The sequence below is a fragment of the Heloderma suspectum genome, chromosome 8 (assembly GCF_057233095.1).
Source record: "Heloderma suspectum isolate Gila_16-S chromosome 8, 16-S_ref, whole genome shotgun sequence".
Taxonomy (NCBI): Eukaryota; Metazoa; Chordata; class Lepidosauria; order Squamata; family Helodermatidae; genus Heloderma; species Heloderma suspectum.
The window spans coordinates 881,136-1,168,118 of record NC_139465.1 but is presented as its reverse complement, the minus strand read 5'-3'; the positions used below and the strand labels follow the sequence as shown (position 1 = coordinate 1,168,118).

At 48.4% G+C, this 286,983-nt stretch overlaps 1 protein-coding gene across 1 annotated transcript; it reads left to right on the top strand.

Annotated features, from left to right (window-relative positions):
* Positions 1-57,668: 57,668 nt before the first annotated feature.
* Positions 57,669-283,671, top strand: ZFHX3 (zinc finger homeobox 3). Its single transcript, XM_084812478.1, has 12 exons — positions 57,669-58,286; positions 136,685-139,401; positions 144,598-145,094; positions 171,039-171,113; positions 172,210-172,275; positions 183,629-183,860; positions 247,218-247,325; positions 262,604-262,734; positions 263,000-263,200; positions 269,318-269,420; positions 270,918-276,314; positions 278,418-283,671. The coding sequence occupies exons 2-12, from the start codon at positions 136,731-136,733 to the stop codon at positions 279,920-279,922; spliced, it is 10,986 nt and encodes a 3,661-aa protein (XP_084668604.1). The 5' UTR covers positions 57,669-58,286; positions 136,685-136,730; the 3' UTR covers positions 279,923-283,671.
* The last annotated feature ends 3,312 nt before the right edge of the window (positions 283,672-286,983 follow it).

The window sequence follows — 286,983 nt, the reverse complement described above, 5'->3', positions numbered from 1 at the left end:
GCAATCTCCTTGTCCTCTTTCAGTCCTCCTTTAACTCCATTGTCATCCAGTGGTCCAACTGCCTCCCTAACTGGTTTTCTGCTTCTGATATATTTAAAGAATTCTTTATTGTTGGCCTTGATGATCTTAGTGATATGCTCTTCAAAATGCTTTTTTGCAACTCTTATTGTCTGCTTGCATCGCCTTTGTGCAAGCTTGTGCTCCCTTTTGTTTTTCTCGCTTGGGCAAGACTTCCGTTTTCTGAAGGAAGCTCTCTTTTCTCTAATAGCTCCCTTGACACTGCTCGTTAACCATGCCGGCGACCTATTGGACTTGGTCCTACCTTTCCTAACCTGTGGTATACATTTCAACTGGGCTTCTATTATTGTGGTTTTGAGTAATCTCCAAGCGTTCTGAAGCGATTTAATCCTCTTGACTCCTCCTTTTAACTTCCTTTTCACCAGTTCCCTCATTTTAGAGAAGTTCCCTCTTTTGAAATCAAATGTGACTGTGTTGGACTTCCTGGGCACTTTCCCACTTAAATATATATTAAATCTAATAGCACTGTGATCACTGTTTCCAAGTGGTTCAACAACATTTACATCTCGTACTCCATCCAGGGCGACACCATTTAGGATTAAATCCAAGGTCGCCTCCCCTCTGGTCAGTTCCATGACCAACTGTTCTAGGATACAATAGTTTAGGGCATCGAGAAATTTAACCTCTTTGCCGTGGCTGGAACATGCATTTTTGTTAGTCCAAGCTCAGAATTCAACATTTTAAAGATGACTTTGGGTGGGAATTGTCCATAATAATTTGACACAACTCCCCGCCTCCCCCAGTAAATACTCTATCAGGCTGTTTCATGCACGAATCTGGGTTTAATGTAGATTTAAACATTTACAATGCAAAATAGTTTGGGTTGAAATAATCCTCCTTGATATAGGACACCCCCACCCCCCAACTGTCACCATCCAGGAATCGAGAACTTTAATATACAAATTACAGGAAGACTAATATGAGCAGGACTTAAGATGGTACATTGTAATGGACAGTTCTTGCAATGGAAGGATGTAAACAGTGTGGTCCCTGAAAGATGTTGTTTCCCGCCTCCCAGCTGAGCAGAGCAGAGCAGAGCAAGCTGCTCCAGCTGGTCCAGGGACTACAGAAGCAGGCAAGCTCCCAGAGAGCGAGTGAACAGAGCGAGCGGATGGGGGAGCAAACAGGAGTTGGCCAGGGGAGTTGCAGTGGTTGAAGAGACAAAGGAGGCAAAGGAGACAGAGGCTAAGAGGTAAGTGGGTTGCAGGAAGCCCAGGGGGCTGCCCTTTATCCTTCTGATTGGCTGTGAGCTCACCAGGTGCTTCTGAGAGCTCCAACTGAATTGGAGGGGTGTGGCCTGCGTACTCCCAGCAGCTGACTGGGCGGGAAGCTTCAGTCTGTTTCCCGCCTCCCAGCTGAGCAGAGCAGAGCAGAGCAAGCTGCTCCAGCTGGTCCAGGGACTACAGAAGCAGGCAAGCTCCCAGAGAGTGAGCGAACAGAGCGAGCGTACAGGGGGAGCAAACAGGAGTTGGCCAGGGGAGCTGCAGTGGTTGAAGAGACAAAGGAGACAAAGGAGACAGAGGCTAAGAGGTAAGTGGGTTGCAGGAAGCCCAGGGGGCTGCCCTTTATCCTTCTGATTGACTGTGAGCTCACCAGGTGCTTCTAAGAGCTCCAACTGAATTGGAGGGGTGTGGCCTGCGTACTCCCAGCAGCTGACTGGGCGGGAAGCTTCAGTCTGTTTCCCGCCTCCCAGCTGAGCAGAGCAGAGCAGAGCAGAGCAAGCTGCTCCAGCTGGTCCAAGGACTACAGAAGCAGGCAAGCTCCCAGAGAGCGAGCGAACAGGGCGAGTGAACAGGGGGAGCAAACAGGAGTTGGCCAGGGGAGTTGCAGTGGTTGAAGAGACAAAGGAGACAAAGGAGACAGAGGCTAAGAGGTAAGTGGGTTGCAGGAAGCCCAGGGGGCTGCCCTTTATCCTTCTGATTGACTGTGAGCTCACCAGGTGCTTCTGAGAGCTCCAACTGAATTGGAGGGGTGTGGCCTGAGTACTCCCAGCAGCTGACTGGGTGGGAAGCTTCCTTCTGTTTCCTGCCTCCCAGCTGAGGAAACTGCTCCAGCTGGTCCAGGGACTACAGAAGCAAGCAAGCTCCCAGAGAGCGAGTGATCAGAGTGAGCAAACAGGGGGAGCAAACAGGAGTTGGCCAGGGGAGTTCGGCAGGGGAAGTCAAGGGGGAGCATTTTTTTTAAAATTATTTTTATTTTTTATTTTAACTAATTTTTTTCCATTTATTTGTCTTGTAACACACACTTTCACACCAGTGGGACTCTGCTTTTAACCTCTACTGAGTAGAGGAGCAGGCACAGGCTAGTCTAGAACAATCACAATGCTAGACACAAAAAGGGAAAAGAGGCTATGGAAGGACAAGACTCTTCAGTGGTGGTGACCTGCAAGGTGTGTGCAATGTTTGTTTTCTTGCCTGAGAACAACATGGCCTACACTTGCAACAAGTACAAGTTGATCACGCTGCTGGAAGAAAAAGTAAGAAGACTGGAGCAGCGACTGTCGACCCTCCGGGGAATAAGAGAACACGAAGAGTTCTTGGACAGAATGGGGGAACTACAGCAGCAAAGTGAACACCAGAAGCTTGAAGAGCAACAGCAAGCTGAGGCAGAACTGGGAAATGCTGAAGTGAGGAAAAATGGAGTAGAGGAAACTCCTTGGAAAAGGGTGAGTTAGGAGCAGAAGAACTAGACACTGTTCTTCTGTGACACTGTTCCACACAAATTCCTGACTTGTGTGGCGGATAACTTCCTCCTACAGAAAGTAGAGGAAGGAACTAGAGGATCGGCTATCCTTGACTTGATCCTAACCAACAGAGATGACTTAGTGGATAAAGTAGCAGTTACAGGAACTCTGGGGGAAAGCGACCATGTTGTCCTTGAGTTCTTGGTTCTAAGGGAAGCAAAAGCCGAGTGTACTCAAACGCGTACCCTGGATTTTAGGAAAGCTGATTTTAATAAACTCAGAACAATGATCAGTAAGGTCCCATGGCAAGCAATGCTAGCGAGAAAAGGAGTCCAAGATGGGTGGGAACTTTTAAAAAAAGGAAATTCTCAAGGCACAATCACAAACAATTCCAACAAGAAGAAAAGGTGGAAGACAACAGAAGAAGCCAATGTGGCTTCACAAAAAGCTTAGGGATGACCTGAAAACAAAAAAGGACACATATAGGAAGTGGAAAGAAGGCCAAGTAACAAAGGAAGAGTACATGCAGGTAGCACAGAATTGCAGGGATGGCGTCAGGAAGGCTAAAGCGGAGAACGAGGTGAGGTTAGCGAGGGATGCTAAAAACAACAAAAAGGCTTTCTTCAGCTACGTGCATAGTAAAAGGCAGAGGAAAGAAATGGTTGTTCAGCTATTAAATAAGGATGGCAAAATGATAACAGAGGACAAAGAAAAGGCAGAGGTGCTCAATTCCTACTTTGGCTCAGTCTTCTCCCAAAAGAGGGTCTATGACCCCCCTGGCAAAGGCGAAGTCCAGGCTGAAGGGGCAGGATTGCAGCTTAAGATCGACAGGCATATGGTCAAGGAACACCTCATTACTTGGAATGAGTTCAAATCTCCAGGGCCAGATGAACTTCATCCTAGAGTCATAAAGGAACTGGCAGAAGAACTCTCAGAACCGCTGTCTATTCTCTTTGAGAAATCATGGAGGACCGGGGAAGTGCCAGATGACTGGAGGAGGGCTAACGTTGTCCCTATCTTCAAAAAGGGTAAAAAGGAGGAACCTGGGAACTACAGACCAGTCAGTCTGACATCAATCCCTGGGAAAATTCTGGAGCAGATCATAAAGCAATCCATCTGGAAGCACCTTGACAACAATGCCGTGATTACTCGAAGCCAACATGGATTTGTCAAAAACAAGTCCTGCCAGACAAATCTGATCTCATTTTTTGATCAAGTCACCTCCCTTGTAGACCGTGGGAATGCTGTAGACATCATATACCTCGACTTCAGCAAAGCTTTCGACAAAGTGCCCCATGATATCCTGATGAGCAAACTAGCTCGAAGTGGGCTAGATGAAACAACGATCCGGTGGATCCACAGTTGGCTACAGAATCGGACTCAAAGAGTGCTTATCAATGGGACCTTCTCAAGCTGGGGAGAGGTAACGAGTGGGGTACCTCAGGGCTCAGTCCTGGGCCCAGTGCTCTTCAATATTTTTATTAATGACTTGGAGGAGGAGGTGCAGGGAATGCTGATCAAATTTGCAGATGACACAAAATTGGGAGGGATAGCTAATACTTTGGAAGACAGAAACAAAATTCAAAGTGATCTGGATAGACTGGAGTGCTGGGCAGAAAACAACAGAATGGCATTTAATAGGGACAAATGCCAAGTTCTGCACCTAGGAAAAAGAAACCAAATGCACAGTTACAAGATGGGGGATACGTGGCTCAACCACACTACGAGCGAGAAGGATCTTGGAATTGTCGTCGATCACAAGCTGAATATGAGCCAACAATGTGATGTGGCTGCAAAAAAGGCAAATGCTATTTTGGGCTGCATTCATAGAAGCATCGCTTCCAAATCCCGGGAAGTACTAGTTCCCCTCTACTCAGCACTGGTTAGGCCTCATCTGGAGTACTGTGTCCAGTTCTGGGCACCACACTTTAAGAAGGATGCAGACAAGCTGGAGAGGGTTCAAAGGAGGGCAACAAAGATGATCAGGGGACTGGAAACAAAGCCCTATGAAGAGAGACTGAAAGAACTGGGCATGTTTAGCCTTGAGAAGAGAAGACTGAGGGGAGATATGATAGCACTCTTCAAGTACTTGAAAGGTTGTCACAGAGAAGAAGGCCAGGATCTCTTCTTGATCATCCCAGAGTGCAGGACACGGAATAATGGGCTCAAGTTACAGGAAGCCAGATTCCGACTGAACATCAGGAAAAACTTCCTGAGTGTCAGAGCAATACGGCAATGGAACCAATTACCTGGGGAGGTGGTGGGCTCTCCCACACTGGAGGCCTTCAAGACGAGGCTGGACAGCCATTTGTCAGGGATGCTCTGACTTGGATTCCTGCATTGAGCAGGGGGTTGGACTCGATGGCCTTGTAGGCCCCTTCCAACCCTACTATTCTATGATTCTATGATTCTAGACACCACTCTGCACCAGTGGAAGCAGTGGAGCTGTGGAACCGATTCCAGGTACTTGCGGATGAGACTGGAGGACAGCCTGCAGAGGAAGAATCATAGGGGAACCTGCATGAGAGTGAGCAAGAGGCTAAACGTCAGTCAAACAGAGATGATGAAACCCAGGCCTACAAGAAGAAGAAGAGAAGAGTGGTAGTAGTGGGAGACTCCTTGCTGCATGGGATCGAGACCCAAGTATGTCGCGAAGACCCATGGACTCGCCAGGTATGTTGTCTCCCGGGAGGACAGATTAGAGACGTGACTGAAAGGTTGCCTGCACTCATAAAGCCCACTGACAGGTATCCCTTTCTTCTCATCCATGTGGGAACAAATGATACCGCCAAGCGGAGCTATGAAGAAATCACGTCAGACTTTGAAGCTTTGGGAAGGAAACTCAAGAACTTTGGGGCCCAGATAGTTTTCTCATCCATCCTTCCAGTAGTCAGAAGAGGGATAGAAAGGGAACGAAAAATACTCCGGATGAATGACTGGCTACGAAGGTGGTGCCGACGAGAGAGATTTGGATTCTGGGACCACGGGCTATACTTCCTGGAAGATGGGCTGTTGGCTAGGGATGGGTTGCACCTCACAAAGGATGGGAAGAATGTGTTTGGCCACAGCATGAAGAACTTCATCAGGAGGGCTTTAAACTGAATCCTACGGGGAAGGGAGATGTAAAGTTGGGGGTAACAATGGACGTAGGCGCATGCACTGCAACGGAGAGAACAGCTCTGATAGCGCCCAATAATAGTCTTCAGACACATGTAGGAAGAAAGCCAGACTATGAAGCACATGGTCTTCGATGTCTATATACTAATGCCCAGAGTATGGGAAACAAACAGAACGAACTTGAACTCTTAATACAGGAGGGAAATTAGGACTTGATAGGTATAACTGAGACTTGGTGGGATGACTCTCATGACTGGAATACAGCAATGGAAGGATATCACTTGTTCAAAAACAACAGGAGGAACAGAAAGGGAGGTGGGGTTGCACTGTATGTGAAAAATACATATCTCTGCACAGAAATACAGGAGGAGGAGCTTGGTAGCCCCTTCGAGAGCATCTGGGTTGAAATAAATGGAGCAAAGAATAAAAGGAACCTGGTGGTCGGAGTCTACTACCGGCCACCCAATCAAGGAGAAGACAAGGATGAAACTTTTGAAAAGCAAATAGACAATGTTTTAAGGAAGCATGATGTAGTAGTAATGGGGGACTTCAATTTCCCCGATATTTGTTGGGAGACAAATTCTGCAAAACATGGCCCCGCCAGGAAATTCCTGACTTGTGTGGCGGATAACTTCCTCCTACAGAAAGGAGAGGAAGGAACTAGAGGATCGGCTATCCTTGACTTGATCCTAACCAACAGAGATGACTTAGTGAATAAAGTAGCAGTTACAGGAACTCTGGGGGAAAGCGACCATGTTGTACTTGAGTTCTTGGTTCTAAGGGAAGCAAAAGCCGAGTGTAGTCAAACACATACCCTGGATTTTAGGAAAGCTGATTTTCATAAACTCAGAACAATGATCAGTAAGGTCCCATGGCAAGCGATGCTAACGAGAAAAGGAGTCCAAGATGGGTGGGAGCTTTTAAAAAAGGAAATTCTCAAGGCACAATCACAAGCAATTCCAACAAGAAGAAAAGGTGGAAGACAACAGAAGAAGCCAATGTGGCTTCACAAGAAGCTTAGGTATGACCTGAAAACAAAAAAGGACACATATAGGAAGTGGAAAGAAGGCCAAGTAACAAAGGAAGAGTACAGGCAGATAGCACAGAATTGCAGGGATGGCGTCAGGAAGGCTAAAGCTGAGAATGAGCTGAGGTTAGCAAGGGATGCTAAAAACAACAAAAAGGCTTTCTTCAGCTACGTGCATAGTAAAAGGCAGAGGAAAGAAATGGTGGTTCAGCTATTAAATAAGGATGGCAAAACGATAACAGATGACAAAGAAAAGGCAGAGGTGCTCAATTCCTACTTTGGCTCAGTCTTCTCCCAAAAGAGGGTCTATGACCCCCCCTGGCAAAGGCGAAGTCCAGGCTGAAGGGGCAGGATTGCAGCTTGAGATGGACAGGCATATGGTCAAGGAACACCTCATTACTTTGAATGAGTTCAAATCTCCAGGGCCAGATGAACTTCATCCTAGAGTCATAAAGGAACTGGCAGAAGAACACTCAGAACCGCTGTCTATTCTCTTTCAGAAATCATGGAGGACGGGGGAAGTGCCAGATGACTGGAGGAGGGCTAACGTTGTCCCTATCTTCAAAAAGGGTAAAAAGGAGGAACCTGGGAACTACAGACCAGTCAGTCTGACATCAATCCCTGGGAAAATTCTGGAGCAGATGATAAAGCAATCCATCTGGAAGCACCTTGACAACAATGCCGTGATTACTCGAAGCCAACATGGATTTGTCAAAAACAAGTCCTGCCAGACAAATCTGATCTCATTTTTTGATCAAGTAACCTCCCTTGTGGACCGTGGGAATGCTGTAGACATCTTATACCTCGACTTCAGCAAAGCTTTCGACAAAGTGCCCCATGATATCCTGATGAGCAAACTAGCTCAAAGTGGGCTAGATGAAACAACGATCCGGTGGATCCACAGTTGGCTACAGAATCGGACTCAAAGAGTGCTTATCAATGGGACCTTCTCAAACTGGGGAGAGGTAACGAGTGGGGTACCGCAGGGCTCAGTCCTGGGCCCAGTGCTCTTCAACATTGTTATGAATGACTTGGAGGAGGAGGTGCAGGGAATGCTGATCCAATTTGCAGATGACACAAAATTGGGCGGGATAGCTAATACTTTGGAAGACAGAAACAAAATTCAAAGTGATCTGGATAGACTGGAGCACTGGGCAGAAAACAACAGAATGACATTTAATAGGGACAAATGCCAAGTTCTGCACCTAGGAAAAAGAAACCAAATGCACAGTTACAAGATGGGGGATACGTGGCTCAACCACACGACAAGCGAGAAGGATCTTGGAATTCTTGTCGATCACAAGCTGAGTATGAGCCAACAAGGTGATGTGGCTGCAAAAAAGGCAAATGCTATTTTGGGCTGCATTCATAGAAGCATCGCTTCCAAATCCCAAGAAGTACTAGTTCCCCTCTACTCAGCACTGGTTAGGCCTCATCTGGAGTACTGTGTCCAGTTCTGGGCACCACACTTTAAGAAGGATGCAGACAAGCTGGAGAGGGTTCAGAGGAGGGCAACAAAGATGATCAGGGGACTGGAAACAAAGCCCTATGAAGAGAGACGGAAAGAACTGGGCATGTTTAGCCTTGAGAAGAGAAGACTGAGGGGAGATATGATAGCACTCTTCAAGTACTTGAAAGGTTGTCACAGAGAAGAAGGCCAGGATCTCTTCTTGATCATCCCAGAGTGCAGGACACGGAATAATGGGCTCAAGTTACAGGAAGCCAGATTCCGGCTGAACATCAGGAAAAACTTCCTGACTGTAAGAGCAATACGACAATGGAACCAATTACCTGGGGAGGCAGTGGGCTCTCCCACACTGGAGGCCTTCAAGATGAGGCTGGACAGCCATTTGTCAGGGATGCTCTGACTTGGATTCCTGCATTGAGCAGGGGTTGGACTCGATGGCCTTGTAGGCCCCTTCCAACCCTACTATTCTATGATTCTATGATTCTATTGGGGTAGTTGTTTTTTAACGTGTTCCTAAATGATCTGGAGTTGGGGTGAGCAGTGAGGTGGTCAGGTGTGCTGATGACACCAAGTTATTTAGGGTACTTTTACAGAAAGAGACAGTGAAACATTTCAGAATGATCTCTCTAAACTGGGGGATGGGCATTAAAATGGCAAACGTAATTCAATATAAGCAAGTGTAAAGTGATGTATATTGGGGCAAAAAATCCTAATTTCACATATGCATTGATGAGCTGGCGGTGACTGACTAGGAAAAGCACAACCAAAATGATCAAGGGGCTGGAGCAACTCCTCTGCAAGGAAAGGTTACCATGTTTGGTTTGTTTTAGTTTTTAAAAAAGCCAAGTAAGTTGGGACATGATAGAAGTGTAAAAAAAATATGCATTGTGTGGAGAAAGTGGAAAGGGAATACTCTCTCTCTCTCTCTCTTTCTTTCTCTCTCCCTTGCTGTCATAATACTAGAACCTGAGGACATCCCATGAAGCTCAATGGTGGGAGATTCAGGACAGATCAAAGGAAGTACTTCCTCATACAGCACATAGTTAAACTATGGAATTCACTTCCACAAAATGTAGTGATGGCCACCAACTGTTATGGTTTTACAGAGAGACTAGATAGGTTCAGGTGGACTACCAGTCATGGCGGCTGTCCATCAGCTCTGGTGTCAGAGGTAGTATTCCTCTGAATGTCAGTTGCTGGGGAACATGAGCGGGAGGGTGCAGCTGCTGCTGGCTTTCTTATGTTCTTATTTTTTGTTTTCAGTCAGCTGCTGAGGAGTCTGAGCATTAGGGCAATTCTGAATGAGAACTAAACTCTCCCTGAGACCTGTCTAAGGTGGCAAGTTAAGCTTAACGGGGGAAGCCTCTGATATTCTGCTCCTGGGAGCAGTACTCTTCAAATGGAATATTTGTGGTATATTACTGCTCATCTGTTGGTGAGCCTCTTAGGCCACCCATCAGCTTTTAATACACTATTTGGGTCCCATGGAGATCCTTTTTTTAAGGACTCTGACAAAACTAACAACCATTTAACATGCCATGCTGTCACTCACATGAACCTCTAATTCACTGCAGTAGTCATATCTGTCATGTGGTTAAAGGCGTCTCCGTTTTTGAGAAAAGACTCCATCTTTGGGTGTGTAACTTAAAAGGGTATCCACCAGCTGGGGCAGGTCTCCCAGATGCCCTTCAGGAATTCTGCCCTTGAAAGCCCATATGATCTGTAAGTGCCCTGGGTCATGAATTGTAGTGGGTTGCACACCCCCTGTCCCTCTCTCAGCAGAGGTATTCCTACAGGGCTATCAAGGCAGTTTCCATTCCAGAATCAGTCCTGGAGCCCTACTGAAATGGAATGCATTAATCTATTTCATTCAAGAGTCCAGAGCTCATTGCATTTATATTCCACCTTTCTACTGTGATGGAACTAAAGGTGTTGTGTGTCCATAGGGTTGCAAGGCAGCTGTTTGTTGAGGCACTGGCCAGCCCTACACCTGCTGAGCTTTAGCAAAGTGGCTGCACCATGTGCTTCCGGACCACATTCCAGGACCATTAGTATGCATCCCCGAAGAGTCAGTCCACAAACGGCCTTTCAGACAGTTCTCAGCCATAGAACACGCCCTTCCACAAAGATCAAAATGCCTTTTTCTGATATCAGTCACTTCCATCACTTCCAAAAATGGCACGTTTCCAGTAAATCCAATATTCCCCAACCCCCGTGTAAGGTCATCACTGCAAAGTGGGCATTGTCTGTTTACTCCAGAAATTTAGCAGCAACATTCATTTACACTCTATTAGCAGACTGCTATGCCTTGATCTCTGACCCTGGCACTGACCACAGGTAACCCACTAGATGCCAATAATTTAAGGTGAACTGACAGCATTTCTTAGGGCAGCCATCACAACCAGCCGGCACTGGATTAACCACATAGGACATATGGCTGTGCTGTGATGGTTTAGATGTACATCATAAAGTTTGTGAGCTGAAATTTCATGGCACGTCCTCTCTCTGATACACAGTGCACTTACATTATAAGGATAGAACCAAAAGGGAAGAAGAGCAGGATATTTTTAAAAGCCATTGGTAAGATTCAGGAGCAGAAGATTAAGCCAGCTGAGTGGGGCATTCTTTGTGCCCGGCAATTGAGCAATGATTCGTGTGCCTTTCTGTGAAGCTGTTTAATGTGGATGATCTCATGACCAGGGTGGCTTTTGGAGGGCCTGTGCAGTTCGAGTGCCTGCTCTTGAAAGCAGTGAGAAACCCTTGTGCACAATCCTTTCCTGTCAGGCCCTTGTGACTTTCCTGTTTCCCAGGCTGAACCTTTTCACCCTATGGAGTGTTTCCCCCCAGACTCTGAAAGGCATTCCCTATCAATAAAAGCATTAGTTTACTAAACAGTCTGATAGCTTTGCTTCTCTGGATTAACCCTTTGGGAGCTGGGATTCCTTCAGACTTGTAAAGATATTGATCACAAATCACGTTTGCTTTTCTAACGCTCATGTGCGCTCTCTCTCTCTGTGGATAGTTATAAATAGACAGCACATTCATTCATCTCTACTACTTGGGAAAAGGAGGGTCAGAGAGCCTGGGCTGAATGGGCATGGTTGAAAAAGCATTATCTAAAAAGAATGTGCTGGCCCTCAGCTTCAGGATTAACTTTTGGATTATTTGATACAGATCTTTTATTTTTACAAAATGAAATGGTTTTTATTATAATTTTTGGACAACACAAATTAAAACAAAAACTAAAAAGGGGGAAATAAAATAGGAAAAGGGGCATTGGGGTGATGGATTAAAGTGTTTTGACCATATAAATTAGAAATGCGAATATATTGGACTTCTAACTACAATGCAGAAGTCTCAAGAAAAGCTGATCAAATGTTCTTGTATTTACCTTCTTTGTGTTCATGCTGTTGCTTAGTTTAGGGATGTTGCTACCTTTGCAGAAATCTGAAGTAAGATTTTATCCCATCCCATCTCCATCCCATCCCTGTTGTGATTAGTGATCATAACTCATTACGTGGTCATGCCCCTTCTGGAAAATAGTGCTAGGAGGGAGTTCAAAAAAGAGCATCAGCTTCTCAGAGCATAGGAAGCTGCCTTCTACCAGATCAGATTATTTGGCCATCTAATCGAGTGTTGCCTACTTTGACTGGCAGCAGCTTTCTGGGGTCTCAGGCAGAAGGTCTTTCACATTGCCAGGTCAGTAACTGGGAAGAGTTTATGATTCAGGATTTAATCCTGGATGAAGATGCTGACCTGGCTTGGGTAACCGAAACCTAGCTGGGTGATGATGGGGGAAGGCAGTTTGACCTGACTATGACCACCATGTTTTTGAGGGCACCACCAGGCTAGATCCGATGGGCAGATAGGTGGAATCACAGTGATCTATTGTGAATCCATCTCCCTACTGAGGTACCACCCTGACAATCTCCAAGGCTTAGGTGTGTGCACCTGGTGATGGAGGATCAAGGCAGGATTGGGAATTTGTTGGTGTACTGCCCATCCTGCTGTCCAGCTGTCTCTCTGCCTGAGCAGTTAGAAGTGGTCCCAGAAGCGGTGTTGATTTCCCCCAAGTTAAGTGTGTGTGTGTGTGTGGGGGGGGCTTGCTAGGAGCAGCTGAAGATTTCATAGCTTCCATACCAACTATGAGCCTGTCTCAATTCAAATCTCGCCCTACATGTGTGGCAGGGGACACTCTTGACCTGGTATTTGCTGACCAGGGTGACACTAATCTGTGGGTAGGGAAGTTCACAACAGTGCCGTTTCCATGGACAGATCGCTACCTAGAGAAGGCCTTTTTTGTGGCAGTGCCCTGACTGTGGAATTCCCTCCCTAGCAAGATCTGATTAGCTTCAACTTTACTTAGCCTTGTTGTTGTTGTTCAGTCGTTCAGTCGTGTCCGACTCTTCGTGACCCCATGGACCATAGCACGCCAGGCCTTCCTGTCCTGCGCTCTCTCCCGGAGCGTGCTCAAGTTCATATTCATTGCATCCGTGATGCTATCTAGCCATCTCATCCTCTGCCGTCCCCTTCTCCTTTTGCCTTCAGTCTTTCCCAGCATCAGGGTCTTTTCCAGGGAGTTTTCTCTTCGCATTAGGTGGCCAAAATATTGGAGCTTCAGCTTCATTATCTGTCCTTCCAATGAGCACTCAGGGTTGATTTCCTTTAGGATGGACTGATTTGACCTCCTTGCAGTCCAGGGGACTCGTAAGAGTCTTCTCCAGCACCACAGTTCGAAAGCATCAATTCTTCGGCGCTCAGCCTTCCTTATAGTCCAGCTCTCACAGCCATACATTACTACTGGGAAAACCATAGCTTTGATTAGACGGACCTTTGTCGGCAAGGTGATGTCTCTGCTTCTTACTATGCTGTCTAGGTTGGCCATAGCTTTCCTCCCAAGGAGCAAGCGTCTTCTAATTTCATGGCTACAGTCACCGTCTGCGGTGATCTTGGAGCCCAAGAAAGTAAAATCTGTCACTGCTTCCATTTCTTCCCCTTCTATATGCCAGGAAGTGATGGGGCCAGATGCCATGATCTTCGTTTTTTTAATGTTGAGTTTCAAACCAGCTTTTGCACTCTCCTCTTTCACCCTCAACAAGAGGCTCTTGAGATCCTCTTCGCTTTCTGCCATTAGGGTGGTATCGTCTGCATATCTGAGGTTGTTGATAATTCTCCCGGCAATCTTAATTCCGACCTCTGATTCATCCAACCCGGCATTTCTCATGATGTACTCTGCATATAAGTTAAATAAGCAGGGTGACAATATGCAGCCTTGTCGTACTCCTTTCCCAATTTTGAACCAATCGGTTGTTCCATTTCTGGTTCTTACTGTTGCTTCTTGACCCTTGTACAGGTTTCTCAGGAGACAGGTAAGGTGGTCTGGTACTCCCATCACTTTCAGAATTTGCCACAGTTTGTTGTGATCCACACAATCAAAGGCTTTAGCGTAGTCAATGAAGCAGAAATAGACGTTTTTCTGGAATTCTCTTGCTTTCTCCATGATGCAGCGAATGTTGGCGATTTGATCTCTAGTTCCTCTGCCTCTTCGAAACCCAGCTTGTACTTCCGGTAGTTCTCGGTTCACGTGCTGCTGAAGCCTAGCTTGTAGGATTTTGAGCATCACCTTGCTGGCATGTGAAATGAGCGCAATTGTGCGGTAGTTTGAACACTCTTTGGCGTTGCTCTTCTTTGGAATTGGAATGTAAACTGACCTTTTCCAGTCTTGTGGCCACTGTTGAGTGTTCCAGATTTGTTGGCATATTGAATACAGCACTTTAACAACATCATCTTTTAGGATTTTAAATAGCTCGGCTGGAATACTGTCATCTCCGCTAGCTTTGTTGTTACTAATGCTTCCTAAGGCCCACTTGACTTCACTCTCTAGGATGTCCGGCTCAAGTTCAGTGACCGCACTATCATGGCTATCAGGGACATTCAGATCTTTCCTGTATAGTTCTTCTGTGTATTCTTGCCACCTCTTCTTAATCTCATCTGCTTCTGTTAGGTCCCTGCCTTCTTTGTCCTTTATCATGCCCGTCTTTGCACAAAACGTTCCCTTGAGATCTCCAATTTTCTTGAAGAGATCTCTAGTCTTTCCCATTCTGTTGTTTTCCTCGATTTCTTTGCATTGTTCATTTAAGAAGGCCTTCTTGTCTCTCCTTGCTATTCTCTGGAACTCTGCATTCAGTTGGGTATATCTTCCCCTTTCTCCTTTGCTTTTCACTTCCCTTCTTTCGTGAGCTACTTGTAAAGCCTCATCAGACAGCCACTTGGCTTTCTTGCATTTCTTTTTCTTTGGGACGGATTTCGTTGCTGCCTCCTGAACAATGTTACGGACCTCCGTCCATAGTTCCTCAGGCACTCTGTCTATCAGGCCTAATCCCTGAAATCTATTCCTCACCTCCACTGTATATTCATCAGGGATATGATTTAGGTCATACCTGAAAGGTTTAGTGGTTTTCCCGACGTTCTTCAATTTAAGCCGAAATTTTGCAAGAAGCAGCTCATGATCTGAGCCACAGTCAGCTCCAGGTCTTGTTTTTACTGACTGTATGGAGCTTCTCCATCTTTGGCTGCAAAGGACATAATCAATCTGATTTCGATATTGACCATCTGGTGACGTCCATGTGTAGAGTCGCCTCTTGTGCTGTTGGAAAAGAGTGTTTGCTATGATCAGCGTGTTCTCTTGGCAAAACTCTATTAGCTTTTGTCCTGCTTCATTTTGTACACCAAGGCCATGCCTGCCTGTTATCCCGGTGATTTCTTGACTTCCTACTTTAGCATTCCAATCCCCTATGATGAAGAGGACATCTTTTTTTGGTGTTAGTTCTAGAAGGTGTTGTAGGTCTTCATAGAACCGATCAACCTCAGCTTCTTCGGCCTCAGTGGTTGGGGCATAGACTTGAATTACTGTGATGTTGAATGGTTTGCCTTGGATTCGTACTGAGATCATTCTATCGTTTTTGAGATTGTACCCCAGTACTGCTTTTCCCACCCTTTTGTTGACTATGAGTGCTACTCCATTTCTTCTAAGGGATACAATAGTAGATATGATGGTCACCTGAATTAAATTCGCCCATGCCTGTCCATTTTAGTTCGCTGATTCCCAAGATGTCGATGTTCAGTCTTGCCATCTCATGTTTGACCACCTCCAGCTTACCTTGATTCATTGATCTGACATTCCAGGTTCCTAAACAATATTGTTCTTTACAGCATCGGATTTTCTTTTCACCGCCAGACACATCCACAGCTGAGTGTCCTTTCGGCTTTGGCCCAGCCGCTTCACTCTTTCTGGCGCTACTTGGAAATACCCTCTGCTCTTCCCCAGTAGCATATTGGACACCTTCCGACCTGAGGGGCTCATCTTCCGGCGCCATCTCTTTTAGCCTTGTGATACGTTCCATGGGGTTTTCTTGGCAAGAATACTGGAGTGGGTTGCCATTTCCTTCTCCAGTGGACCACATTTTGTCAGAACTCTCTGCCATGACCTGTCCGTCTTGGGTGGCCCTGCACAGCATAGCTTATGGCTTCACTGAGTTACGCAAGCCCCTTCGCCACAACAAGGCAGTGATCCATGAAGGCAGGCTTTAAACATTTTTTGTTGTTTGCTCAGCTTTTCATGGATTTTAAAATGACATTAATTCCACCCTTTGGTTTTTAAGGATAGTTCTGTTCTGTTCTTAATTTCTGGTTTGTTTTTATACGAGATTGTTTTAATATTTGTATATAGGCTTGGGGTATTTGGGGGGCAAAATGGTGATTCACAAATATTTTAATTAATAAATTAATCCTTTTAGCTGGAGATAGCCAGGATTGAACCTTACATCTTCAGCATACAAAGCACATGCTCTGTAACTGAATTATGCCCCCCCACCACCTTTGTATAAGGAAAGGAAGTACTTGTTTTTTCCTCTAAAGAGTAGGGTGCAGAGGTTCTGGGAAAATTTGAGGGAGATGCCAGTGTTTCGATTTTAAAAAATATTAATATTGATATCTAGCCAGTGTAGATCCCTCTCATGTCATAGGTTGGATCACTTATAATTCACTCCTTCACTAGAGAGGGAATGCATTCATTTCAGCTTTACTCCTTTAGAAAGGTATTTGTTTAAGAAGATTCTCTTTCCCCATGGGGACAATAACTGATATGCCTATCAGGGTGCTGATAGATCATTGAGAGATTGACAGACAAAATAGAATCCCTGCCAAACTGTACCAAAGGTACCTATTTCTAAGGGCATTGCTCACCACCCCTGGGCAAATTATTCTTGGGTACAGCAGAACATTATGCCCCCAACACTAGTGACTTGGAGGTCCTGACCTTTACTGAGTTCTTATCGGGAAGGGGGCATTGTCCAGGATGGAGAAATAGACAGCCAGAAGGAAAGAGAAACAACAAGGTCATGACATAATGAAGTGGTCAGCATTGGATTTCTGCCACTCACACTGGCTAAGCATACAACTGAGCTCAGCAAGACACATTCAGGAAAAAGGAGTGGCAGCAGACAAAGATCAGAATGACTGAGTCTGTTTAAATCCAGGGCATGAAGCAATATGGAGTCTGTGCAGCCCTGAGTCTTCCATCCAGAGTCTGAGCTTGAGGAAAATAATGGCTGTACAGGATCTCCAAGCTAAACCTAGTCTCAGGAGATAGTATCCCCCTGCTCCCCGCCTGACTTTGCCAAGCCGGCATGATCAATGCCAGCATATGGTTTTAAAATTTATTTCTGTAAAAACTGTCTACTTCATGGGGGGGGGGGTTGTTTCTTCCTTTTCTGAAAAGTTAACTTCACTGAGGTCAGAACATGGACTTCAGCAGGTACTCAAGCAAAAGTACCTAGCAGTTAACTAGCTAGGAAGAAACCTGAACTTTGTTATTCCATTTTCATTTTCCAGTCCATGGAGTAAGCAGAGCTTGCAATGGAGAAGACAAAGAAAATTAGATGGAATTAGGTGGAAGATGCAGGAGACTTCCACGGGTTAAATTATATACATTGTATAGAAAAGGAAACTTGCTTTCTGGTTTTATCCCTGGTGTTCTGTAGCGTAACTTTAATTTTAAAATCTTGCAAGCTGAAGACTAGAACTGCGAAGCAACTCTTTGTGGGCAAATTAACCCTTCATTCTTCTTCCACTGAGCCTCTCTTTACCTCTTTCCCTGCCACTGTGATTCAAAACCCTCACTTTTGCCTTCCTCCCACTGTCTGTCAGAACCTGAATGTGTGTGTGTAGCCATCAACTTCATGCTGTGCTTGTGAGCTTCCTACTGGAGAGCCTGGGTGGGTGCTGTTAGAGTCAGAACGCTGAGCTAGGCTGATCTTGGTTTGATCTAGAATTGCAATTATTTATTTTATAGTGTTCTTATTCTTGAATCTAAGTTGACTTAGAATCACATACCTATAAAGCTGGAAGGGACCTTAGTGGTCATCTTGTCTACCCGCTGCTGATGTAGGAAATGCACAGCTGCAGCATTCCTGATAGGTGGCCATCCAGCCTCTGCTTCAAAACCTCTAACAAAAATGAGTCCACCACTGAAGCAGTTTGTCCCACTGTCAAACAGCTCAGACCATCAGGAAGTTCTTCCTAATGTTTAGCTGAAATCCCCTTTCTTGACATTTGAACCTGTTGATTCGGGTCCAACACTCTGGAGCCCAGAAAACAAATCTGCTCCATCATCTATGTGACAGCCCTTCAGATATTTGAAAATGGCTATCATATCGCCTCTTAATCCTCTCTTCTCCAGGCTAAACAAGTCCTTAAATATTTCCTCATGGGATATGGTCTCCAGCCATTCACCATCTTTGTTGCCCTCCTCTGGACACATTCCAATATATTGATATCCTTCTATAACTGCAGTGCCCAGAACTGAATAAGTACTCCAGGTACAGTCTGATCAAAGCAGAATAAAGTGGTAGTGTTACTTCTTGTGATCCAGGCACTATGCGTCTGTTGAGCAGGTTTCTCCATCTGGGGGCTTTGTGGCAGATTTTCTTTCTTGGGTAAACGTGAGCACTGAAGCTGGTGATGTGTTAGCATGCAGAATTGTCTGATTGCAGGGCAATGGCTTAATTTGCTTTTGGGTGCATTCTCCTAAGCTTTAATGAAAGAATCTACTCTTAGAGGTATTAATTTAATTTAAGAACCATTGAGAGTGGATGGCCCAAGATGACAGATGGAGGAATGTGGGTGTTGTACAAGCAGAGCCATAGCTTTGTATTTCTCTTTTCTTAGCACACAGTTGTCTTTCCTGCTGTTCTCGTATTGCTTGTCTCTCTGAGCATTTTTCACTCAATATTGCACAAGAATTGCTTTTCTCTGGATGAGGGTTTCACTTGCTTAATTTGTGTTCTTTTTAGTCTGCAAAGACTGAGTATACTAACAGAAGGCAAACTGGCAGGTTAGAGAGACTGAACAAAGCACAAAACAGTGGGGAAAAACAATAAAAATATTGAAGGCTGGTTCTGAACAAGAACGTGTCCACAGAATGCGAGATTACCCAAAATCTGATTGAAAGGAGTGTGATGTAGATGAAGATTGTCTTCCAAAACACATTTGTATCACACCTTTAAACATTAATAAAGGCTTTGCTTCAGTAGATTAGCCCTCATTGCATGATCCCGCGTCTTAATCCAATTAGGAATGGGAGGACCAAGGGTGCTCGAGCTCACCAAGGGTCTCTGAACCCCACTTCAAGCTTGGTGCAGTCGGCTCCTGCTTAACTGGCTCCTTCTCATTCCTGGGACATTTTCAAAAGTGTGCACTTTCCCCCACTGACTAAAGTATGAAAATGCTTTTTCTTTTCTTTTTTTGAAAATGTGCATTTTAACGTTCACGTTTAAAAAAATACACATTTTTTTCTAATATGACTGCAAGTTCGAGAGAGTGTGAACTTTTTCCAAAAAATCCCCTACCATTCACATTTGGGGTTGTGAACAGGGCAAGTTCTGATTTGCCAATGGAATCAAATTCTTGTACATCCCTAAATCAGCTGTTATTTTCCAGATGTTATTTTCTCCATTCATAGCCACTCCTGCGTTGACTGAGAACTTTAAAGGACTACCCCTGGTGAACTTGCCAGCAGTCAGTCTAATAATTTCATTCCACAGAGTGAGGCAGTTGTCTTTAATTTTTGCTTAAGTCTGTAATGTGAGGTGGGGGCATCATGTCATGACACCAGTTTTAGTCTAAACACTTTTTTTGTGAAGGTACAAATGTCCCTGAGTAAATTAAATCAGTCAGACAATTCTGCTCCCTACCTGTTCACCTACTTCACCTTCAGTGCTCATATTTACCCAAGAAAGAAAATCACCATAAGATGCTCAGATGTGGAGACCTGCTGACGTGTCAGCATTGTTGGCGAACCAGAACTGGAAGCTGGTCACCCTTCTGATGGGGCAATCCATGCCATGTAGATCAGAGGGATAATTATTAATAAAAATGGGACTCTGTTTTTGAAGAACACAGATGACATCAAGTGATTGTAAGATCTTTTTTTAGCTTCAATAATAACCATGAAGTGAGTGGTTGGTATAGAGGAAAGAACAATATACTTTAAATAAATCACCAGGATAGATAGAACAGAAATTTATTTGCCCCTGAAGAAACCAAAACAGTAAAATGTGCTGAGTATCTTGTGTTTTTGATAAAGATTTGTTTCACGTTTCAGTTCAGGATTTATATTCCCCCCCCCCCTTTCGGCTTCCAGGTTCCTTGGTGCTGCCTCTTCTTTTATTTTCCTTTTCCCCCTTGTGAACAGAAATAACCATCCTCTGGCAGAGGGCAATCTGCTCCTTTCCAGAAAGTCCACTGGTCTCTCAGTCACATCCAAGGAATCTATACATCTTATTTTTAAATAATAGTGACCCTTTGTAGGAGAGGCAAATTGCAGTGTCTTTGTTTGGATCAAGGAGAAGGCATCCCATGTTGCTTGCTGCCATCTTGCTTCTTCCCAGTGATACACTCAGCAGCGGATTTTGGCTCAGCGGTTTGTGTAGTCTTACTTTGCTCCACTGGCCATCACAAGACTTTCTGTGATCTCACCTGTCGATGCCCAGCTCTTGTTTGATGTCTCACTTCCGGAACAGAGGGAAGGCTCTGCCCCCCAAAATATTTAGTTAGCAGCTGTTCACTTAGGTGGAATTGACTTTTTATTGGTTTTCCTCTGTATGACTGCCACCAGCGAAGGCCGTTTCCTCCTTTCCTGTTCTCCGCCTGTCAGTTCCCTCTACATTCCTATCGGCAGCCTTTAGCTCTGATCAATACTAACCACTGTGTAACAGCTCACGCATGGCTGCTTTAGTTTGCATCGATCAGACCTCTCTTCCAACAGGTAGCTGGCTCTTTGAGGAAATGACTTGAGAGAGCGGCAGGCTAATTCATGACAGAGGGTTGGAAAGCGGCCCCATGCCCTGTTTTGGCGATAAACCTGGATGTCAGATTCCTGAGACGTTATGTTTTGTTCCCTTTCTTCTCTGAACTGTAGGTCTCATCCAAATCCAAATCATTATGTAAGTCACCTGGGCAAAACAATTCATTTTAATGGGATGATTTTGGCTTCTGCCAGGCTGAAAAGCACAGAGAGTCTGGGTGGGCCCCCCTGCTTATTCCAGCCATCTTCTTCAGTTCAAATCCACAGTGACTGCTTCTAAAGTTTCCTCTTGTCCTGAGTGGTCCAGGAACCCTTGTGATTGGCCCCTTCCCAAAACAGAGCAGAGGGCTGCTGCTGCTGCTGCTGCTCAGAGCCAACAGTAGACTGTGGAAATTTCACTATGTGCAACCTGTTTCTAATGACAAAGTACCAAGCTGCCTTGTAGACTTTCCCACATTCACAGACACTTTAATTGCAGCTTCTACTTTTATGCCTAAGAAGTTAGATGTGAAAGAAGGGAAACATGTTTTTATCAGCTCTCAATAAGCTTGTCAAATATTCTACAGATCAATAGGCCCATCCACTTACAGAACTCCCAAAGAAAAAGGGGAAGCAGGTCTTACATATGTTGTAGCCTTTTCCAGGCAAGGGCAGAAGCCTGCAGGGCAGCTGAGGTTGTTACAGAATTCCCAATGAAGGGAGTGTTTATTATTGTAGGAGGTTTGATGCAGTTCCCAAAAGGAGCTAATCAACAAGTAATAAGACCTCAAGAGAGCAATTTAGAAACCTCAGCTTTAACCCTTGTAGCTGCAGCTAAGAGAGTAATGGTTGCTCTTGCTTTTGGGCTGTGTAGCACAAAACAGATATAGAGTCAGCAAAGGGGACATTATGAAGCATCTGCTGTGATGAAAATTTGACTTCTGATGTTGCCTCAGAGTGAGCCAGACCAGTGGTCTATCAAGCCCAGGACAGTCTCCTCTGCTGGCTTCCCCCAGGTCTTAGTCACAGAGGTCTTTCTAGCAGCTCGTACCTGAGACACTCTCTTTATGCCACTAGGCCAGTTTTACCCTGGTGCAGCTGGGGGGGGGGGGGGTTGGCTCTAAGCCTGTACTAAGTTCAGTTGATTTTCAGTGCTCACCAATGGGAATGTTTGATTTACGTAATGTGTATAGTTGAGCACATTGGTTAATATATGTTGTTTTAAATGTACAACTAAAAATACAAAAAGTGAATGTAACACATGTATATCATACATGTATAGTTGTCAGGATTGGCCTTCTCGGTGGCTGCCCCAGGGCTCTGGAACTCCTTTCCTGGGGAGGCAAGAGTGGCACCCTCCTTGCTATGTTTACACAGGCAGGCAAAAACTTTTTTGTTCTGGCAGGCCTTTGGGGAAGATAGTGTGGACCTGTGAGAATATGATGGATGGATACTATGGTTATCATTCTTGTTGTCTTTTAACATTTTGATATTTTATACAATTTTAATATTATTGATGATTTAATGATATTTTTAACTTTTGTATATTTCTATTTATTATGTTTTAACTGTACAAGTTTTTAATGTTGTAAAGGCTCCTTGAGTCCCAGCATTGGGAAAAAGGTGGGATATAAATATAATAATAATAGGCTGCACCTCTCTCTTGAATGTACACTCGGTGGCAAGCCCAACGTTCTCTGTGTGAAATGGCCCTGATTTCCAGAATGTATTGTGTTCATAGTGAGCTTACACAGTCAGGGCCAGAAATATTGGAACAAGGATAACTGTTTTGGCACTTGGCCTCTGTACACCACCACATTGAAGTTGAAAGGAAACACACCCAGATGGGAGCGAAGTCAGGACTTTCAGCTGTAATGCAAGGGGTGTGACAAAAGTGGGGCACTAACCTTTCAGGAAGTACAGCCAGTGGCATACACACACACCAATCGTTGGTGGCTCATAAGTAATGGAACAAACCAACATCATTTCAATCTTAAGGATCGCCTTTAATACCTGGATGAAAATCCTTTGCCGTCAATGACTGCCTGAAGCCTGGAACCCATGGACATGACCAAATGCAGAGTTTCCCCCCTCGAGATGCTTTGCCAGGCCTTTACTGCAGCTGCCTTCAGCTGCTGCTTGTTTGTGGGTCTTTCTGCCTTCAGTCTTGGCTTCAGTAAGTGAAAAGCATGTTCTATTGGGTTGAGATCAGGTGACTGACTTGGCCATTGAAGAACATCCCCCTTCTTTGCCTGGAGAAACTCTTGGGTAGTTTTTGCTGTATGTTTTGGGTCATTATCCATCTGCAATATGAAGCAGCGCCCTATCAGTTTGGCAGCATTCAGCTGAATCTGAGCAGAAAGTACAGCCCTATACACTTCAGAATTCATCCTGCTGGTTTTATCAGCAGTCAGGTCATCAATAAACACCAGTGACCCAGTTCTATTGGCAGCCATACATGCCCATGCGATAACACTGCCTCCACCATATTTGACAGATGATGTGGTATGCTTTGGATCATGAGCTGTTGCTTTCCTTCTCCATACTTTTCTCTTCCCATCATTCTGGTACAAGTTAATCTTGGTTTCATCAGTCCAAAGAACCTTATTCCAGAACTGGGCAAGCTTTCTTAGGTGTTTGCTGGCAAAGGCTAATCTGGCCTGTCTGTTCTTGAGCGTTACCAGTGGTTTGCACCTTGTTGTGAAGCCTCTGTATTTACATTCATAAAGCCGTCTCTTGACTGTAGATGTTGACAATGACATGCCTAGCTCCTCAAAAGTGTTCTTGACCTGGCTAGACTTTGGGAAAGGATTCCTCTTCACCATGAGCAGCATTCTGCAGTCATCCACTTTAGCTGTCTTCCATGGTCTTCCAGGCCTTTTGCTGTTGCTGAGCTTGCCAGGTAATTCCTTCTTTTTCAGGATGTTCCAAACTGTTGTGTTGGCCTCTCCCAATGTTTTGCTATCTTTCTGATGGGTTTATTTTGTTTCCTCCGCCTAATGATGGCTTCCTTCACTCGCATGGACACCTCTTTGGACCTCATGTTGGGAGTTCCAGTGAACAGCTACCAAATGCCAATGTAACGCTCAGAACCACCTCCAGGCCTTTTATCAGCTTGATTGGTCATGGGGTATCCAGGAAACAGGCCACACCTGGCCATGCCACTGCTTATCAGCCATTCGTTCCATTACTTATGAGCCCCCAACGAGGGCGTGTGTGTATGCCACTGGCTGTCCTTCCTGAATGGTTAGTGCCCCACTTTTGTCAACCCCCTTGAATTACAGCTGAAAGTCCTGACTTTGCTCCCATCTGGGTGTGTTTCCTTTCAACTTCAATGTGGTGGTGTACAGAGGCCAACTGCCAAAACAGTTATCCTTGTTCCAATATTTCTGGCCCTGACTGTATAATTTGCCTTTTCTTGTTCCTTTCACTCTTTGACTTGCAGTGCATAATTGTCCCTGCCCATCTGTTAAATGAAACTGCACTGCCCAAGCCCAAAGCAGATTTGACTTAATTCATTAGCTTGTGAAGAGATGGCGGCTGGGCAGTTATGATGCTGACCTGTGAATGTATTCTGAGTTGGGATGGGGGGAGAAATTTGTTTCGCAGTTTCAAAACAATTTTCAGAAACTCAAATTTTCTTCAATATTTGCCCTTCTCCAAATTTGACAGAATCAAAAAATGCATACAAAAACGTGTGTAAAGGGGAAATGTGCACAGAAATGTGTATATTAGTGAAAATAATGTGCAAAAATGCATTATATTAGGGGAAATTGCTTGCAAAAATGTGTGTATTAGGCAAAATTGCATACAAATATGCACAAAGAGAAATGTGCGCAAAAATGCACATGAATTTTCATGCCTGTTTTAAAAAAAGCAATTCTTGATGTTTGGGAGAAACCAAATGTAAGATTGGAAAAATTCTCAACATTTAGGATGAACTGAACAGAAGATTGGGAAGATGAGAACATCTTTATACATCTTCCTACAAATTCTGCAAGCCACTGACTGGATCAAGTTCATACTCACTACTGAATAGGTCCAAGGTGGCTATACAGTAGCAGAAGGCTCAGGTAGACTTGAGCATGTAACCACTCAGAATTAGGGATGGACAAACCTGTACATGTTGGTTTCTCTCAGCTTCTCATAAGAACATAATGGTGTGCCTATGTACACCAGTTGCTGGGGAACATGGGCAGCAGGGTGCTGTTGCGCTCATGTCCTGCTCGTGGGTCTCCTGTCAACAGCTGGTCGGCCACTGTGTGAACAAAATGCTGGAGTAGATGGGCCCTTGGTCTGACCCAGCACAACTCTTATGTTCTTATAAGAAACTGAGAGAAACCAAAACGTATAGGTTTGTCCATCCCTAATTCTAAGTGGTTGCATGCTCAAGTCTATCTGAGCCTTCTCCCACTGTATAGCCACCTTGAACCTATTCAGCAGTAAGTATGAACTTGATCCAGTGGCTTGAGGAATTTGTTGCCTATACCACTCCCATCTATATTTATTAAATCTGTAAAAGGTTGCTAGAAGCAAGGTGGCTAACAGTTGTCCTCTATGCAGTCAGAGACACTGCTCTCACTACAAGTTTATATCTGCATTTATTACTGCTGGGAGGAGGCTTCAGCATGAATGAGGAACCCAGAAGAGCTGTTGGATTGCCATCCTATGAGCCGACATTGCAGCTTCTCCCTGAAGAGGTTCCCTCAGCCTAGGTTTCTCATGTCTGCTTTGGACACCATTCAGTTTCTCAAGGAGAGCCTTTTCTCCTGCTCCAAGTGTCTAGCCCAGGGACAGCTCTCTTTACCCTCACAAAGGTAGGAATCAGCTGTTTAACAGACTGGCAATATGACAAGAAATGCTACTACTGACTACCAAGTAGGCTTGGAAATGGAATCAGTCTGTGAGTTTGAAGGAAGACACATGTAAATATAAAAAAATCAGGGTACATACACCATTTCACCACCTCTCCCAAACACACAGGAAGACCACTGGGTGCCCTAAATAGCAAGCAAAGATTGTAACCTTTCAGGAGATTAACTCCAATGATGAGACTTCCAACATATTTAACAGGAACGTCACACGATGCCGTGTAAGCATATGTGTACAGAACTCTTCAACCGATTCACCCTATGCAGAGGTTTATCACCGACTACAACAACCTTCTCAACCAGGTGCCCTCCAGATGTTTTGGACTTCAGCTACTATCAGCTCCAGCCAGCATGGCCAATGGTCAGGAATGCTGGGATTTGTAGCCTAAAACATCTAGAGGGCACCAGGTTGGAGAAGACTTGCCTACACCTTTTGCCAAAATGGACCAGTTATAGGCTACCCTGCAGGTGTTTTACTTGGATGCTGTGGTGCCCAACATAGCCTTGATGTCGCCTGTGTCCTCCCATAAAGCAAGAAACTTCAGTAGTCTTCCAGCTGTTTATGAGAGAGTTCCAGAAGCCAATGGAGTTTTCTCCTGGGATCTAAATGTGCATCTGTTTGTCAGTTGTGGAGGAGGAAGCCCATGGCTTTCTGTGAATAAGAATGTAAGAAGAGACATGCTGGATCAGACCATGGGTCCATCTAGGCCAGCACGCTGTTCACACAGTGGCCAACCAGGTGCTTGTGGGAAACCTACAAATAGGACATGAGTGCAACAGCACCCTCCCGCCCATATTCCCCACCCACTGGTGTACATAGGCATACTGCCTCTATTACTGGAGGTAGCATATAGCCATCAGGACTAGTAGCTATTGATAGCCTTCACCTCCAAGAATTTGTCCAATCTCCTTTTAAAGCCATCCAAATTGGTGACCATCACTACATCTTGTGGAAGTGAATTCATATTTAACTGTGCACTATGTGAATCATAGAATAGTAGGGCCGGAAGGGGCCTACAAGGCCATCGAGTCCAACCCCCTGCTCAATGCAGGAATCCAAGTCAGAGCATCCCTGACAGATGGCTGTCCAGCCTCGTCTTGAATGCCTCCAGTGTGGGAGAGCTCACTACCTCCCTAGGTAATTGGTTCCATTGTCATATTGCTCTAACAGTCAGGACGTTTTTCCTGATGTTCAGCCAGAATCTGGCTTCCTGTAACTTGAGCCCATTATTCTGTGTCCTGCACTCTGGGATGATGGAGAAGAGATGCTGGCCTTCCTGTGACAACCTTTCAAGTCCTTGAAGAGCACTATCCTATCTCCCCTCAGTCTTCTCTTTTCAAGGCTAAACATGCCCAGTTCTTTCCATCTCTCTTCATAGGGCTTTGTTTTCGGTCCCCTGATCATCTCTGTTGCCCTCCTCTGAACCCTCTCCAGTTTGTCTGCATCCTTCTTAAAGTGTGGTGCCCAGAACTGGACACAGTAATCCGGATGAGGCCTCACCAGTGCTGAGTAGAGGGGAACTAGTACTTCCTGGGATTTGGAAGCTATACTTCTGTTAATGCAGCCCAAAAGAGCATTGGCCTTTTTTGCCGCCACATCACATTGTTGGCTCATATTCAGCCTGTGATCTACAACAATTCCAAGATCTTTCTCGCTTGTACTATTGTTGAGCCACGTATCCACCATCTTGTAACTGTGCATTTGGTTTCTTTTTCCTAGGTGCAGAACTTGGCATATATCCCTATTCAATGTCATTCTGTTGTTTTCTGCCCAGCGCTCCAGTCTATCCAGATCACTTTGAATTCTGTTTCTGTCTTCCAAAGTATTAGCTATCCCGGCCAATTTTGTGTCATCTGTAAATTTGATCAGCATTCCCTGCACCTCTTCCTCCAAGTCATAAATAAAAATGTTGAAGAGCACTGGGCCCAGGACTGAGCCCTGCGGTACCCCACTTGTTACCTCTCCAGTTTGAGAAGATCCCATTGATAAGCACTCTTTGAGTCCGATTCTGCAGCCAACTGTGGCTCCACCGGAGCGTTGTTTCATCTAGCCCACTTTGAGCTAGTTTGCTCATCAGGATATCATGGAGCACTTTGTCAAAAGCTTTGCTGAAGTCGAGGTATATTATGTCTACAGCATTCCCACAGTCCACAAGGGAGGTTACTTGATCAAAAAATGAGATCAGAAATACTTCCTTTTATCTGTCCTGAATCTCCCACCAATCAATTTCATGGGATGACTCCAGGTTCTCGTACTATGGGAGAGGGAGAAAAATATGTCCCTATCTACTTTCTCCACACCATGTGAAGTCTGAATCAGCCCCCTGTAAGTAGCCACGGATGTAGACAAAACACACTTGAGTGGTGGGGTAGGAACAGACTTTACTGGAGATACAACAAACTTACATCTTAAGGTAAGCTGACCGAGGTCAGCCCCATGGTCAGCATCACTTGCAGGGGGAAGAAGGAAGAAGAATAGGAAAGTAGAGGGAGGAGACAAGGAAAAGGTAGAATGACCTCTCAGAGATCCCCTCCCACCTTACTCAGGTTCTTTCAAGTTCAGGTTAAGTGACTCATGGTCCTTGTCCCTCCAACACTCCTTCTGGAGAGCAATGGGTCACTGTACTAATCCCATGCCCATCAGGTGGTACTGGTGCCGTTCTCCTGGTGTAGAGGCAGGAGTCGGCTTTCCCCTTGGTGAAGCCCAGATTTACTGGGACTCCGTTTCTCATTCCAGGCCCTGGCAGCCTGCTTAAGTCTGTAAGTGCTTTTGTGCAGTTTGCAGACTTTCCTTGCCCCTCCTGGATCTACAAACCCTGGGGGTTGTGTCATGTACAGGTCTTCCTCTATTTCACCATAGAGAAATGCTGTTTTAATGTCTAGATGCCTAACTTGCATCTTCCTGCTGGCTGCTATACTCAGCATTGCTCTAATGGTGGTGTGCTTTACCACTGGGGCAGAAGTTTCATTGCAGTCCTCCCCATACTTTTGAGAGTATCCCTTCGCTACTGACCTTGCTTAGTAGTGTTCTACTTCACCGTCTGTGTTGTGCTTCACTTTGAAGGTCCATCTACAGCTGATTGCCTTGTGACTGGGGTGGAGGGAGTTTAGTCATGGTCCAGGTCCCATTTGGGTGTAATGACTCCATCTCTTCCTGAGCTGCCTTCTTCTTCTGCCTCATCCTTGGGCAAGGAGGCAGAGTCCTCCCCGTTCACCAGCTCTTGGGTCTTCTGCACCCTGGCTGGAAAGTAATAGTCCCTGTACCTGGCTGGCGGCACGCCTTTGGTGGCCCTCTCCGACCTCCTGGGTTCCTGCTGCTGTGCTGTGTTCAGCTTGAGCTCCCCAGTGTCACTGGTCTCACTTTCAGGATGAGGTGTGTCGGCTGCCCTCTCGTCTTCCTCGGCACCATGGGCTCCCCTCTTCCATTCTCAGGTGTGCTTAGGCTCTATCAGCGCCATAGTCCCAGGCCTCACACTCTCGTCGAACTGCACACTTTGGCTGACTATGGCTGCAGTCTTGGGGAATACGGATTCTGTAGCCTTTATGGTGGGGACTGTATCCCACCAAGAGCCTTTGATGGCTCTGCCAGCCAGCTTGGTCCTTTTCTGTTCTGGGATGTGAGCACAGGCCTTACACCCAAACACTCTCAGATGGCCCACCTTCAGCTTGGCTCCATGCTACAGTTCGAAAGGTGTTTTACTAGTGGCCCTGGTTGGCAGCCTGTTCTGTATGTTGTTGTTGTTGTTCAGTCGTTCAGTCGTGTCCGACTCTTCATGACCCCGTGGACCATAGCACACCAGGCCTTCCTGTCCTGCGCTCTCTCCTGGAGTGTAGTATATTGGACACCTTCCGACCTGAGGGGCTCATCTTCCGGCGTCATATCTTTTAGCCTTGTGATATGTTCAATGGGGTTTTCTTGGCAAGAATACTGGAGTGGATTGCCATTTCCTTCTCCAGTGGACCACATTTTGTCAGAACTCTCCGCCATGACCTGTCCGTCTTGGGTGGCCCTGCACGGCATAGCTTATGGCTTCACTGAGTTACGCAAGCTCCTTTGCCACAACAAGGCAGTGATCCATGAAGGAGGTTCTGTATGTAGGCCGCCATAAACACCGCCTCTCATCAGAATTTGAATGGTAGATTTGCATCGGACAGCATGCTTCATACCATGTCTAGGAGTGATCTCTCAGCCACTCCATTCTGTTCCAGTGAGTAGCTGACCGTCTTTTGGTGTGCAATGCCTTGGGCACGGAGGTACAGTTCCATCTCTTTTACGATGTACTCTCCTCCATTGTTGGTACAAATAGCACCCATTGTCTTGTGGAATTTGTTCTTGGTTGCTGCAACAAACTCCTTCAGCTTGCTCACTACTTGATGCTTACACATGATGATGTACACTGTTGTGAACCTGGAATAATCATCAATGAAGGTGAGGAAGTGCTTACTCCCTTCAGGGGTTATCGCCTTCATCCGTCCACAGAGGTCAGCGTGGATGAGCTCCAGTGATTCTGCTCTCACTTGCCTTGGGCAATGGGGCTCATGTCCTTGATGCAACACACAGCTCATCCTTGATCTGCATGCTGGGATCTGTAAGGCTGCAGTGAGTTCCTTGGTCACCAACTCCTTCACTGCCTTCATTCTTCTGTGCCCCATGTGTCTGTGCCAGAGGTGGATGCAGCTGTTGTGGAGTGTGTGGTCTGCCCTCTTGGCCTCTTCTCTGCTGCCAGCAGTCTCATACATAGAGTTCCTCACCCTGGCATCGTCCCACAACCTCCCTTCTCTGGAGATTTGGCATTCATCCCCTTTGAAAAGTAGTACAAATCTGTCTGCTGTAAGCTTCCTTACTGAGAGCAAGCTCCCCGCCAGGTCCGGCACAAACAAGACATCGGTCAGCTTCATTTTTCATCCTGTGATTCCACTCACTAATCAGCCTGGCCTTTACATGTCCAATTTTAGCTCTGCTTTGGGGTGAGCTTCCAAGGCTGTTATGAGGGGTTCATAGGAGTCATCTAGGCTGCACAAAATGATGGCCACATCCTCCTCGAGGTTCTCTAAGCCAATTGCCTGCAACTCCTCAACAACTTGCAAGACTGCATTTACACGGTCTGGCAAGCTGGCTCCTTTCTCGAATCTCATTTTAAACAGCTTCCTCTTTAAGAAGACTTTTGTACTAATGATGGTAGTCTGGTGCACTTCTGCAGGGCCTCCCACATTCCCTTAGCTGTTTTCTAATTTCTGATGTGGAACTAGCCATTTTTGACGGATAAAGCAATCATTGCCCTTGCTTTTCTGTCCCTTTTGACCCAGTTCTGGGGGTTTTCTGCAGGGCAAGCCAATTCCAGAACCTCCCACAACATCTCTTTCACTAGCACCATTTCCATCTTGAACTTTCATATCTAGTAGTTCCCGGTGCCTAGTTTTTCCATGGTTGCATGTATATTTCCTTCAGCCATCATTCCACCTTCTGAGAGTTTTCTCCTTTGTCTGTCGGATGGGCAGTACTCACAGGTTTCCGGGTGATTCCTAGGGATGGTGGAGAATTTCTCCCCGAAACTTCGGGGGGCCGAGAGCCAACGTGTTCGGCCCCCCGAACAAGTTTCGGGGAGAAATTCTCCGCACCCCCCCCCCGCACCCCACACCCCCCTGGGACGGGACTTACCTTTGGCGAATGTCCCTCCCGGCGGCGGGTCCGGCCGGCGGTTCGTCAGGTCTTCGTCCGGGGCAGGAGCGGCAGCCGGTCTTTCGACCGGCTGCCGCCGCTGCCATTCCAATAAAAAAAAAAAAAAATGCCCCCGTGATAGGCTACGTGATGATTAACGTAGCCTATCACGGCTAGATTTGCAAAGTCAGCCGTGATAGGCTACGTAAATCGTCACGTAGCCTATCACGGGTGACTTAAAAAAAAAAAAAGTGCGTACGGATAATGGCGGCCCCCATAGGGAGCTGCCATTTGCGTTCCTTATTTGGTCACTGTAGTCTACGTAAAGATTACGTAGACTACGGCGACCAAATAAGGAACGCGAATGGCGGCTCCCTATGGGGGCCGCCATTTGCGTATGCGCTTTTTTTTTTTAAGTCACCCGTGATAGGCTACGTGACGATTTACGTAGCCTGTTACGGCTGACTTTGCAGATCTAGCCGTGATAGGCTACGTTAATCGTCACGTAGCCTATCACGGGGGTGTTTTGTTTTTTTTTTTAACTTTTAATTTCGCGGCCGGGCGAGGCGAGGCGCCTCCTCCCCGGCCTGAATTTCGGCCGGGCGAGGAGGGAAGCCTCCCCCCCCCTGGGCTGAACTTCGCGGGGGGAGCAGCGAAGCGCCTCCCCCCCACCGCGAAAAGCTGCGAGACCAGGTAAGTGACTTTCGTGCACCCCTAGTGATTCCTTATGAAAACCTTTTTCTTCTTTATTGGCTGTGGGGCCACATAACCTGAAGTCTGAATCAGCTGCCTGTCAGTAGCCACGGATGTAGACAAAATACACTTGAGTGGTGGGTTAGGAACAGACTTTACTGGAGATATAACAAACTTACATCTCAAGGTAAGCTGTCCAAGGTCAGCCCCATGGTCAGCATCACTTGCAGGAGGAGGAAGAATAGGAAAGTAGAGGGAGGACACAAGGCAGAACAACCTCTCAGAGATCCCCTCTCACCTTACTCAGGTACATGTTAACTCTTTAAGTTCAGGTTAAATGACTCATGGCTCTTGTCCCCCCTAACACCATGCACAATTTTGTACACCTCTTCATGTCTCTCCTTTTGTTGTTGTTGTTGTTCAGTCGTTCAGTCATGTCCGACTCTTCGTGACCCCATGGACCATAGCACGCCAGGCCTTCCTGTCCTGCGCTCTCTCCCGGAGCGTGCTCAAGTTCATATTCATTGCATCCGTGATGCTATCTAGCCATCTCATCCTCTGCCGTCCCCTTCTCCTTTTGCCTTCAGTCTTTCCCAGCATCAGGGTCTTTTCCAGGGAGTTTTCTCTTCGCATTAGGTGGCCAAAATATTGGAGCTTCAGCTTCATTATCTGTCCTTCCAATGAGCACTCAGGGTTGATTTCCTTTAGGATGGACTGATTTGACCTCCTTGCAGTCCAGGGGACTCGTAAGAGTCTTCTCCAGCACCACAGTTCGAAAGCATCAATTCTTCGGCGCTCAGCCTTCCTTATAGTCCAGCTCTCACAGCCATACATTACTACTGGGAAAACCATAGCTTTGATTAGACGGACCTTTGTCAGCAAGGTGATGTCTCTGCTTCTTACTATGCTGTCTAGGTTGGCCATAGCTTTCCTCCCAAGGAGCAAGCGTCTTTTAATTTCAGGGCTACAGTCACCGTCTGCGGTGATCTTGGAGCCCAAGAAAGTAAAATCTGTCACTGCTTCCATTTCTTCCCCTTCTATATGCCAGGAAGTGATGGGGCCAGATGCCATGATCTTCGTTTTTTTAATGTTGAGTTTCAAACCAGCTTTTGCACTCTCCTCTTTCACCCTCAACAAGAGGCTCTTGAGATCCTCTTCGCTTTCTGCCATGAGGGTGGTATCGTCTGCATGTCGGAGGTTGTTGATAATTCTCCCAGCAATCTTAATTCCAACCTCTGATTCATCCAACCCGGCATTTCTCATGATGTACTCTGCATATAAGTTAAATAAGCAGGGTGACAATATGCAGCCTTGTCGTACTCCTTTCCCAATTTTGAACCAATCGGTTGTTCCATGTCTGGTTCTTACTGTTGCTTCTTGACCCTCGTACAGGTTTCTCAGGAGACAGGTAAGGTGTTCTGGTACTCCCATCACTTTAAGAATTTGCCACAGTTTGTTGTGATCCACACAATCAAAGGCTTTAGCGTAGTCAATGAAGCAGAAATAGACGTTTTTCTGGAATTCTCTTGCTTTCTCCATGATGCAGCGAATGTTGGCGATTTGATCTCTAGTTCCTCTGCCTCTTCGAAACCCAGCTTGTACTTCCGGTAGTTCTCGGTTCGCATACTGCTGAAGCCTAGCTTGTAGGATTTTGAGCATCACCTTGCTGGCATGTGAAATGAGCGCAATTGTGCGGTAGTTTGAACACTCTTTGGCGTTGCCCTTCTTTGGAATTGGAATGTAAACTGACCTTTTCCAGTCTTGTGGCCACTGTTGAGTGTTCCAGATTTGTTGGCATATTGAATGCAGCACTTTAACAGCATCATCTTTTAGGATTTTAAATAGCTCGGCTGGAATACTGTCATCTCCGCTAGCTTTGTTGTTACTAATGCTTCCTAAGGCCCACTTGACTTCACTCTCTAGGATGTCCGGCTCAAGTTCAGTGACCGCACTATCATGGCTATCAGGGACATTCAGATCTTTCCTGTATTCTTCTGTGTATTCTTGCCACCTCTTCTTAATTTCATCTGCTTCTGTTAGGTCCCTGCCTTCTTTGTCCTTTATCATGCCCGTCTTTGCACAAAACGTTCCCTTGAGATCTCCAATTTTCTTGAAGAGATCTCTAGTCTTTCCCATTCTGTTCTTTTCCTCGATTTCTTTGCATTGTTCATTTAAGAAGGCCTTCTTGTCTCTCCTTGCTATTCTCTGGAACTCTGCATTCAGTTGGGTACATCTTCCCCTTTCTCCCTTGCTTTTCGCTTCCCTTCTTTCGTGAGCTACTTGTAAAGCCTCATCAGACAGCCACTTTGCTTTCTTGCATTTCTTTTTCTTGGGGATGGATTTCGTTGCTGCCTCCTGAACAATGTTACGGACCTCTGTCCATAGTTCCTCAGGCACTCTGTCTATCAGGTCTAATCCCTGAAATCTATTCCTCACCTCCACTGTATATTCATGAGGGATATGATTTAGGTCATACCTGAAAGGTTTAGTGGTTTTCCCGACGTTCTTCAATTTAAGCTGAAATTTTGCAAGAAGCAGCTCATGATCTGAGCCACAGTCAGCTCCAGGTCTTGTTTTTACTGACTGTATGGAGCTTCTCCATCTTTGGCTGCAAAGGACATAATCAATCTGATTTCGATATTGACCATCTGGTGACGTCCATGTGTAGAGTCGCCTCTTGTGCTGTTGGAAAAGAGTGTTTGCTATGATCAGCATGTTCACTTGGCAAAACTCTATTAGCTTTTGTCCTGCTTCATTTTGTACACCAAGGCCATGCCTGCCTGTTATCCCGGTGATTTCTTGACTTCCTACTTTGGCATTCCAATCCCCTATGATGAAGAGGACATCTTTTTTTGGTGTTAGTTCTAGAAGGTGTTGTAGGTCTTCATAGAACCGATCAACCTCAGCTTCTTCGGCCTCAGTGGTTGGGGCATAGACTTGAATTACTGTGATGTTGAATGGTTTGCCTTGGATTCGTACTGAGATCATTCTATCATTTTTAAGATTGTACCCCAGTACTGCTTTTCCCACCCTTTTGTTGACTATGAGTGCTACTCCATTTCTTCTAAGGGATTCTTGCCCACAATAGTAGATATGATGGTCACCTGAATTAAATTCGCCCATGCCTGTCCATTTTAGTTCGCTGATTCCCAAGATGTCAATGTTCAATCTTGCCATCTGATGTTTGACCACCTCCAGCTTACCTTGATTCATTGATCTGACATTCCAGGTTCCTAAACAATATTGTTCTTTACAGCATCGGATTTTCTTTTCACCGCCAGACACATCCACAGCTGAGTGTCCTTTCGGCTTTGGCCCAGCCGCTTCACTCTTTCTGGCGCTACTTGGAAATACCCTCTGCTCTTCCCCAGTAGCATATTGGACACCTTCCGACCTGAGGGGCTCATCTTCCGGCGTCATCTCTTTTAGCCTTGTGATACATTCCATGGTGTTTTCTTGGCAAGAATACTGGAGTGGGTTGCCATTTCCTTCTCCAGTGGACCACATTTTGTCAGAACTCTCTGCCATGACCTGTCCGTCTTGGGTGGCCCTGCACGGCATAGCTTATGGCTTCACTGAGTTACGCAAGCCCCTTCGCCACAACAAGGCAGTGATCCATGAAGGGGTGTCTCTCCTTACTTGCCTCTTTTCTAAGCTAAACAGTCCCAGATGTTGTAACCTTTCCTTACTCCAGCTCCTTGATCATTTTAGTTGCCCTTCTCTGCACTTTTTCCAACTCTACAATATCCTTTTTAGGTGCAGCGACCCTGTACATGGTATTCTAAGTGTAGTCACACCATAGGTTTGTATAATGTTGGCAGTTTTATTTTGGCAGTGACCTGTGGAACCACCCCATCCTTCTGCTATTTTTGTTTGTTTGTTTATATAGTGCCATCTATATATCTGGTGCTTTACAAAGAACAGGTCTCTACCTCAAGGGTCTTAAAATCTTAAGCCTCCACTGTCCTTCTTTCCATCAAAGGCTAGTCAACTGTTTTCTGTTATTTTAGCATTGAATGGAAATTGTTGTTGCAATGTCTGGCAAAGAAGATGCCTGCAGTCTCACCAATCAAGCTAGGAGTTCATGGTGCATGATGAAGCTGTGCTTCTACCTGGTTCCATCTTGTCTGAAGATGACAAACAGAATGGCAGAAAAGTCCTGAAAAGGCAAATTGAGCACAAAATGGCATTTGGCCAGTGTCTATGAATCGTAGAATATGATAATAAAATAATGAAAATAATCTCCAGAAGGTAAATAAATTACCCAACTTACTGCTTCTTTGCATGTACAGTTTGTCAAAACAGCTATAGCCATGAATGATTTATGCCTGCTTTAACAATACACTCATTTTACTGAAAGGTGGTCAGCACTAAGGCTTCTGTGGCATTGTGCCATTTGTTGACAGGCTAATGTTTCAGCAGCAATACATTAAATTATGAGTATCATCATGCAAACATGGTTGGTTATGGGCTCAATATGCTTAATTAACTCAGCCAGAGCTTAGCCCATGAACTAGCATGGACCATCCCCACAGTGCTGGAATGGGAGATAAAGTAGGGAGAGGATGGAATAAACTCCTCAGCTTTCCTACGGACAGGCCTTAAAAGCTAGGCAGCCTTCCAGGATGTCTCCTGGGACAGCTGGGCTATATTTTCAAAGTCAGAGCCTGTCCAAAGCTGTCTTCTGAGTCCTTGTTGATAAATCTGCTGCTCAGAGGTAACAGTGCTTGGATGTCTCAAGTCAGGATATTTAAAAAATAAATAAATAAAAAATCTAGGGGGCTGTCTACACAAGTGATTTAGTTCAGAGTGAGAGCAATTTAAGGACCTTTGCGACACATGATGTTGTTGCCAATCAACTGCCAACCAGCAGCTTTCGTCTTGAAAAGTTGCATTATTGGAAAGTCCTTTTACTCCATTTCTTTTAGTTAAAGCAGCTCCCAGGTAGTTCCACTGCAGTGTGCCCCGTTCCTCTGCATTAAATCCTGGGCATCCCTCTGTGACCTGGCAATGACCTGGCAGTGACGTGGTCAAGGGGTGGGGCTGACCCTCCCCCCTTCACTCTTTTTCCCAATTGGCACTACTGTCCCTAGGGAGAGTAACTAGAGTAACTAGCCTGCCTTTCCAACTCATCAAAGTGCTAGAGCGTTCTTTCGAGCCTTCAGAATCATGCTGTAATTCCTTTTCGCCAGTGAGAGTATCTAGCCTCCATTTCCCAGCCCAGCCCCGTTGAGAGCCATGATTATGGCTTTTCTGATGCTTGCGTTACTTCGGTGCTTCTCTGATGCTTGTGTAACTTTGCCGCTTCTCTGATGCTTGTTTAATTTTGTTGTATTGGAGCTGTGTGATCAGGGAGTTGCAATCCTTCTCTGTTGCATGTGTTACTTCGGAGTTCCTCTGATGCATGATACTTCACTGCTTGAAAAGTGCGCATCAAGGGGAAAAGGGGGTGGGAGCTATAACTCCCTGATAGTTTGCTGGAATGGGTTGAAATTGAACAGGTGGGGGGCCCTCAGGGCGACTCTCCAAATGCTGTAGTGGATAACAGTGGGATTTAGCGTCTTCATTGAGAAGTGGACATAAAGGGGAAAAGGGGGTGGGAGCTATAACTCCCTGTTTGCTGGAATGGGGTGAAATAATAATAATAATAATAATAATAATAATAATAATAATAATAATAATTATTTCCTGCCTTTTTCCCAATACTGGGACTCAAGACAACTTTACAACATTAAAACTTGTACAATTAAAACCTATAAACAGAAGTATACAAAAGTTAAAAAATATAATTAAATCATCAGTAATATTAAAATTGTATAAAATATCAAAATGTTAAAAGACAACAAGAAAGATAACCATAGTATCCATCCGTCATATTCTTACAGGTCCAGACTAGCTATCCCCAAAGGCCTGCTGGAACAAAAAAGTTTTTACATGCCTGCGAAAGCATATCAAGGAGGGTCCCACTCTCACCTCTCTAGAAAGGGTTCCAGAGCCTTGGGGCAGCCACTGAGAAGGCCCTCTCCCGCATTCCCACCAGACGTGCCTGTGATGGTGGCGGGACCGCAAGAAAGGCCTCCCGTGAAGATCTCAGGGCACAAGCAGGCTCATAGGGGAGAATATGGTCTTTCAGATAACCTGGACCTGAGTCGTATATTGCTTTATAGGACACGACCAGCACTTTGAATTGTGCCCGGAAATAGACTGGGAGCCAGTGAAGCTGTTTTAGCAGGGGAGTGGTATGCTCCCTGTAGCCAGCCCCAGTCAACAGTCTGGCAGCAGCTCTTTGAACCAGCTGAAGTTTCCGAGCACTCTTCAGAGGCTGCCCCGTGTAGAGCGCATTACAGTAATCCCAATGGGATGTAACTAAGGCATGTGTTACTGTGGCCAAGTCAGACATCTCAAGGAACGGGCGCAGCTGGTGCACTAGCTTTAACTGTGCAAATGCACTCCTGGGCACCGCTGAAACCTGGGCATCCAGGCTCCGGTCTGAATCCAGAAGTGCACCCAAGCTGCAAACCTGTGTCTTCAGGGGGAGTGTAACCCCATCCAGCACAAGCTGAATCCCTATTCCCTGATCTACCTTTTGACTGACCAGGAGCACCTCTGTCTTGTCTGGATCAAGTTTCAGTTTGCTTGCCCTCATCCAGTCCATTACTGCTGACAGACACCGGTTTAGCACCACAACAGCTTCCTTGGAATTAGGTGGAAAGGAAAAGTAGAGTTGGGTGTCATCAGCATACTGGTGACACTGAACCCCAGAACTCCAGACAACCTCCCCCAGTGGTTTCATGCATATGTTAAACAGCATGGTGGACAAAACAGAACCCTGAGGGACCCCACAAGCCAATGGTCAGGGAACAGAAGTCCCCCAGCACCACCTTCTGGGTCTGCCCCCCCAAGAAGGTATGGAGCCACTGCAAAACAGTGCCTCCACGTCCCATCCCAGCGAGGCGGCCCAGAAGGATACCATGGTCGATGGTACTGAAAGCCGCTGAGAGGTCCAACAGAACCAACAGGGACACACTCCCCCTGTCTAGTTCCTGGCATAGGTCATCCACCAAGTTGACCAAAGCTGTTTCTGTCCCATAACCGGGTCTGAAGTCAGATTGAAATGGAACTAGATAATCTGTCTCATCCAGGAATCCTTGGAGTTGGGAGGCCACCATGCGCTCCAGTATCTAGCCCAGAAATGGAATATTGGAGACTGGATGATAATTATCCAATATGGTGGGGTTCAGAGAGGGCTTTTTTTAAACAAAGGTCTCACTACTGCCTCCTTCAGGCAGGCTGGAACTCTGCCTTGACTAAGGGAAGCATTAACCACTCCTCTTACCCACTCAGCCACTCCTCCTCTGGCTGCTTTTATGAGCCAGGAAGTGCAAGGATCTAGAACAGATGTGGTGGCTCTCACCTCTCCCAGGATCCTGTCCACATCTTCAGGCTGTACAAATTGAAAAGTATCCAACAACACTGGACAAGCAGGGGCCACAGTTACATCCACTGCGTCTGTATTAACTATAGCATCCAAGTCAGAGCGGATCCAAGCGATTTTGTCTGCAAAGTGCTGAGCAAATTGCTCACAGTGGGCTGTCGAGAGGTTTAAATTATCCTGTCGTGGGTTAGTGTATAAAAGACCCCTGACCACTCGAAACAGCTCTGCTGGATGGTTCTTTGCAGATGTAATAGTGGCAGAAAAAAATATTTTCTTTGCTGTCCATATTGCCACAGAGTAGGCCTTAAATAGGCTCTAGCCTGTGTTCCATCGGATTCACTCTGAGTTTTCTGCCATTGTTACTCTAGTCATCATCTCACTTGTTTCATCGCTGCCAGCACCCTAGAAAACCAGGCTGCTGGTGCGGCTTCCCTTCGTGAGAGAGGATGCTCAGAAGTGATTGTGTCCATGGCCCTGGTCATTTCTCCATTTCAGAGATTGGCCAGGGCTTCGATTGAATCACCTGCCAAGGCAACAGGAAAATCCCCAAGAACCACCAGGAAACCATTTCGATCCATCAGCCTCCTGGGACGGACCATCTTCATTGGCCCTCCACCCCTGCAGGGGTTCCGAGTGCCAGCAAGTCTAAACCCAACCAGGTAGTGATTTGACCATGACAATGGAACTATAGAGAGTTCCTCCAGTCTCAGATCACTATCACCCCACCCAGCACAGAAAACGAGGTCCCGAGTGTGACCAGCGGCATGGGTGAGGCCAAATACCTTTTGTGGTGGCAGGGTGCTCTCACAGGGAGCCTTCAGATGCTGTAATGGATAATTGCAGATTTTGGCTTCTTCATTCAAAAGTGAACATCCCCCCCCCCCATTTCCCCCTATTCGGCAGTTACCTCTGTTCCTTTTAATTTTTGCTTTGCACATTTTTGAATGTGTGCATTTTCAGAGTTGAGAACAAAGAGTTTTCCCTGCTCTTTCCTTTGCCGTTAAACAAATGCGCATTAGCGCTTTATTGCAGTAGTGATACACCATGGTATCAGGATCATAGAATCATAGAATGGTAGGGTTGGAAGGGGCCTACAAGGCCATCGAGTCCAACCCCCTGCTCAATGCAGGAATCCAAGTCAGAGCATCCCTGACAGATGGCTGTCCAGCCTCGTCTTGAAGGCCTCCAGTGTGGGAGAGCCCACCACCTCCCTAGGTAACTGGTTCCATTGTCATATTGCTCTGTCAGGAAGTTTTTCCTGTTGTTCAGCCAGAATCTGGCTTCCTGTCACTTGAGCCCATTATTCCGTGTCCTGCACTCTGGGATGATCGAGAAGAGATCCTGGCCTTCCTCTCTGTGACAACCTTTCAAGTCCTTGAAGAGCGCTATCCTATCTCCCCTCAGTCTTCTCTTCTCAAGGCTAAACATGCCCAGTTCTTTCAGTCTCTTCTCATAGGGCTTTGTTTCCAGTCCCCTGATCATCTTTGCTGCTCTCCTCTGAACCCTCTCCAGTTTGTCTGCATCCTTCTTAAAGTGTGGTGCCCAGAACTGGACACAGTACTCCAGATGAGGCCTCACCAGAGCTGAGTAGAGGGGAACTAGTACTTCCCAGGATTTGGAAGCTATGCTTCTATTAATGCAGCCCAAAAGAGCATTGGCCTTTTCTGCAGCCACATCACATTGTTGGCTCATATTCAGCTTGTGATCGACAACAATTCCAAGATCCTTCTCGCTTGTAGTGTTGTTGAGCCACGTATCCCCCATCTTGTAACTGTGCATTTGGTTCCTTTTTCCTAGGTGCAGAACTTGGCATATATCCCTATTCAATGTCATTCTGTTGTTTTCTGCCCAGCGCTCCAGTCTATCCAGATCACTTTGAATTTTGTTTCTGTCTTCCAAAGTATTAGCTATCCCGCCCAATTTTGTGTCATCTGCAAATTGGATCAGCATTCCCTGCACCTCCTCCTCCAAGTCATTAATAAAAATGTGGAAGAGCACTGGGCCCAGGACTGAGCCCTGCAGTACCCCACTCGTTACCTCTCCCCAGTTTGAGAAGGTCCCATCGATAAGCACTCTTTGAGTCCGATTCTGCAGCCAACTGTGGCTCCACCGGATCATTGTTTCATCTAGCCCACTTTGAGCTAGTTTGCTCATCAGGATATCATGGGGCACTTTGTCGAAAGCTTTGCTGAAGTCGAGGTATATGATGTCTACAGCATTCCCACGGTCTACAAGGGAGGTTACTTGATCAAAAAATGAGATCAGATTCGTCTGGCAGGACTTGTTCTTGACAAATCCATGTTGGCTTCGAGTAATCACAGCATTGTTGTCAAGGTGCTTCCAGATGGATTGCTTTATCATTTGCTCCAGAATTTTCCTAGGGATTGATGTCAGACTGACTTGTCTGTAGTTCCCAGGTTCCTCCTTTTTACCCTTTTTGAAGATAGGGACAACATTAGCCCTCCTCCAGTCATCTGGCACTTCCCCCGTCCTCCATGATTTCTCATAGAGAATAGACAGCGGTTCTGAGAGTTCTTCTGCCAGTTCCTTTATTACTCTAGGATGCAGTTCATCTGGCCCTGGAGATTTGAACTCATTCAAAGTCATTAGGTGTTCCTTGACCATATATGCCTATCGATCTCAAGCTGCAATCCTGCCCCTTCAGCCTGGACTTTGCGTTTGCCAGCGGCGTCATAGACCCTCTTTTGGGAGAAGACTGAGCCAAAGTAGGAATTCAGCACCTCTGTCTTTCCTTTGTCATCTGTTATCGTTTTGCCGTCCTTATTTAATAGCTGAACAACCATTTCTTTCCTCTGTCTTTTACTATGCACAGATCTGAAGAAAGCCTTTTTGTTGTTTTTAGCATCCCTTGCTAACCTCAGCTCATTCTCACCTTTAGCCTTCCTGACGCCATCCCTGCAATTCTGTGCTACCTGCCTGTAGTCTTCCTTTGTTGCTTGGCCTTCTTTCCGCTTCCTATATGTGTCCTTTTTTGTTTCCAGGTCATACCTAAGCTTTTTGTGAAGCCACATTGGCTTCTTCTGTTGTCTTCCACCTTTTCCTCTTGTTGGAATTGTTTGTAATTGTGGCTTGAGAATTTCCTTTTTTAAAAGCTCCCACCCATCTTGGACTCCTTTTCTCGTTAGCATCGCTTGCCATGGGACCTTACTGATCATTGTTCTGAGTTTATTAAAATCTGCTTTCCTAAAATCCAGGGTACGCATTTGACTACCCTCGGCTTTTGCTTCCCTTAGAACCAAGAACTCAAGTACAACATGGTCGCTTTCCCCCAGAGTTCCTGTAACTGCTACTTTATTCACTAAGTCATCTCTGTTGGTTAGGAGCAAGTCAAGGATAGCCGATCCTCTAGTTCCTTCCTCTACTTTCTGTAGGAGGAAGTTATCTGCCACACAAGTCAGGAATTTCCTGGAGGGGCCATGTTTTGCAGAATTTGTCTCCCAACAAATATCGGGGAAATTGAAGTCCCCCATTACTACTACATCATGCTTCCTTAAAACATTGGCTATTTGCTTTTCAAAAGTTTCATCCTCATCTTCTCCTTGGTTGGGTGGCCGGTGGACTCTGACCACCAAGTTCCTTTTATTCTTTACTGCATTTATTTTGATCCAGATGCTCTCGATGGGGCCACCAAGCTCCTCCTCCTGTATTTCTGTGCAGAGATATGTATTTTTCACATACAGTGCAACCCCACCTCCCTTTCTGTTCCTCCTGTTGTTTTTGAAGAAGTTATATCCTTCCATTGCTGTATTCCAGTCATGAGAGTCATCCCACCAAGTCTCAGTTATACCTATCAAGTCATAATTTCCCTTTTATATTAAGAGTTCAAGTTTGTTCTGTTTGTTTCCCATACTCTGGGCATTAGTATATAGACATCAAAGACCATGTGCTTCATAGTCTGGCATTCTTCCTACATGTGTCTGAAGACTATTATTGGGCGCTATCAGAGCTGTTCTCTCCATTGCAGTGCATGCGCCTATGTCCATTGTTACCCCCAACTTTACATCTCCCTTCCCCGTAGGATTCAGTTTAAAGCCCTCCTGATGAAGTTCTTCATGCTGTGGCCAAACACATTCTTCCCATCCTTTGTGGGGTGCAACTCGTCCCTTGCCAACAGCCCATCTTCCAGGAAGTATAGCCCATGGTCCCAGAATCCAAATCACAGGAGGCTGTCATTGACAGCAGGGGTGGCTGTCATTGCTAGCAGGGAGAAGTGGCCAGAAAAGGAGAAAGAAGGTGGGAGGTGTACCTCCCCGACTGCTTGCTGGAATGGAGCAAAATTGCACTGGTGGGGTGCTCTCAGGGAACCTTCAGATGCTGTACTAGATAATTGGGGACTTCAGCTCTTTCACTGAAAAGTGCACACATTTGGAAAAAAGGGGGTGGGAGCTGTAACTCCCTGACTGCTTGCTGGAATGGAGAGAAATTGCACTGGTGGGGTGCTCTCAGGGGGAGCCTTCAGATGCTGTACTGGATAATTGGGGATTGTAGTTTCTTCAATGCAAAGTGTGCATAACACTTCAGAATTGTAAAGTAGTTACTTTCCCATTCATAATAATTCATATGTCCCTGATGGACCAAAGCTGATTCCATGAAAATGCCCCTAGGTTGAAATGCTGTCTGGAAAAGAAGCATGAAAAATTGCAGAAAAGGACAACTAAAATGATAAAAGGGCTGGAAGAACTTCCCTACAAGGAAAGATTGCAATATTTGGGGCTTTTTATCTTAGAAAAAGTGAGTAAGAGGGGTCGTGTTAGAATTGTATAGAGTTATGCATGGTGTGGAGAAAGTGGGAAGTCTCAATTTTTAGAACCTGGGATCATCCAATGAAGCTGAATGAATGGTGGGAGATTCAGGACAGATAAAAGGAATAACTTCTTCACACAGCACAGAGTTTGACTGATTTAAAAGGGATTAGACAAATTCATGGAGGATAACGGTACCAATTGCTGCTAGTCACGGTGGCTGCATATTACCTCTAGTATCAGAGGCAGTATTCCTCTCAATATTAGTTGCTGAGGAACATGAGTGGGAGGTGGGTGCTGTTGTGCTCAAGTCCTCTTTGTGGGCTTCCTGTTGGGGCATCTAGTTGGCCACTGCATGAACATGATGCTAGGCTACAGAGGCCTCTGGTCTGATCCAGCATGGCTCTTCTTCTGTTCTTACATTCTTATAATGTACAACTGTGCTATTAAGGGTCATGGATTGGCATATTATCTTGTTGGGCTGAAATGCATGGGTAGGATTTCTTCAGGATGGAGATAAAAGGGTGGTGAAGCTCATGAACTGACCTTGTGTGTGAAATGTCTCCATTCCTAGGGGCCAACTCTGCTTCCGCTTGTTCTCTTAGGATGGGACAGTTCTTACTAAGGACTTACCTGGAGAGGCAAGCAATGCTTCATCTGCCAGCTGCACAATCAGATGCAGAAATAATTTCCTCATCTTTGACTTATTAGCCTTTACCAGAACCAAAAGATGCTTTGAAACAGTAATGGAACTGGTCTGAAAAATTCCTGCAGGAATTCACCAAAGAACCAATCTGCAGAAACACACCCTTCATGCCCGCTTGGTGAGCCTGGGCCTGTTTGCCCTCCTCTGTATCTCAAAGGTGCACGAGAAGAAAAAGCCTGGAGAGGAAGTGCAGCCCACGGAGGGACACCAACAGGTAGGAAGCACCCTTGGTATCATTTTCATGTTTTCCCTGCTACATTTATTATGCGTTGTTGTATCCCATCCATCATATTGAGCATTTCAGTAGAGGGGCAGTGTAAGAATGGTATAAGAAGTAAATCAGGAAATCCTCTTGTGGCAGCCATTCTCATGCCATGTGAGTGAGCCATCATTTGGAATATTATCCCCCCACCTCTTATCTTCATGAGAAATCCTCAGAGGTGCTAGGATGGAGGACTGCTACTTACAGAATCAAAGATAGCATGCTTCTAAGTAACAGTTACTGGGGGGCAACAGGGGAGAGGACTATTGCAGTCATGTCATCTGGAAACAGGATGCTGGACCAGATGGACCCTTGGTCTTATCCAGCTTCAGGGCTCTTATGCTCTTAGACGAAGGGAATCTGGGGTAGAGCGTTGACAAAAGGAGTAGTTCACTGACTAGCTCAATACATTACAAGACAGAAACCACAATCACAAAGCCCAAGAAATCCTCTCTTTGTTTAGCCCACAGAGGTAGAGAGAGAGCTCTTCCCTTTATATTCTATTGCTTCTGCGCCAAGTAACAAGGGAGCAGGTTGGAGGAAGGAACACAGTTTTGTGGCGACTCTTGTATTTGCATCAGTGCCAGCAGTTACCTCACATGGCTCATCCAGTTGATATTGAAATCTTCACTTCTCCTCCCAACTGCCTTGTCCTTTGGTTCTCATATTTTCCTGCCACCTGGATCTGTTCATTTCTGACCTCACTCATCTTGTAACTAAGTTATCTTTAGTCTCTTTCTATGCTCAGCAATCCTAGATTCTGACTTCCTTGCTTTCTTTTCAGAGTACTGCTTGCATCTTTGTTTGGCACATCTGCTGTCCCCCCCCCCCAAATGCTAGGGAAAGAGAAAGCATAAAATAGAAAGAAACTAAAGAAATAATTTCCCTGCTTCCTCACTTTCAACAAAAATGATCCACCGCTTTTGAGGCAGCCAGGAAAAGCAGCTTCGGGTAGTAGGTGTACATTACATTGTGCCTTTCATTGGAGCAAAAGGAGCTTTCCTTTTCCAGCCTGGGGTGGACCAATGTTCAGGTCCAGATGCCATAAATGCCATCTGTAATGTGGTCCACACAGCAGAAAACCTTTTGAACATGGCAGGTTGTACTGGAAACATTCTGCAAAGCATTTCCCATGGATATATAGATTTTGTTGGGGGGCTTTTCATATTCGTATTCTTGGACAGCAAGTGTCCTGATGCACTTAACAAGAAAGTTGTAAGAGCCTCTCCATATGGAGTCAGATGGTCTCTTAGATTAAGCATTATGGCACTTGTCTCATATCCTTCCATCCTCTGTAGTTTCCAGCCCTTCTAGTCTTGTCTGCCTCTCCTTTTCATACCAACCAATGTCTTGCCTTCAGGATTAATACAGAGTAAATTGTGTAGATACTTATGGGTATCACAGAAGTATAAAGCAGTTGTGGGGTTACTATAGGAGACCTATTCCTTTTGAGGGTGGAGGTAAGGAGGATGGGACAGTGTGCATCTCTTCCACCATGTTAGCAGGGAGACAGGTCTCAGAAGCCTCGACTGTAGTGACGACCTGTGTTCACTCGTCTTTGTGCCAGTCCCAGCCTCAGAGCAGAGCGCCTGCAGACCACGATAGGGGCATCCAGTCAGCACATTTTCCAGCTGGTAGGATGACAGGGCAGCGGGGGGAATAAGCATGGATCCTCTGCTACCTCAGTCAGGCTCCTCCAAGCAGGAAGTGCAGCACAGATGACTGGATGCTCTGAGGCTTCTTTGGGGGCCACTGAAGCTCGGTTGTTCCACCCTCACAAACAGCATCAGAGGGTGGTTAGTCAGTGCACTGCACACCTAACTGATGGAGACTTACTAGACTCTTAATGGGCTGCTATGACCCTTCTCCAAGAGTTTATGACCCCCTCAGGTTGGCTCTTGTTATGGGGGCAGGAGGTTAGAGGGTGAACTCTGTCCCCCAGGTCTCTCTCCCCAACAGACCCTGGCTCTTGAAGCAGTTTCTAGAGGCACCAGTTATCTTCCCACTTTTCTGAGAGGAAAAATAAACTGTTTGCGGCCCATAAGTCTTTATTAAAAATTTCCTTTAAACCTCATGTTTTGGTTCTGGGGCCCAAGGCACTTGGGCCCAGCAACAGTTGTAAACCCTACCACATGGTTCCCAGGATAAATGGCCTTTGAAACACTAGGCACCTTCATAGGAGGCACCCACTTGGGTCTGGGTCTTCCAGGGTTTCCCCAGGATCTGGAAGACCACAGGGCTGAGTGCCTGAATCACCTGCTCCACCTACGGTGTTCCAGGGAGAGAATGGCAAAGGGGAATGAGATGGCTACTCTTCTGTTGAGGGAGGGGACAGCAGACCTTTACAAACACTTCCAGGGGTAGCAGATAGGAAGAATCAAGTAATGTGCCTATGCGGCTGCCTGTTCTACTAGGACCCAGGGTCTTTCTGCACAGACAGGCACAGCCTCCCGCCCCAGCTGCATGTTAATCTTTGCATGAGACTTCTGCAAGTTTGTTTTCAAGGACACTCGCATGGTGCCCCCTGCCTCCCTTCATAATATTGTGGGTCACAGAGAGGCTTGCTAGTTGTATGTGTGAGAAGTAACCCACACCACTGACAACGCACTAAAACAAAATCTGGCCTTTCCATAATAGAGTTAAATAAAAATGGCATGGACACAAAGGGAGGGGATGCTGCCACTTGTTATTAATCACCTCACAAACAATATTCATTTGGGGGCTGTGATAATTTCATTACCACATTCCATAAAACAGCCACTATTAATAAATTACATTTCTATACTGCCCAACAGCCAAAGCTCTCTGGGCAATTCACAAAAGAATGAAGGTGCTCTCATTCTGGGAGAAGGATCCCATTATCCCCCAGGCATAACCTATTGCCATCTGAGTACTGGGGAAACACAATAACCCCACAAGCGCAGTGCCATGTTGTGGGAAGATGTGCACAGGAAATGAGGAACATGCTTGTCTTCATTGCAGTTGAAGCACATCATCCTCGGCACGTGTAGATGGTAAGCTTACGGATACTCAGTCACGGCAGTCTGCAAGGACAAGGTGATAGTGGGATGGCCTCGAAGAGGCCCCAGTCTGCCATGCAAAATGGGATCATATACGTGGAAAGATACAATGATACCAGCATTTCCTAGTGGATTGGTTGTGTGGAGCGTGTGAGTAAACAACCCAAGAATAGACCAGAGAATATACAATGTTCAGAAAATGCCTTCACTATTTTCTTCCTCCATCTCAGACAGGATTCTCAGGGCAGAATTATGAAAAGCCCAAAGAAAAAAAGAAAGAAATCAGAAATGAAGAAAGATCCCATTTTAAATGTGGCCCATCAATACTTGACGCTTATTGGGATTTGAAGTCCTGACTAGGGAAGATCGGGGAGACGGAGTAAGAGTGTTGCTGAGCAGGTCCATGCCTTTGACCCCGATGCTCTCTGGCTGGTACCTCTCCCCAAGGAAAGGTCACTATTGCCCTGAACTGGAAGGAAGCAGGTGCTACCCTGATCACAGGGGTGGGATACAGGGTGGGAAGCTGAGACTTTTTCAAGCGGGGAAACAAGAGTTTGGAGGGACTGTTGGAACAAGGCACCTTTACCATCCCATTCATATTGGGGTACCCTGAATTGTGTACAGAGTAATGAGCCCCAGAGGGCTTTTTCTCACTCACTTTTTGCTTTTTGTAAACAAACAAAAACTAAGCAGCACCCAAAGCAAACAACCATCCCATTGTGCCCCAACACACACAACAGAAACACAATACGAGACAATGGGGAGCAGGTGGATCTTAGGAAAGCAATGTGTCTGAACCCTCTTCCCACCTCCAGTCTGCCTGTAGAGGCAGCAACACGCAGCGAGTCCTTTCCTTCTCCCTGCCTCTGGATATCCTGTTTGAGAGAAGTTGGCCCTTGTTATTGACTGAAAGTGCATAAGTTTCTCAGAGATGCAGGAGGACCCAAGATTCTGTCCTACTGCCCCCACATGCGTGCGGGTGTGTGGGGATGTCCTGCCTCCAGTGTGGCCTGCAGTGGCATGAGTCACTTTGGGCCAAAGGTCAGATACACGATTCCTCCTCTGTTGCCGGAAGCCATCACAGGCATGACTCTCCAGCTGCAGCACATTTCTTTTTCAAAGCATTACGTAATTGGACAGCCTGGTCGGCAGTACTTCCTTAACAAGCCTTTCAGCAAACCCTCTGCCTGAGGCTCAGCCAATCCTGTGACTCTGGCGCACACTTACTCACGCAGCCTGAGCCTGGAGAGACCTCACTGTTCAGTGCAGCTAAGAAACAGACAAAATCAGAGTTCTGAGCAGATTGTTCCTCTCACTGCACCAAGAGACTTAAGGAAGTCTCCAGCATTCTCCAGATTGTTCAGTCCATGCAGGCAATGCTGGCAAGAGTGCCTCTGTCTAAACCAGGAGCTGACTGCACTTGCTTTCCTTGCCCCACCTGGGCTCTTTTTCTCATCCCTCTTCAGGCAGAAGAGAGAGACATCCCATCCATCAGTCCCGGTGCCTATGTCCCTTTCCCTTCAGCATATGAATTCTACTTTGCAGGGAACAATGAAAGTAGCAACCTTGCTTCTGGCAGTGCTGCACTCATGATAGTTAGAGAGAGAACACATTCCCTGAGGATGATGAGTGACTCGCTGGGTAATTTTTTTGAGACACTGAATAGAATGAGCAAATTAGGGAGGCAGCCAGGCCTTTCTTCATACCTGGCTGGCTGGAAAATACTGAGACATACATTGAACTGTGGAGGATCCTCCCTCTTCCATACTGTGGAAACGTAAACATATAAATTGATTCTTTACCTACAGTAGGAGCTGCTTTAACTCTTTAAGGGAGCAGTTGGCTTTCTCCAGAATGCAGTGTAGTTGAATGAGTGAGCATAGCGGCTTGTTGAAAAAGATGAGACTTAACTTTGGACATACAAAGACTCCCATTTGGCTCTTGGACCAGAAATTCTAGGTGTGCCAAACAGAATAAAGAAATAATCAAAATACACATCTCCAGAAATGCAAATGAGTTGTGTGTGATGCAGACTTACAAGAATATTCTGACAACCTTAAAAAGCTGAACATGGGAACACAAATGGCATAGCCAAAATAGAAAGTTAGAAGGTCTCTCTCCATCTTTCTCCTGCTTCTAAGGTGAAAGGGAGAAATGGTTCAGTTTGAGGATTTAACATCTATTATGTTTGTACATTTGCAATTCCTCCCTTCAGTTGATCATCAGATTCAGAATCTACTCTAGAAAGTGCTCTCACTTTCTCAGGCTCCCATGAGCAGTGAAAAGGCAACTACTCTCTCTGTGATAGCTTTTCATAGCTTTTCATAGTGCAGTTTTATTTATCACAGCTATTAGCCTTTGAAAGATTAAACAGAACCATTTCTAGGCACATCTCAAAATGCTGGTGCTGGTCATTAAAGGCCCTAAGGCAGGACATAAATTCATTAATAAAAATAAAACCCCAAAACTCCATGTTCAGAAGCATAGAATCATAGAATTAGTAGGGTTGGAAGGGGCCTACAAGGCCATCGAGTCTTGTAGTATCGATGCCTTGTAGGCCCCTTCCAACCCTACTATTCTATGATTCTATGAGTCCAACCCCCTGCTCAATGCAGGAATCCAAGTCAGAGCATCCCTGACAGATGGCTGTCCAGCCTCGTCTTGAACGCCACCAGTGTGGGAGAGCCCACCGCCTCCCTAGGTCATTGGTTCCATTGTCGTATTGCTCTAACAGTCAGGACGTTCTTCCTGATGTTCAGCCGGAATCTGGCTTCCTGTCACTTGAGCCCATTCTTCTGTGTCCTGCACTCTGGGATGATGGAGAAGAGATCCTGGCCTTCCTCTCTGTGACAACCTTTCAAGTACTTGAAGAGCGCCATCCTATCTCCCCTCTTCTTCTCTTCTCAAGGCTAAACATGCCCAGTTCTTTCAGTCTCTCTGCATAGGGCTTTGTTTCCAGTCCCCTGGGCATTCACAAGCAGTATACCGACTGGGGGCAGCCCTGCTTGTGAATGCCCAGAAGTATCTGGCTGACCATGGTTGGAAACAGAATGTTGGACTAGCTAGAACTTCATGGTCCCTGCAGCCATTTGCTTATTCTTTCCATCATCATCATCATCTTCATTATTCTCATTTATATACTGCCCAATAGCTGAGGATGAGATGGCCGGATAGCATCACCGATGCAACGAAGATGGACCTGAGCACGCTCCGGGAGAGAGCGCAGGACAGGAAGGCCTGGCGTGCTCTGGTCCGTGGGGTCACGAAGAGTCGGACATGACTGAACGACTGAATAGCTGAGGCTCTCTGGCTTCACAACAATTCATAAAAATACAAAACCCGCAACACTACAAACATTACAATACAGCACCATAATAAAACATGGTCCAACAACCTTCTAACATACAAACTTTAAAACAATTAAAGAGCTAAAAACAATATACTGGTCTGAAGCAAATGCAGAGATCTTTCAGTATGTTGTTTTTCCTGGATGCTTTTTCTTACCTGTTTCTGTGAAGGTATTTGCCGAGGAAGTGTATTCCAGCTATATGCTGTCTAAAGAGGTGCATCTGTTTTTCCCACCCTACTTCTAACCTGCCTTATGCGTGCCACTCGTTCACCCTCAGCAGGCTGAATTTAAGTCAGCCCGTTTCCTTCCCAGGCTGGTGGCTGTGGTGTCTCCAACAGCCATTGCTCATCTTTTAGTGAATAAAATCACTCAGGATTCTGATGTTTGCTCAAAACCTTTGTCAAGCCAAATTTATGGGCTGCAGATCTGCAAGCTCGTTGGACTGAATAAGGGAAGCATGGGATGGAGTTTCCTGCTCTGCCTTGTGTTGTTAAGAAACACTAGCAGTTTCATGAAAAACGAGCAAGAACAGTGTACACCTGCTGCACAGAATGGCTTCAAATGGGCTCATATAAAAAAATTGTATTAGATTTCTCAGTCTGCTTGCAACCTGAACAGCAATGCCAGGATGCCACAGAAAGCATTTGCACCCCCCTCTCCTTTTGAGCTATCTAAACAAGCAGCTCTGCAGGCTCTCTATAGATTAGTGAAGGATAGACTGAACACGTAGCACAGCTCCAGCTAGCAGTAAGTACTTCCAGGAAGAATGTATGTTTAACATCCACGTTGTCAAGATGAGCAAATGCTTCCCTGCAATATATCCTCTCCTTTTTGAGAGAGGACGGACCTGCTGAAGGCACCAGCAGTTAGTTCTCTTGTTGTTCTGTGGGAACTCAGGGCATCTTTCCCCATTCTCTCAGCCTGGTTCCGCAGCACCCTGATCTGTGCTGATTTCTATCCCCAGGTGACATTGAGCAGGACCAGAGCCAATCACAACACTGTGAGCCATGCAAGGGGTGTGTGTGCATGTCAGACTTTATGGGGCAAATCATCCCAGACTGGTGATCATATCTTGTCCTTTGAATCCAATTGCTGGGCTGCTTGGTAGGGCTTTATCTCTTTGGTAGGACTTTAACTGTCTCACTAGGCAACTGAGGGGCAGCTATGGTTGGGAGAGAAGGGAATAGGTGGCAGTGCTAAAGGACAACACAACTCAGCATGATGGCCCTGAAGCACAGGCCTATTCATCTTGACTTTCAAGGAAAGCAACCTGAAGAAATAGCAGACAGCTGTACATTAACTTCAGACCCTGCTGAAGGCAAATAGTTCCTCTTGCAGTTACAATGGGCTTGGTCTTCCCTCCCCCAACTCTCCATCTGCAAAATCATTCAAGGCTAGAAGGAAAGCAGTTTTTGCCTGGACAAACACCAGCTTCAAACATCGGTCCTGCAGAATTATTTCTTTTGACACCCATGAAGCTGAGAGGGTGCCACGGCAATACGGGCCCCAGGGAGCTTCCTGCGAATCAAAGGAATGATTGGAGAAACTGAGCTTCTGTAAGCCCATTCTCTTCCCCCAATAGGCCTCTCAGGCAGGGGGCTCTGCTTCTAAATGGGGAAGGCCTGAACAGACTCTTCCTCATACTTACAATAAATCAACCCTATTTCACCAAGATTAATGTTTGCCCAATGGGTTGTATGTTTATCTGCTCAATACCGTATTAAAACAAACAGTCTTGGCAGCATGTGATTTGAGCATTAGAAATAAAGCACCAGAGAGAGAGGGGGAGAGGAACATATATGATGAGGTGCCTACAGTCTTGCCTCTCTCAAAAGCGGTTTTGCAAGGTATCTGGGTGTCAGGTTAATAAAAGGAGAGGCTATTAACTGTTTCAACAGGAATTTCTCCAAGGATCCAGAACAGGAGACAATATCCAGATACATAAAAGGCAGGACAGATATTCAGATCTAACTGGGGATTCAGCTCACTGCTTAAAAATTTAGAAGATGCCTTCTGTGTGGCTTGGAAGGTGGCTTTTGGAAGAAAAGAAAGGTGCTTTAAAAAAAACTCATTTGACAGTTACAATAGGGTTATAGGAATGGTGCTGGGGAAGGGTGTCTGCATCTCTATCCCATAATTCAGTACTACGTTTAAATTAAATTTCTCTGTTACTTAACTTTTAAATCAAATGTACAAACGTTTTCAGAAGTGCCAGTGCCTATGTTAGAATAAATTTGGAGTTGACATCAATAAAATAATCAGACCTCTATCTTGAACCAAGTGAGGTTGTACTGAGTAGCCAAAGCACCTTAAGCATATACTGTGGCTGAGAAATAATTTACCAGATACTTATATTGATTCAAGTTGTTTCCCCAACAATTAAAAATGTTTATTAAAAAACACTTTTCCTTGTATTAATATCTTACACGTTGTCATACAAGGTCTGGTACTAAAAATGCTAGCATAACAGTTGTATGAGGCTATAAAAATCTACTTGCTGTTCTACAGTTGGATATAAAAAGGAGGCGTAATTCAGTCCATTGATCTCCGATCATTCCTAGTGACTAAGATACATCTGTCTTTATGTGCCTCTGGAAAAAAAAGAAAAGAAAAAGGGAAAAAGTCTTAAGATATGAGCAAAGCTGCTCTCTAGTCCAGCAGAAAGGCCTTCTGCTTTCTCCCAGCTCTGAAAGGCAGGTTTTGAGTCCCTGCCCTTTAAGCTACAACATACCTGCTGACAGAATTCATCCATCCAGCTTGAGGTGCTTTGCAACAGTGCATTTCTGCCTCCCCACTTATGATCCCAGATACATTTCAGCATCCAGAGAAAGCTTTCACTTTCATGTACAGTAGAAGGTTGCAGCCCTCCAGCCTTTTCGATTTGGGAAGCTCTAACATTAATGCACCAGCTCTGTTTATTCAACAGCAGCCATTTCCTTTTCCTCCCCTGTGCTGTGGAGTTGATTTGGTTTAAACAAGAAACTCCCAAAATCAAAATACAATCAGAACATTTGTGGATTGTGCAGCTAAATTTGCAAAATAAATGCAGAGAAAGCTCCAAGCCTGACTCCCAGTGTTAGGTGTTGATTGCACATTTCCATTGCAAAGAAGCAGAGGAAGTAGGAATTCTGATGAATACCTTCAAGGAGTTACTATTACCCCCTGTAACATTCATTTAGCACCAGCAGCATGTTAGGCACTTAGAGAACACAGAAGTAACATATTGCTGGCCTTGTAGCCATGCATCTAAATTGACCCACATTTTCACAGCACTATACATATCTTTACTATTTGGAACCTTGCACACTCAATTCTTGCTCTTTTGCTCCATTTTCAAGTAACAAAAATAACTGTACATACCCTGTCTTCCAGCCAGTAAGGTTACATCTTAGAACAGATCACTGTCAAGGCAGGCATTTAAAGAAATGCTGAAGTTTCCAGTCTGTTGACCCTAAGCCAGTATAACCCTGCCTTGCCCCAAAACAACAGGCAAGCTAATCTGACAACTTTCCACTCTGTGAAACCTCTGGTTTATGGGCTCCCCTCCCCAGTCTAAATTCAGCTGGGGGAAAGGAAGAAAGAGGCTGCAGTTCTGAGAACACAGTGCTGCAACTCCCCCCACCCCATACCTTTTATTTCATGTGTTACACCAAGGTTTTGGCTGGATGTCTTTGTAAAACTCATTTTAGAGTGAAGAGTTTGACTTCCATGGGTTCCCACACTGCTTTTTACAAGGGGACTGCTTTTTGCAGAGTTCTGCCAGTGGGATTCCTCCCTCCGACCCACGTCCTTTCCATTTATATAAATTTGTGTTCAGAGAAAGTAGTGTTCAGCTAAAAGCAACAACACCTTGCTAGTTTTCATGAGGGGCTCTTAGCCAGAAAGCAATGCTCTGTAGCCCTGTCACAAAAGAACAGGTAGTCATTTCTACTTTGATTTTTCATGAGCAAGAGTTTAAAGATTTATTATGGTCATAGACCAGCACAGTTATACAAATTGTTACATTTCTCAAATCTTACAGGATGCATTTGAGAGTTCCAGTATTAAAACGCCTTTTCTTTGGACATATGCTCCATGACAAACAGCTGCTCACTTGCAACAGTTATAGTGAGCTATCTGCTTACCCATAAAGACCCATCTATTTTATGTTTTACCCACCCATCTGGCAAAGCAACTTTAAACAATTCAACAGGCCACTAGGTATATCAGACACCCCCTCTTACTTTTAAGGAAGAACGCTGCAATTCCAAGTAATGCAAGACCCCTTTTCTATCTCAACAATAAATGAAAGCTCTTTTTCACCCCCACCCCAGCACCAGCTCTGGTGAGGTGAGGGACAAATCTGGACCCATAGTTTAGGCAGGCTTTGATCACTATCCCCCTCCGGCTCAAATACGCTCCAAAGCAAAGCTAGGACACAGTACTTCGGTGCTGCTTATTAACCCTTCTGCTTTACAGTGGCCAAAAGCAGCCTCCTATCTCAGGCACTAGATCAGTTGGAGACCAGAGTGGTTCAAGAATGCAAGAACAGCTGAGAAAGCTAATTGAAGAGTGATGCTTGGATCGCCGTATTAATTGCGCAGGCAGATGCACTCCAGCCTACTTGCTCTGACAGAATCCACATGTGGACGGGGATGGAAAAGCAGAGCTGCGGCGTACAACAGAGCCAGGGGGCCAGCACACAGCCAGCAAAGTGGGAAGGGGCGATTTGCACGTGTGTCCCCTCATTGCACCATTTCCAGCAAGATCAAGCTCCCTAAGTCTCCCCAGATGTTATTTCCTCCCCCATCTTCTCTGTAGAGAGGCGAGACCTTCGGTTTGACCATCATCCCGGTAGCCTTCTGCAGAGACCCACGAGCGAGCTCTGCTCGCCAGACACCGCAGCAGCAGGCATTCCTACTACTCAGATTGACTCTGCTTTCTTTTCATGAGGAAAGGAAACTGTAGCCCAGTAACTGAAAAGGGAGATGGTGCCCAGGGACATCGAGAGAGCTCTCCCTTCTGGGGGAGGGATTGTTTTTAACCCTCCCCCTCCATCAAACCCAGATAACTGAGAAAGCAGATTGGTAGAGGTGCTGGTGCTAAGTACCCCAAAGCACCCGGAGAGATCCTTGTGGGGCTGACAGGCACCTCCACATGCTTCCTGTGGTTGCACTGGGTTGTATCCAACCTAAGCGTAACTTAAGTCCCATTCACTCCGATGGGTCTCCTCTAAGTAGGGCTAACGTTGGCTACAACCCATTCACAGGCAGTCATATAATGTATACACTTATACCAGCAGCGCGTGTGGGATGCGTCAAAAGCGGTACTTACAATTTTAATCTCCTGTTACCTAAGAGACATCTTAAAACACCGATAGAACTCTAGTACGTGGCGCAGTGGAAGCGAGTTTAAAACATACAAAAACCCCTTTTAGAAGAGTGACGCTGAAATCGATAATTCGTGCCCAAAAGCGGTCCGTGTTTACCAGGAGCCTTAGCGCAAGCAGCTGCGTCCGAGCCTCTTTCGCCACCCCAAGCAGAAACGCAGGACGCCGCCAGCGAGCGACGTGCGGAGCGCCCGCGAAGCGCCCTCGGAAGCCGACGGCAGCGGCTCCCGCCCGGGCTGACTCGCTGCCGCGCCCGCTTCGCCAGGGCGAGCGCGCGCTACGGAACTCCTCGGAAGGGCCGCTGCGGAGCAGAGCGCGGCCTCCGGCGGGGCCCCCACCCGGCAGCTTCGTCCCTCCCCGGCCCGCCGGACTTCTCGGCGGGGGCGAGGAAGCGGCGCCGGCAGGGAGCCCAAGCGAGCGGCGCAGCTCATGCGGCGGGGGCGCAGGAATGCGGCCGCTTCCTCCGGCGGGCGGCGCTCCCGCGGCCGGGCGAGGCCGGCCAGCCGGCGGGGGAAGGAGGCGGGGGGAGCGCGCGAGGATCGGGGCCGCGGCCGAGCCGGGCTCCTCCTGCCGAGCGGCAACTTCCCCGGCAACTTCCCGCCGCCGCTCCGGCCCCGTCCTGCCGCGGGGGAGGGGCGGGGAGGGGAGGCGGCCCCGCGGCGGCGGAGCCCGCTGGAATGCGGGGGGGGCGGCTCGCGCTCTCCCCGCCTCCCCCGCGCTTCCTCTCCTCCTCCTCCTGGCCGCCCTGCCTGCCTGCCTGCCTGCCTCGCTCGCGGCCCCCCTTCCCTGCCTCGCCCGCTCGCTCCCTCCCCCGCCGCCGCCTGGGCTGAATCTTATTGATCCAGAAGGTGGCTAATTAGCCCTTCCCGTCGTGCCTGGGTAATGAGGCACATGCGCACTGCACTAATCAGCCATTTTTTGCAGGAAACTAATTAGCAGAATAAAGATCCAAAGAGTTTTTTCCCTCCCCAATCAGCAGATCTGAGCGCGGGCGCTTCCTGCTCCGGCCGCCCCGCCAGCCCGGCTCTCGCCGCCCGCCCGCCCGCCCGCCCGCCGGGGGCCCGCTCGCCCCGCTCCGCTCCGCTCCGCTCCGCTCCGCGCTCGCTCGCTCGCTCCGGGGGGCGCCCGCCCGCCCGCGCCCGGCAACGATGCTGCTGCTGGGCGGCGGCGGCGGCGGCGGCGGCAGCGCCGGCAGCGCAAGTGGAAGCGGCTCCTGCACGGCCCCGGCCGCCGCCGCCGCCGCCCCTGGCCAGCTCGCTTCGCCCCGCCGCCGCCGCCACCCCGGGCTGCTCCGCGGAGGGCGCCGCTCCCGCAGCCTTCATGGGATCTGCCGCGCCGCCGCCGCCGCCGCCGCCGCCCGGGATTAGCCGCCTCGCCGGAGCCGCAGCAGCGGGAGGGGGCGAAGAGGACGACGAGGCGGGAGGAGGACGCCGCCGCCAGCCGCGTAAGTGGCGACTTCGCCGCCGCCCCGCCCGGGCTGCTTTGCATGGGGCTGGCCGGCCCCGCCTGGATCGGGCCCGCCGCAAACTTCGTGTCGCTCGCCGCGCAGGTGCCCGGCGCGGGCAGCGGGGCGAGGCGCCCACGAGGCGGAGGCGCTGCCCGGGCTGGGCGCCGTTTCCGCGGCGCGGCGGAGAGTCCGGCGGGCGGACGGGCTGCCGCCCGGCCTCGCTCGCCTCGCCCGGGCAGCAGGAGTGCCTCGACGCCCGGCTCGGCTCGGCTCGGCTCGGCCCAGCAGAGGGCAGATTGATCGGCCCATCTGCATAATCGATAGGGCAGCGAAGAGGGTGGCCGGGAAATGGCTGCGATGCCCGCCCGCCGCCGCCGCCGCCGCCGCGGCTCCCCTCCGCCGGCCTTCTCGCCGCGCTGCTCGGGGAGCGAGCCCCTGCCCCGGAGGAGGCGCACAGGCACGCCGCCCGCCGACGCGTCGCTGGCGCCCGGGGCCCCCCCGCGCCCCCTCACGCCTAGGTAGGGCACCCGGAGAGTGGCAGGCGGAGGCGCCCCCCGGCCCCGGCCCGCTTGCCCGGCTGGCGTAGGGCTGGGGCGCCCTGTGCTCAGCTCACCTACAGATGTGCAGAAGCGCCTTTTTCAGTTGCTCGGAGCAACCCGAGTCGTGTCCTTTGGGGGAAAAGAAAATGTCCGGGGGCTGCGGTGATCGGTGCCAAGTGCGTTTTTCGCCCAGACCTTCGCATTGGGTCCTGCGAAGCGCCGGGCCGAAGCGCCCACGGAAGCCGCCCTCCAGCTCGCCGTGGCCCCGGGTCCAGCCGTCGGGGACTCTCTCCTCGGAGGGCAGGAATCCTGCTGTGGGGCTGAGGACAGAAAGGGAACGGGCTGGCGCTTTAAAGGCCGGGATTGCCTTGAGGAGTATTTCTAGATTCTTATTTAATTTTCATTTTGCTGCAGGAAGAGGAGACCCCCCCCCCCCCCCGGGCCATGGAGTTTGAGCAAATAAGGTTTGGTTTCCGTGTCTTGTTACAAAGCAACTCCGAATATGTAGGGCATAACACAAGACTCGCTATTCCAGTTACAGCAAACTTAGAAGAAAGGAATGTTTTTGCTCTCTTTTATTTGAGAGAGACGGAAGAGGGAAACAGGTTCTTTCAAAAAGCTGATTGCCGGTTTAAATGTTTATGGAGATTGCGACCAGCATTTTTGTGATGGGTCTGAAGGTTTTTCTCCTCCTGTTTAAAACCTATCCAAGTTCAGGAAGATTGCTGCGAGCAACACATTTTCTGTATTTTTCTCCTGCGTCTGAGGAGGAGTGTTGGCAGGCATTCTGTGGTTTTCAGTTACACAATATGTTATCATGTTTTTAATCACTAAATCATTGCAGTGGTTATAGATTTACAGTCTTGGGGTATTGCACAGAGGAGCAACAAAGGTTCGGTGTTTGTTTGGAAAGTATGCTTTAGTGTTTGTCTGTATTTAAAATTGCTATAAAATTATGCTTCACTTACATTCACATCTGTCTTTCTGTCTGTGTGTGTGTGTGTATGTATGTGTACATGTATGATATGCATGTGTTGCATGTGTGCTTCATGCGTGTGTGTTTCTCCAGTATTACAAAGGCAACAGTTTCAATATCAGCCGTAGCTATTGCAGCAGTGGGTTCTTTCAGAACCTTGGTCGGGAGAATACTGTGCAAGAGGCAAGTGAACAATCCTTATTTTAATTTTATTTTAATTCTTCTTGTTTTAGTAAGCCACCTGCACTGGGGTCAGGTCTGGCTGGAAGCAGCTGTGTCCCGTTCTTGTGCATTCTTGGTGGCAGCGTCTGGCCCTGCGTTGCTCTCTGCTTCAGCTTCTCTTATTATGTAACTGAATACTTGGCAGCATTAAAAATTCAGTATGAACAACCTGGTTGCACTGTCTGGTCCTGTATGAAGTGAAATGCTGAGCTTGGTTTTTAGTTATAATTAGCAATACAAATACAATCTCACAGAAGGGGAAACTGCTGAGGGACGGTTGCGGCCTCCTCTGCTTGGCATTCTCCCCCCTCCCCTGGATGGTCTTTGTCATCCATATTTTTCTTCTGGAGCTGTACGTCAGCTCTTGGTTAGTGGCATTTCTTAAGGCTTTTTGTGGCAGGTTTCTTGTCCAAGGAAAATATTTAGAAGTTTGTTTTGGTCTTTTCTAAACAGGTCCACTAGTTTGCTGATGTCATTTCCTTTCCCATTTGAGCCGTTGTGCCCTCCCCAGTTCTTAGTTGGAGCCTATGGAGGCATTTGGCAGTGCAACTGGAGAGCATGATCTGGGCTCAGTGGCTTGGGGGTCCTGTGGTGCATTTTCATCACTCTGTGGTCTTAGGGTCTAGCTGAACACTCGGGCATCAACTTTTGTGGCTTGTCCTTGGCCCACAGTGTCAGACAATGATTCATTTCAGTTTCCCTTTCTTCCTTTTGCATCTTTCCCTCCCCCCCTTCTTTAATTTTCTCTTCCGTCCCCTCTCTCTCCTCTTTTTTTTTTTTAAGTTCTAATGACAACTTCAATTCACTTGCAAATCTGAGGCCAGCATTAGTGGGGTGCCCGCTGTGAAAAGAAGGAAAGTGTTTTAGGGCTTTTCCCCTTCCCCTCATTGCTGCTCCTTGCCCTCAGTTGAATGTAAAATGTATTTTCCCTCCTTTCTTTTTGGTCAGTTGACATTCTTTGGAGAGCAAAGCCAACTCTCTGAGGCTCACCCCATTCTCTGCTGGGAAATTGGCTGCTGTCGGCAAGGAAAGACATACAGGGCAGAAAAGCAAGAGCTTCTCTTCTGTGGTTGGGGCGGGGTGGGGGCAGCGGCTTTGTTTTTTTTTTAAAAAAAGCTTTCTGTATGGTCAGTGTGGAGGAAGGATTGCTGCTAGGAAGTTTGCTCAGATTTTCTGCAGCCAAGCAGAGGCGAGGCTGAAATGGCCTTGACATTTGGCTTGATGGGAAAACCCCAGGTCGCTTTCCATGGCGCTGGCCTTTTGTTACTGGGGGATGGAGCTAAGGTGCTTTTCAGCCAGGCCAAAGAAGTCTACATATACAGCTTTCCTTCCCATGGTTATTGTCCGTGCGCATTGAGCAGGGAGCCAGTTTGTCCAGGATCAAGAGCACAGACCTTTGTCGAACTTTTTAAACTCTTCCTCTTTTTCCCCGAGCTAATTCTCACTGCTTCCATCTGCCTTGATCTTGTGGCATTTGAGTTGAGGGAGGTGAATGGAATAGATTCCCTTTAGGAAAATTGGCCAGTAGTTGACCAGCTGCAGTGGCAACAGCTGTCTCCAAAGCAAGTGCCTGGATAGGGGCCTGCGTTGTGGCACTGCTACTGCGTTTGCTTTTTACAAGGAATGTGTTGCGTTACAAAGGCATGAACGGGGTTGTGTCTTAACTTGATTTAGAAATTCTGGGTAGTGTCTGTTTCAACACTATAATCCCTTATGTGTGCTTGTATCCCCCTGTTCTGTTGGCTTGAGATTGGCACTGAAAATTCAACTAGGCGGCTGTATTATTCTTGGAGGAGTATTTTTGGTGTGGTACTTCAGCTTTGATTAGCACAAATTGGTGCTTTTTTTCAAAGGCCATTTGGGAGGGAAAACTCAAATCTGTAATTGATTTATCAGCAGCAGCAGTAGTTGCCATCGGCATAACGGTTGTGCCAGTCAAGATGGTTCCCAAAGGAAGCGGGGCCTGGCTCCTCCTGTCTGATTTTCGGGCTCCCTTCAGCCAAGCCACTGGTGGGGGTGGTCTTAGGAGCTTCTTATTGTTCATGTCTGGAATTCCCCCAGGGGTGAATTCAGTTGCTCAAGGCTCCTGCCAGACAGTGCCGTTGTGTGGGTGTGTTCTGAAAAAATTGGGTTTTGCTAATTAAGATAAACCAAGATCTTTCTAGAAAATGTGACTTTGTCATCTTCTGTAATGTTCTGATGTTACATTCCTATAGATGTGATTCCATCCTGCACTTCTGTATTGTGAAGGAAGGAAAAGAGAGTGACAAAGGATTCTTTGTGCAACCAATGGCTTCAAAATGTTTATTTTCCTTGACTTTTTTGTGAATCTCTGAAGTAACCAAACCACAGTAGGGTTGTTGATAGACTGTCATATCAGGTTGGAAGAATGGAAATCGAAGCATCCGTGCATAGGCTTCTGTGCAGCACACTCTGATGGTTTTGATAGAGCTGTTGTGGACTGTTGTCCGGAAAATCCATGTGTTGGGTAGTGCTGCTGTGGCCATGGTACCACAGTCTGTCAGGAAGGCTGCCCAGGCACATGGATGGAGTTGCAATGGGTGGGAAACCAAGTCCTGCGTGTGCTTTGTTGCTTTTGTAATTTTAAAAAACAAAAAAGAGGATGCTATAAGGCTAAATGGCTGCAAACTCAGATATGCCAGGATCTTCCCTTTGAATACAAAGCTGGTAGCTAGTGATCACGGTCATCTAGCTGAGGGGCTGTTACTGCACATATTGGGGTGGTGGGGCGGGGGGGGGGAGCAGGCGGTGGCTGTGAAAAAAATCAACAACAGCTGGGATCACTTGAAAAGAGTAACCAGTCTTCTAATGAGCTACTGAAGGTATCTCTCTGAAAATTAAGGAAAGGGGTTTCCTGGTCCACTTGTGCTAATGTTCATAGAATCACAGAAGGATCAGATGAGCTCTTTGTTTTTTGGTTAGAGTTCTGGCACTGAAAAGAGGCCTCTACCATAGGCACATTTTCTTGTGAATTCCCCTGGGGCAAATGTCTGTTGGTGAAGTGGTTATCTCCACAGCAACCACAACTTAAAGGACAATGGTTCTTTAAGTTGACACAAGCTGGGGGTATATTGTATATGTTTCAGGGAATGCAGCTAATGCATACTCTCCCTTTGCATTTTTTTTCCAACCAGGGTTTTTAGGCTGTGGAGATGGGCTTTCAAGAGCCAAAGGGGTAGTCGTGGCAGCCTCTGGATTACTTGTGATAGTAGCATGTTGGGTGCATGAAGGAGGAGGGATCCTAGGTAACAGGTGGCTATTTCTACTCCAGGCTCTGAGGCAAAAGGAGGGATTCTGGTGGCTTCTCTTTGGATATGCTCCTGAGTTGGGAAGCCTTGCTCATTTGCTTCTGAATTCACTTGTCTCAAGTGTGGTCTTGATCAGCTTTTGTGGTTGCACCTTCAAAAAGCACCTTGTCCCTAGACATTAAAGCAATGCCATTAGATTTCATAATTGGAGGGTTTTGTTCCTGAGAGGCTGAAGAACTTGCACCCCTAACACTTGGACTTCGCAGCTTTATTTCATAAGCCATTTGAGCTTGCTGGGAGTGGTGGTTTGAGTGCACACCCTGTCTTGGATAGGCTTGGAGAAGAGTTCCCAGATAGATTTTTAAAGCTGCAGACTACCGGGCTTCTTCTGGGCATTGCCCGAAAGCTACCAGTTTCACCCTGGGAAAGCCATTATTAATGACAGTCTTCCTGTTTGTGTCTCATTGCCTGAAAGCTCCTCATGGCCTGCTCAGTTTTCTGCTCTCCACTTCCCTAGTCCATCTGAGGTGTTTGAGAATCTCTCCGAGAAGGGAAGGTTTGTCTGATGCCTGTATCAGTCAGTGGGGTGAATAAGCTGCAGCCATCTGTCTGTATTGCTCAAGGTGTAAAATTGCTTCTTCCTAAGCCAGCTGTTGCAAAAATATCTGGAGGCCCGTTTCAGGTGCATTGCTGATGTGCTTTTACGTGGGATATGCTTTGTTGTGGACACCGACAGAGGGCTGTGTTGTATGGAGATTGTCTAGGGAGAGTGATGACTGTGTGTGGGAATATGCCAAGAGGCTTGCTGGAAGAAGCAGGGTAATGGCGGCCTGGGAAAAGGCAGCAAGCAGGCCACGGGTGCCACTGTGTTGTAGAGAGGGAAGTCTTTGGGGAGGCCCCTTAGAGCTCTAGGTAGCTTGGTGCTGCTGAACCAAAAGAGCCTCTAGGGGGGTCTCCCAAATGGGGCCACCCAAATGGGGCCATCTATGAAGGGTCAGCCTCTAACCACCTAAAAAGCGGGGGTAGATGGGCAACTTGACGTTCCTGGTAGACCCCGAGTTGGACTGAGGTGGCTGCTCCTCCGAGGCTTCTCAACCCCATGGCAAATTTGAGAACAAAATGGGCCGATGCCCCTCAGTGGCTGCCTCTTTGGGAGGCCTGATGGAGGCAAGCAAGCTCCTTGTCTGTTCTTTGTGTGTGAACGAAAGCATGTGCTTGCTGGGGGAGCCCATGGCTGTTGTGTACCCGCCATCGCTGTATCGGAGGCCCTGACTGTGCCAGACAGAACTGTAGATGTCAGGCTTTGCACAGAAAGGAGAGCAGGCGCTGAGGGTGCGGGAGAGACAAACAGAGGAGCAGCAGGGCTGAGAGCTTCCAATTAACCTTCCGCTTCGTTGATGTCTAAATGTGACCCCCCCCCCCCGCACCAGGGTATGCTGGCAAATTGAGAGCCTGAGCTCTTAGGGGGGGCAGTTTGGGCCTCAGGAAGACCACACGTGAGCACTGGCCCTGTGAGGCAGATCTCAGCTGCGTGTGCCACAGGGATGGTGCAGGCCAAGAGGAAGTCCAAGCGGCAGCCTCTGAGTGGTGACTTAGGTGACCGGGCACGGGTGTTTTTGCCTGCGCTAAGTGAGCACGCCTGTGGCAGGGAGAGGGGTGTTCCGGGCTCCATAACCTGCCGCAGATTCTGTCAGGTGCCTTTGACTTTGCTCCATCCTCCTCAGTCTAAACCTTCCTCCGAAGTTCTTAGACCTGGAGGAGAAGCCTGTCTGTGGCTCCTAGTCCTGGCGGCTGTATGCTACCTCCAGGATCAGAGGCAGGATGCCTGCGTGCACCAGTTGCTGGGGGACGTGGCCAGGAGGGTGCTGCTGCGCTCATGCCCTGCTTGGGGGTTCCTGGTCGACAGCTGGTGGGCCACTGTGTGAACAGCATGCTGGACGAGGTGGGCCCTGGTCTGACCCGGCAGGGCTCTTCTTGTGCTCTTAACCTTCGTAGGAATGTCAGGGATGGTTTTCTGCTGAGTCGCACCATCGGTCCATCCAGCCTTGTACTGTCAACCCTGACTGGCAGCAGCTCTCCAGGGCTTCAAGCAGGAGTCTTTCCAGCCCTACCTGGAGAAGCCAGGGATTGAACCCGGGACCTTCTGCATGTGGAGCAGGGGCTGAACCACTGAGCAATGGCCCTTCCCTGAAGCCTGTGTTCTTGCCATCCATACTTTCAGGGACTCACCAGGCTTTAAAGTGCATGTTTTTGGCCCTAACCCCCAGCCTGGCAGTTTGGAGCTTGTCGATTCTGGATGGGTGCCTGTTGATTGTTTTTGCTGTGGTGTATCAACTGTCACAAGGGAAAATGGTGTATTGTCACTACTTCAGGAACCTGTAGAGCAATTTAATTATGTAATAATAGCATAGATTTGTCTAAAATGTTGCAGAGCTCCTTGTGAAGGATACATTCACGTAACCATTCTCCTCCTGGCTTTCTAGTTGTCAATTACTGTGAGGCCTTGTGCCCAAATATGTAGTGATGGGTGACTCAGCAGCCCCTGCTGCAAGTATAAAAAGCCTTCAAGCCTTCATTGCCACAGATTTCGTCTGCTACTTCAAGCTACATACGTGCCTGTAAAATTTCATAAGCGTGTTAGGGTGTGGGAGAGAGAGGGGTTTCACAGGTAGCAGCATCTGTGGGGGCGGGAGATCCCAGGTAACCAAGGATCTACATCCCCCCAGCCCCGGCTCCTCCCCCAGTCTGGCATACGGAGGTTCTTAAAGCTGGTGGAAATTGCTGCCAGGCAAAGGGGGACCAGGGCTGGGTTCAAGGCCCAGCCTCTGCCTCACTTGCCTGGGAGCAGCAGTGATGAAGGCAGGGCTGGGCCATTCCCAGCTGTGAGCTGAGTGCAGGAGGTTACGCCCCGTCAAGTGGTTGTGCAGCCTTGGCTGTGCTCGCTGTGAATTGCTGCTCCATTGCTGCCTTTCCCATAGTTCTAGTGGTTGCTAATAGTAGTTGTCGTATTCAGTTTTGCTGAAAATACCCATATTTCACCTTTTCACTAGGAAGTGCCATACCTGGCTAACAGGTATGGCAAAACAGCAAACAGCTTCCCAAAGCCATTCATTCTCCCATTGCATTTCAAAGGTGCAATACACAGAACTGTTTTCATTTCTTGTCTAAAAGTAGGCACGTAGTGGGAGTAGTGGTTAGAGTGTTGGACTGGGACTCGGCAGACCCGGGTTCAAGTCCCCGCTCAGCCATGACGCCCACTGGGTGACTTTGGGCCAGGCACTGACTCTCAGCCTAACCTACCTCACAGGGTTGTTGTGAGGATAAAATGGAGAGGAGGGGGACCATGTGACCTCTGAGCCCGTAGCGTGTCCTTGGATTCCTCCGGGGGCGAGGCTTGACCTTCAAGCCCTGTCCCCTGGGAGAATCCCTGCCGTTACCTTCCATGTGTGATCTTAGGGCTTTAAAGGTCAGTGGCAGCACTCTGGAGCCTGGACACTCCTGTAAGTAGGAGTGTAATGTGTTGTGGCAAGTCCAGTTAGCAGCCTGGCTGCAAACCTCCCTCCATCCTGCATGGAAGCAGATCCCCCGGCTTCTGTGTGTTTCCTTCTGAGCATAACAGAGATTTTTGGAAACTGACTATTCCTGCCCTCCCATGAGCAGCTGAGTGAGAGGAGGGAAGGCAGGAGGGCCTTTGTATTACAGAGACCTCAAGAGCAGAAGTTTGCAATGTGTGTTTGTGGGGGGGTTGTACTGCACAGATACTAATCACACTTTATTTTTTCCTTTAGAAGTGACTAGCAGCCATTCACTTCTATGGAAGAAAGTAAAAGGGTACACTGAGGAATGCCACTGGGATGGGGCTAAATCTATCCAGAGAACGGGAAGATTTGGCTCTGCTGATCTATGTCCCAGCTTGCAGCTACTTCAGTTTGCTCCGAAGGATGCAATAGGAGGGCTACCCTGAGCACCAAGCAATCCCCCATCTGCGGATCCATTCTGCTTTGCAGTCATATTAGAGCATGACAGGATGCTGTGAATGGCTTCTTTTTGTATGCATCGTAGCTACTCAGGTGCCTGTGTTGCGTATAGGAATGGATGGCTCTATCAATCTTGGTCTTGTTGAGATGGTTGGTTTTTTGAGGTCAAGCTTGTTCTGTCCCATTTCTGCACTAGTTCATCATTCTTTTAAAGTCCATGTGGACATTGATATGCATTTTTTGTAATGTACACATTAATCTACCACAAGACGTAATGATGGCCACCAGCTTGGATGGCTTTAAAAAGAGGTTTGGACAAATGCCTGGAAAAGGCCATCAATGGCTACTAGTCCTGATAGCTCTACGGTAACTCCAGTATCAAAGGCAGTGACCCTATGTACACCAGTTGCTGGGGAACATGGACAGGATGGTGCTCTTGCACTTGTATCCTGCTTGTGGATTTCCCATGGGCAGCTGGTTGGCTACTGTGTGAACAGCAAGCTGGCCTAGATGGACCTTGGTCTGATCCAGCAGGGCTGTTCTTATGTACACAGTTTTGTGAGCATTTTTAAACATACATACTTTCGGATGCATGCACCCATTGAATAAGATGTGTTCGTGCATTTTGGAAATGCATGCATCTTTCTTTGCTCATTTTTAAAATGTGTGCATGTTGAGCACATTTTTTTCCTTTCGCAGAACATACTGCAATCTCAGAAATTTCTGACTGGAAATTGTTTTTGGGTCTGCATTTGGGAGGTGTGAATTGGGTAAATCTGTAAAAACAACAAAACAAAACCCCTCAACAGAGCGATTTCTCGCGCATCCCTAGCAGCGTCCACTGTTGGGTGAGGAGCACTTGCCTCTTTGTTCCCTTCCAGGCCTTCCTTTCTGAAACACTTCTCTGGGGGAGGGGAGGATGTGTGGTTTTTGGAAGGAAGGGAAGGCCAATTGCAGGTACTCAGGCTTCATCCATGACACTATTTGGGGGCCATGTGATGATATATGCTGCCAAGGATGTATTGACTGCCACTCTCACTCAAGTAGATTATGGCAGGGATTGTAGCTAATGTGGTGCATGGGAGAGATTTCCAGAATCATTGTGTCTGCATAACACTGGTGGTGAGGGCCTAGGGACCACACAAATGCTTCTTACTGCCGTAGTCTTCATTCTGCCATAAGGAGCAGTGCCCATGCTCATTGGCATTTCAGAATGGGGCATCAGCTGCAATGTACTTCCTGTGATTTCTCCCATTTGGGAGCAATTTGATTGGCCAGTGAAGGAAAACCATCACCTTGGGCCTAGAAAGGGGCTCTGAGTCGGGTGGCGAAAGTCTCCTTTTTTATCCGAATGTGGAGTCTGGTCTTCTCATAAAGGGCAACATGGCCCCATTCCACTTCTATCTTTCTGTAGTGCAGCCAGCCAGCCAGCCTTTTCCCTCCTCCTCAGGCTTTGCTCAGGGGACTCCTTAAGAGAGAGATGCTTGAAGCTGCAGCTCAACTGACCTTTATTTTGATGGGAGGGAAAGAACATCTTTCCTGTCTGTGCCAAGTCACCTTGGATACTTTCTGTGGTCAGAGTAGCTGGTTTCTGGGGATGACTTCTTGGGCTTGTTATGGTACAAAAGGTGGGAGGGAGGTTTGGGAGCCTTGAGCTGTTGGCAAGGCTCAGCAGCAGCTGGAGAGTGAATAGGCTCTTGGGCATCTGTTGGATGCTGTTCCAAGCCAGATGAGGCATCTTGCGTGACATAAGACGCTCCGTCCTCCTTGATCAAGTGCAGTTTCACATCACACCCCGGTTTTGCTGTTCCTGTGTCCAGCGTTTCTGCCGCTGCCTGGCAGTCGGGCAGCACCAGCGGGGCTAAGCGCCGTACGGAATCTGGAGGTGGCACCGGGAGCCTCTGGGGCGCTGTCGCACTTTCGGGCTCTCGGCGGCGCGTGGAGGCTGGGCCCGTCAGCTCAGTAATGTAGCCGTGCAGGAGAAAGCCGGGCAGCCTCTGCCAGCGAGGTATTTTGTCAGGAGAAAGGAAGTGGAGCTGCAGGCGAGGGTTTGTTTTATTCCTCTGTTGGACTTATATGGGGTTCCCCTTGCCTTAAAGCGCAAGAGGTGGAATTGTGAGGTGCGCTCCTGTCATGTGAACAACACAGTCAAGCAGGCACTCTGGCTGGCGTCTGTATTAGGTGATCTTCTCTGTACTCTCACCATGTGTCTTTCCTGCAAGGTGGGTCTGGTTCACCGGCCCTGTTCCAGAACCTGCCATTATGTTGTGGGATCTGTGGCTGGGACTAGTGTCCATCTCAGTCAGGAAGCAGAGCTGGTATGTTGTGAGGCCCACAGCAGGAAGCCTGGCTTGAGATGTGGCATCTCATGTGAGGCTTGTTTTCTTTGTAGGATGCAGTTTTGGGGTGAGCAGACGGAGGGTGGGGGAATGGCACCAGGCAGCTGAAAGGGTCTGTCATTTGTCAGAGTCTGCAGGTTTAATCTTTGCCATAGATGTCACTTGGGGTAGGGAGAGCAGCTGTTATTTGTCTGCCTCCTCCCACTGCATTGGGGTGTGTGTGTGTGTGTGTGTGTGTGTGTGTGTGTGTGGAGATAGACAAGGACTAAAGAGGCAGCAACTTCCCCTGGGAATTTTGAAGCATGTGGCACGTGCTCTTCCTTCCTGCATTTAGCCCTGTATCAAAGGGCTTTCTTGGGCTCTGTAGTCCTCTCTCCCAGTAAGTCAGTGGAAAGAGTTAATCGTTATCAGAGCGTGCGCGTGTGTAGGGGGAGGGATATCAATGTAGTGATTTTGTGCACATGCACATTTTGGCGATATGCAGGATAATGCTTGTTTTGGCGATATACGGCAATTTTGCGCAAATAGCGCATTTTAGCAATATGGCAATTTTTGCACAATTTTCCGCAGCTTTTATTTTTGGGTTATTTCTGTAAGGGGAGCAGAAAGAAGGAAGAAAATGGCTGCCAATGGCTGTCAGCAGCACTGCTCCTGTGATGGCTGTTTTCAGCCACTCTTGCCACGGAGCTCTATGGAAGTGCTCCGTTAACCACGGGGCCTGTTCAGACATCACGCTAAGCCATGGTTAGCGCCGCTAACCATCTAGCAGCAGGTGGTTAATGAGCATGGTTTGTGTGTGGTTAATCACAATGGTTGGGTCTGACTCCCGTTCAGACGTCATGCTACGCGACCATGGTTAGCTCAAAACTCCTAGCCATCATGGCTTAGCATGATGTCTGAACAGGCTTGTAGAGTTGCAGGGGTCCTTGCAGGCCATCTAGTCCAGCCCTCTTCAGTGCAGGAAATCCTGAGCTGGAGCATCCCCAGCAGATGGCTGTCCAGCATCTGTCTGAAGACCTCCCGTGACGAAGAGCCCATTACAACCTTAGGTAATTGGTTCCATTGTCTGTCTGGTCTTACCGTTGGAGTTTCTTGTAATGTTCAGCTGAAATCTACCCTCCAGTAGTTTCAGCCTATTAGGTTTAGTTCTTCTGGAGCAGCAGAGAACAAGTCTTTGCCCTCTTCTAGGGGTTAGTCCTTCAGGCAATTGAAAAATGCTATTACCTTCCCGCTCAGTCTTCTGTTCTCCAGGCTAAGTATACCCAGTTCCTTCAACTTTTCTGCATAGAACTTGTTTTCCATGCCCCCCTGACTATCTTTGTTACATCCTTCTTAAAGTGCAGCACCCAGACCTGGACACAGTACCCTAGATGAGGTCAGACTAATGCAGAATAAAGTGGAATTTGGACTTCTTGTGTGTTGGAAACTATGGTTTTATTAATACAGCCTAAAATTGCATTAGCCTTTTTTGCAGCCACCTCACACTGCTGATTCATGTTCAGTTTGTGATCTACTGCAGTACTGAGAACCTTTCATATGTACCGTTGCCAAGCCAGGTATTCCCCTTTCTATAACGGTACATTTTTTTCCTGAATGAAAACATTTATCTCTGTCAAATTTCAGTTTGTTAGTTTGGGTCTAGTTTTCCATTTCATCAAGATCATTTTGAATTTTACTCCTGTCTTCTGAGGTGCTGGCTAGCCCTCCCAGTTTTGAAGCAACCTTACAGTGCTTGCGTAAAGTGAACAATTCTCACATGGGATGGACTTCAAGCATACTAGATTCTCTCGAACATATTTCCCATTTTGCTTTTATAATGTGGTTTAAAAAATTTTTCTGAGTCTTGGATCCTACCTCTGATGGAAGGCATAGCACGGGGTGAGGCTCAGCTAGTGGCCCTGTGCAGTCACTGTAGGAGGAGAGGCAGCGCTTGCCGGGCTGCGTGGCTGGCTGTTGCATGTGGCGATCTAAGCAGGGTCGCCATAAGTAGAATCATAGGATCATAGAACAGTAGGGCTGGAAGGGGCCTATAAGACCCTCGAGTCCAACCCCCTGCTCAATGCAGGAATCCAAGTCAGAGCATCCCTGACAGGTGGCTGTCCAGCCTCGTCGTGAACGCCTCCAGTGTGGGAGAGCCCACTATCATTTGATGCTCTGACTTGGATTCCTGCATTGAGCAGGGGGTTGGACCCGATGGCCTTGTAGGCCCCTTCCAGCCCTACTACTATTCTATGATTCTATCAAGTACTTGAACTTGGCTCATGCCTTTGGGGTGCAGAACTGAATGCCAGGGAACCTGAAATACTATTTTAAAAACCACTGTACCTGCTTTTAGCCCATGTGGATGTAGAACTAAGTTTGAAAAGGTGAAGGCTCAGACACTGAGGTATGGGGGAGGAGACTTCAGAGCTCCCCTGCCCCCCGGTCTTAATTACCTTTTCCTTTTGAGTCTCACACCCATTTTGCAATTAGGAGACAGTGTTTAAGCCTGGATAATACCTGATGTCCAAATTTTATCACCACTGTGGAGGTTGTGTCTAGGAAATCAGGCCTAAATGATTTATTATACTGAGGAATGAAATGACCATTGCAGAATTTGAGTAATGTGGTGGACTGGATGAGGGTGAATAAACTTAAGCTTCATCCAGATAATGCAGAGTTGATGATTATGGGACAGGGGTGAGGAGACTTGTTGGACGGGTTGGTTGTGGATATAGCTTACACGCTCATGTAAGAATCAGATTTGTAGTCTGGAGATCCTGTTGGGCCCAGCACTTCCCCGGTGACAGCTGTGGCCTGGAGCAGCTGCACTTGCTGCTGGAAGGGAGAGACCTGATCACTGTCATGTGAGTCTTGATGATTGTAATGTAGATGGTATGAATCTGTTCCTAAATATATGGCCTTTCATTCAGTGGCCAACTGGCATCCCCAGCATGGCTTACAGAAGAGTAAAAAAATAAAAAAGTAAAAGAATTCCAAAACCAATTAAACTATAATACAGCACAGGATAGAAGCTCCAATCAATATAGACTAATAGCTTAAAAGAATTAAGAACTTTAAAATTGGCAGTGTTTAAAAGCCTTGGAAAATAAAAAGGTATTTACCTGGTGCTGAAAAAATCACCAGGCAAGTCTCCCTGTGGAGGGCATTCCATGGGTGGTGTACCACAGCCCCAAAGTTGCTCTCCCTGGTTGCTAGCTGTGCTTCAGATTGAGCCTAGACACAAAGAGAGCCAGTGGAGCTGTTTCAAAACAGGGGCGACGAGTTCCCACTTCCCAGTCCCTGTTAGCAGTCTTGCAGCTGCGTTCCGAACTAATTGGAGAATCCAGATGTCCTTCAAAGGCAGCCCCATGTCCAGCACATTGCAGTAATCCCACCTGGATTCAGAAGCTTCAGCTAGTGAGGAATGTGGTGGCCCACCTGTTGACAGGGGCAGATCGATTTTTGGGTATAAGCGAACTTTCTGATATTCTTCCCATTTTGAGATAGCAGCACTGACTGCAGTTAGGTTCCAGGCCCAGTGCAAAGTGCTGGTCATGACCTTCAAAGCCCTCACTAACTTGGCTCCTGGTTATCTCAGTGGATGTCTCCTTCTGTATGAGCTTCTCCTCTAGTCTTAAGATCTGTTGAAGAGTTCTCATTGTTCTCTGTGGAAGCTCTGAGCCTCTGGAGAGCCTTTCAGGAGCTGTTTGTGCAGCTTCTCTCCTGCTGTCCTTTCAAAGACAGTTGAAATCTCTCCTTTTTCAGAAGCTCTGTAATTTTTGCTTGTGATGCTGCTTTTTTGTTTTTCATTAGATCTTGCTGCTGGTTTTATTAAGATTGTTTTTATTATTGGTTCATTTGTTGGTTGCTATTTATATTGCACTAAGCTGTAAACAGCTATGAAATGTTGATGAATAGTGGCATATAAATCCTTTATATAAATACCGTCTGTTCAGAACAAACTTGGAGAATCTCACTGACTCCTCAGGTTTTTCAGTTAAGCTTTTAATCAGTCCATAATTGAATGTCTCCAAGTTGGTTTTAATCAAGAGCAATGCCAGTGGTCTTTCTGCCGCTACTTAGGCAAACTCTCCAACTTGAACTGAAGCTTCCTGGCCTTCGCTGAAGGAATTGCAGTTCAGGAGGGAGCAAGTATTCTCCCATCTTGTCTAAAGCATGGAAGTGAATGTTGGTTCAGTGGAAACATGGGAGTCCGCAATGCTCTTTCATCTGACAGAGGTGTGTCTTGTTTTCTCAACAGCCATCTTCTAGATGGAACAGTTGCAGCGGGGTTTTATAGTCCATATTCCTGTGTGCCTACATTGGTAAGATTATACCAGAGTTCTTACAGAGCAAACTTAAAACAATACCATTTTTGTGAACACCAACTTTCTGTTTGGACGCTGGGCTCTGTGCTGTGCTGCTGTCACTACCAAGGCAGAAGCAGCTGGCTCTGGAAGCCTAGAAGATGGGCACTGGACAGGGTTTCCCTACCACCTCTGGAGAACCCAAGTCCCTTCCATGTATTAGCGCTCTAGCTGCCCAGCTGCACTTTGGACTTAAACCAGGCCATGTCTTGTAAGGGAGGCTGCACAGCACACTAAATTTAACAGGTGCTGGCTTTAAAAGAAAGATGCAATCATAACAGCAGCACAGAAAAGAAAATATAACATTTTAGAAGAGCGCTGCTATTCTTGAACTCTGCCCTAAGAATTTGATGGCAGACCATTGTTCACCAGTGGGCATCCCAAGTCCAGAAATGCCCCAGAGAGCTATTTGGAGAGCAAAGGGCTTCTCCCGGCAGGACAGGCTGTGGGAGCCCTTAGATGGGTTCACTTGGATAGCACCAAAAGTCTTTAAAGTACGGAGTGGACAGTGTTTTATTCCCTCTTTGAAGATAAAGTTCTGGGGGTGCAAATGTTCATTTACTAATTAACATGGACTAAAGTTGAGAACATTACTAATTACAGTATGAAGAATTGCCGGGGGGGGGGGGGCACACTACATATATTAAATGCGTGCGGCCCTAGTCTGAATCCTTCTATTTAACACATGGGATTGCTAAATCTAACAGAAAAGCTGTTAAGCAATCATCCAAGTTATTTCACTGCCTCTGTCTTCAGCAGTTAACAGCTATGTGTTAGTTGGGGGCGGGCAGGGAGAAATAATGGGTGCAAATAGCAGCAGCTGTACAGTGCAAAGATCTCTGGAATAGAAATACTCTTTGGTGGTGGTGGCAACCACTGTAGTAAGTTTCTGGCTGTTCTATTTCGTCCCTGCCTAGCTGTGCCTCTTCTGCCTGGCCTCTTCACCTTCTTTAGGTGAGGCGTATCTGTGGAACTCTCCTTCGAGAAGTCCCCATGTGTGGCATTCCTCTCCAGTCCTCATTTGTAAGAACTTCTCCTGATCTTGTATTCCGTATTTCAGCAGAGAAGCCTGGCCGGTTTGCAGCAGTCAAAAGAGACCGGCAGTAGTCCTCCTGAGACCTTTTTGGCTGATGTGCGTGCTGTAAACTGTGGAATTTGCTTCTGGAAAATGTAGTGATGGCCACCAACTTGGAAGGCTTGAAAAGGGGCTTAGGCAGATTAATGGAGGATAAGGCTATCAATGGCTATTAAGGATGGCTATATGCTACCTCCGGGATGAGAGGCAAGCAGGATGCCTCTTAATACCAGTTGCTGGGCAACATGAATGGGAGAGTGCGATTGCATTCATGTCCTTCTTGTTGACTTTCTGTCAGCGTCTGGTTGGCCACTCTGGGAACAGAATGCTGGACTAGAGAGGCCTTTGGTCTGATCCAGCAGGGCTGGTCTTAGGTTCACATGTCATTTCTGAGGTGCCTCAGCCCTTTGTCGTTTCTTGGTGTCCTACTGTGTTGCTGGCACCTGGTGCTTCGGTTTGCACAAATGTCGGCCCTTCTCCACAAATGTCGGCCCTTTTCCCTCTTGTGGAAGTTGGAAGCTGCCTCCTTTCAGTGACCCACCTAGAGCTGCTGTCCAGGGTGGACTTGCATATGTTAATGGCCTTGACTTGTTCTAGCTTGTTAGTAGTGATTTGTGACTGCATTTATATGCAAATACTAACAACTTGCTGCTGAGTTAATTAGTGCTTTTCTCTTCATTCCTACAGCTCTGGGGGAAAGGGTTGGTTTCTCTTTATTCCAGCCCACTCTGGCTCCATAGAGATACTTACCTACCACAGTTAGGCTGAGAGTGAAAATGAAGGGTAGCTCCTTAACTTTATTTCATGGGAAGGTGATGGTCTGTATTCTCCTGTCGTGCAGCAAGTTCATGCTGCCACCCGCCTGCAGATGCTGGGGGTTCTGCAGCCAGGGCTTTACAACCATTTCTCTGCCTTGCTAGAGCTGCCACATTTTGTTTTTTAAGATTACCCAATGTGTGGTGCTTCATGTGTCTGTTTCCATCTCAAGCCTGGCTGTATGCAATGAGGGGACCTGCTTGTCTTTGGATTGGAAGAGACAGCAACACGGGAAAGTGCCGGTTGCAGCTACTTGTTGCCTTGGAAAGAATCGGCCTTTGTGTTTGCTTTTAACCATTGTACACATTCTTTAGGATGTTAGTTGTCTTTCCCCTCTTCTGTGCTACCTGCTTTGCTTGGGGATTATTCATGCTGTCTTTTCCCTCCCTGCTCTGGGATTGCTCACCTTCAGTTTTTCTCTGGACAGAAGCAGCTGGGATTCTGGAACCAGTCACACTGTTCATTACCTGGGCACACTTTTAGGGTTCTCTCAGCATTAAACCACTTTCCAAAGAGTGTAGAGATGGGCTATAGCTCAGTGGAAGAGCATGCGCTTTGCACGCAGAATGGCTTGGGTTTAGTCCCTGTCACCCCAGCTAAAAGGATCTCACCCTGGAGAGCTGCTGCTGACCATGGTGGACCAGGCAGTGCTGGGCTTGACGGAGCAACGGTCTGCCTCTGTATAAGGCGGCATCTTAGTTTTTAACTCTATGGATACAGTGTGATGATTTCAACCTCCCCGCCCCGGAACTGTATAGTCTCTCTCATATCTCTCTGGAAGTGCAAACCACACTGCATTGAGGACATATACTTTTCATTGTACATTCCACTATTTGTGGAATGTGCCGTTTGAATGATTCACACATCCATGTGGCAGGATAAGTGTGATTTCTGAGAGAGGGATGCACCTTTGTATGCTAGTCTCTGACTGCATGTTGCAGAAGTGATTACTTTGCAAAAGTTTTCTTTTTAACGGCATTAAGATCATAGGTGATTTCTGAGAATCTAGTTCTATTTTCTTGTGATGGTGTGCAGGAGGAGTTGGCTTTTAGCTAGATCAGGATCTGGTTGGGAGAGGAGAATCTAGATGTGACTCTTCCTCTTTTTTATGTTCCCCTTCTGTGTATGATTTGGGAGGGACAGTTTGCTCTTGTTTGGATTGAAGGTCACAAGCTGCATGTCTCAGGAGGCTTCTCCAGGCATCCTTTGGCAGGTAAAGGCAGTGGGGCCCAATTTCTGGGCAGCCATGGTAGTCCAAAGTATTTTGGCTCTTGCAGCGTGTGCCTAGAAGGTCTGTGTTGAGTCTTCCTCCTCTCCCTCCCATTCTGCCCTGCAGCAAAGTCTTTTTCACAGTTACTGAGTCATTGAAAACATTTTTTTAAGCCTTTGTTTTTGCTCTTGAGAAGTGGGCTGGGCTGTGGCTGCAGGCTTGGAGCAGCAGAGCCTGAGCCGGCTGCAGCCTTTAATCTGTGCTGACCCTGTCAGTCTCCAGACCCCCCCCCCCACCGTGTGTGTGTGTGTGTGTGTGTGTGTGTGTGTGTGTGTGTGTATGTAGGAGTGAGTAAGGGAGGGAGCTGCACAGCATACTTTGCCTGTCTGGAGGAGGCTGTGTTGGTAGCGAGAGCCCAGCTAAGATTCCCTCGCATCAGGGCCTTTGGACCCTGTTACCCTGCCCTGCCTGCTGCTGCTGCATATGGCATCTTCAGAGCAGCCTGTGTGTCTTCAGCCCGCCTTCCATAAGGAGAGGCTGTGGCGCAGGCCACCGTATGGGTCCTTGCCTCTCTGCTGCTCTGTGGCCTGGGTTGCGGAGCTTGTGGCTGGAGGGTTTCCCTTGGCTGAAGAGTGAGCTCTGTGTCCTTGTCCAGCCAAATAAGGATGGGCCCCTCGCCTTCATTCTGGCGGTGGCAGCGGGTGCTATGTTAGCCCTGAGCCTGGCAGGCAAGCTGAAGGGATTCTTTCCTCTCCCTTTCCTCCCCCTGCTAGTAGTGGTAGGGGCAGGATCTTGAGGGGCTTGGCTCCCTGCTCTTCCAAGGCTGTGTTTTCTCAAGTCTCCCATCCTCAAAGACAAAAGAAGTCTGGGAGTGCAGACCTGTCCTGCTGCATTCCGAAGCAACGTGGCTTCTTTGATGAACTCCAAGGTGGGAGGTGAAGTTGGTTTACTTTACTAACAGCGGGGATTGAAGCGACTGAGGAACATGCTTCCACCCCCTACCCAGGCCTAGTGGTTGGTGTTTCACTCGCTTCCATCCTTCCATTTTGGGAACCTGGGCCTTTTATGTGGCGGTGCAGAGATTGCTGGGCTTTGTACATGTTGGATACCCCCACCCTGCTGCCTTTTCTCTACAAGGAAGCACATTCCTGTGCTGCAGGAGGAGTACAGATGGCTGTAATGGTTGGGTGACGGCTGCTTCTGAGGGGCCAGACCCTCCCGCGGGCAGCTTTGAGGTGATGGGCCTTCATGGAAGGAAGGATGTGAGGAACCGTGAGGCCTCTTCTGCCTGGCGGCTCACGATCGGAGCCGCTAACTGCCTAGCGATGGTCTTGACAAAAATGTATCCAGACTAGGGGCGGGGGCTGATTTGCATATCGCTGGGATATGTGTGACATTGATGTGATTAGCAAGCGGTTAGTGTCTGCCAAATGACTCTTCTTTTTCTGAACTTTTTACCCACAGCTGTTAACAACGACTCAGCTCATGAAAAGTTTTGACATCTTTGTAGAAACCTTGAGAATAGCGAGACACAATGAGCTGCTGCTGGCTTCCTTTTGTTTCTGATCTGCTTGCATTTAATTTTTAAACAATTCTGAGGTCTAGAGCCTTCTCCAGTGGAAAAGAAGGCGGTGGTGTCTGCAGGGGCTGCACAAGTGTATGAAAGCCCCCACTTCGGGAGCTCCAGGGTTGGCTGGGTCTTCCGCGCCACACTTGTCACGCAGCGGCAGAGGCGTCCGTAGTCCCTGAGGTGCGCTGCTCGCTTTGGAGGAACAAAGGGCTGAGGGAGGATAAGCGAAGCATTGTCAGCAGTGGCGTCCCCCCTTTTGGCTCTTCACCTATTGCTCTGTAGCCGGGGTGGGGGGTCTCCGTAATGGGATGTGTTGGTTCCTCGCCCTCTGGGTTTAAACTGCTGCTGGGTGCTTGGCCTTGAGCCCTTTGCAGATGGGTCAGACAGAGGGGGGTTCCCTGTTTAGCGGGAGGCTGAGCAGGAGGAAGGCCCAGTGGCGCCTGGTCCCTGCTGGGACAAGGAGAGCAGCAGCTGTCGACCCTGGGTGAAAAGTTCAAATCTGCATTTAAAAGGCAGAAGGCCATTAAATAGTGTGACGTCTGGGGTCAAGTTGAAACGGTTCTTGGGTTTAAGCAAGTGAGCTGGCCCCTTTTGTTTAGTACTCAGACAGCCTGGATTGCCCTCCAAACCGCTCAGGAGGGAAATGAGCTTGTGGCCTTGTGTGATGCCAGCCTGACTGCCAGAAAGCTTCTTGGGAAACCCCTTTGGGTGGTGGTAGTCACTTGTATGAATGATTCCTTGGCTCCCCTTCCCAAACTATATGCCGTTTGCAAGCCAGGCCTCCCCAGTGTCCAGGCCTCCTCTTGAATCACTAGTCAAGCTCTCCACGCTTCCCGAGCCTGATGAATGAATACAACTGTTTGAGCTTCCATGGTAACCCTGTGCAAGATCACAGCATTCCCCCTCTGATGGGGGTAGTAGGGAATTCATGTGTTCAGGACTGTTGTCTCCATGGTAAGGAGGAAGAGGGTGGGGAAAGCCTGATTTCCTAGGCCTTTTCATCATGCATTGAGCCCCTGGCTCTTGGAAAGGTGTTGGGGGCTATGGGCCTGATTTGGCCTCATGTGTTTGAGCTTCTCAAGCACACTAGTATGGCCAGCCTGTAGCCAGGAGGACAGCCTGTCTCCTCTCCCCCCGCCCCGCACCCCAATAGAAATACAGAGGTGCGGAGCCCTGACTCTTCTACCGGAGTGTGCTGTACAACAGTTCAGATGCCCCTGCTCTGTGGACCAGATGGCCGTCCCCTGGTCTTTGGTGCCTGCTTACGGACAAGTGAGTGTCTCATAGAGCAGCCTTCTCCAGGCTGTCTGGGGATGGTGGGAGTTGTAGACCAACGCACTGGAGCGGGAAGGCTGCTCCAGTACTTTTGACAGGCTCAGCTCTCCAGTCTGTGATCTGCTTCCCTTGCAAGGGGGAAGGGGCTTGAGAGGCCCCCAATGCTCTGGGGCAGTCTCCTTACTTTCTCTGGGCTTCCAACAGAAATGCTTCTTGACGGGGATGGGAGTGGCTACTGCCAGATGCCTAGACAGTCCCATTATGCCTAGGTGGTGGCAGCGGCGGCAGCGGCTCTTTCTGCAGAGGAAGCCTGTCGGCGTGGTGGTGGTGGCCGGTCCTTGGGCCTTTAAATGTGGAAAAGTCTCTGAGCCTTTGTTTAATTACCTTGCAAACGTTTCTTCAGCCCCCCCACCCCAACACTACCACCATAGTTGATCTCTGCTGGTGTAATGTGGCCACACAAATACACACTGTTGGCATCCCAGCAGCAGTAATTGAACATTGCCAGGAGCAGCTGAGTTGCGTGTGTGGGTGTGTACCTTCTATCACAGGCTTCCCCAACATGGTGCCCATAGCCCTGGGAGGCTTCTCTTTTCTTCCCCTTGCACCTGATAAGATAAGCACACTTTTTTCACAGGTTGGCGGGGTGCTCTGTGAAGCACAGCACTGGCTGAAGCGCCCACCGCCTGCCGTCTTGATGTCCTCAGAGTGCCCCTGGGCCTACATGAGAGATATGGGGGGGTGAGTGGGCTGGCAGAGGCAAAAGGGGTGGCTTGAGAGTCGGTTGAACAGGAATTGGTTTGGAGCAGAATCTGGGTGGGTGATGAATTTGGGAGAAAGTGATTTGGATGTGATCTTCCTATTAATTTGGAGAAGTACATTAATTTAGAGGAAGGAAATTAATTGGCTTGCCTTCTGTGAAATGGGTGTTCTGCTGGAGCAGGAAACTGGTTTCAAAAGGGTTGTTTTGTATTTTGGTGCTCAGACCCCCACGTCTGTCTTGGCAAGTTACTTGTCTTTTATCCTCATCAGTTTGCCTTCTGTGAGCTGTGCATGTTTTGTGCTATGTGGGGTCAAATATGTGGTTTGGTATTTGGGGCTTGGACCACACCTCTTGTGCCTTGTACTCAATTTCTTGGAACAGTTACTTGTCTTCAAGCTTCACCAGTTTACCTTCTGTAAAATGGGTGTTTTGTGACTGGCCACTCCTGTAGAAATGTCATTTTGTAATGGTGCCCACAATGCTTACTTGAAATTCCAAATGTGCCGCAGGTCCAAAAGCTTAGAGACCTCTGCTTTGTGCTAACCTGTGTAGCCTGGCTGGTCCCATGCAGGACACCTGGAGGGGAAGTGCAAAAAGGAATTCCCCTCGGTAGAGCCGCTCCCTGGGAAGACAGGGGATGCCACTGATGGCCTGTCTCTGCGCCCCCACTGTAAGATCTTGGGTCGAGGCAGGCTATGAGAAATCCATGTTCCATTGCAGAACAGGAGTTTATTCATGGGTCAAAGTTCGCTAATGTTACAATTTCTATTCATGAATGTGAGGATTATTAGGACTGCTTTCTTTGGCCTATGTGACTGAAGCCATGTATTCTAGACAGTTCACACTGTAGGGTTTGCTAATTCCACTTAACCACAGTCTGTGTGAATGCATCCATATGCCTGTAGACTGGGCAGGAAAGTGCTGCTGGAATTTTGGGTGGGCTTTGGAGGGAATTGGGGTGGGCAGCAACCAGAGTTCGCAGGAGTCATTTTGAAAGTCTTCAGAACCTTAGATTTTTCTCCTTGGACTTGAACAGCAGTTTGACTGCATTTAAGCATTCCATTTGTGGGAGCGTGTGTGGCTGTGACATCGCGGTAGATCTGTGGGGCAAAAGGATCTTTATCTCACAGGAGCTGGAGGGGCTGTTTGATTTTAGGGTGCTGTACCATTCCTCCTCACTGGAAAAGACCCTGATGCTGGGAAAGACTGAAGGCAAAAGGAGAAGGGGACGACAGAGGATGAGATGGCTAGATAGCATCACCGATGCAATGAATATGGACTTGAGCACGCTCCGGGAGAGAGCACAGGACAGGAAGGCTTGACGTGCTGTGGTCCATGGGGTCATGAAGAGTCGGACACGACTGAACGACTGAACAACAACAACCATTCCTCACATCTGGGCTGCCCCAGAGTGAATCTAGGATCCTGTGGGACTGGGGCCATTCCTTCCCTTGATGTGTAAGGTCACTTATTTAGTTATAGGGCTGTTTGAATAGCAGTGGCTTTATTAAGGAGCAGCTTTTTTTTTGTCTAGAAATACTTCAACCATGGTGTGCCACATATCTCATCAAGATGCAAATGGGGTGTAAAAGGGCTTTGGGTACGGAGCAAAGAGAGAATTTGCAGTTGATTTCTTTTCTCCCTCTCAGCCCCAAACTGCATGCCTCCCCAGAGAATGGAGCTCTCAAGTGTCATAGTGGTGGTGGAGTTCCGACTATAGCCATGAATTAGACGTTGGGAGCCCGATTCTAGACAATCGGAGAGCTGCAAAGACTGTTGACCAGCCACAAGGCAGGATCTGGTCTGTAGTTCCATCAGCAACTTTAGAACTGTATACATTGGAGGGGGGGGGGAGATGGGGAACAGAGGAAACTGCTGGAGATCTGGTCGGACTATTTGTTCAGCTACCCCAGTATGGTCTACCCCTGACTTTGGGCAGAGAGATCTTTAAACTCACCTGCTGCTACCTCATCCTTTGTTAACTGCAGATAAGCCAGGGATTGAAACCAGGACATTCTTCATGCAAAGCAGGTGCACTATCATTCAGCTATGGTCCTGTCTTGGAATGAGGACCTCAGTGAATACAACATGCCAGGGGGAGCATGAATGTGGTACTTGACTGGGTCAAAAGCTGGAGGCCCAGGGAACACCACCACCATGGGAAGGGACACGAATGGACATTAGTGAGCTCTTAATCATATTGCTGCTGTTGGTTTATTGTCTCTGCAGCGTGTGCACCTGCTGTGAAAGGTCTAGTCTGGAGCTTCCGATGGGGCAGCTGAGGCAAAGCGCCATGTTCTTACCTGCCTTTTTCTTCAAACAATATCTTCTGGCTTCCAGATTTCTGATAAATTGATAACAGGAATTGCGGGAGTCAATAGAGTTGTAGACACTTTGCCAATATAACCCTAGTGCTATTGATCTGCCAGTAAATTAAAGTCTTACTTAGAGGCTGCCGATATTTCTAATCTCCTGCCTCACCAATTACAACCTTCCAGCTACCCGAGAAAGACGAGGAAGCAGAGACAGCTGTTAGGCCCCTGTTCAGTGTGGGGAGCTGTCGGGATACCATGCAGGGATGAGGTGTTTGCTCCAGTTTGAAGCACTGCGGCCACCCTACCATGCTCTCTCTCCCCCAAAGCTCTTGCAGCCCAAGGAAAGTCTCTCCCTATGATTTCAGAAGGGCAGGGAAAGAGGTGACAAAGCCCTTGCAAGTACATAACCATTTTATTTTAACTTATTTTCCACTAGTTGGAATGCTGTTTGTGGTGGATCCTTGGTAATTCCTGTCAGGAGTGTTTTTGTGACCAAATGCTGCTCTAGTTACTGGCAGCAAGTTAGCATTGCTGTGATTCCAGAGGGGAATACTTTGGCCAAAGAAGCTCCCAGTCCACTGCCGCTCAAGGAGTAACAGCGCTAGTCAGCACTCATAACTGTTCTTACTGCTTCTTTCAGATGTAGGGGCAACTCCCTGATTTACTCTTCTGGGTGTATCTAGTATAATGGGTCACATGCCAACGTTTGTTTTCCATGCAAAAAGTTGGTCTTCCTAGGTGTTCAGCTATGTTTCAGACTTCTGATGTACTCTGTTGCCTATCTGGCTTCTCTCTAAACATTGCAGCACGTGTAGACCTTAGCAGGGTATCGCAATGTGAAGAACTGCAGCTTTGATAAGGTGGTAGTGAGAGCAGAGTGGGGCTTGCCCCCTTTCTGCAGTTCCAGTTCTCTCCCCCCCACCCCACTCTTGGCTGCTTGTTTGAAGCTGGGCAAGAAGCAGCGTTGCTTCTCCAAGAAAGAACAATGAGATCATCTACCACCCTACTGGGGGGCCTGTTTTGAGTGGCAATTGTTTGAGCAGATTATTCGTCTGATAAGCTCCTTTCAAGTCTCATCCACCATAGGCTTTGGGAAGAAATCTCCAGATAAATGCTGTGTTCTAATACCCCAGAGCAAAAATCAATGGAAGGGGTAATCCTTTGTCCTGTCCAACAGACTTTCATGCGTTTCTACCTCCAGCAGCACCTTCACATATGGGAGGTATTGAAAAGGAAAGGGCACTCACACTGTCCTTGGAGACCAGGTACTCTCCTGGTTCTGTAGGGTGTGTTTTCTAGGGGAAAGAGGTGGTCTCAGAGTTGGGTTCCTGTGATGTAATGTTGAATTTGGCCACAAGCCAGGGGGGCAGGGGCACTGCCTAGTGGTTGCCCAACTGGGCCAGATCAGTTGTCTGTATGTCAGCCTTCTCCAACTTGGTGCCCTTGTTGGACTACAGCTCCCAACTTCTGGAGAGCACCAGGTTGGGCAAGACTAGTATAGATTGTCACTAGCAGGTAGAAATAAATTATAAAATCCCTGTCTTGTGCAGTTAATGTCCATACCTCTGAAGACAGACGAGTTAGCGCTGAACTTGGGGTTCTCAACCTACAGAGTGGGTGGACTGTCACACAGTGCTTCACTGTTGCTATGCTTTACGTGAGCTGCTTTGGACACCTCCATTGGATGGGGGAAAGTGGCATATAAATGTCTATAATAAAATAAGCAATACCCTGTTGTGCTTAGGATGAAGGCTTTCCCCCTCTTTTCCTGAAATTCAGTCTAACTGGGTGTATGGGTTAAATTTGAAAGCGATAGGACCCTGCAGAAGTGACCAGGATGGTGAAGTAGTCTGTGGCTCTCCCCCATCTTCTGAATCACCGATGTGGCCCCTAATGCTCTCTCAGCTAGAAGAGTATTTGTCTGGAGCACCTTGGTAGGAATGACAGCTGCCAGGAGACATACCGGGGTCTTTGTTGTGCTAGATGCAATGGTGATTGCTGGCAAAAGGCTTCTTACCATGCTGTGTGTCTGTCCGGCTTATTACCCTGCAGTTGGTCAGGATTAAAGTGCTCTAGATAACCTGTTGTTGTTGTTGTTCAGTTGTTCAGTCGTGTCCGACTCTTCGTGACCCCATGGACCATAGCACGCCAGGCCTTCCACCCCTGAATTAGTTAAAAGACAGAGCAAGGCAGTTTGAACCCCAGAGTGGACACAGGGGCATTGTCCAAATGCGAAGTTTAACTGACTCTGTTTTCCTCACAATCCAGTGTTTAGATCATGTTTGCCTTGAATGCGTTCTATGGATGAGTATATGAAATCTCTTCATGTGGAGTGGATGCCAGCCTAGCACTGCCCAGTTTGGAACAAGGTATCTGCTGGAGACAAATGATCTAGCTAGTGCAACCCTTCACTGTAGCAAACATGTTAATGTCCAGTTTCCCAAAGATTTGATGTTGCAGCTAGTGCCACACTGAGTTTGTGTGGGGCTGTTCGCGTGTAATGGTGGCATATCATGGGTTAATTAACTCATGATTTACCTTACTGTGTGCTACTGCCACTTCATATGCAGCCTCTGATTGGCCTAATCTGAGGTTGCTCTGTGTTGCCTGGTTAAACAACCCATAGTTAACCTAAGAACAAACCATGGGTTAACTGTGGATTGTTTAACCCATGATTGACCCATAGTGTCTGGCTTTGGATGTCACGGAACAACCTCCAGTTGGCCTGATGGGAGGTTGTATATTCAAAATGGGGGTGGCACATGTCCAGCATGTAATGGCTGCAAATTGTGTCGAGGTGGGGAGTGGAGGCAGCTGCAAACTCAGTTTCTTGACAGCAAGTAGGATTGTTTTACAGGAATTTGATGAATTTGATAAACGGCTTACTGCCCTGGCCAGAGCTATTACCTATGATTCCAGGAACAAAGTTGGAGGACTTCAGGTTATGCTAAGCAGTTGTAGTTCTTATCTGCCCCTTAAATGGTGTTGCAGTGTTTGCCTGGTCTGCTGTATCCCAGAAAACAGAGTTCTGAGGCTTCAGGTGGGCAGGCCTTCCGGTTCTCGTGCGCGTGTGGAGGTGGGCGGGAGTTCCTAGATCGAGAGCAGTGCTTCTCCCAATGGGGATGTTTTTCCTCATCTCCCCTCCAAAGCGCTGCTTCTGCCCCTTGCCTTTGCATTATGTCTTCTCACTCCACTGCCTGTCGGTTGTTGTATTGGAGCCTTGTCACTGGTTTTTCTAAAACGATCCCAGCTTTTGATACACACTCTGAAAACTGTTTTGTTCCTTTGAAAGTCCTGTCTCCTCCGCAACCTCCCAAGTCACTTCATTTCTCCTTGGCTTCCACTGGCTGAAAGGAGTCTTATATACGTGTGTGCCTCTGCCTGCTCAGCTGGCAAGCTTAAAAATGAGGTGTCTGAATGACGTTTGGAGCAGGAGTGACCGTTTCTGGCTGAGTTTGTCGACTTTGAAATGGGCCTGAGCTCAGCCAGGATGTGTTGCTCTGGCCCATGATGGGGCAGCCTGATGGCGGTCTGGCAGGGGAGAGTGGGGGGTGAGTGTGCAAGCCAGCGTTGTCTCTCCCCCTGTGCTGGCACAGTCTTTGAAATATTGCCCCTTGTGGTTGTGTCTTGCGCTCTACAGAGCGCAAGGTGGCCAGCAGTGTATTAAACACGAGTTGAGTCCGGGAGGGTGGGCGATCACCCGTGAGAGATAAGCGAAGTTCTCTGATGGTGGATCAATAAAGGTTAGTAACATCATATCTCAAAGTGAGAGAACCTGCTTTCCACAGAGCCGTTTATCAGATGGCAGACTGGAATGGAGTTAACCTTTCCCTACCCAGGGACCTGTTCCTGACCAGAATAGACCCTTGTGATGAAAGGGAGGCTCTTGGGCCTGGTTGTATAGTCTCTTTGCCTTGACTCTCCTGCCGTCTGCCCCTCATGAATCTGTGATAGGCAGATGCTTACTTGCTTTCTCCCGGTGCTTAGCTAAGGGTTTGTTCCCCAAGGCTGAGCAGATTAGAAGATTTCCTGTTGGAAAGGGCATTCCAGCAAAGAGCAGCCAGAATCCCAATTCTCACCCTTCAGCTGGCAGCACAGCGGAAGAGACAGAGAGCATGCGCAGCAGGCTACCATGCCCAGGATGTCTCTGGAGCCTTAGCCATGCCAACAGGCATCCTACAGCCCCTCGAGAGGAATGTGAGGTGCGGGGGTGGGGGCTTCATCTTGGTTGGCTCTCAAGACACCGGTTTTTGTTCTGCAAAGTGAATGAGTTCCCTGGCACAGGGGGCGGAGGGTTAAACTCACAGGCTGTGGGCCCCTTGCACAAGAAGGGAGCCTGTTTTGCCCACAGGCAGCTTCAAGGCTTTTGCTCCCTCCGTCCTTCCCCCAAGGCCATCTTCAGGGGGCAGTGCCAGCTCCAGGGGTGGGGGGTGATGCTTGTGATTGCAGGCCTAGCTAATGGACTGCTGTCCAAATGGAAGGTGTATTTTCAGTGTAGAAGTGCTGAGCCGTTAGTGAGGCCTGGATTACTGGGTGATTGTGCTGTCAATACCACCGTATTGAGTCTGAGCGAGCCTTCACAACGCAGGGAAACACTTAGCTCACTGCTCCTGCTTATTGAGAAGCCAATAGCAATTTACTGGCTGACACTTGACATCAGATCCATTCCCTGAGGTGCAGCTCCTGCAAAACTACCATTGTGTCCTCTCTCAGCCTGCTGTGCTAGCTACTCCCTTACCTGATACATGGAGTAGGGAGCACAAGCATTTGCCTCCTATTGTGTGTGCCCCTCCACTAGACATTTGGCCATACAGGAGTTGTGAACCAACCCTCCCCCACTGGCCAAGGTGCTTCCACAGCCCGACTAGGAAGGCTGGGGCCTTTCTGCATGTAAAAAGATGTTCGCTGTGTCTGGTTTAGCACCAAGGGCTGGCAAAGGGCTCCCGATGCACGGGGGAAGGGGGAATGGTCCTGAATTCCACCAGTCTGAGTTCCGAGCTGCTTGTGCATCAGGTGGACTTCTTGAGCTGCTTCTCCTTTCTTTTCCTCCCAGTTTGTTGTTTCCTCTGGGGACACTTCCCATGCTGATGGTACAGAGCTCCATCATACCCATCTACATTGTTCAATGAAGTGGGAGTTTTCTTAAGAATCAGTCTCTGGAAACAGTCACTGACTGGGTTCATACAACATGATAACCCACACTCCAGATTGAGTATGAGTTGAACCATGGGTTGTTGTGTTGTCTGTACCCATCCACACTATCAACCCATAGTTTGTTGCCCATGAGCAACCAATGAGGAGAACCCATGGTTTGTTGTTGGGCTGTGAACTGTGGGTGGTCCGTGGTTAACAAACCATGGTTATTGCAGCTGGGTTCAGACAACACAACAACCCATGTTTCAAGAACAACCCATTCTCAACCTTGAGTGTAGGTTATCATGTTGCGTGAACCCAGTTACTCCCTCTTGATGTCACTGCCTTTTCATGATGTGGATGCCAAGACTGGTCTAGGGGAGTCACCATGCTTCTAATTCAGGCTCTGAGCTGATTTTAGCACACAGCCTTTACAGCTTTTACACTTGGCAGCCACCACTGCCTCACCAAGCAGGTTAGGATGTGTAATTAACACACACGGGTGTGCAATGGATGCAGTCCAAGTCCCGTTTCTCGCTGAACCCAAGGTAGCCTTTTCCAACCTGGTGGCCTACAGATGTTTTGGACTACTACTCCCATTCTTGAACCTCACCATCCACTCCTTAAAGACTGTTACATAAATAACTGAGAACAAAGCACATTGGGGCTTCTTTGGGTTAATGCCAGAGCTTCTGAATAACAGCGCAAAATGGATCAAGTTAAAGGCAAAACTTTACTTGGGAAACGTGGAAGAAGACATATAACTGGGCATACATAACTAGATCTGGAAACCAGAGCTCATAGAATCATAGAATAGTAGGGCTGGAAGGGGCCTACAAGGCCATCGAGTCCAACCCGATGGCCTTGTGAGGCGGGTGGCTACTAGGAGGAGGGCTTTTTCTGTTGTGGCACCCCGGCTCTGGAATGAGCTCCCTAGTGAGGTTCGCCTGGCGCCTACATTGTACTCCTTTCGGCGCCAGGTGAAGACCTTTTTATTTTCCCAGGCATTTTAGCTTTCTAAATTTTTATCTTTGCTGTTTTAAATCTGTATTTTAAACTCCTGTACTGCTGCTAGGTTTTATTGTGGTTGTATTGTTATATTGTGGTTTTAATGTTTTATATATTTTAAATTGTTTTATTGTGTGTTGTTTGGTTTTAGTTTTTGTGAACCGCCCAGAGAGCTTCGGCTATTGGGCGGTATAGAAATGAAATAAATAATAATAATAATAATAATAATAATAATAATAACCCCCAGCTCAATGGAGGAATCCAAGTCAGAGCATCCCTGACAAATGGCTGTCCAGCCTCGTCTTGAAGGCCTCCAGTGTGGGAGAGCCCACCACCTCCCCAGGTAATTGGTTCCATTGTCGTATTGCTCTGACACTCAGGAAGTTTTTCCTGATGTTCAGCCGGAATCTGGCTTCCTGTAACTTGAGCCCATGATTCCGTGTCCTGCACTCTGGGATGATCGAGAAGAGATCCTGGCCTTCCTCTCTGTGACAACCTCTCAAGTACTTGAAGAGTGCTATCATATCTCCCCTCAGTCTTCTCTTCTCAAGGCTAAACATGCCCAGTTCTTTCCGTCTCTCTTCATAGGGCTTTGTTTCCAGTCCCCTGATCATCTTTGTTGCCCTCCTCTGAACCCTCTCCAGCTTGTCTGCATCCTTCTTAAAGTGTGGTGCCCAGAACTGGACACAGTACTCCAGATGAGGCCTAACCAGTGCTGAGTAGAGGGGAACTAGTACTTCCTGGGATTTGGAAGCGATGCTTCTATGAATGCAGCCCAAAATGGCATTTGCCTTTTTTGCAGCCACATCACCTTGTTGGCTCATATTCAGCTTGTGATCGACAACAATTCCAAGATCATTCTCGCTTGTCATGTTGTTGAGCCACGTATCCCCCATCTTGTAACTGTGCATTTGGTTTCTTTTTCCTAGGTGCAGAACTGGGCATTTATCCCTATGAAATGTCATTCTGTTGTTTTCTGCCCAGCGCTCCAGTCTATCCAGATCACTTTGAATTTTGTTTCTGTCTTCCAGAGTATTAGCTATCCTGCCCAATTTTGTGTCATCTGCAAATTGGATCAGCATTCCCTGCACCTCCTCCTCCAAGTCATTAATAAAAATGTTGAAGAGCACTGGGCCCAGGACTGAACCCTGCAGTACCCCACTCGTTACCTCTCCCCAGTTTGAGAAGGTCCCATTGACAAGCAGTCTTTGAGTCCGATTCTGTAGCCAACTGTGGATCCACCGGACCGTTGTTTCATCTAGCCCACTTTGAGCTAGTTTGCTCATCAGGATATCATGGGGCACTTTGTCAAAAGCTTTGCTGAAGTTGAGGTATATGATGTCTACAGCATTCCCACGGTCTACAAGGGAGGTTACTTGATCAAAAAATGAGATCAGATTTGTCTGGCAGGACTTGTTTTTGACAAATCCATGTTGGCTTCGAGTAATCACAGAATTGTTGTCAAGGTGCTTCCAGATGGATTCCTTTATCATCTGCTCCAGAATTTTCCCAGGGATTGATGTCAGACTGACAGAGCTAGTGCTAAACTAACTGCAAAAGCCAAAAGAAATTTACCCCAGGTTACTTGAAGGGGCCGCCTTCTCTTGTACCAGCCTCTCTGCACTCCCAAGGTCATGAGCAGACACCTGTCTTGCTTAACCACTGCCGAGGGCAGTTAGGCTAGTGAGCACAAGGGAGATGGCTTTCTCAGTGGTGGCTTTGCACCTCTGGAATCAGCTTCCATTGGGGGGTTTTCAGGATCCTTTGCAGGTCTTCAGGAGAGCTCTGAAGATCCACCTATTTTTGCTGGCATTCCCATAGTGTCTTAGGCTGCTGCTTTTATTGGTAATTTCTGTTTTTAGGGGTTTTTATTGAATATGTACTTACTGAATTTATTGTATCCACTTTGTATGATTTTTATTGTGTACATTGCCTTGAGAGGGTTCTGCACTTAAATGCAGCCTAAAAATAATTGTAAATAAAAAGAAATAAATAAAAAGCATGGTTGGGTCCCCCCGTCCCCCCCGCTTTCTTCCAGAGTCACAGTTCAGTTGTATCCTTGTTGACCATAGGAGCAGATTGTTCAGATAGTTCAGGTTTGCACAGCAATACGATGTAGTTAGAGCTTTTTATGTGGAAACAAGTGATACCCTGCAACAACATGTTTCAATGTATACCTTCTAAGAGGCTCTTCAGGATGCCAGCCAGCTGTGCCTTCCTCCAGGATACTCCATTTCTCACTCACTCGTGTGTGTGTCTGTGTATATATATGTGTATACACACACACACACACACACACACACTTGTGGGCATAATGACCACACAAACCATGTGGTTCTGAGATAACCAAAAGCATGTTACAGTTGTATTTCAAATGAAAGGGCTTGGAAGTTAATCCTCATGAAGGAGAGAACTTGCTGATTACCTACTGCATGCAGTGATTGGCAGGTTATGGACCGATGGTCCCACATCACAGAAAGTATCTTTATCTATTTGCGCATTACAGAGAATAGCAGATAAACAGGTTGAAGACATAATCTTTTGTAGTTTTCCAGTCACTTGTGGCTTTGGTGCAGACACTAAAGCTATACAAGTTAGGCACACATCCTTATCTTCTACAGTTCAGAGGCCTCTTTGGTGGGTCTAGAGAAATAAGGGATGCTCGTGATGATTCCATTCCTGGATTGCTGTGTTCCTGATATTGGTCTTGCATAGCTATAACCATTTCATCCCGATACTTGTTAGGAATCCTGCTTTCCACCAGTGGTCACCTTGGATATTGGCATGAGTCAGAGCAGAATGGTAAAATGAAACCTCTCTTCCATCCCTGAGAAGTCTAAAGGGCCATGTGTCAAGTTACATAAGAACATTAGAAGAGCTGTGCTGGATCAGGCCAAAGACCTATCCAGTCCAGCATTCTGTTCACACAGTGGCCAACCAGTTGCTTGTGGGAAGCCACAAGCAGGATATGATTGAAATAGCATGCTTACAGACAGGTTTCCCAGCATACTCCCTCAGATACTGGAGGGAATGTATAGCTATTGTGACTAGTAGCCATTGACAGCTTTATCCTGCATGGATTTGTCTAATCCACTTTTAAAGCTATCCAAGTTGGTGGCCATCACTATATCTTAAGGTAATGAATTCCATAGTTGAGCTCTGTGCTTTGTGAAGAAGTATTTCCTTTTCTATAACTTGAATCCCCCACCAATCAGCTTCATGGGATGACCATGGGTTACGAAAGAGGGAGAAAAACGTCTGGACAACATGCATAATTTTGTACATCTTAATCACGTCTCCCTGTACTTGCCTTTTTTCTAAGCTAAACAATACCAGACATTGTACCCCTTCCTCATAGGGAAGTTGCTCCAGTCCCTTGATCATCTTGGTTGACTTTTTCTGCACCTTTTCCAACTCTATGCTACCCTTTTTAAGGTGCAGTGACCAGAACTGTACATACTATTCCAAGTGTGGTTGCACCATAGATTTGTATAAGGATAGAATGATACTGGAAGTTTTATTTTCAGTGCTTTTCTAATTATGCCTAACATGGAAATTGCCTTTTTCACAGCGGCCACACGCAGGGTCAACATTTTCATGGAGCTGTCTACCACAACCCCCAGCTCTCTTTCTTGGTCAGACACTACTAGCTCAGATCCCATCAGCATATACATGAAGTTGGGATTTTTTGCCCCATCATGCATCACTTTACATTTGCTTACATTGAACCACATTTGCCATTTTAATGCCCGTTCTCCCCGTTTGGACAGATCCTTTGGGAGCTCTTCACAATCCCTTTTTGTGTTAACTATCCTAAATACTGTATGTTGGTATCATCAGTAAACTTTGCCACCTCACTGCTCACCCCTAAGTCCACCTCACTTATGAACAAGCAGTGGTTTGCAAAAACAAATCCCTGTGGGACCCCACTATTTACTTCCCTCCATTGGGAGAATTAACCATTTATTCCTACTCTGGGCTTTCTATTCTTTAACCAGTTACTGATCCATAAGAGGACCTTTCTAGGAATGACTGCTAAGTTTCCTCAGAAGCCTTTGATGAGGGCCTTTATAAGAAAGAAATCTTTTGGAAGTCCAAGTAAACAGTGTCTACAAAGTGCTAAGAATAAAACACCTAGTTCACACTGGAATGGATTTAAGTCAGATGGTTGAGAGAACAACATGAAAAGTGGTACTTTGGTCTTGCCTAGTGGCTGAACTGTCTCCTATGGACAGTCAGCTCTGGTGGTGGCCCCAGCCCAGTGCTTTGAGTGCATGTGCTCAGCATTCAGCTACCCCTTCTTCTCTCTGTGCAGTCTGTGTAGGTGAGTGAAAAATGGAGACCATACCTCAGATTTGGTCGCTTCACTTTTCCTGAACAATATGAATTTTTCCCCCTGCTTTTCAAGGAAAGCAAAGGGACACTTGTTCTTTATTGTTCCTCTTTGCTAGAAAAGTTCAAGCACACCTACCTGCTCTTCTTTGCTTTCCCTAGTTTTGTGTTCTGTAAAGTCCAAACCAGTTACGTTCACTTGAAGAATTTCTAGCTTTTGTACAGGATAGGCTGGCCTGCAGAGTGCTCTGTGGAGCAGAGAGTGCCTGGTTCTTGAGAGCTGTGTGTTGGGTGCAAACAGTTACTGGTCAGTCTTTTTTAAGGCAAAGGCCAACGGAGGTGAGTCTCTGGAGTTTGGAACACTTTGGAAAGGCCTCTGCCTGTAGTCGCTGGAACCCTGAAACTAGTAGGGAGCATTTCCTGGCTTTACCTTGGCTGCAGGTGCCTGAGTCTTGAAACCAACCAGGGGCTGAGCTCCATGTTGCATTTGTAGCCAGGGAGGCGAAGGGTCAGCATTCAAGCTCTCATGCATGAGCAGAGCCATGTAGTGTCTGTAGCAAGTGGGAACAGTGGCATCCCGGGGTTGAGGAGACTGCAACCCCACCCACCATGTATGCTGGCTGCTATGAAGTGGGTGGGGAGGGGGAGAAAAGCATGAAACATGGGCAGAGACTGACAAAGGCAGGGTCTTAGTAGGAAGCTGTGCCCTGCTCTTACTGTCTGCCTTTAATACAGCTTTCCCCAACGTGGTGCCTGACAGATGTTTTGGACATCAGCCTCAGCCAGAATGCTGGGAGTTGAAGTCCAAAACATCTGGAGGGCACCAGATTGCTTACTACTAGAGAGAGTTGCCTTCTTGGCTTGCCTGTGGGCTTTCTGGAGGCAGCTTGCTGGCCTCTGTTGGAAACCAAATGCCTGGACTTGATGAGCCTTTGCTCTGGTCTGATCCAGCTTTGGGGCTGCTCTTCCATTCCTCTTTCAGGGGAGAGGGGGCATGGTGTGGGGTGGGAACTCTCACAAGAGCTGTGGAAATGCTGCAGCTCAGGGGGGAAAGGGACAGTCTTTCCTTCTAAGGAGGGCTTCCTTTGTGTTGAACTAAAAAAGCAGACAGAAATGAATTCATCTTTGGAGTCTGGTGCTCCTGCTTCTCAGAGAGGTGAAGGGGAGTGGGGAGAAAGAATGAGAGTGTGTACATGAAAGAATATGGAGGGGGACACCGGCACTCATTGACACGTAAACCACCTTACCTGCAAGCAGCATTCAAAAGGAACATGTTGCTTTCTAGAGACTGGCTTGGTCACATTTCAGAGTGAGACATTTCTCAAGCGTGGGAATGACTCATGCCAGCAAAGTTCATGTCTTCTGGAGAAGGAGGGTCAGCATCTGCAGTGCAGGAAAAGTGCTAGTCTTGGATCTTAAATCAAACTGTGGGATGGACAACTGAACATATGAACATAGAAAGCTGCCTTATACTGAGTCAGAGCGTTGGTCCATCTAGCCCAGTGTTGTCGACACCGACTGGCAATGGCTCTCCAGGGTCTCAGGCAGGAATCTCTCCTCACCTTACCTGGAGAAGCCGGGGATTGAACCTGGGACCTTCTGCATGCAAAGCAGGGGCTCTGTCACACTGAGCTATGCTCAAGCACAGATGGTCGAAATGTGCAGGTGTGCTCAACTGGTGAGGAAGAGCTGTGCGCTAGTGGCAGAGCATCCTGCCCTGCCCAGCCCAGTGCAGCCCAGCCCAGCGGGCCATTGTTCAGTCGTTCAATCGTGTCCGACTCTTCGTGACCCCATGGACCATAGCATGCCAGGCCTTCCTGTCGTGCGCTCTCTCCCGGAGCGTGCTCAAGTCCATATTCATTGCATCCGTGATGCTATCTAGCCATCTCATCCTCTGTCGTCCCCTTCTCCTTTTGCCTTCAGTCTTTCCCAGCATCAGGGTCTTTTCCAGGGAGTTTTCTCTTCGCATTAGGTGGCCAAAATATTTGAGCTTCAGCTTCAGTATCTGTCCTTCCAGTGAGCACTCAGGGTTGATTTCCTTTAGGATGGACTGATTTGACCTCCTTGCAGTCCAGGGGACTCGTAAGAGTCTTCTCCAGCACCACAGTTCGAAAGCATCAATTCTTCGGCGCTCAGCCTTCCTTGTAGTCCAGCTCTCACAGCCATCCATTACTACTGGGGAAACCATCACTTTGATTAGACGGACCTTTGTCGGCAAGGTGATGTCTCTGCTTCTTACTATGCTGTCTAGGTTTACCATAGCTTTTCTCCCAAGGAGCAAGCGTCTTTTAATTTCATGGCTACAGTCACCGTCCATGGTGATCTTGGAACCCAAGAAAATAAAATCTGTTACTGCTTCCATTTCTTCCCCTTCCATATGCCAGGAAGTGATGGGGCCAGATGCCATGATCTTCGTTTTTTTAATGTCGAGTTTCAAACCAGTTTTTGCACTCTCCTCTTTCACCCTCAACAAGAGGCTCTTCAGATCCTCTTCGCTTTCTGCCATTAGGGTGGTATCGTCTGCGTATCTGAGGTTGTTGATAATTCTCCCGGCAGTCTTAATTCCAACCTGTGATTCATCCAACCCGGCGTTTCTCATGATGTACTCTGCATATAAGTTAAATAAACAGGGCGACAATATGCAGCCTTGTACTCCTTTCCCAATTTTGAACCAATCGGTTGTTCCATGTCCGGTTGTTACTGTTGCTTCTTGACCCTCGTACAGGTTTCTCAGGAGACAGGTAAGGTGGTCTGGTACCCCCATGTCTTTCAGAATTTGCCAGAGTTTGTTGTGATCCACACAATCAAAGGCTTTAGCATAGTCAATGAAGCAGAAATAGACGTTTTTCTGGAATTCTCTTGCTTTCTCCATGATGCAGCGAATGTTGGTGATTTGATCTCTAGTTCCTCTGCCTCTTCGAAACCCAGCTTGTACTTCCGGTAGTTCTCGGTTCACATACTGCTGAAGCCTAGCTTGTAGGATTTTGAGCATCACCTTGCTGGCATGTGAAATGAGCGCAATTGTACGGTAGTTCGAACACTCTTTGGCATTGCCCTTCTTTGGAATTGGAATGTAAACTGACCTTTTCCAGTCTTGTGGCCACTGTTGAGTGTTCCAAATTTGTTGGCATATTGAGTGCAGCACTTTAACAGCATCATCTTTTAGGTTTTTAAATAGCTCAGCTGGAATACTGTCATCTCCGCTAGCTTTGTTGTTAGTAATGCTTCCTAAGGCCCACTTGACTTCACTCTCTGGGATGTCCAGCTCAAGTTCAGTGACCGCACTATCATGGCTATCAGGGACATTCAGATCTTTCCTGTATAGTTCTTCTGTGTATTCTTTCCACCTCTTCTTAATCTCATCTGCTTCTGTTAGGTCCCTGTCTTCTTTGTCCTTTATCATGCCCGTCTTTGCACAAAACGTTCCCTTGAGATCTCCGATTTTCTTGAAGAGATCTCTAGTCTTTCCCATTCTGTTGTTTTCCTCCATTTCTTTGCATTGTTCATTTAAGAAGGCCTTCTTGTCTCTCCTTGCTATTCTCTGGAACTCTGCATTCAGTTGGATATATCTTCCCCTTCCTCCCTTGCTTTTCGCTTCCCTTCTTTCCTCAGCTACTTGTAAAGCCTCCTCAGACAGCCACTTTGCTTTCTTGCATTTCTCTTTCTTTGGGATGGATTTAGTTGCTGCCTCCTGAACTATGTTACAGACCTCCGTCCATAGTTCCTCAGGCACTCTGTCTATCAGGTCTAATTCCTTAAATCTATTCCTCACCTCCACTGTATATTCATCAGGGATATGATTTAGGTCATACCTGAATGGTTTAGTGGTTTTCCCTACGTTCTTCAATTTAAGCCGAAATTTTGCAACAAGAAGCTAATGATCTGAACCACAGTCAGCTCCAGGTCTTGTTTTGACTGACTGTATAGAGCTTCTCCATCTTTGGCTGCAAAGGACATAATCAATCTGATTTCGATATTGACCATCTGGTGATGTCCGTGTGTAGAGTTGCCTCTTGTGCTGTTGGAAAAGAGTGTTTGCTATGATCAGCATGTTCTCTTGGCAGAACTCTATTAGCCTTTGTCCTGCTTCACTTTGTACACCAAGGCCATGCTTGCCTGTTATCCCGGTGATTTCTTGACTTCCTACTTTGGCATTCCAATCCCCTATGACGAAGAGGACATCTTTTTTGGGGGGTTAGTTCTAGAAGGTGTTGTAGGTCTTCATAGAACCGATTAACCTCAGCTTCTTCTGCATCAGTGGTTGGGGCATAGACCTGAATTACTGTGATGTTGAATGGTTTGCCTTGGATTCGTACTGAGATCATTCTATCGTTTTTGAGATTGTACCCCAGTACTGCTTTTCCCACCCTTTTGTTGACTATGAGTGCTACTCCATTTCTTCTAAGGGATTCTTGCCGACAGTAGTAGATATGATGGTCACCTGAATTAAATTCCCCCATGCCTGTCCATTTTAGTTCGCTGATTCCCAAGATGTCGATGTTCAGTCTTGCCATCTCATGTTTGACCACCTCCAGCTTACCTTGATTCATTGATCTGACATTCCAGGTTCCTAAACAATATTGTTCTTTACAGCATCGGATTTTCTTTTCACCACCAGACACATCCACAGCTGAGTGTCCTTTCGGCTTTGGCCCAGCCGCTTCACTCTTTCTGGCGCTACTTGGAAATTCCCTCTGCTCTTCCCCAGTAGTATATTGGACACTTTCCGACCTGAAGGGCTCATCTTCCGGCATCATCTCTTTTAGCCTTGTGATACGTTCCATGGGGTTTTCTTGGCAAGAATACTGGAGCGGGTTGCCATTTCCTTCTCCAGTGGACCACATTTTGTCAGAACTCTCCGCCATGACCTGTCCGTCTTGGGTGGCCCTGCGCAGCATAGCTTATGGCGTCACTGAGTTACGCAAGCCCCTTCGCCACAACAAGGCAGTGATCCATGAAGGGGCCAGCGGGCCATAGAGTGGTCTAAAGGTGCTGTACTTGCATGTTGTAATGATTTGGGTGAGCAGGAGTTATGCTGCAACCACACCCCTCTCTCTGCTACACCTCCCCCCCAAAAAAATTTGTGACCAGTCAACCATTTTGTTCAATGCCATCAATTCTAGGCTGTTCCAGCAGGCATGCTTTGTTGTGCCTGGTTCATAAAAACAGGGTTCTGCAATGTCCCATTATTTTGCTCATGAACGAATGGACGGTAGGGTTTGGCTTCGAAGGTTGCTGTGGGGCAGGGGACTTGTGAGCTCTGTGCTGAAGTGAGATGTGATGGCATGTCTCAGCAAAGTCCCTTAGTTGTAAGACCACTGCCTTCTACTTCCTGGGGCTTTCCTGTGATGATGGTGCCTCCCTTGATTAAAGCTTCTTGCTTTGTGCTGGTTGTCTCTGCATGGAAGGCTGTCTCTCTGGTACTTCAAGTAAGGGGTCCTGGGAGCTGCGCTATGCTGCTCTGAATGACAAGGGACAGCCTCGGACTTTTCAGGGGAAGCCCTTTAAACTGGACTGCCTCTCTCTCTCTCTCTCCCCCCCCCCTTTGTGGCAGGGTGTTGCTTGGCAATCTGCATATTGGGAGCAGCTTTGGTGCAGTGTTTCTTGTCTTCGGGAACAGTCTTTGTTCTGTGTCTGGTAGACGGTAGGTACAACTTTGTGTGTGCGCGGGCGTCTTTGTGGTGGTCTCTGTGCATCACACACAGGCTCTGGGCCTGTGCAGAGCCTTCTTCGGGAATATTCTAGAGCTGAGAAAGGGTTTGCTGAGGGGCCTGTCCCACCCAAACTGCTCATGTGCAAGGGGTGTAGCTCACGCCTCCCCCTCTGCTCTTGCCGGGAGCCATCTCGGTCTTCAGGCACGGGGGGATGGAGCTGAGTCATGAGTGGAAATAGAAATGGAAGTAACAGCATGATGAGCTATCAGGCCACAGTGGTTGGGCAGGGAACTAGCCCTTGGACAGTGAACCCTCTGCGGCACTGGTGAGCAGGCTCATGCTGGAGCTCTGACTGGCAGAGCTGCCTTCTCAGCTTGGTACTCCCCACAAATCGGTTGCTTCTCAAGGGCAGCAGTCTTGAAGAATTTCTATGAAGCACCTGGCTGGGAAAGGCCCTCTTAGTGTGCCGCAACAACCTGTATTGACACAGGCAGTGTTGGTTTTGTTTTCCCTTGGTGGTGATTGAGGCCTGAAAGGCCTTCCTGGAAACCTGAGATCACAGCACTGTTAAGAAATCTGAATGGGCCACCAGCCAGCTGCATCCTGCATTACACATTTGGAGGTGCTGCAAAGATTGGGAGAAAGCGGATGGCCTGGGGCTGCCACTGGAGCAGGCAGGATGCCACCACCTTTCAGGGCTTGGCAGAAGAGCCAAGGACGTTTTCCAGTTCCATAGCAGAGTAGCTGGAGAGGCTGGCTGTTTTAGGCCAGGGGTGGGCAGAACTCAGCCTTGTAGGATCTATCTACTTTGTTTTTTACTAGAACACTGAGCACCACCAACTGCAGCCTGGTGCAAAAGACACGTGCTTTGAATGGGAGATGTCCGAGCCCAGGAATTTGTTCTGAATGCCAGAACTGAATGGAGCTCATAGAGGGGCATGGAGGGACATCAGAAGCAGCCTTCTACCGAGTCAGACCCTTGGTCCATCTAGCTCAGTTTGGCCAACACTGATCTGCAGCAAGGGCTCTCCAGGGCTCCAGCCCTATCTGGAGATGCCAAGGATCAGACCTTGGACCTGCTGCAGGCTAAGCAGGTGCTCTACCACTGAGCCATGGCTCCTCCACTCACAAAAGAGCTGGATGCACCTGATCTCGTCTGATCTCTGAAGCTAAGCAGGGTCAGCCCTGGTTAGTACTTGGATGGGAGACCTCCTGGAAATCAGGCTTCCTGCACTGAGCAGGGGGTTGGACTCGATGGTCTTGTAGGCCCCTTCCAACCCTATGATTCTGTGATCCTGTGAATCCTTCCATTCACAATCTTTCCACAAACAAATCCCAAGCTTTCTTCATTTCACCAGTACCATTTAGAGCAGGAAGGGAGTGCTGCTGCTGCCAAACAATTCGGAGTTAAAAATCCTTGCCGATCCACCCTGGATGATTTGCAGATCTTCTAGTAGATCCAGAGCTACTTTCTGCCCACCCCTGCTTTAGGTCATTATGGCAGAAATATGCCATCTCCTTGCTTCATCCCCCATGTTCATTCATGGTTCGTGTCTTTGTTTTTTGCGTTGGTCTCATTGGATAATTCTTGGGGATGCATGTATCGCTTAGCGCCTCTGTAACTCAAGAGCCGCCATCCAGTCTGTTCTGGAGAGTACAGGAACGGTTCTGAAGGGAGTGTCTGGGTTTAGATGCCTGGCTGTTGCTGTGCTCTGTGATACACATCAGTTTCACTTGTCAGCTTTTGCACCTTATTTAGACGCAGGCAGAACAATGGATGGCGCCCTGCGGGCAGTTCGCCACTCATGTGGCTCTTGAAAAAGAGCGGGAGCCTCCCACTCCACGCAGGGTTGCAGAACGGGCCGAACGGTACCGGATTTTGTAGGCCTCAGGCTTGAAGAAACCTTGGATTCAGCAGCACTGGGGTGAAGAGCGTGCTCTCTCCTGCATAGACACTTTTGTGGGTGTTTGGGGGGGGGGAAGCTGCTCCACTTCCACACCTGCCAACAGCAGAGGTTGCCGCTATGGATGCTGTTCTTCTTCGTGATAATATAAAAGGGACTGTTAGATGCTACCTCTTTATAACAAGCATAATACCCTGTTCGGTTTTAGGATGTGAACACACCTTCTTAACCTGATTGTCAAAGTTATTGGAGATAGGTTGCCCGCTTCTGTGTTCCACTTGCTTGCTTCAGCCATCTTCTGATCTTGCCTGTTGGTTTCAAGAATCAGAGACTCTTCACTTCTCTTTCCATTGCAACAAATTGTTCTGATGATGGTGGTGATGGCATTTGGGTGGTGGTAGGGGGGCAGTGGCAGGGGAGGGGGTGGTCTCGCCCTTCAGCCTGCAAAATAAATGTTGACAAATGGGGTCTCTTTCCTGAAATGGCTTGCTGTTTATCCTTCCAGTTGCATATTTCTTGATTTGGGAGCCAGCTCCGTTCTCTTTGGGACTTCCAGAACAGATTTCAGCCTCATCATGTTCCTTTCTGATGCCAGGCCTGATGCCAGGCCTGATGCCAAAAGAAGCAGTTAAGAATATTTTTTCTCAATTTCCTTTCCCCTATAGTTTCATTGTGGCAATGAACATCTGGGATGCTTGGACCCTTTCCTTTTTTCTTGAGGTGGATGGTGTAAAAACAAACTGTAAAGGAATTGGAACCTGTGGGTTGTGGCCAGGGACAAAGAGGTGCAAGGTTGAGGACCCTCTGAAGAAATGCTCTCTGGGGCCATACCCTGGGACCATTCGACGATTCCACGTGGTAGAGCTTTAGTTCTCAAGTAGTTAAAATAAATGGCTGCCATGGTGATCTCAAAAAGAGTGGATCCCAACAATTTAGACACAGACATTTACTGTTGTGTTTTATGGGAGAGAGAGGCTGTTAGCTTGTTGGGCCACAAAAAGACATCTCCATGGATCCTATGATGAATTCACCAGAGTATGGTTACACATTTGCCCAGTTCACATGTAACAAGAAGTCAGAGTTCTGCGGGAATCCTGGGTTATCGTTTATACTGCCCAATTGCTGCAAGTGGGAGCAGCTAAACCATGGACCTTTTGTCTGTGGTTTGTTTAGTGTTGCGTGCAAACCAGGAATCCTGGCTTGTCTCTCCCCTGACAAGCCAGAGTCATAAGCCATGGCTTGTTGTTGGGTTATGACTCTGGTTTGTCAGGGGAGTTACAAGCCAGAGTCCCCAGTTCACACAGAACACTAAGCAAACCATGGACAGAAGGCTTGTTACCCGAAACCCTGGCTTTTCATTACATGTGAACCGGGCCACTCTAGTTCCTCAAGTGAATTGGGGAGGATCATAGAATCATAGAATAGTAGGGTTGGAAGGGGCCTACAAGGCCATCGAGTCCAACCCCTGCTCAATGCAGGAATCCAAGTCAGAGCATCCCCGACAAATGGCTGTCCAGCCTCGTCTTGAAGGCCTCCAGTGTGGGAGAGCCCACCACCTCCCCAGGTAATTGGTTCCATTGTCGTATTGCTCTGACACTCAGGAAGTTTTTCCTGATGTTCAGCCGGAATCTGGCTTCCTGTAACTTGAGCCCATGATTCCGTGTCCTGCACTCTGGGATGATCAAGAAGAGATCCTGGCCTTCTTCTCTGTGACAACCTTTCAAGTACTTGAAGAGTGCTATCATATCTCCCCTCAGTCTTCTCTTCTCAAGGCTAAACATGCCCAGTTCTTTCCGTCTCTCTTCATAGGGCTTTGTTTCCAGTCCCCTGATCATCTTTGTTGCCCTCCTCTGAACCCTCTCCAGTTTGTCTGCATCCTTCTTAAAGTGTGGTGCCCAGAACTGGACACAGTACTCCAGATGAGGCCTAACCAGTGCTGAGTAGAGGGGAACTAGTACTTCCCGGGATTTGGAAGCGATGCTTCTATGAATGCAGCCCAAAATAGCATTGGCCTTTTTTGCAGCCACATCACCTTGTTGGCTCATATTCAGCTTGTGATCGACAACAATTCCAAGATCCTTCTCGCTCGTAGTGTGGTTGAGCCACGTATCCCCCATCTTGTAACTGTGCATTTGGTTTCTTTTTCCTAGGTGCAGAACTTGGCATTTGTCCCTATTAAATGCCATTCTGTTGTTTTCTGCCCAGCGCTCCAGTCTATCCAGATCACTTTGAATTTTGTTTCTGTCTTCCAGAGTATTAGCTATCCCTCCCCATTTTGTGTCATCTGCAAATTGGATCAGCATTCCCTGCACCTCCTCCTCCAAGTCATTAATAACAATGTTGAAGAGCACTGGGCCCAGGACTGAGCCCTGCGGTACCCCACTCGTTACCTCTCCCCAGCTTGAGAAGGTCCCATTGATAAGCACTCTTTGAGTCCGATTCTGTAGCCAATTGTGGATCCACCGGATCGTTGTTTCATCTCGCCCACTTTGAGCTAGTTTGCTCATCAGGATATCATGGGGCACTTTGTCGAAAGCTTTGCTGAAGTCGAGGTATATGATGTCTACAGCATTCCCACGGTCTACAAGGGAGGTTACTTGATCAAAAAATGAGATCAGATTTGTCTGGCAGGACTTGTTTTTGACAAATCCATGTTGGCTTTGAGTAATCACGGCATTGTTGTCAAGGTGCTCCCAGATGGATTGCTTTATGATCTCCTCCAGAATTTTTCCAGGGATTGATGTCAGACTGACTTGTCTGTAGTTCCCAGGTTCCTCCTTTTTACCCTTTTTGAAGATAGGGACAACGTTAGCCCTCCTCCAGTCATCTGGCACTTCCCCTGTCCTCCATGATTTCTCAAAGAGAATAGACAGCGGTTCTGAGAGTTCTTCTGCCAGTTCCTTTATGACTCTAGGGTGCAGTTCATCTGGCCCTGGAAATTTGAACTCATTCAAAGTAATGAGGTGTTCCTTGACCATATGCCTGTCGATCTCAAGCTGCAATCCTGCCCCTTCAGCCTGTACTTCGCCTTTGCCAGGGGGGTCATAGACCCTCTTTTGGGAGAAGACTGAGCCAAAGTAGGAATTGAGCACCTCTGCCTTTTCTTTGTCATCTGTTATCATTTTGCCATCCTTATTTAATAGCTGAACAACCATTTCTTTCCTCTGCCTTTTACTATGCACGTAGCTGAAGAAAGCCTTTTTGTTGTTTTTAGCATCCCTTGCTAACCTCAGCTCATTCTCAGCTTTAGCCTTCCTGACGCCATCCCTGCAATTCTGTGCTATCTGCCTGTACTCTTCCTTTGTTACTTGGCCTTCTTTCCACTTCCTATATGTGTCCTTTTTTGTTTTCAGGTCATCCCTAAGCTTTTTGTGAAGCCACATTGGCTTCTTCTGTTGTCTTCCACCTTTTCTTCTTGTTGGAATTGTTTGTGATTGTGCCTTGAGAATTTCCTTTTTTAAAAGCTCCCACCCATCTTGGACTCCTCTTCTCGCTAGCATCACTTGCCATGGGACCTTACTGATCATTGTTCTGAGTTTATGAAAATCAGCTTTCCTAAAATTCAGGGTACGCATTTGACTACACTCGGCTTTTGCTTCCCTTAGTACCAAGAACTCAAGTACAACATGGTCGCTTTCCCCCAGAGTTCCTGTAACTGCTACTTTATCCACTAAGTCATCTCTGTTGGTTAGGAGCAAGTCAAGGATAGCCGATCCTCTAGTTCCTTCCTCTACTTTCTGTAGGAGGAAGTTATCCGCCACACAAGTCAGGAATTTCCTGGCGGGGCCATGTTTTGCAGAATTTGTCTCCCAACAAATATCGGGGAAATTGAAGTCCCCCATTACTTCAATTCCCCATTAAGGAAGCATCATGCTTCCTTAAAACACTGGCTATTTGCTTTTCAAAAGTTTCATCCTTGTCTTCTCCTTGATTGGGTGGCCGGTAGTAGACTCCGACCACCAGGTTCCTTTTATTCTTTGCTCCATTTATTTCAACCCAGATGCTCTCGAAGGGGCTACCAAGCTCCTCCTCCTGTATTTCTGTGCAGAGATATGTATTTTTCACATACAGTGCAACCCCACCTCCCTTTCTGTTCCTCCTGTTGTTTTTGAACAAGTTATATCCTTCCATTGCTGTATTCCAGTCATGAGAGTCATCCCAAAAAGTCTCAGTTATACCTATCAAGTCATAATTTCCCTCCTGTATTAAGAGTTCAAGTTCGTTCTGTTTGTTTCCCATACTCTGGGCATTAGTATATAGACATCGAAGACCATGTGCTTCATAGTCTGGCTTTCTTCCTACATGTGTCTGAAGACTATTATTGGGCGCTATCAGAGCTGTTCTCTCCATTGCAGTGCATGCGCCTACGTCCATTGTTACCCCCAACTTTACATCTCCCTTCCCCGTAGAATTCAGTTTAAAGCCCTCCTGATGAAGTTCTTCATGGAGTATATTCAGGAGTATATGTCCTGGATAGCTGAGGCTTCTACTATGGAGCTGTTCTGGTTGAGCAAGTCTGCCTAGTGGTGGTATTTGGGAGTGACTTGATAAGTGGTTTCTACCATCCTTGGACTACCTGCTCTCCATTCTAGTGGCCTTTGCGAAGGGGAGGATGACCCTGATTGCCTTCAGAGTTTCCATTTGTTTAACTTCCTTTAATTAAATGCTTGGAAAGTGCTGGTGTCTTGCAGAAATGTTGCTGAGTCTCTCCTTTTGAAAGCAAGCAGATGCCTTTGTATGTGGGTTGGGGTCCCCAGCAGGGCCCCCTGGAGAATTTTTGCTATCTTGGTCTAGTTTAGTTAGAAGCTGCAATTATTGCGCTGGTGTTAATTGCCTTTCATAGCATCAGATCACTTTACATGGAGAGCTTAGAGACTGCCAGCAAAGGCCATATATTTGCTCCTTTCTCTATCCCCATATATGGATCCAGGGAGCTGATAAGTTGACCCATATCTGAGGTGACGCTTGGCTGCTACCATTTTGCCCTTTCTTTACATCCAGGTGCGGGTAAAGATATCTGGTTGACTAATGCAAGCAAGCTAGGCTTCAGCAGTATGCGAACCGAGAACTACCGGAAGTACAAGCTGGGTTTCGAAGAGGCAGAGGAACTAGAGATCAAATCGCCAACATTCGCTGCATCATGGAGAAAGCAAGAGAATTCCAGAAAAACGTCTATTTCTGCTTCATTGACTACGCTAAAGCCTTTGATTGTGTGGATCACAACAAACTGTGGCAAATTCTTAAAGTGATGGGAGTACCAGACCACCTTACCTGTCTCCTGAGAAACCTGTACGAGGGTCAAGAAGCAACAGTCAGAACCAGACATGGAACAACCGATTGGTTCAAAATTGGGAAAGGAGTACGACAAGGCTGCATATTGTCACCCTGCTTATTTAACTTAAATGCAGAGTACATCATGAGAAATGCCGGGTTGGATGAATCAGAGGTCGGAATTAAGATTGCTGGGAGAATTATCAACAACTTCCGATATGCAGACGATACCACCCTAATGGCAGAAAGTGAAGAGGATCTAAAGAGCCTCTTGTTGAGGGTGAAAGAGGAGAGTGCAAAAGCTGGTTTGAAACTCGACATTAAAAAAACGAAGATCATGGCATCTGGCCCCATCACTTCCTGGCATATGGAAGGGGAAGAAATGGAAGCAGTGACAGATTTTACTTTCTTGGGCTCCAAGATCACCGCAGACGGTGACTGTAGCCATGAAATTAAAAGACGCTTGCTCCTTGGGAGGAAAGCTATGGCCAACCTAGACAGCATAGTAAGAAGCAGAGACATCACCTTGCCGACAAAGGTCCGTCTAATCAAAGCTATGGTTTTCCCAGTAGTAATGTATGGCTGTGAGAGCTGGACTATAAAGAAGGCTGAGCGCCGAAGAATTGATGCTTTCGAACTGTGGTGCTGGAGAAGACTCGTACGAGTCCCCTGGACTGCAAGGAGGTCAAATCAGTCAATCCTAAAGGAAATCAACCCTGAGTGCTCATTGGAAGGACAGATACTGAAGCTGAAGCTCAAATATTTTGGCCACCTAATGCGAAGAGAAAACTCTCTGGAAAAGACCCTGATGCTGGGAAAGACTGAAGGCAAAAGGAGAAGGGGACGGCAGAGGATGAGATGGCTAGATAGCATCACCGATGCAATGAATATGAACCTGAGCACACTCCGGGAGAGCGCGCAGGACAGGAAGGCCTGGCGTGCTATGGTCCATGGGGTCACGAAGAGTCGGACACGACTGAACGACTGAACAACAACAATGCAAGCAGGAGCTGAATTGACACAAAATCTGTACACCCCTCTGATGTAACACAGGAAGTGTTCCAGCCTCTCTCTCTCCATCCTCCTAACGAATATCATCCAAGTCGCCTAGGATCAAGCAGGTTCCTGCTTACGTGGGCTTAGGTCAGATCTTCTGAGTCATCCAGGGCAGCACAGGTAATGTTACGGGCAGTGGCTTATCCATGGTAAATGAGTGATTTGCCCTATGGATTTCAAGCAGGTTTTGCTGAAGTTGCTGTTCCCAGAGAGGGAAAATGTCAAAAACTAACGCCCCAAGGAGCCGCCCAAGCTTGACTTGCAATGTGATTTAAAAATGAAAGTAGTAACTGCTGAACATCTGCTGTCCTCAGAATACTCTCTGAAATGACACAGGCTGGCAAAGATGCCTAAGCCCAAATAGCCAGCATTGGTGCTGAGACTGGCATGGATTCAAGGCATCCCATTCAACCTTCATGCTGGATCTCTCTCCAGAACTTCCTCCCTGCTCCTGCTTTCACAGTTCAGTACCGTATGTAACAGTGGTATATTAGGCATTTGTGAGGTGTTAGCCACACTTGTTTAGAATCAGTACAGAGGAGAACAGAGTTCTCTACTTAAATATGCATTTTTCTTGAGTATAGTCAAACAGTGTTAAAAAGCAAACAAAAAGTAGGGGTGCAGTATTAGGCGTCGAAGCAGCGTACACAAATGTGCATCAGCTTAACACTAACCTTTGCCATTACCATCAATATCAAGTGCTAAGCCAGGTCACGGAACTTTGAGAAGTTATATGGTCCTGTGGAATCTCGGTCAGAAGCACCGTCTGCATTCACGCTTGCATCTCAAGAGCGTAGGGCCTTGCCACAGAAGGCAAGCCCTTTAAAAGGCAACGAAGTTCCAGAACCTTTCCTGACGTTGGCCATTCTTTCTGAGCTACTCCCTGTCCTTTGCTGTGCTGTTTGAACTTAAGTCCCTAGAGTTAGGAACTTGCTTACAGATTTAACTATAATGTAGGCATATGGGATAATTTTGAGCGCATAATTTCCCCAGGATCACGGGATGGCTTTAAGCCACCAGAAGCACAACTGTCCATTGGGTAAGCAAAATCTTCTGAATTGTAAAGAACCATTGAGAGCTGTCTTGGAAGACCTTTGAAAAGCCCAGAACAGTGATTGGCATGGGACAAGCCAGTTTTGAACAGACTCCATTGAAAATCAAGCATTGCTTTTGAGATGTATCTGATATGCTGAGAGCTAGTATGATGTAGTGGTTAGAGTATTAGACTGGGACTTGGGAGATCTGGGTTCTAGCCCCCACTCTGCCATGAAGCTCACTGTGTGACTTTGGGCCAGTCATTGACTCTCAGCCTAACTTGCCTCACAGGGTTGTTGAGAGGATAAAATGGAGAGGAGGGGGACCATGTAAGCTGACTTAGGTTCCTTGCAAGAGGAAAAAAATGGGATATAAATGTAATAATAAATAACATCTTGCTGCAAGATTATTCTATCTCCATGAATAAGATAGAATAATCCTGTCCCTATAAAAGCAATGGCTACCTTTAGTCACAACATGTTGCAGTAAACAAGTCTTCTTGCTGGTGAAGTGGTGGCTGGAGAAGACTTTGTTAACAGGCAGTTAAGTGGCAAGTGAAACTGAACGTAGGTAAGCGAGAGAAGTTTATTTATTTGTAGTATTTTTATACTGCATTTCCAAAGAGACCCCAAGGCAGTGTACAACAAATCAAACAAAAACAACACCAACATAAAAATCAACAATAAAACTACATTAAAAACAACATTAAGATCATTAAAACCATTTAAAAGACCATATTAAAAAGATTCATCTGAACTCTTTTTTAAAAGCTGAGCGCGTGGGTACCATTCTTAACTCTGAAGGGAGAGCATCCCACAGTTTGGGAGTGATAGAGGACAGTGGCCTTTTGCACAACATTGATAAATGGGGCCTCTGTGAGCGAAGGTGTCCTCAAGGGATTCTTTTGCAGATCTTAAGTGCACAGATTCATAGTGAGATGGGCAGTCCCTTAGATCAGTGGTCTCCAAACATTTTTGATCACGCACTCCTATCACTAAAAGTTTTTTGACCATGCACCCGTAATGTAGGTATATTTATTTATAAAGTGTATACATCTACTACTGTACTAATATATTATGTACATTATAAAACATACAGAAAAAATAGAAATTAAAAAAGGATGAGATAAAGATGAAATAAACAATATTTTTAAAATAATGCTTTTTATTTTATTAACAGTACAAAACCTCTTTTTGCTCTCACAAAGTATTATTAATATATCTTTTAGTGAGAGCAATGTGACTGAATATGCTTCGTTATTTTTGAAAATCTTGGTTTAACACTTTGTGATACAGTGATTCAAAGGTCTGGTTTTAAGTTCAGTTTATTTCAATACTTGGCTTTAATGGCTGTCACAGCTGCCATAGCACGTGCTTTCTTCTCGGCTTCATTCTGCCAAAGAAGAGTGGGAAGGGTTAATCTCCTTTGCGCAGCTGCTTCGATGCTGGCTTCCTCTGCTGTGCCTGGCAGAGGCTGATGCAGTTGCTCTTGGCGGGCTGCAGCAGAGGCAGGATAGGACTGGAGCCGAGAGAGAAGTGCCGTGGCCATCATTGCACACAGTGGCAGCTCATCAGGACAGCGGGAGGCTGCTCAATTACCAGACAGTTCACACACCCCAGTGGATTGTCTTGTGCACCCCTGGGGTGCGTGCACCCCACTTTGGAGACCACTGCCTTAGATAACCAGGCCCTAAGCCGTGTAGGGCTTTAAAGGTTAACGCCAGCACCTTGAATGTGGTCTGGAAAACAATTGCTAACTAGTGCAGATCTTTCAATGTTTCAGTAACATTGCCTTGATACCTTGCACCAGATAAAAGCCGAGCTGCCACAGTTTGCTCTAATTGAGATTTCTGAATGCTCTTCGAGGGAAGCCTAAATACAGTGCATTGCTATAGGCCAAATGAGATGTGACCAAGGCTTGGATAACTGTTCCCAAATCAGACCAACTGAGGAAATGTTGCAGCTGGTGCACTCAACATAACTGTGTAAAGAGGCTTCTTGCCACTGCCAAGGTTTCAAGGAAGCATGATGTAGTAGTAATGGGGGACTTCAATTTCCCCAATATTTGTTGGGAGACAAATTCTGCAAACATGGCCCCTCCAAGAGATTCCTGACTTGTGTCACTGATAATTTCCTCCTACAGAAAGTAGAGGAAGGAACTAGAGGATCAGCTATCCTTGACTTGATCCTAACCAACAGAGATGACTTAGTGGATAAAGTAGCAGTTACAGGAACTCTGGGGGAAAGTGACCATGTCATACTTGAGTTCTTGGTTCTAAAGGAAGCAAAAGCCGAGTGTAGCCAAACACGTACCCTGGATTTCAGGAAAGCCGATTTTAATGAACTCAGAATAATAATCAGTAAGGTCCCATGGCAAGCGATTCTAATGAGAAAAGGAGTCCAAGATGGGTAGGAGTTTTTAAAAAAGAAAATTCTAAAGGCACAATTACAAACAATTCCAACAAGAGAAGAAGACGGAAGACAACAGAAGAAGCCAATGTGGCTTCACAAAAAGCTTAGAGATGACCTGAAAACAAAAAAGGACACACATAGGAAGTCGAAGGAAGGCCAAGCTACAAAGGAAGAGTACAGGCAGGTAGCACAGAATTGCAGGGATGGCGTCAGGAAGGCTAAAGCTGAGAACGAGCTGAGGTTAGTGAGGGATGCTAAAAGCAACAAAAAGGCTTTCTTCAGATCTGTGCATAGTAAAAGGCAGAGGAAAGAAATGGTTGTTCAGCTATTAAATAAGGATGGCAAAATGATAACAGATGACAAAGAAAAGGCAGAAGTGCTTAGTTCCTACTTTGGCTCAGTCTTCTCCCAAAAGAGGGTCTATGAGCCCCCTGGCAAAGGCGAAGTACAGGCTGAAGGGGCAGGATGGCAGCTTGAGATCGATAGGCATACGGTCAAGGAACACCTCATTACTTGGAATGAGTTCAAATCTCCAGGGCCAGATGAACTGCATCCTAAAGTAATAAAGGAACTGGCAGAAGAACTCTCAGAACCGCTGTCTATTCTCTTTGAGTAATCATGGAGGACGGGTGAAGTGCCAGATGACTGGAGGAGGGCTAATGTTGCCCCTATTGTCAAAAAGGGCAAAAAGGTGGAACCTGGGAACTACAGACCAGTCAGTCTGACATCAGTCCCTGGGAAAATGCTGGAGCAAATGATAAAGCAATCCATCTGGAAGCACCTTGACAACAATGCCGTGATTACTCGAAGCCAACATGGATTTGTCAAAAACAAGTCCTGCCAGACAAATCTGATCTCATTTTTGGATCAAGTCACCTCCCTTGTAGACCGTGGGAATGCTGTAGACATCATATACCTCGACTTCATCAAAGCTTTCGACAAAGTGCCCCATGATATCCTGATGAGCAAACTAGCTCAAAGTGGGCTAGATGAAACAACGACCCGGTGGATCCACAGTTGGCTACAGAATCGGACTCAAAGAGTGCTTATCAATGGGACCTTCTCAAGCTGGGGAGAGGTAACGAGTGGGGTACCGCAGGGCTCAGTCCTGTGCCCAGTGCTCTTCCACTTTTTTATTAATGACTTGGAGAAGGAGGTGCAGGGAATGCTGATAAAATCTGCAGATGACACAAAATTGGGCAGGATAGCTAATACTTTGGAAGACAGAAACAGAATTCAAAGTGATCTGGATAGACTGGAGCGCTGGGCAGAAAACAACAGAATGACATTGAATAGGGATAAATGCCCAGTTCTGCACCTAGGAAAAAGAAACCAAATGCACAGTTACAAGATGGGGGATACTTGGCTCAACAGTACTACAAACAAGAAGGATCTTGGAATTGTTGTCGATCACAAGCTGAATATGAGCCAACAATGTGATGTGGCTGCAAAAAAGGCCAATGCTCTTTTGGGCTGCATTAACAGAAGCATCGCTTCCAAATCCTGGGAAGTACTAGTTCCCCTCTACTCAGCACTGGTGAGGCCTCATCTGGAGTACTGTGTCCAGTTCCGGGCACCACATTTTAAGAAGGATGCAGGCAAACCGGAGAGGGTTCAGAGGAGGGCAGCAAAGATGATCAGGAGACTGGAAACAAAGCCCTATGAAGAGAGACGGAAAGAACTGGGCATGTTTAGCCTTGAGAAGAGAAGACTGAGGGGTGATATGATAGTGCTGTTCAAGTACTTGAAAGGTTGTCACAGAGAGGAAGGCCAGGATCTCTTCTCCATCATCCCAGAGTGCAGGGCATGGAATAATGAGTTAAAGGTACAGAAAGCTAGATTCCGGCTGAAGATCAGGAAAAACTTCCTGACTGTTAGAGCAATATGACAATGGAACCCATGACCCCGGGAGGTGGTGGGCTCTCCCACACTGGAGGCGTTCAAGACGAGGCTGGACAGCCATCTGTCAGGGATGCTCTGATTTGGATTCCTGCATTGAGCAGGGGGTTGGACTCAATGGTCTTATAGCCCCAACTCTACTATTCTATGATTCTATGTATTCCTCTGTCCAGATTAGTCAGTTTCTCTATGTATAATACTTCTGTCTTGTCTGGATTAATTCTCACCTTGTTTGCCCTCATTCAGTCCAAAATCCCTAGTAGTAACATATGGCTGTGAGAGCTGGACTACAAGGAAGGCTGAGCGCCGAAGAATTGATGCTTTTGAACTGTGGTGCTGGAGAAGACTCTTACGAGTCCCCTGGACTGCAAGGAGGTCAAATCAGTCCATCCTAAAGGAAATCAACCCTGAGTGCTCATTGGAAGGACAGATACTGAAGCTCAAATATTTTGGCCACCAAATTAGGGATGGGGGAGAATTTCTCCCCGAAACTTCGGGGGGCCGAGTGCCAACGTATTCGGCCCCCCGAAATCGGCGGTGAAATTCTCCGCCCCCCCCCCCCCCCCGGGGATGGGACTTACCTTTCACGAATGTCCCTCCCGGCGGCGGGTCCTGGCGGCGGTTCGTCGGGTCTTCGTCAGGGGCGGGGGCGGCAGCCGGTCTTTCGACCGGCTGCTGCCGCCACCATTACAAGTGCAGTAAAAAAAAACAACAACCCGTGATAGGTTACGTAACGATTAACGTAGCCTATCATGGCTAGATCTCCAAAGTCAGCCGTGATAGGCTACGTTAATCGTCACGTAGCCTATCACGGGTGACTTTGAAAAAAAAAAAGCGCGTACGCAAATGGCGGCCCGCATAGGGAGCCGCCACTTGCGTTCCTTATTTGGTCCCTGTAGTCTACGTAAAGATTTACGTAGACTACAGCGAAAATAAGGGAACGCTATTTGCGTTGCCCTTATTTTCGCCGTAGTCTACGTAAATCTTTACATAGACTACAGGGACCAAATAAGGAACGCAAATGGCGGCTCCCTATGGGGGCCGCCATTTGCGTACGCGCTTTTTTTTTTTTTCCAAAGTCACCCGTGATAGGATACGTAACGATTTACGTAGCCTATCACGGCTGACTTTGGAAATCTAGCCGTGATAGGCTACATTAATCGTTACGTAGCCTATCACGGGGGTGGTTTTTTTTTTTCTTTTTTCGCGGCCGGGTAGACGGGGCGCTTCTACCCAGCCTGAATTTCGCCGGCGAGGGATGGGGCACCTCCCGCCCGGCTTGAATTTCGGCCGGGCGAGGCAGGGCGCCTCCCCCCCCCCCCCGCATGAACTTCAGGGGGAGAAGCGAAGCGCCTCCCCCCCACCGTGAAGCAAGCTTCGAGGACAGGTAAGGGACTTTCGTCCATCCCTACACCAAATGCGAAGAGAAAAGTCACTGGAAAAGACCCTGATGCTAGGAAAGACTGAAGGCAAAAGGAGAAGGGAATGGCAGAGGATGAGATGGCTAGATAGCATCACCGATGCAACGAATATGAACTTGTGCACACTCCGGGAGAGAGCGGAGGGTGGGAAGGCCTGGCGTGCTATGGTCCATGGGGTCACAAAGAGTCAGACACGACTGAACGACAAGTCCAAAATCACCTCCAGACGCTGGTTCAGCCATTCAAGAGCCTCCTTAGGATCATTAGATAGAAATGAGAGGCAGAGGTGGGTGTCATCTGTGTATTGTGGTGTGGTGTAGTGGACTAGGAGCTGGGAGATCCGGGTTCTAGTCCCCACTCGGCCATGGAAGCTCACTGGGTGACTTTGGGCCAGTCACACACTGTCAGCCCAACCTACCTCACAGGGTTGTTGTTGTGAGGATAAAATGGAGAGGAGGAGGAGGATAATGTAAGCCGCCTTGGGTTCCTTGAAAGAGGAAAAACGGGATATAAATGCAATAATAAATAAAATAATAAATAAATATTGATGGCAGTTCTGCCCAAACCTCCAAATGACTTTCCCCAGCGATTTCTTGTGGATATTGAAGAGCACAGGGGACAGGGTGGAACCCTGTAGCACCCCTGAAGGCCAATGGCCATGGGATGGGGCAGACGTCCCTCAGCACCGCCTTCCGAGACTCTTCATCCAGGAAGGACTGGAACCACTGGAACACTGTGCCTCCAACGCCCAATGCAGACAACCAGTCTAGAGGGAGACCGTGGTCAGTCGAAAACTGCTGAAAGGTCCCGGATAACCTCATGGCAACAGTCCCGTCTTTGCTGATTTAATCAGCCAGGCAGGAAAAGGTCTGAGTAAACAGGTGGTAATTCTCATTGCTTCAGATGCTATTCACATCATTGAGACCTACGAGCTGAAAAGAATCCAAAATGAACTGGACAAGTGGTTTTGCTGAAGTTACATCAACCTGACCTTCCCCAATATTGGAGGCCAAATTAAGGAGGATCTGAGTGTCTTTATCCACAAAGAATAAAGCAAATTGCTCACAGCAAGCTACTGACCATGTTCGCGTCCCCGTCCTCCCCCATCCAAATCCTGGCAGAGGAGGTCCTGCACAGTATGGAAAAGCATTGCTGGCCTGTTCTGTGCAGATGCCATGGCAGCAGGGACACACACTCTCTGCTCTCATTGCCATGGAGTAGGTCTCAACTGGACTCTAGCCTATGTTCAGTCTGATTTGTCCTAATTCTCCATTGGTACTCTAGTCTTCCCCCCTGTTCTGTTTCATTGCCCTGAGCTCCCTGGTTGAGTTGGCTCTACTGGGGGGGTGGGGGGCACTTAGGAGCAGTAGTGTGAGCTGCCCAGGCCATTTCCACAGTCTACAGATCAGCCAGGGCTTTGACAGCACCACTGACTAATGAGGCAGGACTCTCCCCATGTGCATTCAGGAAACTACATGGATCCATCAGGTGCCTTGGGCGGTTCATCTTAACACCCTGCAGAAAACGTCCCAGAAAGCCATCTATCCAGGACAATGGAGTTACATTTAACATGAAAAAGTGACATTTATACCAGTTCTTCTCAAACATTTTGAAGTGGGACCCACCTGTAAAGGTATATGTAAATGTAAATTTACATATTTACATTTACGTATGCAAATGTAAATTCTATGATTCTATACAATTTTTTGGGACCCACTGTAAACTAACTCCACCTTTTGAGCCCTCTACAACAGAAAACACAAGAATATCACAGCAGTACTTAATACTGACCTAATTTTATTTGTTTATCATCTTTTAGTGTTAATATAGGTATTCATAGGCAGTGTATATTTGAATAGAATGTAAGCATAGAATCATAGAGTTAGAAGGGACCTCAAAAATATAGTCCAACATACTGCCAGTGCAGCATCCCTGATAGGTGGCCATCCAACTCTGCTTCAAAACCTCTTCTGAGGCAGTCTATACTGGTGTCAGACAACTGGATGGTCTTAATATTTGGTCAAATTCCCTTTTCTTGTAATATGAACCTCTTGGTTTGGGTCCTACCTTTTGGAGCAATACAGTTGCTCCATCATCGATGTCATAGTCCTTCACACGTTGGAAGATGGCTATCCTATTGCTCTTAATTATTGTCTTTTCTGCAGGTTAAAAATACCCACTCCTTCAGCCTTTCCTCATCCTAGGACATGGTCTCCAGGTCCCTCGTCACCATCTCTGTCTCCCTCCTCTGGACATGTTCCAGCTTGTTGATATCCTCCTTAAACTGCAGTGTATGACAGATAAAGGGAGGGCTTGTGTCTCTTAAACAGGCCTCACTGCAGTGAGGGTGAGCTGTCAGCCCAGGAAAAGAAAGACACCCCCCACCCCCCGGAACTGGGAAAAAAGATGATGGTGTAGCTCACCCAGGAACACATCTGGATGCATCTGTGGTATACAACCCACCATTTGAGAAGCACTGATACAAACTAGTGCCAGGTGTGTGCTAAAACTGGTGAACTGATCTAGGTATACTGCAAGATCATGTGATGCAGCTCCTCTTCGATATATGACATGAAACTACAGGCAGGGGCTGCATGTTTGAATGCTCCCTTAGCTCCACAAACTTCCTGCATGTTGAAAATTACCCAGGGAGAATTCTCTCTCCATTCCCACAGAAATGCTCAGTTTCATATGTCCAGGTATCTTCAGCATGGGGAGCATTGAAACCTGCAGTCTATCCCCCCGTAATTTGTTGGGTAGGGGGGAGAACTGCATTACTTTTTGAGGAGTGTGTGCTTGCTTGCGCACTCTGAAGGTTTCACCAGATCTTGGCAAAGGGCTGTGGTGTCACTTCCATGGAAAGACTTCTGGCTCTGTGAGAGGTACTAAACAAGAAGCCAGAGGTCTGGATGGGCATCCTGTGGACCCCGGCAGGCTTGTGGCTAGGAATGTGGCTGGTGTTGCTGTTTTGATGGAGCCTGATGTGAACAGCAGGATAGCTGTACTCTGCAACCCACCATGGTCCAATTGCTCTTTTGGGAGGGGGAACATGGTGCGGTGCTATTAGGAGAGACAGGCCAAGCCTGTCTCCCTCTCCCTCTGTCCCTTCCTTCCTTCCTTCCTTCCTTTCAGCAGCTCAAGGTGGCATACATGGTTCTTCCCCTACCCAGTTTATCTCACAACAATCCTGTGAGGTAGGTTAGGTTGAGAGAGAGAGAGAAAGTGTCCCAAGGTCACCCAGTGTGTGTTGTGGCTAAGTGGGGATTTGGACTTGGATCTTCCCTGTCCTATTCAGACAAACTAACCCAGGGGTGCAGTTGTGGATTTATTTTTATTTTTTTAACTAGAATCCTAAGATCTGCCAACTGGAGCCAGTTACAGAATAGTGGCTTGGGAGGTGGGAACATACTATTAGAATTGAGGGACCAGGCGGCCTCTGAGCACAAGTGTAGCCCAGGAATTTGTCTTCAGTATCAGAACTGAGTTCACAGGTCTGTCACACAAAGATCCGCTCCTGGTTTTCTACCCAAGCTTTCTTCCATTTCAGCAGCCTAATTTAAAAGTGGGGGAGGGGGACCCTTTTTGTTGATGCTATTGTTAAACCATTGGCAGTCAGAAAGCTTTGGTGATCCTAGTGCAAATCACTTAGAGATCAATCAGTGGATTCCAAACTGCTTTCTGCCTACCCCTGCTTTAACCACTGCACCACACTAGCTCTCAATCACGTGCTGTCAGGTCCTCTCCTCTGCGAATGGCAAACACTCAAAAACACTGGAGGCGTTCAAGACGAGGCTGGACAGCCCTCTGTCAGGGATGCTCTGACTTGGATTCCTGCATTGAGCAGGGGGTTGGACTCGATGGCCTTGTAGGCCCTTCCAACCCTACAATTCTATGATTCTATGATTCTGTAATCCCAGTTGGAGCCCTTGGACTTGTGCTGAGCTTTCAGCTAGTCTGCCCAGGGAGGACTGACAGGTATATTGCAGCCTGGGGCCCAGTTGCATTTGAGAGCATCGGGACTGTGTCTGTGCAATGAAAGCAGCTGATCTTGAGGTGGGTGGAGGTGGGTGCTGGTGGGTTTTGGCTCAGGCTCTGCTGGTCTCTTATGCCCAGGCAGTTGTTCTATTACTTTGTGCAGCTGGCTGAAGGCAGCATTGGGTACTCTTGCAGGGGCTTTGCAATTATCATAATAAACAGTTTTATCATCTGCTTGGCAATCAATAATGCAGCTTAGGCTGCTTTACTATCTCAGTGGTATTGATTACCTTAACAGCTGTGCAGCTGTGGTCAGCTGCTGTTAACCCCTGGACTGCTGTGGGGGCCTGCCTTCTTGGGGGGGGACAGGGGGGACAGGAAAGAGACTCTGCTTGCAGCCCCGGCTGTGCTGGAATTTGAGAGGAAGCGAAGAGCCAGTCAGGTGTGGTTCTTGGCCTGAGAGTCAGGCATAGCATTGACAGCGCAGCATTTTAAGGATTCTAATCCAGCCCTCAGCGGGCAAGGGTAGATCGGAATCTGTGTCCACTTGCGTTGCACTGCTGCCTGTGATGCCTGGGAGCTGTCTTTTCTTGCCTTTGACTCCTTTGGGAAAAAAGAGCTGTGCTGCTCCTGGGTTCAAGACTTTGCTTCTGGGGTCCTCAGGGTGGGATAGGGGGAGTCTCCCGATTGGACTGAGCCAAGAATGTGCTGGAGTGGGTGCTGTTAGCGCTGCCTGCATGCCAGCTTGATGCAGACCCTGCAACCTGCTTCTGCCGGGCGCATGCTACAGCCTGATCCATGTCATCCTACATATCAAGAATTTGGGGCTTGCTGCTTCTCCTTTTGGGAAGCTGCGTTTTGCACAGTGCTGGGCCTGGCCAGGGGAATGGCAGGCCTTACATACTTTGGATGGAGTTTGGACATGGGGCCTTCCGGCCCAATCCTGCTCCTAATGGAATTTCCCATTACTTGCTGCCCTGCTGATTTCTGATCAATGAAAATGAAATTGCATCACCTTCCCACAGGCTCCATGTATGGCTGTTGCTTCCAGCAGTGTCAGTTCCAGTAATATAATCTCATCAGGCGTGTGAGAGGGTAATAAGAAATGAAGCCCTACAATTAGCAGGAGCCCAGGCTGCAGGATAACCATTTCACTGCTGGTGGCAAGAAATGTGGGGATCTCTTTGCCCCACCCCTCCCATGGGCAAAGTGGTTCCCTTCCTCTAGCCTCTTGTGGGCATAGATCATGCACCCCCAACATTTTGCGGTCTGTGGGCACATGTGGAATTTTGAGAGAGTATTGTGGGCACTGTCACAAAATGGCTGTGGTAGGATATGTGGCCAATCACAAGGAAGTAATTAAAGTAATCACATTTTCTTTCTCTGCTTACCATTTTCCTCCTTCCTCTGTTGTTTCCCTGTGTCTATGTTTGTTTGTTTGTTTGTTTGACTTGGTACCCCACCTTTCTACAAAAAAATGCCATTCAAGGCAGCTTAAAGGCACAATTAAAACTGATTAAAAAACAAGACATTAAAATACAATAAAACATAACAATTACAGGATAAAAAATTAATAATAAAAACAGCACCCAACCCAACAGACCCGCTTACAGGCCAAAGGTCTTCTTGAAGAAAGCAGCCTTTGCCTGCCAGTGAAAGGACAGCAGAGAGGGAACCAACCTAGCCTCTTTTGGGAGGGAGTCCCACAATCTGGGAGCGGCCACCTAAAAAGCCCTCTCCTCCAAAGGCATCAGTCTCGAGAGAAAGGCCTCTCCAGAGGATCTTAAGGACCAGGCAGGTTCATATAGGAGAAGGTGCCCTTTCAGGTAGCCTGGTCCCAAGCCGCACAGGACTTTCAGGGTCATAACCAGCACTCTGAATTCTGCCTGGAAACAGGCTGGTAGCCAGTGAAGCTGCTGTAACAAGGGATTCGCATGCTCCCTAGTCAACAGTCTGGCTGCAGCATTCTGGATGAGCTGGGGTTGCTGAACAGTGTTCGAAGGCAGCCCCACGTACAGCGTGTTACAGTAGTCCAAACAGAATGTAACTTGGCATGCGTGACCATGGCCAGATCAGACATCTCCAGGAAGTTGGTGCACTGGCCTCAGCTGTGCAAACGCATTCCTCGCCACCGGCGAGACCTGGGCCTCCAGGTTCAGGGCCAAGTCCAAGAGTATACCTTCGCTGTAAGCCTGGGTCTTCAGGGGGAGTGTAACCCCACCCAGCACAGGTTAAGCCCTCTATTCCCTGTTCCGCTTCTTGACTGACCCAAAGCACCTCTGTCTTGTCTGGATTAAGCTTCACTTCGTTTGCCCTCATCCAGTCCATGACTGACATCAGGTACCGATTTAGAACCAGAACAGCTTCTGGGGTTTCGATGGAAAGGAGGAATAGACTTGGGTGTCATCAGCATATTGATGGCACTGAACTCCAAAACTCCAGACAATGTCTCCCAGCGGTTTCATGTATATGTTAAAAAGCATGGGGGATAAGAGAGAACCCTGAGGGACGCCAAAGGCCATGCCGTTGAAACGGAATCCTGTAGCACCACCTTCTGAGATCACCCTTCCAAGAAGGATCGGAGCCACTGCATAATGGTGCCTCCCAGTTCCATGTCAGACAGATGCCCCAGAAGGATACATGGTTGATGGTATCGAAAGCCATTGAAAGATCCAGCAGAACTGACAGGGACACATTCCTCCTGTCCACCAAGGTTACCTGAGCTGTCCCATAACCAGGAATGAAGGCAGATTGAAATGAATCTAGATAATTTGTCTCATCCAGAAATCCCTGGAGCTGAAAAGCCACCACACACTCCCTCAAAACTGAATATTGGGAGACTGGCTGGAAATTATCCTATATGGTGGTTTTCAGGGAGGGTTTTTTAATTACCTCAGTCTCCTTTAGAAAAGATGGTATCACACCTTGCCATAAATCACTACCCTTATTCACTCAACCAGTCACCCCCAGCTGCTTTTATAAGCCATGGAGGCGAGGGCCCAGCACACAAGTGGTAGGCTTCAAATTCCAAGGTTAAATTGTAAGCCCCTTGGGGTAGGGACCTATTATACCTGTTCTCTGTAAAGCATCATGTACATAGATTGTGCTATAGAAACAAATAATGCAACAGACAAATCGTTTTCACAGAAAGGCAAACCGTGAGGCTAAAAGACAAGTAACTCATCCAGGCACCTGAGTGCAAGGCAGAGATAGGATCTGAACCACAAACCATAAAACCACCCCTTTGAAACTACAGCTTCTGCTCCTAGACAACATCCATTTCACAGAAGGCAAGCCAGTTTCTGCAAATCACCCCTAAATTAATTCTTCTAAAATTAATTTCCTCAGATTAATTGGAAGATCAGCCCCAGTTTCCCTTCAGCATAATTCCTGTTCAAGTAACCTAAATGCACCAATTTCTTGTTTGCCAACCCAACGTTCCTTCCCTTTTTCTCTCTGCCAGCCAACCCACCCAGCGGTGGCTCAAGACATTTTGCTGCCCCCATTTCTTTCCATGATGATCAACATCCAAAAACACACATACACAACCTTTCTACCCCAGGATCACCCCCCCCCCCCGGCCAACTTGTCAGTGCAGGGGAGCTGATCTGGATTGGGACCTCAGCTGAGAGGAAGGCTTATAGCTCCTCCTACCCCACATGTTAAAGTCCAGATGTATATTGGGCCCCTTTGCTGGCAATTAAACCTCCACACTGGCAGTTAACCCCCCCCCCCCACACACACACACACACCTCCCTTCTACCCCCAGCTTACCTTTTTATTTCCTTATTTGTTTCTAGGTGACTGGGTGCACTTCAAAGTGAAGTGCTGGCCTGCAAGTGCCCCCTGTTCTCATTTTCTTCAAATGCCTCTGGGCTCACTGACTGTGCTGCTACCACCTCCCTATTGTTTCTCACTAGCCCTGTTTTGGATCCATTCCTCTCAGCACTCTGTCACCTTGGTTTGATGTTAAAGGGAATGGTTATTACTACTAAATGATAGGGTGGGTGAAAAATTGAAAGATTCTGGGAAGTGTATAGAGTGAACAGAGGAATTATGTTTCTTCTAACACTAGAAGTCTGGGGTTCACCTAGAGAAAATGGTGGTAGGAGATACCAGTCCATTCAACACATGATCAGCATGTGAAACTGATGGACACTTGGATCAGAGGTTTGTTTGTTTTTTAAAAAATACAGCTTAAACATATTTGTGTGTCATAGGTGTGTCATCACAATAACAGATAACTGTAAAGTTCTGCATTCAGGTAGAAAAATCAGTTGCACACATACAGGATGGGTTCATAGAATGGTAGGGTTGGAAGGGGCCTACAAGGCCAAGGTTACACCTGGTTTGGTAGCAGTACATGTGAAAAGGATCCAGGGTTTTAGTAGAGCACAAGCTAAACATCAGTCAGCAGTGTGGTGCAGCAGCTAAAAAGGTTAATGTTATTCTAGGCTGCATCAATAGAAGCATAAGGTCCAGATCATGTGAAGTAATGGTACCACACTATACTGCAATGGTCAGATCTCCTCTGGAGTACTGCATCCAGTTCTGGGCACCACAGTTTAAGAAAGTTATTGACAAGCTGTAATATGTCCAGAGGAGGGGGATGAAAATGGTAGGGATGGTGCGGGTGGCCAAACAGATCCGGGAGTCCAGTGGACTCCCCCCCACCTACTACCCTGAGCCACACCTGCCAAGCTCCCTACCCTGCTTAAGCTCCCAGTGTGCACGCCGAGCCACCCACAATCACCCCAGGCCTGTCCAGAGGGCTCTGCAATCGCCATTTTGCCAAAGAAAAAGCAATCACAAAAATGTGAACATTAGATCTTATGCAAAATGGCACCGTGAGTAGACGATATACGTAAGATTACAGTCATAACTGGCCCATTTACGCCTGTAATCTTGTGTATATTGGCCATTCATGGCACCATTTTGTGGAAGGTCAAATGTTTGCATTTTTGCATAGTGGTGATCGCAGAGCTCGCTGAACAAGCCGGGGGTGAGTGCAGGCAGTTCAGCAAGCGTGGGGGGGCGGTGCGTGGGGGCAGGGGCTTGGCGGGCGCCTGGAGAACCTGTACAGGGGGACACCCATTTAACCCTAGAAAATGGTGACGGACCTGGAGACGAAATCCCATGAGAAAAGGTTGAAGGAGTTGGGTACATTTAGTTTGGAGAAAAGATGATTAAGAGGTAATATGATTGTTCTTGTTCAGTCGTTAAGTCGTGTCCAACTCTTCGTGACCCCGTGGACCATAGCACGCCTGGCCGTCCTGTCCTCCGCTCTCTCCCGGAGTGTGCTCAAGTTCATATTCATTGCATCAGTGATGCTATCTAGCCATCTCATCCTCTGCTGTCCCCTTCTCCTTTTGCTTTCAATCTTTCCCAGCATCAGGGTCTTTTCCAGTGAGTTTTCTCTTCGCGTTGGGTGGCCGAAATATTTGAGCTTCAGCTTCAGTATCTGTCCTTCCAATGAGCACTCAGGGTTGATTTCCTTTAGGATGGACTGATTTGATCTCCTTGCAGTCCAGGGGACTCGTAAGAGTCTTCTCCAGCACCACAGTTCGAAAGCATCAATTCTTCGGCGCTCAGCCTTCCTTATAGTCCAGCTCTCACAGCCATACATTACTACTGGGAAAACCATAGCTTTGATTAGACGGACCTTTGTCGGCAAGGTGATGTCTCTGCTTCTTACTATGCTGTCTAGGTTGGCCATAGCTTTCCTCCCAAGGAGCAAGCGTCTTTTAATTTCATGGCTACAGTCACCGTCTGCGGTGATCTTGGAGCCCAAGAAAATAAAATCTGTCACTGCTTCCATTTCTTCCCCTTCTATATGCCAGGAAGTGATGGGGCCAGATGCCATGATCTTCGTTTTTTTAATGTCGAGTTTCAAACCAGCTTTTGCACTCCCCTCTTTCACCCTCAACAAGAGGCTCTTTAGATCCTCTTCGCTTTCTGCCATTAGGGTGGTATCATCTGCGTTTCTGAGGTTGTTGATAATTCTCCCGGCAATCTTAATTCTGACCTGTGATTCGTCCAGCCCGGCATTTCTCATGATGTACTTTGCATATAAGTTAAATAAGCAGGGCGACAATATACAGCCTTGTCGTACTCCTTTCCCAATTTTGAACCAATCGGTTGTTCCATGTCCGGTTCTTACTGTTGCTTCTTGACCCTGCATTGGAATATTCCTGTACTGAGCAGGGGGTTGGACTCGATGGCCTTGTAGGCCCCTTCCAGCCCTGCTATTCTATGATTCTATTACCCTCGTACGGGTTTCTCAGGAGACAGGTAAGGTGGTCTGGTACTCCCATCTCTTTCAGAATTTGCCAGAGTTTGTTGTGATCCACACAATCAAAGGCTTTAGCGTAGTCAATGAAGCAGAAATAGACGTTTTTCTGGAATTCTCTTGCTTTCTCCATTATCCAGCGTATGTTGGTGATTTGATCTCTAGTTCCTCTGCCTCTTCGAAACCCAGCTTGTACTTCCGGTAGTTCTCGGTTCACATACTGCTGAAGCCTAGCTTGTAGGATTTTGAGCATAACCTTGCTGGCATGTGAAATGAGCGCAATTGTACAGTAGTTCGAACACTCTTTGGCGTTGCCCTTCTTTGGAATTGGAATGTAAACTGACCTTTTCCAGTCTTGTGGCCACTGTTGAGTGTTCCAAATTTGTTGGCATATTGAGTGCAGCACTTTCACAGCATCATCTTTTAGGATTTTAAATAGCTCAGCTGGAATACTGTCATCTCCGCTAGCTTTGTTGTTAGTATAGTATAGTATAGTATAGTATAGTAGTAGGGTTGGAAGGGGCCTACAAGGCCATCGAGTCCAACCCCCTGCTCAATGCAGGAATCCAAGTCAGAGCATCCCTGACAAATGGCTGTCCAGCCTCGTCTTGAAGGCCTCCAGTGTGGGAGAGCCCACCACCTCCCCAGGTAATTGGTTCCATTGCCGTATTGCTCTGACACTCAGGAAGTTTTTCCTGATGTTCAGTCGGAATCTGGCTTCCTGTAACTTGAGCCCATTATTCCGTGTCCTGCACTCTGGGATGATCAAGAAGAGATCCTGGCCTTCTTCTCTGTGACAACCTTTCAAGTACTTGAAGAGTGCTATCATATCTCCCCTCAGTCTTCTCTTCTCAAGTCTAAACATGCCCAGTTCTTTCAGTCTCTCTTCATAGGGCTTTGTTTCCAGTCCCCTGATCATCTTTGTTGCCCTCCTTTGAACCCTCTCCAGCTTGTCTGCATCCTTCTTAAAGTGTGGTGCCCAGAACTGGACACAGTACTCCAGATGAGGCCTAACCAGTGCTGAGTAGAGGGGAACTAGTACTTCCCGGGATTTGGAAGCGATGCTTCTATGAATGCAGCCCAAAATAGCATTTGCCTTTTTTGCAGCCACATCACACTGTTGGCTCATATTCAGCTTGTGATCGACGACAATTCCAAGATCCTTCTCGCTCGTAGTGTGGTTGAGCCACGTATCCCCCATCTTGTAACTGTGCATTTGGTTTCTTTTTCCTAGGTGCAGAACTTGGCATTTGTCCCTATTAAATGCCATTCTGTTGTTTTCTGCCCAGCACTCCAGTCTATCCAGATCACTTTGAATTTTGTTTCTGTCTTCCAAAGTATTAGCTATCTCTCCCAATTTTGTGTCATCTGCAAATTTGATCAGCATTCCCTGCACCTCCTCCTCCAATGCTTCCTATTCCTATAGTAATGCTTCCTATTTCCCAGTAGTAATGTATGGCTGTGAGAGCTGGACTATAAGGAAGGCTGAGCGCCGAAGAATTGATGCTTTCGAACTGTGGTGCTGGAGAAGACTCTTATGAGTCCCCTGGACTGCAAGGAGGTCAAATCAGTCAATCCTAAAGGAAATCAACCCTGAGTGCTCATTGGAAGGACAGATACTGAAGCTGAAGCTCAAATATTTTGGCCACCTAATGCGAAGAGAAAACTCTCTGGAAAAGACCCTGATGCTGGGAAAGACTGAAGGCAAAAGGAGAAGGGGACAGCAGAGGATGAGATGGCTAGATAGCATCACCGATGCAATGAATATGAACTTGAGCACGCTCCGGGAGAGAGCGCAGGACAGGAAGGCCTGGCGTGCTATGGTCCATGGGGTCACGAAGAGTCGGACACGACTGAACGACTGAACAACTGAACAACAATGCTTCCTAAGGCCCACTTGACTTCACTCTCTAGGATGTCCAGCTCAAATTCAGTGACCGCACTTTCATGGCTATCAGGGACATTAAGATCCTTCCTGTATAGTTCTTCTGTGTATTCTTTCCACCTCTTCTCAATCTCATCTGCTTCTGTTAGGTCCCTGCCTTCTTTGTCCTTTATCATGCCCGTCTTTGCACAAAACGTTCCCTTGATATCTCCGATTTTCTTGAAAATATCTCTAGTCTTTCCCATTCTATTGTTTTCCGCAATTTCTTTGTATTGTTCATTTAAGAAGGCCTTCTTGTCTCTCCTTGCTATTCTCTGGAACTCTGCATTCAGTTGGATATATCTTCCCCTTTCTCCCTTGCTTTTCGCTTCCCTTCTTTCCTCAGCTACTTGTAAAGCCTCCTCAGACAGCCACTTGGCTTTCTTGCATTTCTTTTTCTTTGAGATGGATTGAGTTGCTACCTCCTGAACAATGTTACGGACCTCTGTCCATAGTTCCTCAGGCGCTCTGTCTATCAGGTCTAATCCCTGAAATCTATTCCTCACCTCCACTGTATATTCATAAGGGATATGATTTAGGTCATACCCAAATGGTTTAGTGGTTTTCCCTATGTTCTTCAATTTAAGCCAAAACTTTGCGATAGGAAGCTCATGATCTGAGCCACAGTCAGCTCCAGGTCTTGTTTTTACTGACTGTATAGAGCTTCTCCATCTTTGGCTGCAAAGGACATAATCAATCTGATTTCGATATTGACCATCTGGTGATGTCCATGTGTAGAGTCGCCTCTTGTGCTGTTGGAAAAGAGTGTTTGCTATGATCAGCGTGTTCTCTTGGCAGAACTCTATTAGCCTTTGTCCTGCTTCATTTTGTACACCAAGGCCATGCTTGCCTGTTATCCCGGTGATTTCTTGACTTCCTACTTTAGCATTCCAATCCCCTATGACGAAGAGGACATCTTTTTTGGGGGGTTAGTTCTAGAAGGTGTTGTAGGTCTTCATAGAACCGATCAACCTCAGCTTCTTCGGCCTCAGTGGTTGGAGCATAGACTTGAATTACTGTGATGTTGAATGGTTTGCCTTGGATTCATACTGAGATCATTCTATCATTTTTGAGATTGTACCCCAGTACTGCTTTTCCCACCCTTTTATTGACTATGAGTGCTACTCCATTTCTTCTAAGGGATTCTTGCCCACAGTAGTAGATATGATGGTCACCTGAATTAAATTCGCCCATGCTTGTCCATTTTAGTTCGCTGATTCCCAAGATGTCGATGTTCAATCTTGCCATCTCATGTTTGACCACCTCCAGCTTACCTTGATTCATTGATCTGACATTCCAGGTTCCTAAACAATATTGTTCTTTACAGCATCGGATTTTCTTTTCACCACCAGACACATCCACAGCTGAGTGTCCTTTCGGCTTTGGCCCAGCCACTTCACTCTTTCTGGTGCTACTTGGAAATTCCCTCTGCTCTTCCCCAGCAATATATTGGACACCTTCCGACCTGAAGGGCTCATCTTCCAGCGTCATATCTTTTAGCCTTGTGATACATTCCATGGGGTTTTCTTGGCAAGAATACTGGAGTGGGTTGCCATTTCCTTCTCCAGTGGACCACATTTTGTCAGAACTCTCTGCCATGACCAGTCCGTCTTGGGTGGCCCTGCACGGCATAGCTTATGGCTTCACTGAGTTACGCAAGCCCCTTCGCCACAACAAGGCAGTGATCCATGAAGGGGGTGTGTGTGTGATGATAGCCATCTGCAAATATTTGAATGGCTGTCACATAGATGATGGAGCTGATTTGTTCTCTGTTCCTTCAGAGGGTAGGACCCAAACCAACCGGTTCAAATGGCAAGAAAGAGGATTTCAGCTAAACATTAGGAACAATGTCTTGATGGCCTGAGCTATTTGACAGTAGGGCAGAGTATCTTAGAAGGTAGTGGACTCCGCTTTGTTGGAGGTTTTCAAGTGAAGGCTGGTTGGCCACCTATCGGGGACGCTGTAGCAGTGGATTTCCTGCATCGGCAGGGGGTTGGAATATATGACCTTTGGCATCCCTTCCAACTGTATGATTCTGTGACTAGGCAGGCATAGAATGTGTTCACTCAGACGCAAGGTACCTCTTATGCTGAGAACATACAGTGGGGATTCTCTCTCTCTCTGGTTTCTTACTTTCCTTTTTGTAATTGACGGATGGTTGGCTTTCTTTAATAGTCTCCGTGACTGTCTTTAAACATATTGGCATTAGAATACCAGAAAAGCCCTGCTGGATCAGACCAAAGACTTCTGTAGTCCTACATTCTGTTCTCACAGTGGCCAACCAGATGCCCCCATGGGAAGCAGGATGTGAACCCAGTAGCACCCTCCTGCTCATGTTCCGCAGCAACTGGGACTGAGAGGCATACTGTCTCTGACACAGAAACTGATATACTGCCATCAAGTCTAGTAGCCATTGATAGCCTTTTCTAGACTGTGGTAGTCCTTTTGAATTTCATGCTCTATATATAAACTAACCAGGGCAGAGATTATACTGTGCCAAAGTTTTTGTGTCAGTTACGTTAGATGAAGATTGGCTTTATACTTTTTATTTACATTAAAAAGCAAAGAGTTCCACAGTTAGTTAAGCATTGTGTGGAGTATTGGGTGACTTCCAAGTTATAGTATTACATGAGAAGCAAAAACTGTTTTTCTAGCTGTTCTCCACACTGCACCTATGTGTGTCCCCTTGTGGCATTATCCTAAAGTAAAAAACACCAAACACTTTTACTTTCCTTCATCAGGAAGGCATTCCAGTCTCTTGAACGCTTTAGTCGCCTTTTTGCTGGGACTTTCAGCTCTGCAAAAAAGGGCAGTGCAAATGTTCAGTGGGCATGGAGCAGGCAGCCTGTGCAGCCAGAAGGCTTTGAATTTCCTGCCTGGTTTTGACTTCTATCATATAAGTATTATTATAAAGATTGCTCCCCATAAGCTCATTTATGTACTTTTGTAGTAGCCAGACACATTTCTGGTAAAAAGCAAATGTTTCCTCCCTCCTTGATGTGAAAGCCAGTATTTTCTCTTTGCAATTTTTGCCACTTTGGCCTGAGCCACTTACTTGAATGGCACCTTTTGGCACAAGCGGGGAGAGTTGTCTGAGAGGCCTGGCTGGCCTGATCATGTTCCTGCCCTGGGAAGCTGCTCTCCTGTTTCTGAGCCAGAGGCTTGAGGCCTGCTGTGCTCCCTTCCTGGGTTGCCAAGCATTTTCCTTGGCTTTCTGTGGTGTAGAGGTCTGTCTACACTGTAGAGGCCCCTGGAAGATCTGAGGGCCTTGCTGTGCTTCAGTCTGCCTGTGCCCACTTAAGCAGGTTGTGCGGTGTAGCTCTTGTTTGTTTTGTCCGCTTGCCAGCTCCAGCTGCTGGTGGCAAGCCCTCTGTGTGGTTTTGTCTTGCTGGGAGGAAGGCCCCACATTCCTCCAAGTCCATCTTGCTGCGAGACACAGGGCCCTCCGAATCTGGGCTTTTCTGTGCTTTGGGCCTGGAGGGGCAGGTGCAAGGAGCTTGCCTCTGCATGGCTGGGATTGACTACTGCCCTGCTGGGTGCAGCAGTTCCCCCTCTGACTGGAAAGGTCCAGGTCCTTTGTCAGGGCTGGGTGTGGTGACTCAGGGGAAGGGAATATCTAGCGTTTGCTTCAATCCTGGCTCTTCTCTCCTGTGCTTCCTTGCCGCCCCCACAGCTCCCCAGAGCTGCTCTGTGCCTAGTTATGCTTCGGCCTGAGCCGTAACCGCAGCACAGAGGTTGCTGCACATTCCCTGTAGGACTGGCTGAGTTGGCTGCTTTCACTTCTAGGCAGAGTTTATATTTGTGCTGGAAATAGCCCCACTAAGGGAGCTGTGCCTGGCTTCTGGCACCGAGCTGATGTCTCTGGGATTGACCCCACTTAAGAGCCACTGTTGTACTTGCTGGCGAAGGAGGAGGAGAGAATGAACCTTGTTTGCAGAATGGCAGGTTCTGGTTTCTGTTTAGATGTTACTGTAGCAAAACTTCTAAATCTGGTCTCCAAAAAGGGGAGCTGTTGCTCGTTGAAGGAAAAATGGGTGCCTGATGGCAGAATTCTGTACACGTCTACTCAGAAGTCGTACCAAAATCCATATACTCAGAGGTAGATTCCATGAAGTTCATTGGGACTTACTCCCAAGTCGCATCCTGAATCAACTTGGAATCTTGCTGAAAGCAAACAATCTCAGAAAGCCATGTTTTGCCTCCGTTTCCTGGTTTCTTGCTATGGGGCATGCATCTGAACTCTGCAACTTCTTGTTTCCCCTGTGGCCCTGGATGGCTTTCCTTCGACCCTGGCACCGTGAAGGAAGCTCTTGCCTGGTATTTTTCATACATCAGCCATCTCCTGTATCTTCGGGGGTTTAGGCTCTCAAGCACTCCAAAACTCTGCTGGGACAGGGAACCAATTAAGATGGCCCACTGCCAGATGTTGCTGTGTCCAGAGGACTTTCTCCCTGTTGGTGTATTGGTGGACCTGTTGGAGCCCCAGTCAACTTCTAAAATGAAAAGGGGGGGCATCATGTTTTGTGCCACCTTAATGCTTAACACATTTATTAAGGCATAAGGTTTTGTGGACTAGAGCTTATGTCATGATAACTTTGTTAGTCTTTAAGGTGCCACAAGACCCTTGCTTTTTTGCTGCAACAAACTAACACACCTACCCCTTTGAAATGGAGAAACTGCTCAAACAATTGTGCCTAGATGTCCTCTTGCTGATTAGAGCCCAACTGGTGCCCTCCAGATGTTTTGGACCTCAGCTGCCATCAGCCCCAGCCAGCCTGGCCAATGGTCAGGCATGCTCGGAGTTGTAGTCCAAAACATCTGAAGGGCATCAGGTTGGGAAAGGCTCCCTTTGGCCTTTCAAGGCGCTTAGTGTTACTGTGTGTCTTTGATTAGATGGAAACACACATCTGTACATGTGGACTCAAATGATGTGGAAATACTGGGATCTTTTGCAGAGGCTTAAACTCCATGCTAAACTTAAGACAAAGTGAGGAAAGTGACTGAAGAACACCAGCAAGCTTCAGTGTTAGGAGTGCATGTGTTTTGTCACACATGTTTATAGAAAGAAAAGATTGGTTAGTGCACTACTCTTCGCACTGGACCAGCACTGTATTCCATTATGGTCCCTAGCAGCACGGGTAGGACAAGGAACGATGGAGGCGGGGAATTACAGTTTGGCCAGTAAGGAGCAGGGAGGGTGTTCAGATAATGGCAGGGCAGTCTTTGGAGGCCTAAACACAATGGGGTGAAGCCGATTTCAGTGGCACAAGGTTGGTCTCTTGCGGGGCTGAATGGATAGATTTAGAGCAATATCAGGAGAAAGTCAGAGTGGGCATATTACCTGTTCCACAGACGCAGGGAAAGTAAAGAGTTTCACTTCCTGGTTGGTCCTAGTCACTTGGAAATTTGCAGAGTGATGGCTGCTCTGGTCACAATTCCAAAATGGGGTAACGACCCTAATCTTGAAAGCCACTGTGTGCAAGTTGGTCTTTTTAGTTTTTCCCTGAAAAATTGGGAAAATGGAATAATTTTGGTTTATGAAATATTTTCTTTCAAAATGATGAATAGAACGTTTAAGACAAGGTGTTCATATATTGCTGGCCTTTACTGCCCACAAATGTTTTCTAAAAGCTATGTAATGAGAATACTTTTACTGGAAGAATAGAGATGTAATATTTCTGGAAATTTTGAAGCCATGGGGAAAAATAGGTTTCTCTAATCCTCTCTGTAAGATACCCAGCATAGTTATATCTGCCTTTCCTTATTAAAAATTATTGATCCAATTCAGGGGTCTCCAACGTAGCAGCCGCAAGGCCAAGCTGAGGTGCCCCCCAAGCTATTTTTGCTCCGTATATAAGCCTATGGAGCAATTTCTCTTAGGCTTGTATAGGGAGCAAAAAAGGACCCGTGCCAAAAAACATCTAAAGGTATGTGTGAAGTACACACCCCACCAAGGACCTTTGGGGTCTCTGGATTCCTGGTGGGGGTGCGCCTCGCCCGTCCTCCAGCTGATTTTTGGCAGGGGGGCTTTTTCTCGCCCCATGCAAATGAATGGAGAAATTGCTCCATTCAGTTGCATGGGGATGGGAAGAGAGGGAGAGAAAAAGAAGAGCCAGAGAGAGAGAGAGGGTAGGGGGAGAAAGAGAGAAAGAGGAGCCAGAGACAGGAAGGAAGAGCAGCCAGAGAGACAGATGGAAGAAGAGAAAGAAAGAGGAGCCGGGGGCGGGGGGGAGCCAGAAAGGGAGAACGGAAGAAAGAATAGCTAGAGAGAGAGAGAGAGAGAAACCAGAGTGGGTAGCATGCACACAGGGTGCACTTTCATATATGTGCACCCTCCCCCAAGATAATATTTCTGTGATTGGCCCCCCACCCTCCTACAGCATTTCTAATATGTGAGAGTCTTCCCAAACTAAATAAGCTTCCAGTAGCTCTTTCTTCAGACCAGATCTCCCTAAACTCCACTGCAACCAATTCCTCACACACAGGAACAGATGCTGTACAGCAGTCTTCCTCTGCCTTCAGCTCTTCCTGGTTCTTCTGGGATTTAGGATGATTCAGATGTTTCAGGGACTACTTGCTGAAGCCCTTAAAATGCATTATTTATAACTTGATTTACTCATAAAATCTTCATGTTTAGTATATTAAATTTAAAAGTATACTTTATTCAGATAATAGCACATTTACTGGGTTTACTTTTAAATCTTCTTAATTTTAATGATAGGAACAACTTAGCCACTGTCACCGTGCCTTACAGACACCCAAACTAGTTCAGTATGGGGCTGCTTCTTTTTGAAAATTCTGGAACTGGTCCAGAATGTTGACTAGGTTGAGCTGCAGGGAATGTATGAGGCCAATCTTAAGTCTACTTTGTTGTCTTCCAGGAGGTTTCCAGGCTCAGTTCAGAGTGCCTGTTTGACTGTTAAAATACGAAATGGTCTGGGCCCCAGATTGCCATCTTCCATATGAACCTTCCAATAGGTTTAACATCTTCCTTAGTGGGAATGCCCTGCTCCGAGTCCCTCTGCCATCTGGGTTATCTGCTTTTGGGGCCTTTTCAGCAGCAGCACCAGGGATGGCCACGGTAGTCCATGCATTGGTAACTTCACGTTTTAGCTGAGCTTTTCTATTCATTATGATGTATTTAAATGTTTGGTTTGTAAACTGCTTAGAGATATTTTTTAGATACAGTAAGCGAGATATAAATTGATTACTTAAATAAATAAATGGACAGACACACAGACAGACAGGCAGACTGTGGAACTCTCTCCTTGGGAAGGCTTACTGTGCCCCTTTCTTCATTGGCTTTTACACTCTTTAAATGCAAGATAAAGATACTGCTTTTCCAGAGAACCTATGGGGTCTCAAGTTTTAAGGGGTTCCTTCGTTTGGCTGCTGGTGAATCCATTAAGTTGTTTCTGTTCTGCGTTCGTTGTTGTTGTTTCAAATTGTACTTGGATTTTATATTTGTGACCCACGGAGATAGTTATAGTCAAGAGATAGGATATAATATTTAAATAAGTTGTGGGAGGCCTTCGGGTACAATAGTTTAAGAGTGGGGAGGCAGGGGGCTCCAGGATCTGGGCTGTAATGGAGCTGTGAATAGTAGAGGCTGGGGGGGGGGTGATGAGAGGAGGGGAGGGCTTTAGGTTCCCAGTCCCTGCTCTCTCTAACTGAAGATCATTGATTTTACGGGAAACCATGTTTACAGACAGTGCACTGATCGACCTGTATAGTTGACTTCTGCCTCCTTAAGTAAGAGCTACCTTTTCCGTAATGACTGGTTGATGGAGAGAGATGAAGTAGTGCTGGATGCAGAGAAGGAATTTGGACAAGAACATTGGTCCATCGCAACAAATCTGTCACATAGTGCATTTGTTAGGTGGTTCAGAGGTGAGCTGAGATGCCCAGTCTCTGTTCTGGATGATGGGTTCGGGCCCAGACAGTTCACAGGGTCAGCAGTTGCAGCCAACCTGTGGCCCCTTCAGTGTTCAGGAGCTTCAAATGGTGATAGCTGTGGAAGCTCCCGTGATCTTTGAAGGGAGACATAGCCACTGTATGTGGGCATTGCTCCTGGGACCTTTTGCTGGTAGCCAATAAGGACAGAAGGGGTGAAGGCTAGGGAACAGACTGTGCTTCCTTCCTTGGTTAGCTTGCTAGGGAGCGGGGGAGGGGGCAGTCAGAGCAGCCGGGAGGCCAAAGAGCCCACCAATTAATTGGGAAGCATTTGCAGGTTTCTCTGGCCTGGCCTGGCCTGGTCTGCAGAGGAGATTGGCTTTCCTGTCAATAAACAAGTCCCTAGTGCAGCATCAAAGCCGCAGTCCTTTATCAATCGCGGCCTCCTCTTCCCGCTTGTTCCTGTAACTTACCAAGCATTTATGACATTGATTTTACAATCAGGCTGTTAACCCTCCCGCCCCATCAGCTCTGCCAGCCTTGCTGGTCCAAACTGTCAATCAGGTGGCTCAGGGCCAATAGGATAGATTTGCAGTAGTAGCTCTGCTGGGAGTGCCAGGTTTGTGTCCTCTTGGTTTTTGATCTCGAGGAGCCTATTGTGTATTTCTCACCTGCCCCAATAAAACTTCTTAGTTGACCCTTCAGTGCAGTTCAAAAGCAGGGAATCTGTCAACGGGCTGCTGAGTTTTCTGGCCCAGGAAGGTTAGAGACACAGATTCAAGATACTGCAGAGCAGCTAGAGGAGCCAGAAAGGGACCTGTCCATAAAAGAACCATGACTGGAAGGGAGCTGAACAAGGCTCCCTCAGAGGAGCTGTGTTGCCTCCTGTCATCGGAAGAAGGCTAAGCAGCACTGTGCGTAACTGCTGCTGGACAGCTTGGTTGAGGGACAGCAGAGCAAGCTACCAAGGGGAATTCTCAACTTGGGGCAAAGACTTGGGGCTTCTGACCTCTCTGTCATTGTTGGGGTCCTGAAGACTCTGGGGTCCCTTCTAGCCAAAGGATTTGTTAGTAATGGAAATCTGAAAAGTATGGGAGAAGTGTAAGTATTTAGGGCACTTGGAGAATGCCTGTGGATAAGTGTGTGTGTGTGTGTGTGTGTGTGTGTGAGAGAGAGAGAGAGAGAGAGAGAGCGCCGGTGACAATCCCAGTTGCTGTTGGTGGTGAAATGGGAGCTGTTGTCACTCAGAAGTTGCCTCACAGCCACTGGGGCTTCCCTGCTTTCTTTGGCTCCAGCCTCTGAACAGCCCTAGAAAGGAAGCAGGAAGTGACTGCAGACAGGCTAGTCAAGAGCTCCTTACCTGTGCTGTGTTGGTTGCTTTTGCCTTGCTTCCTCCTGCCTTTTTCTGTATCTTACCCAGTGTCTTACCTGTTTTATGCCCTGCATTCTGGCTCCTCTTCTCCCCCCCCCCCAGCTGTTGACAGAAAGGACTTGCCAGTCTGCAGGTAATCAGGCTTGGCCAGTGTGTGCTAAAAGTGCTGCCTATCAACCTCTGGGACCCATTGGGCTCCAGCAGGTATCCTGTGGGATGAAAATGTGCTCAGAATATTCCAAGATGGCTGTGAGCAGTAACAGGGAGAGGCTTGAGTGGTTCTGTCTTATTATTTCTGCAGTGCCATCTACATGTATGTTCCATCCTCTGCTTGCAAAGTGATCAGGTTGCACATATCTTTTAGAACAAATACTCTTGACCCGCTTGGCTGAACTGGTCATGAAACTGCTGTGGGTGGCAGTGGTTAAAGTAGGACCTTTTGGAATGAGGCCTGATCCTGTGGGTCCATAGTAAGGCTGTGAGTGTGAAGAGGTGCAGTGCAGGAGCACCTTACTTGGGCTGTGGTCCTGGGGAGTCAGTGCTGCACAGCATTCTCTTGTGTTGGCTTGCCCGTAGTCATTGGGGTGGGCGCTTGGCGTGCTGCCTTCATAAAGGGGCAGCCCGTGATTGGCTTTCTCTTACCATTGGCACACTGCAGTTTCATAGTTCAGAGCCCTCAGTGATTTGACATCTGCTCAGATTCAACCTTGTCCAGGGACTTTATGAGACAAAGGGCAAGCTGAAGCTTCCTTCAGTAGGCCCTGGGATGGATCTGCAATGGACTCCTTGCAGTTGTCGTCTCCAGTTCTCATGAGGTGACAATAACCTTCGGGAGACAGAGGTGCTTTTTCGTATGTGGAGGGGTGTGGGCTTTGCAAGAGGCACTGCCCTGCTGCTTTGGCTTTTGTGGTGCTGATGGGTTTCAGGATCTTTCAGAACTTCTGCCCATCCGTGCTTTCCTCCCTCTGTGTTTTCCAGGCTTGGCAATGGGCAGTAGCTGCTCTTTTGGGTGTGATGGGCTGTGTGCATGTCATGACTGCTCTGTGTGGAAATGTGGTCTGTGCTCCTCGTGACTGACCTGCCTCTCTCTTTCTCTCTCCCTTCCCTCTTTGTCTGCCTTTAGGTCCGAGCCATACTGGGTGCAATGAACACTCCATGCAGGCCTCGGCATGGAAGGCTGTGACTCGCCTGTCATCTTGGGGAAGGACAATGGGTGTGCTATCCCTCAGCACCAGCCATGGACTGAACTTGGTAGCGCTCGCCTTCCCAGCAAACCTAGTAACATGGAGCCGTCTGTAGCGCTGAAGCATGGAGCCCTAGACAACCGGCGGGCTTCTTTCACTGAGCACTCCCCAGAAAGCGCTGTCCCCTCTGGCTCCATTGCCGAGCCAGACAGCAAGGAGGTCTGCTGCAGCGAATGCTCCACCTCCTTCGCCAGCTTGCAGACCTACATGGAGCACCACTGCCCCAGCGCCCGTCCGCTTCTCCCTCTGCAGGAAGGCTGTGGGAGCGACACTGGCGAGGACGGAGACGAGGAAAGCGACGTGGAGAACCTGGCAGGGGAGATCGTCTACCAGCCGGACGGCTCGGCGTACATTGTTGAAAGCATCAGTCAGCTGATCCAAAGTGCGGGGGTCTGTGGGGCTGGCACCAGCAGTGGGACGCTCCCTGCACTCTTCATGAGCTCCGCTGCCAGCACGGGGGGCAAGCCAGGCGAGGCCACGTCAGCTGCACCTGCCTACCCACAGATCATCAACACTTTCCACATAGCCTCATCCTTTGGGAAGTGGTTTGAGGGCTCAGACCAGGCCTTCCCGAATACCTCAGCCCTGACGGGGGTCAGCCCTGTCTTGCACAGCTTCCGTGTTTTTGATGTGCGCCACAAAAGCAACAAGGATTACCTGAACAGTGACGGTTCTGCCAAAAGTTCCTGTGTATCCAAAGATGTTCCCAACAATGTGGACCTGTCCAAATTTGATAGCTTTGTGCTCTATGGGAAGCGGAAGCCCATTCTGATGTGTTTCTTGTGCAAGCTCTCCTTTGGGTATGTCCGCTCTTTTGTGACCCATGCGGTGCATGATCATCGAATGACTCTGAGTGAGGAGGAGCGGAAAATTCTTAGCAATAAGAACATCTCCGCTATCATTCAAGGGATAGGCAAAGACAAGGAACCCCTTGTAAGCTTTTTGGAACCAAAAAACAAAAACTTTCCACACCCTTTAGTTTCCACAGCTAACCTCATAGGCCCTGGACGTAGTTTCTATGGCAAATTCAGTGGGATTCGCATGGAAGGGGAAGAGGGTGCCCAGGTTGGGTCTGCCAGTGGAGCAGAACAGCCCCAGTCAGGCCTCTTGGGACCTGGGGCCCTCTTGAACCTCGGAGGGCTAACGAGCTCAGCTTTGAAGACACCAATTACCTCAGTTCCCCTGGGCCCACTGGCTTCCAGTCCTACCATATCCTCTGAGGGGAAGGACCCTGGGGTATTAGAGTGTGAGCAGCAAGACCTGGCTGACCCAGACAGCCTCTCAGAGAAAGCAGAGCCAGCTGAGGAGGAGGAGGAGGAAGACGAGGAGGAGGAGGAGGAGGAGGAGGAAGACGAGGATGACATGGAGGAGTGCAAAGGGCTGTTCCCAAGCGAGCTGGAGGATGAACTGGAGGAAAGGCCTCCCGAGGAGTCTGGGGCTGTGGCAGGCAGCAGCAGCAACAAAAAGGACCTTGCTCTCTCAAACCAAAGCATTTCTCCCTTAATGCCTACCGTGCTTCAGACGATGTCCAGGGGCACGGCTTCTTCTAGTTCTAATTCTGCTTCTTCCTTTGTCTTCGATGGTGCAAGCAGGAGGAATTGTTTAAGCTTTAACAGTGAGGGTAGTGAGGGCGGCGGCGGGCGGCTGGACTTCGGCGATGAAAGTGCCAATAAAGACAGTGCTGCAGTACCAGAGCCAAATGAGCGCATGGAGGGTGAGGAGGGGGTCTGCCTCTCCCATCACCAGCATGGGGGCCCCTTCTGTGAACTTGGGGGTGGGGAGTGCCCCTCGGGGAGCGGCGTGGAGTGCCCCAAGTGCGACACTATCCTGGGCTCCTCGCGGTCGCTCGGCGGCCACATGACCATGACGCACTCGCGCAACTCGTGCAAGACGCTCAAGTGCCCCAAGTGCAACTGGCACTACAAGTACCAGCAGACCCTCGAGGCTCACATGAAGGAGAAGCATCCGGAGCCGGGGGGCGCGTGCGCCTACTGCCGAAGTGGGCAGCCCCACCCCCGGCTGGCGAGGGGTGAGAGCTACACGTGTGGCTACAAGCCTTTCCGCTGCGAGGTTTGTAACTACTCCACTACTACCAAAGGAAACCTCAGTATTCATATGCAGTCTGACAAGCATCTCAACAACATGCAGACCCTGCAGAACGGAGGTGGGGAGCAAGTTTTCAGCCACACTGCTGGGGCTGCTGCGGCGGCGGCTGCAGCCGCCGCCGCAGCAGCAAACATGGGTAGCAGCTGTGGGGCCCCCTCCCCCACCAAACCAAAAAGCAAACCTACCTGGCGGTGTGAAGTGTGTGACTATGAGACCAATGTCGCCAGGAACCTTCGCATCCATATGACCAGTGAGAAGCACATGCATAACATGATGCTGCTTCAGCAGAACATGAGCCAAATGCAGCACAACCGCCACTTGGGCCTGGGCAGCCTGCCTGCTGAGGCTGAGTTGTACCAGTACTACCTGGCACAGAATATGACCCTGCCCAACCTGAAGATGGACAGCACTGCCTCTGATGCTCAGTTCATGATGAGCGGCTTCCAGCTGGACCCCACCAACACAATAGCATCCCTGGCCCCATCTCTAGGTGAGATGAACTGTGTTTGGGCTGTGATTCTCTGTGTGGGGTTGCACCTGTGTGCACTCCGTCGGGGCCTGCCATTGGGAGGAGCCAGCTTTTGCTTGCCAGAAAGGCGCCATGAATGAAAGGAAAGGCGTGGCTTTCGTGGCTCATGAGAAGTGCTCAACATTTTTCTCTTTTGTAGACAGCATGTTTATGTCACTTTGCAGACATGTTGTGAGTCTTGGTAATGTCAGTAAGGTGATGCTGAGGACAGAATGCCATGAGGGCCCCTCAGGCATGTACGTATTAGAGAAGCTTCGTGTTGTATCTCTCTGTCAGCAGGCCACACCTGTGAGTGAGAGTGTGTGTGTGCATTGTGCATTTTACACACACATTCATAGACGTGTATATAGACACACACACGTTCATGTATACATATATGTGCACACGTGGTTTTGAGGAAGATTTGGGATTTGCAAACTTCCCTATCTTCAGCCAGGGGGCAGAAGTGGTTTCAGAGGCTCCGCCTTTAGTGGGGGGGAGGAGCTGAGCACAGTGCAGAATCTGTCTGATAACTCCTGAAAACTTTCCTCTGTGTTGCACACCTTCGACAGCTGCTCTAAATGTTTCCCTGTCACCACGAGGGCTAGAAGCATGTTTAGGAAGGAAACAGGCAAAATGCAGCTTCAGGTTTGTTCCATGTGCATGTGGCATGCAACAGCTCTGGCTGTACTTGTGAAGTGACAGATGACGCGTATCTTTGGCATTGGCTGGAGACCTAAACAGTGAAGTGAAACACACACCCCTTTTGTCTAGCAGTTGTCAGGAAAGCAACTCAGCTGGAGTCTAACCTGGTATTTATAAATGTTAACGATTGCCTGAATCATGCTAGCTGCCCTCTTGGCAGATTGAGTATTTATCTCCATTTTCTACCTGAGTGGTGGTAAGAGTTGAAGCGATCGTGTTTGTACAGGGAATTCGCCCAATCAGGTTTGCACTGCAGACGCATTGGCAAAAAGTTGCATTTCTACAATCGGATTTCTGGAAGAGCTAGTGTGATGCATTCAAGTCAGGAGGGCTTATTGTAGCACCACCCTTTGTATTCTTATTATTATTCTGTTCTCCCACATTATAATAATGGTAGTTTCTTAGCACAATCTCACTGTTAGAAATGCCTATGTTTAATTCTGTAATTAAGTCTGACATTAGTGGCTTAGGGAATGCTTTTTCCACTTTCAAATGTACTTAGGTGAAGTGCTTTCAGTAGGGTTGAGTGAAAGCGTTCTCCTAATGAAGAAGCTTGTAGGGTTCTTTAACTTCATGGGCAGTTTGCTAGCTATTTGGATGTTCATAGAAAAATCAGATCTGTGTTTTTGTAGGGAAGACTTTTGTTGAAATTTGGGCCTAGAAATATATATCATTAACAGTTTTTGCTGCTTTGGAGGAGATTGGACATCTCTTGAATTCCAGTATTGAATACCTAAGTCAATATTTTATGTAAATTGTGAAACAACATTCTGAGCATAGCAGACTGGCAAGATGCTCTTAGTTGAATGTAATTGTCAATCTACTTCCTGACTTCTCATGACCCCTCTGATTAGCAAAGCAGTTTCTCCCCCTCTCTATGGATGGGTCTAATGTTGTAAATAAGGCTAGCCTGGGGTTGCATCATCAGTGAAGCTGTGTTTGGACAGAGGGGAGGAGGATGTCCAAGAAGGGTTGTCTTTGGTTCTGGAGGAGTGTTGGCCACAGTTTGATGGGAGAAAAAGGGATGGTGGTGGCAAAGGCTGGCTGACATCATTTTCTCCTTTTATGTCTCCTGCCAGTAGATGTATTCATATTGGGAGTTCTTCAGGGGACAAAGGACTTTCCTTGCCCTATATAAAGCAATGACTATTAGTATAACCTGCTCTAAAAATATTGGAGGGGGAGAGGGAGAAAGATAAATAATGCATATGAGATTTCTTCCACTGATCTAAGCATCAGATGCAGATGAGAAAGACTTTTCCTTTGTGTCTCATTGTGTTTGAAATTCTGAGATACCCTTCCTTTTGTGGACTACAAACTTCTCAAAGAGCTGCATTTATAATCTGTTCATGCAAAGTCTCATGTCTAACAGATTCTGTAGAAATTCCATTTTATATTGGACATCTTGTCAAATGTCAAAAAGCATTGCAAACTCCATTGTTCAGTGACGGGGTCCAAAACTTGGCATTGCTGCTTTTTAGGCAGTGAGAATTGATGGCAAAAGTTGCTGTAGACTGCATTACTACAATAACTAAGAAACCATATGAGAAGAAGAGCTGGTCTTTAAAGGGCTAAAAGTGTCTAAAGAGCAAGGAGGATTGTAAGGCCCCACATTGGCCCATGGGAGAAGGACAATGCTGGGAAGCTGCTGAGGGGTGGCTGGAGAGTAGAAAGACCACAACAAAGTTTCCATGCCCAACAGTGCAAACAATATTTTCCTTGCATGGGATGAATTGAGGCAGGGGGTATATATGTGCATGCTCGTGTAAAACGCTGATATGTGTAATTATGTATAGAAGGCTGCATGGAAATAATGAACTGTGCACATGGGGGATGGGTGAGAAAATGTATTTTAAGTAAGGCACTTTATGATCAATTCCTCTTATTGGATTCCCACTCACTTGCTCCTCTTTTTTGTTTCCTGCTGCCCTTTTAATGTGCTGTATAAGCTTCTTGTCATACCTATGTGAGAGTAGGATGCCTGTTTCCATTTTAAAGATGGGAAGCTGAGATGGAGAATTACCCATGGCTGAACAAGAATTTGAACCCAGGGTTAGGCCATTGTGCTCTCTGCTGGAATCCATGCATGTTTGGAATGCTCTTGGCTCTTTTCTGTTTGCTTGCCCACCCAATAGCTCTCTGGGCTAAACCGTGCTTCCTACCTGATCCCCTCTCCTGAAAAGGCAAAACTCTGATCTTGCTCCTGCTTTGACAAATGGGCTAGGAAGGGTAACACCGATTCGTTTCAGGCCCTGTGTCAAAGCATAGTTTGCATTCGTGCTGGCTTAGAATCTGAACCATAGTTTGGTTTTCCGACGGTATAGCTGGCAAGTCATGGTTTAGACTGCCTGGTCCTTCCTGCCTGTCCCCTTGCCTGAAAAGGCAAAACTACCACAAGGCATAATGATGGCCACCAATTTGGATGGCTTTAAAAGGGGGCTGGGCAAATTCCTGGAGGAGAAGGCTATCCATGGCTCCTAGTCCTGATGGCTATGTGCTGCCTCCAGTATCAGAGGCAGTATGCTTATGTACACCAGTTGCTGGGGAACATGGGTGGGAGGGTGCTGTTGTGCTCTTGTCCTGCTTGTGGGTTTTCTGGCTGACAGCTGGTTGGCCACTGTGTGAACAGAATGCTGGACTAGATGGATCCTTGGTCTGATCCAGCATAGCTCTTCTTATGTTCTTAAAGCTGCTTGCCTGTATCTACTTCAGTTTTCCCTTCTCTCAACACTCAGCTTCATAGGTTTACAGCCATTTCCATGATGCAGCAGTCTTTGGAGTCCAGGCAATGGCTAAACCTGTGGTTTGTCAATTCAGACCTCACAGTAAACTGTAGTTAAGCTTTCTTAACCGTGGTTTGGTGTGATGTCCAGATTGTGCCAATGTCTTCCTGGCCTGATGAGGGGTACTAGGGCTTTTATCCTCAGTTTGGTGCACCCAAGGGGCAGAAGACATGGCTGGTGACTAGAGATGTAAAATTGCTGGAAACCTTGAAGCCATGGAAGAAAACTGGGGTTGGGGGTCAGGGGATTTTGGGGGAAATTAAATATATGAAGTATTGGTTTTCTACGTGTACTTTATGAACATGAAATGTATTATGTATAAAGTAGTACATTACATTGTAGCTTAGTATATGAAATGTAAAAGTAAAAATGCCTTGATTTTTATTCAAACAATAATTACAAATATACCCAAGGTCACAGATGAAACTACAAATTGCTGAACCATAATGTACTAAATGTATCTTAATTTTGCCAGGCGGGAAAATGGGAATAAAATAAAAGCTGAAAGCAGAAGCCATTAACATTGCAGTAAACAAAAGAAAGGGTTTATTAACTGGGCTTAGAAAGTATGTAGACCTTAGTGTGATCATGCAGAAACAGAAGGAACTTATAACTATGAGAGAGCACTCAGAAAATAATCGTCCCTGTAATGTAATAATTAAGCAGTAATAACAAATCTGGATTTTCAGTTAATCTTTATAACAGCATTGAACTCTTCAGTAGTATATCACCATGCATGCTAAAGCTATAATCCTCTGCACGGTTACATAGGAGTAAGTCCCGCTGAACTCAGTAACCTTTTTTTCTGTGTAAACATGGATACCAATTGGATTGCAATTTGCAAGTGACATAGCTAATTTTGTCTATAGTTACAATCTTAAACTCATGTCTGTTTAATTTATAGCCCAGTCCATCTCAGTAAATACATTCTTGAAAATACTAGCATAACTCACCTGTTCATCAGAATTAATGTCTGAATGATCCATCATTTCTGATGCCAGACTTTTACTTTGAGCTTTGTGGATTTCAGAAAATGCAAAAAAAGCCTGGATTGAAACAAGCTTCTCAAGATTTCTGTATGTTTCTTCCTTGATCTGTGTGTGTATTTTCAAACATTTCTTCAGCTTAGCTTCACTTAACGTAGCAGATGGAAGACTCTCAGGCAAGTGGGGAGAAGTGCTGGAGGCTGTGTTGTGCAAAGGCCTGGCCACCATGATGCTGGAGCAATATGTTTGGCACAACTCCCAGATTAGAGCAAACCCCTGAAGAGATCCTGTGTTTTTGCAATGTTTGAAAGTACTTTTCCAACATCATCTCCCTCTTTCTTGTTTAGTAACGTAAGAGACTTGCAGCAGTGTGAACTATCTGTAACTTTTTAAAGCGTCATTTGTTATTTTGTTTTTAAATAGTGTATTTCAGTGTGAAAGACAAATGTTCCATAAGAGTTTCTTTCCAATTTGCAGTGTGTCCAATTCAGGCCTCACGACATAAAGGGGGAGGAGGAACTGGGGCTGTGTTTCCAATCCTGCCCTTCTCTTGCTTCACGTCTTGCGGTCCCTGGGACCTTGCTTGACCCGCCAGGCCTCTCCTAGGTGCCCGGCTGGTCCTGGAGTGGGGTCGAGGGGCTGCCCTCCAATTACTTGTGTTTCTACAGAGCTTTTCTGACTGACTTTCTTCTTTCTCTGTGCAGTGGGTGGAGAGATCCCTCTGGACATGCGGCTTGGGGGTGGGCAGCTGGTGTCTGAGGAGCTCATGAACCTGGGGGAGACCTTCACACAGACCAATGACCCCTCGCTGAAGCTTTTCCAGTGTGCCGTGTGCAACAAGTTCACCACGGACAATTTGGACCTGCTGGGGCTGCACATGAACGTAGAGCGCAGCCTGCCTGAGGAGGAATGGAAAGCTGTGATGGGGGACTCCTATCAGTGCAAGTTGTGCCACTACAATACGCAGCTCAAAGCCAACTTCCAGCTCCACTGCAAGACGGACAAGCATGTGCAGAAGTACCAGCTGGTGGCACATATCAAGGAGGGGGGCAAGGCCAACGAGTGGAGGCTCAAGTGTGTGGCCATTGGGAACCCCGTGCACCTGAAATGCAATGCCTGTGACTATTACACCAACAGCCTGGAAAAGCTGCGTCTCCACACAGTGAACTCCAGGCACGAGGCCAGCCTGAGACTCTACAAGGTAAGGCCGTCCTGGTTCCCCACCTCTTTTGCTGTGGGGGTGGGGGCAGACTGCAGAGGCACACTTGCTTGCCTTGAGCACCAGTTTGGCAGCTTCAGGTTAGGAGTAGCCTTTTCAGAAGGAATCCTGACATTAGCTGCCTGGGGGAGGCGAGTAATGCAGCCCACAGAGCTGCTCCTCCTCACATAGTCATGCTTCGTGTAGGCACAGACCGACTGCTGTATGCTGTGTTGGTGCATGCTGCAGGCAGCACCAGTACCCTTAAACACCCTTTCTCGAGGGGGGAGGGCAAGGTACACAGGTGTCTTGTGGAGCACGCCATTGATGCAGTGGTGGGCATTTGGCTGTTGTTCCTGAGGGCCTGCTGCCAAGGGGGTCATTCTCTTTCTCCCGTAGACCCTCATGGCCGCTGCCTTTCCTATCTGCCTGCTGCTCCTGGCTGCAAATTTTTCTCCCCCCCCCCCCATTCCATGTAGGCTGGAAATCAAGAAGCTCTGCATACAGTAAATAGTCCTTTCACTTGCGCGGCAGAATTGCTCCAGACAATTCTATTGATTTTCCCTGGACTTAAAGCTTCACCTTTTTCTCTAATCATCCCATAATGGCTTTAGTATGAACAATCAGGTACAAATTGCCATAAATCTAAGCAGCTTCACTTCATGTACCTTCCACTCACGTATACATACTGTCTTCCTTGCTTTCATCCTCCGTTTCCTTCAGTTTCCTATTCCGCCTGTTTGCCCCCACCCCCCCTTCTCTTCTTCATATCGGTTCCAGGCATTGGTGCTGGATGCACTTCTGCCCCTCTCCCCACCCCCTTTTGTTAGCTGCTGCTTGATTATGGGCCCAGAGTAAGCTTCTGCCAAGGTTTCAGGAGAGGACAATAACTCGCTGCCAAGTATATGGCCTGGCCCAGCTTTGCTGTATATGCTGATGAGATCCTGAGCTCTTCCAAGTAGGCTTTGCTAGCTAGTAAAGCAGGCACAGCCTGGCTTGGTTCTGAACATGAAGCTTCCACGAACCGGGGCTAAGTAGGAATGTGGAAGTTCCCCAGCAAGCGACTGCGGGAAGAGATTTTGTACATGAATGTGCTGTGTGATGAACAGGCCAGTTTCCTGCCTGGAACCACAGTCAGCCTGTACATCCATGTCAGCAGTGAGTATTGGATGGCCTCCTGTGAGAATGGGTGGGAAAGAGGACAGACAGAGACAGCTGGGGTGGGTGATAGATCTCCTTGGCAGTGCAGTGAATTGCTACTGGTGGTGGCGGCGGCAGGGAGGCAGCTGGTTCCCTGCTTGTCAAGAATGCCACCCAGGAATGAAATACCATCTCCGAGGCTTCCACATGTACAGAACTCCAAATCACCAGGAAAGAGCGTCTGAAAGCAAGTTCTATGCTCATTTGGTGTGGTATGTAGTCAGAGGGTGTCAGCTAGCAGACATAGCCCCTCCCAGCTTGGCTTCCGCCTTGGGCTGTGTTCCAACATTTGAGAGGCCTGGCTTTGGGGAGGTGGCACCATGGCATACGTAAGATATTGGACTAGTTTGCACAACACAGCCGAGATGCAGCATGTGCTGGGTGTGTGCAGCCGCCATTTTGAATATGCAACCCCTGATTGGGGTCACAGAATTGTAGACTAGTGGGGCTGGAAGGGGCCTGCAAGGCCATCGAGTCCAACCCCCGCTCAGTGCAGGAATCCAGGTCAGATGTAGGAATCCAAGTCAGATGCAGGAATCTGAGTCAGATTGAGCATTGTGCTGTGTCACGCGAACCTGGCCACTGTGGGTTATTCGATGGTTAACAACCCTCGTATAACCCCACTACTAACCTCCTGTGTCGTGTGAACCTGTGTGATTTGGTCTAGGAGGACTTTTGTGCAGGGTGCTGGAGCTCATCCTAATTCTGGCTCTTCATGTGTCCAAGGGTTGCCTTTACTTCTCTCAGGACCTCGTGTGGTATATTTTAAAATGGAGCTTGGTGGGCTGTTATTTTTCCTCTTGCTAATGTAATCCATTAGCCTGGCACATGCATAATCAGTTTAGAGTGCAGTTAACTGGATGTAATCGAGTTCTTGCCTCTCTGCTGGAGAAAATCCTCTCCAGATGCTGCCTGGGTGAGAGAGCGCAAGGCTTATCATGCTTGCAATCCTCCTTACTCTGCCTTTTTGCCACTTTCCTTTAAAGTTGCTACTCCTTGGCTTCCACGTGTGGTGTAAATGATGCTGGGCGCCAGAAACATGTGTGTGCAACTGTCAAGCAGCAGCACAGAGAACCTTGAAATCTCCCTCCTTGTGCAGGTTGCCTGGTGGGGTTTCATGCTATTGAGATGGCCATTGTGGCACTGATGAAAAACCTGCAAGCACCACCAGCAGCAAAACAGGCACGGTTAAGTTAAGGCAGATGTGTTGGAAACCCTGGATGCCAGAACAGACAGAGGAAGGAAAGGCTAATCCCCAAGACTAATGAATAATTGAACACTACAGTTAGGGCTCCCAAATAATTAAATAAAATAATAGGGAAGAAGTGTCAACTTGTGATGTTTGCTTCTAGGGGTATCATGCCACACTGGCTGGGCATGAGGTTGAGGCGCCTCATGTTGCACTGTAGGGTCAGGCCGAGGGAAGGCATTGCTTGCACATTTTCTCTTACCTGGCCTCCTAAGAGTGGTTGCCCTCCAGAACAGCTTCTGTGGCCTTCTCCCTAATCTCTTCATAGGGGGAAAGTGCTGTGCACAGTTCTGGTCTCCTGGATCTACAGATAAAATGTTTACAGCTGGACGTGGAATTCAGAAAGCTGGTTCTTGCCGCCTCTTTGATGCTGAACAGAATTGCTGGCTCTGAGACAGCATGCAAGAGTGTGTTAGCTTTTCTGGAGCAGCCTGTTCCTTGTTTCTCCATACTAATGGTTGGATGGCTCCATGTGGGCAAAAGGGAGCAATTTCTTCGTGCTCCATCATGCCTGCCATTAAGTTGTCTGTATGGAACTCTCCAGCAGGGAAAACAGGAGCTATGGTAGCATTAGAGTACTCTGTGCACATTTCTCACATCAGGAGTCTTTCTGCTGACATGGTTTCCAACCCTTGGTTGCTGGAGAGGTGGCTTTCCTTTTCCTCCTCAGGTTCTCTAGCTGACTGGATACTCTTGATTTTTTCCCCAAGAAACCTGGACCATCACGTGATTTGTTCTTGCTTTGGCCGATTTGGCTTGGTAGGTGGCCATGTGCTCCTGCCGAGGTCTATTCACAAGCAGCTGTTCAGTTCTTGGGCTTCTCATCACTGGGGGATGCTGGTCTGGGTTTAGCTTCCGCACCACTCTAGACACCGTTGATATATTCTGAGCCATGCATCCAGCTTAATGGGTTGTGACTTGGCTCTGCTCTGCTCTTTGGAGGGTGACTTGGATTCTTTCCTTGCATCTTACCTGTGCCTCCCTCCTCTTTTTCCTCCTCTGTGGCCACTCCTTTACTATGGCTCTCCACTTGAGAAGTTGAACTACGACGTTTGTGTCCTGCCAGTCTCTTGCTTAGCCTGGGCTCTCACGATGTCCTGGGGCCTGGATGCTTTTGCTGAGGCCAAACATTTTCTGCTGTGTTTGGCGATGCAGGGGGTAAGAAGATGCTCCAAAGATACTTCAGCTTTGTCTGGTGTGCAGAATGAAGAAGATAAAAACACTGGAAATGTTTCAGGAAGCAGAAAGTGAATCCTCTCAACTGAGGGGATGCTAATTACACAGCTAATTAATCCGACAGATGTTGCTCTTGGTTGGTACAGATCATGCTACTTAAGCAGGCTTCCAGCGCCCTGCTTGGAGTGCCTCAGCATACATTCTGTATATCGTTTTAAGAGCAAGAGTGCCTGGGGCCCCATTGAGGTTTCAGCCTTGAGAGCAGGGGACAAGAGGAGCTGCTACAGGCCTTGCCGTCCCCCCACCTGCATCTTCTCCGTCTACAAGAGATGATGGGCCTTTGGGCTGGGCTGGCCCCTTCCACCTGCGTCTTTTCTGACTCCCTTGTTTGCAGGGGGAAGGAATGGCAGTAGTGAGCAGACACGTGTCAAGAGCTTGAACCCAGCATAGTAGAAATCCATTTCTCTTCTCTCAAATTCCATAGAGGCACAACTACTCAGCATCTCATTAACAATGCCATTACTAATGCGTTTGGTTTGGTGTGGTAGCGCTTATTATTTACTTATTTGTTAAGAATGTTTATATCCCAGCTTTCCAACAGAATATTGCCTAAGGTAGCTAATAATAGAAAGAAAATTCATCAAAATATAAACTAAAACGATTAAAATTACACAATGAATACCACACACCAATGAAATAAACAGCACTAAAAACAAAGATGGCACTAACCATTTCTACAAGCAGCAGAAATTAAAAGCCTCTGATTAAAATCAGCTGATAGGCTGAAAGCCAGCCGAAAAAGGGAAGTTTTACCCCTGGCTGAATGCCACAAAAGAGGGAGTGAGGCAAACTTCCAGAGGGAGGGAATTCCAAAGTCTGGATGTGGCCACTGAAACACCCCTTCTTGTGTTTCTGCCAAATGTGCCTCTGACACCGTTGGGACACAGGAGACTCCCACCTGCAGATTTTAATGCCTGGGTAGTCCTTCAAGTTTCCTGGCCCTAAGCTGCTTAGAGCTTTAAAAGTTGAAACTAGCACTTTGAATTGGGCTCAGAAATAGGACTAGTAGCCAATGCAGTTGTTGCAACAAGGGAGTCACATGTTCCTTCTAACCTTCTTTAGTCAGCAGCCTGGCCACAGCATTTTCGAGCAACTGCAGTTTCCAAACACTTTTTGGAGGCAGCCTTGCACAGCGTGCTCCACAATAGTCCAAACGAGAAGTAGCCAGGTTTTGTGTTACCATGACAAAGTCTCATGTCTCAAGGAAAGGTTGCGTTTGGCATGATAGCCAGATTTGTGCAAATGTATTCATGGCAAAACTGTCCCCTGTGCCTGGGGGCTAGAGCAGAGTTCAGGAGCACTCCCGAATGGCAAGGATAGGGCTACCCAGGGAGCCTAGGGCTCCCTGATTCTTCAAGGGTAGGGCTACCTGGTCTAAAACAGGTTGAACACCCCTTCTCTGATCCAGAGTCTTAGAGACCATTATCACCACTGCCTTGTCTGGTTTAAGTTTCAATTTCTTCATCCTCATCCAATCCATTACCAACCCCAAATAGTGATTCAAGACCGCTACAACTTCCTTGAAATGCTATGGCAAGGAGAAAGAGAGAGTTGGGAGTCAGCATATTGATACCACCGTGCCCCATACACTTGTACGATCTCTTCCAGTGGTTTTGGGTAGATGTTAAACAGCATGGCGGACAGAATAGAAGAAGCCTGTGGATACCATAGGACAATGGCCACGGTACTGAGCAGGGGGTCCCCAAGCACTACCTTCTGGCACCAACCCTCCAGGTAGGACCTGAACCCTCATAAAACTGAGCCCCCCAAGCTCCAGTTAGGCAATCCAGAAGGATAATGTGGTTGATGGTATTGACAGCTGTTGAAAGGTCCAGCAGAACAAACAAGGATATGCTTCCTCTAGTTCGTGGTATAGGTCATCAATCTTGTCCCATAACCAGGCCTTAAGCTGAACTGAACTGAATCAAGATCAGGGGCAGGCAACCTGATGCCCTCTAGATTTTTGGATGACAACTCCCATAATTCCTGACCATTGGCCATGCTGGCTGGGTTTGATGGGAGTTGTAGTCCAAAACATCTGGAGGGCACCAGGTTGCCGGCTCCTGATCTAGATCATAGAATCATAGAATAGTAGAATAGTAGGGTTGGAAGGGGCCTACAAGGCCATCGAGTCCAACCCCCCGCTCAATGCAGGAATCCAAGTCAGAGCATCCCTGACAAATGGCTGTCCAGCCTTGTCTGGAAGGCCTCCAGTGTGGGAGAGCCCACCACCTCCCTAGGTAATGGGCTCCATTGTCGTATTGCTGTAACAGTCAGGAGGTTTTTCCTGATGTTCAGCCGGAATCTGGCTTCCTGTAACTTGAGCCCATGATTCCGTGTCCTGCACTCTGGGATGATCCAGAAGAGATCCTGGCCTTCTTCTCTGTGACAACCTTTCAAGGACTTGAAGAGTGCTATCATATCTCCCCTCAGTCTTCTCTTCTTAAGGCTAAACATGCCTAGTTCTTTCAGTCTCTCTTCATAGGGCTTTGTTTCCAGTCCCCTGATCATCTTTGTTGCCCTCCTCTGAACCCTCTCCAGTTTGTCTGCATCCTTCTTAAAGTGCGGTGCCCAGAACTGGACACAGTACTCCAGATGAGGCCTCACCAGTGCTGAGTAGAGGGGAACTAGTACTTCCCGGGATTTGGAAGTGATGCTTCTATGAATGCAGCCCAAAATAGCATTTGCCTTTTTTGCAGCCACATCACCTTGTTGGCTCATATTCAGCTTGTGATCGACAACAATTCCAAGATCCTTCTCGCTTGTCGTGTGGTTGAGCCACGTATCCCCCATCTTGTAACTGTGCCTTTGGTTTCTTTTTCCTAGGTGCAGAACTTGGCATTTATCCTTATGAAAAGTCATTCTGTTGTTTTCTGCCCAGCGCTCCAGTCTATCCAGATCACTTTGAATTTTGTTTCTGTCTTCCAGAGTATTAGCTATCCCGCCCCATTTTGTGTCATCTGCAAATTGGATCAGCATTCCCTGCACCTCCTCCTCCAAGTCATTCATAACAATGTTGAAGAGCACTGGGCCCAGGACTGAGCCCTGCGGTACCCCACTCGTTCCCTCTCCCCAGTTTGAGAAGGTCCCATTGATAAGCACTCTTTGAGTCCGATTCTGTAGCCAACTGTGGATCCACCGGATCATTGTTTCATCTCGCCCACTTTGAGCTAGTTTGCTCATCAGGATATCATGGGGCACTTTGTCGAAAGCTTTGCTGAAGTCGAGGTATATGATGTCTACAGCATTCCCACAGTCTACAAGGGAGGTGACTTGATCCAAAAATGAGATCAGATTCGTCTGGCAGGACTTGTTTTTGACAAATCCATGTTGGCTTCGAGTAATCACGGCATTGTTGTCAAGGTGCTTCCAGATGGATTCCTTTGTCATCTGCTCCAGAATTTTCCCTGGGATTGATGTCAAACTGACTGGTCTGTAGTTCCCAGGTTCCTCCTTTTTACCCTTTTTGAAGATAGGGACAACGTTAGCCCTCCTCCAGTCATCTGGCACTTCCCCCGTCCTCCATGATTGCTCAAAGAGAATAGACAGCGGTTCTGAGAGTTCTTCTGCCAGTTCCTTTATTACTCTAGGATGCAGTTCATCTGGCCCTGGAGATTTGAACTCATTCAAAGTAATGAGGTGTTCCTTGACCATATGCCTGTCGATCTCAAGCTGCAATCCTGCCCCTTCAGCCTGTACTTTGCCTTTGCCAGGGGGGTCATACACCCTCTTTTGGGAGAAGACTGAGCCAAAGTAGGAATTCAGCACCTCTGCCTTTTCTTTGTCATCTGTTATCGTTTTGCCATCCTTATTTAATAGCTGAACCACCATTTCTTTCCTCTGCCTTTTACTATGCATGTAGCTGAAGAAAGCCTTTTTGTTGTTTTTAGCATCCCTCACTAACCTGAGCTCATTCTCAGCTTTAGCCTTCCTGACGCCATCCCTGCAATTCTGTGCTATCTGCCTGTACTCTTCCTTTGTGACTTGGCCTTCTTTCCACTTCCTATATGTGTCCATTTTTGTTTTCAGGTCATCCCTAAGCTTTTTGTGAAGCCACATTGGCTTCTTCTGTTGTCTTCCACCTTTTCTTCTTGTTGGAATTATTTGTGATTGTGCCTTGAGAATTTCCTTTTTTCAAAGCTCCCACCCATCTTGGACTCCTTTTCTCGTTAGCATCGCTTGCCATGGGACCTTACTGATCATTGTTCTGAGTTTATGAAAATCAGCTTTCCTAAAATCCAGGGTACGCGTTTGACTACACTCGGCTTTTGCTTCCCTTAGAACCAAGAACTCAAGTACAACATGGTCGCTTTCCCCCAGAGTTCCTGTAACTGCTACTTTATCCACTAAGTCATCTCTGTTGGTTAGGAGCAAGTCAAGGATAGCCGATCCTCTAGTTCCTTCCTCTCCTTTCTGTAGGAAGAAGTTATCCGCCACACAAGTCAGGAATTTCCTGGAGGAGCCATGTTTTGCAGAATTTGTCTCCCAACAAATATCGGGGAAATTGAAGTCCCCCATTACTACTACATCATGCTTCCTTAAAACATTGGCTATTTGCTTTTCAAAAGTTTCATCCTCGTCTTCTCCTTGGTTGGGTGGCCGGTAGTAGACTCCGACCACCAGGTTCCTTTTATTCTTTGCTCCATTTATTTCTACCCAGATGCTCTCGATGGGGCTACCAAGCTCCTCCTCCTGTATTTCTGTGCAGAGATATGTATTTTTCACATACAGTGCAACCCCACCTCCCTTTCTGTTCCTCCTGTTGTTTTTGAAGAAGTGATATCCTTCAATTGCTGTATTCCAGTCATGAGAGTCATCCCACCAAGTCTCAGTTATACCTGTCAAGTCATAATTTCCCTCTTGTATTAAGTTCGTTCTGTTTGTTTCCCATACTCTGGGCATTAGTATATAGACATCGAAGACCATGTGCTTCATAGTCTGGCTTTCTTCCTACATGTGTCTGAAGACTATTATTGGGCACTATCAGAGCTGTTCTCTCTGTTGCAGTGCATGCGCCAAGTCCATTGTTACCCCCAACATTATATCTTCCTTCCCCATAGGATTCAATTTAATTCAGATAATCAATTTCATCTAGAAAATTCTGTTGCTGAGACCACCATGTGCTGAAGTACCGTACTGAAAAATGGGATGGGATGGAAATGTTCCAATATGGTGGGATTTAAGAAGAATATATGTTTTAGTAATGTTCTTACTACCACAACTCCTAGGCTTTGTGGAACCGTACAGTCAGACAAGGAAGCATTTTCCACTCCCCTTACCCACCAGCTAGTCCTCCTGTCAGATTTCATAAGCCAAAAAGGGTGAATACCGAGCACATGCATCAGGGGTGGGGAACCTGTGGCCCTCCAGATGATGTTGGACTCAGACTCTCATCCGTCCTAGCCAGTATGGCCAATGGTCAAGAATGCCAGTCTAACAACATCTGGAGGGCCACAGGTTCCCTACCCTGTCATACATGGTAGGCCTCGCTTCTCCAAGAACCCACAGGCTGCACAAATAAGAAAAGTACCCATAATGACAGAACATCTGCCCTAAGTACCTGCACAGGATCCATGCTAAGTATGCAAGGCATTTAAATGGGTATGGATGTGAGTGATTTAATCTGCAAAGCATCTCACAAAGTAGCAGCCCAAGGGAGATGTAGAGGTAAATGGTGGTGTTTTTGTGTGTGGTTTACTTTCCATACCAGAAAGCAACCTCTTGCCAGGGCCAGCCCCTTGCTGAGGGCATAGTGCCCGGTGGGGTGCTTCCTGCAATGCTCCTGCAGCTACCCCTGGGGGCGGTTTCACCTGCTGTGTGCCTAGAGCGATGCCTCTGTACGAGGGAGGGAGGGAGGGAGGGTGAGTGGTGTCTCTGCTGCCCTCTGGATGGAGGGCAAGCAGCCTTTTTTCACTGAGTTTTTATTCTGAGGGCAATAATTGTGCCCGGAGGTGGATTTGGCCTGGAGACTCTTGTGAAAGAGAAGGTTGTGAAAGCCACAGGGGGACCTGGCAGGTACTAGGAGACAGAGAGCTGGTGTGCCGCACTTGACAGGAGCTGGGAGAGTGAGAGAAATACAGTGCAAGGCATAGGAGTGCTGCTTGGGGTCTTGGAAGCCTCCCATAAATCACGGTTACCGCACTTGATTCAGCATAATTGATGTGGCCTTGTTGCCCACAGCTGATGAGGATTATATCAGCTTGGTTTAACAGTCTCATTTTCTACTCCCAGTGCACCCTTGTTTTAATGTGTTTCAGTTAATGAGGTAGAAGAGAGGACGAGGTGTTACCATTTATACACAGCCAGAGTCGGTGTGAAGGTTCTGCCGGCATGGATGCCGCCACTCTTGGGCACTGCGCACGCCTTGGCTCTCCTCCTCCGGGCCCCTGCCTGCGCAGGTTCAGTTGCAGGCCCCGCCCCAGCTGTGTGTGAGTCGAAGTGTTCCTGGGGGCAAGATACTCTGGTTGCCTTAGGGGAAAAGCCTTCAAGCAAGGTGGTGCTTTGTAGCTGGAGGCAAAAGGCCTTCGCGTCCGAGGGTCTCTGCCTTGCTTCAAACCAGAAATGGCTGTGGAAGTCGTGTCAGGGCCCAGATTCCTCTCCCCAGGCTAGTGTGCTTCTCTTGGGAGGAGGAGGGGTTGCTGGTGGGAATGGCCCATGGCTCTCGGATCTGGGGGTCTCTGACTGTGCTGAAGGCCTGGGGAGGGCTCAGAGTTGCCACCCTGCTTGGACAGGGGCTCGTCTTCCCCTGACTCTGCAAGCTTGGCCTTCTTTCGGAACAGCAGCTGAGTGCAGGTGGAAGGGCCGCCCCCTCCTCTCTTTACCGTTCTGGTGTGAAGTGCCTATAAATAGTTAAGCTGCCTGTTATCTCAGCCCTGGCCTGGTGCCAGCTGGGCCCTGGCATCAGCTGGCTGCCAGCACAGCCCCCGAGGCCTGCCTCTTTCAGCGCTCCTGAGGGCAAAGCTTCTGTTGGTTTAAGCAGGAATTAAATAATTACCAAGTCTTAGCTCTCCCCACCTTCTGTGGATTGGTGCTATAAATTGTCAGCCTGTTTGCATTTAATGTGAATTATGTCATATGGTAACTCCTTTGATTTTGACATGCCTCCGTTTGTAAATACATGAGCCTCTCAAAGGATTGTGGTTAGCCTTGGGGTGCTGGGTGGGGAGCAAGCACAAAGCTTTCCTCTGTCGGCAGGCAGAGTGCCTGGCATGGAAAGCACTTCCCCTGGCTCAACATATGATGAAGGGAGGTTGGAGGGCAGGCAGGGAGTTGCCGAGTCCCCACTCCCAGCTTGGTGGGGTTCCTGCTGTGCTGCTCTGTGGCTGTCTGCGTTCACAGGGCTTTGCCAGACATGCAGGTTCCCAGGCAAAGGCGTGCTGCATAACAGCTTTGTATCAAGCAGCTCCCCTTTTGGCTTCACCAGAGTAGAGCAGAAACAGCTGGGGCCAGATGTATGCAGGAGACTCCCTTAGTAAAGAAGGGCAGATGCCCTCTTCTGCACACTCTTTGGTCTCCTGCTTTCTTGTCTGCATTTTTCTGCTGCAACAGGAAAATAGGCTTCTGAAAACTGCATGTCGTTTTTGGTATTTTGCCCTATCCTGTACATTTAAAGCTGTGGTTGCAAGACTCAGTGTCTACCTTGTAAGTTGGGTGTCAATAATTAACAGGTATTTAAAAGTGCATAATTCTAGAATATTATCCCTGGGAAATTGGTGAAAGCCAAATAAATGTTCTAGGCTTGAAACTGATGTGGATCCCTTTATAAAGGATGCTTCACTGGTGGCCCTGTGGGCTCAGCAAAGGGGGTATTTCCCTCTCCTGTATGACAAACCACCGTAACCAGAGGACAGCACCTGAGTGGCATGGAGATATATCTCATTATTTTTCTGTCAGGGTGTGTGGTAGATGGGCTGACAAAAGCATTTTTCTCAAAGTCGGATGGGCTAATGGTGATGCAGCTGTCTTTTCTAACATGTGGCTTGGAAACAGTGCCCACCGTGCTATCACAAATTTAAAGTATATATAAGTGGAAAATTGCCAGGAAGTCCAGCATAGTCACATTTTACTTATAAAGAGGAAACTTCATAAAAATGAGGGCACTGGTAAAAAGGAAATTGAAAGGGAAAGTCAAGAGGGTCAAATCACTCCAGAATGCTGTGGTTTACTTAAAACTACAATAATAGAAGTTCAGCTAGAATATGTACTGCAGGTCAGGAAAAGTAGTGTCAAGTCCAAGAGGTTACCAGTATGGTTAATGAGCAGTGTCAAGGAAACTATTAGAGAAAAGAAGGTTTCCTTCAGAAAATGGAAGCGTTGCTCAAATGAGGAGAACAAAAAGGAACAAAAGCTTGTCCAAAGGATTGCAAGTAAACAATAAGGGATGCCAAAAGGACACATTCCTAGTACTATTAGAAAGGACAATAAGAAATACTTGAAATACATCAGAAGGTGGAACTGGACTAGGGAGGCAGTTGGACCACTGAATGACTAGGGCTAATCTCATTGTCCTCCTTTAGTACTCCTTTGAGATTACAGAGAAGCTGAATGAATTCTTTGTGTCTGTCTTCACTACAGGAGAAGTGGCGCCAATACCCATGCCTGAACTAATATCTTGAGTAAAGCGATCTGAGGAACTGAGGCAAATAGTGGTAACAAGAGATTAAATTCTAGACTTTATTAACAAAATGAAAACAAAGAAATCAGCAGGTCCAGATATTATCCATCTGAGAGGTTCTAAGGCAAATGTGAAATTTCTTGTCTTCTAACAATAATATCTATTGTGTCCATATGATCGGCCTTTGTACTAGGGGATTGGAAAGTGGCCAGTCTAATGCAGTTTTAAAATGGGATCCATGAAATTACAAGCGCATTAGCTTAATGTTTGTTCAGGTAAATTGGTGGAAAGAGTTATTAAAGATAAAATTATCATGCATAGAAGGAGACATTTTGCTGAGGAAGAATCAACGTGGCTTCTCCAAAGGTAAGTGCTGTATCGCTAATCCTTTGGAATTATAGAAGGACAAGCCCTGCTGAAAAAGAATCAACATGGCTTCCGCAAAGGTACGTCCTGTCTCACTAACCTTTTAGAGTTCTTTGAGAGTGTCAGTAAACATGTAGACAGGGGTGATCCAGTAGACATTGTTTACTTGGATTTCAAAAAGGCTTTTGACATAGTCTCTCACAAAAAAACACACAACTCCTGGGCAAACTTAGCAGACATGGAATAAGAGGAGAGGTCCTCTTATGGATCAGTAACTGGTTAAAGAACAGAAAGCAGAGAGTAGGAATAAATGGTAAATTCTCCCAAGAGAGGGAAGTAAATAGTGGGGTCCCACAGGTATCTGTATTTGGACCAGTACTTTTCACCCTGTTCATAAATGATCTGGAATTAGGAGCAAGCAATGAAATGGCCATGTTTGCCCATGACACCAAATTATTCAGGGTGGTTAAAACAAAAAGGGATTGTGAAGAGCTCCAAAAGGATCTCTCCAAATTGGGAGAATGGGCATCTAAATGGCAAATGCGGTTCAGTGTAAGGAAGTGTAAAGTGATGCACATTGGGGCAAAAAATCCTAACTTCAAGTATAATCTGATGGGATCTGAGCTAGCAGTGACCAACCAAGAAAGCGATCTTGGGGTTGTGGTAGACAGCTCGATGAAAATGTCAACCCAGTGTGCAACCGCTGTAAAAAAGGCAAATTCCATGTTAGGCATAATTAGAAAAGGAACTGAGAATAAAACTGCCAGTATCATACTGCCCTTATACAAATCTATAGTGTGACCTCACTTAGAATGCTGTGTCCAGTTCTGGTCACCACACCTAAAAAAAGATATTGCAGAGCTGGAAAAAGTGCAGAAACGAGCAACTAAAATGGTCAAGGGGCTGGAGCATCTCCCCTATGACAGAAGGTAACAAAAGCTGGGATCGTTTAGCTTGGAAAGAGGGAGGGTAAGGGGAGACATGATAGAGGTGCACAAATTATGCATGGTGTGGCAAAAGTGGATAGGGAGACATTTTTCTCCCTCTCCCAAAATACTAGAACCCAGGGTCATCCTATGAAGCTGATTGGTGGGAAATTCGGGACAGATAAAAGGAAGTACTTCGTCACACAGCATATAGTTAAACTACAGAATTCTCTACCACAGGATGTAGCGGCCACCAATTTGGATGGCTTTAAAAGGGGGTTGGACAAATTCCTGGAGGAGAAGGCTATCGATGGCTACGTGCTACCTCCAGTACCAGAGGCAGTGAGCCTATGTACGCCACTTGCTAGGGAACATGGGTGGGAGGGTGCTGCTGCGCTCGTGTCCTGCTTGTGGGTTCCTGGTCGACAGCTGGTTGGCCACTGTGTGAACAGAATGCTGCAGTAGATGGACCCTTGGTCTGATCCAGCATGGCTCTTCTTATATTCGTAGAATTCTTTTAGAGCATCAGCAAGCATGGTGATTGGAATGATAAGGTAGATGTTATTTGTTTGAACTTTCAAAAGGTTTTCAACAAAGTCCCTCACCAAAGATTCCTGAACAGTCTTCGCAATTATGGAATAAGAGGAGAGGTCTACTTGTGGATCAGTAACTGGTTGGAGAACAGGAAACAGAGAGTAGGAATAAATGGTCAGTTCTCACAATGGAGGGATGTAAACAGTGAGGGCCCATAGGGACCTGTGTAGAGAACTGTGCTTTTTAACTTGTTCATAAGTGAGGTGGAGTTAGGGGCAAGCCATGAAGTGGCCTTATTTGCTGGTGACATCAAATTATTTAGGGTGGTTAGAACAAAAAGGGACAGCAAAGAGCTCCAAAACGATCCCTCCAAACTAGGGGAATGGACATTAAAATGGCAAGTGCCGTTCTGTGTAAGTAAGCAAGTGTAAAGTGATGCATGTTGGGGCAGAAAATCCTAACTTCGCATATATCTGTCAAGGGCTCCTTGGAGGGCTCTCTCAGTCTAATCCAGTAGCCAAGTCCAGACACAGACAAAGGGATTCGTTTCAAAGCTTTATTCTTCTTTTACAACTTAATAACTCTACAGGTAGCAACTAGATCTGAGCAGCAGCATCCCTATGCCCTAAGTTGGAACAGTTGGTCCCCGTTTGAAAGGCAATTACTGGCAGACCCCTGAATATAAGGACTAGGGAGAATCCCTCCCCTTTTCCCTTGGATCCTCTGGGCGCAACCATTCTTTGAGCGCGAACCATTTGGCGCCGCTCTCTGCGTCTGCGCCGCGCATCCCCCCCAGTCTGCTATCTGTGCTGAGTCACTCCCTGGACTGCTTTCTAAACTAGGAATGTGGGTGGGGGAATCTCCGTCAGCTGTTGGTCCTGGGAAAAAAGGAGCACGCTCCTCTCCCGAAGGAGCGACTGCTCTTCCTCAGCATCAGAACTACTCTGGGATTCTATGGGCTCAGTGTCCACCCTGACAATATCCTGATGGGGGTCTGAGGTGGCAGTCTTGGGGTTTGGTGGATCACTCAATGAAAATGTCAACCCAGTGTGTGGCTGCTGTAAAAAAGGCAAATTCCATGTTAGGGATCATTTCAAAGGAATCAAAAATAAAAATGCCAATATAGTGCCTTTATATAAATCTACGGTGCAACTGTAATATGTGCAGTTCTTCTGATCACACCTCAAAAAGGAGGTTACAATGTTTGGGGCTTTGTAGCTTAGAATAAAGGCTAGTAAGGGAGAACATTATAGAGAGGTGTAAAATTATGCATGGATATGAAAACGTCAGCCTGGAGAAAGCGGTAGTGTCAGTCCGCTGGCCAACCTGCTCCCAAGGGATTCCACAGCAAACCTCACTCCCACAGATGACATGGCGCAGCCTGAGGATCCTGTCACAGGGATGCCTTATCTGCACCAGTGATGTGGGTTTTCCTGAAGAATTTGAACTGGAAATTTTTCCAAAGCAAATTAAGTCGGTTTCCATAGGGTCATTTGCATAGTAAGAATTCCAGTTTGCTTTGGGAAATGTTCTGATGCCCTTAAGCAAGGGTGGGCAACTTGTGTCCCTCCTGAAGTCTTAACCTTCACCTCCCATCTTCCCTCACCACTGGCTATGCTGGCTAGTGCTGATGAGAGCCATCAGCCAAAACATCTGGAGGGCCACAAATTCTGCACACCTGGCATAGAGAGATCTAATTTAGCATGTTTATTTGACTTGTATTTAGTAAATAAAGCTTTAAAAAAGTACTGCATGTTAATTTTTTGTCCCAATACACCACAAGTATTTGATGCGAAATATTTGAGGGAGGAAATTAAAGCACACTTAATGTGATTTAAATGTTATGTTATGTAGACATTGGTATTGGAATACTTGTAAAAATTTAAAGATAATAGCATGTACTCCCTTACATTGTTTAAGTTTAAGAAGAAGAAAAAACCCAAGGTACTGAAAACTCTTGACACACTAATCAATTTTAGCAGCCCAAAGAACTGTGTATGATATACTGACAACCACTCATCCATTTCCACAGAGTTGAACTGTATTCTACTGAAGTTATCGGGGCACGTTCCGTTTCGCTGTCACTATTTATTAATGCCATTTCACTCTGAGACATGCGTGTATTTCAATTACATCTACGTATTGTGTCACACACTTGCTAGGGATAATCACCTGGAAAACACTAATTACACCTTTGAAATGGCCTAATACTGTATTTTCAATTGGCATAAGTTCGTTTTTACTAATGAACTTATGAAACAATGTTTCTGCACAAAAATAAAGCCTTGGGAAATTTTCCACCCCATATCACTTGCCTGGGCCCCTGGAGAACCCTTTGATCCTGTTCTGAGCCCTGCCTTGGTCCCTGACGCTCTCCAGAGCACTCCCAGCAGCAGACCAGGTTGGAGACTGCGAGTAATTGCTGGAGTGTCTGCCTGGCCACCAGAACACCCTTTTGGCCAGAGACTGCTCAGGATGAGGGAAAGGCCCCAGCAGCAGACAGTGAGGAAACAGACTCAGCTGTAACTGCTGAACCAGGACATGAGGTAGCTGACAGCATGTATTTAAGAGCTCCGTCTCCTCCCAGACCTCTCCTGGGTTAACAGTTCTCAGAGCCTGTGCTCCAGTTCCTCACTGGTAGCAAATTTCACAACTGTGTAAAGAAATACTTCCTTTTGTCTGTCCTGAATCTCCCACCAGTCACCTCCTTCGGATGACCCTGGGTTCTAGAGAGGGAGCAAAAGTCTCTTTCTAATTTCTCCACACCATGTTTAATTTTATTCACCTCTATTTCATCCTCCCTCACTTGCCTTTTTTGTAATCTAAAAAGTCCCAAGCATTATAACCAGTCCTCGCAGAGGAGTTACTCCAGCCCCCTGACCACTTCGGTTACTTTCCTCTGCACCTTTTCCAGATCTACAATATCTTTTTCTATTTATTATTTTATTAAATGTATTTGGCCAGTAATCAGCAAATATGTTATGGACTTCTCAGTTACTGTACTAGAGCAAACCACCCTGGAGTCTAGCATACCCTGCCAAAGATCTTTGCAGTAGGAACATCAGGCAGGACAGTTCCCTGTAGTCAAGAGAACGTACTCTCACTTTCAAGCACTCTACTTTTATTACCATCTCATTTCTCACAAAAGGTTGAGTTTCCCACCACCAACTGGTGACAAAATAGCGACTATATGTGTTAAATATGAGTGGCCTGGAGTAAATAGCCCATTGGAAACGTAGAACAGAGTGAAAGGCCTACCTTACCTTTGCTTGGAGGCACCTTTTTGTTGTGGGTGGGGACAGGTAGGATTGTTTCTGCCCAAGAGTAGTTGGTCTTCTGAAAGCTGAACTGATGGCAGCCCAAGTGGCTTTTCCAGGGAGGGTTTGCAGCATTGTGATGTGTTGCCTCCCTTCATTTGGACCTGTTTGAGCTGGCATGAATGCCTTGCCAATGTTGGGAACATCACTTTCTCATAAAGTAGTAACTCTTACAAACTGCTGGATCACAAGAGTTGTTTGCTTGCTTGCTTGCTTGCTTTGCACGCCGCCTTTCTATCAAAAAATGGCACTGAAGGCCATTTTTGTTAGAGCCTGAGCAGAAAGGCCCCACTTGGGTGTCTAAGAAAGATGCCTTGGTCAGGTGTACTTGGACAGTGAGGCTCTGTGGGCTGCCTGGTGTTCTGCCTGCACCCAGCGGGCTGCTCTTGAATCTGCTCCAGATTCCTTTCTGGAAGGCCTCTGGGTTGTGTTTCCTCGGAGCCAGCTGTCTGGACGCAGGTAAGCCTGCTGCTGCACAGCTGCATCTCTCCTAAGAAGAGGTGAGGATGTGGGGGTGTCATTTGAGTGGGGCTAGAGCTGCTACGGGCTGGGAGAAGGGCTCCTTTGCTGAGAGGGGAGATATCTGCAGAGCAAGAGGCACAACCAAGATTTGATCCGCATCTCATCTTCATCTTCAATCACAACTTCCAAATTGCTATAGAGACTAACTTGTTTTTGTAATCTATAATTAGCATGCGCAACTTAATTATTACCCAAAGGTACCTAGGCGTGGACCTTTGTAAGATTCTGACAAGGCGCTCTATGTGGGTGGGGTGGGGGATACACAGCAGGCAGCTTTTGAAGAAGACAGGGTGTGAAACGTTACACGCTGAAGTCTGTGCTAAGGAATAATGTATGTTAGAACTGCAAGAACTGGAAGGAAACCAGTGGAATCATTGAAGCCAACTCCAGAGCTGAGTTGGGATGTCCTATGCTTGAAGTCTCCCCAACATTTCCGAGCATTTCTTTTATTATTTGCAAGATGCATAATACAAAACGAGCAGCTTGGATTTAAAATAGAATAAATGTAAAGGCAAGATACAGCACTGTTTCAATAATGAAGTAATTTATAAAGAAACTTCATATTCAGATGTATTTATAGTCAGTAATCCTGGTCTTTAAAATGTCCTAGGGAGGAGACAGAATCATAGAATCATAGAATAGTAGAGTTGGAAGGGGCCTACAAGGCCATCGAGTCCAACCCCCTGCTCAATGCAGGAATCCAAGTCAGAGCATCCCTGACAGATGGCTGTCCAGCCTCGTCTTGAAGGCCTCCAAATAAAGACAAATAAATGGAAAAAAGTAAGTTAAAAAATAAAAAAAAAAATGTTAGGGGCCTCCCCCTTGACCTCCCCTGCCAAACTCCCCTGGCCAACTCCTGTTTGCTCCCCCGTCCGCTCGCTCTGTTCACTCGCTCTCTGGGAGCTTGCTTGCTTCTGTAGTCCCTGGACCAGCTGGAGCAGCTTGCTCTGCTCTGCTCTGCTCAGCTGGGAGGCAGGAAACAGATTTCACAGCCTTGAGCCTTGTTAAGGATTGCGTTATATATTTGAAAACATTTTTCTTAATAATTAATATAGGTTCGTTTTTCTGGTATAAGCCTTTCCATCTGTTTGTTCCTGTCTCCCCAAGTTGTCTTGTTTAACTAGAACACAAGAGCCCTGTCTTGTGCCATGTGTTTAAGCCCTCTGACTTCTACATAATCTGTGGATCTGATAAGTGTTTTATCCATCTGATACTTCATCCAAGTTATTCATGAACAAGTTGAAGACCCCCAGATTCAGCACTGACCGCTACTGCTTTGTTCTGGTGTGATCTCCGTGCGTTTTTATTAAATCCCTTTTGAGTATGGCTAGTTCCATACACAGGACAGCTTCCTTCTAGTACGCATTCTACAGCGCTCCCTGTGAGGATATCGGGAAAGAGGCTTCATTGTACTCCAGGCACATTAGTGTCACCTGTTGAGTTCCACTTTGTGTGAACCTGGGTGTCAAAGGGGGAGGCCAGTTCTGCCATGGTGTGGTCTCAGTGGTTGGCTGATTATCAGCCTCCTGCTTGAGTTATTCAAATTATGGTTAAAGGGCAACCCTGATTAGCAGCTTTGGCAGAAAACTTGGAACAAGTCTATTGAATACGGCTAGAACTCATTTGAAAGCCTACTGTGTGGAAATGAGGGCGGTGAAGAAATCGTACTTCTCCGCCACCATTGCGACTGCTCAGAGTCACCCAGTGGAGCTTTTTTGGGTGGTCAGAGGCCTGTTATGCTCTGGCCCACAAGAAGAAGTGGTGGACCATTCGATAGCCTGCTGTGAACAATTTGCACAGTGCACTTCAGACAAAATCAGTTGTATCCATGCTGATTGGGATGCCATAGTTGATACAGGTCCGATGGATGTAACTTTGGCTCCTGCTTGTCCAGTTACGCTGGGTACTTTTCAGATTGTACGGTCCAAGGATGTGGACAGGATCCTTGGGGATGTGAGGCCAACCACTTGTGTCCTGGACCCTTGCCCTTCTTGGCTTAGAAAAGCAGCTGTGTGTGGGGGCGGTGGGGGAAGGATGGCTGAGTGGGGAAGGGTAGTGATGAATGCCTCTTTCCTGCAAGGTGTGTTTCCGACTTGCCTAAAGGAGGTGGTGATAAGACCTTTGTTAAAACACACACACACGCACACACCTCCCCGAAACCCACTATATTGGATAATTTCTGGCTGGTCTCCAATATTCAGTTTTTGGGCAAGGTGCTGGAGTGTGTGGTGGCTTCTCAGCTCTAGAGATTTCTGAACGAGACAGTCTACATCCATTTCAATCTGGCTTCAGACCTGGTTATGGGACAGAGACTGCTTTGGTTGCGTTGGAGGATGATCTATGCTGGGAACTGCACAGGGGGAGTGTGTCCCTGTTAGTTCCGCTGGACCTTTCAGTGGCTTTTGATATCATCAACCATGGTATCCTTCTGGGGCATCTGTCTGAGTTAGGACTGGGAGACACTGTTATATGGTGGCTCCTGTCTTCCTTGGAGGGGCGATCTCAGAAGTTGGTGCTGGGGGATTCCTTTTCAATGACGTGGCCTTTTGCCTGTGCTGTCCCTCAGGGTTTCATCTTACCCCCCCCCCCCATACTATGTAACATATACAATGATAGCACATCCATGACACCACTGGGAAAGATTTCTGGAGTTTGGGGGTTCAGTGCCACCAGTAATGACACCCAACCCTTATCTCTCCTTTCCATCTAAATCCAAGGAAGCTGTTCTGGTTCTAAATCGGTGCCTGATGTCAGTAATGGACTGGATGAGGGCAAACAAATTGAAGCTTAATCCAGACAAGACAGAGGTGCTTTGGGTCAGTCAAAAGGCAGAACAGGGAATAGAGATTCAACCTGTGCTGGGTGGGGTTACACTCTGAAGACCCCCTGAAGAGTCAGACTCACAGCAATTTTATTTCATTTATTTATTTGTGGTATTTATATACTGCTGAATATAATACAGTCTCAGCAGTTCACAATATTAAAGTGCAATATTAAAACACAGCATTAAAAAAACTTCCAACTACATTAAATATCGAGGAGTAAAATGGAGTGGCGTTATTAATTTACAGTCCAGGGAAAGCTTGGGTGTATTCTTGGACTTGGTCCTGAACCTGGTTGCCCCGGTCTCGGCTGTGGCCAGGAGTGTGTTTGCACAGCTGAGGCCAGTTTGCCAACTATGCCCATTTCTAGAGATGTCTGATCTGGCCAAGGTCATGCATGCCATAGTTACATCCTGTTTGGACTACTGTAACACGCTCCACACGAGGCTACCTTGGAAATTGTTCAGAAACCTCAGCTGGTCCACAGTGCTAGAGCCAGACTGTTGTCATAGAAGCATAGAATAGTAGGGTTGCAAGGGGCCTACAAGGCCATCGAGTCCAACCCCCTGCTCAGTGCAGGAATCCAAGTCAGAGCATCCCTGACAGATGGCTGTCCAGCCTCGTCTTGAAGGCCTCCAGTGTGGGAGAGCCCACCGCCTCCCTAGGTAATGGGCTCCATTGTCGTATTGCTCCACCAGTCAGGAAGCTTTTCCTGATGTTCAGCCGGAATCTGGCTTCCTGTCACTTGAGCCCATTATTCCGTGTCCTGCACTCTGGGATGATCGAGAAGAGATCCTGGCCTTCCTCTCTGTGACAACCTTTCAAGGACTTGAAGAGTTCTATCATATCTCCCCTCAGTCTTCTCTTCTCAAGGCTAAACATGCCCAGTTCTTTCAGTGTGTCTTCATAGGGCTTTGTTTCCAGTCCCCTGATCATCTTTGTTGCCCTCCTCTGAACCCTCTCCAGTTTGTCTGCATCCTTCTTAAAGTGTGGTGCCCAGAACTGGACACAGTACTCCAGATGAGGCCTCACCAGTGCTGAGTAGAGGGGAACTAGTACTTCCCGGGATTTGGAAGCTATACTTCTTTTAATGCAGCCCAAAAGAGCATTGGCCTTTTTTGCAGCCACATCACCTTGTTGGCTCATATTGAGCTTGTGATCGACAACAATTCCAAGATCCTTCTCGCTTGTCGTGTTGTTGAGCCACGTATCCCCCATCTTGTAACTGTGCATTTGGTTTCTTTTTCCTAGGTGCAGAACTTGGCATTGATCCCTATGAAATGTCATTCTGTTGTTCTCTGCCCAGCGCTCCAGTTTATCCAGACCACTTTGAATTTTGTTTCTGTCTTCCAAAGTATTAGCTATCCTGCCCCATTTTGTGTCATCTGCAAATTTGATCAGCATTCCCTGCACCTCCTCCTCCAAGTCATTAATACAAATGTGGAAGAGCACTGGGCCCAGGACTGAGCCCTGCGGTACCCCACTCGTTCCCTCTCCCCAGTTTGAGAAGGTCCCATTGAGAAGCACTCTTTGAGTCCGATTCTGTAGCCAACTGTGGATCCACCGGATCGTTGTTTCATCTAGCCCACTTTGAGCTAGTTTGCTCATCAGGATATCATGGGACACTTTGTCGAAAGCTTTGCTGAAGTCGAGGTATATGATGTCCACAGCATTCCCACGGTCCACAAGGGAGGTGACTTGATCCAAAAATGAGATCAGATTCGTCTGGCAGGACTTGTTTTTGACAAATCCATGTTGGCTTCGAGTAATCACGGCATTGTTGTCAAGGTGCTTCCAGATGGATTCCTTTGTCATCTGCTCCAGAATTTTCCCTGGGATTGATGTCAAACTGACTGGTCTGTAGTTCCCAGGTTCCTCCTTTTTACCCTTTTTGAAGAGAGGGACAACGTTAGCCCTCCTCCAGTCATCTGGCACATCCCCTGTCCTCCATGATTTCTCATAGAGAATAGACAGCGGTTCTGAGTGTTCTTCTGCCAGTTCCTTTATTACTCTAGGATGCAGTTCATCAGGCCCTGGAGATTTGAACTCATTCAAAGGAATTAGGTGTTCCTTGACCATATGCCTATCGATCTCAAGCTGCAATCCTGCCCCTTCAGCCTGCACTTCGCCTTTGCCGGGACATCATAGAGCCTCTTTTGCGAGAAGACTGAGCCAAAGTAGGAATTGAGCACCTCTGCCTTTCCTTTGTCATCTCTTATCGTTTGTCTTTGGCCAGTTACAGAGAACTTGTGTCTCCCTTGTTATAACAGCGTCACTGTCTACTGGTCTGTTTCCAGGCACTATTCAGAGTGCTGGTTATGTCTTACAAAGCTCTACATGGCTTGGAACCAGGCTACCTGAAAGACCACCTTCTCCCATACAAGCCTGCCATAAGATCTTCTGGAGAGGTCCTTCTTTCAAGACCGCTGCCTTCAGGGGCGCGTTTGGTGGCAACCCAAGAGAGGGTCTTTTTGGTGGCCACTCCAGACTGTGGAACTCCCTCCCTGCTGTCCTTTCACTGGCAGGCAAAGGCCGCCTTTTTCAAGAAGGCCTTTGGCCTGCAATTGGGTCTGTTGGTTTGGGTGCTGGTTTTTTAGTTTTTATTCTGTAATCGACTCAGCCCTCCATCCTTCCAAGGTCGGTAAAATGAGTACCCAGCTTGCTGGGGGAAAGGTAGTCAGGACTGGGGAAGGCAATGGCAAACCACCCCGCTATAGTCTGCCATGAAAACGCCAGTGCAAGCGGCGTCCCTCTAGGGGTCAATAATGACCCGGTGCTTGTACAGGAGGAACCTTTCCTTTCCCTTTATTGATTTAATCAATTTAATTGTACCTGTAAGCATCCGTGCCATTTTTTGGTAGAAAAGCAGGGTACAAATAAAATAATAAATAAATGTTGCTGTAAATGTAAGGCTAGGGGGGCGGGGGGAGCTTTGCTCCAGGAATAGGAGGAAGTGCATGATTCTGCAACATGTTCACGGTCTCTTAATGCCAGCTTCTTTATAACCACAGCGATGTCTTCACCGACTCCTAGATAAGCCCTAGGAGAACTGAGTTTGATGGCCATTGTAGGATGTGGGGCAGAAATGTTTTTGAAATGGAAAATTTTTCACTGCTGAATTTTTCTGCAGAAAATGTTCCAGTTTAAGTAATGTATTTTTGCATTAAATTAATTAATAACATAATGAGTGAATACCATACAAGTCAAATTGAGCAACTGGACTGGAGACAATATCAATCAAATCTAAAAGCAAAGTTGCAATACACTTTTTTCAGGTGACTCTTCCTAGGAAGTACAGATATTTATGTACCTAACTCCTTAGGCATGCTAAAATTAGTACATTAACAGATTTCAGTATCTTCATTTCCCCCCTAAAATCTAATGTAAGGAAAGTGTGTACAATTGAGCTGTCATGTTTTAAAATACTTTAAAATATTCCAATAAAAGTGATTTCCAAGTAAAGCTTTGAGTGTGTGTGAATATAGCATTTAAACCGCACTCATAGTGCAGTCCTGTGCATGTCTCCTCAGAAGCAAATCCCATTGAGTTCAATGGGGCTTACTCACAGAGAAGTGGGTATAGGATTGCGGCCTAAGTGCACTGTATTTAATTTTTCCTAATTGGTTATTTCAGTTCAACTACGTTTGGCTTTTAAAAAAAATCTTAACAGATGCTTATACAGCATGTAACATTTGTATGGTAAATGTAACTGAAATAACCATGCCAAGTAAGATTCCCTTGATTTAGGGCAGTGGAAAAAATTCCATTTCAAAATTGTCTGGGAACCCCACATCACTGATACCCAGTGTTATGATGGGGTTTTATTTATTTTATTTATACAAAAAATGTGTATCTCATCCTTCTCGTGCTTAGACATGACTCAGGGCAGCCAACAGCAATTCAAATAAATCATAAAATACTTCAAAATGCCAAAAGAGAGAAAACAGTAAAGTAAAATCAAACAAATGCAACAGATAAAATGGAGATATGAGATAAAACTTACCCATCTGATAAGACAAATGCCTGCTTAAACAAGATCTTTGCCAAATGGCAAAATGCTTTGAAAGCAGGTGCCAGCTGTGTCTCCCAGGGCAAGGAACAACAGAGGTGTAGCCATAGACGTGGGTCTTTCTCTTGTCCCCATCAACTGCCCCTCCACCATAGTTGGGGCATAGTGAAGGGCCTCTCTGTCAGATTTTAGGGCATGGACAAGCTGGTGTGGGAGGAGGCGTCCTGGACCTCAGCCACTTAGGACTTTAAAGGTCGTCGCCAACGCTTTTGAGTGGTGCCTAGAAACCAATAGGTGATCAGTGCAGCCTTTGCAGGACATGTGTGATATGACCTTGTAAGCCAAGGGTGCGGAACTTGTGGCCCTCCAGATGTTGGTCGACTGCAGTTCCCATAAGCACTAGCTAGGATACCCAATAGTGACGGATGGTGGGACCTGCAGTCCCGACGACATCTGGAGTGCCACACGTTCCCCACTGCTGCTGTGCTTAAGCGCCCATCAGCATTCTCACTGCTGCGCTCTGGACCAACTGCAGTTTCCAAAGACTCTTCAAAGGTTGCCCCATGTAGCAATTTGCAGTCATTCAGAAAAGGGTGGAAGAGGGAAACTTTGCTTGTTCCATTTCCCCTCGTAGCTGGGCTGCATTCTGGCCTCCACGTAATGCCAGAGGAAGCTGATGCTACCAGTAGTTCACTGAAGCGCTTCCTGAAACAGCCCGGGCAGCATTAGCCCGCTCGTGTGAACAGCTGGACTGTGCTGCAGCTGCCTGCTGGAGATGCGGGGCCACCGCTGCTCCCGAGAGGGGTGCACACAGCCTGTTGGGCCTTGTGCCTACAGGCGCACGAGCGGGAGGGTGCTGCTTCACCCACCTCTGTCTTGTGGGTTTCCCAAAGGCCGCTGTTTGGCCGCTGCGTGCACAGAATGCTGGACCTGATGGCCTGATCCGGCAGGGCTGCTCTTACGAACTTGCCCACCGCAGTATAGCTCTGGGGTGCACGTCTCTCAGCAAAACTGATGCAGCAGGAAATTGGGGAGGCATCCCAACTAGAAATTGGGATGGGTGACTTCCGCCACCCTCACACTGAAATGTACATTTGGGCCATGATACTGTGTCAAAATTTCTAGATATGATAAACGATTATGTCTTAACAGTTAGCCATGGAACCGACAAGAGAAGAGGCCACTCTTGATTTAATCCTGTGTGATGCCCTGGATCTGGTGCAAGATGTAAGTGTTGTTAAACTGTTTGAAAACAGTGACCACAATGTTGTCATATACACATACATATGAATTGCCTGCATTCATATGAACTGCCCCGAAGTCTTAAAACAGCCAATTTTCAAAGATGGAATTTCTAAAAAATAAATAGAGGATTGGATTAAAAATAAACTGAAGGAGAGATTATCAGGATGGTCAAATGTTTACGTGGTTGTTGTTGTTTTTAACCCCCCAGTGCAATAGAAGTTCCAATAAAATGGATATTGTAGATTAGAACCAGTATAAAGTTGTCAGTATAATTAATAGAAAAGCCAAAGAGGCAAAAGAGTTTCCTTTTAAGAAGGAGAAGTCTTGCCTACATATGAAAAATAAGAGCAGGATCTTTAGATGCTGAAATGAAATAAGGCAAGCAAAGAAGGAACTTTGAGGAATAATGGATAAAGATATAAAGGCTAGAAATATATCAGAAGTAGGAAAGCAGCTGGACAGGTAGTTGGACTTTTAGATGACCTAAGGATGGCTGAAGGAGGACAGGAAAGTTGTCAAGAAGCAAAACAAACACCTCAGTCTTCAGTGCAGATGTTGGAGAAACAACCTATCAGGGTTGGATCGGAGCCCAGAGAGCCCCAAAGCAGTTCTGATTCTGAGGAAGAGATAGAAACTGCGGGAGAGGAACCCGTGCACTGTTCAGAGGAGCAGCCAGGGGGGAACCCCTCCTGGTACACATTCCTGAGAGTGATAGTGACCCTGGCAGGGAGAAGGAGGCGCAACAGCAGTTTCTGGACGCTAGGCGCCAGTGCAGCGTCAAGTGGGAGATGGCGGGTGCTGAGAGGAGGCGCTTGGCGCGACGGCAACAGCGGCGCTCTGATGCCCCATGGGAAAAGGGTGGACTCTCTCCTCCTAGCCCATAAGTACAGAGGTTATAAGTATGCCTTCCCCTCCAAACGGAGATCAACTGATTCCTAAGGTCAGAACCCCCAAGTAGGCAGCTCTCTTAAGTCTCGTGGGATCAAGCAATTAGCATCTGTAGGCGTCATTAGGTTGAATGGGAATAAAGCCTTGGAAAAGAGCCCTAATGTCTGCATGTTGATTCTGGCTACCTCAGGATTTCAGAAGGCGGCAAGGGCGACCTCCTGACACAACCACACCTGGGCCATCATTTTTGGAGGAGGTATCTAAATAACAAATTGCTGACATAGTAGAAGATGCTGATGGAATGCTGACAAGTCAGCGGGGCTGGATTATTGCTGATCCAAATGGGGATGTGTTTCACAGAGCTGTCACCCACCCACCACCTTTGGCTTTATCAGGGGAGAATGCATCCTGTTGCCAAGGCAACGGGGCTGATGCTCCCTCGCCCGATCCATTTGTGTTTGCTTGTTGGTGGGGGCACAAGGTAGACTGGGGATGTGTGTGCATATCTGCTCCTGCTGCTCATGCATAATCAGATGTGACTAGAGGGGGATCCAGGCCTGCTTTGCAGTGCTAGTTGGTAGTGAAACTGCCAACACAGCGTGGGTTGGTTGGGTTAGCTGATGTGTTGCTGCAGCTTGGGAAGGGGTAAAGAGGTTAAAAAAGATCAAGGGAGCCATGTCTGTGAACAGAGAAAAAATACTAGGAAGAGCAGAAGGTAGAGAGGTGTAGTGCTGTTTTCATACACATCTCACAGAAATTGCCATGAAAGAGTAGAATTGTGAATTGTTCATCTTTTAACAAAAATACAGAATCATATAATTGGAAGGGGCCTAGGAAGGTCATCTAGTCCAACCCCCTGCTTAATGCAGGATCTGTTATGCAGAATGCAGTGATAGCATTCCTGATAGATGGCCAGCCAGCCTCGAGCAAGAGGGAGCCTACCACCTTCCGAGTCTGTCTATTCCATTGTTGAACAACTCTTATTATTAGGAAGTTTCTTGGGACAAATTTAAAAGCTGATTACACAAATTCTTGGAGGATGTCTGTACATGGCTACTAGTTATGATGCCTATATGCCACCTCCAGTATTGAAGGCTGTGTGCCTCTGTATGTCAGTTGTTGGGTAATGTTAGTGGGAGAGTGCTATTGCCACAAGCATACATTTGGACCCTGTGGGAACAGAATGCTGGATTAATAAACCTTCGGTCTAATCCAGCCTGGCCCTTCTTAGCTTAACTAAAACTGCTTCCCTGCAATTTCCATCCATTGGTTCTATTCCTGCCCTCTAGAACAACAAAGAACCAGTCCGCTCCATCTTCTGCATGGAAGCCTTCAGATATTTGAAGACAGCTGTCATGTCTCCCCATAATCCTCTCTTCTCCATTCTAAACATACCCACCTCCTTAAAAAATTATTCACAGGACTTGGTTTCCAGACCTCTCACCATCCCAGTTGCCCTCTTTTGGACACACTCCAAGTTGCCAATGTGTTTTAAAAAATTTAGCACCCAGAGCTGGAATATGGCCTGTTCAGCACAGAATAGAACAGAATCATTAGTTCCTGTGATCTGGACACTACGCCTCTGTTCATGTAGCTGCTAAAGAAGCTAAGGCAAGGCTACGTCACACTACTGACTCATGTTCAGCTTGTGATCACCTAGGACACTTAGATCCTTGTCACACGTTCTGCTAAGCCAGGTCTCCCCAATCTTATGCTTGTGCTGTTGGGTTTCTGTATCTAAATGCAGGACTTTATATTTAACCTCATTGAACATCTTGTTGGTTTCAGTCCAGTATTCTAGCCTATCAAGATCGTTTTGAATCTTGATTCCATCTTCTGCGGTGTTAGCTATCACTTCCAGTTTTATGTCATCTGCACACTTGATATGCAATATCAAATATGCAGTATCTCTGAAATTACCTTTCTTTCTGAAGACTGGAAGATACTCCAGGGAAATGCAGGAAATTAGACCTATTGGGCTAACTTCTCTGTCAAGTAAATTGGTGGAAAGCATTAGTAACTAAGGCCAGAATAGCCAAACAGAAGAACAAGCCATGCTGAGAGAGAATCAGCTTGGTTCTGCAGAAGGAAGTCTTGCGTTCCTATGCTTTTAAAATGCTTTGTCAGCAAACATGTAGACAGTGGTGATAAAATAAACATTATATGCTTGCACAATGATAAAGTTGTTACGTTCTGAAGTACTACTTCACACAGCATGGTTCTTACGTTCTTAAGTACTTCATACAACACATGAAGTATGGAATTTGCTACCACAAGATGGCCACCAACTTGGACAACTTTAAAAGGGATTAGACAAATTCATGGAATTCAGGCTATCAATGGCTACTAGTCCTGGTGGATGGAGAGAGAGAAAAAGAGAAAGAACCCCCACTACATCAGAGGCAATATACCTCTCAGTCCAAGTTGCTGGGGAACATGAACAGGAGGGCACAATTATGCTCATGTCCTTGTGCACTTTCCATAGACATCTGGTTGGCCACTGCGAGAAGAAAATGCAGGACTAGTTAGGTCTTTGGTCTGATCCAGCAGGGCTTCTCTTAGGTAAGGCTCACTGACCTGGTTTGCATGACATAGCAGGGCTCATCATGGGTTATTTAACCCATGATGAGCCACGATGTCCGCAGGCACCACTTTGCATATTCAGTCTCCACTGGGGGGGTTGTTGTGTTGTGCGAACCTGGCAGGCGTGGGTTATATGAGGTTTAAACAGCCCTCACATAACCCATGCTCACTGGGCTTGCACGACACCCCTCCCCCCCCCCCCCCGAGCAGGGGTAAGATATACAAAATGGTGGCTGCACATGCCACAGCCACACTGGGTTAAATAACCCATGGTGGGCTGTCATGTCCTGCAAACCGGACAACTGCCTGCTCCTCTATGACATTGAGGGTCATAGAATCATAGAATAGTAGGGTTTGAAGGGGCCTACAAGGCCATTGAGTCCAACCCCCTGCTCAATGCAGGAATCCAAGTCAGAGCATCCCTGACAGATGGCTGTCCAGCCTCGTCTTGAATGCCTCCAGTGTGGGAGAGCCCACCACCTCCCTAGGTCACTGGTTCCATTGTCGTATTGCTCTAACAGTCAGGAAGTTTTTCCTGATGTTCAGCTGGAATCTGGCTTCCTGTAACTTGAGCCCATGATTCCGTGTCCTGCACTCTGGGATGATCCAGAAGAGATCCTGGCCTTCTTCTGTGTGACAACCTTTCAAGGACTTGAAGAGTGCTATCCTATCTCCCCTCAGTCTTCTCAAGGCTTAACATGCCCAGTTCTTTCTGTCTCTCCTCATAGGGCTTTGTTTCCAGTCCTCTGATCATCTTTGTTGCCCTCCTCTGAACCCTCTCCAGTTTGTCTGCATCCTTCTTAAAGTGTGGTGCCCAGAACTGGACACAGTACTCCAGATGAGGCCTATCCAGTGCTGAGTAGAGGGGTACTAGTACTTCCTGGGATTTGAAAGCTATGCTTCTATTAATGCAGCCCAAAAGAGCATTTGCCCTTTTTGCAGCCACATCACCTTGTTGCCTCATATTCAGCTTGTGATCAACAACAATTCCAAGATCCTTCTGGCTTGTAGCATTGCTGAGCCAGGTCTCCCCCATCTTGTAACTGTGCATTTGGTTTCTTTTTCCTAGGTGCAGAACTTGGCATTTATCCCCATTCAATGTCATTCTGTTGTTTTCTGCCCAGCGCTCCAGTCTATCCAGACCACTTTGAATTTTGTTTCTGTCTTCCAAAGTATTAGCTATCCCGCCCCATTTTGTGTCATCTGCACATTTGATCAGCATTCCCTGCACCTCCTCCTCCAAGTCATTCATAAAGATGTTGAAGAGCACTGGGCCCAGGACTGAGCCCTGCGGTACCCCACTCGTTACCTCTCCCCAGTTTGAGAAGGTCCCATTAATAAGCACTCTTTGACTCCGATTCTGTAGCCAACTGTGGATCCACCGGGTGAGGTACATCTAGTCTGAAGCCAGCCAGCGAATGTCTCCTAGCTGTCAAGCCTGAACCTGACTGCCTGCAGGGCTGGACATACCTGGAGAGCACCTGAAGCTGCCTTGGTCTGCTGAGCGAGGCTCTCGATCTGCCTGGCCCAGGATGGTCGTCTCAGTTCTCCAGGCTGTTTCCCAGCCCTGCTGCAATCAGAACCTTTTACATTAATGTATTTATTAATACCTTTCTGTTGGCGATCCTGAAGGCGAGTCACAGTTGTGAAGCTTAAAACAAAACTTAAAATATATAACAGACCCATAGATGAACCAAACAGCCAGAAACACGTAGTAGAGGAGTTCAATCAATCCAAAAACTCTCCTGAAATGTGAAGGCATAGCTGTTCACTCAAAGGCAAGCAGTGAGGTAGGCAAACAGGTCTCCTTGGGGAGAACGTTCCACAGTCTAGGAACTGCAGTCAGGAAAGAGAGTGCACAGAAGAAGCCAAGCAGGCTCTTGTGGCCTGCAAGCTGACGGGAGCATAATAGCGCCCTGCAGCGTGTGTTCACTCACCCGTAGTCCCTTTTTTTCTAAAGCCCCCCAAATTGTAACTTTTCCTCGTAGGCAAGCTGTTCTAGCCCCTTGATCACTTTGGTTGCCCTTTTCTGCACCTTTTCCAGTTGTACAATATCCTTTTTGAAGTGCAGGGACCAGAACTGCATACAGCATTCCAAGTGTGGTTGCATTATATATTTGCATAAAGGCATTATGATACTGGCAGTTTTATTTTTCATTCCTTTGAAATGATCCCTAACATGGAATTTGCCTTTTTCACAGCAACCACACACTGGATCAACGTTTTCATCGAGCAATCCACCAAAACCCCAAGATCCCTTTCTTGGTCAGTCACGGCCACTTCAGACCCCAGTTAGTTAGGATTTTTGCTTCAATGTGCATCGCTTTACAATCGCTGACATTGAACCACACTTGCCATTTTAATGTCCATTCCCCCAGTTTGGAGAGATCCTTTTGGAGCTCTTTGCTGTCTCTTTTTGTTCTAACCACCGTAAATAATTGGGTGTCGCCAGCAAATAGGGCCATTTCACTACTCACCGTTAACTCCACATCATTTATCAACAAGTTAAACAGCATTGGTCCCAGTACAGATCCCTGGACCTCACTGTCTACATCCCTCTATTTTGAGAACTGACCGTTTATTCCTGCTCTCTGCTTTCTTTCTCTAACCAGTTACCGATCCATAAGAGGACCTCTCCTCTTATTCCATGATTGCTAAGGTTGCTCAGGAGTCTTTGGTGAGGGACTTCATCAAAAGCCTTTTGAAAGCCCCCCCCCCCCCAATGTCTTCTAGATCACACAATCCACATCCTTGTTGACACTCAAGGAACTCTAACAGGTTAGTGAGACAGGACTTAACTTTGCAGAAGCCATGTTGATTCTTCTTAGCAAGATGTATCCTTCTGTACACTTGATAATTTTATCTAAATAACCCTTTCCACCAATTGACCTGCTACTGAAGGTAAGCTAACCAGCCTGTAATTTCCTAAATCCCCCCTGGATATTTTTTGTTGGTGTTACACTAGCCACATTCTAGTAGAGTGATACAGCGGCTGATCTTAAGGACATATTAGTTATTTTTGTTAGAAGATCAGCGATTTCACAGTTGACTTCTTTAAGAACCCTCAGATGGATACCATCTGGACCTGGTGATTATTTGTTATTTGTCAATAAGGTCTAGAACTTCCTCTCCCTTCACCTATTTGCCTCAGTTTCTTAGACTCCTTCCTGAAAATATTAGTTCAGGCACAGGTATCTGCCTTACATCTCTTGTAGTGAAGACATATGAAAAGAATTCATTCAGATTCTCTGCAGTCTCCTTATCCTCTTTTAGTACTCCTTAAACTCCCTTATCATCCAGCGGTCCAACTACTGCCCTAGCTGGTTTTGTGCTTCTGATGTATCTGGAGATTTGTTTATTGTTGATCTTAATGTTGTTAGCTGTATGCTCCTTAAAACACCCTTTTTGCTTCACTTATTGTCCGCTTGCATTTCTCTTGCACAAGTATGGGTTCCCTTTTGTTCTCCTCATTTGTGCAACTCTTCCATTTTCTGAAGCTTTCTTTTCTCTAATAGCTTCCTTTGTACACTGCTCATTAACCACACTGGTGACCTGTTGGACTTGGTGGTATCTTACCTACCATATCCATTCTTCATTATTGCAGTTTTGAGTAAAGCCCAAATATATTAGAGAATTTTGACCTTTTTTACTTTCCTTTTCAACTTCCTGTTTACTGATCCCCTCATTTATACAAAGTTTCTTCTTTTGAAGTCAAATGTGACTCTGTGGGGCTCCATCTTGCTCAAAAGTGTGGTGTGATCACTTGGGTGGGCTCATCGTAAGGATAAGTTGGTGGTTTCTGCGGAGGGGACCAGATCCTGATGCTCAGGAGTTTTGGGGAGCGATACAAAAGCCCGTTTCCTTGCCCGCTCCATTAGAGGCCCAGGAGCTGTAGAGAAGCCCACAGTGGCATGTGTGCAAAGAAACTGAGGGTCCTTCTGCATGTATCCCTCCCCCCTCCACGCTTGTTCCTGGCTCCACCCTTTTTCTGTGCAAAGGGTTGGAAGGGGGCCCAGCAGGCTGCCTGTCGGCTGGCCTGGACATGCCTGCAGGTATAGCTGCTATTCTGCTGGTAGAGCTCCTGAGCGCCCCGCAAGGCACAGCCTTGCGGCTGCTGGAAAGCCATGCTTGTTGCAGGACCCTAGCCTTGGCTCTGGGCAGCACCGGGGCCTTGCAGCCAGAATAGGACCGGGGAGGCTTTTGCCTTTCGGAATGGCCGTGGTGGATGATGAGCGAGTGTGTTTGGCCGGCGGTGCGGTTGTAGGAGCCGTGTTGGTGCCGGCGCTGCCGCATGTCCACCCATCCACGGGGAGGGGGCTGGGCTGCTTCTGAATCCTGCCGCAGAGCAGCTCGTTAAGGACTGAGCCGTTAAGCCGACCTGCTGAAGTCGGGCCCTTGCTCCCTCTGGGCTTTAGCCCCTCCTCATTAAGCTGGTTGGGGCTATTGATTGGACATTTGTGTTTGGAAGAGTCTTACTTACTCCATGCATTATCTTGACAGATTGATCAGACCTGATTGAGAACCTCTTAAAGGAACGAACAGCTGTAATGGGAAAGTTGGACTCTGTCATCCGTTAGGGTGATTCTGGGAGCGAGAGGAACAAGGCTGACATCTTGGAGCAATTGTATTTACAATTAACATGGCTGAAAACGATTGCCTCTATTGATCCCTCCTTCCTGCAATTACAGCCCCATTGTTTACATTCCAGCACTTCAGTTATAAAAAGGAAATTCAATAATTATTGCATTATTTAAAGTTAAAGTGCCACAGAGTTTGCTGGCTGTGCTTGCTGGTTGATTTAACGTTCAGTAAAATCTATGCTGAGCTTTCCATCTTTAGGCTGAGCAATATTGGCTTTTAATGAGGCTTCAAGGGTGGAGCAAAAACCCACCTGCCGCCTGTTTTGTTTTTGGTTTGTTATTTGTGTGGGGGACTTTGACAGAGCTTCAGAGCAGCCTGCAGGGCTGGAGGCCTCCTTTGCATATGGATGTTGGAGGAGGAAGCACCCCTGGGTTGGCTGGCCATTTCCATACTGCAGGCAGGCAAAGGACAGAACGGCGGCCAAGGCCAGGCCTGATCTGTGCGAGATGTGTGTGGTTTTTAGTTCTTTGGGAGGGTCGAGAAGTCCCAGCACCAGCAGGTGCAACGACGGCACCTTTGCCTGCCTCCCCCACTCTAGTGGTCCTTTCAGGGCAGTGGGTCAAGGGGAGACTTTGGCCCCTCGCTGCTCAAGTGGCAGATGCAAGTGTACACCAGCCGTGAGGTATAAAAGGGGGTTTAAACCTTTGTGAGATTGATCAGAAGCCTTCCGTAACAAGTACGTGAATGCACAAGTGATGTATGCTTATGTCAGCTAGAATTTGGGCATCAAATGTTGGGGTGGAGGAACCTGAAAAGAAAACAGTTCATTTTTAAGCAATGGTTTTGTCTGTCTTAATTATGGTGTTCAGTTAATTAAAGGTGTCTGGCACTAGCTCTGGAGACCTCTGTTCCTTTGGCAGTCTCTCCCTGTTTTGAGTTGCACTTCCTTCCTCAAGGGTTTTTGTGTTGGCTCTTACCTTATACCATTAATGGAGTATTTGCCACAGGTGATCCTTGCAGGTGAAACCAAGGAACCCTGACAGTGACCACACCTGCAGCAAGCTGAAGCTCCATGAGGTCCTTCATGCCCCAGCAGATGAAAGATGGCCTGAGGGTTCCAACCTTAAAGGCAGCCAAAAAATAATTTTAGATAGATAGATAGATAGATAGATAGATAGATAGATAGATAGATAGATAGATAATATATGTTGGGGGAAGCATGAGGCTGCTTCTTTTAAATGGCTACTGCAATGTGTTTTCCTGTTATGCTGCACAGTGACCATTTGGAAATTCAGGCGGCTCCCCACCCATTTGCATAAGTACTTAAATGGAGGCCTTATCTATCAGGTGGTAACTAAGTGAGTGAATGCCTTGCATCAGCATGCATTTCTTTCTGGGTCATGCTAAAACTTGTGCGGAGTTAAGGCACCTGTGCAGCTTCACTCATGCTGTACTTGCCTGTTCTCTCTGTCTTCCTTCTTCACAGTAAGCCAAAATCAGAATCCAAGAGCCAAGGGATGGGCTGTTCCATTCAGATCAGGCTGTGAAATCCACACGTGCGTGCGCATGTGCATTTGCTCTCCCTTCCTTGGGATGACCATCTCGCAGTGCATCGGGGGCAATAGAGGCCACAGCTGGCAGAATCCCTGTATGTTCCAGATCTTGCAGCCTGACATATCTTTGCCCAGCACAGCATCCCCGTCCTATCCGTCCTGCTTTTGCTTTCTTTTTGGCTTCATTACCAGCTTGCGACCGGTCTGAAGTGGAGCAGCAAATGTCCCCTCCCAGGGCCGCTCAAGTTGCTTTGGTACTGGCGGCAGAAAAATGCCTTCCCCCGGCAGTAAAAAAGAAAAAAATCAATAACAACAACTACCAATTTGCTGCCCTTTCATGACACCCAAAATCAGATGCCCGAGGCAACTATCTCAGTCTGCCTAACAGCAGAGCTGGCTCTGGGAAGTTGGTGTCCCACGTCTCCACCAGCCATGGTTCTCTCCAGTGCCTACATTGTCCCGCTTCCTGTCCCTTGATCAGCCTCCCTAGCACTCTTCTATCCTTCCCCGCCTCATCTTAAGCAGCATTTTTTCAGTGTTTGTTTGATTGTTCCTTCTGTGGTTTGCTTCCTTTCTTCTCTGACCTTCCTTCAAGCCTTATTCTCCATTTGGCTTTCCTTAAAGTTCCCCCTAATAATTTGTCCATAACTATTTAATTTTCCTGAGCCACTGCCATGCTGGTCTGTGCCGGAAGGTCTAGCTGCCCCAGCACGATACAGCCTAGACTTTTGCTTCATAGAATCAACCACAGAATAGTAGGGTTGGAAGGGCCTATAAGACCCTTGAGTCCAACCTGAGAGCCTAAGCGTGACTTCGGCTCTCCGCTGTCTTTTGGGTAGAGCCTTCCCCATTCTCATTTCTGGAAGTCTCAAGGCCTCATCAGTGCAAAGCATTTACTGTCCCATTGATCCTTCTTGAAGACACACTGCTGAAAGTCTTTGTGGTGAGGATGACCCCGTGGCGGGACTGTTCATCCCTGTGCTTCCTTCCTGTGCTGAGAGCCTTTCTTGGGTAGCAAGGGATCCTGGTTGGGCTGAGGGATGCCTTCATGGTGTTGTGTGCTGTTTGCATCGAAGAGCAAGCCCCAGTCCTTTGGGCAGCTTCACTGGTGAGGGTTTTTATCAGAATGTATTTCTGTGTCTTTCTGCTTTAAAAGTGAAGCTCTGACTAACCACAATCAATATTTTGCATTCCATGCGTAAAGAACCAGATGTTAGAAGCTTCCTATTGTTGGAGGGGGGAGCTGTTGTGCCTTTCCATATTGATGGAATTAATCAGTGTGCCCTCTCAGAAGTTGGTTGGCTTTCTAAGTAACTAGTAAGAAGCATATATTCCTTAGGAAGAATTCTTTCCTAATAAGACTTCTTGTTTACTCTTTTCCTTTTGGTGTTCTGTCCAGATGTGTTAGGAGAATATTCTTTTTCAAGCTGCCTGTCTTCCTGATGTACCCGCTGAGGACTGCAGGTTTCTTCTTTGGACCACCTCATCTCCCATGAGGGGCAGTCTGCACTGTGTGTGTGTGCGCGTGTGTGCATGCATGCATCTCACAGAACTAGCATTTGGTGACCAGCAGGCCTGTTCCTTGCCAACTTCGTGTTAACAGGCTATTGCAGGGAAGTGCAAGCTGTGATGACAGCCCATGGACCAGGAGGAGCGGGTTGCTAAAATGCGCCTGGTCACAAATACGTCAGCTGGGCTCTGCTGTGCTTCCTGCAGTGTGCTTCTGGATGGGAGGAGCATGGGGCTTGGGGTGTGTGCCTTGCGTGTTGCTCTTGGGCTGCCTGGCCTGCAGGTGGGTGCTGTGGATCATCAGCAGGTGGTGAAGAGCTGGATGGCTGCCTGCAAGGCAGAAGAGCCTCCCTGGGAAGTCTGTGTCTGCATCAGTTGGAGGTGTGGGCAGATGCCAGGGCAGGGAAGCTGCTTCCTCAGCTATCTTTCCTGGGAGTTGTGCTATGCACTTGCATTCGGGGTCAGGCAGGTGTGCCAGGTGAAAGCAGTAGCAGGGAGGCTGGAGGCTAAGAACATAAAAGCATCTTTTTCTAGCTCTTCTCTCTTCAATACCGCTCCTCCCATCCAAGGCTTTGAGATTTGCTTTCATCCCCCCTCCCCACTCTCTTGTGCCTCAGGAGTCTGATGCTGGGAATTTAGCCTGTGTTGCTTGGCTGGCGAGCAGGCATTGCCCATTTCAAAGGAGAGAGGGCTGCTTGGCAGGTGGATTGGGTTAAACCAAGTTTCCCGCTGATGCTTCAGAATTCCTAAACCAAAGTCCATACAAATTGCTTGCTTCCTCAGATACACAAAGTGAGCTCTGGTCCACGAAAACATCTGCCACACTGTTAGCCTGCAGGGTTCCAAAATACCCTCTGTGTGTGCTGCAGCAGGCTGACATGGCTGCCCCTCTGGAATGCCTTACTAACTGCTTGAGATTTTATATATATATAAGCTACACACACACACACACACACACACACACACTAAATGTGTGTATATGCTTTGCTTCAACATTAAAAAAATAGAAACTCCAGAAAGTCAGTAAAAATAGGGTCCTGTGGTACCTGGAAAGAGGTAAAAAACAAAAACAAAACCCACCTAACTTGTTGCCTGTCTTTAAGGTGCCAAAGGGCTTTGTGTTTGCTTTAAAACATTCAATTTAGAAAGAGATTCATAATACGATAGGAATGGTTAAAAAAAGGAAGTCCACTGAAAATAAGCCCATCTTTTCCCCACGTTTTCCTTTGTGACTGCCAGTACACAAAGCCCCTTTGGGGCTGAGGGCTGTGGGCTGTGGGTGGCCCCCAGGAACTTGGCAGGCTGCCAGCAGTGCCCAAGCGTGAGGTTCCTGCCCAAGCAGGTCTCTGTTTCTCACCCCCTGCTCTGCTTTGCCCTCTGCAGCACCTTCAGCACCACGAGAGCGGAGTTGAGGGGGAAAGCTGCTACTACCACTGTGTCCTCTGCAACTACTCCACCAAAGCCAAGCTGAATCTCATCCAGCACGTGCGCTCCATGAAGCACCAGCGGAGTGAGAGTTTACGTAAGCTGCAGCGCCTGCAGAAAGGCCTTCCTGAAGAAGAGGAGGACCTGGGCCAGATCTTCACCATTCAGAAGTGCCCTGCACCTGGTGCTGGTGAGTGGCATTTCTCTAACAAGGACAGAGTGTGGTGCTTCTCCCTTCCTGTGCAGTGTGATTTGTCTTAGTCAGTTGTGTGTGTTTGTGTTGCCTGATCCATTTCAGAAGATGAGGAGCAAGTTGGCTTCCCTTGCTCAGCGGGAAGGCAGTGCTGGGATGGTTGCTGGATGTGGGCTAGCACTCAAACCCTTGCCTAGACAAAGGGGTGGGGGGTTGCACTGGCCTTGTAGTTGCTCTCTCAGCTCCATATCAGCCACGTTTGTGTCTGGCTAGAGGACTTTCGGGTGTGGAGTTCTCCTGCATCTGCTTCGCAGGCACACTTGCATCGTTCTCCTTCATGAGTTGCCTTATCTGTGAAGATGGGTGACCTGCTCCTTTTCCTTTGTGACTGCCTTGGTAGCTCCTCTGTCGTGCAGTGCCTTGGCGGGTTCCAGCAAAGGGGGGGTATGTGCTGCAGTGGGGCTGTAGGGACACTACGGGGGCCCCAGACCTACTCCTGCCCAACCTGGCAGCAGTAATCAAGCGTTGCTTTAGGGACATTTCGCACGGAATGACAGCCCATCGGTTTAAACCCATCAGTTGTCAGGGACGTGCAGGTGCACTGCCTGCTTTAGCACACAACCCACGACCAGCTCCTTTGTAGGTTGTGTAGCGTGACATGCGAATCTGGACTGTGGTTAACAACCCAGCAGTTAACCCAACATCACAGCATGGTTGTCGTTATGTGCAAAGCTGGTTTTCGTATGCTTTGTACAGGGGTCAGTCATGAGAGGGGTAGGCCCAGGTGGATCCCTGTGATGCTGTAAGGCAAGGGCGTGTGGGAGAGGCCTCATCTCCTCCAGACTGGCCTTTCCTCCTAGCAGCTTCTTTGGGCAATGTGTGCGCAACCCAACGCCCAATAATGAGTGAGGAATGGCCTTAGCTGGCTTCCCACTCAGGTTCCACCCGTTGCTTGGGCTGCTGTTCCCTTCAGGATTTGCCCAGTTATTAACCCTTCCTCTTTCTTAGGACCAACCGCCCTCTGTCATCATGCATGCTGTTGGTTCTTGTGGATCCTAGGGAATGTGATACAGCAGGTGGGTGGTGTGGCTTTTCTAGCTGGAAGCCCCCTCCAGGAGACCAGAGGCAATGGCCACCTCTCTGGTTTTTCTTTTTCACAGTGCATTGGCAGACAGCACAGCCGGTTTGTGCTCAGCTCTCTGAACACTTTCAGGCGGGCTGGGGCTGTGTACTTTCCAGGACCTCCTCAGCCAGCACTTGGGCAGCCTCTGCATTGAAAGTGGACTCACCCCACCCCCAGGCTTTGGGCAGGCAGTCTGCTTTATTTTGGGTTTGTTTACCCCAACCAACCCCCATGTTTCTCTTCCCTAACCTTTGACACTTTGTTTTTGGAAGCCTTTTTTTGCTGTTTTGCTTGGAAACTGCTCTGAGGGCGTGGGGAGAGGTGGCTTTGTGACTGACACAAGAGCTAGCAAATCAGTGCTGTGCAAATCTGGGTTCTGCCTGAGAAGAGAAGAATGGGCTTCTCCTGAGCCCAGTCCATGAAATGCAGCCCTTCCTTTGCCAGACGTGGGGTGGGGTTGGGCTTCTGCTGTGGGCTCACTGCTGAAACGGTGTGCGCCTGTACACTGCCCCCATCTCAACCAGTGTTTGTCTTTCTCTATGTGTCAGCAGAGTAGTTTTGTGGTGCAGATGGTGCTGCAATGCCCTGTGGCTCTGGCTGCTGCTTCCTACCTGGGAGGGGTTTTGGTGCATGAACCCCCGCCCCCCAGGGCCACTTTGAAGGGTAGAGGTGACAGTGCAGGAAACTCTGGGATGAGGAATTGAGTTAGTGTGGTGCACCTTCCTCGGCGCTTCCTTGTTTTTGTTGGTATGTGCAGAGATGTATGAGAAATCTATTTCAGTTTGTGTTTGACAAGAATTTACCCAGTTTCCACCTCCCAGAACAGAACATGGACCTGAACTCAATCTGCAGTCAAAGTCTGAACATTTCCGAGCTTGCAATGCAATTAGTGGAACAAAACACGTTTGAAAAACAAGTACATTTGAAACAGGCACGCAAATGCACTTTTGAAAATGTGCACAATTGATGTGTACATTTGGAAAAATGTGTGGGAAAATATACACCCATTTTTTCATGAAAAGAAAAAAAAAAGCAAAGCTTGCAGTCTGATTCAGAAACGAAAGTGTGGATATGGTGGACCTTGACGACTGAGTCCCTAGCTGCATGTGCGGGGGAGAGGTTTTGCCCCAGGAAAGGTTGGTGAGCAGAGGGTGGGGTGTCCAGGGCAGGAGGGGCTGCAGGGAGCACTGGGGCGCCCAGGGCTACATCCTGCCTTTTCCTCCTGGAGTCACCCTGGCCACCCATTGGAGCACAGCTGGCCAGAAGTACATCTCTGCTGCCTGGTGGGGGTGGGAGGCTTGTGCAGCAGCTCTGCTGTCTGTAAGTTGCTGGGCAGCCATGTTGGCCTCTGCATGTCCCTTGCCTGTCTGTTGTATTTGGGAGCGGGGAGAGAAATGCAGCAGAACCTATTACAAGAAGGTCGTAATGCAGGGGATCTACTGTTGCAATGCCCTTCTTTTCCAAGATGCTTCCTTCTCTCCCAGTATAGTGCTAGAGCGATAGCCAGAACTGCATCGGGTGGGAAAAGCGTTGTCTTCCTGTAGGGGTTACGTATGTTCTGCCTGCAGAGTGTGGCTCTCCCTTGTGGCAGAATGTGAACTTCGTAGAGTTCAGAATCAGAGTGTGTAACCCTGCCTCTCCTTGCGCTGGGCCGAATTATGGCCAGGCTTCTCGGTCTGGCTCCAGGAACGTGCCCGACAGAGAGCACAAGGCCTGGCACTCTTGGGCAGCTGGCTGGGCTCTTTCCACAGTATCCCGTGTCTGCAGGGAGGAGCCGTTGCTGGACAGGATTTGTCCCCTCCAGCTCTGGCAGTGGGAGCGTTTCCTTCCTCCCCTTCTTGTGTGCTGTAAGGTGAGAGACACAGCTGTGCCCAACTCTCTTCAGAGCGCTTTGCAACGGGCAGATGATGATCTCAGGCTTGATCATCTCCATTGTCTGTTCATTAAAATGCATGGCAACCCTTTATTGTGCCCCTCTGCTGAGGCAGGAGAGAGGGTAGAGGAGGGAGCCAAGGACCCTTCCCCAAAGCATCGGTTGAATGTAAGTCTCTGGCAGGAAGGAAGTGGTTAGCAGGATTGTAGCAGGCAGAGTGAAAGCATGCGGCAGTCGCTCTGAAACGTGGCAGGAATCTCATAAACCTCCAGCTTGCTCCACCAGACACTTGTCATCATCGGCAGCTCATGGCTTTCATTAAGCAGCAAGAGAGGAAGCTCCAGCTGCTGACTTGTTCCAGAATGTTTTCCTTGTTCAGCTGCATCCTAAACCCAGGAGGAACCACCAGCTGCCAGACTGCGGAGCTGGGAAGCTTGACAGGGAGCGGGGTTCCCTCTGCTGGCTGCTTCTCCGCATGGAATGGCTCCCTGCTGCTGGCCTGGGTCTGTCTGCAAGGAGTCCCTCCGAGTCAGCCCAAACAGAGAGGCAGCCTGGCCCTTTTTCTATATGGACTCTCTCCCCGCTTTGGGCTTGGGCTAGAGCAGTCTGACTGACCCAAGGAGGGGGGAGGGCCACTTCCCATCCCTGCAGCACAAACCAGAGACCACCAGCAAGGGCAGCAACTCTGCGTCATAGGCGCAGTGCTTTGTTTGTTTGTTTGTTTGTTTTATTTAAAATATTTCTTGGCTGCCTTTCAGGGCAGAAGCCCTCCCAGGGCAGCTTATAACAATAAAATACATAAAAACAGTTAACATATTAAAAGTGATAAAAACATAAAAACAACAATAAAACTAGCAACAATGTTAAAAGCAAAAATAGCAGTCATATCAAGAGAAGGCCAAGGTAAAATAATATGTTTTCAAGACCTTCTTAAAAGTCTGCAGGAACAGAGCATGGTGGGCCTTCGATGGCAGCTTGTTCCAAAGGTGTGGGGCCACTGCAGAGAAGGCCGTCTCATGTATGATCACCCACCTGACTCCTCTCACAGGTGGGCAAATGAGAAGGGCCTCTCTTTCTGATCTTAAAGTGTGGGCAGGCTGATGTGGGTGAAGGTGGTCTTTCAAGTAACTTGGCCTCAAACCATTTAAGGCTTTAAAGGTCAAAACCAGCACTTTAAATTGGGCTTGGAAACACACTGGTGACCAGTGCAGCTGGCGCAGTGTAGGTGTTACGTGATCAAACCACCTTGCCCCCACCAATACTCAGGCAGCTGCATTCTGCACAAGCCAGAGTTTCTGAACCGTCTTCAAAGGCAGCCCAACATATAGCACATTACAGAAGTCCAGCCTGGACGTGAGTAGTGCATGGATAACTGAGGCAAGGTCTGTCCTCTCCAGATAAGGCTGTGGTTGGCGTACCAGCGTAAGCTGGTAAAAAGCACTCCTGGATGCCGCAGGCACCTGGGCTTCCTCAGTTAGCTCAGAGTCCAGGAGGACTCCCAGACTGCGCACTTGGTCTTTCAGGGGGAGTGCAACTCCATCAAAAACCAGTTGTAAACCTCCATCCAAAGTAGTTGGTTTCCCAACCTGCAGTACCTCCGCCTTGTCTGGATTAAGTTTCAGCTTTTTCACCCTCATCCATCTGAAAACAGCCTCCAGACATTGGTTCAAGAGTTCCACAGCCTCCCTAGGCTGTGCAGATGGAAACAAGAGGTAGAGCTGAGCATCATCCACATACTGATGACGTTTCAGCCCAAACCTCCTGATGCCTTCCCCCAGCGGTTCCATGTAGATGTTAAAAAGCCTGGGGGACAACATAGAACCTTGCGGCACCCCACAGGCTAATAGCCATGGGGTGGAACTGAAGTCCCCCAGCACCATCTTCTGAGACCGCTCCTCCAGGAAGGACCGGAACCACTTTAAAACTGTGCCCTCAAGCCCGATCCAGAGAAACGATCCAGAAGGATACCATGGCCGATGGTATCGAAAGCTGCTAACAGCCTGGTATCAGTGCATCAGCCCCTCTGACTTGTTAGAGATGTCCAGATGCAGAACCACAGTCTTCTTCAGCCCACTGCCAATTTGCCTCTGCTCCATCCTTTCTGAAAGTGAATTCTGTACGGGGAGGGACTGAACTCCCTGCTTTGCATGCAGAAGGTCCCTAAGGATCTGTGGGAAAGAACATAAGAAGCCCCCTGAGGCTGGATCAGACCAGGGTCCATCTAGTCCAGCATTCTGTTCTCACAGTGGCCAAATAGCTGTTGACCAGGAACCCACAAGCAGGGCATGAGCACAGCAGCACCCTCCTGCCCCTGTTCCCCAACTGGTGTACATAAGCTTACTGCCTCGGGTACCGAAAGTAACACATAGCCATCAAAGACCTTTCTCTGCCTGAGGCTCTGGAGAGCCACTGCCAGATGGAGTGGACGGATGAGCCTGGGATAAGGCAGCTTCCTGTAAGTTCTAGCTTCCACCTGTGCTTTGTAGCCAGGCAGGCAGGGAGATCCCCCACCCCACCCTATTCTCACCCCAGGAAGGGAGATACCCAACCCCGGCCTGCTGGCTGCCCCGTTGGCAGCCGGGGGCACATTCGGCTCTGATCTAGCCTGTCTGTCTCCTGCATTTGAGGTTTCTCTTTCATGCAGTATCCCTGGCCTGCAGCACAGTGACCTGTGCCCACTTGCAGTCCCTTTTGCGCCTAATTGCGCTGTGTCTGGGAGCATCCAAAAGCATCTTTGGACGCTTGTGGACCGAGGCCTCCTGGATGGCTGATGCGTGTCCTGCCAGCTATGCCAGGCCAAGCTTCCAGCGGCCTGGACTGGTTCTAGAAGTGAGCAGGCTGGCTGGATCTGCATGCTGGCATCTGAATACATGCAACAGTCACACTTCTGCATCCCGGGATTCTTCAATAGCTGATTGAAGAATCCCGGGATCCATCCTGTGGGCTTCCGTAATGGTCCTTTCTGGCACATCAGCAAATCCACAGGAAACATGTTCAACTCAGCACACAGGGCACCAATGGAAGTTTTTTTTTCCTAATAGTTATTGTCATGCATGGGAGGAGGCATTTTGACTGGGGAGGGAAGGCTTCAGTGTGTCTCCCCCCCCCCAAGCTGCAATGCTGATGAGTATTCCACTCCCTCCCACCCCCGTTAGTGTCACATGTAGGGAGGCCCTGACCTCTGGGCCTTTTGGGAGAGGGCCGACATCGTCCAGCCTCTGATTTGCCGGAGCTCCTGCCCCCCCCCCCCCCGAGCTGGCCATGATTTCTCGGCCCTCTTCTCCTTCGTGCTTTGGCTCGTTGAGGGGCTTGTCCTCTGCCCTCTGCTGCTTGCTTTGCTGCCGCCTTTGTGCCAGGCTAAAAGCATTAGTTCCAGCCTTTGGAGGCGGGCAGCTCCTGTCTGTTCCACCTCTCTGGTGCAGCTGCCTCTGCTTTCCAGGCCACCTCCCAGGGGTTGTCTTCTCCGTCTTTGACTAGTGTAAGGATGCAGGGGAAGGAGAAAGGTCACTGTGCCGCACCAGCAGGTGTAGGGAGCTGCTGGGGAGAGGGGATGCAGGCATGTCCATCTCGTAAAGGCAGCCTTGCCACTTCGGCCACTCCATGGTCCTCAAGCGAGGAGAGGGGTGGGGTGGGGGCTTCTCGTTGTGTCTTGGGGTGAAGGAAATGGGAGCTTGGGCAGGGAGGCCTGTGGCCGGAAAGAAATTCAGGAAAGAAGAAGGGAAGGGGTGGACTCTCATGAAGGCCCAGAGGGGCTGTATTTGGCTCCCCCCGCAGCATGCATTAAGGTTCTGTTGAGCCTCCCCCTGCCTTGTAAGCTGCTCCCCCACTGGCCAAGGCATGCCGGGGCACCATCCTGTTGGAGGGTGGCACCTGTGGGTGTTTTGCCAGTTGGGCGACCTCTGTGCTTTGGTGAGGTGCTGAAGAGAAGCAGGAGGGGGTTCCGGTGTGGGTGTGCATGTTCCTTCCCCCCTGAGCCACCAGAAGGGGAAAGTCTGTCTGGGAAGCTGAGCCTCAGAAGGAAGCCTTCTGGCTCTGGAGTTTTGGCGCATCTGAGTACTTCCGGGGTGCGCGCGCATGCACGTGTGTCTGTGGACACAGTATGTGGACAAAATATATGACCAGCCACACACTTCAGCGTCAGTTGCCTGAAAGAATTGAGAGGAGCAGAGAATGCTCTGCTCTGTGCTGGGGCTGTGCCCGGGGCCCTGGTTGCATTGAAGCTGGCGTAGCAAAGGCTCTCCAGGGTTCAGGCAGGAGTTTTCCCTAGTCTTACTTGGAGATGCCAGGACTCAAACCTGAGACCTTCTGTGTGCCAAGCAGGTGCTCTACCACTGAGCTATGGCCCCTCTGAAAAAAATAATTTCAAAGTAAAGCTTTGGATTTCTTTGACTATCATATTTAAACCACTTACTTGCTCACTCAGAATGAAGGTTCAACTGGTTCAACAGGACTTATTTCCAAAGTGTATTTAGGATTGTAGGCTAAGTGTGCTTTATTGAATTTCCCCCCCTAATCAAATATTTCAGTTCAAATTCTTGTGGCTATTGGAAAGAATGTTTGAGATATTTATACAGCATGTAAAATCGAGGGTGTATATATTTTTAGTTTTGTTTACTGAATAGAAGTGAAACATGGTAAATCAAAATCCCAATCCATTTAGGTTTCTGGAATATTTTCAGGGAAATGTTCTGATATAAAATATTCTGGGACACCCACATTATTGTGTTAAAAAGATATTTCTGTCTGCCACCTTTAAAATGTCAAAGATATGTTTGTAAGAGAAACACATCCTTTGTAATAGAAATAGTAGAAATGCCAATGTTTTGTTCTTATTTGTTAATAAAATATAGCCACGTTATCACTATCTTACAAGAACTAAAACGCCACCACTTTGGGTTTTCCTCTATTTTTGTTCCTCTTTTGGGTGCTGTAATGTTGGCAAACCCTGGTGTTGATATTTGTGGGCTGTATAAATGCCATTTCTGCTGATGGTTTAAGAGCAGGTTAAAACGTAGGTTGTTAGATGCATTAGATACATTGGTGCTGATGCAGACTGCCGTGTAGACAAGTCCCACATAGTTCTAAGTGCTGGCCAAAGATGAGAGTGGCTTCTGTTGCTGCTTAGAGGCTGCCCCTGGCCAGGGCACAGGAGGATTTTTTGGAAACCTTGGCTTTGGGGCAGGCGGGGGAGGGCTGCCAGCCACGGTTTTGGCTGCAGCTAGCCACAGAGGTAGGGCTGTCCATCCCTAGCAATACCTTCCTGACCAGATCGAGCGTAGGCCCTGCTGTTCTCTCTGCAGCCTGTCCCCTTGGTCTGTGGGACGAGGCTTCTTGGAATCTGGCTGGGGCCATCGCGGGCCAAGTGGGGGCTGCACACACACAGACACGGGGACCCCCCACCCCCTGCCCCCAGTTGTGGAAACTGGCAAGTTCTAATCTGGTCCTCCTTGGTGTGCTGCTAACAGGCTCCTGCCTCCGAGGGGTAACCATGCTGGCATAAATTCGGAAAGTTGCAAAGCTCTGAGCAGTCTTGCGAGCATTAAAAGTGTCCTCTTTGCCAGAAAGGTCGTTCATAACTTGGCTGCACGGCTGATGTACAGTCAGTGATATTGATTGATTAATGTATAAAAAGCACCAAATGCATTTGCTTCTATGAAAGAGAATAAAGTGCAGGCAAGTCTCTCTTTATTTTCACCTCATCCTTTTGTTTGAAGGACGTCTCTCTTCACCCCCCCCTTTTTTTTGTTTTGCTGGCTTCGTTTAAGGGGAATACAAAAAGCCAGTTTCTGCCAAGTAATGCCTTCACAAAAGGAACATTGATTCACATCAGTGTCGCTTGAGTTACCCTTGCGAAGAAGTGGTTCTTACATTAACCCTTCTCTTCATCAACGATGAACTAAGACACACAATTAGCTCTGACTCTCTTCTGGGAACCGGCTGGAAAAGAGGTATTGCCTCTGCTGCTAATTGCTCCCACCCCCGTCCCATAAGGTGGTTGCTTTTGCCCTACCCCATGGCAAATCTTGCCTCCTGACTGCTGTGCCTCCTTGCTTCCTCACTGGAGCCTGTCTGTTGGAGGGCTTCATCCTTCCCTTGGGCCCTCCAGGGTCTTGTTTGCCAGCGGAGGGTGGCTTTGTTTCCCAAACAGGGGTGACCCCTGACTGCCTGGCTTTCCGTCACAACTGTGTGACATAGAAGGCAGAGAGAGGGCAAGGAGTGCTTGCAAGAGTCCATGGAGAGCTCCCTGCCTGGCCAAGACAGCAAGCCCTTATGTCTGCGTAGTGACCCTTCTCCTTGGAGGTATCAGTGGTTATCCTGAGAAGGCGGGGACTTGGCTTTCCTGGATGGGGCTCCAGAGTACATCTGTGTATTGTGTGAATGGTTCAGATTATCACGGTGCCGACTGCCCTCCCTCCCTCCGCATTAGAGCTGGCAACACGTTGTATGTCTGTCCCTTGCAGTTGCTGCCAGCCTCTCTCTTCCTGCCTGTGGAAGGAGCACATATCCTCCACCCCTTAGAAAGATCATGGGCCCAGCACCACCTGCTCCATGTGCCACACCAGGAGCAACGCAGAGGTGGGTGGGTGGGTCCATCCATTTTCGGTGGATCCTTTGGGGTAGGGTTGGGCTCCACATTAACCTGCAGATACACCTACACGGGCTGCCACGGAAAGCCCTGCAGCCACTTTCTGTTGTCTTGAGGTGCCTAAAAGCCGAGAGGCCCCCCTCCCTCCTGCCCAGGAAGAGCTTGACTTTTCTCCATCTGCCAGAAACAGCCTAACAAGTGATGGGGAAGGATAAGCTTGAGGGGGGTGGAAATGGGAGGCTTTGCAGTGAGCCTGCAGAGCATGAATCCATTTTCTCATCTCGCTCTCTGCAGAATAAATTAGAACTTGCCTCGCCTAATGAAATGGCTTTGTCCCTCCCTCCCTCTACCATCTTTTCCTCCCAGTCTGCACTGGCCTGTCAGAGCTCAGGGACTCCATAGCCTTTGCTAGAACAGAGTGGCCTGGTGCGGAGCTCCTGAAAAGCAATCACAGAGTGGGGCGACTTGGCTGGGCAGCAAACATGTGATGTCACAGCCTCCTCCTGTGGTGCCAGGGCTGGCAGCATTCGTGGTTGTGGCAGCCACTCTGCCAGAGGCCCATTTTCCTGGCCGGGATGGGGTGGGGAGGAAGAATGGAAGCACAACAGAGAAAACAGTTGTGGGTAACTGCGGGAGGGTGCCAAGCCACCCCTCTCTTTACAGTGGCGCCTCACTCCCTCCCTGGCTGGCTGGCTGTGTGCCTCTGTTGCACGCCAGGGATGGGCTTCTTCCCCTTTGGATTTGGAGCCACCATAATTTCTTTCTCCCTAATTATGCCAAGCATGTTAGGATGGCTTGCTGCTGAGAGGGATCCTGCTAAGTGCTAAAAGAGGGTTTTGAAACAGATGGAGCAAGGTGTCCACCAGGTGCTTGTCATTTTCTGAGGGTTTAATTACTCTTTTTAGTGTTTGCCCCTCAGCTGGGGCTAAGTAGCTTTTCTGGCTCCTCTTAGTACTTGGGGTCTGTTCTTCTATGTGCATTTCTGGCCACTAGTGTTCACGGCCTACCCTGGGGATAAAATGTACGCCGCCGCCTCTTTGCTCACTATATCAGGGATGGGCAGACTTCATGCTTGTGGGATCTACTTTATTTTTTTACCAGAACCTTGAGTTCCACCAACTGGAGCCAAGTATAAAATAGTAGGGCAAGCACATATATGCTAAGAATTAAAGAACAGGGTGCTTCTGAACACCTGCTTTGCCCAGGAGTTTGGTACAAGGACCAAGCACAAAAGTCCTTTCACACAAGAATCCACTCCTGGTTTTATGCCAAGCGTTCGTCTTCAGAGTGGGTGGAGCTTTTTAGTTGTTGCTGTTGTTTTTATTTGTTTGTTTGCTTGCTTGTTTGTTTCTATACTGCCCAATAGCTGAGGCTCTCTGGGCAGTTCACAACAGTTCACAAAAAATACAAAGGACAGCATTATAAACATTATACAACATTACATAATATTGTTGGACAGTTGGGAGTCAGAAACCTTTGCCAATCTACCAGAGTCCACCTAGAGATCTACCAGTAGATCCTGATCTGCTTTCTGCCTACCTTTGAACTAGATCACCAGGACAGTGGCTGATAGTGTTCTGTGTCAAAGGTATGCTAAGTGGATACATTAATCCAATTAATACTAAATTATGCAATTTTACGCAGTATTTCTGATAGGTATATTTTGAGAATATATAATTCATGGCTTCCTGATACAATAGTGAAACTCATTGCATTAAGATACAAAGTCCATTAAAGTGGATGTGTAGGGTGTGTGTGTGTGTGTGTACATGCGCGTGAATGCATCTGAGAGAAGGAGATAGTTGCACAGACACATGATAATTTTTGCATTGGAACAGAATATTTTGCACCAAGGAAAACTCAGGTTCTGTGTCCAGAATAAATTATTCAAATGAGTATGTGTGGTGTACATTTTGCATATCTTTTCACTGTGTGGATACTTTCAAATACAGTATGTAAGTTTTTACAAAAACAGAATTCAGCGTATTTGGATTTTGTGTTAAGAGCAGTGGGAGAGGAGTGGGGAAGGTTAAGGGAAGTGGTGGGAGGAAGGGGCTGCACAGTTAATGAGTGGAAAGTGCCTGAAGATCAAGGTGTGTGTGTGTGTGTGTGTGCGCACGCGCGCGTGCGCGCACACGTGCGTGTAGCTATAGTGTTGTGCAGGACACATGGCGCGCATGCCTCCCTGACCCTGGAACCTCTGTTCAGACATATCTCCATGCACAAAAGACCTACAAAACTGAACTTAGTTTTTACGTGGAAGCGGAGATTCCTCATATGATGCCAGTTGTCAAATCACACAGGTCTGGCAGCCTGCCTTTGTGCAGCTCGGGGGACTCAGATTTGTGTCCTGTGCCACTTCACACTGTTGCTTTGTAGAGAGAATGGCACTCCACAAACTGACTTTGTAGGGCATCAGCACATGCCATGGGTCCTTGTGGCCAAGGGTCAGTATGCCTCAGCTGGTCCCCCCGCCTGTCTGTGGAGAGCAGGCCTCCAGATGGAGGTAGGCAGGAGAGGCTCTCATCTTTATGCTATTACTTTTATGGCAAAGAAGAAAATGCCTGAAGCAATCAGCATGAAATTCTTAATTGCTTTGCGTACTTCTCTTCCCCTTGTGGGATTGTACAAATGCAGGAGCTGCTGGCCCCTTATGGCCCTGGCCTCCACACTATTTTTAACTGGTACCTTGTTTTGCAAAGATGCACAAAGCATCCCTCCACTGGATGCAACAAAAGAGCTTGCAGAGAGTTTCATGAGTCTGAGAGGCTGCAGCTCCTGCATCTGCCAGGTATTTGGGCTGCTCTGCTTGGCTCAATGGCCTCTCCAGATTTCGTTCTTTTCTTTTCCTCCTGTCTCAGTATAGCCCACATCCCTGGTTCTCCCCTCCCTCTCTCGGATGTGTTTCTTCCTTTTTGAGTTTCCAGTGCGTGTCTCAGGAGGATGTGAAATCCAAGAACCAGATCTCTGAGATTTCAGAATAAAATAAAAGTAAACTCTGCTTGAAAACACTTTAGCAGGAAAGCCAGGCTAATTGTAAATCAATGAGTCTTAAAATGCAGCATTGATCTCCAGTTAGAAGTTTGAAAGGGAAAGCGGTAATTACTGCGCTCCAAAGGTAGCTTTTTCTCTCATAAGTTCTGGGCAGAAAGAAGGCTCATTAAGGGCAGCAATTTGGAATCTAAGTAATTAGTTTAAAAAGTACTTTTGTGATGTTATTCCTTGAGTTGAAATGACTGTAGTCTTCCCAGCTTTATAGTTTAGCCCTATAAAGTGCAACCTGAGGGGAGTGTGACTCCCAGCACTCTCTACTTGTGGCATTTGGGTGAGATCCATTTCCATGGCTCAAGGGCACCAATCTTTTGCACATCCTTTCTCCACCCACAGAAAAGGCTCTGTTTCCTTGGGCTCAGCAATTCTGTTGAGGATGAAAACTGGAAAATGGCTGGGAGGCTTTCTCTGGAGTCTGCCTCAACCCTCATTGCCAAGGCCCAGCAACCAGCGTAACATCGTCACCTACCTTCCTTCCTTCCTTCCTTCCTTCCTTCCTTCCTTCCTTCCTTCCACTCTGCCTTGTCCAGAGACAGACCAACTAGCAGTTGCCACCAATCCTTCCAAGTAGACACAAGGGCTGGGCAGCCCCCCAAGTCCCAGGGCTTCTTAGGGCCCATTCCTGCCATGTGTGCAGTGGATTTGTCTGGTTGGTTAAATATTTCTTGACTGTCTTTCTCTAAAAGAGAAACCTGGCAAGTTACAAATTGATAAAGCAAACCAGTATCAGAGGACAATAATGCATATATAAGCTGTCATCAAAAAGTCCATACAGTAGCCCATTTGGCATCTAAATAAAAAAACAAATCCCACAAAATAAATGAAAATGACATCTGGATTCCTTCCAAAAGAAGAGTCTTCAAAGCCTTTCAGAAGAAAGCTAAAGATGAGGCCGCCTGAGCCTCCTGGTGGAGGGGGTTCCGCAACAGGAAAAGCCCTGCTTCTCCCCACTTCCAGTCTGTCTTCCACAGGGGGAGGGATGCAGAACTGAGCCATGGAACTCCGCAAGCTTGCGCTGGAGCGTCCTTTAAAGGAAAAAAGAATGAAAGGAGCATCCATTTTACCTCCCAGAATGGTAAAAATCTTACTCTACTGTAGTCTTTGATGCCTGTGGACAATAAGGCAGAGGCACTGAGTGCTACCACTGTCACTTAAACAAAACAAAACACTGAAATTAAAACAGAAGAACGTCTAGAAGGGCCCTGCTGGGCCAGCCCCGAGTCCGGCCTTCTGTTCACACGGTGGCCAGCCAGATGCCTGTGGGAAGCCCACAGGCAGGGCAACAGTGCAAGCAGCACCCTCCCACTCGTGCCCCAGCGCCTGGCGTGCAGAGGCATACTGCCTTTCGACCCTGCAGGTTTCATATAGCCGTCAGGACTAGAAGCCACCGAGGGCCTTATCCTCCATGGATTTCCCCCTGTAAAGCCATCCATATTGGTGTCCGTCGCTTCATCTTGTGGAAGTGAATTTCATAACATTATGCTATGTGCAGAAGTCCTCCCCTTCATCTGTCTTGAATCTCCCACCAATCGGCTTTATTGGAGGATGCACTGGTTTCTAGTATTGTAGGAGAGGAAGCATTGCACTGTGGATGTTGTGCACACCTTGGTTTTCACTAGCGTAACGTCAGTAGCACCAGCACATGGCCACCACTGGAGCCTTCTGATCCAGAACTGATTTAAGTAGGGCAGATTTCAAACTGACACTGCCATCAACTGCTCACCTTCAAACATGCATGCACACACTCCTCTCAGCTCTACTTTGGAAGATGCCAGAACATCCCAGAGAGGAAGGCCAGCATCTCTTCTCGATCATCCCAGAGTGCAGGACACGGAAGAATGGGCTCAAGATCCTGGCTGAACATCAGGAGAAACTTCCTGACTGTTAGCAATACAACAACGGAACCCATTCCGTAGGGAGGTGGTGGGCTGTCCCACGCTGGAGGCGTTCAAGACGAGGCTGGACAGCCATCTGTCAGGGATGCTTTGACTTGGATTCCTGCACTGATGAGGGGTTGGACTCGATGGTCTTGTAGGCCCCTTCCAACCCTACTAGTCTAAGATTCTATGAAACCTCTCGCTATCCACACTGTGCATAATTTTATACACCTCTATCCTATCCCTTACTCACCTTCTTTCTAAGTTAAGAGCTCCAAATGTTGGCCATAGTGGCTGGGGCTTAACTATGCTAGCTGGGGTTTATGGGAGTTGTAGTCCAAAACATCTGGAGGGCACCAGGGTTGCCTATCCCTAGTCTAAAGCATTGTTTCTTGTTACCACTGCAACTCCCTGATTTCATTCTCCAGCTCAAGACCAACCTGAGCAGTTTGGGTAGGGAGCTGTCCCCAGTGCTAAGTTGCTTTGGGGGCCTCGTATTGTCACCCACAGTGATTCTGTGGAGTCTGCCCCTTTTGAAGTTTTTAGTTTGTTTGACAACATACCCTCTTTGACGTACACAGTAGATACACCCTCGGTATACTCATCCTTCCCATAGAGTTCAAAGGAAATGAGATGGAAGCCCTAACCTTTGCTTACAGGTTTTCTGGCCCCTTTTCTCTCCGCCCACCTTAGCCCCAGGTCCAGTGTAACCCTGCTAAGAACAAAGAACTAATGCCTGAGTTTGCTGTATTTCCTCTTCCCTTCCCATCCCCTCCCCTTTCCTTTTCTGTCATGTCTTTTACTTTCTAAGCCTGCAGGCAGGGACAGTCTTGTTTTATTCATTGTATGTAAGCTGCTCTGGGAGCCTTTTTACTAAAGAACAGGGTAAAAATAGAATCATAGAATAGTAGGGTTGGAAGGGGCCTACAAGGCCATCAAGTCCAACCCCCAGCTCAATGCAGGAATCCAAGTCAGAGCATCCCTGACAAATGGCTGTCCAGCCTCGTCTTGAATGCCTCCAGTGTGGGAGAGCCCACCGCCTCCCTGGGTCATGGGTTCCATTGTTGTATTGCTCCAACAGTCAGGACGTTTTTCCTGATGTTCAGCCGGAATCTGGCTTCCTGTAACTTGAGCCCATGATTCCGTGTCCTGCACTCTGGGATGATCGAGAAGAGATCCTGGCCTTCTTCTCTGTGACAAACTTTCAAGGACTTGAAGAGTGCTATCATATCTCCCCTCAGTCTTCTCTTCTTAAGGCTAAACATGCCTAGTTCTTTCAGTCTCTCTTCATAGGGCTTTGTTTCCAGTCCCCTGATCATCTTTGTTGCCCTCCTCTGAACCCTCTCCAGTTTGTCTGCATCCTTCTTAAAGTGCGGTGCCCAGAACTGGACACAGTACTCCAGATGAGGCCTCACCAGTGCTGAGTAGAGGGGAACTAGTACTTCCCGGGATTTGGAAGCGATGCTTCTATGAATGCAGCCCAAAATAGCATTGGCCTTTTTTGCAGCCACATCACCTTGTTGGCTCATATTCAGCTTGTGATCGACAACAATTCCAAGATCCTTCTCGCTTGTCGTGTGGTTGAGCCACGTATCCCCCATCTTGTAACTGTGCCTTTGGTTTCTTTTTCCTAGGTGCAGAACTTGGCATTTATCCTTATGAAATGTCATTCTGTTGTTTTCTGCCCAGCGCTCCAGTCTATCCAGATCACTTTGAATTTTGTTTCTGTCTTCCAGAGTATTAGCTATCCCGCCCCATTTTGTGTCATCTGCAAATTTGATCAGCATTCCCTGCACCTCCTCCTCCAAGTCATTCATAACAATGTTGAAGAGCACTGGGCCCAGGACTGAGCCCTGCGGTACCCCACTCGTTCCCTCTCCCCACTTTGATACGGTCCCATTGATAAGCACTCTTTGAGTCCGATTCTGTAGCCAACTGTGGATCCACCGGATCGTTGTTTCATCTAGCCCACTTTGAGCTAGTTTGCTCATCAGGATATCATGGGGCACTTCGTCGAAAGCTTTGCTGAAGTCAAGGTATATGATGTCTACAGCATTCCCACAGTCCACAAAGGAGGTGACCTGATCAAAAAAGATCAGATTCGTCTGGCAGGACTTGTTTTTGACAAATCCATGTTGGCTTCGAGTAATCACGGCATTGTTGTCAAGGTGCTTCCAGATGGATTGCTTTATCATCTGCTCCAGAATTTTCCCAGGGATTGATGTCAGACTGACTGGTCTGTAGTTCCCAGGTTCCTCCTTTTTACCCTTTTTGAAGAGAGGGACAACGTTAGCCTTCCTCCAGTCATCTGGCTCTTCCCCCGTCCTCCATGATTGCTCAAAGAGAATAGACAGCGGTTCTGAGAGTTCTTCTGCCAGTTCCTTTATGACTCTAGGATGCAGTTCATCTGGCCTTGGAGATTTGAACTTATTCAAAGGAATTAGGTGTTCCTTGACCATGTGCCTATCTATCTCAAGCTGCAATCCTGCCCCTTCAGCCTGCACTTCGCCTTTGCCAGGGGCTCATAGACCCTCTTTTGGGAGAAGACAGAGCCAAAGTAGGAATTGAGTACCTCTGCCTTTTCTTTGTCATTTGTTATCGTTTTGCCATCCGTATTTAACAGCTGAATCACCATTTGGCCGATGGTGATTGTGGAAGCATGTAACCTGACCATACAGAAGCAAGCGTTAACCGTGGGTAGAACACTGGCAGTCCTGGGCTACTAGAAATATTGATGCTGCTCATACTTGTGCGGTTTGTGTAGCATATGAGTTCTGAGCTACTTCCTGCCTCCTAAGGAGAAGTGCAGGGATCTTCAGACTTTCCATCCTTCAGCAGGAACAGCTTCACTCTGACAGATGAGCACCACCATATCCCCCACCACCACCACCACAGTGCCTTGTTCCCAAGTCCCAGCATGATATCATCATAGCTCTTGCTAACAAAAACAATAGGGGTGGGAAGACAGCCGGACACCCTCTGGAGCAAGACTCTCTCTGCTTCCCCCCCACCCCCCGTAATCCCTCCCTTGTACCTATTGTGCTCAGCCTGGGTATACCGCTCCCTTTCTTTCCCTTTGGGGTTGAGGGCAAATGAACTAGGGCAAATGAATGTGTGCCCCGTCCCCCATTTCTCAGCAGGGTGCCCCCATGTTTCAAGATAAAGTGTTGGTCCCCAGCAGTCTGCTGAAGGTGTGTGTGCATCTGCAGGAGGGTGGGTTATATCCCCTGTGGGAGAGCAAGCCTTGTCTGATTGGGGATGCATAGACTTATAAGTAGCTGTGGTCTTCCTTTTTGTCACTTCATTGCGCAAGAGAGGATGGTTTTTGGCATAGGGACCCACACAAGGCAGGAGAAGGGTTTGTTTATTATTTATTTATATATTGCATTTATATTCCACCTTTTTCCTCTTTAAGGAACCCACCCTCCTCCTCCTCCATTTTATCCTCACAACAACCATCCTGTGAGGTGGGCTGGGCTGAGAGTCTGTGACTGGCCCAAAGTTGCCCTGTGAGCTTTCATGGCCGAGTGGGGACTAGAACCCGGATCTCGTGGCTCCCAGTCCAGCACTCCAGCCAGTACACCACCCTGGCTCTCTGTCTGGGGGAAACTGGCTCATGGGCAAGGAGAACCCCTTGAAAGAAACGCCGCTTCTTGGCTCCAGCTCTCTGCTCCCACCTTCTTCCAAGCAGGGAAGCGCATGGCAGCCGCTGGCCAGAAATTGATTACGTTAATTGATATGCCAATAAGAGAGCTTGTTACATCTGCCATTGGTTAGGCCAGCTAACAAGTCCTGCTGATCAATGAAACCAATAAAGATTTCATCCATTAATGAGCAACATAGTAATTAATGTTATCCATAAACCAATTAGCCTGGGTAGCTAATGTGCTGGCTAGCACAGTGAATGGCAGGCAATGTGGTCCATGTGGGGAGGAGGGCTTTAGCTGCGAGAGGCCCTCTTTGTGGTTCTGGGAAACAGGAATGCTCATTGACTGCATGTAAGAGGAAGAGTGCTGTGGAGGCATCCTGCACAAGGCTGGCCCCATTCCTTCAGGCCCGTTCCTGCTCACAGCAGACTTTTCCCTTGGCCCTCCTTGGAGAGCTATGTGTCTTTACCAGTGGGCTCTTCCACACCCACTTGGACATGGCGAAGAAAGAACAGGCACTGCAGGACCTGGGTCAGATGGAAAAGGGTGGAGTGAAGGTGCTGAACTCTAAACTGTTGTATAATCTCATCTCGCGGCCTCCTAGATACATGGAACAGGAAGCTGAGGTGCTGAGATGAAACCCTGAAGGCCGTTGTCTGCTGCCAGCATCAGCACTCTTCCTGCCATCGACGAATGCATATCCCCAGGCCGGCCTACAGGTGCTTGCCAGAGTCCACAGTTAAGTCACCAGCTCTCACAATCAAGGGCACCTGAGATTGCGTAGGGCACCCTTCCCCAACCTGTTGCCCTTGAAATGTTTTGGATGATGGCTCCCAGCAATCCTGGCCATTGGCCATGTTGGCTGAGGCTGACTGGAGTGCCAGGTTGGAAAAGGGCTTAGGGCGTTAACCTGGTGGCCCCCCGCTCTGGACTGCGTGCACACTGCTCGACAGTCCATCCACCTTTGGTATTTGGAATAAGGGTGGAATATGAATGTGATAAAAGGGGCAGGTGCAAGCCCCTTCTTGTACCTTTGCAAGAAAGAGGATAATTAACCTGCAAAGGGGCAACCACACAAGTATCTTTTGGGTTAAGGAGGGAGGGCAGGAGGGAGCATTACGATGGCTGCTTCTTGAGAGGGAGGGGTAGCATGGCTGTTCTGGGAGTGTGTGGGGTTTGAGAAGGCCCAAGAGGGTGGCTATTGCTAGGCAAAAGTGTGCAGAAAGCTGTAGAGGTGCCTCCGAACACCCAAGTCCAGTACTTCACGGCAGCATTTCCTTTGCATTGTTAGGTATTGACCCTGGGAGACTCCTTGTGGATTCCCTAATTGAAAATTAATACTAGATCAATGCCATGAGCAATTTGCATATTGATCATAAACAACTTTGGAGGCACCAAGTGTGTGTCAGATCAATAGGTCTCTCTGCAGGCCGCAGCGGAAGGGCTTCCCTTTGCCTTAGTCTGCACTCACATGCATGTAACGATCTGAGAAAATCCTGAAGTGCAGAAGGGAGGAGAAAGGGGAACTGGCTGGGCGTGGTGAGGGCAGAGGGTGGCTGTGAGATGTCCAACAGCTCAACGCTCGGCTGCCATTGAGAGATGCTCCCTGCCTGGGGAAGTTGGAGGTTCTCTGGCAGCAGGATGGAACCGTGCATGCATGTGTGCACCTCCCCTCCACACACTGGGCCCGGGGGGCAGCCGTCAGTAGGTGCCCAGTGGCAGCAGCTGCCCCTTGTGTAAGTAGCCAGCAAGTTTCAGGGAAGCCCCTGCGCATCTGATTACTTCATTAGAGGGCCTTTCATTAGCTTGGCTGTGTTGTGCTGATGAACTGCTGCTGGCCGCCAGAGCCTGTGACTGGGAGAGCAGGATTCTCAGCACAGACACCGCTGGAGTCAGCTCCGGGGCAGGGCGCTGGTCAGCAGGCTGTGGAGGTGGGGCGGTCTGATGAGCTGCCGTCCAAGAAGCCGGTGCCCAGAGCCCAAAGGCGGGCGGGGGCCTCCTGTCGTGTGGTGGCTGCTTGGGAGTGATGCTTCGTTGGCTGATTGCCCTGCTGCCTCCTCGTTGTGGGCGCTTCAGTGACTGCAGAGGGGTGCAGAAGAATTCAGGGACCATCCTTGGGATGGGAGCTGCGGGTGGGATCAGAGCAGGGCCAGAAGAACCTGTGACATCCCTGTGAAGTCACAGACCCAGCTGCTTGAGGACCAGACTTTGCTCTGCGCTTGCCTTGCATCCTGAAGGCCAAGCTGGCAAGGCTCATGGCTCTTCCTTGTCCACCTGTCCATTTGCTTTCCCAGTCATGCCTGTCTGTATCTCAGGTAGAAGGCAAAGCAGGGTTCCTTCTCCATGTGGAAGGAAGGCTTGGATGTACCATGCTGGTTTATTCGGAGCCTGAGAACAGGGCTTTCTGAAAGCTGAGCTCTTCCGCTGCCGAAAGCTTATTAAGCAAGTAGACGCCTCCCAAGCCATAGAAAGAGGAGCTCATTCTCCCTTTGGCTGCACTCTGGGCACCCTCAACTGCCTCCCGTGCTTGGGAGCAGGGGGGACTATGAGCTGCTTATCCAAAGGGGGCTGTGGAGCACACTGAGTGGTTCATGCAAATCCCAAATTGCTTGGTTTGCATTTCTTCTGCAAAAAGAAGCTTCTAGTCTCTTGTGGTTAGAGACAAATTATGATGCCCAGTTGGCAGTTCCTACTGAAAGGGGCATAGGAACATCAGAACATCGGAATCTGCCTTATACTGAGTCAGACCATGAGTTTGTCTAAGCTCAGTATTGTTGACACTAACTGGCAGCAATGGCCCTCCCGCCCTCCCGGGTTCCAGGCAGGAGTTTTCCAGTCCTACCTGGACACACCAGGGATTGAACCCAGGACCTTCTATATGCAAAGCAGGGGCTGTCACAAGAATATAAGATGAGCCATGCTGGATCAGACCAAGTGAACATTGAGTCCAGCATTCTGTTCACACAGTGGCCAACCAGCTGTCGACCAGGAACCCACAAGCAGGACACGAGCGCAGCAGCACCCTCCCACCCATGTTCCCTAGCAAGTGGCGTACATAGGCTCACTGCCCCTGGTACTGGAGGCAGCACAGAGCCATCAGGACTAGTAGCCACTGATAGGTATTTTTTCCAGGAATTTGTCCAACCCCCTTTTAAAGCCATCGAAATTGGTGGCCGTCACTACGTCTTGTGATAGCGAATTCCATAGTTTAACTGTGCACTGTGTGAAGAAGGGCTTCCTTTTATCTGAAGAAGCAGCGAGGGACACCATTCCTTCCCCTTCTCGACTTAACTCTTTGCATCTGTCGTTGGTGTGTACCCTGTCGGATTGGACTGGTGGTGATCCATGTGGCTGGTAAGGACAATGTTATTGCCAGCTGGCTCAGTTGGACATTCCAAGAGTGGATGCTAGGATGAGCGGTACTAGCAGACCTGTTTTGTCGGTGGGGCAAGCCGACAGTGGATTTATTTGCCTGGAGGGAAAATGCAGCCTGCCCGGTGTTCTGTGGCAGAGTATGGCGGGATCCAGAATCCATGTGGGATCATAGAATCATAGAATAGTAGGGTTGGAAGAGGCCTACAAGGTCATCGAGTCCAACCCCCTGCTCAATGCAGGAATCCAAGTCAGAGCATCCCTGACAGATGGCTGTCCAGCCTCGTCTTGAACGCCTCCAGTGTGGGAGAGCCCAACACCTCCCCGGGTAATTGGTTCCATTGTCGTATTGCTCCAACAGTCAGGACGTTTTTCCTGATGTTCAGCCGGAATCTGGCTTCCTGTAACTTGAGCCCATTATTCCGTGTCCTGCACTCTGGGATGATCCAGAAGAGATCCTGGCCTTCTTCTCTGTGACAACCTTTCAAGGACTTGAAGAGCGCTATCATATCTCCCCTCAGTCTTCTCTTCTCAAGACTAAATATGCCCAGTTCTTTCCATCTCTCTTCATAGGGCTTTGTTTCCAGTCCACTGATCATCTTTGTTGCCCTTCTCTGAACCCTCTCCAGTTTGTCTGCATCCTTCTTAAAATGTGGTGCCCAGAACTGGACACAGTACTCCAGATGAGGCCTCACCAGTGCTGAGTAGAGGGGAACTAGTACTTCCTGGGATTTGGAAGCGATGCTTCTATGAATGCAGCCCAAAATAGCATTGGCCTTTTTACAGCCACATCACATTGTTGGCTCATATTCAGCTTGTGATCGACAACAATTCCAAGATCCTTCTCGCTTGTCGTGTGGTTGAGCCACGTATCCCCCATCTTATAACTGTGCATTTGGTTCCTTTTTCCTAGGTGCAGAACTTGGCATTTATCCCTATGAAATGTCATTCTGTTGTTTTCTGCCCAGCGCTCCAGTCTATCCAGATCACTTTGAATTTTGTTTCTGTTTTCCAGAGTATTAGCTATCCTGCCCCATTTTGTGTCATCTGCAAATTTGATCAGCATTCCCCGCACCTCCTCCTCCAAGTCATTAATAACAATGTTGAAGAGCACCGGGCCCAGGACTGAGCCCTGCGGTACCCCACTCGTTACCTCTCCCCAGTATGATACAATCCCATTGAGAAGCACTCTTTGAGTCCGATTCTGTAGCCAACTGTGGATCCACCGGATCGTTGTTTCATCTAGCCCACTTTGAGCTAGTTTGCTCATCAGGATATCATGGGGCACTTTGTCGAAAGCTTTGCTGAAGTCGAGGTATATGATGTCTACAGCATTCCCACGGTCTACAAGGGAGGTGACTTGATCAAAAAATGAGATCAGATTTGTCTGGCAGGACTTGTTTTTGACAAATCCATGTTGGCTTCGAGTAATCACGGCATTGTTGTCAAGGTGCTTCCAGATGGATTGCTTTATCATCTGCTCCAGAGTTTTCCCAGGGATTGATGTCAGACTGACTTGTCTGTAGTTCCCAGGTTCCTCCTTTTTACCCTTTTTGAAGATAGGGACAACGTTAGCCCTCCTCCAGTCATCTGGCACTTCCCCCGTCCTCCATGATTGCTCAAAGAGAATAGACAGCGGTTCTGAGAGTTCTTCTGCCAGTTCCTTTATGACTCTAGGATGCAGTTCATCTGGCCCTGGAGATTTGAACTCATTCAAAGTCATTAGATGTTCCTTGACCATATGCCTATCGATCTCAAGCTGCAATCCTGCCCCTTGAGCCTGTACTTTGCCTTTGCCAGGGGGGTCATACACCCTCTTTTGGGAGAAGACAGAGCCAAAGTAGGAATTGAGCATGTCCGCCTTTTCTTTGTCATCTGTTATCGTTTTGCTATCCTTATTTAATAGCTGAACCACCATTTCTTTCCTCTGCCTTTTACTATGCACATAGCTGAAGAAAGCCTTTTTGTTGTTTTTAGCATCCCTTGCTAACCTCAGCTCATTCTCAGCTTTAGCCTTCCTGACGCCATCTGTCCTGAGTCTCCCACCAAACAACTTCATAGGATGACCTCAGGTTCTAGTATTTTGAGAGAGGGAGAAAAATGTCTCCCTATCCACATTCTCCACACCATGCACAATTTTGTAGACCTCTATCATGTCTCCCCTTACCCTCCCTTTTTCCAAGCTAAACAATCCCAGCTGTTGTAACATTCTCCCATAGGGAAGATGCTCCAGCATCTTTTTCCAGCTCTACAATACCGTTTTTTAGGTGTGGTGACCAGAACTGTACACAGTATTCCAAGTGTGATTGCACCATAGATTTGTATAGGGGCAGTATGATTTTGGCAGTTTTATTCTCAATTCCTTTTCTAATTATGCCTAACATGGAATTTGCCTTTTTTACAGCAGCCACACACTGGGTTGACATTTTCATCCAGCTGTCCACCACAACCCCAAGATCTCTTTCCTGGTCGGTCACCGCTAGCTCAGATCCCATCAGGCTATACTTGAAGTTGGGATTTTTTGCCTCAACGTGCATCACTTCATGCTTTCTTACATTGAACCGCATTTGCCATTTAGATGCCCATTCTCCCAATTTGGAGGGATCCTTCTGGAGCTCTTCACAATCCCTTTTTGATTTAACACTCTAAATAATTTGGTGTCATCAGGAAACTTGGCCACTTCACTGCTTGCTCCTAATTCCAGATCATTTATGAACAGGTTGAAAAGCATTGGTCCAAATACAGATCCCTGTGGGACCCCACTATTTACTTCCCTCCATTGAGAGAATTTATCATTTATTCCTGCTGTCTGCTTTCTGTTCTTTAACCAGTTACTGATCCATAAAAGGTCCTGTCCTCTGATTCTGTGACTGCTAAGTTTGCTCAGGAGTCTTTGGTGAGGGACTTTGTCAAAAGCCTTTTGGAAGTCCAAGTAAACTGCAAAACATGCAGTTTTTCTGCAAAACATGGCCCCTCCAGGAAATTCCTGACGTGTGTTGGATAACTTCCTCCTGCAGAAAGTAGAGGAAGGAACTAGAGGATTGGCTATCCTTGACTTGATCCTAACCAACAGAGATGACTTAATGGATAAAGTAGCAGTTACAGGAACTCTGGGGGAAAGTGACCATGTTATACTTGAGTTCTCAGTTCTAAGGGAAGCAAAAGCCGAGTGTAGTCAAATGCGTACCCTGGGTTTTAGGAAAGCTGATTTTAATAAACTCAGAACAATGATCAGTGAGGTCCCATGGAAAGCGATGCTAATGAGAAAAGGAGTCCAAGATGGGTGGGAGCTTTTAAAAAAGGAAATTCTCAAGGCACAATTACAAACAATTCCAACGAGAAGAAAAGGTGGAAGACAACAGAAGAAGCCAATGTGGCTTCACAAAAAACTTAGAGATGACCTGAAAACAAAAAAGGACACATACAGAAAGTGGAAAGAAGGCCAAGCAACAAAGGAAGAGTACAGGCAGGTAGCACAGAATTGCAGTGTCAGGGTTGGATCAGAGCCTAGAGAGCCCCAAAGCAGTTCTGATTCTGAGGAAGAGATAGAAACTGCGGGAGAGGAACCCGCACACTGTTCAGAGGAGCAGCCAGGGGGAGAGCCCCTCCCAGTACACGTTCCTGAGAGTGATAGTGACCCTGGCAGGGAGAGGGAGGCGCAACAGCAGTTTCTGGATGCTAGGTGCTGGCGCAGCGTCAAGCGGGAGATGGCAGGCGCTGATTATCTAGACCCATTTCAGTCGGGCTTCAGGCCTGGGCATGGAACAGAAACGGCCTTGGTGGCCTTGGTGGATGATATGAGGAGGGCTCTGGATAGGGGTGAATGCTCCTTCCTTGTTCTCCTCGACCTCTCAGCGGCTTTTTATACCGTTGACCACGGTATCCTCCTTGACCACCTGGAGGGGATGGGCATTGGAGACACTGTATTGCGGTGGTTCCGGTCCTTCCTCTCCGGCAGGTACCAGAGGGTAGCACTGGAAGAGGAGGTTTCGGACCCGTGGCCACTTACTTGTGGGGTGCCACAGGGTTCCATCCTCTCCCCGATGCTATTTAACATCTATGTGAAGCCACTGGGGGCTATCATCAGGAGGTTTGGGGTGCAGTGTCATCAATATGCAGATGACACGCAGCTCTACCTCTCATTCAAATCTTCACCAAGGTTGGCCGTAGAATCCCTGTCCAAATGTCTGGAGACGGTGAGTGGCTGGATGGGGAGGAATAAGCTGAAGCTGAACCCTGACAAGACCGAGGTACTTTTGGTGGGAGACAAGAGGAGGCTGGGGGATGTTGACCTGGTGTTGAATGGGGTACGGCTACCCTTGAAAGACCAGGTCCGCAGCCTGGGGGTCATTTTGGACTCCCAGCTGTCCATGGAGGCTCAGGTGTCAGCAGTGAGCCGGACAGCGCTGTATCAACTCCATCTGATACGGCGGCTGCGCCCCTTCCTTCCCGACCATCTGCTCCCATCGGTAGTACATGCCCTGGTCTCCTCTCGTTTAGACTACTGTAATGCGCTCTATGTGGGGTTACCCTTGAAGACGGTTCGGAAGCTGCAGCTGGTACAGAACGCGGCGGCTCGCCTGATTAAAGGCAGCCGCCGGCGAGATCACATCACTCCAGTGCTGAAGGAGTTGCACTGGTTACCAGTTGTTTTCCAGGCCAAATTCAAGGTGTTGGTTTTGACCTTTAAAACCCTATATGGTTCCGGCCCAGCCTATCTTAAGGAGCGCCTCCAGCAACACCAGACAGGCCGCTTAACAAGATCAGCCTCAGATGGCCTTCTCTCTGTCCCATCAGCCAGGACAGCTAGACTGGTGGGGACGAGGGAGAGGGCCTTCTCTGTGGTGGCCCCCACTCTGTGGAACTCCCTCCCTAGGGAACTCCGCCATGCCCCCTCATTAATGAGCTTCCGCCACGCAATAAAAACGTGGTTGTTCAGGCAGGCATTTGGGGTGGGTTAGGGTATTTAAAAAAAAAAAAATTATGGTAAAATTTTATTGTTTTAAATTGTTTTATGGGGGCTGTACATCGCCCAGAGTGGCTGGATGACCAGTCAGATGGGCGATTAATAAATTTAATAAATAAATAATTTAATAAATAAATAAAAAGGGTGGACTCTCTCCTCCTAGCCCATAAGTACAGAGGTTTCCCACCTTCCCCTCCAAACAGAGATCAACTGATTCTTAAGGTTAGAACCCCCGAGTAGGCAGCTCTCTTAAGTCTCGCTTGTAGTATCAAGCAATTCGCACTTGTAAGCGTCATTAGGTTGAATGGGAATAAAGCCTTGGAAAAGAGCCCTATTGACTGTGTGTTGATTTTGGCTACCTGAGGATTTCAGAAGTTGGCAGGGGCGACCTCTCGACATGCAGGGGTGGTGTCAGGAAGGCTAAAGCTGACTACGAGCTGAGGTTAGCAAGGGATGCTAAAAGCAACAAAAAGGCTTTCTTCAGCTACATGCAAAGTAAAAGACAGAGGAAAGAAATGGTGGTTCAGCTAATAAATAAGAATGGCAAAATGATAACAGATGATAAAGAAAAGGCAGAGGTTCTCAATTCCTACTTTGGCCCAGTCTTCTCCCGAAAGAGGGTCTATGAGCCCTCTGGCAAAGGCGAAGTACAGGCTGAAGGGGCAGGATTGCAGCTTGAGATCGATAGGCATATGGTCAAGGAACACTTAATTACTTCGAATGAGTTCAGATCTCCAGGGCCAGATGAACTGCACCCTAGAGTCATAAAGGAACTGGTAGAAGAACTCTCAGAACTGCTGTCTATTCTCTTTGAGAAATCATGGAGGACGGGTGAAGTGCCAGAGGCCTGGAGGAGGGCTAATGTTGTCCCTATCTTCAAAAAGGGCAAAAAGGAGGAACCTGGGAACTACAGACCAGTCAGTCTGACATCAGTCCCTGGGAAAATGCTGGAGGAGATGATAAAGCAATCCATCTGGAAGCACCTTGACAACAATGCTGTGATTACTCGAAGCCAACATGGATTTGTCAAGAACAAATCCTGCCAGACGAATCTGATCTTTTTTGATCAGATCACCTCCTTTGTGGACTGTGGGAATGCTGTAGACATGATATACCTTGACCTCAGCAAAGCTTTTGACAACGTGCCCCATGATATCCTGATGAGCAAACTAGCTCAAAGTGGGCTAGATGAAACAACGATCCGGTGGATCCACAGTTGGCTACAGAATTGGACTCAAAGAGTGCTTATTAATGGGACCTTCTCAAACTGGGGAGAGGTAACGAGTGGGGTACCGCAGGGCTCAGTCCTGGGCCCAGTGCTCTTCAACATTGTTATTAATGACTTGGAGGAGGAGGTGCAGGGAATGCTGATCAAATTTGCAGATGACACAGAATTAGGCAGGATAGCTAATACCTCGGAAGACAGAAACAAAATTCAAAGTGATCTGGATAGACTGGAGCACTGGGCAGAAAACAACAGAATGACATTGAATGGGGATAAATGCCCAGTTCTCCACCTAGGAAAAAGAAACCAAATGCACAGTTACAAGATGGGGGATACGTGGCTCAACAACACGACGAGCGAGAAGGATCTTGGAATTGTCGTCGATCACAAGCTGAATATCAGCCAACAATGTGATGTGGCTGCAAAAAAGGCCAATGCTATTTTGGGCTGCATTAATAGAAGCATCGCTTGCAAATCCCAGAAAGTACTAGATTCCCCTCTACTCAGCACTGGTTAGGTCTCATCTGGAGTACTGTGTCCAGTTCTGGACACCACACTTTAAGAAGGATGCAGACAAACTGGAGAGGGTTCATTGGAGGGCAACGAAGATGATCAGGGGACTGGAAACAAAGCCCTATGAAGAGAGACGGAAAGAACTGGGCATATTTAGTCTTGAGAAGAGGGGAGATAGGATAGCGCTCGTCTAGTCCTTGAAAGGTTGTCACAGAGAGGAAGGCCAGGATCTCTTCTCGATCATCCCAGAGTGCAGGACACAGAATAATGGGCTTAAGTTACAGGAAGCCAGATTCCGGCTGAACATCAGGAAAAACATCCTGACTGTTAGAGCAATACGACAATGGAACCAATTACCTCGGGAGGTGGTGGGCTCTCCCACACTGGAGGCCTTCAAGACGAGGCTGGACAGCCATCTGTCAGGGATGCTCTGACTTGGATTTCTGCATTGAGCAGGGGGTTGGACTCGATGGTCTTATAGGCCCCTTCCAACCCTACTATTCTATGATTCTATGATTAAACAATATCTACTGGATCACCCCTGTATTGACAGTCTCAAAGAACTCTAAAAGTTTAGTTTGACTGGATTTACCTTTGCAGAAGTCATGTTGATTCTTTTTCAGCAGGGCATGTTCTTCTATATGCTTACTAATTTTATCTTCAATAATGCCTTCAACCAATTTACCCAGAACAGATGTTAAGCTAATGGGCCTGTAATTTCCCGGATACCCCCGGATCCCTTTTTGAATACTGGTGTTACATTGGCCATCTTCCAGTCCTCTGGTATAGAGGCTGATCTTAGGGACATGTTGCATATTTTGGTTAGAAGATCAGCAATTTTATATTTGAGTTCTTTGAGAACTCTGGGATGGATACCATCAGGGCCCAGTGATTTATTTGCTTTCAATTTATCAATAAGGTTGAGAACTTCATATTTTTTCGTCACTACTTGCCTCAGCTCCTCAGACTCCCTTCCTGTAAACATCAGTTCAGGTACAGGTATCTGTCCTATATCTTCTGCAGCGAAGACAGATGAGAAGAATTCATTCAGCTTCTCTGCCATTTCTTTGTCCTCCTTCAGTACTCCTTTAACTCCATTATCATCCAATGGTCCAACTGCCTCTGTAGCTAGTTTCCTGCTTCTGATATATTTAAAGAATTCCTTATCGTTGGCCTTGATTTTGTTAGCCATATGCTCTTCAAAGTGGTTTTTTGTAACTCTTATTGCCTGCTTGCATCGCCTTTGTGCAAGCTTGTGTTCTCTTTTGTTCTCATTTGGGCAAGACTTCCATTTTCTGAAGGAAGCTCTCTTTTCTCTAATAGCACCCTTGACGCCGCTCATTAACCATGCCGGTGACCTCTTGGGCTTGGTGCTACCTTTCCTAACCTGTGGTATCCATTTCAGCTGGGCTTCTATTATTGTGTTTTTGAGCAACCTGCAAGCATTCTAAAGGGATTTTACCCTCTTTACTCCCCTTTTCAACTTCCTTTTCACCAGTTCCCTCATTTTAGAGAAGTTTCCACTTTTGAAGTCAAATGTGACTGTGCTGGACTCCCTGGGCACTTTTCCACTTAAATATATATTAAATCTAATAGCACTGTGATCGCTGTTTCCAAGTGGTTCAACAACATTTACATCTCATACTAGGTCCTGGGTGGCACCACTTAAGATTAAATCCAAGGTCGCCTCCCCTCTGGTTAGTTCCATGACCAACTGTTCTAGGGCACAGTCGTTTAGGGCATCGAGAAATTTAACCTCTTTGCCGTGGCTGGAACATGCATTTGTCCAGTCAATGTGGGGGTAATTGAAGTCACCCATTATTACAATATTACCTTGTTTGGAGGCCTCCCTGATTTCGTTTTCCGTCTCAAGGTCACTCCGAGCATTCTGGTCTGGGGGACGATAGCACGTTCCTAGCACTAAATTAGTTTTGGAGCCTGGTATTGCCACCCACAGCCATTCTGTGGAGGAGCCTACCCCTTTTAGGAGTTCTAGTCCACTCGACACTATGCGCTCTTTGATGCACAGGGCATTCCAATGAGCTGCAGCTCCTCACATCTTGAGGTGCATTCGTAACTCTCACTTAAACTGAAATAGGATTGAAAGTTTTGGCTTCGCAGAGGGACAAACCCTGAAAAGCTGCTGAGCCACCAAGCCCATCCTGTATTGCCCTCCTGATGTTGAAGCTCAGTTTTCATGGCTGTGTGAAGTAGAAGATGGGGCGGGGGTGTGTGTGATGGTTTGCCTTTCCTTTGAAAGACAAACACTGTTGCATCACACATGACTGGAAACATGTTCAGGGAATCTGCCTCTTTTATTTCATGTCTGAAAACAGCAGGAAGCAAAGGCAACCAATCTCTGCTGGCTTTGTTGTTGTTGTTGTTGTTCAGTCATTCAGTCGTGTCCGACTCTTCGTGACCCCATGGACCATAGCACGCCAGGCCTTCCTGTCCTGCGCTCTCTCCCGGAGTGTGCTCAAGTTCATATTCATTGCATCGGTGATGCTATCTAGCCATCTCATCCTCTGCCGTCCCCTTCTCCTTTTGCCTTCAGTCTTTCCCAGCATCAGGGTCTTTTCCAGTGAGTTTTCTCTTCGCATTAGGTGGCCAAAATATTTGAGCTTCAGCTTCAGTATCTGTCCTTCCAATGAGCACTCAGGGTTGATTTCCTTTAGGATGGACTGATTTGACCTCCTTGCAGTCCAGGGGACTCGTAAGAGTCTTCTCCAGCACCACAGTTCGAAAGCATCAATTCTTCGGCGCTCAGCCTTCCTTATAGTCCAGCTCTCACAGCCATACATTACTACTGGGAAAACCATAGCTTTGATTAGACGCACCTTTGTCGGCAAGGTGATGTCTCTGCTTCTTACTATGCTGTCTAGGTTTGCCATAGCTTTCCTCCCAAGGAGCAAGCGTCTTTTAATTTCATGGCTACAGTCACCGTCTGCGGTGATCTTGGAGCCCAAGAAAGTAAAATCTGTCACAGCTTCCATTTCTTCCCCTTCTATACGCCAGGAAGTGATGGGGCCAGATGCCATGATCTTCATTTTTTTAATGTTGAGTTTCAACCAGCTTTTGCACTCTCCTCTTTCACCCTCAACAAGAGGCTCTTGAGATCCTCTTCGCTTTCTGCCATGAGGGTGGTATCGTCTGCATATCGGAGGTTGTTGATAATTCTCCCGGCAATCTTAATTCCGACCTGTGATTCATCCAACCTGGCATTTCTCATGATGTACTCTGCATATAAATTAAATAAGTAGGGTGGCAATATGCAGCCTTGTCATACTCCTTTCCCAATTTTGAACCAATCGGTTGTTCCATGTCTGGTTCTTACTGTTGCTTCTTGACCCTGGTACAGGTTTCTCAGGAGACAGGTAAGGTGGTCTGGTACTCCCATCACTTTAAGAATTTGCCACAGTTTGTTGTGATCCACACAATCAAAGGCTTTAGCGTCGTCAATGAAGCAGAAATAGACGTTTTTCTGGAATTCTCTTGCTTTCTCCATGATGCAGCGAATGTTGGTGATTTGATCTCTAGTTCCTCTGCCGCTTTGAAACCCAGCTTGTACTTCCGGTAGTTCTCGGTTCGCATACTGTTGAAGCCTAGCTTGTAGGATTTTGAGCATCACCTTGCTGGCATGTGAAATGAGCGCAATTGTGCAGTAGTTTGAACACTCTTTGGCGTTGCCCTTCTTTGGAATTGGAATGTAAACTGACCTTTTCCAGTGTTCCGGCCACTGTTGAGTGTTCCAAATTTGTTGGCATATTGAGTGCAGCACTTTAACAGCATCATCTTTTAGGATTTTAAATAGCTCAGCTGGAATACTGTGATCTCCGCTAGCTTTGTTGTTAGTAATGCTTCCTAAGGCCCACTTGACTTCACTCTCTAGGATGTCCGGCTCAAGTTCCGTGACCGCACTATCATGGCTATCAGGGACATTCAGATCTTTCCTGTATAGTTCTTCTGTGTATTCTTTCCACCTTTTCTTAATCTCATCTACTTCTGTTATGTCCCTGCCTTCTTTGTCCTTTATCATGCCCGTCTTTGCACAAAACGTTCCCTTGAGATCTTCGATTTTCTTGAAGAGATCTCTAGTCTTTCCCATTCTGTTGTTTTCCTCGATTTCTTTGCATTGTTCATTTAAGAAGGCCTTCTTGTCTCTCCTTGCTGTTCTCTGGAACACTGCATTCAGTTGGATATATCTTCCCCTTTCTCCCTTGCTTTTTGCTTCCCTTCTTTCCTCAGCTACTTGTAAAGCCTCATCAGACAGCCACTTGGCTTTCTTGCATTTCTTTTTCTTTGGGATGGATTGAGTTGCTGCCTCCTGAACAATGTTACGGACCTCCGTCCATAGTTCCTCAGGCACCCTGTCTATCAGGTCTAATCCCTCAAATCTCTTCCTCACCTCGACTGTATATTCATAAGGGATATGATTTAGGTCATACCTGAATGGTTTAGTGGTTTTCCCTACGTTCTTCAATTTAAGCCGAAATTTTGCAAGAAGAAGCTCATGATCTGAGCCACAGTCAGCTCCAGGTCTCACTGCCTTGTTGTGGCGAAGGGGCTTGCGTAACTCAGTGAAGCCATAAGCTATGCCGTGCAGGGCCACCCAAGACGGACAGGTCATGGCAGAGAGTTCTGACAAAATGTGGTCCACTGGCGAAGGAAATGGCAACCCACTCCAGTATTCTTGCCAAGAAAACCCCATGGAACGTATCACAAGGCTAAAAGAGATGACGCCGGAAGATGAGCCCCTCAGGTCGGAAGGTGTCCAATATGCTACTGGGGAAGAGCAGAGGGTATTTCCAAGTAGCGCCAGAAAGAGTGTAGCGGCTGGGCCAAAGCTGAAAGGACACTCAGCTGTGGATGTGTCTGGTGGTGAAAAGAAAATCCGATGCTGTAAAGAACAATATTGTTTAGGAACCTGGAATGTCAGATCAATGAATCAAGGTAAGCTGGAGGTAGTCAAACATGAGATGGCAAGATTGAACATCGACATCTTGGGAATCAGCGAACTAAAATGGACAGGCATGGGCGAATTTAATTCAGGTGACCATCATATCTACTATTGTGGGCAAGAATCCCTTAGAAGAAATGGAGTAGCACTCATAGTCAACAAAAGGGTGGGAAAAGCAGTACTGGGGTACAATCTTAAAAATGATAGAATGATCTCAGTACGAATCCAAGGCAAACCATTCAACATCACAGTAATTCAAGTCTATGCCCCAACCACTGATGCCGAAGAAGCTGAGGTTGATCGGTTCTATGAAGACCTACAACACCTTCTAGAACTAACACCAAAAAAAGATGTCCTCTTCATCATAGGGGATTGGAATGCTAAAGTAGAAAGTCAAGAAATCACCGGGATAACAGGCAGGCATGGCCTTGGTGTACAAAACGAAGCAGGACAAAGGCTAATAGAGTTTTGCCAAGAGACCATGCTGATCATAGCAAACACTCTTTTCCAACAGCACAAGAGGCGACTGTACACATGGACATCACCAGATGGTCAATATCGAAATCAGATTGATTATGTCCTTTGCAGCCAAAGATGGAGAAGCTCCATACAGTCAGTAAAAACAAGACCTGGAGCTGACTGTGGCTCAGATCATGAGCTGCTGCTTGCAAAATTTCAGCTGAAATGGAAGAACGTCGGGAAAACCACTAAACCGTTCAGGTATGACCTAAATCATATCCCTGATGAATATACAGTGGAGGTGAGGAATAGATTTCAGGGATTAGACCTGATAGACAGAGTGCCTGAGGAACTATGGACGGAGGTCCGTAACATTGCTCAGGAGGCAGCAACGAAATCCATCCCAAAGAAAAAGAAATGCAAGAAAGCCAAGTGGCTGTCTGATGAGGCTTTACAAGTAGCTGAGGTAAGAAGGGAAGCAAAAAGCAAGGGAGAAAGGGGAAGATATATCCAACTGAATGCAGAGTTCCAGAGAATAGCAAGGAGAGACAAGAAGGCCTTCTTAAATGAACAATGCAAAGAAATGGAGGAAAACAACAGAATGGGAAAGACTAGAGATCTCTTCAAGAAAATCGGAGATCTCAAGGGAACGTTTTGTGCAAAGACGGGCATGATAAAGGACAAAGAAGACAGGGACCTAACAGAAGCAGATGAGATTAAGAAGAGGTGGAAAGAATACACAGAAGAACTATACAGGAAAGATCTGAATGTCCCTGATAGCCATGATAGTGCGGTCACTGAACTTGAGCTGGACATCCCAGAGAGTGAAGTCAAGTGGGCCTTAGGAAGCATTACTAACAACAAAGCTAGCGGAGATGACAGTATTCCAGCTGAGCTATTTAAAAACCTAAAAGATGATGCTGTTAAAGTGCTGCACTCAATATGCCAACAAATTTGGAACACTCAACAGTGGCCACAAGACTGGAAAAGGTCAGTTTACATTCCAATTCCAAAGAAGGGCAATGCCAAAGAGTGTTCGAACTACCGTACAATTGCGCTCATTTCACATGCCAGCAAGGTGATGCTCAAAATCCTACAAGCTAGGCTTCAGCAGTATGCGAACCGAGAACTACCGGAAGTACAAGCTGGGTTTCGAAGAGGCAGAGGAACTAGAGATCAAATCACCAACATTCGCTGCATCATGGAGAAAGCAAGAAAATTCCAGAAAAACGTCTATTTCTGCTTCATTGACGACGCTAAAGCCTTTGATTGTGTGGATCACAACAAACTCTGGCAAATTCTGAAAGACATGGGGGTACCAGACCACCTTACCTGTCTCCTGAGAAACCTGTACGAGGGTCAAGAAGCAACAGTAACAACCGGACATGGAACAACCGATTGGTTCAAAATTGGGAAAGGAGTACAAGGCTGCATATTGTCGCCCTGTTTATTTAACTTATATGCAGAGTACATCATGAGAAACGCCGGGTTGGATGAATCACAGGTTGGAATTAAGACTGCCGGGAGAATTATCAACAACCTCAGATACGCAGACGATACCACCCTAATGGCAGAAAGCGAAGAGGATCTGAAGAGCCTCTTGTTGAGGGTGAAAGAGGAGAGTGCAAAAGCTGGTTGAAACTCAACATTAAAAAAACGAAGATCATGGCATCTGGCCCTATCACTTCCTGGCATATAGAAGGGGAAGAAATGGAAGCAGTGACAGATTTTACTTTCTTGGGCTCCAAGATCACCGCAGACGGTGACTGTCGCCATGAAATTAAAAGATGCTTGCTCCTTGGGAGGAAAGCTATGGCAAACCTAGACAGCATAGTAAGAAGCAGAGACATCACCTTGCCGACAAAGGTTCGTCTAATCAAAGCTATGGTTTTCCCAGTAGTAATGTATGACTGTGAGAGATGGACTATAAGGAAAGCTGAGTGCCGAAGAATTGATACTTTCGAACTGTGGTGCTGGAGAAGACTCTTACGAGTCCCCTGGACTGCAAGGAGGTCAAATCAGTCCATCCTAAAGGAAATCAACCCTGAGTGCTCATTGGAAGGACAGATACTGAAGCTGAAGCTCCAATATTTTGGCCACCTAATGCGAAGAGAAAACTCCCTGGAAAAGACCCTGATGCTGGGAAAGACTGAAGGCAATAGGAGAAGGGGACGGCAGAGGATGAGATGGCTAGATAGCATCACTGATGCAATGAATATGAACTTGAGCACGCTCCGGGAGAGAGCGCAGGACAGGAAGGCCTGGCGTGCTATGGTCCATGGGGTCACAAAGAGTCGGACACGACTGAACAACAACAATAGAGCTTCTCCATCTTTGGCTGCAAAGGACATAATCAATCTGATTTCAATATTGACCATCTGGTGATGTCCATGTGTAGAGTCGCCTCTTGTGCTGTTGGAAAAGAGTATTTGCTATGATCACCATGTTCTCTTGGCAAAACTCTATTAGCTTTTGTCCTGCTTCATTTTGTACACCAAGGCCATGCTTGCCTGTTATCCCGGTGATTTCTTGACTTCCTACTTTAGCATTCCAATCCCCTATGATGAAGAGGACATCTTTTTTTGGTGTTAGTTCTAGAAGGTGTTGTAGGTCTTCATAGAACCGATCAACCTCAGCTTCTTCGGCATCAGTGGTTGGGGCATAGACTTGAATTACTGTGATGTTGAATGGTTTGCCTTGGATTCGTACTGAGATCATTCTATCGTTTTTGAGATTGTACCCCAGTACTGCTTTTCCCACCCTTTTGTTGACTGTGAGTGCTACTCCATTTCTTCTAAGGGATTCTTCCCCACAGTAGTAGATACGATGGTCACCTGAATTAAATTCGCCCATGCTTGTCCATTTTAGTTCACTGATTCCCAAGATGTCAATGTTCAATCTTGCCATCTCATGTTTGACTACCTCCAGCTTACCTTGATTCATTGATCTGACATTCCAGGTTCCTAAACAATATTGTTCTTTACAGCATCGGATTTTCTTTTCACCACCAGACACATCCACAGCTGAGTGTCCTTTCGGCTTTGGCCCAGCTGCTTCACTCTTTCTGGCGCTACTTGAAATACCCTCTGCTCTTCCCCAGTAGCATATTGGACACCTTCCGACCTGAGGGGCTCATCTTCCGGCGTCATCTCTTTTAGCCTTGTGATACGTTCCATGGGGTTATCTTGGCAAGAATACTGGGGTGGGTTGCCATTTCCTTCTCCAGTGGACCACATTTTGTCAGAACTCTCTGCCATGACTTGTCCGTCTTGGGTGGCCCTGTACGGCATAGCTTATGGCTTCACTGAGTTACATAGAATAGTAGGGTTGGAAGGGGCCTACAAGGCCATCGAGTCCAACCCCCTGCTCAATGCAGGAATCCAAGTCAGAGCATCCCTGACAAATGGCTGTCCAGCCTCGTCTTGAAGGCCTCCAGTGTGGGAGAGCCCACCACCTCCCCAGGTAATTGGTTCCATTGCCGTATTGCTCTGACACTCAGGAAGTTTTTCCTGATGTTCAGCCGGAATCTGGCTTCCTGTAACTTGAGCCCATGATTCCGTGTCCTGCACTCTGGGATGATCCAGAAGAGATCCTGGCCTTCTTCTCTGTGACAACCTTTCAAGTACTTGAAGAGTGCTATCATATCTCCCCTCAGTCTTCTCTTCTCAAGGCTAAACATGCCCAGTTCTTTCAGTCTCTCTTCATAGGGCTTTGTTTCCAGTCCCCTGATCATCTTTGTTGCCCTCCTTTGAACCCTCTCCAGCTTGTCTGCATCCTTCTTAAAGTGTGGTGCCCAGAACTGGACACAGTACTCCAGATGAGGCCTAACCAGTGCTGAGTAGAGGGGAACTAGTACTTCCCGGGATTTGGAAGCGATGCTTCTATGAATGCAGCCCAAAATAGCATTGGCCTTTTTTGCAGCCACATCACATTGTTGGCTGATATTCAGCTTGTGATCGACGACAATTCCAAGATCCTTCTCGCTCGTAGTGTGGTTGAGCCACGTATCCCCCATCTTGTAACTTTGCATTTGGTTTCTTTTTCCTAGGTGTAGAACTTGGCATTGATCCCTATTCAATGTCATTCTGTTGTTTTCTGCCCAGCGCTCCAGTCTATCCAGATCACTTTGAATTTTGTTTCTGTCTTCCAAAGTATTAGCTATCCCTCCCCATTTTGTGTCATCTGCAAATTTGATCAGCATTCCCTGCACCTCCTCCTCCAAGTCATTAATAAAAATATTGAAGAGCACTGGGCCCAGGACTGAGCCCTGCGGTACCCCACTCGTTCCCTCTCCCCAGTTTGAGAAGGTCCCATTGATAAGCACTCTTTGAGTCCGATTCTGTAGCCAACTGTGGATCCACCGGATCGTTGTTTCATCTAGCCCACTTCGAGCTAGTTTGCTCATCAGGATATCATGGGGCACTTTGTCGAAAGCTTTGCTGAAGTCGAGGTATATGATGTCTACAGCATTCCCACGGTCTACAAGGGAGGTGACTTGATCAAAAAATGAGATCAGATTTGTCTTGCAGGACTTGTTTTTGACAAATCCATGTTGGCTTCGAGTAATCACGGCATTGTTGTCAAGGTGCTTCCAGATGGATTGCTTTATGATCTGCTCCAGAATTTTCCCAGGGATTGATGTCAGACTGACTGGTCTGTAGTTCCCAGGTTCCTCCTTTTTACCCTTTTTGAAGATAGGGACAACGTTAGCCCTCCTCCAGTCATCTGGCACTTCCCCGGTCCTCCATGATTTCTGAAAGAGAATAGACAGCGGTTCTGAGAGTTCTTCTGCCAGTTCCTTTATGACTCTAGGATGCAGTTCATCTGGCCCTGGAGATTTGAACTCATTCCAAGTAATGAGGTGTTCCTTGACCATATGCCTGTCGATCTCAAGCTGCAATCCTGCCCCTTCAGCCTGTACTTCGCCTTTGCCAGGGGGGTCATAGACCCTCTTTTGGGAGAAGACTGAGCCAAAGTAGGAATTGAGCACCTCTGCCTTTTCTTTGTCCTCTGTTATCATTTTGCCATCCTTATTTAATAGCTGAACAACCATTTCTTTCCTCTGCCTTTTACTATGCACGTAGCTGAAGAAAGCCTTTTTGTTGTTTTTAGCATCCCTCGCTAACCTCACCTCGTTCTCCACTTTAGCCTTCCTGACGCCATCCCTGCAATTCTGTGCTACCTGCCTGTACTCTTCCTTTGTTACTTGGCCTTCTTTCCACTTCCTATATGTGTCCTTTTTTGTTTTCAGGTCATCCCTAAGCTTTTTGTGAAGCCACATTGGCTTCTTCTGTTGTCTTCCACCTTTTCTTCTTGTTGGAATTGTTTGTGATTGTGCCTTGAGAATTTCCTTTTTTAAAAGTTCCCACCCATCTTGGACTCCTTTTCTCGCTAGCATTGCTTGCCATGGGACCTTACTGATCATTGTTCTGAGTTTATTAAAATCAGCTTTCCTAAAATCCAGGGTACGCGTTTGAGTACACTCGGCTTTTGCTTCCCTTAGAACCAAGAACTCAAGTACAACATGGTCGCTTTCCCCCAGAGTTCCTGTAACTGCTACTTTATCCACTAAGTCATCTCTGTTGGTTAGGATCAAGTCAAGGATAGCCGATCCTCTAGTTCCTTCCTCTACTTTCTGTAGGAGGAAGTTATCCGCCACACAAGTCAGGAATTTCCTGGAGGGGCCATGTTTTGCAGAATTTGTCTCCCAACAAATATCGGGGAAATTGAAGTCCCCCATTACTACTACATCATGCTTCCTTAAAACATTGGCTATTTGCTTTTCAAAAGTTTCATCCTTGTCTTCTCCTTGATTGGGTGGCCGGTAGTAGACTCCGACCACCAGGTTCCTTTTATTCTTTGCTCCATTTATTTCAACCCAGATGCTCTCGATGGGGCTACCAAGCTCCTCCTCCTGTATTTCTGTGCAGAGATATGTATTTTTCACATACAGTGCAACCCCGCCTCCCTTTCTGTTCCTCCTGTTCTTTTTGAACAAGTTATATCCTTCAACTGCTGTATTCCAGTCATGAGAGTCATCCCACCAAGTCTCAGTTATACCTATCAAGTCATAATTTCCCTCCTGTATTAAGAGTTCAAGTTCGTTCTGTTTGTTTCCCATACTCTGGGCATTAGTATATAGACATCGAAGACCATGTGCTTCATAGTCTGGCTTTCTTCCTACCTGTGTCTGAAGACTATTATTGGGCGCTATCAGAGCTGTTCTCTCCATTGCAGTGCATGCGCCTACGTCCATTGTTACCCCCAACATTACATCTCCCTTCCCCGTAGGATTCAGTTTAAAGCCCTCCTGATGAAGTTCTTCATGCTGTGGCCAAACACATTCTTCCCAGCCTTTGTGAGGTGCAACCCATCCCTAGCCAACAGCCCATCTTCCAGGAAGTATAGCCCGTGGTCCCAGAATCCAAATCTCTCTCGTCGGCACCACCTTCGTAGCCAGTCATTCACCCGGAGTATTTTTCGTTCCCTTTCTATCCCTCTTCTAACTACTGGAAGGATGGATGAGAAAACTATCTGGGCCCCAAAGTTCTTGAGTTTCCTTCCCAAAGCTTCAAAGTCTGACGTGATCTCTTCGTAGCTCCGCTTGGCGGTATCATTTGTTCCCACATGGATGAGAAGAAAGGGATACCTGTCAGTGGGCTTTATGAGTGCAGGCAACCTTTCAGTCACGTCTCTAATCTGTCCTCCCGGGAGACAACATACCTGGTGAGACCACGGGTCTTCGTGACATACTTGGGTCTCGATCCCACGCAGCAAGGAGTCTCCCACTACTACCACTCTTCTCTTCTTCTTCTTGTAGGCCTGGGTTTCATCGCCTCTGTTTGACTGACCTTTAGCCTCTTGCTCACTCTCATGCAGGTTCCCCTGTGATTCTTCCTCTGCAGGCTGTCCTCCAGTCTCATCTGCAAGTACCTGGAATCGGTTCCACAGCTCCACCGCTTCCACTGGTGCAGAGTGGCGTCTAGTTCTTCTTCTCCTAACTGTCACCGTTTTCCAAGGAGTATCCTCTACTCCATTTTTCTTCACCTCAGCATTTCCCACTGCCTCATCTTGCTGTTGCTCTTCAAGCTTCTGGTCTGCCCTTTGCTGCTGTAGTTCCCCCATTCTGTCCAAGAACTCTTCGTGTTCTCTTATTCCGCGGAGGGTTGACAGTCGCCGCTCCAGTCCACTTACTTTTTCCTCCAGCAGCGTGATCAACTTGCACTTGTTGCAGGTGTAGGCCAAGTTGTTCTCAGGCAAGAAAACAAACATTGCACACACCTTGCAGGTCACCACCACTGGAGAGTCTTGTCCTTCCATAGCCTCTTTTCCCTTTTTGTGTCTAGCTTTGTGATTGTTCTAGACTAGCCTGTGCCTGCTCCTCTACTCAGTAGAGGTTAAAAGCAGAGTCCCACTGGTGTGGAAGTGTGTGTTACAAGACAAATAAATGAAAAAAAGTTAGTAAAAAAAAATAATAAAAAAAAAATGTTAGGGGCCTCCCCCTTGACCTCCCCTGCCGAACTCCCCTGGCCAACTCCTGTTTGCTCCCCCTGTGCACTCGCTCTGGTTGCTCACTCTCTGGGAGCTTGCCTGCTTCTGAAGTCCCTGGACCAGCTGGAGCAGCTTGCTCTGCTCTGCTCTGCTCTGCTCAGCTGGGAGGCGGGAAACAGACTGAAGCTTCCCGCCCAGTCAGCTGCTGGGAGTACTCAGGCCACACCCCTCCAATTCAGTTGGAGCTCTCAGAAGCACCTGGTGAGCTCACAGCCAATCAGAAGGATAAAGGGCAGCCCCCTGGGCTTCCTGCAACCCACTTACCTCTTAGCCTCTGTCTCCTTTGCCTCCTTTGTCTCTTCAACCACTGCAACTCCCTTGGCCAACTCCTGTTTGCTCCCCCGTCCGCTCGCTCTGTTCGCTCGCTCTCTGGGAGCTTGCCTGCTTCTGTAGTCCCTGGACCAGCTGGAGCAGCTTGCTCTGCTCTGCTCTGCTCAGCTGGGAGGCGGGAAACAGACTCAAACAGACTTACGCAAGCCCCTTCGCCACAACAAGGCAGTGATCCACGAAGGGGTCTGCTGGCTTACATTTACTTAATCATTTGTGCTTTCTAAAGACCTGGGTCATCTCTGCCATGCAGCTCTCCTTGGAGCTCAAAACACTTTTGAAGATTTAGGCAAAGGAGCCCTAGGAGAGCCAGTAAGAAGGGATGTGAATTTTGCATTCTGGTTCTCCGGGGGGGATCTTCATGACAACCGAATGAGAAGTGCATTTGAGTATTATTCAGATTTTCATGGAATCGGCTTTGGCCCGTCAGGGACACACAAAGCACGAAAAGCCAAGTGTGCCGTGCCTTTAGAATCTGGTTATCATGTTCGCACAGTGCTTGAAAGGAACTTACTTCCAGGTTTGGTGGGGGGAGTAGAACTGAATGTCATCAAACTGGCAGGGGCTGCTCAGCCAATGAAAGAGGCTTGTTTCTCACTCATGTCTGGGTTCCCCCCTGCTACTACATTATTGTGACTGGAGAGTAATTCACAACTCTGAAAGCTAGAAACAGTGCTAAAAAGGCAGGCTAAATACTCATTCCCCCTGAGAGCATCCCACCAGCGCAAATAAGCCCCATTCCAGCAAACAGGGAATTCCCCCCCCTTCCCCAATGTGTGCACTTTTCAATGAAGAAGCCAAAATCCCTGATTCTCTAGTGTAGCATCTGAATGCTCCCTATGAGAGTAGCCCACCACCCCAGTTTCGCCCCATTCCAGCAATCTGCCCTGGAGTTATTGCTCCCACCGCCTTTTTCTCAGTGTGCCCAGTTTTCCATGAAGAAGCCCAGATCCCCAATTCTCCAGTGCAGCATCTGAAGGCTCCCCCTGAGAGCACCCCGCCTGTCCAATTTTGCCCCATTCCAGCAAACTGTTGTGGAGTTATTGCATCTAACACCACCCCCTTTCGTCGTCTTTGGGCACTTTCTCCCTGCTCTCAATGACAGGCTCCTGAGACCTTGCCAGACTGCTACTGCGATAAAGCTCTTAGCATCAGAGAAGTGACTTTACACAGTATCGGAGACATGATTTAACACAACATTGGAGAAGTGAAGTAATGCAAACATCAGAGAAGTGCATCATCATGGAGGCTAATCACTCCCACTGCTGAAATGGGAGTGCAGGGTGATTCTGAAGGTTCGAAAGAGTGCTTTAGGACTTAGATGTGGTGGAAAGGCAGGCGAGTTGCTTTAGTTACCTAGGTTATGGAGGGCATGGCCAGGTGAAAGACACACTCCTAGGAATGCCCTGATGATATTGAATTTAAAGCAGAGGGATGTGCACACAGCAGCTGAACCGCAGGGGAGCCGAATTAAAGAAAAACAATGGAGTAAAAGTGCTCTGCAAAAATGTGGCTTCCTCACAGGAAACTCCGGGGTGGCTTCAGAGTGGCCATGATGTCATGTGTCCCTAACGACTTTAACCCACAGCAGCAAGAGAAAACCTCCCATGTAGACGGGCCCCGAGTGTCTTTCGCTTGCCTCTGATGTGCCTGGAGCAGTCTTGAAGCAGGTGTTGAAGAGATCTATAATTAGCAGCTCTTGCATTTCATGAGACTCTAAAAGCCCTTGGTGGGGGGAGGGGGCAGGAACGAGCCATGCCCCCATCCTCATACACCTTGGGACAAAACACCCTAACTATGTATATGCTGATGGGGTCTGAGCTGTGGTGACTGCCCAGGAAAGGCATCTTGGGGTTGTGGTGGATAACTTGATGAAAATGGTAACGCAGCCTGTGGCTGTGAAAAGGGCTTTCAGAGTGCTGGTAAACATGCGGACGGGGGGTCCCATAGACACTCTTTATTTTGGCTTCCAAAAGGCGTTTGACAAAGTCCTTTACCAACGATGCCTGAACCGTGATTGGAGCTATTCAAGCCCTGGACCAGCAAAGGAAGGCAGCTGGGACAGTCTGCCGGGCAGGTTAGCCAACTTACAATTTACTGGCCTTGCCCAGGCCTGTATTTGGCTGCCTGAGAAGAAGCTACCCCTGGCTGGGGCTGAAGAAAAAACTCTCTCAGGCTGATTGCTTGCTGATTTGAGCCATGTCTCCTAGGAAGGCTCTTATCTGCTGGACTCTTACCAGGAGGAGTGGGGAGAGCAGCACCCAGGCAGTGCCTACCCTGGGGGGGCACACTAAAGGGGGTTGCCTCTTTAGGGGTAGCTGCTTTGGGGGGATGTAGGGACAAGGGCCACTAACTTAGGGTTGATTGCCTTTTGTGTGGGCGGGTTGATTTTTCCCCCCTTACAATCTGGTCATGTGCCTGGGAGAGAGCATACATGGCCGGGGAGCGGGGCTTAGGGGCTCCAATTAGAGTGGCTATGGGTTGAGGGAGTAATGGCATTGGGAGGATGACTAGCCAGGTTAGGGGAACACAGCACAGACCATTAATGGCTGTGCTGTATTCTGTCCCTCCCCCTGCCCGCAGATTTGGTGATTGCCCTGTCAGCCTGTCCTCGGGTCTCTGGTTGGTGCTCTTAAATCCTAGATCAACTCAAAATAAGACCTCCTTATCCATGTTTTAATAGTGGAAGAGGTGGCCAATCTGGCATGCGTAACCGAGACCTGGATGGGTGAACGAGGGGAGTTAGTCTCTCCCAGCTGTCACCACTGGGGTACTTGGTTCAGCATCAGGGTAGACTTGAGGGCCAGGGCGGGCTGTTCCTGTGGACTATACGAATTCCATCTCCCTCTGCAGTCTCCCTCTCCATCTGATTACTGCTCTGGAGTGTTTGCGCTTTGAGTTGGGTCAGTAGGACAGACGCGGAATTCTATTGGTGTACTGCCCATCCCACTGCTTCACAGTCTCCCTACCTGAGTTGACGAAGATGGTCTCGGGTACGCTGTTGAGGTCCCTCAGACTGTTGGTTCTGGGGGGTGTCAACATTCATGCCGAGGGCACGTTGTCCACAGGGGCTCAGGATTTCATAGTCTCTATGACAACCATGGGACTGCCCCAGCATATCATCGGCCCAACACATGTAGCGGGGGATACTTAGAATCATAGAATAGTAGGGCTGGAAGGGGCCTACAAGGCCATCGAGTCCAACCCCCTGCTCAATGCAGGAATCCAAGTCAGAGCATCCCTGACAGATGGCTGTCCAGCCTCTTCTTGAACGCCTCCAGTGTGGGAGAGCCCACCGCCTCCCTAGGTCATTGGTTCCATTGTCATATTGCTCTAACAGTCAGGAAGTTTTTCCTGATGTTCAGCCGGAATCTGACTTCCTGTAACTTGAGCCCATGATTCCGTGTCCTGCACTCTGGGATGATCCAGAAGAGATCCTGGCCTTCTTCTCTGTGACAACCTTTCAAGGACTTGAAGAGCGCTGTCCTATCTCCCCTCAGTCTTCTCTTCTCAAGGCTAAACATGCCCAGTTCTTTCAGTCTCTCTTCATAAGGCTTTGTTTCCAGTCCCCTGATCATCTACTTGATCTACTTGATCCAAAAATGATATCAGATTTGTCTGGCAGGACTTGTTTTTGACAAATCCATTTTGGCTTCGAGTAATCACGGCATTTTTTTCAAGGTGCTTCCAGATGGATTGCTTTATTATCGTCTCCAGAATTTTCCCTGGGATTGATGTCAGACTGACTGGTCTGTAGTTCCCAGGTTCCTCCTTTTTACCCTTTTTGAAGATTTGTTGTTCAGTCGTGTCCAACTCTTCGTGCCCCATGGACCATCGCACGCCAGGCCTTCCTGTCCTGCGCTCTCTCCCGGAGTGTGCTCAAGTCCATATTCATTGCATCAGTGATGCTATCTAGCCATCTCATCCTCTGCCGTCCCCTTCTCCTTTTGCCTTCAGTCCTTCCCAGCATCAGGGTCTTTTCCAGAGTTTTCTCTTCGCATTAGGTGGCCAAAATATTGGAGCTTCAGCTTCAGTATCTGTCCTTCCAATGAGCACTCAGGGTTGATTTCCTTTAGGATGGACTGATTTGACCTCCTTGCAGTCCAGGGGACTCGTAAGAGTCTTCTCCAGCACCACAGTTCAAAAGCATCAATTCTTCGGCGCTCAGCCTTCCTTATAGTCCAGCTCTCACAGCCATCCGTTACTACTGGGAAAACCATAGCTTTGATTAGACGGACCTTTGTCGGCAAGGTGAGGTCTCTGCTTCTTACTGTGCTGTCTAGGTTTGCCATAGCTTTGCTCCCAAGGAGCAAGCGTCTTTTAATTTCATGGCTACAGTCACCGTCTGCGGTGATCTTGGAGCCCAAGAAAATAAAATCTGTCACTGCTTCCATTTCTTCCCCTTCCATATGCCAGGAAGTGATGGGGCCAGATGCCATGATCTTTGTTTTTTTAATGTTGAGTTTCAAACCAGCTTTTGCACTCTCCTCTTTCACCCTCAACAAGAGGCTCTTGAGATCCTCTTCGCTTTCTGCCATTAGGGTGGTATCGTCTGCGTATCTGAGGTTGTTGATAATTCTCCCGGCAATCTTAATTCCAACCTGTGATTCATCCAACCCAGCATTTCTCATGATGTACTCTGCATATAAGTTAAATAAGCAGGGCAACAATATACAGCCTTGTCGTACTCCTTTCTCAATTTTGAACCAGTCGGTTGTTCCATGTCTGGTTCTTACTGTTGCTTCTTGACCCTCGTACAGGTTTCTCAGGAGACAGGTAAGGTGTTCTGGTACCCCCATGTCTTTCAGAATTTGCCGGAGTTTGTTGTGATCCACACAATCAAAGGCTTTAGCGTCGTCAATGAAGCAGAAATAGACGTTTTTCTGGAATTCTCTTGCTTTCTCCATGATGCAGCGAAAGTTGGCGATTTGATCTCTAGTTCCTCTGCCTCTTCGAAACCCAGCTTGTACTTCCGGTAGTTTTCAATTCACATGCTGCTGAAGCCTAGCTTGTAGGATATTTGCTATGACCAGCGTGTTCTCTTGGCAGAACTCTGTTAGCCTTTGTCCTGCTTCACTTTGTACACCAAGGCCATGCTTGCCTGTTATCCCGGTGATTTCTTGACTTCCTACTTTGGCATTCCAATCCCCTATGATGAAGAGGACATCTTTTTTTGGTGTTAGTTCTAGAAGGTGTTGTAGGTCTTCATAGAACCGATCAACCTCAGCTTCTTCGGCATCAGTGGTTGGGGCATAGGCTTACTGTGATGTTGAATGGTTTGCCTTGGATTCATACTGAGATCATTCTATCATTTTTAAGATTGTATCCCAGTACTGCTTTTCCCACCCTTTTGTTGACTATGAGTGCTACTCCATTTCTTCTAAGGGATTCTTGCCCACCGTAGTAGATATAATGGTCACCTGAATTAAATTCACCCATGCTTGTCCATTTTAGTTCGCTGATTCCCAAGATGTCGATGTTCAGTCTTGCCATCTCAAGTTTGAACCTCATTCCAGGTTCCTAAACAATATTGTTCTTTACAGCATCGGATTTTTTTTTCACCACCAGACACATCCACAGCTGAGTGTCCTTTCGGCTTTGGCCCAGCCGCTTCACTCTTTCTGGCGCTACTTGGAAATACCCTCTGCTCTTCCCCAGTAGCATATTGGACACCTTCCGACCTAAAGGGCCCATCTTCCAGCGTCATCTCTTTTAGCCTTGTGATACGTTCCATGGGGTTTTCTTGGCAAGAATACTGGAGTGGGTTGCCATTTCCTTCTCCAGTGGACCACATTTTGTCAGAACTCTCTGCCATGACCTGTCCGTCTTGGGTGGCCCTGTACGGCATAGCTTATGGCTTCACTGAGTTACGCAAGCCCCTTCGCCACAACAAGGCAGTGATCCACGAAGGGGTTTTTGAAGATAGGGACAACATTAGCCCTCCTCCAGTCATCTGGCACTTCCCCCGTCCTCCATGATTTCTCAAAGAGAATAGACAGCAGTTCTGAGAGTTCTTCTGCCAGTTCCTTTATTACTCTAGGATGCAGTTTATCTGGCCCTGGAGATTTGAACTCATTCAAAGTAATTAGGTGTTCCTTGACTATATGCCTATTGAGCTCAAGCTGCAATCCTGCCCCTTCAGCCTGGACTTCGCCTTTGCCAGGGGGGTCATAGACCCTCTTTTGCGAGAAGACTGAGCCAAAGTAGGACTTGAGCACCTCTGCCTTTTCTTTGTCATCTGTTATCCTTTTGCCATCCTTATTTAATAGCTGAACAACCATTTCTTTCCTCTGCCTTTTACTATGCACATAGCTGAAGAAAGCCTTTTTGTTGTTTTTAGCCTCCCTCGCTAATCTCAGCTCGTTCTCAGCTTTAGCCTTCCTGACACCATCCCTGCAATTCTGTGCTACCTGCTGTACTTTAGACTTGTTTTTTTTCAGCTGGACATGGAGATGGTGTTCTGAAAGTGGGGGCTTTGTATCAGTCCCTTCGTCATGGTCAGATCATTGCCTGCTGAGGTTTAGACTTATAACAGCCTTTCCCCTCTGCAAGGGTGGGGAGCTATTAAGGTGATCCGTCTCTGGAGGCTAATGGATCCAGATGGTTTCCGGGGGGTCTTAGGGGTGAGGGTGGGGTTCTGGCTAATATGGTTTGTTCAGTTGAACCCTGATCGATCTGTGGAATGCAGAAATGACCCAAGAGGTTGACATAATTGCTCCTGAGTGCCCTGTTGAGAGTAGAGCTTGTATGGCTCTGTGGTATAATCCAGATATGAGCAAAATCTGATAATGCAAAATAGGAGACAGCTTGAGTGTAGATGGAGAAAAACTCCTAGCAGATGCAACCAAACACTGGTGTGTGCCTATGGTGAGGTATATTCAGAGGCAGTGAGGGTGGCAATGAAGCAATATATCTCTGCTTTATTGAATCCTCTATGTGCAGCCCAGTGGAACTTTTCAGGGCTGTCTGGGCTTATTGCATGCTGGCTTTAAGGACTCCTTGGATCCATCTGAGGCCCACTCTAATACACTTGCTAGGCACTTCCAAGATAAAATCTCTTGCATCCGCCAGGACTTAGACTCCAGTGTTACAGCAGGTGACTCAGGGGAGGTAACCAGAGCACAGCCTTGTCCAGTTTTCTTGGATGAGTTTCAGTTGGTACAGCTCGAGGACATTGACAAGGTGCATGGACAGGTTTGTGCAACCACTTCCGTATTGGATCCTTGCCTCTCTTGGCTTATAAAAACCAGCCGGAAGGGAACAGCCAGCTGGGCCCAGAAAGCGATCAATGCCTCCTTTCAAGAGAGAGTGGTTCTGGGCTGCTGGAAAGAGGCGGTGGTGAGACCGCTCCTGAAGAAACCCTGGACCTGGAAAATCATAACAATTTTAGGCCAGTGGCCAGTGTTCCTTTCCTGGCCAAGGTCCTTGAGCAGGTGGTTGCCAGCCAGCTCCAGGCTCCCTTGAATGAGACCAGTTATCTGGATCCATTTCAGCTGGGGTTCAGGCCAGGTTTTGGCATGGAAACAGCCTTGGTTGCCCTGTAGGACGACCGATGTTGGGAGAGAGACAGGGGAGTGACCTTGTTGATTCTCCTTGATCTGTCTGCGAGGTTTGATACCATTGACCATGGTATCCTTCTGGGACGACTGTCTGAGTTGGGAGTGGGGATTACTTCATTGCAGTGATTCCTTGGATGGTCGGCTCCAGAAAGTGGTGCTTGGGGAATATTGCTCAGCCCTGTGGGCTCTCCAGTATGGGGTTCTGCAGAGGTTGGTTTTGTCCCCCACATTACTCCGCATCTACACGAGACCGTTGAGTGAGGTCATGCAGAGTTTTGGAGTGCATTGTCATCTGTATGCTGATGACTCACAGCTCTATTTCTCCTTTCCTCTTTATCAGGGGAGGCTGCAAATGTGCTAGATCAGTACTTGGCTGCAACAATGGACTGTATGAGGGCGGATAAACTGAAGCTCAATCCAGACAAGACTGAAATGCTGTCGGTGGGTGGTTCTTTTGACCAGATGGAGGGTGTTCAACTTGTTCTGGGTGGCGTTGCACTCCCCATGAAAGAGCAGGTTCAGAGCTTGGGGGTCCTCCTGGAGCCATCTTTTTCACTTGAGGCTCAGGGGGGCTTCAGTGGCACCTACCGACTTCAGTTGGTGGCCCAGCTATGCCCCTATCTGGGCAGGGATAACCTGGCATCAGTCCTCTGTGCTCTGGTAACCTCCAGGTTAGATTACTGTAATGCGCTTTATGTGGGGTGGCCTTTGAAGATGGCTCAGAAGCTGCAGCTTGTGCAAAATGCAGTGGCCAGATTAATAGCAGGGACCAGAAGGCCTGAACATATAACACTGTTTCTGGCTGCCTCTGTGTTTCTGAGCCAGATTCAAAGTGCTGGTTTTGGCTGATAAAGCCTTACGTGGCTCAGAACTGCAATAACTGGAGTGCCTTTCCTGGAATGAACCTACCTGTATACTATGGTCATCATCTAAGGTCCTCCTTTAAGTGTCTCCTCTGAGGGAGGCTCAGAAGGTGGCAACAAGGGAGAGGGCCTTCTCAGTGGTGGCTCCTCAATTTTGGAACAGTCTCCCTAGTAAAGCCCCCATAGTGCCAACATTGTTATCTTTTTGCGGCCAGGTTCAGACCTTCTTCTACTGTCAGGCAATTGGTAGCATATGATATGTTTTTTAATTTGGGTCCTGGATTTCTTGTTGTTGATTACTTATTATTAATTACACCAGTTTTTTCAGGAAGTCGGGTTGAAAAGGGATTGCGAAGAGCTCCAAAACATTCTCTTCAAACTGGGAGAATGGGCATTAAAATGGCAAATGTGCTTTAGTGTAAGCTAATGTAAAGTCATGCATGCTGGGGCAAAATATCCCAACTTTATGTATAAACTGATGGGAACAAAGCAGGTGGTGAATGACTAAGAAATAAATTTTTCACTTTACGCTTACTTACATTGAACTGCATTTGCCATTTGGATGCCCATTCTCCCAGTTTGGAGAGATCCTTTCGGAGCTCCTCACAATCCATTTTTGTTCTGACCACCCTAAATAATTTGGTGTCATTGGCAAACTTGGCCACTTCACTGCTCCCTCTTAACTCCTGATCATTTGTGAATACAGTGAAAAGCATTGTTCCTAGTACAGACCCCTGTGGGACCCCACTATTTACTTCCCTCTATTGGGAGAATTTACCATTTATCCCTACTGTCTGCCTTCTGTTCTTTAACCAGTTACTGATCCATAAGAGGACCTCTCCTCTTATTCCATGACTACTATGTTTCTTCAGGAGTCTTTGGAGAGGGACTTTATCAAAAGCCTTTCGGAAGTCCAGGTAAACAATGTCTACCAGATCATCCCTGACTACATGTTTATTGACATGTTTATTTTCCTGCATTGAGCAGGGGGTTGGACTCGATGGCCTTGTAGGCCCCTTCCAACCCTACTATTCTATGATTCTATGACACTCTCAAAGAACTCTAAAAGGTTAGCGAGGCAGGACTTACCTTTACGGAGGCCATGTTGATTTCTTTTTCAGCAGAGGTTGTCCTTCTATATGCTTACTAATATTATTTTTAATAATGCTTTCAACCAATTTACCTGGAACAGACATTAAGCTAACCGGCCTGTAACTTCCCAGATCCCCCCGGATCCCTTTTTGAAAATTGGTGCTACGGTGGCCATTTTCCAGTCCTCTGGTACAGAGGCTGATTTTAGGGACACGTTGCACATTTTGGTTAGAAGATCAGCACTTTTATATTTGAGTTCTTTGAGAACTCTGGGATGGATACCATCTGGACCTGGTGATTTATTTACTTTCAATTTGTCAGTAAGGTTGAGAACTTGATCTTTTGTCGTGACCATTTGCCTCAGTTCCTCAGACTCCCTTCCTGAAAACATCAGTTCAGGCCCAGGTATCTGTCCTATATCTTCTGCAGTGAAGACGGAGGAGAAGAATTCATTCAGCTTCTCTGCAGTCTCTTTGTCCTCCTTCAGTACTCCTTTAACTCTGTTCTCATCCAACAGTGCAACTGCCTCCCTAGCTGGTTTCCTGCTTCTGATATTTTTAAAGAATTCTTTATTGTTGGCCTTGATGTTGTTAGCAATACGCTCTTCAAAATGCTTTTTTGCATCTCTTATTGTCTGCCTGTATCCCCTTTGTGCAAGATATCTGTGTACAGACAAACATGTGGAGATAGACAGCCCTTCAGGATAATATATTTTATGTGTTTCTGAGTTTGTGGCTAGTATTGGGTTTTTATAAGGTTGTTATTCTCACTGAGAGTGAGGAGAGATGATGAATTTAAGAAGCAAAGGAAGTGTTTTGTGCAGAGCCCCTATGAGGACCAGAAGGCTTCTGCCTCCTCCCTAAATAGGCCTTCCTCGCCTCAGAGGGAGGCGTTCCTTGAGGGGAGGGAGGAGGCCCGCTGCCCTTGTCTTTCAGTGAGAGAGGGCTGAGAATGAACGGGCTGCACTTCCCTGTCCACTCACAGCATAAGCCCTCTATCAAGGCGACCAAAGCGGGTTCAGCTCCAAAAGTAGGCCCAACCCCGGACTGGAATGGATCCAAATAATCTTAGGTGTGCCAGTGCCATGTTTCCCCATTTTGTTATCTAAAAGTCAGGGTGCTTTAGCCCATCACTGACTCCCCCCATCTAGTGCCTGGAGTAGGTCATCCACCAAAGTGACTACAACAGCCTCAGTGCCGTATCCCGGCCAAAAGCCTGATTGAAATGGGGCCAGATAATCAGTTCCATACAGATGCATCTAGAGTTGCAACATCACCCCCCTAGCCAAGAATGTTCGACAGATCTCCTCGGTCAAGGGAAGGATCTTTGTTGTCGTTCAGTCGTTCAGTCGTGTCCGACTCTTCATGACCCCATGGACCATAGCACGCCAGGCCTTCCTGTCCTGCGCTCTCTCCCGGAGCGTGCTCAAGTCCATATTCATTGCATCAGTGACGCTATCTAGCCATCTCATCCTCTGCCGGGACTTCTCCTTTTGCCTTCAGTCTTTCCCAGCATCAGGGTCTTTTCCAGGGAGTTTTCTCTTCGCATTAGGTGGCCAAAATATTGGAGCTTCAGCTTCAGTATCTGTCCTTCCAATGAGCAGTCAGGGTTGATTTCCTTTAGGATGGACTGATTTGACCTCCTTGCAGTCCAGGGGACTTGTAAGAGTCTTCTCCAGCACCACAGTTCGAAAGCATCAATTCTTCGGCGCTCAGCCTTCCTTATAGTCCAGCTCTCACAGCCATACATTTACTACTGGGAAAACCATAGCTTTGATTAGACGGACCTTTGTCGGCAAGGTGATGTCTCTGCTTCTTACTATGCTGTCTAGGTTTGCCATAGCTTTGCTCCCAAGGAGCAAGCGTCTTTTAATTTCATGGCTACAGTCACCGTCTGCGGTGATCTTGGAGCCCAAGAAAATAAAATCTGTCACTGCTTCCATTTCTTCCCCTTCCATATGCCAGGAAGTGATGGGGCCAGGTGCCATGATCTTCGTTTTTTTAATGTCGAGTTTCAAACCAGCTTTTGCACTCTCCTCTTTCACCTTCAACAAGAGGCTCTTTAGATCCTCTTCGCTTTCTGCCATTAGGGTGGTATCGTCTGCATCTTAGCCATGGCATCAGTCTCACTCTGGCTGATTTAATCAACTAAGAAGGGCAAAGGTCAAGTGCACAGGTGGTGGCCCTCACCCATCCAGATACCCTGTCCACTAGAGTCAGCACAAGACACGTGGCTGCTCTACGTGGCTGCACAGCCCAGAACCCTTTGCCAGGAATGTCTCAGAGCCACTGGGGCGTGACTCCTGCTGGGAGGGGCACAGACCGGGAGCTTCCCAGACCGGGAGCTTCCCAGACCGGGAGCTTCCCCTTGACCCAGGGCCAGGGATGCACTAAGAGACGCATGGTGTGCAGCCAGCAGCCTCTCCTGAGGCACAGATGCAGTTTCAGCAGGCCCCAGCTATGCTGTTGCCCCACTGCATGGCTAGGATGCCTTTTGCTCTGCTCCACCTTCTAGGACAAATGGTAGTGTTCTAAGGATAATGGGATCCCCACTCAGTGCAACAGAAGCAGACTTGTCCAGTTGAGCAAGAGATGTATGAGTGGAGCCAGGTGTCTCTGAGTGTATGTAGAGTGCTGAATAGCAACATCAGGATTCAGAGGCAGGTCAGTGTATGCAAGGTCCAGGCAAGCGTGCCTCTGGGGTGAGTTTCTGACAGCGAGGACTTGTCTGGTGTCGTCACCTGCCTTCCACTGGACAGAAGCCCACTTCACCCATGACTCTTCCTTCCAGAGGTGATCTATATTTATCTTACTGGAAATACGCACCTATGTCTCTGTGTTTCTTTCCTGTTGCATGTTCCCCATCTATGTGAGTATGGTAATACCCATGCATATCCGAAGGATATGTGCTGGAATGTTTAAACAAAAGTCACAATGCACCATGGGAGGAATGAAGACACCAAGGAGTAAAGCGATGACATGCCAGTGATTCGGGTACTCTGCAATTTATTACAATAATAGACAGAATTAAGTACTTGAGTAGTGTTGAGATGGAACCAACAAATATTTGGTTAAACCTATAGAGGAAGTAGGAGGTAGAGAAGACCCAGGTGAGATGAAGCAGCATGGGAATGATATGTGCAGGTGGCAGAGGAGAACTGTTGCCACATAAGGAGGTAGGACGGCCATAGAAACCAGATAGGCATGCAAGGAGCCCAATCAGATTAGAGAGAGAGAAAGACCAAAAATGTAAATAACACCATGCCAGGGGTAACAGGGTTCGCTGTATTGAGAGTTCGAGAGGAAACAGAGTTAGAGGGGGAAAGGAGACTGGAGCACAAATACTACCACTCCTGTGCCATTTGGGGTAGAAGGGAGTTCTTCCTCAAGGGTTTGCTGTAAACCAGGAGTTCATCTTTTGGTAGAGCACCAGAATCGTGTGGGATTTTCCGTGTGAGTTAGCTAAAGCACCCTGCCTTTTATATAACAAAATGCAGCTTCCAAGGAAAAGATTGAGATGGGGAGACATGGCACTGGCCCATCTCAGATTACTTGGATCCATTCCAGGTTTAGGCCTGGTTTGGGGGCCAAAACCACTTTGGTCACCTGGTGGAGGATTTATGCTGTGGAAAGTACAAGGGAGTGCAACCCTGTTAGTTCTCTTGAACTTCTCAGCGGCTTTTGATACCATTGACAGTGGCATCCTTCTGGATTGCATGGCTTGTTTGGGTTTGGGTTTGGGGTTGTTATGGTGGCTGTGATCATACCTAGCAGGTCGGTTTTAGGAGGTGGCGCTAGACGTCTGTTTTGCCTCGTTGCCTTTGGCCTGCGGGGTGCAACAAGCTTCTGTTGTGTCTTCATGCCATTTAACATTTACGTGAAAGTCCCGGGGGAAGTCAGCTGGAGGTTTGGGCTGCAGTGCCACCAACATGCTAATGACACACTACTCTACTTTTGTTTTCCACCTACAGTGGCGAGAAAAAGTTTGTGAACCTCTTAGGAATGTCACATATTTCCAACCTAAAATGTTATTAGATCTTAATCTAACCCCATAATCCCAGATAAAAAACAATAGATAGCCTGATCAAACAAATGACACACAAACATGATGCTTTTTCAACATTTGTTTATCCACAACTGATTCAACATTCAATATCCATGTGTGAAAAAGTATGTGAACCTTTCGAGTCAGTATCTGGTGGCAGGCACCCCCTTGAGCAGCAATGACTGCAAGTGAGCGGTCCTGTAACTGTCGGTCAGTTTCACAGAATTTTGGCCCCTTCCTCCTTACAGAACTGCTTCAGTTCAGTGACATTTGAGGGCTTCTGTGCGTGAACAGCTCACTTCAGGCCCTGCCACTACATTTCAATGTGGTTTAGATACGGACTTTGACCAGGCCATTCTAAAACATGGAATTCCTTCTTCTGCAGCCATTCTTTTGTAGATCTGCTTGTATGTTTAGGATCATTGTCCTGTTGCATGACCTACTTTTGGTTCAGCTTCAGCTCATGGATAGATGGCCTGACATTCTTCTCTAGTGTCTTTTGATACACTGCAGAATTCATGGATGTGTCAATGATGGCAAGCTGTCCTGAGGCAGCAAAACAGACCCAAACCATCACATTCCCACCACCATGCTTGACAATTGGGATGAGGTACTTCTGTTCAAACTCAGTGTTTGTTTTTCGCCAAACATAACATTTCTCATTGAGGCCAAAAAGTTCTACCTTTGACTCATCAGTCCAGAGAAACATTGTTCCAGAAGTCTTGAGAATCATCTATGTGATCTTTAGTGAACTTCAGCTGGGCAGCAATGTTCTTTTTAGAGAGCAGTGGTTTCCCCCTGGCTATCCTCCCATGAACACTATTCTTGTTTAGTCTTTTTCTGATCATTGAGTCATGAACACTCATGTTAGCCAAGGCAAGAGTGGCCAGCAGATCCTGGGATGTTACTCTGGGGTTCTTTTTGACTTCCTGGATGATGTGCTGGTTTGTTCTTAGAGAGATTTTTGTTGGATGACCACTCCTAGTAGGCAGGGAATAGGCAGGGGACTTCTGGCCTGCAGGCTAGTTGAAGCCACCAGGCCTCAGAAGAGGCCTCTCCCCTTCCTGCAGCTGTGCCCTGGAAGGCTAGCAGGGAGGGGAATCCACTGATCGCTTCTGATTGCTAGTTGGAGATAACAGCTGCCCTGAGGAGAACAGCAGGGATTCCCCTTACTCAGTGCACCACTCCCCCTCCCAGTTCAGAGGGGGCGGCACCCTAATTGTTTTTCCTGCCCTGTGTCCTTCCCAGTGGGGGAAATCTTGGGGCTGGCGAACCTGCCAGGCAGGAGGATGCCACGTGGCACCTTGGCTGGGGAAAGCCTGAGTGCAGTGAGGCGCTTGGTGGAGATGCCTCGGTCGGAGCAGCTTTGGGAAGTGTGGGCTTTCTCCGGTCGGTCCTGTACTAGCTCAGCTTTTCAGGCAAGCTGAAAACTTCAGAATCCTGGTGCAAGGCCAGTAAGAAAATGCATTAGTCCTTTTTAAAAAGTGGGAAGGCTAGGGCACCCAGAAAAGTGGGAAGAGGCGCATTGGTGCCCACAGGCCCCATGTTGCCTGCCCCTGTGCCAGGAAGACCCTTTAAAATGGTGTCAAGGCTTGCTCTCTGGGCAATATCGCTTCCCCCTCTTCCCTGTCCGGCGTTTGCCCCTGTTAGGCAAGGACCAGTTTTTGTCCTGGCTGCACTGCTGGTGCTATAGGAGGCGATAAAAGGAGAGTGCAGCAGATGCAGTTGTACACACAGCCAGCTTTCACGGAGACAAAGCACACCACACAAAGATGACCTGTGTGTGGGGGAAACACCATGGTTTTAACTTGTACCTGGTGGTGGTTTTAGCTTTTGCGTCTGTCTTTTATATTATGCTGTGCTGGTATGTCTATTGGTTTTATATTGTGTTATTTTTCATTGTGATTGTATTGTGTTTTCAATTACACTGTACAGTGCCAAGAGAAATTTATTTAATGAGGCATTTAATAAATAAATATAAATAAATAGTGTGAGGTGTGACGTGACCCCTGATGCCTGCTTTACGGGACACTGCTAATCTTTCCCGCTTCCCCAGACCTGTTTCTAATCTATCTGAGCTCTTCTCCAGACTGTAAAATAACAGAGGCTATGGAATGTGGATGGGAAAGGGTGACCTTCAGGCCTGGATGGCTCTCTTCTCTAGGGTCCTGCCTAGGAAAGGCCCGGAGCTCGTGGTCACTCCAGCGCTGGTTTGTTTCCTGGGGAGTCAGTGAAGCCCTCCTGCTGCTTTATGTATTTTTCTATTTCATTTCATTTTTACCCTGCCTGCTTCCACAAAGTGCATCCAAAGGCAGTCGATGGTCGGGCTTCTCCAAAGATGTGTGTGTTTATTTGGGTCTCTGTCCTGGCCACAACCCACAGCATGGCATTGCTGCTCTCTCTGCCCTTGGCGCCAGCCAGCCAGCCAGGTTGCCCAGTGGCATTTTGGCTTCCTCTCCTGGGTCTGCAGCCTGCCTACTACTCCAAGCTGTCCGCTGGAAGAAGCAGCCTCTTGGTGGGAGGGGTGGGGGTGGGGAGGTCATAGTTGGGTTATTTCTGGCTAGTTGGGGGTGGGGGGTCCTTTTGTGTTTCAAAGAAGCAGCCTGTGTACAATTAAAACTTGTTTCTGGTAAACCTCATTCCAGGAAGATGAGCTTTTAACAAAAGACTTTTGACAGCTGCAGGGTATTTCAGTTTTTTTTAATGTCGAATGAAAAATCAATACATTTTTCTGGGTTATACATATTCAGAACAGGCTGGATATTTCCATTATAATGGAAAATGGGTGTCTGTGCCCATCTCGCCTGTCAGAGCCGCACCATTGCATTTTCCAAGCCACTGCTAAATATTTCAAACCCGATTTGATTGTGGTTCGTGACAGCTAATGTTTCTTCGCTCTTGAGTCTCCTGGAATGGGGAGGGGGAAGGGGCAAGCCTGCTCCAGTTCCCTCCTCTCTCTATCCTCTTCTGCCCCTGCAAGCCCTCCTCGTAGCATTTGGATCAGGGCTGTTCTGTTTAGGGAGTGTGGGTGGGGGAGAACTCCAAGGAAACTCTGTTCTTGCCTGGGTGCTTTCCAAATGGGAAAGGGTGAATTGTCCGTGCCCTGCTGTAGCGCTGTCCATCAGGATGTGAGAAGGGGCAGGTGTTGTGGGGCCCATTGTCCTCTGGTGGCTGGGTGGCCCTGGGCACCTTGGCTAGGCTAAGCTTAGATCAGTTCTGTGTGCTCCACCAAAGCCCAAGAGATTCCTCCTTGTGAGAAGGAGGGTTTATCTACAGTGTCTTATTCTCCAGGGGCGAAATACTACTGAGCCTTTTATTTGTGGGGGACTTTCAGCATGCAATTCCTTGGATTTCTGAGCCCCATAGATAAGGCTACTAGTCCTGAGGGCTATGTGCTCCCTCCAGTATCAGATGCAGTTTGCCTATGTACATCAGCTGCAGGGGAACATGGGAGAGAGGGTGCTGTTGCCCTCATGTCCTGCGGGCATGAGGGCATGTAAAACCCTCATGGGTTTTCCATGGGCGGCTGGTTGGCCACTGTGTGAAAAGAATGCTGGACTAGACAGGCCCTTGGGCTGATCCAGCATCAGGGCTCTTCTGATGTTCTTCTGATGGTTCAAGTGGCAAGTGATCAGCAGGTGTACGAGGTGGCTGCCGAGGGAGGAGCTGGGCTGGTCTCTGTCAGACTCCCTTCATCGGCTCTCCTGGACTGGCACTGTTCGAGCCTTGCTAGGGACTTTGGAGCGTGGCCGTCGTGGCCTCCCGTGCAGGTGGCTGCTACTCATCTGTGGCTTTGTGTGCCGCCCTCAGTGCTCCGGCTCCGAGAGCCGACGGAGGCGGGCTTTGCAGCCTCTGAGTGGGACCAGCCACCTGTGCAAAAGGGCTGGCCCATGGCTTGCCCTTCGGGGGCATCCCTGGTTTGTTTGCATGGCTTGCCAAAGGGGACGTATTTAATGGGCAGCCTGCCAAATGCAGCTGTGGGCGGGATGGGGGCTGGCGGAAGGCAGTGGTGTCCTAGCTCCAGGGCCTGGTGCTGAGTTGTGGGCTGAGCCGCAAGACTAGGGAGGTGGGAGGCATTTCCATGTGGGTGGGTCTTTTTCCAGACATCCCATAGTGCTTCTGGGGATGACTGCAGTGCTAGGCTACTGGTGCGTCTGTTAGCTTTGTCAGGACATTTGAGGCTAGGCAGCTGCAATGACATGGGCCGTACGCGTCAGATAATTCCATTGGGGTCAGACGTGCCTAAGACCGTGGTAAGGAAGGCCAGGATCTCTTCTCGATCATCCCAGAGTGCAGGACACGGAACCATGGGCTCAAGTGACAGGAAGCCAGATTCCGGCTGAACATCAGGAAAAACTAGGGATGTTAGAGCAATACGACCATGGAACCAATGACTAGGGAGGTGGCGGGCTCTCCCACACTGGAGGCCTTCAAGACGAGGCTGGACAGCCATCTGTCAAGGATGCTCTGACTTGGACTCCTGCATTGAGCAGGGGGTTGGACTCGATGGCCTGGTAGGCCCCTTCCAGCCCTACTGTTCTATGATTCTATGATTCTAAGGCTGGGTAGGGAGGCTGGCTGAGGGCTGAGTCTCTCTCCCTATGTCCACCCCCTCCGGCCATGGAGACCACACACACACACACACACACACACACACACCCTGCCCATCATCTGTGTACAATACTGCCTTAGTTGTGCTAATGACTGGTGTTTTTTAAGCTTTAGAGATGTTTCACATGTGCTTAAAATGGCAGCTGTTAGAATCTGTCCTGGAAGAAACTACAGTGGGGCCTTGGCAGGGGAGGGGCATCCTCCCCCCCCCGGCCATGCATGCTGCCGCCACTGTTTAAACCTGTTGGGGGCCCCTGAAAGAAGGGCTCTGGAGTGGCTAAGGCCAACGCTGAGCTGCGCCATATCTGGCAAGGAGTGAGTGCCCCCGCCCCCGGCGCCTGCAGTCCTTGTCCTTGTCCACATTGCTCTGCCCATTTGCAGGCTGGGTCCCTGAGAGGCACCATCTCCTTTGCCCATAAAATGAGGCCTCTGAGCAGAGGAGATACATTTGCCATCTCCCCCCCCCCCCGTTTTTTAAAAATAATTTTTCTACCTTTATTGGTATTCATAGCTCACATTTTCCTGGTTACTGTCGGTCTGGGCTTTCATCCATTTTAAAGAGCTGTTCCCCCCCCCCCCCTTGTTGTTGATGATGATAGTGTAGAGACAGATGGTGTAACTGCTTATGAATGTCCTATTTTATTTCCTCTGAACCAGACAGTTTGCTGGAAGACGTATGTTATTTCCACATGCTTCCGAGAGGAGCCCAGACAGTCCAGTTGTGGCCAGGCCAGCTAGCACCAGTGGCTCGCCATGTAGAGAGTGCCACCTCTGGGTGGCTGCTGGGACTGCAGGAGCCTCCAGCACCGCTGGCCCAGAAGGGGCTCCGTGGCGGTGTGCCCTCTCTGGGGCACATGGTTGCCCGGTTGCCCTTTTCTAGTGCTTCGCTGGAGGGGGAGGAGGGATGGTGCTGCTCAGGAGGGCCACGTTTTCTTCTTGCTTGAATGTGGTGGTGGTGCTCAGCTGCAGGGACCGAACTGTTTGCCTGAAAGGCTACCTGCCCACTGAACACTCCTACGTTGTACCTAAGTTCCCATGCACTCTGGGCCCAGACTCCTAGAAACTGGCGAGAGAGAGAGAGAGAGAGAGAGAGTTGGAAGGAACCTTGGAGGTCATGGAGCCCCTCGTCCCACCCCCACCCCGCTGCTCAGCAGCTACAGCATCCCTGGCAGGTGACTGTCCTGCCTCCACTTGAATGCCTCCAGCAAAGGAGAGCCCAGCACCTCCCCGGTACTCTGTTCCTCCGCTGAACAGATTTCGCTGGTAGGGAATTTCTCCTGATGGTAAGCCGAAATGTGTTTCCCTGCAGTTTTCACCCGCTGGTTCTCGTCCTGTTCCCTGAAGCAACAGAGAACCACTTCCCCCCTTCTTTGCTGTGGCTTACAGTAACATCCCTCTGAAACAAACAACTGCTCCCCCCACCCACCCAGAAGCATCAGCAGCCAGAAATCCATCCTCTTCGGGCTGCACTGCTTGATCCCTTTGTGCATCCAAAAGCTTGTTTGAATACACAGGCTGAAGGGTCTGGGAGCCCCTCATTGGGCAATGTGCTGCAGTTTAGCCATTGGACTCTCTGTGGAGCGGCTTCGGTTCAAATCCCCGCACAAACATGAAGGTCACTGGGTGACTTTGGCCCAGTTGCTGTCAGTCAGCCTAACCCACCTCAGAAGGTTGTTGTGAGGATAAAGTGGGCAGATGATATATGATGCTCTGAATGCTTTGGAGAAAGGACAGGATAAAAAATTGAATAGATTCCTCATTTGAAAGCCTTGGGTCTTATTGCAGGATAATTCCTGCGTGCTCATATGCTGGTGAAGTTCTTTGAATGCTCACAAGCGTGATATAAATGGTAAGCATTCCTCTCCTCCTCTTTCCGTGGGTGATGCGTAAGAAGAAGTCCTTTATCCCAGCCCGCTCTGCTGGTAAGGAAAGGGAGGCAGGAGGGCCATGGTGCCTCTTGGCATGCTGGCTGGGGGTGGGGGTGCGGATGGGACAGGCCCATGACTTTGCGTGGTGCTGAAATGGGCCATGTGAAGGTCACCAGATACAGACCAAAAGCACTGGGAGATGAGAGCAGGGGCTGCTCCTGTGGCCTCTTTTCGCCTTAAGAGTAAAGACATGTGGCGGCTGCACCGCCCTGCCTGACCTGTGGTGCCAGCGCAAAGCAGCCTGGTCCCAGGCTGCCCTGCTGTGTCAGTGGCATCCTCCACAGGAACGGTTGCCAAGGGCTGTCCTCAGCCAGCACAAAGGAGCAGGCCTAGCATTCCCCTCTGCCGTGGGTGTGCTGCCGCCTGCTTCCAGGACTAGAGGACAGGCGTTCGGCCGAGGGGGTGTTCTGCAGGCAGGTTTTAGTGGGGATGGTGCAAATAGAGCACTGCGTGGCGTCATGCCGAAAGTGCTGCTGCAAGCCAGACTGGAGGGGACATGCTCACCCATCTGACCCACCTCATTGGGTTGGCTGGCTGAACAACCAAATGGATTGATCCAGTCCAGGCCTGTTTGCTTCTAGGTGCTTCTGAGCTGATTCGCTGATGCTTTCTTCAGATTGCCTCCCAGCAATGGAATTCAGGTTCTCACCTTCCCTCTTCACTTTTGGGAAGGCCTAGACATGTGAAGGCCCAGGGGAAAAATACTGGAGAATTAGCAGGAAAAAACCTGGGTTTTTCCAAGGACAAAAAACTCTCTAGAAAGCCATGGGTTTCTCCCCAAAGGTTCCCATATGTTTCGGGGCCTTCACATCTCCAGGAAGGCTGCAGTTGGGAAATGGGACAGGCTTTTTGGATCCTTGGACTCTGTTCTGAACTTCCCCCCTTCCTTCTGCTATTTGATTCTGTTCTGTCTTTCCTTCAGCTGCACATCATCATAGAGTCAGATGCTTCCTGGTGGGCAGTCCCTGCCCTCCTTTAAATCTTTTTCTGCTAATGCTCTGGGGTAAGAAAGGGAGCTCTTCACATGATTTTATTAAAGTGGATCCTCTATGCATAACTGTCAGCTATTTCTGACTTGACGTAGCAGACCCTCAACAGCATGGTCCACCATGCTGACAAGACTCCTGGGTGAATTGGAGCCCTTCCTGACCTGTGTGTGCACTGGTTGCAGCTGGGGAGGACTTCCTCAAGATGTCCTTGGTGGCCCAGCCACACTCCCAGCATGTTCTCCTCCCTTTCCCTGTGGCAAATCATGGAAGTCTGTTCCTCTATGGCCAAAGCACTGTAGGGCCTACCTGCTGGGGCTAGGTTGTGATGGCTGGAGTAAAGTTTTTTCCAGGACATTGGTGGATCATGAAGGAAAACAGATTTTAAGTGCCATCAATAAACTCCTGGCCTGAGCTTTTTATCCATCTGAATTCATGGCAGCTGCTTGTTAAAGGTTTGTGATCATTTTGTGATAGGATTTGTCTCCCTGCCATGAGCTGCCAAGGCGCCGTTGACCCCTTTGGGGCCACCTTTTGGCAACTGACTCATGGTAGGGCTTGGGAGACCCAGGTAGGGTGTCTTGTGGGCTCCCTGAGGATTCTCTGGAAGGCTAGGAAATGGCCCAGGGCCCCTTGCTAGTCGTAAGTATTAGAGCAAACGTTGGGGAGAGGAAAGGCGTTGGGGCAGTGGAGCTGCAGGATTTGAATGCTGCTTGACTCTACCTTTTCCTTCTTACATTTCAGAGGAGCTAATCGAAGATGCAGAAGGTCCCAGCGAGGCAGCTGCCGATCCAGAAGAGCCTGCAAAAGATCCAGAGAGAGCCGTTGACAAGGACTGTGTCAAGTGGACAGGTAGAGTGGCTGCAGGGTGGGGTGCTAGGAGGCGGGGGGCTCTCCCACACTGGAGGCCTTCAAGACGAGGCTGGACAGCCACCTGTCAGGGATGCTTTGGCCTGGATTCCTGCAATGAGCAGGGGGTTGGGCTCGATGGCCTTGTAGGCCCCTTCCAACCCCACTATTCTATGATGATTCTATGAGGTGTGGAATTCTACACACATGCACATGCATGCGCGTGCGCACGCAGACTGTGTGGTTCACCTGGTTTCCTACTGGGGTTTGGTGACTGTTCTCCCTGTGGTCTTGCTCAGACTCCCAGTCCAGGTGTCTCCAGTCACTTCGCTGGGAGTATCTCCTCACCAATGTCATTTTTGAAATCGGTAATGCAAATTAGTGTTGGGAAATAAGTGCCCTGTGAAGTGACCTTGAATTCTGTTTAAAGAAAAAGAAGATTTTGAAGCTGAAAGGATTTTTGTGAAATGGTGCAAAGCTCAGAAGTAACTCTTAAACTATACCAGCAGGAACGTTTGTGTACAGTTCAGGCAGACCTTTTACCTACTAACAAACCACAGAAAGTAATGAGAAAATCTGAGCTGCTTCAGAGAAAAGGGAGCAGGGCTGCCATGGACACTGGCAGTTGAACAAGGGGTGTGTGGATTAGGGTGAGGGCCAATCCTGGCAACTGACACAAGAATATCCGAAGAGCCCTGAAGCTGGATCAGGCCAAAGGCCTCTCTGTGTCACCATTCTGTTCACACAGTGGCCAACTAGCTGCCTGCCTGTCAGAAGCCCACAAGTAGGGCCTGAGTGCAGTAGCACCCTCCTGCCCGTGTTCCCCAGTAACGGGGATTCAGAAGCATGCTGCCTCTGGTCCTGGAGAAGGCATATAGCCACCACGACTTCCATATTCTAGATTTTTAATCCAGCCAAGTCTGTGAAGTGCAGCCCTTGTGATGCTGCCTCTGATCCTGGAGGTAATATATAGCCATCATGACTAGTAGCCATTGATAGCTTTTTCTTCCATGAATTTCTACAAGGACAGAAGAAGGTTTTTTCCAATCCTTGATAATTGTTTCACCTCATTCCATTTAATAAATCGCCCGTCTGCAAGGAGGGCCTGCCTTGACACTGCTGCGGCCTAACAGAGGAGGCCTACAGCTAAAACGCTTGCTGTGGGAAAGTGGGTCAGGCACCCCACACCCAGATCTGTATTCCCCATGGGCCACGAAAGGAGGCTCAGGAAATACCTGTAGCAGCCCACTTGGCCGATCAAGGGCCAGAAGGACTTTGGAAGAGGCCTATTGGATCAGAGCAATCTTAAAAATGATAGAATGATCTCAGTATGAATCCAAGGCAAACCATTCAACATCATAGTAATTCAAGTCTATGCCCCAACCACTGAGGCCGAAGAAGCTGAGGTTGATCGGTTCTATGAAGACCTACAACACCTTCTAGAACTAACACCAAAAAAAGAAGTCCTCTTCCTCATAGGGGATTGGAATGCTAAAGTAGGAAGTCAAGAAATCACCGGGATAACAGGCAGGCATGGCCTTGGTGTACAAAATGAAGCAGGACAAAAGCTAATAGAGTTTTGCCAAGAGAACATGCTGATCATAGCAAACACTCTTTTCCAACAGCACAAGAGGCGACTCTACACATGGACATCACCAGATGGTCAATATCGAAATCAGATTGATTATGTCCTTTGCAGCCAAAGATGGAGAAGCTCCATACAGTCAGTAAAAACAAGACCTGGAGCTGACTGTGGCTCAGATCATGAGCTGCTGCTTGCAAAATTTCGGCTTAAATTGAAGAACGTCGGGAAAACCACTAAACCGTTCAGGTATGACCTAAATCATATCCCTGATGAATATACAGTGGAGGTGAGGAATAGATTTCAGGGATTAGACCTGATAGACAGAGTGCCTGAGGAACTATGGACGGAGGTCCGTAACATTGTTCAGGAGGCAGCAACGAAATCCATCCCAAAGAAAAAGAAATGCAAGAAAGCAAAGTGGCTGTCTGATGAGGCTTTACAAGTAGCTCACGAAAGAAGGGAAGCGAAAAGCAAGGGAGAAAGGGGAAGATATACCCAACTGAATGCAGAGTTCCAGAGAATAGCAAGGAGAGACAAGAAGGCCTTCTTAAATGAACAATGCAAAGAAATCGAGGAAAACAACAGAATGGGAAAGACTAGAGATCTCTTCAAGAAAATTGGAGATCTCAAGGGAACGTTTTGTGCAAAGACGGGCATGATCAAGGACAAAGAAGGCAGGGACCTAACAGAAGCAGATGAGATTAAGAAGAGGTGGAAAGAATACACAGAAGAACTATACAGGAAAGATCTGAATGTCCCTGATAGCCATGATAGTGCGGTCACTGAACTTGAGCCGGACATCCTCGAGAGTGAAGTCAAGTGGGCCTTAGGAAGCATTAGTAACAACAAAGCTAGCGGAGATGACAGTATTCCAGCCGAGTTATTTAAAATCCTAAAAGATGATGCTGTTAAAGTGCTGCATTCAATATGCCAACAAATCTGGAACACTCAACAGTGGCCACAAGACTGGAAAAGTTCAGTTTACATTCCAATTCCAAAGAAGGGCAACGCCAAAGAGTGTTCAAACTACCGCACAATTGCGCTCATTTCACATGCCAGCAAGGTGATGCTCAAAATCCTACAAGCTAGGCTTCAGCAGTATGCGAACCGAGAACTACCGGAAGTACAAGCTGGGTTTCGAAGAGGCAGAGGAACTAGAGATCAAATCGCCAACATTCGCTGCATCATGGAGAAAGCAAGAGAATTCCAGAAAAACGTCTATTTCTGCTTCATTGACTATGCTAAAGCCTTTGATTGTGTGGATCACAACAAACTGTGGCAAATTCTTAAAGTGATGGGAGTACCAGACCACCTTACGTGTCTCCTGAGAAACCTGTACCAGGGTCAAGAAGCAACAGTAAGAACCAGACATAGAACAACCGATTGGTTCAAAATTGGGAAAGGAGTACGACAAGGCTGCATATTGTCACCCTGCTTATTTAACTTATATGCAGAGTACATCATGAGAAATGCCGGGTTGGATGAATCAGAGGTCGGAATTAAGATTGCCAGGAGAATTATCAACAACCTCCGATATGCAGACGATACCACCCTCATGGCAGAAAGCGAAGAGGATCTAAAGAGCCTCTTGTTGAGGGTGAAAGAGGAGAGTGCAAAAGCTGGTTTGAAACTCAACATTAAAAAAACTAAGATCATGGCATCTGGCCCCATCACTTCCTGGCATATAGAAGGGGAAGAAATGGAAGCAGTGACAGATTTTACTTTCTTGGGCTCCAAGATCACCGCAGACGGTGACTGTAGCCATGAAATTAAAAGACGCTTGCTCCTTGGGAGGAAAGCTATGGCCAACCTAGACAGCATAGTAAGAAGCAGAGACATCACCTTGCCGACAAAGGTCCGTCTAATCAAAGCTATGGTTTTCCCAGTAGTAATGTATGGCTGTGAGAGCTGGACTATAAGGAAGGCTGAGCGCCGAAGAATTGATGCTTTCGAACTGTGGTGCTGGAGAAGACTCTTACGAGTCCCCTGAACTGCAAGGAGGTCAAATCAGTCCATCCTAAAGGAAATCAACCCTGACTGCTCATTGGAAGGACAGATACTGAAGCTGAAGCTCCAATATTTTGGCCACCTAATGCGAAGAGAAAACTCCCTGGAAAAGACCCTGATGCTGGGAAAGACTGAAGGCAAAAGGAGAAGGGGACGGCAGAGGATGAGATGGCTTGATAGCATCACGGATGCAATGAATATGAACTTGAGCACGCTCCGGGAGAGAGCGCAGGACAGGAAGGCCTGGCGTGCTATGGTCCATGGGGTCACGAAGAGTCGGACACGACTGAACGACTGAACAACAACAACAACAACAATGGTCTGATGGGCTAGCCTAGTTTCTTAGTGGCCCCCAAGATGCCTCTGGAAAGCCCCCAAGCAGGGCATGAGTGCAATAGTACCCACCTGTTCATGTTCTCCAGCAACTGTTATACAAAGGCATCCTTCCTAGACCCAGAAAACCTTAATAATTATAGGCCGGTTGTAAGTGGATCATGTGGATCCACAGTTGGCTACAGAATCGGACTCAAAGAGTGCTTATCAATGGGACCTTCTCAAGCTGGGGAGAGGTAACGAGCGGGGTACCGCAGGGCTCAGTCCTGGGCCCAGTGCTCTTCAACATTTTTATTAATGACTTGGAGGAGGAGGTGCAGGGAATGCTGATCAAATTTGCAGATGACACAAAATTGGGAGGGATAGCTAATACTTTGGAAGACAGAAACAAAATTCAAAGTGATCTGGATAGACTGGAGCGCTGGGCAGAAAACAACAGAATGGCATTTAATAGGGACAAATGCCAAGTTCTGCACCTAGGAAAAAGAAACCAAATGCACAGTTACAAGATGGGGGATACGTGGCTCAACCACACTACGAGCGAGAAGGATCTTGGAATTGTCGTCGATCACAAGCTGAATATGAGCCAACAATGTGATGTGGCTGCAAAAAAGGCAAATGCTATTTTGGGCTGCATTCATAGAAGCATCGCTTCCAAATCCCGGGAAGTACTAGTTCCCCTCTACTCAGCACTGGTTAGGCCTCATCTGGAGTACTGTGTCCAGTTCTGGGCACCACACTTTAAGAAGGATGCAGACAAGCTGGAGAGGGTTCAAAGGAGGGCAACAAAGATGATCAGGGGACTGGAAACAAAGCCCTATGAAGAGAGACTGAAAGAACTGGGCATGTTTAGCCTTGAGAAGAGAAGACTGAGGGGAGATATGATAGCACTCTTCAAGTACTTGAAAGGTTGTCACAGAGAAGAAGGCCAGGATCTCTTCTTGATCATCCCAGAGTGCAGGACACGGAATAATGGGCTCAAGTTACAGGAAGCCAGATTCCGGCTGAACATCAGGAAAAACTTCCTGAGTGTCAGAGCAATACGGCAATGGAACCAATTACCTGGGGAGGTGGTGGGCTCTCCCACACTGGAGGCCTTTAAGACGAGGCTGGACAGCCATTTGTCAGGGATGCTCTGACTTGGATTCCTGCATTGAGCAGGGGGTTGGACTCGATGGCCTTGTAGGCCCCTTCCAACCCTACTATACTATTCTATACTATTCTACTATTCTAAGTGTTCCATTCCTGGGCAAGGTCCTTGAGCGAGTGGTTGCCAGCCAGCTCCAAGCACTCTTGGATGAGACTGATTATCTGGATCCATTTCAAGCAGGGTTGAAGCCAGGTTTTGGCACAGAAACAGCCTTGGTCGCCCTGTATGATGTGACCTATGTTGGGAGAAAGACAGGGGGAGTGTGACCCTGTTGATTCTCCTTGAAATGCTGCTTCCTCCACTAGAAAAATGAGTCCCAGAACATTTTGCCAAAACTCTTTTTCCTATGGAAGAGGAATACTTCTTTTTTGATGAAGTTAAAATGGTTGTGAATTGCATATGACTTTGGTGTATAAACTCTTAAAAACCAGCATAGTGCAGAAGCATTTCATGTGTTTACCAGCACTGAAACTTACCCTGACCCTTCACAACAGGGCGGGAAAACGAATCACAGAATCATAGAATTGTAGGGTTGGAAGGGGCCTATAAGACCATCGAGTCCAGCCCCCTGCTCAATGCAGGAATCCAAGTCAAAGCATCCCTGACAAGTGGCTGTCCAGCCTCGTCCTGAAGGCCTCCAGTGTGGGAGAGCCCACCACCTCCCTAGGTCATTGGTTCCATTGTCGTATTGCTCTAACAGTCAGGATGTTTTTCCTGATGTTCAGCTGGAATCTGGCTTCGTGTCACTTGAGCCCATTATTCCGTGTCCAGCACTGTGGGATGATCGAGAAGAGATCCTGGCCTTCCTCTCTGTGACAACCTTTCAAGTACTTGAAGAGCGCTATCCTATCTCCCTTCAGTCTTCTCTTCTCAAGGCTACACATGCCCAGTTCTTTCTGTCTCTCTTCATAGGGCTTTGTTTCCAGTCCCCTGATCATCTTTGTTGCCCTCCCCTGAACCCTCTCCAGTTTGTCTGCATCCTTCTTAAAGTGTGGTGCCCAGAACTGGACACAGTACTCCAGATGAGGCCTCACCAGAGCTGAGTAGAGGGGAACTGGTACTTCCCGTGATTTGGAAGCTATGTTTCTATTAATGCAGCCCCAAATGGCATTTGCGGTTTTTGCAGTCACATCACATTGTTGGCTCATATTCAGCTTGTGATTGACAACAATCCCAAGATCCTTCTCGCTTGTAGTGTTGTTGAGCCACGTATCCCCCATCTTGTAACTGCATTTGGTTTCTATTTTCTAGGTGCAGAACTTGGCATTTATCCCTATTCAATGTCATTCTGTTGTTTTCTGCCCAGCGCTCCAGTCTATCAAGATTGCTTTGAATTTAGTTTCTGTCTTCCCAAGTATTAGCTATCCTGCCCAATTTTGTGTCATCTGCAGATTTGATCAGCATTCCCTGCACCTCCTCCTCCAAGTCATTAATAAAAATGTTGAAGAGCACTGGGCCCAGGATGAAACAGTAGTTGTAGTGGACCAGCTCAGAGTGCTTTTTAAATGCTCCCCATGTTTAACCATTGGCAGGGCTCACCTAATGCAGCCATCAGTGCAGGAGAGCATCCCCAATTCAAACCCATGGCAGAGTGCTGTTAAGGGAGATCTTAATGGGCTGCCAGGGGCTGGGGAATTTTAGCAGGAAAGTGTATTTATGGAGTGCAGAGCTGGCAGGCATGATTGCAGTTGGGTTGGGCATGTCTAGCATAAATGACTTTGGCATAGTTCTTGCCATTTATGAATATTTCCTACAGGTCCACTGCCTTTCTAAGGACAGAAGCAGGGGGTACAAACCCAGACGTCCCAAAACAGGTCAGGCCCATCTTGACGGGGCTCTGATACTGCTAGAAGTATCAGTACCCTCCTAGAAGCGAAGTTCTGTTAAGCCTCTACTGCCACAGTGGGGCAAGAGAGACCTGTAGCGAGCGGTTGAGGTGTCTGGGCCACTCTCCAGCATTCTGCTCGTCCCTTCTCAGTGGTGAGGAACAGGGACACAGAAACATGGGTTTGGAGAGGGGGTCTGTGTGTTGAAACCCACATTTGTGGGTTGTCTGTCACCTCCTCCTGCTTCTTCATCCTCTGTGACAGGCACAAGCTGCGCATGCGCGTGCGCGCACGCACACACACACACTCTCTTTAGTGTTCCTTTACAGAGGCATGTCCAGCACCTGCCTCCCTTTCTGGCATCTGAACAGATGTTTGAAAAATGGGAGCAGGATCTCCCCCCTTTAATTCAGGTCAATGTAAAGTTCTCTCCTCTGGCTAATTCCTTCCTTCTGATTCTTTAACGGTTCTCCTTTCAGAATACCCACCGGTGGGCTAGTTGTGGATCACTCCCTTGCCAGGCTTTGGGTGAGCCCTTTCCAGTGTGACCCTTAGCTGGATTGACGTGTTAGCCCATTTCCTCAGCTTACCAAGATCAATCTTAACATTCAGCCCATTATTTGAAATTTCATTTGCATATTTTGCATCCTTGGTAAACTGCCAACACTTGCCCAGGTAATGGGTGAAGATGGGCTGGACCCAGCATGGACCTGGCTCATCTCCACCGGATGTCCCTTTCCAGTGAGATGCTTCCATATGAGCTCTTGCACCTTGACAAAAGTAGACATCATATACCTCGACTTCAGCAAAGCTTTCGACAAAGTGCCCCATGATATCCTGATGAGCAAACTAGCTCAAAGTGGGCTAGATGAAACAACGATCTGGTGGATCTACGGTTGGCTACAGAATCGGACTCAAGGAGTGCTTATCAATGGGACCTTCTCAAGCTGGGGAGAGGTAACGAGTGGGGTACCGCAGGGCTCAGTCCTGGGCCCAGTGCTCTTCAACATTTTTAGTAATGACTTGGAGGAGGAGGTGCAGGGAATGCTGACCCAATTTGCAGATGACACAAAATTGGGTGGGATAGCTAATACTTTGGAAGACAGAAACAAAATTCAAAGTGATCTGGATAGACTGGAGCGCTGGGCAGAAAACAACAGAATGACATTGAATGGGGATAAATGCCCAGTTCTGCACCTAGGAAAAAGAAACCAAATGCACAGTTACAAGATGGGGGATACATTGCTCAACCACATGACAAGCGAGAAGGATCTTGGAAGTGTTGTCAATCACAAGCTGAATATGAGCCAACAATGTGATATGGCTACAAAAAAGGCCAATGCTCTTTTGGGCTGCATTAATAGAAGCATAGCTTGCAAATCCCAGGAAGTACCAGTTCCCCTCTACTCAGCACTGGTGAGGCCTCATCTGGAGTACTGTGTCCCGTTCTGGGCACCACATTTTAAGAAGGATGCAGACAAACTGGAGAGGGTTCAGAGGAGGGCAACAAAGGTGATCAGGGGACTGGAAACAAAGCCCAATGAAGAGAGACGGAAAGAACTGGGCATGTTTAGCCTTGAGAAGAGAAGACTGAGCAGAGATAGGATAGTGCTCTTCAAGTACTTGAAAGGTTGTCACAGAGAAGAAGGCCAGGATCTCTTCTCGATCATCCCACAGTGCAGGACATGGAGTAATGGGCTCAAGTGACAGGAAGCCAGATTCCGGCTGAACATCGGGAAAAACATCCTGACTGTTAGAGCAATACGACAATGGAACCAATTCCCTCGGGAGGTGGTGGGCTCTCCACACTGGAGGCATTCAAGACAAGGCTGGACAGCCATCTGTCAGGGATGCTCTGACTTGGGATTCCTGCATTGAGCAGGGGGTTGGACTTGATGGCCTTGTAGGCCCCTTCCAACCCTACTATTCTATGATTCTATTCTGTGTTCAGCAATAAAGTGCAGAGGCAGGACAAGTGTTGCTATTTTTTAAAAAAATCTATTTATGGTTTTTAACGAATCTGCCTCCGCAGTGTATTGCTGACCCTTCTTTTGTGCTGCATGGGCCAGGCAACTCTTGGATTTCAGCTTTTCACCTGGAATCCCTCCTCATCCACATCTCTTTACAAAACAGGTCTGAGCACAATGTATGCTTGTATGCACAGATGTATGTATGCACAGATAAATCTTCCTCCTGAATCCGTTTTCAGGCCACTGGGTGTGTTGTTTGGACTGAGTCCCCCGCTCCACCCTCTTTGGGCAGCTTGGTTTGGCCTCTTGCCCTCCTGGGTCCATTGGCTGCTCTTGACATCAACTTGCAGATACATTGATCATATTTATGTGGTGCGACATGGCCTCAAGGCTGCTATGCAAATTATCCCAAAGGTCTGCTGACATGAGAACAGCCCACAAAATGGAGAGGCCGAAGCTCCGTGGCAGAGCTCTGTGGCAGAGCCCCTGCTTTGCACATAGAAGGTCCCAGGTTCGATCCCTGACAGCATCTCCAGCCAGGGCAGGAAGAAACTCCAGCCCAGAGCCCTGGAGGGAGGGAGAGCCGTGGCTGCCAATCAGTGTCGATAATGCTGGGCTAGATGGACCAAGGGTTGGTATAAGGTTGCTTCCGTGTCCCTGTGTTCCCAATGGCAGCAGCTGCTCTGAGGCTCGTTCCTGCTTCACGCCCCACACAAGGCCTCCACTGAGGAGGCAGAGTGGCCCATTTTCACCCCAAAGGGCCTGCCCTCTTCCATGGCCCAGTTTCATCCAGAAGGGCATCGTCCAGCAGCTCTCCCTCACCCCCAGAGCCTCTGACAACCCACTGGGTGGAGCGGAAGGAGCTGCCTCATTGGACGGCTGTCCTTCCCCTTGGAGCTGCTGAGCTGATGTGATCAATGGACAGAGCAAACGCCAGCAAGTCCTGCTGTAAATTTCTGGGGCAGGTGGCAAGCGGGTTTTCGGAATGCCCAGAGCTGAGACCCCTGGCTTACGGAAAGAAACATGAATTAATAATCATTTAATTGGCTCCTCCATTATGCTGCTGGGTTAGTAGATGGAAGTCCAGATGAAGGGGCTGTCAGTGGTGCTTTAGCTCAGAGAAAATGATGGCTGGGGAGGGTGGGAGGAGCTGTCTCGGGTCAGGTGGAGTCAGCACTCCCCCCCCCCCCAGCTCTGGACTGTGTGAGCTTCACCTCTGTGCCTCTTTTCCCAGCACTCGGGTTGTAGAGGGAGACGCGCCTTCCAAGGCTGAAAACCTGAGGCAGCGGGAAACACTTGGGGCAGAAAACTGTCTGTGGCGGTGGTCCCTTTTTTGAGGAAGAGGTTCCGCATTCCTGTCACATTTGGGCAAATCACACGAGGCACCAAACTGTCCATTTTTAAATGTTTAGGGTCATTTCATTGTCTTTGTCAGCATCTCCTTCTGTGTGAGGGAAGCCTGTGTGCCCCTCCTTCTTGACCGAACTGGTTGCGCTGTGGTCCCCCCAGATGCTGATTTGACGTCTGTAGATGAAAGAACATGGTTGCGGCTCGGGTGGCAGCTCCTGGTCCTTCGGAGGAGCTGCTGGAGAAACTCAGCTGGCAGAAAGATAGTGGGGTTCACCTTTGTCTGGAGAAGGCCCTGGAATGCCATCTGTGGTGGGACCCACAATGTCTTCCCTCTGCCCTGCTCTCCTCTCCTCTCCTCTCCTCTCCTCTCCTCTCCTCTCCCCTGTACCTTCTGTTCACATGCTGGTGGCACATGCTTCTTTTATGGGTGCAGAGCAGGCAGGGCAGCCTTTACTTCTCCTGATGCCTGGCATGGGATGTGTCCTCCGCCAAAGGCTTCCTATTGCCATTGAATACTCATCCGGTTATTTGCCCTGCTCTAACAGCTCCTCCTTGGCGGCTTTCCCTGAGAGATACTCATGAGAAGATCTTCCACTTTCCAAAGGCATCAACACTAGGTCAATTTGGACACCAAAGGAGCCTCTGAGAAGTCCTCGCTTCCAAGGGCCCACCCAGGTCAATTGGACCATGGCGGTTTCAGGGCTGGAGCTCCAAGTAGCAGGGAGTAAGAGCTGTTGCCTTTGACCCAGTGTCTGCTTGCAGCCACACCTAGCCTACAAAGCACGAGGAAAGAACGCGAGGTAGTTCCACGGTGACATCCCACAGAACAGCAAGCCCGCACTTCCGGTGCTCCTATAAATGCATGCTGTCCGAAGTTGTCCTTCAGGGACGCCTGGCTGGAGTGCGATGGCAGTGCAGCAGAGTGGCTGCAGCTCTGCTTGCTCAGCTCTGTGTTGCTCGCCCTCCCTTTTTCCTAGCACGGCTTTTTCTTTTGCGAGGCTTTCAAAAACATTGTGCAGGATATAACAGAAAAAGGAATAATGAAAGACTGCATCTGTTCACAATAATATTAGCTGAAAGTCAGTTCTCATACTTGAAATAAATATGCATAAATTCTTAAATATTTGCATTGATATTAGCCATATATCTGAAGAGGTATCCAAATGAAACTGATGACTAAAGGAGATAAGTTTGAATGTCCATAGTATGGCTTTAAATCTTGGTCCGCCACCAGGGCCATCAGTAGTGCATGATGGCAGACCATTCCTGGGCCCCACAGAGGCACCCGCTCCGCTTCGTGCCATCGCTGAGACGTTGTCAGCTTGCCCATCTGAGCCTGTGGTGGGTCTCTGGTGTGCTGCGCTCCTCTTTTCTGGGTTGCTTTCATTCCCAAGTGGGCAGTTGTACAGAAGGCCATCTCTAGGTGGCATGGTGTGTTCTTAGCTGCTCCCCCATTTTCTTCTAGAAGCTGGCAGACTGTTGTGCTGCCCTCCCAACTTCCTGAGGGTAGAAGCCAGATGAGGAGACCATCCTGATGTGAAGAGAACCTGTGGCCAGTTTTGGGCTGTTGCCTGTCTTTCTCTGACTTCCTCACATTATTGCTGGTGGCTCTTAGATTTATGCACAAATTGAGGCTATTTGTGGCTTAAAATCATAGTGGAACCAAAATAAGTGGCTACCGCTCAAGTGAAGTCAGGTGTAACTGTGGTGGAGGAGTTTAGAACACTGCACCACGGATCCAGTGAGATGGGCTTGGACTGAACTGAACTGATGCAGTTCTTGGAGGTCCTCTGTTGGCATCACCTCAGCTCTCCCAAGACTGCACTGATTCCCATGCTTTGCAGCCCATTTTTGCAGGGCTTCCTCTGAATTGTAGTCCCGACTTCTGTCACTTCTTACTCCTTAGACCTTTAGAGACTCTACTAAGGCAGGATCCGCCATGTCCTTCCCTCCCTCCTCCCTCTCCACTCAAGGCTTGGTCTCCTCTTCCGGTGATGGTTGCCTCCCTCCCTCCCTTCTCTGACACCTCTGCCTACGCTTTTCTCTTGCTGCACCCCATCGCACTGCTTTGATTGCTGAACTGACTGCTCTGTTGCCGTGTCGGATATCTCCATGGTGCCTCCCCCTTCCTAATTCTGGGTGGCTGTCTCCCTGCTCTCCACCACAGAATCAGCCTTTCCTTCTCCTCTGACTGTGTCCTGGTGCATTCAAACATGCCATGGTTTCCCCTGTTTCCAAAAACCTCTCTGTTCTGCCCCTCCAGCTACTGTCCCAATTCCCCTTCTGCCCTTTTGACTCTAAACGCCTGGAGCTGCCGCTTGCTTCTGGTGTCTTGACTTCCTCTCCCCAAACTCCTCCCTCTTGACTCTGACCATCTGGCCTCACCCACGGACCTGCACTGAAACTGCCCCCACCCGAATCACCAATGGCCTCCTTGCTGCAAAAGGCCCTCTTTCCTCCTCCTCCTTAACCACCCTCTCACTTTGGCTCCCCTTGATCACCGTCTCTGCTTGTGCCCTTGATTTCCAGATTCTCTCTTCAGCTGGTTCTCTTTCTACCTGTCTCATCACTCATACAATTATTTCCATGTCCCATAGGGGAAGTTGTTCTTTTGCTTTCCCTCTCGGGGGGGGGGGGGCAGGGGCCTGTCTTTGGCCCTCTGTGATTCTCACTCGGCATCATAAAATCCCATTGCTTCCAGTACCACCTGCATTCTGACAACAGCCAGCTCTTTCTCTCTACCCACATCCCTCCGTCTCAGTTGCATGCCTGGTATTTCTGCTTGGATGCTTCACTGCTGGCTCATACTCAATATGTAAACCTAAACTTCTCTTTTCCCCCAAGTCCTCTTCTCATATGTTCTACACATCCACTGACGACCGTTTGACTCCACCCTTTGGCTCCTCTTTGTTCCCCTCCATCAGCCTGTTGCCAGGTCCTGTTGCTTCTCCCTTGACAACATTGCAAAAAACCCCTCCCATTCCTCTCTGCCCCCTTGGCAAAAACTGGCGATCTTGTTTACTGCAACTTTCTCCTCTTGGGCCTTGTGTTGTCTCAGCCCCCTCCCCTCTCTCCAGAACTCCAGATGGATGCCAGAATGGGTCACCTCTCTCATCATTGGTCAGACTACATGACTCCCCTCCTCAAACCCCCAGGCTCACCCCTCTTTGCCTCAGGTCCAGCACAAACCCATCGTCGTGCTTACATCTCCACTATCTGATCCTGGTGTATCCCTGTCTGTGACCTCCACTCCTGCATCTCCCTTGCCCATCACTGGCTGACGGTCTCCTTCTACAAACGGCCCCAATCCTTCTCCCTTGCTGCCCCTTATGCCTGGAACTGCCTTCCAGGACTGCTGCTTCTCACATCCTTCAGATGCCTCCTCAAAACTCACCTTTTCCAGGAAGGCTTTGGCAAAAGCCCTTTGTCTCCTGACCCCACTGTCACTAAGCTTAAGTGCATGCAACTGAACGGAACACACATTCTCTCACTGTTTATGCTCCTTCCCCCCTCCCTGCCTCTGTGGCTGCCTTTGAGAAACGTTAAGTGAGCCTATTTGGGGGGAAGGGATAAAATGTCAACAGAATTGTGCAAGAGTACCAGTCCCCTTTCTCTGGGTGGGCATCCGGTCCCAGAGGAAGGGATCTGCGGGATCCCTCTGGGAGACTTGCTCTCAGGCCTTGTCAATCTTCCTTCTCTTTCACCTTGTGCAGGGCCCTTGTTTGTGATTTTTGAACACTCCCCCCTCTCAACAAAAGCCTCCTTGCATCTTCCAGGGGGGTGAGTGGAGGGGGGAGATGGGCGAGAACAAGCTGCGAGCGTTAAACCGCCTAGTTAATCGGCAGCCAATCCATCATGTTAAATATCCAGCTGTCATATATTACCTTTCAAGTGAAAATGAATAACTCCCATTAAGGGTGAAATGGGTTTGAAGTCGATTCGAGACAGATTAAAGTACTGTTCTGACGGTGTGCGTTCAGGGGGGCTGTGCATAATATGCTTGTCCTTGTAGTTTTTAAATAATAGATGCACTGCAAATTTATGTGCTCCTGGGTACAGAGTTCAGAGGTCACAAGGTAGGCATTCTGGGAAGAACATCAGCTTCCTGGAACATTCTCTGCCGTTCGTTTTGCCTTCCCCGTGTTTCTGGTGACTGTTCTGGCAACTTACGATAAGCGGTGTCCCCACCTCTAAATCGCAGTGGGGTATATGATGCAATGTGAGCTGGGTCAGTGGCTGTCTTGCAGTGGGGGGAGAGCAGGTGGCTTGAGAGGCCCTGACACCCCCACCCCCACCACTTAGGGGGCCTGCCATGTTCTTAACTTAGACTGAATGGGAAATCTCTGTTATGTTCCAGTTTTGACGTGTTTTCTGCCCGTGTTCCTTCACTGGAATTATTTCATAAGCATAATGCCATGGATGTTGGTGTTCTCCTGGAACATACCTGGGGAGGGATTGAGGCTGTAAGAGCAGAGGTTTAAAATGTCTCACTCATCCAAGTTCACCACCAAATGAAATACACTCTCGTTGGCTGAAGGCTGGGTACATCGTTGCACGCAAAGGAAGTGGCTCATAGAACTGAGCCAAATTGGGGTGGTGGTGATGGTGCATTTTGCAACATTTTTCTTTCCCTAAACAAAGCACTACCCTTTGTGTATCGGGGGGTGGGGGCAGTGCAGAGAGAAGGCACCAACCAGCAACCATCCTCCTTATCTGGTATTCAGGCAGTGGCTCCATTGGGAACCTCTTTACAGCCCCTATTGGCTGCAGCTGCAGCATCATTTTCCCCTCTCAAATTGCCCACTGATCTTAGTAACAGTGATGTCATGCAACCAAACAGATATAGCTATGTGATGACATCACAGAGGGCAAAGAAAGCTAGTTCAGAGTGAGGGTTCCACAAGTGTTTGGGAGGAGCGATGGCGGTGTCCTGAGGGGCAGCCCAGAACCAGAGATTCCATCCTCTCTGGGGGATCTATATATGTCTGTCTTCCACGCAAGCCCTTCCAGAGCTGATGTGTCACATGTTCACCTAGTTGTGTCTTTCCCCTTTTTTGCAGCACAAGCTACCCAGGCTGAGAAGGAGCTTTTGGAGTCCCCAGCATCCTCCAAACGTATTTCATTTCCAAGAAGCTCAGAGTCGCCTGACACCAAATGGCCAAAAACATCAGATGAGACTAAGCTGGAGCAGGTGAGACCCTGGAGTGGCCAGCCCTTGCTCGTGAGAAGCCATGGCTCATTCGCTTCATACACTTAAAAATGTCTAATCTGCTTTTCAGTCTACTTGGGCCTTTGAGGCAGCTCACTGTAAAATAGTATTAAGTACATCTAACTGTGAAAAGGATAGCATGTTCCTAGAGAAGCTGGCTAGGTGTGGTGAGGGGCTGGAGGAAGGCGCCTGTTCTGTATCAAGGCCTCGATGGCACCAACGCCTGTGGTTTCTCCTTGCCCTCCAGATGTACCAGTGCCCGTACTGTAAGTACAGTAACACAGATGTGAACCGGCTGAGGGTCCACGCCATGACTCAGCATTCAGTCCAGCCCATGCTCCGGTGCCCCCTCTGCCAGGACATGCTCAGCAACAAGATCCACCTGCAGCTGCACCTCACCCATCTGCACAGCGTGTCCCCTGACTGCGTTGAGAAGCTCATCTTGACAGTGAGTCCCCGGAGGAGGAGGCTTCCCTCTCCACTTGCAAAAACTCCTCTTCTCCTCCACGAATAGTCCACGTTCAGCACGTGGCCCTGCCTGTAGGCAAGCAGTAGTCTCTAGCTGCTAAATTGCCTGGGAGGTTGTCTGGAGCAGTGCCAGTGGCAGGAAAGTGAGAACGGGTGGGCCGGCCTCCCTTTTTTGCAGTATACCTCCAGCAGGAGGGAGAGGGAGGGACACATGGCCAGAGCTGCCTGTGACATGAGGAGCTGGATCTGAGAAAGAGAGGCTGGCGTAGACAAGTGAGCTGGTTTCAGGGCAGGGGATCCCACAAGCTAAACGTGTGTTGTCTGAAGAGATGCTTTCTCTCCTTTTTTCTAAACATCCTGCAAAGGAACATCCCCATAGTCAGTCTGTTGCCAAATCAAACAGTTTCTCCCTTTCACAATTTTGCCCCTTCTTGTCAGGCCCCTTTTACTGGTTCCTACTTGGAGCATCTCTTACCTTGACCCTTTGCATGTTTCCTGGGGCCTTCCTTTGCCTCCTCTCCATCCTTTTGTCTCTGTCCAAACTTCTGCTGCAAAACCCCTTCACCTCTCTGGCTGTTCAGGCCATGGGTCGCCCCTTCTCGCGTGCTGCCAGCAGCTCCATGTCCAGCACAGGCCTTCCGTGGCTCTGCCCCACACATTATATCCCTGCTGCCCCCCCGCTCCCCAGCTCTGCCGTCCTCAGTCACCTGCACTCTCCTACCCCCTCACCTCGCTCTGCCACACGGTGCCCGCTCCTGCCCCCGCCCCCCTTCTGTGCTTGCTTCCAGGGCTGTTCCAAAACATCTCTCTCTTGGTTGCTAGAAAGCGTCTTCTGATCTTCAGGCCAGCTGCTTCACGGAGAACTTGTCTGCTCTGGCTCTCCTTAAATCAGCCTGCCCTGAGATGCTGGCGAGAGGGAGGCAGAGGCCAGTGGGCGGGAGGGCAGGGCTCCCTGCGGAGCCCTTGGGCTGCCTCCCTGCAGCCAGGGCCTCTCTGAGGCTGCCTCTTTGCACTGGGACAGGGTGGGGCGGGGGAGGAAGAGGAGGAGGCTTCTGTTCATCGTAGGCCTTTCAGGAGCCTGCTCTGTTGGATGAGGCTGTTGCTATAACAACAGGCGCTTGCTTGTACTGTGCGTCTCATCCCTGTGCCGTCCACGGCCCCCTCCTTCCCTTTCCTGATCGACAGTTGCCCAAGGAGCCCATTTCCCATGAGGCCTGCTGAGAACAGCCAGGGTCCTGGGGTGTTGCTCCGCCAGCTAGGTGGCGGACCCGCTCCGTTTGCGAGCGGAGCGCTGTTGTGAGGCCTTGCTGTGGCTGGGCGTCTGCTGCTCTCCCAGGACGCAGGGGGACGGGGCCGTGAGACCAAAGGCTCGGCCTGCTGCAGCTCTGCCTGGGGCAGGAGTCCCGCGCTGGCTGAGCCCCACTGGCCACTTCACTCCCGGCAGGACTGTCTTGCCTTGGCCCGAGGACCGTGGAGCAGCCCCGGTGGGGCGGCACTCTTGCCCTCCCCCTCCCCCCTCCGTTCTCTCTGGCTCCCTGGTTGCTGGCTGCAGGCAAGGTGCTGCCTCCCACCCCACTTGCCTCTCCTCCTCCCCCCATTGCCCCACCCTCCCTCCCACTGTCGTTCAGCCTTTCTCTTTTTCCTCCCTCGCCTCACCCCCCTCCCCGTTTCATTCCCCATCTCGGATGAAGGTAATGAAAATAATCGGCCTTCATTAATTTTGAGCCCTGTGAGATGATAGCCATTTGGAGCCATGTTTGCCAATTAGATGGTCTAAATTAGAAGTGACCTTGGTACAGTGCCGCGCTTTGCCTCTCTGAGCCTAATGAAGCTTTTCTCTCCAGCACACACACTCCTGCCCGCTCTCCCTCTCCTGCTTTGTCATGGAAATTGCCTCCTTTGTCTGGCTCTGGAACCTCGTCCCCCTCCTCCTGCTGCAGGACAGAGGAGATGTTAATGTGTCTCCTCAGACTCTTGCTGGAGATTTCATTTTGGACCAATTAGGTTTCTGCGGAGGGGAGGGGAGGGGAGGGGAGGGGAGGGAGGCAGGGAAGGGCTGGCAAAGTGCTGCCTGGGACCACAAAGGGGTCTGGCACAAGAAGGAGGCAAAGGGTGGGATGGGGGGAGCCTGTGAGGGCCGGGCCAGGGCGGGGGCCCTTCTTGGTCCACTGGTGGCTCCAGGACGGGCACTTGCTCGGAGCAAGGGTGGTGGATCTCCTGGGCAGTTTGCAGGAGACTGGCCAGGATTTCTGATTCCCAGTTGTGCAACAACAGCGGCAACAGAATGACTCCCACCTGCCCTGAATTATACTGCTGAAGTGAGAAAGGGGGGGTGGCATCCAGCGTGGGGCTGGTGTGGAAGGGCTGTGAGCTCCATTCAGCTCTAACAGAATCACAGAGCTGCAATCCTCCAAACCAGTTCCTGGGCTCAGAATTCTTTTGTTCCGTGTGCCTGTCTTTTGCACCAGGCTCCAGCTGGTGGAACGGGGGCTCTCAAAGCCAGCAGTGCTGGTCCCACAAGTCCGAAGCCTGCCCAGCACTCAGGAGTGGCCCCGGGACGTAACCTGCACCGTCCAGGGGGTGGGGCCCAGGCAGGGATGGCAGTGCTGCATGCAGCAATTCGGACTGCCTTCCCTGAACCCCACTCCCTCCAGGTGCGAACCCCTTCATGCCAGGGAGGGGCAAAGGGAGCCTGGGCTTGTCCGCAGGCCTCCCCTCCTGGAATGTGCCCTTGAGGGAGCGGAAAGGGCGCCTGGTGGTTGCTCTGGAGCGGCCTTCCAGCTGGGTCTCTCTGGGTCCTGCGGTGGCCCTGCCCCATTCTGCCTCCTGCCTGTATCCACCTCGCGTGCGCGCGCGTGTAGATGCCAGTGGAGAAAGGGGATGAGTTAAGCATGCGGAAGGAAGGAAGGACTGGGGGGCTGGCTGGCTGGCAGCAGCAGCGGATTGAGATGCAGGGAAGCACGTGAGGTTGATGATTATATTTCAGGGAGAGTTAATTGACGGAAGGTGAAGGCAGACAAAGAATCACTGCTTACTGCCTTCTTGAATCCCAATCAGGAATTATGATTAAAGACGCGGCAAGACAACAGACGCCTGATGAATTGGTGTCTCTCTCTCTCTCTCTCTTTTTGGTTTTGCCGTCATTCACACTTGATTGACTTCAACCTTTCAAGTGCAAAAGCCCCTCTTTCCATTATTATTCCTAGCCATCTGAGTTTTTCTAATTAAAGTGTATGAAAACAATTATGGATCCCTCGTACTGAGTCTGTTCGCGGGGATGGCTACCTTCCTGGATATCTGGGAAAAGACCATGCCTTGCTATAATAATGTGCAGTTCAGAGGTTAGATAATATTATTCTTTGTCTTTTCCACTGGGCCCTTAAAAAAACCTTTCTCTTGAATTATTTTCATAACTACTGTAGAGGCAGAGAAAGTGCTTGACCTGCTGACAGTATCAAGTGGGGCATTTGTTTATTCCTTCCTGTCTGTCTTCTTCCCACTCCCTTCATCTCCCCACCCTGGAAACTACCCTAAGCCTCTTCTCTCAGTGGGGGGGGGGGGCAGTATAGCCATGCAAACAGACTGGAGAGCTGGGGGGGGGGGGCTTGGGAGGCTCTCAGTTCCACCTCCACCCAGGTGCAGGATTTGCTCCTTCCTGAGTGACCTCTGCAAGGCGAGCGTGCCGGCTCCATTCCAGGGGCTTTGGCTCCAGGCCTCCAGGTCCGTTTACTGCTGTTAGAAGTTTGCCTCTTTGAACTGCCTGTGTGTATTGGTCACCGGTGCCCTCCCACAGTGGATGCTGATGGTGTCTTTCAGTGGTTGACAAGGCCAAATGCGGCCACCAAAAGAATGCTTAAAATGGAAACTTACAGGGACCAGAGGGGAGAGCATGTGGGCTACCTGCAAGGTCATGATACTTGAGCAGAAAAATGTGAAGAGAAGGATTAGAGGTTGTTCCCTTCTTCCAAAAGTAAAAGTCCAGAAGCGTAGCCAAGTGGCAGGAAGACGGAAAGTGCTATGGTGCCTTTTGAGTCTGTGGTGTGACTCTGTGTAGCCCCCTTGCCATCCGCTTCATGCATCGGACCAAGTAGGAACCCAGATGTGTCAACCAGTCTCTTCCAAAGGGGTCCACAGCACTTGTGTTCTCCTAAAAAGGGAAAACGTCATATTTTGTGCGCAGGCAAATGGGGAGTTCCATGTTCCCCATGGCTTTCGTTCTCACTTTCTGGGGCGTTTTTGTCTGGGTGTGTGTTTAAGAATGCCTGCACGCACACACACATTTCAGGAAGTAATGCAAGAGTGGGATTTTGTATTCAGGACAATGCCCATCTCCTCTTGCCCGCATCCTGTTTGCAGCAGCATCCCCCAGCTGAGTGCTTGTGGGAACCCATAAGCAACAAAGGGGTGGGCGACAGGCATCCCCCCGTTCTCTGCACCATCTGCTTTCCAGAGGAGTGTGGAGCTCCCACGGACAGGCCGGGCACCATGGACAGGCCTTCCGTGAATTGGGTTAAAGCTTTCTTTTAAAGCCCTCTACAGCTGACGACTGTCGCAACATCTTGAATTCCATAAGATAAGTGTACGATGTATGAAATAATACTCCTGTTTGTCAATTCTCAACCTATTGTCAATCAGTTTTAGTGGATGAGCCACGTTTTTAGTATGTGGAGAAAAAAATCTTTCTTGGCACCATTCATAATTTGATTAACCTCTATCCTGTCACCCAACTAGTCATCTTCCACCCCCTAAATGAAAAAGTGCCGAGTGTTTTCACCTTTCCTCTTGGAGAAGGGGCTCTGAACCCCTTGATTGTTGGAGTTGCCCTTTCCCAGCTCTGCAATATCCTTTCGGAGCTGGGAGCGGCTAGAACCATCCATACAGCCTTAAATGTGGTGGCAGCATAGATGCAGTCAGTGGCATTGTGATGCCTGTGTTTTTATTTTTCAAGACCTTTTATAATAATTCCTGATGCTGGATTTGCTTTTTTCACCGCTTTAGCATACTCTGCTTTCCTTCTAGCGAGCTTTCCACTCACAGCACAATGGCTGCCCAGGTTGTCTTTCAGACATGGCTGCCTGCTTGTACGTCTGCTGCTGCTTCAGCTCACGGCAAGCACTGGATGAACGGTGCTGCCGGCTCAACATGCTCTGTGGAGTCAGCAACGGCTCAGGGAAGGTGCTGCTGTTGCGCTTCTTGGTGTCATGCTGTTGGTGATGAGTGCCCCTGCCCCTGCCCCTGTGCAGATGGGCGTCCCTTGGGAAGTGACCGGGACCGTCCAGCCCTGAACGTGACCCTCTGTCTTGCTGCAAGACCAGTCTTTTCAAGAGCACTCGGTGAACTTTGCAGGCCTGCAGAGGGAGACGCATTTCCCCCCGACTTAGACTCCCTGTGGGTTTGATTATTCTTTTTAGCCACAGCAAAGGTGAGGGGTGCCTGGGTGTTCCTGATGTTTAACTTCCAGTCTTGGCTCTCAAGAGAGAGGCTGTTTGTTCTTGGAACCCAAATGTGTGTGGTAGCGGTGTGTGGGGTTGGGGAGTAGGGAAGCTGCTGCCACTGCCGCTTTTCCTGCTAGAGAACAGAAAGGGTGAGTGACGCTCCGCTGCCTTTCAAATGCCTTCTTCTGTCCCTTCTACCTTTCTCCCCACCCAGCTCCTGTCCTTGTCAGTTCTCTCCATTTTGGTATCAAGCACTTCGAAAATAGTGCAGCAGCCCTTCTTGGCTCAAGACTGCAGTGTGCTTTTGGAGAAACAGTTTGAGGGAGGTCCTCCTTCGATGTTCAGCTGCTTAAGGTGGGCCTTTCAACTAATGGGTTGCACAAGGACCTTCCCAGCTGTGACAAAACATAGTCAATGATCAGAGTCTGAATTGAGCATAAAAGAAAAATTTAATCATATTTTTCTTTGAGAGTATGCCACTAATTATGTCTACAATATAACCGCAGAAACGTTCTTGACTGATTTGAGCTTTGTCTGTGGAAGGGGCTAAAGACTGACATGCACCCCTCCCAGCATTCTGCTGGTGCTGAAAGTTCTCCACCTGACTAACGGTTTTAAGGACACGGTTGTCTCTCTCCCTCTTCTCTTCTGGGCATCCACAGGTGACCACACCGGAGGTGATGATGCCTAGCAGTATGTTTATACCAGCTGCAACACCAGATCGAGATGGGAATGCCAGCACTGATCAACCAGCCAAGCAGTCTGGTCAGTCTCTTTAAGGCAGATTTTCTCTAGGGTTCTCAGCCTAGAATGGGCCTGTGGCAAGTTTGAGCTGTTTTGCACTGTTCCTTGGGACTCTGGGGCAGGATGGGGATGTGTGCTACTTAGCCATCAGGGCCCCCAAAACACAGCCTGCGCCTCTGTTTGCTTTGAGGGTACATATGAATAGAGCTCGTTCTCCACCCATAGAAGCTCAGAGGTGGCCTCATGCCACGTGGCTCTTGAGCAACTGCCAGTTCAGCCACAGCAGAGCCTTTCTCAGGAGTGGTGCCCCATTGTTGCCCTTGGGCTGTGAAGCAGCTGGTCAGCATTGGTGCAGAGCCTGTCCCAGGTCTGTGGTCCATGTTGGAGCTGTGGAATGTGAGTGAGGCTTTCTGTGGTCTCCGGTGTTTGGGAAGCTGCATCAGTGTGGGACATGATGGGGGTGAGGGTGGTTTCACGCATTCTTGTCTCCAACAACCAACCAGGGACATGTTTGCCTTTCACAGATGGAGTGTCCTAGAATGCCTTGCTTAATCTCCCACAATCCTTCTCTTCTCGCCCCCCAGTCTTTTCACAAACTGAATAGTAATATGGCTGACAGATTCAGTATTGTGTCCGTTTTGAACCCCTCATTAAAAAGGGCTATTGAAGCAAAGCCAGGAAGCCGGTCAAGCGATTGGGAAGCATGAAGGGAGGCAAACACTCGCAGCACATGCGCCAAGGCCACAAGAGGGATGGGAGGCTGAGGTGGATTCAGGCCTGAGACTGAGGCAAGCATGAAGGAGAGTGTCTTCCTGGGAGCGGGGGGCGGGGAGGTTGGGGATGCTGGAGTCTTGGGCAGATGTTGTCCTGGATAGGGAAATACGGATTTTGTGGAATCTGTCCTGTCTGTTTCACGGATTGTCAGGCATCTTTTGCTCCATCGGCCGCTCATTGATGGATTTGGATTTTTTCCCCCTTTGGAAAAGTATGCAAAGAAGTCTGCCACAATTTATAGAACTTTTGCTGGCGGTTACTAGCTCAGCGTACAATCAATGAGCAGGGTGTACACAAAAACAGATTGCTACACAGCAGAGGGTGAAAAGAGGTTGAAGAGAGATCAGAGATTTATAAAACGTATTTTTTAAAAAAATGGAGTATATATTAGAGTATTTTCCAGCAACGTTCATATTTTTGTATAACTATATTTGTGTACAATTCTGGAAAGTTTAAAAAAATGGTTCATAAGTCTGCAGAATCCTAGGGACTTGGAAAAAGGTTGGTCCACCATGGAATCCACAGGTCGGATTCCTTGAAATCTGAAGTCATTTGAATCCATTGCAGATTTCTCCAGCTTCCCTAGTACTGGAGGCATCTGAGAAGATCCTGGTGAGGGGTCCAAAGTGGACAGAAGGCCCGTCCCAAAGGAATGGCAAATAGCAATGGATGCTTCCTGAATTAGCCCAGGAATGTGACCCCCCAGAGTGTCTCATTTGCTTCCCCCTTCTTCCATCTCTTCAGAGACCTTGGAGGACTTGGGCAAAGGCCTGCTGCCTTCTGAGAACCCGGAGCGTGGAGGAGAATCGAAGACTGCCCCACCTGAGCAGGCCTCTGCCAGAGATGATGCCGGGTTTCTGTGCTGGAAGAAGGGCTGCAGCCAAGGTTTCAAAAGCTCCACTGCCCTCCAGGCCCATTTCAGTGAGGCACACGCTAAGCGGCCCCAGTTGCCTGTCTCCGACCGGCATGTCTACAAATACCGCTGCAGTCAGTGCAGCCTGGCCTTCAAAACCATTGAGAAGCTCCAGCTGCACTCCCAGTACCACGTCATCCGGGCAGCCACCATGTGCTGCCTTTGCCAACGCAGCTTCCGCACCTTTCAAGCCCTCAAGAAACACCTGGAGACGAGCCACCTGGAACTGAATGAAGCTGACATCCAGCAGCTCTACGGGGGGCTCCTCGTCAACGGAGACCTCTTGGCCATGGGGGACCCTTCGCTGGCCGAAGACCACACCCTCGTCGTTGAGGAAGACAAAGAGGAGGAGAGCGACCTGGAGGACAAGCAGAGCCCCACGGGGAGCGACTCCGGGTCTGTACAGGAGGACTCGGGCTCAGAACCAAAGCGGGCTCTCCCCTTCCGCAAGGGCCCAAACTTCACCATGGAGAAGTTCCTGGACCCATCCCGCCCATACAAGTGCACCGTTTGCAAGGAATCCTTCACGCAGAAGAACATCCTTTTGGTCCACTACAATTCGGTCTCCCACCTGCATAAGCTGAAACGAGCTCTCCAGGAGTCCACCACTGGCCCGCCAGAGCCCACCAGCAGCCCCGACAACAAGCCCTTCAAGTGCAGCACCTGCGGGGTGGCCTACAGCCAGAGCTCCACCCTGGAGATCCACATGCGCTCTGTCCTGCACCAGACCAAGGCACGGGCGGCCAAGCTGGAGGCGGCGGGGGGCGGCGGTGCCCTGGGCTGCCCCTCCACGCCCGGTCCCGTGAGCGCCCCCACCTCGTCTGCCGTGACCAGCACAAGCAGTGCCAGCACAGCCCCTGTCCCCAGCCTGCTCAGCCAGGGCTCCTGCGAGAGCACGGGGGTCCCCCCTCTCCACGTCCCCGTCGGTGCTGGCACCACCCCGGTGGCCCCCTCAGGCCCCTCGGAGCCCAAGGAGGCCAACCGCAAGAAGCTGGCGGACATGATCGCGTCCCGGCAGCAGCAGCAGCAGCAGCAGCAGCAGCAAGCACACGCCTTGGCCCAGGCCCAGGCCCAGGCCCAGCTGCAGCAGGAGCTGCAGCAGCAAGCAGCCCTGCTGCAGTCGCAGCTCTTCAGCCCCGCTCTCTTGCCTCACTTCCCGATGACCGCGGAGACCCTCCTCCAGCTCCAGCAGCAGCAGCAGCAGCAGCACCTCCTCTTCCCGTTCTATATCCCCAGTGCGGAGCTCCAGCTGAACCCCGAAGTGAGCCTGCCTGTGACCAGCGGCACGCTGGCGCTGGCGGGGGCAGGGCCCAGCCTGCTGGAGGACTTGAAGGTGCCGCTCCCCCAGCCAAGCCACCCGCAGGCCCCGCCGCAGGCCCCGCCCCCGCCCCACGGTGCCCTCCTCCCGCAGAGCCAGCGCCCAGACAAGAAGAGCAGAACCACGGGGAAGGAGAAGGAAGCCCAGAGAGTGCGGGAGAGCTCTGAGAAGCTGGAGGGCCGCCCCACCTCGAAAGAGCCCCTGCCCGACACCCTAAAGCCCAAAGACCAGGCGGCAGGCCCTGCGGAGCCTTCCCTGCTCCCTCCCCGCATCGCGTCTGATGCCCGTGGGAATGCCACCAAAGCCTTGCTGGAGAACTTTGGATTTGAGCTGGTCATTCAGTACAATGAGAACAAGCAGAAGGTGCAGAAGAAGGCCGGGAAGGTCGAGCAGGGCGAGCGCTTGGAGAAGCTGGAATGCGAGTCGTGTGGCAAGCTGTTCTCCAACGTCCTCATCCTGAAGAGCCACCAAGAGCACGTCCACCAGCATCACTTCCCCTTCAAGCAACTGGAAAGGTTTGCCAAGCGGTACCGCGAGCACTATGACAAGCTCTACCCGCTGCGGCCCCAGACGCCAGAGCCCCTGCCCCCGCCGCCTGCTGCATCCCCCCAGCAGCCCCCCTCCACGCCCACCGTCACAGCTTCGGCACCGCCCCTCATCTCCTCTCCCACCCTGGCACCCACCCAGCCGGCACCGCCCCTCGCCCAGCTTCCCATGCCCATGGAGCTGCCCCTCTTCTCTCCCCTGATGATGCAGAGCCTGCCCTTGCAGAGCCTGCCTGCCCAGCTGCCAACCCAGCTTGGCCCCGTGGACCCTCTGCCCGCAGACCTGGCCCAGCTCTACCAGCACCAGCTCAACCCGGGTCTCCTGCAGCAGCAGCAGCAGCAGCAGCAGCAGCAGCAGAACAAGAGGCCGCGCACACGGATCACCGATGACCAGCTGCGGGTCTTGAGGCAGTATTTTGACATCAACAATTCCCCGAGCGAAGAGCAGATCAAGGAGATGGCAGACAAGTCCGGCCTGCCGCAGAAGGTGATCAAGCACTGGTTCCGGAACACACTCTTCAAGGAGCGCCAGCGCAACAAGGACTCTCCATACAACTTCAGCAACCCTCCCATCACCAGCCTGGAGGACCTGAAGGTGGACTCCCGGCCGCCCTCTCCAGAGCCGCAAAAGCACGAGTACTGGGGGAGCAAGAGGTCCTCCAGGACTCGCTTTACGGACTACCAGCTTCGGGTTCTGCAGGACTTCTTCGATGCCAACGCTTACCCAAAGGATGACGAGTTCGAACAGCTCTCCAATTTGCTCAACCTTCCGACACGTGTGATTGTGGTGTGGTTCCAAAATGCCCGCCAGAAGGCCAGGAAGAATTACGAGAACCAGGGGGAAGGCAAAGACGGGGAGCGGCGGGAGCTGACGAACGACCGATACATCCGGACAAGCACCCTGAGCTACCAGTGCAAGAAGTGCAGCCTCGTCTTCCAGCGCATCTTTGACCTGATCAAACATCAGAAGAAGCTGTGCTACAAAGATGAGGATGAAGACGGGCAGGAGGACAGCCAGAACGAGGATTCCATGGATGCGGCTGAGCTCCTGACCCCCACCAGCTCTTCCTGCAGCACCCCGATGCCTTCCCAGGCCCACAGCGCCCCTCCGTCTTCTGCCAGCGCAGCCCCTTGCTCCTCTGCCTCGGCTTTCCTGCCGCAGGTCTCCATGGCTGAGGCAGACCATGACTCCTCCGCCTGCAGTTCCAGAGCAGAAGCCACCACTGAGAAACCAAAGCAACCTGGGCCTCCATGTGCGCAGCAAAGCCACGCCCCGGAGAAGCAAATGCAGCCAAAGCAGGAGGTGCAGCCGCCGCCAGACTTGGGGGAGCCGGAGGCCGGCTCTGTGCACCCCAGGGCCTCCCCCGCCCCTTTGCCGCAGCCAGTCGAGCCCCCGCAGTGTGTCCTGCCCCAGTCGAGCCCTGCTCCCCCCTCCCAGCTCTCGCACCTGCCTCTCAAGCCCCTTCATACCGCCACCCCCCAACAGCTGGCCAACTTGCCAGCTCAGCTCATCCCGTACCAGTGTGACCAGTGCAAGCTGGCCTTTCCCTCCTTTGAGCACTGGCAAGAGCATCAGCAGCTCCACTTCTTGAGTGCCCAGAACCAGTTCATCCACCCCCAGTTCCTGGACAGGACGCTTGATATGCCTTTCATGCTCTTTGACCCCAGCAACCCCCTGTTGGCCAGCCAGCTGCTGTCCGGGACGCTCCCCCAGCTTCCCATGAGCTCCGCCACTTCGCCCTCCACCCCAGCATCCAGCATGAGCACCCTGAAGCGAAAGCTAGAGGAGAAGGCCAGTGCGAGCCCTGGGGAGAACGACAGCAGTACTGGCGGAGAGGAGCCCCAGAGGGACAAGCGGCTGCGGACGACCATCACCCCTGAGCAGCTGGAAGTTCTGTACCAGAAGTACCTGCTTGACTCCAACCCCACCCGGAAGATGCTCGACCATATTGCTCATGAGGTGGGCTTGAAAAAGCGTGTGGTGCAGGTTTGGTTCCAGAACACTCGGGCCCGGGAACGGAAGGGGCAGTTCAGGGCTGTGGGACCGGCCCAAGCCCACCGGCGGTGCCCTTTCTGCCGGGCCCTCTTCAAAGCCAAAACGGCCCTGGAAGCACACATCCGATCCCGGCACTGGCATGAGGCCAAGCGGGCAGGGTACAACCTGACCTTGTCGGCCATGCTTTTAGATTGTGATGGGGGACTCCAGGTGAAGGGAGACCTCTTTGATGGATCCAGCTTTTCCCACCTGCCTCCCCCCAGCAGCAGCAGCGACAGCCAGGGCATTCCGCTCTCGCCAGTAAGCAAGTCCCTGGAGCTCTCTCCTCGGACCCTGCTGAGCCCATCCTCCATCAAAGTCGAAGGGATTGAGGACTTTGAGAGCCCCTCCGTGGCTTCTGTCCATTTGAGCTTTGACCAAGCAAAGCTGGACAATGACGACTGCTCCTCCGTCAACACAGCCATCACAGACACCACCACCGGCGATGAGGGCAACGCAGACAATGACAGTGCCACAGGGCTCGCCACAGAAGCCAAAGGCTCGTCGGGGCCAAGTGAGGGTCTGACCAAGGCCGCCATGATGGCCATGTCCGAGTATGAAGACCGGCTCTCCTCGGGCCTGGTCAGCCCAGCCCCCAGCTTCTACAGCAAAGAGTACGACAATGACGGTACTGTGGACTACAGCGAGACCTCCAGCCTGGCAGACCCCTGCTCGCCCAGCCCCGGCACGAGCGGCTCCGCAGGCAAGTCTGGGGACAGCGGGGATCGGCCTGGGCAGAAGCGCTTCCGCACCCAGATGACCAACCTCCAGCTGAAGGTGCTGAAGTCTTGCTTCAACGACTACCGGACACCCACCATGCTGGAGTGCGAGGTTCTGGGCAATGACATCGGGCTGCCCAAGCGGGTTGTCCAGGTCTGGTTCCAGAATGCTCGGGCCAAGGAGAAGAAGTCCAAGCTGAGCATGGCCAAGCACTTTGGCATCAACCAAGCGAGCTACGAGGGACCCAAGACGGAGTGTGCCTTGTGCGGCATCAAGTACAGCGCCCGCCTGTCCGTGCGGGACCACATCTTCTCTCAGCAGCACATCTCCAAGGTGAAGGACACCATCGGAAGCCAGCTGGACAAGGAGAAGGAGTACTTTGACCCAGCCACAGTCCGGCAGCTGATGGCACAGCAGGAGCTAGACCGGATCAAGAAGGCCAATGAGGTCCTGGGCCTGGCTGCTCAGCAGCAAGGCCTGTTCGACGGCCCCCCTCTGCCGGCACTGAGCCTCCCTGCCACCTACCCAGCATCCCTCCAGGGCATCCCGCCTGTCCTGCTGCCCGGCCTCAACAGCCCGTCCCTGCCTGGCTTCACGCCCTCCAGCACAGGTGAGCTGCTCCCACCCCACCTCCGTCCTCATCTCGAGCACATGTGGCCGGGGCAAGGACGTGGCTGTGGTGAGTCTCGCAGGATGGCCATGAGCGGGGAGCCGGCAGCGATCACCCGCCCTGCTGGGCAATGTCCCTGACTGGCTCCTCTGATCCAGCTGGAGGGAGGGAGCGAGCCCTTGCTGCCGCCCCTGGGGGTTTGGGAAGCGGGGAGGCTGCTGGGGATGGCGGACGGCTCCTCCCTTGCTGGCCGCCCCTCGGCCCTTCCTCTCCTGGAATAACTGGCAGAGCTGGAGCTCGACCCACTCTCCGTTGCCGCGTGTCCCTTCAGGGCAGGAGGTTCTGCCTGGTGTGGAAGAGGCGCCAGCAGAGCTCCTGCCAGCACGCCCCGCCCCCATGGGTGGGCCAGCCCCTCAGCTCCACGTTTTGCCAGTCCTTAGCCGCCTTCGCTGGCCGGCCTCCCAGCAGCCGTTCCATACAGGAGCGTGGAGTGTCCCCGCCTGGTCCTTCCCAAGGTGAACAACGCCGATGGGGGTGGCTGCGCCCACTGACATCATGGCCCCTCCGGAGGGGCACGTGGCCTTCTGCTAGGCTGGGAGAGGCACAGAGAAGGGGGCAGGGCTTGCATCATCCCGGTGCCGGCCCAGTCCCTGGGCGCCCGCCCACGCCCCACTGTTCAGATGGGAGAGAACAGCAGGGGGGCTCCTGCCAGGGGCTGGGAGGACAGCCAGCCCGGCCCCGTGGAGGAACCCAGGAGCCTTTGTGGGCCGGAGGTGCCGCACCCCTCTTTTCGGAGGCAGGCGTTTCCAGAGCCCTGCTTAGTGGCTGCCTGTCCTCGCCAGAGCGGCGTGTGGGTCAGACTGGTTTCTTGCCTCTCCTGCCCAACTCGCCTTCTGCAGCCTGCCGGGCAGTCGCTGCGTTGGAGGCTGGAGCCGCAGCACACCTGGCCAGGAGCACTGAGGCAGGACTGCACCAAAGGGGCCCCCTCCGGAGTGCTGGGCACCCACTGGCCCTCTGGGGGTTTTGTTCTCCCAGCCTCCAGCCCCTTGGGTGCTCCCTTGGATGTTCAGCGCCGGTGAGGGACCGGGGCGTCTCGGGAGAGGATTTCTTTGGGAAAGTGCCTCCACCTCCGCGTGTGCCAGAGGGCTCCGTGAGAGTGCTGGGAGGCTGCTGCTGCCCTGCCCTGCCCATCCCGCCCAGGGCTTCCTGCTCTGTCTGGCCGCAGCCTTCCGGGCCCTCCTGCCAAGAGGGCTCTGTCTTTCTCAGACTTGCCACCTGGGAGCCTTTAAAGCAAGGGTGGGCAGCGTGCGGCCTGCCAGGCCTGGGATTTCCATCGGCTATGCTGAATGGGGCTGATGGGAATTGCCGTCCAACAGCATCTGGAGGGTCGGCCACACGTTCCCCAGCCCGGCGTTCACAGGAGACACCGTTAGTGCCCAAATGGGTGACCTTCTGTACGTAGGGCAAGGGCTTTGCCATTGGGCTGTGTCCCCTCCCTGTGTTTTGGACATGGGTGGGGGCTCTTTGAACTGAGAGCACCCCCCCCAGCCTTCCTCTCACTGAGAGTTCTGCACATTTGCATTTGACTCTCTTACTGCCATCTGGGAATTGAGCTTGTTGCAGGACAGTTAAGGACTGTACAGCTGCTTGCTGTCCTACCCAGGGAAAATACTCTAGCTTGCCCATGCCCACTCATCTCTCCCTCTTGCACCTTTCCCAGGCTGGTCAATGCTCTCCCTAGGAACCATCCTGCACCCTTCTTCTCCCCCCCCCCCGAGGGGCACATCACCTCTCTTCGCCATGGCACGGGAGGCTGTGCACACTGCCACCTCTTTCCCTCTGCCCTCCAAGGGGTTTCTGAAAGGCCCTGCATCACAGGGGGGGGAGACTTGAGTCCTGCTCCCCAGTGAGGGTGGCGGGGGGGAGCTTCCTCCTCCACCAGCATGTCGTCTTCGTCTGCTGTGGCCTGCCACACCTAGAGGAAGGAGATGGCGCCTTGCCCTTCCTCGGCCCATCATGGGGCCCTTCAGCTCCATTGCCCAGCTGAGGCATGGGCTCGGCCACGATCCCCCCGCGTAACTCTTCCTTCTCCTTCCTCCCTAGCTTTAACGTCTCCGAAGCCCAGCCTGATGGGTCTCCCCGGCACAAGTGTCCCCTCGCCTGGCCTTCCCACCTCTGGATTACCAAATAAGCAGCCTTCAGCCTCCCTGAGCTCCCCCAGCCCAGCGCAAGCCACAGTGGCCACGGTCCCACCGCAGCCCCAGCCACTGCCTCGGAAGGACAAGGACAGCGAGAAGCTGAAGGAGAAGGAGAGGGCTGCCAAGGGCAAGGGGGATGCCCTGCTGGCCCCCAAGAAGGACAGAGTGGAGGCCCCGGCCCTCTCTGCCAGCCTGCCTGCCGTGGAGTACTCTGTGGAGGCCTCGCAGCTCCAGGCTCTGCAGGCGGCCCTGAATTCGGACCCCACGGCTTTGTTGACGAGCCAGTTCCTCCCCTACTTTGTCCCTGGTTTTTCTCCCTACTACGCCCCCCAGATCCCAGGGGCCTTGCAGAGCGGGTACCTTCAGCCCATGTATGGCATGGAAGGGCTGTTCCCCTACAGCCCTGCACTGTCGCAAGCCCTGCTCGGCTTGTCCCCTGGCTCCCTGCTGCAGCAATACCAGCAATATCAGCAGAGCCTGCAGGAAGCATTGCAGCAGCAGCAGCGGCAGCAGCAGCAGCCCAAAGGAAGCCAAACCCCAGTCCCCTCGGGGGCTGCTACCCCAGAAAAAGATCCTGCCAAAGAACCCCCCAGACGCGAAGAGCAGAAGGCCGCGCCCCGCGAGGCCTCCCCCCACCTGCCCACACCCCACGAAGAGCCCGAGGCGGAAAGCAGCAGTGCTGTGGACTCCCCCTGTGACCCCTTCATTGCCCCAAAGGCGCAGCACCGGCTGGTGTGCCGGAAGTGCCAGGCCGGCTTCAGCAGCCCGGAGGCGGCCAGCGACCACCTGAGGACCCTCTGCTTCTCCGGCCAGCCGGTGGTGAACCTGCAAGAGATGGTGCTTCATGTGCCCGCCGGGGGCAGCGGCAGCGGCAGCAGCAGCAGCAGCGCGTACCAGTGTGTGGCGTGCGAGAGCACGGTGTGCGGGGAAGAAGCACTCCGGCAGCACCTCGAGTCCGCCGCGCACAAACATCGAACAATCCCAAGAGCAGCAAGAAACGCCAAAGAGCACCCCACTCTATTACCTCACCCCGCCTGCCCCCCCGACCCTGGCGCCGCATCTACCTCGCAGCCTGCCGCTCACTCCAACGACAGCCCCTCGCCCCCGTCTGCAGCTCCCCCCCGCACCTCCAGGAAGTCTTGGCCTCCGGCGGTCTCCCGGGGGGCCCCCCCGGGGAAGCCGCCCCCTCCTCCTCCTCTCTCCTCATCTTCAACGGTTACCTCAAGTTCATGCAGCACCTCAGGGGTTCAGCCCTCGATGCCAACAGATGACTGTTTGGAGGAGTCGGACTCGGAGCTTAGCCAGACGTCCGATGGACCGGCGAGCCCGGCGCAGAGGCCCGAGGAGCCGCGCCGCCCCGAGGACAGCGGTGGTCTCACGAGCATAGAAACGGACACCTTTAGACTGTAAGCTTTGAAGATGAACGATTTAAAAAAAGAATTAACAAAAATTAACAAACCAATTTCAGAAATAGACTAACTGCAATTCCAAAGCTTCTAACCAAAAAAGAAAAAGAAAAAAGAAGAGAGAAGCGTGGGTTGTTTTCCCATATACTGATGCCGGCAGATTTTCCATGGCTTTCTTTTTGCATTTTGGCTGTTGAGAGGGACACTGTGTCGATCTTGAAGGCGCCTCTCCAGTGTCTGTCTGTCTGTCTGTCTGTGGAGCTCTAGCCCCCTTTCAATAATGCCCCCCCCCCCCAAGCACAGCAGAGGCCGGCATAACTGTATGGGAAAGCAGACCACCTTGCTACAGTTTTAAATTTCTTGCTGTCTTAGCATTCAGATACCAATGGCTTGCTAAAAGGAAAAAAAGAAATGTAACGTCTTTTTATTCTCAGGTCAATCGCTCACACTTTGTTCAGTTTTCAGAATCATTGTTTTATATAAATATATATATAATTTCTTTTTTGGTTTTGATTTTTTTTCCAAGAAAAGGAATTTTTTTGTTAATTTAAAAATGGGCAGAAAGTATTCAAGAGACAAACAATGTGAACTGAGTTAGCTTTCTGGGGATTTTAAGGGTAGCTTTTCTGCTGAAGCCAATTTCAAGGGGGAAAGTTCAGCACTCCCACTTTTCAGAAAAGAAAAAAAACCCCATCAACGCAAAGAGTGTTAAGGACTTGGAGCTTAAAAATAAGTTTTAAAACAACTGACTTTCTGTATTTATGATAGATATGACCATTTTTGGTGTTGAGTAGATTGTTGCATTGGAAATGAACTGAAGCAGTATGGTAGATTTAAAAGAACCCCCCTCCCCTCCCCTCCTTTTGTGTACATTTAGCTTTTGTATGGTCAGCTGGCGGCTTCTCATTTGATGTTGTCTTGTTCATTCCTAGCCAGATAGATTACAACCCATTGATTCGCGGAAGCTTTCCCCCTTTGTACCTTGATTCCCTTCTCCATCCTGTAATCTTCCACTTACGGTCACTGCCTTCATTTCTTAGAGGGTGGTTGCAAAATTATTTTATAAAAACTAAAGAAAAAAATTCAAAGGGTTTCAAAGGGGTCAGTAGGATCCCTTGCAGAATATTTTTGTTGGGGGTTCAAAACTTTTTAAGGTGTATACCTGTCTGTTACCCTTGTGCACTTAACTCTGTCTTCTTTCTTCTTCTTTTGCCTTCCTTTCCTCATTTTGTAAATGTTTTGGAACGGAGCCTTTGAAGGCTCCATTTTGGAAGTGTCGGCCTTTGTTTCTCTTTGGGTAATGATTAGGGTGCACTTGTTCCTTTTCCGGGGACTTTTTGTTACATGTGGGGGGTGGGGGGATGTTTTTCTGCTTTTGTTTTGTTTTGTTTTATTTCCTCAAAAAGAAATTCATGCTTTAAATAAAATCCAAAGACAACCCCTTTTCACCACTGGTGCAGAATGAGCAAAAAGGATTCTTCTTTTGACTTGAGGATTTGTTTCTGATTTCAGCCACAAGACTCAGTTTAAATAAAGGAACCATAAATGAATAAGCATGTAGGTTGTCCTCTGTGCTTCTCTGGCAAGCCGAGGAGAAGCTCTTCCTGCAGCTTCAGCGAACCAAAAGACGTGTTTTTGTGTGTCACAGACGTGTCTCTGTGTGCTGGGCAGTGCGAGTGCTGTGTGACCCCCCGCTGCTGCCCCCAAGGTGGGGGACCTGGTGTGAATCTCTTTGCTCCCCTGTTGTGACATCTTATCTGGTCCGGACATTGAAAGGAAAACTTTGTGCTGCTACAGTGTGGAATTTAGAGGCAAGCAGGCGTGGCGCTGTCACTTCCTAGCCGAATGCCAGCAATCCCTTCTTCCAGCCCCCACTCCCAGTAGTGAAATCTCCCCTCACCGCCATCTTTCTTGTGTTTCAAAAGGGAACGTAGACTGTGAATGCTGGGATGGGGGGGCGCTCTTTCACCTTCTGGCTTCTCCCCCCCCCCCCGACCCAACTCCCAAACCGTAGAAAGGGCCAGTGATTCTGCAAGGAAGAACTGCTGTGTTCTGAGAGACGCATGACCGAAAACCTTCCCCCCTGCCCTGCTAAGCCAGAACTTTTTTTTTCATGCCCTTTTTTCTTTCATTTGACGGAAGACTCAACCTTGAACTGTTGTACACATTTCTGTCTAGACTGATGCACAATGCAAGTTCCTTCTTTGATTGTTTAAGTAGGCCGTACTAAAAAGTGTACCCCTGAATATTACTGCCAGTATCCAGTTGTAGCATAAGGTGTCAAAAGCAGATGCAAGTGGGCAAAATGTTGCCGTTTCTCTTTAACAAAGATCCTTGTATTTCTCCCTTGCTTGAGATGAACATTTTTTAAATTTTAAAGTTGTACAGTTTTGGTTTTCATTATTTTAACTTGTTTGTAATTCTATGAAAAATACATAGATATATATATATATATATTTTGCCATTTAACTGTTGTATGTTACTCTGTATCATATAGAAGGTTTTTTGTTTTGGGTTCTCTGTGTGGTATAAGTTTCCAGTTTAACACTAGCTTTACCTGTCAGGGTTGGTGGTCTGCTTTGAAATCATCCTGTTTGTGTCGCTCCCCCCCCCCCAGCATCACTTAATTACAGGCACAGTCTCCCCCCTCCTCCCGCTTGCCTGCTCTTGCCCACCTCCAAACGGTGTTTCCGTGCGTTCCTGATGTTCCACCGCGTCCGGGAGACTCTTGCAGTACCTGATGAGAAACACCTCTGCAGCCTCCCCTTCCGCCCCACCCCTCTCCCCCACCCCTCTCCCTGGAGTTCACAAGAATCCGCGGCGCTCCCGCCCTCACACCCTGCCATTTTGGACCGCGTGGTTTAGCAGTTGGGTTCCACAGAAGCTCCGCATGAAAGGCGGGGCTGCGCTAAGCAGTGCTGGGTGGGGACAGTGAGGCCCCCATGCCGGCATTTGGCACCTAGGTTTTGAAATCGTCCGAGCCTTGTCCCTACGGGACTGGCCTTCTACCCGAGCCTCCGTCCTTGTATGCAGATACACTTTTGTTTTTCTCAGCTCTCCCTTGATGCTGGAATCCAAGCAAAAGGAGAGATTGGGAAAGACCTTAATGGCATTAATGAGCCGAGCGTTGTTTGTGTAGCCGAGAGCGTTCTGAACAAGAGGCGTGATGCGGGCTGTGACCCCAACTGAGGCAATGCCAGGCAGGCTGGCGGGGGGGGGGAGGTGTAGCAAGGCCCCCATGCAAGCTGGCACAATGGGTGGCGGTTTGGGGCCCTCTGAAATAGAAGCAGAGCTCTTGAGGGTTGCTTGGTTGCTTGGTTTGATGGCACTGAAATTCCTGCCCACTGTGAAACACAAAGTTTTGGACTATTTTTCATCTGTTTGATTCAGGGGGAGGGGGAGTGGCAAGTCTGGATAAAACAGAAAGCATAACTGAGGTGAAGAAGAGGTATATGAACAGCCTTTGCAATGTACAAAAACTAGAGCAAGTGAAACCAAAAATGATGTTCTTGGTGTTTTTCTATAATGTAGTCTTGTTAGCTTTTTTGTTACTGTAACGATGCTGATCTCAAACTGTACCAAAATACATGGAGACGGACAAAAACAAACCACACGGAACGCTCAAAAAACAAGATTTTGTCACAAAACACTTTGTTGTCATAGTTAAGTTGATTGTAGATGGTAATTGAATATACTCCTTTGAAAATATTTCATCAAGTATGTTTCCTGCTCATTGTGATACATTAAAAAAATGAGCCAAAGCTCTTGTCTCTGCTGTCCCCGGGTGTGTGTGAATGCGTGTGCCCATCTCTCCTATAGAAGAGACACCCTGGTGTGTGTTGGACAGGAGGAGATGAAGCGGGCAGCTCTGTGACAGCAAACCCATGGATAAGGGCAGGAAGGCCTCCTGTGTCAGGGGGTGCTCTTGTGCTCAGGCACTGGTGTGCTCCCAGAAGGGTTGTGCATCGCCATCTCCACAAGGGGTTCCTTTGTGCCTAACTTTTTTTGTGGTGCAGGGATGCGATTAGCTCAGTTGCTTTTGAGAAATGGAACGTTCCACATTCAGAATTTACCAAATGCCCGTGCCAGAAACTTCAAGAGCCTTAGAAGCACGCTGATGAAACTGGATTTTGACGGTGTGCCAGTGCAATCCTCCCCCAAAAGAGGACCAAGTGGCTGGTGGGCTGCCCTGGCTCTCGGGCACAACTGGGATGGTTCTTTGAAAACCAGGGTGGGGCTGAGAGATGGGCAGATGGGAGCAGCTGGTGCTTTGCGAGACTCTTTGGAGGGGGAAGGTCCCACAAAAGGGCCTCTGATTTCGTGCCTGTCGCAGAACCTGGAATTGAAAGAGGAAAGGCTGCTGGGGACCATTTCAGGATGTAGTCTCCTGCAGCATGGATTTGAAATCCCCTCTAGTAAAAAGACGAGCCCAGAAAGTTGTTGAATTCCGTATGGGTGGGGACGGGTTGCAGAGGTGTCTGTCTGTCTTGGGGAGGCACCGTTAGTCCAAGGCCTAGCAAATCTGGAAAAGGGAGTTATTCTGGAAAAGCTGCCAATGAGGGTGACCTGGTGCTTCCCAAAAGCCAGTTGGTCTGCCCTGCCATGGGGCAGAGTGAGGCGGCGACCTCAGCTGAGAGATTTGGGATGCCGCTGAGGGGTGGACAGTCCATGGCTGTTTGATTCGCTCGCGTGCTTTTGGCCTGGGAGGGGCTGCCCCGTGGGGCTTTCCCCTCCTGGCACCACAATGTCTCGAGCCAGGCCTGCTTGGCTGCAGCGATAGAGCTGCTGCTAGTTGGCTCTGGAAAGTATGCTTTGTGCAGGCGTCTTTCTCATGTAAACTGTTTGCCTTTTAAGCAGCATTTGCAAAATGCAGATATTTCCTGGAAGAGGTGGGAGGGGCCTAGCTTCTGCCAAGAGACCATCACCCTGCTGATCTGTGCCAAGGTATGAATATTTCCAAAGCCGGCCACTTGTTGCCCTGCACCTGACTCACAACAGGCATTTTCAGTTTGCAAAGAACAGTGTTTGGCAAGGCCAAGCGATGGGGGAGGGGAGGGACGATTGCTGAATACATCAGCCCCAGAGTAAATGGATCTCCTACAGAATATGAAGAAGGGGAAGTCATGTTGCCTCCCTGTAGCTTTCCCTGCTCTTTCTATCCCCCCCCCCCCCCGCAGCTTCCTAGCCTTCTGCAGTTTGTGGTGTTATAAAAGGATGGACAAACTTGCTCAGGAACTAATAAAAAGCACAGGGTGAGCAAAGACCTGGCAGTGTCAATCGAGCTGAAGGAGGGCAGGAGGAAGGACATGGGAGCCACGAGTTGCAAAAAAAGTCCACGGAACTCTAAGCTGGAGGTCATGCCACTGGCTTGTCCAGTCCTATGGTTGGCAACTAGGTTGGGCCATTCTGGTATAGAGTCATGAGAGCAAGAAGAAGCCATCTCCCTTTCCTTACAGATGTTCTTGGGGCTAGAGAACAGGACTGGCAGAAGCCAGAAGGGGGAAGGCTGTTCCTGCCTCAAGACAGGGTGGACGTGTCTGAGCAGCTGACCAGTTGACTACAGCTGGTTGGGGAAAGCACCTCCCACCAGGCAACACTCACTGTCTTTTCTGGACACAATTTGAAGGGTGGGAGAGGCAGTTTCTTCAATGCCTGATCTTGCCAGGAGGTTGTCCTCCAGGTCACCTTGGTCTGCCTCCATGCCTAGGTGTCAGTGGATTCAGCCAGCAAGGAATTGTTCCTTTTGTTCTGACCTGGTCCGGTTGGGCCTTGGGCTCCTAGAAAATTGTCTCCTTGTTGCTTTGTCAAAACTGGAGCAGAGAGGCACGATTGACTGAGATGAATCATAGAACAGTAGGGTTGGAAGGGGCCTACAAGGCCATCAAGTCCAACCCCTGCTCAGTGCAGGAATCCAAGTCAGAGCATCCCTGACAGGGGGCTGTCCAGCCTCATCTTGAACGCCTCCAGTGTGGGAGAGCCCACCACCTCCCTAGGTCATTGGTTCCGTTGTCATATTGCTGTAACAGTCAGGAAGTTTCTCCTGATGCTCAGGCGGAATCTGGCTTCCTGCAACTTGAGCCCATCCTCCTCAATGTCCCTTGTGCTGCTGTTGCTGCTGTGCTTTCTGCCTTCTTGATTTTGCCCCACCAACATGTGCATTTCTTGAATGTGGCCTCTCCTTCCTTCTCTTTTCTTTAGGAGCCTGCTTTGGTTTTCAGATGATTCAAGAGATCCTTATTGTCAAATTGCCAATTTCCTCCCCCTGCCTTTTCACTTAGCTTGTTTTCCCAGGCACCTTTGCTTACTCACCAGGTTAGTTGGAAACATGCCCAGATGTGACCAGTCTATGACCTTTGGGTACTTGCTTGAATTCTTCCTGCTCTGTCTCCTCATGGTGCATGTTCCATTTCCCCTCCCCTTCTTGACTAAAATAAAGGATTTGCCAACCCCTTCATCCTGGACATGTCATTAAGATGAATCTTCATTCATGGTGCTCTGCACCCCTTCCTTTTAACCCTTTCCCCAAGCCCACGATTCTACTCCATATTGGCATTCCAGCCTCCGACCCCCAACCTCCAGGGCCTGGCTGACTTTGCGTGTTCTTGCTACTCCTGGCCAGGAGCTGGAGACATGTCAGTCTCTCTCTCGCTCTTGCTCTGCCTCTCGTTCCTCCACCCTGGCCCTGAGCAGAGTTCTCCTCTCATGGCTTCCTGGCTGCCATTGTGCCTCTCTGTAGCTCTGGCACTTGCTTCTAGGTGTGGACTTGTGGGAAGCCTGCCGCTGCTACCTGGAATTGTTGCAAGGCTCTTTGCCCCAAGCATGTTTCAACCAAAAGCCATGGGTTGTCTGGGTTTGGTGGTGCTGGGCGGGTGCGGGGGTGCGGGAGGACAGCATGAGCAGCTTGGTTCCTGCAACCTCCTGGGCCTTGGCAAGATGCTCCATTTCTTGTCCCCTTATCCTTTTGGAGCTCCCATCCCTGTTGTAGGAAACTGGAGCCCTGAGTGGCCCCCCTCACCTGTCTTCCTCTTCCTCATGGGCCAAGCTAAGCTCTGTTTTTTAATGAGG

Excerpts from the sequence above, each read along its gene's own strand:
- ZFHX3 (XM_084812478.1), top strand. The coding sequence starts at position 136,731 with ATGGAAGGCTGTGACTCGCCTGTCATCTTGGGGAAGGACAATGGGTGT. Across the intron at positions 145,095-171,038 it reads CCAGCCTGAGACTCTACAAG|TTAGCCATGGAACCGACAAG; the intron begins GTAAGGCCGTCC and ends ATGTCTTAACAG. Across the intron at positions 183,861-247,217 it reads GTGCCCTGCACCTGGTGCTG|AGGAGCTAATCGAAGATGCA; the intron begins GTGAGTGGCATT and ends CTTACATTTCAG.